This window comes from Amphiprion ocellaris, chromosome 3, assembly GCF_022539595.1.
Source record: "Amphiprion ocellaris isolate individual 3 ecotype Okinawa chromosome 3, ASM2253959v1, whole genome shotgun sequence".
Classification (NCBI taxonomy): Eukaryota; Metazoa; Chordata; class Actinopteri; family Pomacentridae; genus Amphiprion; species Amphiprion ocellaris.
In genome coordinates this window covers 31,781,354-32,013,448 of record NC_072768.1, presented here as the reverse complement: position 1 = coordinate 32,013,448, position 232,095 = coordinate 31,781,354, and the positions used below count along the sequence as shown (strand labels likewise).

General features: G+C 39.4%; 15 protein-coding genes and 3 non-coding genes across 25 annotated transcripts; 9 read left to right on the top strand and 9 right to left on the bottom strand.

Annotated features, from left to right (window-relative positions):
* Positions 1-10,566: 10,566 nt before the first annotated feature.
* Positions 10,567-18,869, top strand: LOC111576295 (protein-glutamine gamma-glutamyltransferase 2-like). Its single transcript, XM_023281899.3, has 15 exons — positions 10,567-10,629; positions 11,412-11,582; positions 12,542-12,772; positions 13,326-13,444; positions 13,827-13,955; positions 14,380-14,557; positions 14,845-14,977; positions 15,071-15,174; positions 15,417-15,559; positions 15,647-15,746; positions 15,934-16,079; positions 16,260-16,389; positions 16,551-16,711; positions 17,241-17,377; positions 17,519-18,869. The coding sequence occupies exons 1-15, from the start codon at positions 10,614-10,616 to the stop codon at positions 17,700-17,702; spliced, it is 2,082 nt and encodes a 693-aa protein (XP_023137667.1). The 5' UTR covers positions 10,567-10,613; the 3' UTR covers positions 17,703-18,869.
* A 618-nt stretch (positions 18,870-19,487) lies between these two features.
* LOC111576294 (protein-glutamine gamma-glutamyltransferase 2-like) lies at positions 19,488-26,720 on the bottom strand. Its single transcript, XM_035953595.2, has 15 exons — positions 26,525-26,720; positions 26,239-26,409; positions 25,036-25,266; positions 24,367-24,485; positions 23,856-23,984; positions 23,254-23,431; positions 22,834-22,966; positions 22,637-22,740; positions 22,252-22,394; positions 22,065-22,164; positions 21,732-21,877; positions 21,422-21,551; positions 21,100-21,260; positions 20,585-20,721; positions 19,488-20,060 (listed from the first exon to the last, which is right to left on the bottom strand). Exons 1-15 carry the CDS (start codon positions 26,538-26,540, stop codon positions 19,865-19,867), a joined length of 2,094 nt encoding a protein of 697 aa, XP_035809488.2. The 5' UTR covers positions 26,541-26,720; the 3' UTR covers positions 19,488-19,864.
* A 2,427-nt stretch (positions 26,721-29,147) lies between these two features.
* Positions 29,148-29,230, top strand: trnal-cag (transfer RNA leucine (anticodon CAG)). The gene has a single exon. It is a non-coding gene; the product is annotated as a tRNA-Leu (tRNA).
* A 1,378-nt stretch (positions 29,231-30,608) lies between these two features.
* pllp (plasmolipin) lies at positions 30,609-42,167 on the top strand. Its single transcript, XM_023281900.3, has 4 exons — positions 30,609-31,087; positions 37,297-37,470; positions 39,135-39,248; positions 40,044-42,167. Exons 1-4 carry the CDS (start codon positions 30,938-30,940, stop codon positions 40,149-40,151), a joined length of 546 nt encoding a protein of 181 aa, XP_023137668.1. The 5' UTR covers positions 30,609-30,937; the 3' UTR covers positions 40,152-42,167.
* arl2bp (ADP-ribosylation factor-like 2 binding protein) lies at positions 41,763-46,031 on the bottom strand. 2 transcript variants are annotated; one of them, XM_023281909.3, is made up of 7 exons: positions 45,906-46,031; positions 45,503-45,572; positions 44,512-44,573; positions 43,926-44,032; positions 43,733-43,818; positions 43,420-43,516; positions 41,763-43,030 (listed from the first exon to the last, which is right to left on the bottom strand). In XM_023281909.3, exons 1-7 carry the CDS (start codon positions 45,922-45,924, stop codon positions 42,938-42,940), a joined length of 534 nt encoding a protein of 177 aa, XP_023137677.2. In that variant the 5' UTR covers positions 45,925-46,031; the 3' UTR covers positions 41,763-42,937. The 2 variants fall into 2 exon arrangements, with proteins under 2 accessions (XP_023137677.2, XP_054864811.1); XM_055008836.1 differs by having other exon boundaries at positions 45,902-45,958.
* Positions 46,032-47,493: 1,462 nt separating this feature from the next.
* Positions 47,494-65,078, bottom strand: rspry1 (ring finger and SPRY domain containing 1). Its single transcript, XM_023281912.3, has 15 exons — positions 64,686-65,078; positions 63,561-64,176; positions 60,075-60,127; positions 57,734-57,846; positions 56,747-56,873; positions 56,083-56,141; positions 54,215-54,281; positions 53,249-53,380; positions 53,022-53,137; positions 52,760-52,903; positions 52,509-52,620; positions 52,090-52,192; positions 51,755-51,907; positions 50,039-50,143; positions 47,494-49,918 (listed from the first exon to the last, which is right to left on the bottom strand). The coding sequence occupies exons 2-15, from the start codon at positions 63,956-63,958 to the stop codon at positions 49,822-49,824; spliced, it is 1,779 nt and encodes a 592-aa protein (XP_023137680.1). The 5' UTR covers positions 63,959-64,176; positions 64,686-65,078; the 3' UTR covers positions 47,494-49,821.
* A 1,712-nt stretch (positions 65,079-66,790) lies between these two features.
* On the top strand, positions 66,791-69,001 carry anapc13 (anaphase promoting complex subunit 13). Its single transcript, XM_023281908.3, has 2 exons — positions 66,791-67,150; positions 68,702-69,001. Exons 1-2 carry the CDS (start codon positions 67,052-67,054, stop codon positions 68,825-68,827), a joined length of 225 nt encoding a protein of 74 aa, XP_023137676.1. The 5' UTR covers positions 66,791-67,051; the 3' UTR covers positions 68,828-69,001.
* An 892-nt stretch (positions 69,002-69,893) lies between these two features.
* Positions 69,894-75,772, bottom strand: LOC111576308 (lathosterol oxidase-like). 5 transcript variants are annotated; one of them, XM_055006696.1, is made up of 7 exons: positions 75,492-75,772; positions 74,796-75,024; positions 74,279-74,494; positions 74,054-74,186; positions 72,828-72,928; positions 71,576-71,704; positions 69,894-71,318 (listed from the first exon to the last, which is right to left on the bottom strand). In XM_055006696.1, the coding sequence occupies exons 3-7, from the start codon at positions 74,486-74,488 to the stop codon at positions 71,049-71,051; spliced, it is 843 nt and encodes a 280-aa protein (XP_054862671.1). In that variant the 5' UTR covers positions 74,489-74,494; positions 74,796-75,024; positions 75,492-75,772; the 3' UTR covers positions 69,894-71,048. The 5 variants fall into 5 exon arrangements, with proteins under 5 accessions (XP_054862671.1, XP_035809485.1, XP_035809486.1 ...); XM_035953592.2 differs by having other exon boundaries at positions 74,907-75,024; XM_035953593.2 differs by lacking the exon at positions 74,796-75,024.
* trnal-aag (transfer RNA leucine (anticodon AAG)) lies at positions 73,333-73,414 on the bottom strand. The gene has a single exon. It is a non-coding gene; the product is annotated as a tRNA-Leu (tRNA).
* Positions 73,424-73,539, bottom strand: LOC111576309 (U5 spliceosomal RNA). Its single transcript, XR_002746809.1, has one exon. It is a non-coding gene; the product is annotated as a U5 spliceosomal RNA (small nuclear RNA).
* Positions 75,773-86,102: 10,330 nt separating the features above from the next.
* mt2 (metallothionein 2) lies at positions 86,103-87,049 on the top strand. The gene is made up of 3 exons (XM_023281902.3): positions 86,103-86,238; positions 86,355-86,420; positions 86,815-87,049. The coding sequence occupies exons 1-3, from the start codon at positions 86,214-86,216 to the stop codon at positions 86,904-86,906; spliced, it is 183 nt and encodes a 60-aa protein (XP_023137670.1). The 5' UTR covers positions 86,103-86,213; the 3' UTR covers positions 86,907-87,049.
* A 535-nt stretch (positions 87,050-87,584) lies between these two features.
* On the top strand, positions 87,585-88,656 carry steep1 (STING1 ER exit protein 1). Its single transcript, XM_023281901.3, has one exon. The coding sequence runs from the start codon at positions 87,746-87,748 to the stop codon at positions 88,421-88,423; it is 678 nt and encodes a 225-aa protein (XP_023137669.1). The 5' UTR covers positions 87,585-87,745; the 3' UTR covers positions 88,424-88,656.
* A 1,857-nt stretch (positions 88,657-90,513) lies between these two features.
* Positions 90,514-126,919, top strand: nup93 (nucleoporin 93). Its single transcript, XM_023281904.3, has 22 exons — positions 90,514-90,674; positions 92,148-92,330; positions 93,221-93,338; positions 108,453-108,515; positions 110,088-110,216; positions 111,234-111,308; positions 112,075-112,167; positions 112,291-112,430; positions 113,202-113,334; positions 113,874-114,031; positions 114,153-114,318; positions 114,615-114,708; positions 118,468-118,659; positions 118,751-118,877; positions 119,000-119,072; positions 119,884-119,928; positions 121,720-121,836; positions 121,946-122,064; positions 122,157-122,274; positions 122,442-122,525; positions 122,608-122,736; positions 123,725-126,919. The coding sequence occupies exons 2-22, from the start codon at positions 92,152-92,154 to the stop codon at positions 123,833-123,835; spliced, it is 2,463 nt and encodes an 820-aa protein (XP_023137672.1). The 5' UTR covers positions 90,514-90,674; positions 92,148-92,151; the 3' UTR covers positions 123,836-126,919.
* A 4,082-nt stretch (positions 126,920-131,001) lies between these two features.
* On the top strand, positions 131,002-136,903 carry zpd (zona pellucida glycoprotein d). 2 transcript variants are annotated; one of them, XM_023281910.2, is made up of 10 exons: positions 131,002-131,173; positions 131,317-131,368; positions 131,452-131,559; positions 133,062-133,270; positions 133,369-133,526; positions 134,287-134,401; positions 135,946-136,073; positions 136,158-136,341; positions 136,494-136,599; positions 136,736-136,903. In XM_023281910.2, the coding sequence occupies exons 1-10, from the start codon at positions 131,153-131,155 to the stop codon at positions 136,855-136,857; spliced, it is 1,203 nt and encodes a 400-aa protein (XP_023137678.2). In that variant the 5' UTR covers positions 131,002-131,152; the 3' UTR covers positions 136,858-136,903. The 2 variants fall into 2 exon arrangements, with proteins under 2 accessions (XP_023137678.2, XP_023137679.2); XM_023281911.2 differs by having other exon boundaries at positions 131,016-131,173; positions 131,264-131,368.
* Positions 136,904-145,993: 9,090 nt separating this feature from the next.
* On the top strand, positions 145,994-168,758 carry LOC111576302 (peroxisomal succinyl-coenzyme A thioesterase-like). Its single transcript, XM_023281906.2, has 11 exons — positions 145,994-146,190; positions 148,720-148,921; positions 148,998-149,097; positions 149,178-149,368; positions 150,194-150,363; positions 150,796-150,915; positions 161,376-161,458; positions 161,642-161,732; positions 162,566-162,646; positions 164,441-164,582; positions 164,668-168,758. The coding sequence occupies exons 1-11, from the start codon at positions 146,149-146,151 to the stop codon at positions 164,790-164,792; spliced, it is 1,347 nt and encodes a 448-aa protein (XP_023137674.1). The 5' UTR covers positions 145,994-146,148; the 3' UTR covers positions 164,793-168,758.
* A 19,480-nt stretch (positions 168,759-188,238) lies between these two features.
* Positions 188,239-207,156, bottom strand: LOC111568213 (matrix metalloproteinase-15-like). The gene is made up of 10 exons (XM_023269740.3): positions 206,374-207,156; positions 202,643-202,791; positions 201,490-201,612; positions 201,084-201,400; positions 200,570-200,731; positions 196,908-197,302; positions 195,313-195,451; positions 192,234-192,384; positions 192,022-192,137; positions 188,239-189,830 (listed from the first exon to the last, which is right to left on the bottom strand). Exons 1-10 carry the CDS (start codon positions 206,485-206,487, stop codon positions 189,358-189,360), a joined length of 2,139 nt encoding a protein of 712 aa, XP_023125508.2. The 5' UTR covers positions 206,488-207,156; the 3' UTR covers positions 188,239-189,357.
* A 1,596-nt stretch (positions 207,157-208,752) lies between these two features.
* LOC129347875 (trichohyalin-like) lies at positions 208,753-209,466 on the bottom strand. Its single transcript, XM_055006431.1, has one exon. It carries the CDS (start codon positions 209,464-209,466, stop codon positions 208,753-208,755), a length of 714 nt encoding a protein of 237 aa, XP_054862406.1.
* Positions 209,467-219,954: 10,488 nt separating this feature from the next.
* Positions 219,955-229,408, bottom strand: LOC111568212 (peroxisomal succinyl-coenzyme A thioesterase-like). Of its 2 annotated transcripts, XM_023269738.3 has the most exons (11): positions 229,322-229,408; positions 228,069-228,270; positions 227,890-227,989; positions 227,619-227,809; positions 227,298-227,467; positions 226,498-226,617; positions 224,636-224,718; positions 224,392-224,485; positions 223,513-223,593; positions 220,866-221,007; positions 219,955-220,747 (listed from the first exon to the last, which is right to left on the bottom strand). In XM_023269738.3, exons 2-11 carry the CDS (start codon positions 228,262-228,264, stop codon positions 220,617-220,619), a joined length of 1,308 nt encoding a protein of 435 aa, XP_023125506.2. In that variant the 5' UTR covers positions 228,265-228,270; positions 229,322-229,408; the 3' UTR covers positions 219,955-220,616. The 2 variants fall into 2 exon arrangements, with proteins under 2 accessions (XP_023125506.2, XP_023125507.2); XM_023269739.3 differs by lacking the exons at positions 224,392-224,485; positions 224,636-224,718.
* Positions 229,409-232,095: the final 2,687 nt, after the last annotated feature.

The window sequence follows — 232,095 nt, the reverse complement described above, 5'->3', positions numbered from 1 at the left end:
CCGTATCAAAATATAATGCACAGATCAGAGGCTGAAAACAATGCGAGGGACTTTCCTGATGTGACTGAAGTGAGTTTTCTCCCTGCAGGAGGTCAGTGGCATAGTGCCAATGTGGGTGTTTTTGAAGCCAGTGAATGTGAGGGGAAGTCAGAATTGGAGTCTGTTGGAGAATTCAAAAGATTCAAAGGCCTTATTGTCATATGCAGCAATAACAAGTCAACAGTGCACTGAAATTCTGATTTTCCACAAAGATAAACCTGCTTACAAAATCTATTCATTCAGACATTATTCACTCACAACTACTTATACATACTCAGGTGACAAATATGAATACACAGAAACAGCACAAAAAGGTTCTGTACAGAAAAAAAAGTCTAATAGATGCACATGTAATATTTATGGTGCAGAAACATGCTTTGGTGCACACAGAGGCTTAATTTGTCTTTTAAATGAGTATGGTAATACAAGTATTTTTTTTAAATAATGTGAATTTGTATACATTTTACAGAAAGGGAATCATTGCCAGTTGGTTCATTTTCCCAATAATGTTGTGAGTACATTAAAAGTGAAAAAAAAAACAATAACTGCAGGCCATTTATTCTTTGGATGTCTATTGAGTTTATTCATGTCTATGCAAACTGAAGGTTTTCTGACAAGCAGATTAGTTTTAAGGCCACTTTTCAATTGCATTGTCGAAAATACAATTTACATACTTTTAAATAAACCGTGTGGCCCAGTAAAACTTTGTGTATGTGCATTTTATTCATTTGTCTTCTAATCAATTAGTTTTTAAATGTTCAATTGATTATATTGCCAGGAAGTTATATTAATATTCAATTCAGAAAACTTTATTTGTGCCCTGAGTGCAATTCAAAGGCACATAGAACAGTTGGACACAGAACAGTGGCAGCAACTGCACAACGGTAGCAGACATGTTGTAGTTAAAATAGGATAAAATTAAATTTTAAAAAATCGAAAATGCTGAGAAATAAAATTAAAGTATTATATTTTAGGAAAAACATGCCAACTAACACTAAATATACAAAACAGTGCAAGGTGCGCTACAAGTTAATTGGTCAACTACATGAGCTGCAACCCAGGAACCAGGATGTGCCAATAAGTGTGATGTTACAATTATACCACATGATGGCAGCAAATGCAGACAGGACTGAACTCATTCAGGAACGCCTGTACTATAGACACACAAAAAGGAGAGAAAAAAAAAGATTTTATATTAATATTTAATCATGTTTGGCAGTTAAAAGCCTTACAAGTCTCGTATAATTAGCTAACAGGAACAAAAACGTAAAATGTAAATAGCAAAAGTGATGCTTGTAGCATTGAGTGCACAACAACAAATGTACGAGCTTCACATCAAAGTTAGACACCAACATGATTGGGATGGACGGATTTTGTCATCCATGGCTCACATAATGGCAGTGGAGAGAGAGATTTCAGAATAGATGCAGACACAATTTGTTTTTCTTGATTTTGAGGTGGCATCAAAGTTGTGAGGTCATGTTCGGCCTCATCGTCTCCCATTTGTATACTACTTGGGACAACAACCTGGACAGTACAATGTAAGAAAGGGTGAGTACATCGAGTGTCCAGATAACCTGATCATTGGATTATTTATCTATCTAATCTAAAAGCTAAAACACATGAGCAGGAAAGAGCTACGGAAGTTGAGCTGGGACTTAAGCCAAAATTAGTGCCAAGCTAATACAAACCATTTACGATTACAGACAAACATACGGAAAGTACAGCCAACCAGAACTTGGTAACACCCAACTAGGAAAGACTGGGGCTGGATGGAGTCCAGCAACAGAATACGCACACTTACACTAAACTATACAGGTGATAACAATGCTCTGGATTATGCATGGGAAACACACGACCATGGACACAATAAAAACTACATGTCCGGAATTGAAACAACAGACGCTAATAAAACTACACTTAACTGGCAGTCTGATGGAGACTGGTGGAGGAACACAGTGGGAGGAGGAGGTATGTGACAGGAATGAACAGGTCAGCAGGAGAGAATTAGATGTTGTGCCAAAAAGTGGTTGGAGCAGATATGTTTTTGTCACTTTTTTCTATAACTTGTGACCCTAATTATAACGAGTCCAATTGTTATTCCAGCTAAAATAACTTAAAAAGGACTTGATCAACTTATTTAATGCAGTTTTACATTTGCCAACTTGTGAGTACAGCCCCATCATGGTGACTGAAATGACTGATTTCATTCCTGAGGTTACATTTTGGAGATAGTAGCTTAAATAAAGATAATTGGAAGGAATCATTTCTTCATTTCAGATATAAAGGGCATTCAGAAATGTTAATGTTACAGTCAAATAATTGCATTACACACCATAGCATAAACACTGAAAAAAGACTATAGCATCGCCTGTGAAACAACTTAAATGTAAGGCCTGATTACACTATAAACTGTGAAAACAAATTTCACAAAAGACTAATTTTTGAAACGACCACAGAAATGAAACTCTGTCTATTGCAACATTACAACTGCTTGATTCCGACAGATAAGCAGAGAGCAACTGTCTAGTCACATTAAACTGCACAAAACCTCTTTAACATGAAGCACAGCCAGTTTTGGGCAGATGATCACTGTTTGGGATTGCAGGTGAATCTGGTTGGAGATGGCACAGTCGGAGTTTGCACAGAGGCAGGTAGGTCGGCAGGGAGTGACGGATGACTGCAGCAGAAGAGAATGCAAGTTAGAAAACTAACAGAATACAGAGCACGAGCATAATACCGGCCGAGCTGACTAATAGGAGTAGTACAACAATCCAGCATCGAGTGGTGATCCAAGCTCATCTTCTATTGTCAGAAGGTGATGAGCTGCAGGTGAGCCACACCCTGCCACAGGTGTTGATAATCAGGTAGTTATCCAATGAGCAATGACTGTCCACGTTCCACCACACACCTTGCTCACCTGAGGAGAAACGAGAGGAGGGAGAGAGTGGGCTGCCACTAAGAGGGAAGGTAGAGGGTATGACACTTGCTTCATGCTGTCCTGCTTTGACCTGTGGACCGCTGCAGTTCTACAGGCTATATCTATGGCTTTTGCTCAATGTCATTTCCCAATGTTTGCTCTTTATCTCACAGTTTTTCAATATAATCCTTAGGAGAAACTTTAATTGGGCTCTATACTTTGTGCCTGTTGGAGAAGATCACCATAGGCCAGGAGTGTCAAATGTACAGATAAATACGGCCCACCAGAGGATCCAATCCGGCCCATGGGATGACTTTGAAAAGTGTAAAAATGACAGAGGTGCCATTAACTGCAATTTTCAATAAAAGTAACTGCTATTTTAAATTCTTCCACTACTACCACAACTTTTATGTATTTTTATGTATAAATTGTATCCATTTACAAGGCAGGGGGATAACCTAACCTTCTTGAGACTAAATGTTTTGTGCCTTTGTAGATACATTAAGATCTGTAGGTTGTAATGTGTAAATGGTAAACTGAGGCATAAAATTGTTGAAATCGCACTTATTTTTCTTATGAAATTTCAGGTTTTTCATAATGTTTTGAAAAAAGATAGTTCATTAAATGTGAACATTTTCAGAATAGACTTTTTTGCACTAAAATAATGGGAAGAATCTGGAGTTGTCATTCTTTATAGGTTATTTTGCTACTGATTTTACTTTTCTGGCCCACTTGAGATCAAACTGGACTACATGTGGCCTCTGAACTAAAATGAGTTTGAAACCCCTGCCATAGACCTTATATAAAGATAGACAAACTCTTCGTTGGGTCTTTCATAGGTTTTCTGATCTATGGTTTTCAAGCTCAGTGTGGTTTGTCCACCTGTGAACCATCTTGGCAGTGCCTCACTCCAAATAACTGCCAGTTAAAGTGAAAATGAGCAAAGAGTTGGAGCGACTGGAACAGAGACGGACCATGCATGGTACCTACCTGTTATTTAAAGCAGATATGAGTTTAATTAGGCATATCTTTAGGCCTTAATTCAATTTAAATGGGTGAATTATAAAAAGAAATGTTGTACTAGTCTGTAAACATTTTATTTCTGCAGTAAAAGTTGGGCATTTTAACATGGGAGTCTATTGGGATTACCTCGTTTTTGCAACCAGCCTCTAGTGGCCATTCAAAGAACTGCAGTTTTTGGTGCATCAGTACTGGCTTCATTTCTCAGCCCCAGAGGTTGTTGCTTGCAGATTACAGACCCGGGTCAGTGAGGCAACAAACTTGAGTTTGTTCCATCAGTGGCTGGAAAAATTAGATAAGTGGGAAATGTTTGGCCCTTCTTTACTTTTGTTGAACCAGAATGGAGGAAATGAGTGCTGGGAATACCAGACTCAGAGTCACTGGACTTTGGATCACAGTCCACTGACACAGAAATTTATAGACATAAACCTCACACCCAAAAAAGAAAGTTTCTGGTCCCCTACATGTAGAACAACCAGTGCTTTTCCTTTATTTTTAGATTCACAGTCGACGCCAGAGAAGGACCATCAGGCCTGGCAGTTTGGGTAAACACGAAAGATGCTGATGCAGTCCAAACATTTTACTTGCCATCACTGGAAGGCACTTGCGTTTGCTTGAATTCTCCAGTTTTCTCCACAAGAAGGTTTAGAGCTGCTAAATATGGACTAAATATAGACTGAATTTATTTGAAGTGTTGTGCCTTTGTGTGTAAATGAAAGGTAAAGTTTTTAACTTAAATTGAAAGTAATCGTGTGTCTTTGTTTTAACCTTTAATTCAAGGTTCTAGACTCATTTAGTTACAACATATATGCCTACTTTTGCTAAATAAATAGATGTGATGTGCAGCTGCATAGATACATAGGTGATATATTTTCATTTCGTTGCTGTTCAGATTCTCACTGCTTTTTTTAGGTAAATGCAGGAATTTGGCTACATGATTGGCTTACTTTTTGGATTTAACTGTTGAATTTGTTACATTCAAATAATTCATTCATGAACTTTATTCGATCTACGTAGCATCCCAAATTGTGCTGGCACATCAAAATGTGCCAAAACTTTCCAAGTGTTGTTTGTCTGCCAGTATTTGCATTGCAGTTGCCTCACTGGTATTCCAGTATATAACACTTAATGTTTCAAGTTTTTACTGCCCAAAAGATCCTTTAAAAATGTCTCTGTTTTGAAAATACAGTAGTCATTTGCCACTTGACATTTGGATAGAAATGTTGACGCGTTTTAAGATTATCTGGCAAAAAGAGAGTGAAAGACCGATGTGTCACTCTGTTGACACTTTGGTGTGATCAGGACACCGAGGTCAGTCAACGACCTTGTTTTCCCAACTATGACCATCCCAGCATTCCGCAGCTCAATATCACACTGATACAATCTCTATTTTCCAGTCAGCCAGAGACACTTTCACCGTTTATGCACATTATTGCAAAATGTTTGCACTTGTGCTTAATTTCTGATCATGAGTCATGAGTATGTTAAAGGAAGTGGAAATGAAAAAAGGAGGCAACAGAAGAATGGAAAAGATGTGTGTTGCACTGCTCTTACATTTTAAAATGAATTCACTGCTTCTTTTTGGAGTGACTTTATACAGGTTTAGAAGGAACAGCTTGGAGAATTCAAATTTTTATGTCTTGTTTAAGTGCAATTCTGTAGTAAACTGCTGGAAAACTATTTGAAAAACTGTATTAAATTTACATATTTGAAGAGGTATAAATGGATTTTCTGTCTTGCCTTCATTGATGCATTTTTGTGTCACATTCAGTGGCTTCAATGAACACAATATTCACAGGATTTCTACTCTACTGAATGCTGCAGAGAGCACATAAGGCAGCATGTTGACAGCTGCAACATGATCATGAAAAATCCATATATTGCCTTTTCAGTAATATTAGTCTCAGCATCTGTCAGTTAAATGAGACAACACCAAATATCTATAATTATGCCTCAAAATCGATAGTCTGAATTGAGTCAGTCACTAGCAGGGGCTTCTACTGAATGTGTTCAAGTGCTGCATAAGGTCCATCACATTCTGAGCATTAGCGAAAGTGTGCAAATATGTGTTGTATACAATAAAACTTCCCATGTGTCGTCATAGGTCATCATTATAACATAGTAGTGAAAATGATTTAGCTATTTATTGTGTGTTCATGTGCGGACTGTCAGCTGTGGTATTTGCTGAGCTGTATTCATTGTGTGCGTGTGTGTGTGTGCGTGTGTGTGTGTGTGTGTGTGTGTGTGTGTGTGTGGGTGTGTGTGTGTGCGTGTGTGTGTGTGTGTGTGTGTGTGTGTGTGTGTGTGTGTGTGTGTGTGTGTGTGTGTGTGTGTGTGTGTGTGTGTGTGTGTGTGTGTGTGTGTGTGTGTGTGTGTGTGTGTGTGTGTGTGTGTGTGTGTGTGTGTGTGTGTTCTCAGTTATATCAGCCTGTCACAGACCTTGCTGTCACACACAGAAACAGTGGGCGCTGAGAAATGTAACACAATGCAGTAAGATCTCAAGTCACAACAACAAATTCAGTTTCACTCAGTCTGCAGACATATTGTCCAGTCTGTTCATAGATTATTTTGAGTTTTAAAGAAAGGCATGACCAAGGGGCAACCTCAAAAGCTGATAAATGAAGTCAAAAATTGTAGTTCCTGAAATGGACACTCGAAAAGTGAGTTAAACCTCCTTTAATCCTCCTGGTTTAAATTATTGTCTGTGGTTAATCCTTTGAGCCAATTCAAATCCCTTCTCCTCGACTGAATCGCTTTGTAAGTATTTATCACAGCGTGGCGTAGCATACAGCACATTAAACCGCACAACGTGACCTTTCTAACAACCCTTAATGCTTGTCTGTGTGACGAAATGTCACAAAGAATAGTGTTGATTCATAATTCGAAGCAGCATCCAGCTCTGCGTCCGTCTCCACACCCATTACCCTTGAAGGATTACTCATCAACTCATCATTGCGTAGATATGTTGCTATGTTGCATTATATCACAAGAAAAACTGAAAGTGGAGCTCTGTGGTTCAACATTTGCCTGGTTCGAGATGTTGGCAAGAAGGCGACTATAAATGAAGACTTCAATGAATAAAAGAATGACATTTATTAATATCAGGCACTATGCTTATATTTCTTCAGTTTCATTGTCATAGAGAATCTCAAGATCATGGTTCTGATATTGCCAGACTCAGATCATTTCCCCTACGCATTGAGGAAGATATCTCTACTTGGTGAGATGCATGAAAAAACTGTTTGCATTTCTTTCCCTGACAAAAAGTCTAATATAAGAAATCAGCAGCTATTATCATAATAAATGATGGAAGATCAAGATAACCTTGACTGTTTGGAAATTCTAAAGATACAGATCAGTATTTGTCTGTCTAAATTCTCTGTCATCTCAGCGTCTTCTGTTCTTAGATGAGAGGTGAAAGATCTTTAAGAACCTAAAATAGAAGTCCAGTTGCTTGTATCCTGGTGGGCATATAAATGACGAAGATAAGAGCTTAAAAGTACATTCTTTGGGAAACCTATGGCTTGCTTCACAGGGAGTTTGTCCACCTTCATATACAGTTGAACACCATTCAAACCAGAGACAAACTAACTGCTGAGTACGTCAATGCTGCACCACTGTTGCACAGATTGGCAGCACAATAAGAATATGATTCTGAGCTATTTGTTCAACATGCAAAATCTGTTCTTTCATCATCATTTCCTAAAAAAATTTAAATGAATCAACTCCTCTTCTGATTGGATGACTGGCTGTTAAAACAACAAATTTAAATAAACTTAAATATAAATAAAAGTCTAGCAATAAAAATGGAATCAAATGATTTTACAGGTGTGATTTTCCAGTTGAGCCCTTGGCTGTTTGAAATTATCGGGATTGTTCAACAGATCTTTCAACTTCAGTCAGGAACAGAAGGAAGGCGTTGCAGGTGCAGTTTCCACCAAAATGCTAAGTCACTTTGCACTTCCTTATTTGATTGAACTTCCCACTTGTTTGTTCCTCTATTTACAGCTTATGTGGGTTGGAAGGGTGTTGGAAGAGTTATGTCAACATATTTGGCCAAACACAACATCCACAATATTTAATGCTTCCTGACCTTGGAACTCACTTTCTTCGTTGAAGAATATGATAAGTGAGCAGCTATGAGATGTAGTAATTTAACTGAACATGCACTAAGCACTCATACATGTACATTCATACAGTTCCTATGAAAGACCCCCAATATTTAAACGCGTCCTCTGTAATGGACAGTTACAGTCAATGTGCCAGGCTGACTTTGGTTTAAATGGTGCTAATAGTGGCATGTTCTTTATTAAAAATAAGCTCTTTCAGATGAATGTTTCAGGTGATTGAGTGAATGTTGTTGTGGTGGTTACATCATCTTTTTGTCACTCTATTACAGTCACAAACACTCTTCCTGGTATTTAGTAATCATGGGTGTGAACAGTTTTTTGCGTATTAGTAGTTTAACTGGAAACTTTTTAGTCATGTTTGTTGGTTTTTACCCTGAAATGTGACTCAGGCTGGCAATCTTTGACCCAACCTTCACCTCCCACCTGACTCAGGACAACTTCAGATCACAATTGGGTGGGATGTCTGGCTCACTACACAACCTTTATTAGAAAACAATGTGAGATATCTCAGAACTAAGATTCTACAGCAGCTAAATAGCTCATCGGATTAGCATTATTAAATGACTATGATAAGAAATGTATAGTCATTGACCATGTGAGACTACTGTACTTACTGTAACATGAAGGACAACACCCTGAGGTAAAGCAGGTAAAATGTTTACTACAGATGAGCAACCAATTACTGGAAAACCTGAATGGTTGACTCTAACAGTGAGCATATCTAATGGCTCTGTTATGCTATGGGGGGCATTTTGGCTCCACTTTTCCCCTTATTGTGAAATGTCCCAGCAAGTCAATACTAAATTGTTTTGCGAGATCATCTTTATTCGATGATGAAACATTTTTATCCTGATAGGAGTGGTCTCTTCATCCACAGTGCAAAAGGGGTCACTGATTGATTTTAAAAGTGTCAGATGATCAGTGAACCATTTGCTATGGCCTTCACAGACACCAGATCTCAACCCAGTCGAATACCAATAGGAAGTTTTAGACCAACGTGTCAGATAGCACTCTTCCGGCCATTATCATAGCACTAAATGAGGGAATTTTGGAAGCATGGTCTTTCATCCCACCAGAAAAATCCAAGTAACTTCCCTGCCAAGGAACACTGAAGCTGTTCTGGTAGCATATGGTGGTCCAGTACCTCACAAAGACACCTTGTCTTGGTGTCGCTTTTGATGTGTGACCTGTCTGAATTGTTGCCGTCATACTTGTGCATGCTATCATGCTAATACTTGCTAATTAGCACTAAATACCGGCTACAACTGACACCTGCATTTCATTTTGGTGGTGAAACACCTTACAAAGACACGTTATGTCGACTCTTCCTTTAATTTGTCAGTTGTCTGTATTATCAGCATACTTTTGCATGTTAGCACTAACATTTGCCTATCAGGACTAAATCCTGAGAATAACTGAGGCCTGTAGGTGTGTATTTCATTTTGGTGGTATTTTGAAGGTAAAACAAAACATTTAAACCTCTTTTAAAAGCACGCAACCCCCAAATGGTTCAAGGAAGAGTAAAATTCTATCTTTTAGCCTCCTCATTCTGTTATGATGACTCAGGATCTTCAGCTCATTTAGAAACTTTGAAGTGCTGGGAGTAGAGGATGTAGAAATAAGTCATGTTCTTGCAGTTATTACAAGTATGTTTTTCTTGTGTATCTCAAGGTCAGATTGCTTCCTGGAGGGTAATTGTAAGTACTAATATTATAGACAAAGATTGCACAACGATATAAAGTCTGTATAGAAAAGTCTGAGAGGGATTCAGATGGGCTCATCATTTTGCAACCTTTCAAATGCTTGATTGAGATCTCTTTACTGCTATTAATGTAGCATGAAGCTCTTCATCTAATGTAAAATTTCATTGCATGGATGAGCTGGTTTACATACATTACAACTATAAATTAGCAACACATCAAGCTAGCAGCACGCTGAATGTGTTGTCCTTTCATGTTAAATATATAACTGAAATGAGAAATATAATATCCATCTTTTAAAAAAGCAGTGATGAGAACATGGAGCGAAGTTCACTAGTTCAACTTTCTCTGGGCACGTTTGCTCCCGATTACACATTCACTCTGGAAATAATCAGATAAGAGAAAACATTACTAGATTTTACTTCTCCACTAACTGGAACAGTGCTGATGCTGTGCATCCTTTCTGCTAATCTCCTATATACACACATACCATCCACCCTTCAACATACACAGCAACAAAGGCCTCAGTGTCTCAGAAGGGATGAGACTCACACTACAAACCATCAGTCTCACAATGTAAACACAGGCATGCGTGCAGACACCCACAGAGGACTGCAGGTTTTTGAGAAGTGATGTCAGAGGTTGCAGAGCGAGAGGTGAGTGAGTGTTTTGGGGTGAGTCTGTGCTGGAGCAGTGGGAGGGCCAACACTGGTTGTGTATAAATACAGGACTGTGATGGACTCCAAGCAAGAAAAGTAGAGTGTGAAGATACTGTGAGCAACACTGAAGAGAAACAGATCTGCGATGGCCAACCACAACGGTGAGTGATGCTCTCCCTATCTCTGTATCATTGTAAATACTTACTGTTTACAGCTTCCTCGCTCTCTTGCTGGTCTCTTACAAGATTATGAGATGTGTGAAAAATGTGCTGATGCATGATTCAACATTTAGGTGTGATATGACCCATTCAAATTCTTGCAGCAAATGCAAGAGCAGCTTTGAAGCCTGCTGAAGGAAATGGTAAATCAGATGCAGTAACATTCACAAAGCTGAGATATTTGTTAAATTGAAATTAAATGGAAAAACTCACCATTGAGTTAAGAAGTGTCCCATCTAGAGAAAAAATACGGATTTTTACTTTACAGAAGTTTTTTTGTTTGTTTTAAGGCACTTACCCAGCTTGTTTTCTCCTGATTATATCCTTGCTTGTGTTGTATCTACTCTCAGATGTATGTTGTTTTGTATTAAAGCTTCTGCTAAATCAAATTGTCAAAATGGAAAAAAGTTTCCCAAACTTTCAAACTCTTCCTTGAAAGAGAACATATGGCACATGATCATTGTTATCTTTCTTCCTGCTGGGGCCTCTTGCCAGGTCATCATTGTAAAAATGAGAAATTGTTCTCAATTGATCTTACCTGCTAAAAGAAAATTTAAAAAAAAAAAAGAAAATAAAAAAATCATCAGTTTCATCTTTGATTGTGACTCTCTGCTACTTAAGTGGAACCTTTTCCTCACAGCCAATATCTTATCTCAGAATGAGAATGTCAGTCACATGCACGCTTCAGTGAAGACTGATAGTTTGTCTCTGTTGATGTTTTTTAGGTTTGATCATTGATGTGGATGTAAGAAGTCGTGAGAACAACTCGGTACACCGCACGAAGGAGATCAATCCTCAGCATTTGATTGTCCGCAGAGGTCAATCCTTCTCCGTAACTCTCCAGTTGTCCACTTCTCTTCCCCCCAAACACCACCTGGAACTGGTCCTGCACCTCGGTGAGTTCAGTCTGATGATGCAGCTCTAGACAGGCAACCTCTTGTTTACACTCATGGTTGTAAAGTCTGAAGTTAAAACCGGGATGACGCTCTCTATTAACAGTTGGTTGTATCTCAGTTCTAACCTAATGTGTGCTTGAAGATCTTGGTCATTTATTTGAACCTTATTTTAAAAGAAAAACTTCCTGACACACATTGTTGGTCCTCAGTTTGACATTGATCAGACAAGATGTTCAGAAGCTTTTTTGTTTAGTATTCAGCATTGACAAAGGCATGATGTACCACATTTTGCTCATACCTTTATTTTTGTGTTCACTTTACAGCAAGAAGTAATTAAATATGTAAAATACTCAGTAATCTCTCAAATATAATTGAAGACACATTAAGAATTTAAAGCTGCAGTGTCAGTGAGACAACTGTTCTCTTCCACATGAAATACCATTTTCTGTAGCAGTAAATCTTTACTTCCTAACAACAATGAGGGCAGAAAACATATGAGCAATTTTTGGTGATAAATCTTGGCAGTTGAAATTTAGGTTACTGATTTCCGATACTGAAATCCTATTGACATTTCATCATATCCAGCCATAAATATCCTCTTCATGGCAAATATGTGCCTCTTCATTATAGAAATGGTTTAAGCAGTTATAGTTAAAGGGCACAAGAACAATTTTAGTTGACTTGTGGGATTTGTTAATGGTAAAATATACATAAAATATCACCAGCTGTCTTCACTGATGTACAACTATAACCTTTTATTGTTCTCTTCTCTTGATTCAAAGTTGCCAAATTTAAGCAACAGTTTCTTTATAAAAGCTACTGATTTCAACATTTTTTTAGATCCACCTCCTGGTACAGGACCAGGATTCTCCCATCAGATTCGCCGGAAAAACTTTAAGATACTCTCAGATTATTGTTTCATGACTCTGAGCCAACCAGCTTCATTCCTGTTTCCTCAGGTCGGAGAGACGAGGTGGTGATCAAGCTTCAGAAGGAGCGAGGAGCCGGAGACAAGTGGTGGTTTCACCAGCAGGGAGCTCAGGATGAAATACTGCTGACTCTGCACAGTCCAGCGGACGCCATCATTGGACAATACCGTCTGGCTGTGCTGGTGATGTCACCGGACGGACGCATTTTAGAGAAAATGGACAAAACTAGGTTCCACCTGCTGTTTAACCCGTGGTGCAAAGGTGAGGCAAAGTGCAGACACTCAGATTTTTGTTTTCTACAACAGTTCAGACTGACTTCACTCATTCACTGCAACTTTTATACTTTCTCATGCATTAAATAGATCAAACTGGATGTGTTTTCTCAGTGATTTATATTAATTATATTCCATGAAGAGGAAGATGAGCTGGTGTTTCTGCCTTCATCCTCTCATCTTCTTATAAATCATACAAAAAGTCACCACATGTCAGACCAACTGTGTGTAACTCAAACATTTTCACTCTGAGTTTTCCACCAGCATCATCAAAACACCAAATGATGGAATCTCTCACAGATCATAAGCATCATATTTTCTTATCGAGGCCCTCAGGCACTTAAAGAATTCATATGAGCTGTTTCAGAACTGATGTTGTTGTTTGTAGCTGGTTCTGTTTGTGGAAGTTGACATTTAGATTTTCGAATATGGAGCATCGAGGACAGAAAGCATTTATTTTTGACATTTGTTAAATGTTTGTTGTTCAGCTGTCATAATGACAGAAGGATGTTCATGGTCTCCTGTGTGCTTGTATGTTCCAGATGATGTGGTTTACCTGCCTGATGAGAGTCAGCTCCAGGAGTACGTAATGAACGAAGACGGAACCATTTACATGGGATCCTGGGATTACATCAGAAGTATTCCCTGGAATTATGGACAGGTAACACACACACATTCATTGTGTGGATGGTGTGAGTGTGTCTGTCAGGTCAGTGGGTGGTTTGTGTGAATTGTCACAGCAGTGTGACAGCAGAGAGTCAAAGGAATTTTTGGCCGGATCAGGAAATGTGTTTGTTGGACGGAGGAAACTTGTGGATGAGAGGTGACAGAATGTAACCAAACCACACAAACAAGAGCTGGTCCCTTCACAGCTCGCTGGGAGAAAGAGAGAAAGACAAACAGACCGACAGACAGGAAGTGGATGAAGAGTGAACAGTGGAAACAAACATGAATTTATTTTTAGAAAGCAGCTTGAGAAACCTTCAAGTCTTTTATTGTCTCTGTTCCTCTCTCATGATTATGTTGATTTTCTTGTCTCTCAGTTTGATGACGATGTGATGGACATCTGTTTTGAAGTCCTGGACAACTCCAAAGAGGCCCTGAGAAACTCAAAGATGGACACTGAGCGCAGATCTGACCCCGTCTATGTCGGCAGAATGATCACAGCGATGGTGAAGAACTGTTCTTTTCTATTCTGAAAAAACAAACAGGTCAATGACAGTGTGAGAAAAAAAATATGGATTTAGTTTAACGTGTCAGAGGGGCAGATTATAAAGCTGCAACACACGACTTGGATCTTGTAGTTCTTTCCCACAGCATGAACTTTCAGCAGAAATGTCAGCAGCTTTTGGAGAATAATTAGAAGAAGTGAGCAGTGGAGATGTTATTGACAGTCAGTGACCCTGGAAACACACAGAGATTTTACCAGAAAGTGAAAGTTCATCACTAGAAATGTGATGTCCTGTAAATGAACCTCCACATTAAAGGGAGCATCATGTAAACTGTCATGAAAATGTCTCATATTGAAACCTGAGCTTCATGCAGTGAGTCCCACATTTAATGATTCTGCTCCACATGTCATCTCCACCTGTCCAGGTGAACTCTAATGGTGACAGAGGTGTGCTGACCGGACGTTGGACTGAGCCGTACTCTGATGGAGTCGCACCATATCGATGGACCGGCAGCGTGCCGATCCTCCGACAGTGGAGCAAGGCTGGGGTCCGAGCGGTTAAATATGGCCAGTGTTGGGTGTTTGCTGGTGTCGCATGTACAAGTGAGGATTTCACAGCTTTCACTGCTGCACAAGTACAAAATAATGGAACCACTCTTTTAAAATCAATCAAATCTGTTGCTAAATACTAAAATATTTAGTCTCTACATATACAGTTTATCCACCTGAGTGTCAAACACAGAAACACCTCAGAATCAGCACAAATACAAGCATATCACCTGTTAAAAAACTGAAGACAAACTGAGGTGCTAACTTTAAAAGAGTAAAGGAAAGTGTGCTGGTGTAGAAGAATGAATTGTTTCAGTGTGATGTGTGTGATCTTTTCAAAGTGCTGCGCTGTCTGGGAATCCCAACACGCCTCATCACCAACTACTCTTCAGCCCACGATGTGGATGGAAACCTCTCTCTGGACTTTCTGCTGGATGAAAATTTGAGGAGCATAGACAGCAGAGACAGCAGCTGGTAGCATCACACACACAGAGTTGATTATAATAACAAATGATAATTTCAATCATTTAATGTGATGTTGTTTCTCTTCTCTCCTCATGATTGAAGGAACTTCCACTGTTGGGTCGAGTCCTGGATGAAAAGAGATGATCTCCCCAAAGGAAATGACGGCTGGCAGGTTTTGGACCCCACCCCTCAAGAACTGAGTGATGGTACGTCCCAACTTCAAACTTTTAAACTGACATTTCTGTTTTCTGTTTATCAGTTTGATGTTGATCATCAGGATAAACTGCTCTCAGGACTTTCACCTCTGGGTTTAATTGTCAGATGTAATGCTGGTTATGAATTTCTATCTTTCTCATAATCAAACTGAACAATCATTGCTAAAACAGGACAGTTTCTTATCCTTGTATTGATGATCTTCAACTCTTTGAAATGACTGTTTGCTCTTCAGGTGAGTTCTGCTGTGGTCCGTGTCCAGTGACGGCCATCAAGGAGGGAAATCTGGCAGTAAAGTACGATGCTCCGTTTGTGTTCGCTGAGGTCAACGCTGACATCACCTACTGGATGGTCCAAAAAAATGGACAACGCAAGAAGGTGAAGCTTTCTTTTAAATGTCTTTCATGAAAGTCAAAAACAACAACTGGACTTTATTGATGCTGACTACTGTGATTCTTCTTTCAGATCAGAGTGGATCAGAGCAGTGTGGGGAGGAACATCAGCACCAAAAGTGTTTTTGGAGACCACAGAGAAGACGTCACTCTGCACTACAAATATCCTGAAGGTTGGTTAGGAAGCAGAACGCAGAGGAGAAGATGGACGAGGGTCACATTTCCTTATTTATTATCACATTTATTCAGTTCACTGAGTCACAGTCATCATTGCTCTGTGACTTTGTGTAAGAGATTGTGTCTGTGATTGAGTATTTTTATCTTTAGACTGCAGATAAGTTGTCATTGTTTTCTCCTCAGGCTCCAGGAAGGAGAGAGAAGTGTTTGAGAAGGCGGGTCAACCTTTCCCCAAGCCGACCAATGAGAGCACAGAACCAGGACAACTGCAGCTGTCAATCAAGCATGCTCAGCCTGTATTTGGGACAGACTTTGATGTGGTTGTTGAGGTACGGATTGTTCAAACTGTCATAGAATAAATAGACGGATTCCTGAAATAATAAAATGAGTAAATATTTCACTCCAAGTGAATCTGGGGTGCCAGCTGTTGTGTGGATTTAGAGTTTCTGTGTTTTGCTTGGTGTACTCGATGTTTTAACGTCTGACTGATGAATCCATTGTGTCTGCAGGTGAAGAATGAAGGAGGCAGAGATGCTGTTGCTCAGCTCACCATGTTGGCCACAGCTGTAACTTACAATTCTCTCCACCGGGGGGAGTGTGAGAGGCAGACGACCACTGTGACTGTACCAGCTCACACAGGTCAGCAGCTCTAATAAACCCACAGAGGCCTCTGGGGCAGAAATATTGTGAAACAACAACAATGATATGTCTTACCTGCAAAGTTTTTTTTCTGTTCCTCACATTTTATAGCAAGTCGTGCATCATTTAACTGCTTTAATAGTGTTTGTTTGTGTGTTCAGTCCACAAAGAAATGCTTCGTCTGCAGTACGATGAATATGCCAGGTGTGCCTCTGAGCATCATTTGATCCGGATGAAAGCATTTTTAGAGGCTCCAGGGGAGAACGAACCCATCATGACTATGGCCGACATCCCACTGAGCACACCTGAGCTCCACATACAGGTGAGTACACTATCTAATCTTGACTTGTCTATGCGTTTAAGCCTTTGATGCGGATTCCAAGAGGAGCTCTCAGGGTGTCCTATGGGGTCTGGCACCAGGACGTTGGCAGTGGATCCTTTGGGCCTCTGAATCAAACTTGTTCCACTGCATCTTGTTGATGCTCGATCAGAAAGGGGTCTTTGAAATTTGGAGGTCAAATCAACATCTTGGGCGATTGTCATGTTCCTCAAGATGTTCCTGATTATTTGATGTTCTTGCGATGTGGTGGTGTGCATTTTCCTGCGTTTGTAGGCAATGACATTTACAATTGCCATTTGCATGAACGAGTCAGCTTGTTCTGGGACAATGTTTATTTGGGTGTCTAAGTCTCATCAACACGGATGCCAAAATCCAAGATTTTTCAGCAGAACACCACCTAGTACCAATATGGTTATTGAATGGTTATTCACTTCACCTGTCAGTGGTTTTAATGTTGTGGCTGATTGGTGAATACATAAATAGATCACAATGCTATCTCCTCTTTTTTCAGATTCCTGGGAGGCCTGTCGCATGGGAACCAGTGACAGCCTTCATCTCCTTCACCAATCCTTTACCAGTTCCACTGAGGGGGGGTGTTTTCACTGTGGAGGGGTCCGGCCTGTTGTCTGCCGCTCAGATCCATGTAAAGTAAGTAATCCAATGCTTTTACCATGAGGAATGTGCAGAGAAAACTGAACTGAACTGAAAAACCCAAGATTCATTTGACAAATTTGCTAAACTTGCTAACTAAAAATGACACTAACCATTAGCATTTATCTTCCTTTTCAGAGGTGTTATTTCTCCAGGCCAGAAGGTTTCTGAGAAGCTCTCCTTCTCCCCCATGAGGAGCGGAGTGAGGAAACTCCTGGTGGACTTTGACTCTGACCGGCTGAAGGACGTGAAGGGAGTTGCTACTGTGATTGTTCGCAAAAATTACAGAAATAGCTTCTCTGTACTCCCTGGATTTTACTGAGAGACCTATGAAGCAACACATCTTCTGTTGTGGAAAAAAATGTGCCAGTTTGAGTGCAAAGTCAGGGACCTGATAAAACAAATTTTGTCAGTAACTGCAAAAATGTGAGGCCAAAATGAACAAAATTGGGCTATATGGACAAAAGACATCTGAAAGAATTCAGAAATACAATGAATGTCACTATTCTTATCAAAAAAACCCAAATAAAACAGTAAATTAAACAGTAGAAAACTATAGCATTATTAAAACTGTTCTACAGATTGCTAGCTGTAGTTCTTTAACCTCTTAAAACTCGAGCTTTGGTTGGGCTTGCATTTTAGATTTCTTCCAGTTATTTGGGTTAAGGAGTAACCAATAAATATAGTAATCTGATAATATCTAATATCAGATTCTGTTTTATATTTTATTATATGAATATTATATTGCTATTATTAGTGTTGTTGCTATTTTATTAATATAATTATTATTGTTATTACCATTATTATGAACACTATGCTCTTTTTGAAAAAAAAAAAAGATGTCCACATATGTGGACGCCAGGTCCTAAGAGGTTAAAATATGATGCAGTAGAAATGAAGAACAACTAATGCTACATCCACTTTAGTCATAGCACCATCACGCTTCAGTGACTATGCTTGGAAGCATTTGAAAAAAGCAGTTTTTATGCATTTTTACAACAGATACAGCCTGGTTCCGGTAGAGGAGCCTCCATGCTGGAAGGGTTAAATGGAAGTTAAATGGAAGTTGCACCAGGTTGTGAATTTACACAAAGAAATATCAGACATAGTATTCACTTAAAGCCTTTATGTGTGAAATCTGAATATTTTAGACAAGTATTTGATTGGATTTCTTCATTGCTTCTTTCCCCCTGGTCCTACTCACTGCTGGTTATTGGCACTTGACAAATCAACCATAATGTTTTGTCACATGTGTTTTTTACAGGGTGTCTCTGTTACTTACTTAAGTATGTAATCACTCAAAATTAATTGTTGGATGTTTTATTACTTCTTTGCACTGTTTCCAATCCAGAGGTCAAAATATGATTGGAAGAAACCAGTGTTTCATATCCTTTAGTCTTCATCTTTATGTATTTGTTTTGGTAATAATTCTGTATGCGGGTAGATGTGTGCACTGTGAGGAAAATAAAGATTTTTTCATAAGTATTCATTCTGAGTAATCTGCAGTATTATTTTAAACCATACAGAGTGTTTGTCATATAAAACACTGTTGTTATTAGTCAAATAATTAGAATTAAAAGGATATGCTGAGACTTCCAGGCTGGTGAATATGGACAATTGGCTTCCTCTGCAGAGATACAAAGCCAAGTCAGTGGTGAGGACCTCATTGTTAACCGAGCGAGAGAGAAATACACATTGTCCAACCCTGTACTATATTAGAATCAAACGTGCAGCTAGATTATGAATAAACGCTGTTGTGAGCAGTGATTGGCTAGAAGATGTGGAAAGCCAAAAGTCTGAATGCTGAAATCACTTTCCATTTTTACCATTCTCAGAGAAATTTGAACAACATTAACATTAATCCTAGTATTCAGTAAAATGCAAGTAAACACCAGGTGCAAGCAAACTCATACACATATGAAGTGTTTAGACTACAATCCACACATAGTGTAAATGATGCCATTAAAAATTATAAAGAGGAACAGACTTAAAAGAAGCTAATAAACAGGTCGCAGTCACCAATTTGAGAACTTATTTATACTGTTAATATGGACCAACAGCATTTAGTATCTCTCCACCTACATTTAGAAATAATTTCTTGTCAGTATTGTCTTTTGAAAGTCCTTTATTCACCTATATTTAAGCGTATGTTCTTCTTGTATGTATTGTGAATATTGTAAATACATGAACTTTTAAACAAAATGATGCCCATATCAGGGTCTTGATGTTGTATTCAAACAGCAATTTTTCATAAACAAATTAAGATTTATTGTTACAAATGAAATATTATTACAAACAATGTTTTAACTACCATAATGTGTTCATATTCCCACCCATAAACAGCACAAAAGATGCAATAAAGTAACAAAATGTACAGCATGTGTATGATACTCATCTGAGAGTTTTTTGATGCCACCATTACTGCCCCTTACAAAGTAAAGTTTGCTATATTTCCATCAGAATAGGCAAGTTTTCAAATCAGAACTAACTAAGAATGTATGTAATCTGGTCCACTAAACGTGGCTTCCAGTGGTTCTTCTTGCGGACGACCACAGTGGCGACTCCCTTCACATCCTTCAATGTGTCTGAATCAAAGTCCACCAGGAGCTTCCTCACCCCGACTCTCATGGGTGAGAAGGTAAGCTTCACAGACACCTTCTGGCCTGGAGCTATATGACCTCTGAGGAGAGAAGGAGAGTGATGAATGCTTGGAATTATTTCATATTTTATATATTTGAAGAACAGAGGATGATGGTGGAAACATGCATACATAACGTAACATACATGTTTTCACTATTTATGTCTCTTTTCTGTTTAACCTCTGGTTAGAATGTAACATGCAGACAAAATTGAGGTTGAAGTCCAAAGATTTTCTCTAAACATTGAGGAAAGACTTATTTAAAATACCAGTGCTAATAAGTCTGACATGAGTAGTGTGAAAGTCAAATCAATCTTGAGCTCTCAGGTTAGCATTTTTTTTTGTCTTTTTGTTCATTTTATGTACATGTAGCCTTGTTTTTGGGGAGCAAATAGTGTAAATTTTATGTAACTCGGCCTAATTATGGAGGTGTTACCTAAGGGGTCAAAAAGTTTGCAAGTTTTCTTCACTGTTCGCTATCAGCACTATGTCATCTGCATACTGTATGTTATTTATGTTATAACCGCTGATGGTTACTGCCAGTAAGCCTTGTACTCATTACTTACTTAACATGAATGTCAGTGGCATACAGCAGGCCGGCCCCCTCCACAGTGAAAACACCGTCTTTCAGTGGGACTGGTAGAGGATTGGTGAAGGAGATATACGCCATCACTTGCTGGCATGCAACAACCTTACCAGGAACCTGAACAAAGAGATGACAGCTCACGTTTCACAAAAACACCTGTGGCACTGTTCTAATCTCAAAATAAAACACAGAAACAATCAGATTTTGCAAAAGTATCCATCTTTGCAACAGTGGACAGTTTCAGGTCCAAGGAGTTCCACATGAAACTTTTAAGATTCTCATCACTTCTTTGCATTTCTTGGTCGACTATAGCGCCAGTTAACTTCACTTGCTCATTAGCTTTGTACAGACTTGCCTGCACGATATTCAACCCTTTTGATGCGCAGTGTGGGTCATGAGATTCCCATTTTTCATTGGACTTGCTTCATTTTTGACCCGTGTTGCGCATCAAAGGCTTAAACGCATAGACAAGTCAAGATTAGATAGTGTACTCACCTGTATGTGGAGCTCAGGTGTGCTCAGTGGGATGTCGGCCATAGTCATGACGGGTTCGTTCTCCCCTGGAGCCTCTAAAAATGCTTTCATCCGGATCAAATGATGCTCAGAGGCACACCTGGCATATTCATCGTACTGCAGACGTAGCATTTCTTTGTGGACTGAACACACAAACAAACACTATTAAAGCAGTTAAATGATGCACGACTTGCTATAAAATGTGAGGAACAGAAAAAAAACTTTGCAGGTAAGACATATCATTGTTGTTGTTACACAATATTTCTGCCCCAGAGGCCTCTGTGGGTTTATTAGAGCTGCTGACCTGTGTGAGCTGGTACAGTCACAGTGGTCGTCTGCCTCTCACACTCCCCCCGGTGGAGAGAATTGTAAGTTACAGCTGTGGCCAACATGGTGAGCTGAGCAACAGCATCTCTGCCTCCTTCATTCTTCACCTGCAGACACAATGGATTCATCAGTCAGACGTTAAAACATCGAGTACACCAAGCAAAACACAGAAACTCTAAATCCACACAACAGCTGGCACCCCAGATTCACTTGGAGTGAAATATTTACTCATTTTATTACTTCAGGAATCCGTCTATTTATTCTATGACAGTTTGAACAATCCGTACCTCAACAACCACATCAAAGTCTGTCCCAAATACAGGCTGAGCATGCTTGATTGACAGCTGCATTTGTCCTGGTTCTGTGCTCTCATTGGTCGGCTTGGGGAAAGGTTGACCCGCCTTCTCAAACACTTCTCTCTCCTTCCTGGAGCCTGAGGAGAAAACAATGACAACTTATCTGCAGTCTAAAGATAAAAATACTCAATCACAGACACAATCTCTTACACAAAGTCACAGAGCAATGATGACTGTGACTCAGTGAACTGAATAAATGTGATAATAAATAAGGAAATGTGACCCTCGTCCATCTTCTCCTCTGCGTTCTGCTTCCTAACCAACCTTCAGGATATTTGTAGTGCAGAGTGACGTCTTCTCTGTGGTCTCCAAAAACACTTTTGGTGCTGATGTTCCTCCCCACACTGCTCTGATCCACTCTGATCTGAAAGAAGAATCACAGTAGTCAGCATCAATAAAGTCCAGTTGTTGTTTTTGACTTTCATGAAAGACATTTAAAAGAAAGCTTCACCTTCTTGCGTTGTCCATTTTTTTGGACCATCCAGTAGGTGATGTCAGCGTTGACCTCAGCGAACACAAACGGAGCATCGTACTTTACTGCCAGATTTCCCTCCTTGATGGCCGTCACTGGACACGGACCACAGCAGAACTCACCTGAAGAGCAAACAGTCATTTCAAAGAGTTGAAGATCATCAATACAAGGATAAGAAACTGTCCTGTTTTAGCAATGGTTGTTCAGTTTGATTATGAGAAAGATAGAAATTCATAACCAGCATTACATCTGACAATTAAACCCAGAGGTGAAAGTCCTGAGAGCAGTTTATCCTGATGATCAACATCAAACTGATAAACAGAAAACAGAGATGCGCATTAAAAAGATTTAAGTTGAGATGTACCATCACTCAGTTCTTGAGGGGTGGGGTCCAAAACCTGCCAGCCGTCATTTCCTTTGGGGAGATCATCTCTTTTCATCCAGGACTCGACCCAACAGTGGAAGTTCCTTCAATCATGAGGAGAGAAGAGAAACAACATCACATTAAATGATTGAAATTATCATTTGTTATTATAATCAACTCTGTGTGTGTGATGCTACCAGCTGCTGTCTCTGCTGTCTATGCTCCTCAAATTTTCATCCAGCAGAAAGTCCAGAGAGAGGTTTCCATCCACATCGTGGGCTGAAGAGTAGTTGGTGATGAGGCGTGTTGGGATTCCCAGACAGCGCAGCACTTTGAAAAGATCACACACATCACACTGAAACAATTCATTCTTCTACACCAGCACACTTTCCTTTACTCTTTTAAAGTTAGCACCTCAGTTTGTCTTCAGTTTTTTAACAGGTGATATGCTTGTATTTGTGCTGATTCTGAGGTGTTTCTGTGTTTGACACTCAGGTGGATAAACTGTATATGTAGAGACTAAATATTTTAGTATTTAGCAACAGATTTGATTGATTTTAAAAGAGTGGTTCCATTATTTTGTACTTGTGCAGCAGTGAAAGCTGTGAAATCCTCACTTGTACATGCGACACCAGCAAACACCCAACACTGGCCATATTTAACCGCTCGGACCCCAGCCTTGCTCCACTGTCGGAGGATCGGCACGCTGCCGGTCCATCGATATGGTGCGACTCCATCAGAGTACGGCTCAGTCCAACGTCCGGTCAGCACACCTCTGTCACCATTAGAGTTCACCTGGACAGGTGGAGATGACATGTGGAGGAGAATCATTAAATGTGGGACTCACTGCATGAAGCTCAGGTTTCAATATGAGACATTTTCATGACAGTTTACATGATGCTCCCTTTAATGTGGAGGTTCATTTACAGGACATCACATTTCTAGTGATGAACTTTCACTTTCTGGTAAAATCTCTGTGTGTTTCCAGGGTCACTGACTGTCAATAACATCTCCACTGCTCACTTCTTCTAATTATTCTCCAAAAGCTGCTGACATTTCTGCTGAAAGTTCATGCTGTGGGAAAGAACTACAAGATCCAAGTCGTGTGTTGCAGCTTTATAATCTGCCCCTCTGACACGTTAAACTAAATCCATATTTTTTTTCTCACACTGTCATTGACCTGTTTGTTTTTTCAGAATAGAAAAGAACAGTTCTTCACCATCGCTGTGATCATTCTGCCGACATAGACGGGGTCAGATCTGCGCTCAGTGTCCATCTTTGAGTTTCTCAGGGCCTCTTTGGAGTTGTCCAGGACTTCAAAACAGATGTCCATCACATCGTCATCAAACTGAGAGACAAGAAAATCAACATAATCATGAGAGAGGAACAGAGACAATAAAAGACTTGAAGGTTTCTCAAGCTGCTTTCTAAAAATAAATTCATGTTTGTTTCCACTGTTCACTCTTCATCCACTTCCTGTCTGTCGGTCTGTTTGTCTTTCTCTCTTTCTCCCAGCGAGCTGTGAAGGGACCAGCTCTTGTTTGTGTGGTTTGGTTACATTCTGTCACCTCTCATCCACAAGTTTCCTCCGTCCAACAAACACATTTCCTGATCCGGCCAAAAATTCCTTTGACTCTCTGCTGTCACACTGCTGTGACAATTCACACAAACCACCCACTGACCTGACAGACACACTCACACCATCCACACAATGAATGTGTGTGTGTTACCTGTCCATAATTCCAGGGAATACTTCTGATGTAATCCCAGGATCCCATGTAAATGGTTCCGTCTTCGTTCATTACGTACTCCTGGAGCTGACTCTCATCAGGCAGGTAAACCACATCATCTGGAACATACAAGCACACAGGAGACCATGAACATCCTTCTGTCATTATGACAGCTGAACAACAAACATTTAACAAATGTCAAAAATAAATGCTTTCTGTCCTCGATGCTCCATATTCGAAAATCTGAATGTCAGCTTCCACAAACAGAACCAGCTACAAACAACATCAATTCTGACACAGTTCATATGAATTCTTCAAGTGTCTGAGGGCCTTGAGGAGAAAATATGATGCTTATGATCTGTGAGAGATTCCATCATTTGGTGTTTTGATGATGCTGGTGGAAAACTCAGAGTGAAAATGTTTGAGTTACACACAGTTGGTCTGACATGTGGTGACTTTTTGTATGATTTATAAGAAGATGAGAGGATGAAGGCAGAAACACCAGCTCATCTTCCTCTTCATGGAATATAATTAATATAAATCACTGAGAAAACACATCCAGTTTGATCTATTTAATGCATGAGAAAGTATAAAAGTTGCAGTAAATGAGTGAAGTCAGTCTGAACTGTTGTAGAAAACAAAAATCTGAGTGTCTGCACTTTGCCTCACCTTTGCACCACGGGTTAAACAGCAGGTGGAACCTAGTTTTGTCCATTTTCTCTAAAATGCGTCCGTCCGGTGACATCACCAGCACAGCCAGACGGTATTGTCCAATGATGGCGTCCGTTGGACTGTGCAGAGTCAGCAGTATTTCATCCTGAGCTCCCTGCTGGTGAAACCACCACTTGTCTCCAGCTCCTCGCTCCTTCTGAAGCTTGATCACCACCTCGTCTCTCCGACCTGAGGAAACAGGAATGAAGCTGGTTGGCTCAGAGTCATGAAACAATAGTTTAAGAAGAACAGGAGCATTGTTTCCATCAGGAGCATCTTAAAGTTCCTCCAGTGAATCTGCTGTCAGAATCCTGGTCCTCTACCAGGAGGTGGATCTAAAAAACTGCTGTTGAAATCAGCAGCTTTTATAAATAAACTATCATTTCAATTTTGTAACTTTGAATCAAAGAGAAAAGATTTTAGTTGTACATCAGTGGAGAAGGCCGGTGATACTTAATGTATATTTTACCATTAACAAATCCCACCAGTCAATTAAAATTGCACTTTTGTCCCCTAACTATAACTGATTAAACTATTTCTATATGAAAAGGCACATATTTGCCATGCAGAAGTTATTTATGGCTGAACATGATGAAATGTTTTCTTTTTTTAATCAATAGGATCTCAGTGTCGGAAATCAATAACCTAACTTTCAGCTGTCAAGATTTATCACCAAAAATTGCTCATATGTTTTCTGCCCTCATTGTTGTTAGGAAGTAAAGATTTACTGCTACAGAAAATGGTATTTCATGTGGAAGAGAACAGTTGTCTCACTGGTACTGCAGCTTTAAATTCTTAATGTGTCTTCAATTATATTTGAGATATTACTGAGTATTTTACATATTTGATTTCTTCTTGCTGCAAAGACAAAACTAGGGATAAAAACACCATGCTTTTTTTCAATGCTGAATAGTAAAAAACTTCTGAACGTCTTGTATAATCAATGTGAAGAGGACCAACAATGCATCTCAAGAGATTTATCCTCTAAGTAAGGTTTGAAATAAATGATCAAAATGTTCAGGCACACATCGTCTGAGAAGTGACATGTAACCAACTGTTATTAGAAAGTGTCACCACAGTTTTAATTTCAGATTTTACAACCATGAGTGGAGCCAAGAGGTCGCCTTTCTAAAGGTGCATCATCAGGCATCTTCCACTCACCGAGGTGCAGGACCAGTTCCAGGTGGTGTTTGGGAGGCAGAGAGTCGGAGCACTGTAGAGTTATGGAGAAAGGTTGACCTCTGCGGACAATCAAACGCTCTCCATCAATCTCCCTGGTGTGGTGGGCCGAGTTGTTCTCACGACTTCTGACATCCAAATCAATGATCAAAGCTGAAAAGACCAGCAGAAGTGAAATTCAACTATCAGTCTGCAATACAGATGTGTTGTTAAGAGAAAAAGGATGCAAAGTCACAATATTTGTATAAATGTAAGAGATAAGACTTACCACTGTAGTTAGCCATTGCAGATCTCTTTCTGATGGTGTCTTGCACAGACACACTAAATCCTCGCTGTCCATCACACTCCTGTATTTATACAAACCGCCCCTCCTCCCTGGTACATGCTCAGATATTCCACCTCACCTCCCTCTGTGACTTCTGACATCACCAGAACCTTACAGTCCTCTGTGGGCGTCTGCATGTGTGTGATTGTGTGTTTGTACTTTGATGATAAAAAAAGAAGAAGTGAGAGGTCATATGGTCAAGTAGCAAGCGGTGAAGGTGAAAAGATCAGCACTGAAACAGGGAAGTTTATGACAATGTCCCAAAAGTGTGTTCAAACTACAATATAGTTCATCTTACAGGATATTTTAGATGTTTCCAAAACTAATCAGAGCTTAAGAATCTATTATCAGGTCCTGCCTAGAGCATCTTAACCTGCAGGAAAAAATCATGAACTACAGATTTTAATCCTGTTTTTGGAGAATCAGAAATATTTTTTTCTTGTGTTAGTTGCACCCATTTAAAGTCTTAGAAAAATGAACAGTACAAGAAAATATATAGATGAACATAGGCAGAAAACATATCCTAAAAATATAAATCTAAGTACAAAAGTAAAGCATAAAATGTAAAATATGCATTTTCTTACACAACAAGCATCACTGCATTCACTACAAAAGTTATTCATTATTAGGGGATCTCTTGATGATACGATAAGATCAACTTTATTGATCCCTTACCAGGGAAATTTACATGTTCCAGCAGCTGGATACAGATGAGGCCTGGAAGACACAGGACAACAAATACAAAAGGTACAATAAGGCTAAAAATAAAGACGTAATAAAGGTCTCATAAAGACAAGGAATGATTTTATAAGACATCATGACTCAGAGGTGAGAGTCAGGAGAACAGTGAGCTGGAAATGGACCAATAAGTATTTGAATCTTCTCACTGAAAGCATGAGAGTATGTTCAAACCATAGGTGGAACTTCAGCTGATGGTGGTGCACTGGTCATCTGAGGCCTTTCTGAGTGGAAATCCCCCTATTATAGGAAAAAGTGATGAGCTTGACCAACAGCAATAACAGAATTCAGGAAGTAGACTGTACCCTGTTCTGATTAAGATCCCTTCAAAATGTCAGCTTCCCACTCCTCCTCCAGTGGGTGGGGAACAGTCAACATGACATTGCTCAACAGTCCAGGGGGTTAATCTCACTTCTGAGATGGAAAAGTGTGTCTCTTGGCAACACTTTGTGATGATTTCACAAGAAGGAGTTCACACTATCTGAGATTTATTATACTGAGATTTAAAAACATGACACAAGGAACACATTATTATGCTGATCGTGTAAAAAGGTAGATGCTGGTGTAGCTGAAGCTCAAATGTAAAAGCACCTTAGCAGGACCAGAGAGGTTTTAATGTCCTTACATTGCTACACCTGTCAGTTTCTGCATTGATTTTAAAATTCTTTTACTTGTTATCTAAGCTGTTTATGTGTGTATGAACCATTATGGCTTCTCAAGTGGTGGTTGTTCCAAAGTGCAGAACTACAACGTTTTAGCCTGAGGACCTGACAGCCACTGGAAGTATTGAAATCTATAAAAGTAAAATTCAAACGTACCTCCTCAGACACGAGGCTTTTGAATGAGTATTGTCATAGACAATTCTTACTTTATTTTATTATTTCTGGCTATTTTATTGTTGCAAATATATCTCAGTTTGTTTATATGTCTTTTTCATATCTTTTTTTATTTTTTTTTTATTTTTTATTATTTTATTGTGCTTTTGGGTTCAGTTTGTCCATGTAATTCTATCTCATTTTTTTTCTTAATTTATTGTCATGTTTTGACCTTCTAATCTTTTTTTATTTATTCCATTTTATTCTAGCTTTAATCTAGTCTCCTTTCATCCTGTCTTATCAGCAATCTGTGAAGCACTTTGAACTGAGCTAAGCTGAATGAACAAATAAAGTCTGACCGATAAAAAAATAAAATGATAAATGATAGGGTTTCACTTTCAGCAATGGTTTTTATGCTCATAAAATATAATTTTATAGAAATATATTAACCTAGACACAAAGTGCAAATGTCAGATTAATGTAGTGGAGGAAAAGGCGCAATAGTTTCATCTAAAATATAGTGTAGTATAAGTTTAAAGTAGTATAAAATAGATGTGCCTAAGTTAAATATGTAAGTACAGTAGCTGCTTGACTAAATATACAGAAATGTGTTGTTTTTCTGAGAAAAGAGGGGCATTCTTCTTCCGTTCTAGAAAAAATACATTTTATTCTCACTCAAATTGCTAATAATTTATTTTCTTTAAAATGTGTGTGAACTGGTAGGTTATTTCATCCACTTCCTGAGTTTTGTGCGTAGTTTCACAGATGCTGCATTCAAGGGTCAACGGATATGTAGGTTTTTATAATACCAGCAGAGGGAGCAGGAGAGTCTTGTGTTGGAGGTGGAGCAGCCGAATTAAAAAAAAATAGCGCTACCAGCTTCTGTGTTTTTGATTAACCTTTTCTACAAAATGTGTTTATAATGTGTTAAAATAAGAATACAGAAGAAGGGGCACGAGCAGCATCAACGGTAGCACCTTTATGAACTACAGATTAAAGTTGTCACACCATAAGTCAGGATGGCCGAGCGGTCTAAGGCGCTGCGTTCAGGTCGCAGTCTCCCCTGGAGGCGTGGGTTCGAATCCCACTTCTGACATCAACATTTTCTTCTTGTTTTGACATCAATACCCAAAACTACCCAACAAATTCAAATGTCCTCAGACACTTATGTTCTGCAGTTAAAACTTTTGTCTATTTCTTTTTTTTTATGCAGTATGTCTCATTGCACCAGCATTTATGCCATTTAATTGCCTACCAAATTATATGATTGCAAAACTTTATTGTCCTCAATAACAATAATGTCATTTGATGCCTCAGTAGATTAAAACTTTTATAATTCATGAATAATAAATTTCACAGCCCAATAAATATAGAAATAAAATAGTTGGGCATAAAAAGGCATGCATAAATATGACATTATTATTCATTTATTGTACTTTTCTGATTATTAGCATAGAATAGAATAGAATAGAATAGAATAGAATAGAATAGAATAGAATAGAATAGAATAGAATAGAATAGAATAGAATAGAATAGAATAGAATACTTTGTTTATCCCAAAGGCCAAATTCTGTTGTTACAGTAGCAAGCAGAAAGAGTAAAGTGACCACCACCACAATAGAAAAATGTAAAATATAACAGAAATATAAATGAAAATATATATATTTTGGGGGGGGATTGAAAAATGCACCATAAAGTGCCAAATGCTAACAATAAACATACACAGTGAATAAGTGAATTGAAGTCCTGTAAACAGCAGTGCAACATGTACAAGTAATGTCATGAGTGCACTGAAGGCAGCAGAAAAAAACAATTGCAAGAACTAGAAAGGTGTTAATTATGGTATTAACAATGACGACGCTCTTTCTGGCTCTTGTGTTTCTATGTACTGTGTGTTTGTTGAACAAATTTCTAACATATTGCTGAGTGTTAAATATATGCAATCAGAATGAAATGGTTGGTTTACTAGACTTTTTAACTATTGTAGACAGCTGATATTTTAGCCTCATAAGGTTGAATCTGCACAGATGGTTGTTAAAACACAGAGAGGAAAACAAGACAGAACTACATTAGTGCTTGAAATGTATCCAGTTTCACTTTACAATCAGGTTCAATGCATCATTCATTAACCCCAGTTTAGCTGTTTATCACGTCTTCTTAGCAAGGTACAGGTGAGAGACAATTATAGTTGTGTGCATGTCAGGCGCAACAGCAACACCCACACCTAGAGGGCGCCACTGGCTCAGCTTCACCTGTGTGATCCCGGTTTTCAAACGCATAAATGAGTCACCCAGGTGAGTGTGGCATCTAAGGGCTATATGGGAGGTGCCAGAGGAAGATAGGGATGGTGAAAGAGAGAGAGAGAGGCCAACGTAGATAGAGAGACGATGGCAGAACACCCAGTGTGTGTGTGTGTGTGTGTGTGTGTGTGTGTGTGTGTGTGTGTGTGAGGTAAAGAGAGAGAGAACAAGGTGTGGAGGGCCTCACAAAGCATCGCCATCAGACACCTGTCAGTGCAGGTGGAGAGTCAGGTGAGAGGACACCTGAACCTCAAAGTCTCTCTGGAGGACTCTTCTTTAACTCTGTGGACTGTTGGGGTTTTTTTGATCAAGATTTTGCACAATTACTTGATATTTGTGTTTGGAGCATATCTAACAATACTTGAAAGATTTAGTGTCATTGCTGCCACCAGTCAATGTGAGGACTTCAGGTGTTTTCTGAGGACTCTTGGAGGAGTCAAGCTTTAATGGTGAGACTTATTCTTGTGTCGGAGACATCCTCAAGCTTTTAAGCAAACGGGCCCATGGCAGACTTCCCGTCCAAGGTTACCACGGAGACCAGCGTCCCCCAGCCCCAGAGCTCCCCATCAGGAAGAATGGCTTCCAGCATCGCCGTCGTGATTGACACGTCCTTTATAAGGAGCATCCCGGCTATCCTCATGATTGTTGAAATAGTATGTAGCACTGTTCACTGTTATGTCTTCAACTGAACAAGCTTCTCTTCTTTTCCATTCTGCTCTGTTTCTGCTCAATTTCCCACTGAAGATTTTTTTTAAAAAGGGGTTCCTGAAACAGCTGGACACTTAGGCATTTTTGAGGGACTAGTTTCAGCTGCGGAATGATACACGTTTGGTGCAGGATCTTGAATGTGGCATCGATTCAACATAAGCTACAGTATCCATGTTTGTGACAATGAACGAATGTCACTCAGTGCATCAATGTGTTTTTAGCAGTTACAGGCAAGAGAGGAGCTTTACGGCACAGAGGGAAAAGCAAAACTGGTCTTTGGCTACACATTTACCTCTGCCAAGGAGCGGAGGTTATGTTTTGTCGGCATTGGTTTGTCTGTCTGTTTGTTTGTTAGCAACGTTACTCAAAAACAAATTAACGGATTTGGATGAAATTTTCAGGGAAGGTCAGAAATGTCACAAGGACCAATTGATTCGATTTTGGCAATGATGCAGCCTTGGCGGAGGTCTGCGCTCTCTGAGTGCTTTTTGTAGTTGTTACTGTGGGAACATTACTAGTTTTAATGTTTTCATGCCATAAAGAAATGATCACTTGTTATTTTGTGCTTTTTGAAATCCCTGATTTGAAACTAATAATATCATATTTTACCCTAATAAAAAGAAAGCACCAATTTGTTTTTAAACAGCTTAAGAACGAGTAAGAATATATGGCAGATAATCTACAATCAGTAACATACAGATAGATAAGGCTACTAATTATAAGCCTTGCTGTTCAGTAATTAGGATGGGTTAAAGGGAAACCACACTGTCATAAACTCTTCTTGTCAGCAATACAGCAGCCATAGATAGAGATATATGGACATAGATATTCTAATCTGGTGAGCTCAAATGTGTGTCAGCAAGCTTCAATTCATGCACCATAAACATCAGTGGTTGTCCATAAACAAAAACACGACTGGCACTGACCAAAGATGCTTAGCTTAGCTGCATGTACACAAAAAGTTACACAATCATGTCCTGTCAGGCCAGAAACTAGCACAAAGCTGAGGGCTGCAATGAAATCAATAAGGATTTGTGTACATTTGCAAGATTAATTTTGATTGTGAGAGGCAGCAGGGCCCATCAGAACAGCCTCTGCTCCATTTATTCCCCCTTTTCTGAGATGTATTTGCACAAAACTGTCCAAACAGAGGTCATGTGACTTGCTGGATGACTGACAGCTGCAGGAGATCTTTGTCCCACATCTCTTAACATCCCATTACTTCACTGAACCCACCGTTCAGTCTTCAAGGACAAAGGCACCGCTGTTAATGTTCACTCTGAGTGTTAAACATTTGTCCCCTCTCTGGGCTTAATGAGTGGCAGACTTCATGTGGTGTTGTAGTAGTAAGTAAAGCTGGTAGAAGTCAGCAGCAGTTTGTGAGGCGTGGCAGGTCATCCTTCAGATAAGGAAAAGGCGTATACTTTATTTAATCACGCAGAGATAATCAACTTGGTTTAGCATGTTTCAACATTTACCTTGCAAATAAAAAGCACAGATGACACCTTTTAAGCCTAAATATTCAAGAGAATGAGCAGCAACATTTGGTTATGATGACTGTTGTTGCAGGTTTTCCTCACAAGTAGTTTCAGTATGAATAACTGCACTAGTTTGGCAGGAAATCTTCCTGCAGCCCTGTATGTTGTGGCTTCATTTAGCGTCCAATGTATCAACAAGAATACTACTTAATTAAAGTGAGATCACATTTTTTGTTGTTGCTGTGACAGATGGGATATTCAGTTTTGCAATGTTTATACGGCTACAATTACGTTGTCCAAAGGTTAATAAGAAGGGAGCATTGCATCACGATGGTGAACTAGAGTTAGCCAGTAAGTTAAACAGCCATAAAAGAAAAGCCATAAACCACAGCTCTGGGATTTTTGATTGTACTGTTCTATTGCTATTTTTTTTAAAAACCTGCATTATGAGTATATTATATATGCCTTATGCAGTATATACCATTAAGAACTGCTTTTCTACACATAATGTTACCATAGCGCAACATTAGCATTAATTCAGAGCTGTGCTTTCAGCTGCCAGACTAATAAAAGTCCAATTTTCAATCTGCTTTAAGCTCTGTTTTGGTCTCCACCAACTCCTAAAGGAAAAATCTGCCTCTTTACCTACTAAACACATCACTATGTTTGCCAAATAGTTGCTAACTTTACTGCATTTTGGTGTTGTGCAGACAGTGCACACTGTATACAAGTGTCAATTAAATGTCTTCTGGTGTTTGAATTGATTATATATGTGAAATATATAGAGGAAGAGTACAGGAGAAAATACAGAAAGGCGTTGGTGTCAGAGTTTATTCCATACTGTAAAATATACAATACTTTCACACCAAAGTAAGAGTGTACTGACACAATATCTAAATTCAGAGTTCAACCTTCCATTTTTTAAGAATGGAAAGATGATTTTAGTGCTTGATGTTTAGGAAAGATTCCGATTAAGTTCTTTGTATTTTGGTGCTACTTAAGTTTGTGGGGACTAATTCTAAGTGCTTCTGCCATGTCGTTATTTGAGTTGAGAATGAATAGTATGGTGAGTAAGTATCAGGTGTGATTCTCAAAACTTTCTACCTGAAAGAATCTATAGGGAAAGTGTGAAATGTGAATGTTAATTGGATAAATAAGAGCTAAAAGCCATACTGTGTGTCACCGGTACAAACTTCAGCACAGCATGATGATCACTTAGTAAATTATGGTCACATTCAGAGTAAAATAATCAATAAAGCAGGATACGGAGCTACTCTGCTATTACTACTGCATTGGCCTTGTTGCATCTGGTTTAATAAGACCAAAATGGAGACAGTCAAATTCCAACAGTGATCCCCACATTGGCTCATCTTGGTTTCTATTTGATGTCAAGTCAAATTAATTTAACTATCCCAATATCACAAATGTACAATGTACAATCTGTGCAAAACACAACACCCTCGATCCATGAGCAAGAAGTTAAAGACACCTCAAGAAGAGCAATTGAGGAGGGATCCTGCTTTCAGGTTACAAACACAATCAAAAATACAGAACATAAACATGTAAAGGAAATGATTCTAGTCATGGGAGGATGTCAGAAAGTTGCCAAACCATACTCTGTATGTAAAAGAAGGATGTAGTGACTGTGATGTTACACACTGGTTTGTGGGTTATCATTTTAAATCCTTGAGGTTGGCATTTGGCTGCTGCCATTTTGGTGCTTTAAAACCAGATGACCAGAGCTGTGGATCTGGATTAGCTGGAGAATACAAAGATACCAGTCAGACACCAGTTGACTAACCAGTCAAACATAAGAAGCACCGCCCTAAAAGATACGCTGCTTTATCATCACATTTATTCTAAATTGGACCATAAATTACACAATAAACGTCATGGCGTTAATAAAAAAGTGTCAAAACCAGAAAGTAAGTCCATGAAGTCATTAGGAAAATATTTGCCCAGGTAATAAATCCAAGGAGAAGCATGGCTGTTTTGTAAAAGACTTCTACACATTTGGGCTCCATTCTGCAACCAGAGAAGTCACCCCCTGCTGGTTGCTAGAAAGAATGCAGGTTTAAGGCACTTCCACATTGGCTTCACTTTTCTTTTATTTGCTGTCTTTGTGCCAAACAGGCCATAAGGCCTGAGCCACATGACCTCCTTATTACCATGAAGACCTGCAAAAAAGGCTACAGACACCACTGCAGTTTTTAACACATTGTTGCTTATTTTTCAGGCATAATTCTAAAGTGTTACCGACACCTGGAATAACTATTGTTATGTTTTGTGGACAAGTTTTACTGAAACTGGATAAATGAATAAATGACAGCACCTTTTTAATAATAAGCACTCACAGTTCAGTGAATGAAATTTTGCAGCAGTTGATGAAAAATAGATTGCAGTCATCTTCTTCCTTCCCAAAAGCTGTTCGTGCTTAACATAACCAAATTCAAGAACACATTCAGTCGGTTTTAAGTCAAATTTTCCTGCCAGCTGGAGGCAACAAAACCAGCAAAGAGAGAAACATATTGTCAGAATCTGATGAAACTGTGCAAGTACAAAAAAAAGAGGTTAAGAGCAAACAAAAGCAGTCTTTGTTTAGTTACTTGAAGCATTTTTAATCTCAGCAAGAGCAGATGGGACACAGTTGAGAACAGAACGAGATGTTAAATAATATTGATATGAAAATCAGTCGACCTAATCGCTAAATGTCATTTTTGGCAGCATCAAGAATTCAACTAAACGCTATACTGATTATTTTGTTGTTAACTCTGTGGGTGTGTCATGTCTTTGTATTCCATCTTCCTAATGCATACTTCACAAGCAGCAACACAAAAACACTAAATGAATAAAAACAGCAAAGTGGCTGCATCAATATTTTGGAAATGAAACATCTTTTTATCTACATGTCTGCATTCATTTATATGCCTTCAGAGGTTGAATTTTTAGCAAATAGTCTCCTGTTTCCAGCTCCTTATGCAATATTAATAACTGATATGCCCTGTATACTGAACTATAAAATGCATCTGCAGAATATATAAACACAGGGTGCACATTTTAACTTAAACAGACACCTAAGCAAGGATCAAATACTCCTCATCACACAGACTTGTCATCCAATTTAACCCACTTTGACTCAAGATTCATTTAAATTCCTCTCTGTATTTTGTTTTGTTGTTCGCACACTAGTCACACAGGGTACATGGCAGTGTGACAACAATTTGTTTGTTTAACTCAAAGCCACAGATCATGGTGTCATTTTACTATTTTAGTCAGAAACTGAAGTTGTTTTCTGTTCCTTCGGTGCAGAACAGATATTCTTGTTAAGACGGGTGCTTTGGAAAGGTCAACCTTTGAGCGCTCACTGTGTGTGTATCAGGTGTGTAAAAAGTGAAACATGATCTCTGCACGCATAATGGACTGTCCCTTTATGTCCTTTGTCATGGAACTGGGACAGAGAGCCACAGGCGAAAAAAGAAGAGCCTTGTGTTTTTGTTTCTGTCTGGGTCTGGGTGACTTTTCTGTTTTTAAAGATTCCGGCTATGGCTTCAATTTCAGACGTAAAAAAAATGAGACAGTCATTGAGAATGCTGGCAGCTTCTGTAACTGACCACGGTTTATAAGAAATGCAGTTGTGTTTTTTGTCAAGTTTGCAGTGTGTTTAGATCAGTCAGTCCTGATGGAAATATCTAAACTACTCTGGGATGGATTGAAATTTTGTGCAGACATTATTGGTCCCCAATGGATGAAACCAACTGATTTGTCTTCTGTTACGAGCTGTGTCACTGTTTTTTAAGATTTAAGGCATCTGTCTGCTTCAAATCTGCAGTGTTGACGTGCGGTTAACTCCACGTGTGAGTGGCAAAACCCATAAATAACATCATTTCTGTCACAAAAGTCCCGAACAACACGAGGGGAACAAGAAGGGAAGATAACTTCCACACCATTGTGGCTCAGCAAGAAACTCCAACTGGTGAAACACAGGGAATCTTGTGCCCCTTTACAGTCAATATTCTTGTAAAAAGCAGTAATCCAGATATCAATTAAAACCTTGTATGATGTGAAAGAAGTACAACTAACACAAGATTATCACCTAATTCACTTATGTTTAGCTAAAAGTTTATGAAAATGCCACAGCAGGCTACTACCCAGCAACAGTGACAGATATCTGGTGAGCATGGTGAAGAGACGGATGTGGACCGATGGCCAGAAATTTTGTCTGCTGACACGTTGGTCGTTGCATTTTATTCATGTTGTGTTTGCAGTTTATTGTAGTGCCACCAAATGGATGAAAAGCAATGCAGCTTTAAGTGAGAAGAGATGATCTGACTCATTAAGACTGCTTCTGTGCATTCATGTTATTGAGATAGTCATCAGTACACTGACACTGACATTTCAAGGTTTGAAATGCTTATCCATGGCTTTGACTGATTTTATATATATATATGGACAAGATTTTTACCGGAGGGAGTTATTAAGACATATTTGAGAAAGTATGTGAACATGTTCTTTAACTGTGTCATTAGTATCCAATTATATGAGGTTAAGCAGATCAAATTGTCCCAGTATCTTTTTAGTAATCACACATTTATGTTTGAAACTGTGTTCTTCTCATGCCTTAACTCTCTTTGTCTGCTTTGTTGGTGTGTTTTGTTTCCTCCCCCTCACCTCTGTAGCTTGCGGGGCTGATCCAGTGGGCTCTGATAGCCAGCACCCCCTACACATTGGAATCGGCGTATGGCTGGGTGATGTTTGTGGCCGTCGGTTTGTGGATCACCACCATCATCCTCTTCGTCGTGTCCCTGTTTGGCGTCCAACAGAAGCTGACATTCGTGGCATGGTCCCTGGCGGTAGGGAGGGAGGAGGGCGAGGGAGAAATGAAAGAAACACATCTCTGAACTGCAAACTGAATCAGTCATTCAGCGTTCTTTTATTGTTAAGTCTAGGATATGCAGAAAGCAGAACATATGTGCTTTCATTTTGCAGTTCCTACCCTTAAAACAATGATTTCAAGTGTTCAGTATAGTAGCATTTGAAGCTGACATTGAAGACTTTAATGCAAAACAAGTTGCTCATAGTGACAGCATGATTGAAAAAGTGTTTTTCGTGTCTTTAAAATGATACTATTTTCTGAGTCTTCCTGTACAGGTAGTTTTAGGTGCATCAGCTGCAGATTGCTTATAAAGCAAACTCTGATGACACATAACTACAATAAGGATTCCCCAGTACAGGCCACTGGACATTATTGCATTATGTTCTCTTTGTATGCTATGGTTGATTCAGTTGTTGTGATCATGTTTTACTGTTTTCATTCTATGATATGCTATACATTGTGGAGTTGCAGCTGTAATGTATTTCCCCAAGACAAAATTCTTCATCCATCCATCCATCCATCCATCCATCCATCCATCCATCCATTATCTATACATTCTCATCCTCATTAGGGTCACAGGAGTGCTGGAGTCTATCCCAGTTGACTTAGGGTGAAGGCAGAGAGAGAGAGATTTGCAAAAATGAATTAAGATTAACTGTTACATATAAAATATTCCTGTAAACAATGCTTCAGCTACCATAATTTGTTCATATTTGCACCCATAAACAAGGCAAAATGTGCAATCAAGAAACAAAACATACAAAATTTGTGTGATGTTCATTCAGTTTTGGATGTTGCTACTCATCACTGTTTTTAGAAAGTAGGTCAGCTATATTTTCACCAAGGCTGCACAGTGGCTTGGTGGTTAGCACTTTCGCCTTGCAGCTGGAAGATCCCTGGTTGGTGTCCAGCCCTTCCCGATGGTGCTGGTTTGTCCCTATGTGTAGTCCTGTGATAGACTGGTGACCTGTCCAGGGTGTCCCTGCCTTCACCCTCAGTCAGCTGGGACAGACTCCAGCACCCCCGCAGCCCTAATTCAATTCAATTCAATTCAATTTTGTCTATATAGCGCCAATTACAGGTCAAATTGCCTCAAGACGCTTTACAGAACAGAATGCCTGAACCCCCAGAGCGAGCCCTAAGGCGACAGTGGCAAGAAAAAACTCCCTTTTAATGGGAAGAAACCTTGAGCAGAACCCAGCTCTTTATGTGGGGGAACCCATGTGCTGCTGGCCAGCAGGCTGAGAGGGACAGAAGAGGTAGAGAGGTAGAGGGATGGGGAGATGGAGGGTGGGGAACAAGGAACATAAAATGAGGATTACGTGGTGTAGATAATGGATGGATGGTTATTCTCACCAGAATATGCAGGATACCAAATCCGGACTAAGAATGAAAGTACCATTATATACCTCTGCTGTCTCTTAAAGGCAAGATTTTAGGACATTTTCTCATCAAATGCACTTGAGAAATTTTGCATAAACAAGATTGGGGCATCAGGCTTTAGACTGAAATGTGCTCTGCTTAGGATAATTTGAGGTTTGAAGATTTGATTTAAAGAAAGAGAGCAAAAAACAAGAAGATGAGGAGGAGGGATGACTGTGGAATGATGAGATGTGGCTAATGTTTCTCCATTTTTCCTAGGAGATGATGTACAACGGCATAGCCACGGTCCTCTATTTCATCGCCTTCGTGGTTAACGCAGCATTTGTGAATCCCTTCGCGGGCCTATTTTACGGACATCTGGCAGCTGCTACTGTAAGACGCCCGACACCACTCACACTGCAAAGAACTGGTTAAATATTCAAGAAACACGCAGTGAGCGATATCTGATAATACGTCTGCAAAGGCGTATTATAAACTACAATTAGAGAAGAAAATCATTCATATTTCCAATTCCTCCCTCTCACTGCTCTTCCTGTTTCTAGATGTCTTTCTGATGCCACATTTGCTTATCAGGTTGCAGCACAAACCTTAAAGCATAAGACAGGCAGAGCAGATTTAATACTCACAAAGCTGAGCGGGAGGTCATGTGATTGGAAGTCCAGGTAACTTTGTACCGAAGCTGCCACTCCCCTTCAACAATCTGCTGTTTAACACAATCAATGTTGAGTCACGCACAGAGAAAAGATTTCAAGATAAAGAGAGAATAAGTGAGATGGATGTAGGCCAGCAGATGGAAAGGCATGCTAAAGATCAGCGGTGTATTTTACAGTCCCCTCAGCAGGCTGAAGTCCACCCTGGTTTACAGCTCCAGTAGCATTTAGCACATGATCACACTCCCTCGCAGACCTCTGACCCCCTTCCATATCACACTGTTATCGGTTTACTGCCTCCGAGGAACGCCGGTCGAGAAGCATTAACATTTTCCTGAAGATAATGGCCTGTTGACACACAGTTAAAGCTGTTATATCACAAGTACCTGGAATCTCGAGAGATTAATTTATAAAGATGGAAATGAGTCTGTGATTTATGACAGCTGTTGAAGACTTTAGAATTTTGCTCCGCTTCTTTAGGTCGTTAAAGTTGTGTAACTGTCTCTTATCTGTCCAGGCCTTTGGTGCTCTGGTGACCTTGGCGTACGGAACCAGCACTTTCTTCTCCTTTTTGTCCTGGAGGGAAGCTCAAGGAAGCGCTGCCCCCGGCACAGTGCCGACCTAAGACACTCGCTGCTCCCGGGAAACTACTCTAGTGTTGATACACAACTATTACTTCACTACTACTGCTGACTCTGGAAATCATGACCATAACTGAATCCAGGTATTAGCAATAAGATGAAACCTATTCCGCTAATTCAATCTGATCCACTAGCATCAACACAAAGGCCTCTGGTGGAATACACTAAGGCCTCAACTTCAGACCTGTATTTAAACTTTTTATCAAATGCCGCACCATGCACATAAAAAGTTTGACATTTTAGGAAATTTACAAAATCCCTTTCTGGCTGTGATAAATATGAAGCTAATGAAGGAATCCCTTTAACTTAGCTTAGCTTAGCTTAACATAAAGACTGGACACATGCAGATACAAAATCCTCCAACCACCACCTCTAAAATTCTGGGCATTTTAATGCAAAAATAACAAGTTGCTGTTCTAATGTGGGGTTATAATGCCAGTTTAAGACTCTATCCATACTAATATGGACATTTTTCAGACAGATATCTTCTCTTGGAGAAACCACTATGAACAGTGTTCCAATCTGCATCGACAGTATGTCAAATAGCGGAGAAAACATTCTATCATTTCCTTCTTTCTGGCAGCCTTTGAAATGACAGATGCTGTGAACTGAGTAATATTAAATACGCAGACGCAGAGGCTTCGGTGTACTGCTAGAGTGTTGCAGCGAGTTCAGCTGTAAACTTGTAACTGCTAACGTTACCAAATGTAAAGAAACTAAAGAAATCCTCTGTTTTATATGTTCACACAGATACACATTAAACATTCGAAGCAGTTTTTTTTTTTTTTTAAACTTCCATGTGTGAAAATAAAATGCTGTTTACATGCAGATAAAAAGCCCAAAGGTGGAGAAAAATCTTCATTTTGCAAAATATCCACACATTAGCGTATACATGGCCTAGTTTTGTGTCGCGACCAATTGCGGTGACTTCCTGGGGTGTTGTCCCAGGCAAGAAACATAACATCTGTAAAACTATAACATGTTTTTGCCCTTGCTTTATGTGCTTATTAAACAAACATGATGTCATGCTTTAAGATGTGAGCTGTAGAGTTGCTGGTAGGTACATTTTATTACCTTTGGGCACACCCAGACCAGCTGTTTCCTCCAGTCTTTATGCTAAGCTAGGCTAATTTCTTGCTTGCTGTAGATTAATTAATAGTATCAGTCCTCTCTTTTAACTCTCGGCCAGAAGATATGAGTACACATCCTCAAAATGTGTAACTAGTCCTTTAAAGATTGCTCAATTATGTCAGAATACATCAAATTTTATGGAAAAAAACTGCTGAGGAAAATACAAAAAGGGTCCTGAGTAAACTCCACATCTTATTTTCCTAAAATAGTGCCAAAGATGATAAAATATTTTAACTTGCAGGCACTGAATGTGATTCAAATTACTAAAGGGAAATAAAATCATGCACCAACAAGTGTGAAATGTTTCTGTTCCCTTGTGAGCCTTCTAGTAACCACAATTAAATCCAAACCTGTGGTGACAACAACTTATTAAACAGCCCAAACTTAACAGCATTTTTCATGGAGACTGATGTATTGTATTACTGTAAATCCATGGTTTCATGAAGAAATGTGATCATTGAAGGTTTGTTTTGTATTTTACTGTTTACAGAGCCTTTTCTTGCTATTTGTAATAAATGGTAAATTCTTAGACACAAGCATCTCTTACTGAAACTCCATTATTCAAATTTAAAATGTACACATATAATGTTGTGTTGACTGCAAAATTTACTTTTAATCCTGAAAATGACACTGAAGACATTTTTACCGGATATAAGTGAGTTCTGACAATGATTCTAATATTGTTCCAGTAGTGTGCAAACTATTTTTATGATTTATATGAAACTCTGCTCATCTCCTGATGTACTGTACGTGCCTTTATGCAATATGTTGTCTTTTTGTACCAAGAATTTGAAATGCTGTGAAATGCTGTGGCGAGTGCTCTGGCTCAACCATGCACTTCAATAAAGCACTAAGTGATTTCAATATAATGCTTTTGTACCTGTTTATTTGAAAATATCTTTTTTTTTTTTTTTTTTTACACAAATAAATGTGACAGTTCACCAGTGACATAAATATACTTTCAGAATGAAAACTGTCTCATTAAAACATGTAGAAAACACTTGGACATCGTACTGAAAACTAACTGTACAAACGCACACAATCACTACGTACATTACAAACTCAATCTGATGAGTTTACAAACTGGCCAAATAATTTAAGTCTTCATAAAACATATGTTAGTTCTACTAAATTATCTTCTTATGAAAAAATACCAGGCGAAGAGAGAAGATTCGAAACATTCAAATCATAGCTGTAACCAGCAATAACTTTAAAAACACAAACATTAGTCTTGTACCAGACAGAAACAATAATACAAAATCCTAAAAGAACTACCAGTGAATATGAAGATGATTGTAAAATCAAGATTAGGAATCTCTCCCCCTGCAAATTTCAATTGGAGAAATGTGTATATTTCAAGTAGCCATATGCAATTGAAGGGCTAGTGATTAGAAAATAAGAAGCTTCTGATTTCACTTCATAGCTACAGAGAGGCTTTTAAAGCCAAGCTGCCACATAAAACCCAGAGGAATGCATATGTAATCCACCATCAGGCCCCATGTGTGCACAGACAGTGGATTTAAGGGGAGTGTATTCTAAAGTTAACACTTTTCTGAAGGCCCGTGGACAAAACTTTGCTTACACATATGTAGAAAGAGGCATTTCAAGTGTTTGATTTGTCATTGTTTGAGCGTCACTGTCATTTAGTGCAGCCCATGTCCTTGGAGTCTGCAAGGTTCAGAGCTGTGACCACCAGCCCCTCACTCAGGTCCAGACCTCGGCCCTCCTTTGTCTAGAAACACACAAACACACACACACACACACACACACACACACACACACACCATATTCATATCTAACTTTCTGAACAAGGCGGTTTGATTTGCTACCTATCTGCACACACATATACATAGCGGAAACCGGACTCAATTACATCTGTATTAAAGCTATAATTAAAAAAAAAAAAACAGAAGCACTAATTGACTGGTTTTGATCCATCATTTAACCCATCGAATTCAGCCAAGATTCATATGAGCTTGAAATCACAGTAAGTGTACAGTACTTCAGAATTTAGCCCACAGAGACTAGTTATATGAAATACAGCAGCAACTGTCACTGTGCCTCCTAGTAAACGTTATGGAAAAAAATCCTGTTTTTAAGATGTTCTCACAGCCAACTTACAGCTCTGTATTCCACAAACATCTCCTTGAAGGCCATGAAGTCGGTGAACGTCAGCAACATGTCAAAGACGTCACCTGAGACCTCCTCTTTGCGCTGCCTGCACACAGATGGAGGACATATGGTGATTCTCATCACATTTTCATTGTACTTGTGTGCCACCTTGTGGTCTGTTGAAGAATATTTCTTGTGAGCAACAGGTGGACCAAATATAAAAAAAAGATGATGTGTAAGTTACATGGTCTTTCAATTACACCATTTTGTGTCACCCATTAAATTAAAGTAAAGCAGTCTGTGTTTTGTTGTCACATCTTACATGAGTAGCTCTATGAAGGTTTCCATGCTGAAGTCAGGGATCCTCTCCATCAGCTGCTGCTCCAAGTATTTCTCCAGCTGGTCAACCTACACAAAAGCCATACTTGGTAAGAATTTGATATTACTGTAGGTGAACTACCTCACTATTATTATAAATGTTGCACTGGACCACGGTGAAATGTCCAGAAACTCACATATTCATTGAAGATGGGCGTGTAGCTGAGTTTGTTTTCATCAGAATCGTCAAACTCCAGGTAGTATTTATCCATGAAGCTCTGCTGAAGCTGCTGAAACTCCTCCTCTAAAAGACACAAAATGGACATGTAGAACATCCTATAGCTTCACTGTTAATTAGTGAAACACGAAAAGGCTTCTCTGCAATCAGCTGGCATACTGGCCTGTTTTGTTTTGTTTTTAGTTCTTTTCCATTCCACGCATTTTTGCTGTGAAATGTATCTTAGTTTTACGAATGCTGCCCTTATTTGCCTCACAAATCCACATGTTCTGGTTGAAGCACTGTAAGAGGCCAAATCCCACCTTCTTTTCTATAACGTCCTAGAAGTCATTTCATTTTCAGCAGAAAAGACACTATTCTTACATTCAGTGTCCATACTCGTTCATTTTCCAAACACAAAGACCAGGAAGTTATGTTTTATCACAAAAAACAATCACCTTTTTATTTTTCTTTCCCAAACAGTATGAGTGAGACTCTACGCTTTAAAAAATAGACTGGTACAGTAAAGCAGCTAAAAAAAATACTGAGTTTGTCCCCAGTCCTACCCATGATGATGTCCTCTATACAGCCAATAACACCATCGAAGGCTGTGTCTGTAGCAGAGTAACTGGAAGGAGAAAAACGACAGAGAAAGCATCAATAACTATATAAGTCCTGAAATAAGGCTAACACAGCACCTGCTCTGTTAGAACTGCTGTACAGTATGCTTTACACCAGAAGACACTACAGCATACCACAGTATAGCTGCTCTGTGTTGATTCTGCTTACTTAAGTGTTAGAATTCAAATCTGGGTAAGAATAAGAAGGCTGTTTTAAAACAGTAGGGCTGCAGCTAGTGACTATTTTCCTTGTCAATTAACCTGACATTTATTTTCTTAATTACTGATCTACAAATTACCAGAAAATGTTGATCAGTGCCTTGCTTTATTCAAACTATCTGCAATGTGTTGAAAAAGGTCCTTGTGGCCAAAACAGAGGTGATTTTGTTTGAATGAATCAGTGCAGATGTGATTCGTGTGTCTAGGAATTGACCTTTATCCAGTAAATTTGATGCCTGAGGGATCTGACGACCACAGGTCAAAAATTACACCAAGCAAGTGGTGGTGTGTCACCCTATCTGTCCCAAAAATATTCAGTTTCCTCCAGAAAATATTCACATTTAAAAGCTGGAACCACAGAATTTGGATTTCTTCTTGATTTCTCAAACCCATAATTGATTATCAAAACAGCTGGTGATTTATTTTATAATTGACACTTCCAATCTCAGGACATTAAAACATATTACGGACTGCCACAGAGAGAGCTTCCATGATCACATAGCTAGAACATTTAATTATCCAGTCTTAGCTTTTAACTAAACACGTGTTCTCAGATGATGTTAACACGGCTGTAGTTGCTGTGACAGCATTAGGAAATTCGAAACACCTGAGCTACATCCTGCGATTTGTTTATGAAGGCTATCCCTGCAGTTAAAAGACTCGCTCTTGGACGGACTCTGGGTTTCCCAAAGGGCTCGATAAACAGTGAACAACTCACCTGGAAATAGAGAGGTCTTCTTCGTCCATATCAGTCATGTCTACGATGTTTTCTGCACAGCTACGGATACCTGAAGAATGAGGAGATGCAGCATGTCAGTGTTTTGCTAACATTTCCCGTTAGATAAAACACCTACTTATTAAATGCTAACTCTAACAAACAATGTATTTTTATAATAAATCACAACGCTGCCTGTGAGACTGGACTGGTTTTGGTCGTTACTCAACAATAACATTAGTGGGTTAGCTGTCGCGGCTAAGTTAACTTTTGCTAACGTTAGCAAACGTTTAACGTTGGTTAACTTAACTCTCATCTATATTTCGGATTTTGTGAAATGTAAAATACTAATTTACACATTTCACAAGCTCCATTAATGTCATTTAAATCAATTTAATTCACCTACTTCGTCCCTGGACGTCCATGTTGCCTAAATCGTTGAATGGTAATCAGCGAACGTAACCATGTTGCCAAGGAAACGGCGAATCTACGCGCACCAGCAAATCCCGTCCGGTAGGGCAAATTCTACGCACGTTGGTTCCTAGCTGAGATTGAATGGTGGGGTTGCATTTAAGCCCAAAATTATGTATACTCCTGCCAAATTCTGGTTTATGGTGAACTTTTTTTGACAAACAGGTTTCTCCTGGCTGGAAATGACATAAATGACAAAGTCAAGTGATAAAAGATCATAAGGTATTAACAGATGTTCATGATGCATTTTAACTATGTGTTTTTGAAAACATTTTCACAAAAAATCTTAGTCAAAAATTAATTATATACACTGAAACTGATGCCCATTTTTGACTAAATGCATAAATTAACAACTGATGCAGTAGTTCTCTAGACAGTCACTAATCAATTGCAAGTCATGGCTAAAACCAAAGATCTCTTAGTGAGCTCGCTATGAAGGTCAATTGTGGAGAAAAAAAAAACAGAAAGACATATGCAAGTGTTTTTAAATATTAGTGTTCACAAGGCAAAGCTAATCAAAAAGTGTAAGGAGTTACAGTGAAATATCTCAAAGGGCTGGTAAATAAGGCGCAAAAGGACCCTTACACTGGAAGGAATGCTAGTTCAAAATGTCAAGAAGAATCCAAGTATCACCACCTAAGCCATCCTGATGAATATGAACAATTCTTGTACCAACTTCTCAATGCAGGCACTGAACAAGACTGATTTCTATGGACGCCAAACAAGGACTCCATTTCTAAAAACAAATGTCAGGTCACAGTAAATATCATCACGAGAAAAGAGGACTACGTTAATATTCTGTAGAAAACATCAGTCAGTCTGCAGAGAAACTTTGCTTTGGGCTTCACTGGATCTTCCAATAGGACAATGATCTGAAAAACACAAAGTGGTAAGACACGGTGAAAGTAAAGCAGCATCAACATTCCTGAGTGGCTCAAAAGTCCTGTTGTATCTGCAGAAGGAACTGAAGACTGGTGGAGACCTTCTATTTTCAGGTGTTGCCACTGGTTACAACAAAAAGGTGTAATTTATATTTGACGTCGTGTTTTTAATTAAAAATATAGTTAGATAAAATAGTTAAAATTCATCAGTTACATCTTGAACACAACACCTTACTGTCTTCTGCTGTCACGTCTTTTTAAGCCACAAGAAACCTGTTCGTCAAATATACATTCACTGTAAATCAAAATTTTGAACAGGTATGAAATCTGGGGCTCAACTATACATAAATAAAACACTGAACAATTCCATTTAAACCTACATCTAGGAGCTTACAAAGTTCGCTGAGATTCATTTAAAAACATAATTTTTGCCAAATCTTTCTCAAACAGTTATGCATCTGCCTCAGTTAAGATTGACTGTGAATTGAGGAATAAATGTCTGTGTTAATAAAGCTGCATCATTTGTTTCCAGGGCAATGGTTTAAACTGTTATCACGTCTGTCTGTGAGACACATAGGATTAACAGTTTCAGGTTTAGCAGTTTTGCTGTGTGGAAAAGCACCAGCCAGTTGTGGAAAATCATCACATGTACATACATTTATTACAAATATCACAATCCAGGAAACAACAATTCTTCAATAAATCACATCTTTGGGAACTCTGGGGCAAATTTCCTTTATAGATGTTTTAAATACAACTCACAATTTAATCTTTACAGTCCTGAACTTTATCCCCAAACACAGAGATAACTTGTCTCTCACCTCCATGTATAAGGTGCTCCAGGAAATACAAGGTAACAAACACTGACCAAACCAGCCTTTTGTCATACTGAGAGATGCATGTTCTCATCAGAAACCATCCGAGTATAATCTGAATGATTTTATTGATTCTGTTCATGCAATTTGGTGGAGTAGGAACTCTTTAATAAACAATTTGACCAAGATTAATTATTCATAAATTATTCAGTGTTATAATTTGTAATGCTACTGAATGTTTAAAATTGTACAAACAGAATATTTCTTGAATCATGACCTCTCGTACGTCAAATTCGTCACCTGTTTCCACAATACAAATGTCATTCAATCAACCCAGAGGTGCTTCAAGTAAAGGATGGACAGAGAGACAGACAGAAAACACCAGGTATAAGACAGAGGCAGGAAGATGGAGGAATAGCAAAATGCGAGCATGTGTCATGTTGTACAGATGCCAAAGAGGGAAATCACGTTCTACTCAGTCTGACCCCATCAACTGGATAAACACACTTTGGACAAACTTTTAGATCAATTATGTATGCAAGAAATCCCACAAAGACTGCTATGATTTGTAGCAAGTGAAACATAAATACAATTTCTGTGCTAAAAGCCCACACACTAGGTCATGCCACTGTGCTGTGGGTAGTGTTTTTGCTGATTTAAGTCAAGTATTTCACTGCCAAATCAGATCAAAAATTACACCGTCATAAGAATGACCCGGTGAAAACTGATTCAGGAACAATTCACTTGAACATTTCACATTTGCTTCAAACTAGTTACTGCTCAGCTCATAAAACACTGTCAAAATCAACAAAACCTGTTGTACTTTCCAGGCAACCTCAGTGTTCACTCTCATTTACAATATAAAATTAAATCACATCTCGTGGATCGAAACTTGTTTGCAATCACAAACAGCAATTAAGACATAGTTACTTATGTGGCCCCTCAAATGAGCCAGACTCATTTGGTGAAGCGACATCAGAAAGTGTTGCCAGATTGGTCATTGATCAAGAAATACCGGACAAATTCAGAAGGTAGTGGCGGTCATTGGTTCTCCAAAACATGAATTTATAATTGAGGGGAAAAATGTTTGATGTTGTCTATACAATAAATTCCTGTAACTTACAATCCCTGTGTTTTCTGGTTGCTTCATACATAAGATAAGAAGGAGACTGAAGGAACATCTGAGCTAAGACAATGAAGCACAAAAAACAGCAGGGTCAGCCACGCTGAGAATCCTTTAGTTCTAATACAGACTGAAGTGTGGTTTTTTTACTGGCTACATAACATTTGTTATGTCCTTAACTTTCGTTCTTGTGTGACAGCTGATTGATTTTGAACAGTTTTATAAACTGAATCAGAAAACAGAACTCACAGAATTTTTACGTTTTCTGACACCAAGAGTAAAACCTGATCTTTTACTGGACAACGTAGTTTTGCAATGACAAACCCTAGAAGTGGGTGGGTCAATCAGACAGCAAAGCCGCCTAAAGCATAAGTGTTGGAAACAAGAATGAAAATGCTACTTTGAAGACATAATTCGTATATGTGCAGCCAAAAACAAGAAAGTGAGATACATCTCAAATTTATCTGTACCTTGGGTTTAATACTGTACTACAGGCTGTGCTGTTTTCTTCTTCTCGGCCCTGTCAGATCTGCAGACGTGTGCATGATGGTGATGGGATTAAATAGTAGTAGCCTCTGGACTGAAAGCGAAGTGGGATGCTCTTATCTGAAAGGACGCTTTTTGATTACATTATACAGGGGTTTGCAGATGAGAAGTTGGTTCTGTCTGTAATCTGATTAAATTGTCTGTGCTCCTCATGTCTGCTCATGAAAAATGTACTGTTTGTAGAAAGTTGACGATACTTGGCCCAGCTTCTGCAGTGACTTGTCAGAAGGATATAAAAGAGGAGATGTAGGTAAATGAGGGAAAGCTCCCAGCGATCCAGCTGTGGTATAATTCCCCCTCCTCTCATCTCCTCCGTTTCTTCTCGCCAGCCCTCCATCGTGGCCTCCTCCGACCAGAACTCACAGTTCTGGCATTGTCACAACGTCGTGGCACCGTCCTCGTGGCCCTGTTGGCAGAGAGGGGATCGGAGGAGGAGGTTGTGGGGCTTGTGTGTCTCTCGTTATTGGAGGAAGGGCAGGAAGTGTGTCAGGAGACATGTGCAATGAGTCTGACGCGGGTCTGGATGTCTTGGCGACACAATGGGCACGTCTCTAACTGTAAGGCACACTCCATACACATACCACTGGAAGAAGATGGTGGGAGGGGAACATAGGGATATGTTACTGTCCATTCACAGTAAATTCCAACTAAATATGATTATTTACCGAGATCTTGGACTATCGTTTACCACATGCACACATACCCATGTCCACAAGGCCGTAGCTCTGTGTCCGCCATGACGTCACAACACAGCGTGCAGCAGTTGTCTCGGATGCTAACCTGCTTCAGTAAGGCCAGACGCCGGTGTCTGGGAGACACACACAAATTCAGATAAATAGGGTTTTCACACACATACATGTGCACTGTGATCACACCCAAGAATAGGAGAATGTACATACATTTTTGTAATATGTGCTATATATAAGCTTTTTCAACTCTGTAAAAACAATTCTAATACACATTAAAACTGTTTTCCTGTAATCTTCCTGTTCATACTGGCTGTTAAAAGACACCTAACTGATTAAATTCCAATGAAGAGTCAGGTCATTAGCCTGACTTAATTTAATTAAGTAGAAATCTTTCAAATGTACACGGTTTAGTACCAAATTTCCCTTCTGTTTCTGTGCTGAGCAGCTGTAGATAGATAGTAACACAAACATGTTTTTTTTTTTTTTTTTTTTTTTTTTTTTTTACTGAGAAGACAGTTACTTTGGTAGATACTCACCTGACGTTTATTACAGACTACTAACGCCTCTTATTCGAGAAGAAAAAGAAAGACTGCCAAAGTGGAAGCAGTAGGAAAGTGTCTCTTAATGAACAGTATGAACAGGAGGATGATTACAGCAAGCAAAAGTGTCTCAATGTACACAAATACACGGTTTTATTAATGTAAATCAGTTTTAATAGCAATAATTAAAGCATTTCAGAATTTAACTTCCTAAAATCCACTCACACAGAGCTTTTTTAGGACTGCATTTCATTTAGATCTTTATGTTACAATAATAAAAAATAAAGAATGCAATTGATAGGCCTTTGAATGCGATTCATGTCAGGCAATAACTTTCCTTTCAGCAGCAATTCACCATCGCACTTATGAATCTAAAAGACACAGTTATGTTACCACACCACCAACTGAGGCTGAGCCCAACATTCAGTCACTAATGCCCATTACTGTGGAATAGCTGGTCGATATGTGATGCTGCAAATGGTGTTTTTTAGCTGCATCAATTTTTATCGCATCAACACTTTCATTGTTTGCTCTAACTGCACTAAAAATGGAGCACAAGATGTAGATCAAGTAAAATCCATGTTCAATGTTCTTTTTTATTTGTCAGTTAGTGGCTGAAAACAATATGTGAAATCCAACATCTTGTTTAATATTATGTCGAAACACAGCTATAATGAGCAGCATTGATAGGTTCTTTTACTTTTGGTGTTCCAGTTTGAGAGTATTGTGAATTCTGAGTCTCTTTCATGGTTCACCAACTTCAAAAAAGTCTGATGTGTAGTAAAAAAAAAAAACAGCCTAAAATAATGACAAATTTGTCATCTGTCCTGTACAATATTGCTCTGTTCATATCACTATATCTAACTGACCCTAAAGACATCCTTTAACGAGCCACGACAATAACAAAAAGTTCAAAAATGTAGTTAAATGCAGTCAACAAATTAATGAGTGATAAAAGTGTTCTATGTACACTGGAATAACCCCAGATGCTGAGTCATGTTTGTATCTTGCAATACCTACGCATTGGACACTGTGTGCAAACAAATGATTCACTAGTCAGAGGACAGTTGGGTAAAACAATTTACATACTGCTTTGTCAAGCTCTTATAGTATTGACTATTTTAGGCTCCACTATTTAAAAAAAAAAAAACAGCACTTTCAAGGTGACCAGCTGGTTTTTTTTTTTCTTACCTCGGTAGAATGATTTTTTCACTGGGCAGCAGTGAAGCGAAGTCGTTGAAGGTGCTGAACTTGACAGAGGGTGGGTGACGGAAAGGCTTGGCCCCAAAGTTAAACTCACACTGCTGGTAGGACATGAAGCTGGCTGCCGCAAAGAAACCAGACCTGGCATAAAGACATGGAGAAAAAACAGGGACATTTTTATTTTTAAAAAGATGGAGAGACAGAAGGAAGGACAGAAAGAGGACTGAAGTTATTAAAGAAAACAAGAGCCACAAAACCAAAAAAAAAAACACAGAGAAAGTGACTGAAAATGAGTAAGTTCCTCTGTGTGTGTGTGAGCTTACGTGGCTGATGAGAAAACCTGTTTCTCTGGCGGCAGCTGATGCCCGTTCAGATAAAAGATCATCTGCTTCTTGCTGAGGTCCAACAGGAAGCCGATGGCATCTCCTGAACGGGACACACATGCACACACACAGCAGAATAAAGGCATGTTGTTATTACCATTATCCTCCATGTGGGAGGTTAGTCACAGCCTGAATGCTGGCAGTGACAGTAGAGTGTGGGTGCTAAAATCATAAAGCACCCCTGAGACACTAAAGACAATAAAGCAGTTCCCAAACAAATGAGTCCCGCATTTAAAGCGTCTTCTCTTCCACAGTTTACACTGACAAAGATTCAAAAATTTCTTCAAAGAGCATGATTAAGAAATACACAAAACAGTCATCTTAAATTATAACTGTGTCTATAGGCGAGTTGTTCGTACCCTCCTTCCAGCAGGGATGAGAGTGAGGTTTACTGCGAGCGTTGTACCAGATGAGCTGCCTGCAGCCATCATACGCACATGAATATTCATCATCTCCTATTCCATACCCCTCCTGAAATGCACATATGCAGAAATACTTCATTATGTGACTGCAGTACAACCAAGAAAGAATGCAAAATTTGAAAACTTTATTGATCCCAGAAGGGAAAATTGCTTCAAGGTTGAACAGTAAAAACAATGAAGACGAGTACATGGTTTAGGAACTTGCTGTCCTTGGTGGCCCATCCGATTTGCATCACTCCTGATGTAATGACCGTCACCTCATAGTACCAAACGCCTGAATCCACACAGAAAGTACAGCGCACGCTCTCAAAGGACGAAGCATCGCAGCGTGCCTGAAGACAAGAGCAACAAGAAAGAATAAACACTCCAGTTTTTTTTTTAGTACCTGTTATTATACCATGATGTTGGAAATGTTGTGGCGAATTTCCCTACATACACACACAGACTAACCTCTAGTCCGGTAGGGGAGATCTTTAGGTACTCGCTGACATCGTTGCTGTTGAGCATGGCATTGATGTTAGTGAGGTTGACTTTCTCATAAGTGAATTGCCGACCCTCTTTTAGAACTGGACAGAGGACAACAGGAGTAGAATATCACAGTTCATTAATGACAGACTGAAACACATGGCTCTAGGAAATGTGATTCCACACAAACATTAAAGCATTAGGCTACTCACACAGGTTGTCAAGGCTCCACTGTGAGCAAAATCCAACCTGTCTCTTCAGGTAGTCGGGATGCTCTGCCCACGACTCCAGGACAGCGAGTCGATTGCTGATAGAAGACTCAGACACCGTCAGTTTGTTCTCACCTGAGAGCAAGAGGATGTTGGTGTGAGCAGGAAACATGAACATAAATTAAGTTTAAGAAACATGAGACATTACTGTAACGCTGTGCCTACATAATAGGAGTAGCATTAGTAGCATGTTAGCAGAGCAATGGCAGCTTCAGTGCTGTCTGCATTTGCAAGGGAGCTGTTCAAGCAAAGTACAGAGATGTAGGTCACCGGTATTTTGACATGTAGAAAACAATACACATTAAATAAAACTGATTTTAAGAGTCAGGTTAGAGCACAAAAGGTGCAAATAAACCAAGAGTCACGATGTGGCCTGTATAGAGAACTGGAAAGATTAAATTAAGCAACAGAAATGGGAGCATATCTGTTCTATCAGTGAGACTAAAAAAACATAACTTGAACACCTGTAAAGTTCTCTCAAAATAATTTTAAAATAGTGTAGAAAAAGGTTGCAACAATGTGACTGAGTCAGTTGAGACAATTAGCTGTTGGTGACTAAAAAAAGCCTTGTAAAACCTAGAGAAGAGAGTATTAACATGCTTCAGGACCACAGCTTTGCTTTTGCAATGAGTCAACAACTACCATGCTGGTTTGGGAATAAACAAGGGAAATTATCGAAAAACAGTACTTTTTGTATTCACATCACAGCATAATATTTAAACAAAACAAGACAAGGAAAGTAGAAGAAGGTGAAAGCGGTGACACCGGACAGGCCTGTTGCTATGGAAACAGGAAACTCTCTCGCATCTCTGCTCGTTGTTTTAATAAGGTCACTTTTAGTCTTGTTTCGACAGCGTAATTATGCATGTTAACTTCAAAGTGACTTTAAGATACTGTGAGTGAACTTACTGGTCTGGGAGAACTTCTCCAGAGCAATGAGAGCAAACAGCATGACAGTGGGGTGGGCCTCAGAGCTCTGGAGGAAGAGTGACAGAAAAGAAAGAAATGGAATACTGGTGAGGTTGTGGACTTTTTCCATTTGATTAATTTGACAAAAACAGAAAAAAATCTCTTTCACATGAATGTACAATAAAACGTGGTTTTGAATAATTGAGACTAAGTGAGAACCTCATGGTATCACGGTCTACTTTCAACAATACAGGGGGTCCTAAGTTTACGAAGTCCTCGACCTACGGCGTTTTGTTGTTACATTGGAACTGGTTACGTGGAACTAGTAGGCGAACAGAGTGGACAAATATACTGTCACGCAGAGAGCGGAGCAGACCAATAAGTCATCATGCGGCGCTATAAGATGGCTTTGTGTACATCTGCCCATTGTACGCCACCTTGGATTGTGCTACATTCACTAACTTTTTGCCCTTCACTGTGGCTCCCAAGGACAAGTCAGACTCTTCTGATGGCAGTGCTTCAAAGAAAAGGGAAGCCATCTCCATGGACCTGAAATTAGATATAATAAAACGCTCGGAACAGGGCAAAACACCGATGAACATCGGTCAAGTTGTCAAAACAGTGGAACATATTGTAGTGACCCTCTGTGATGAAGGAGTGAGACTTTATCCTATTCTCTGGTCATTTATTAAACCTTCACACAGGCTACTGTGGGCTGTAGCCAACACCAAAATGAATACAAAAAACCTATAAGTTAGCTCCAGAATTAGCCGCCGTTCCCAGCTCTCTCTCGCTCAACACACACACACCGACATGGAGCAACACACACTACTGCTGATTCTCAGCCAATCACAGGTGAGCTAGCTAAACATGGCATGTTCATTGACGTTAGGTAAATCTCGCACTGAACAGTAAACATTGAAACCTCAACATCCACAACAATATCAGTCTGTTACAATATTCTGTTATCTTCTTGTAAAATGACTCATGCATGCATCAAAGTCATTGGTATTCACGACTTTTCCAAACAACTGATTGATATTGTGATGCACACAATGGCTTTGTTTACATTTTTGCCGAAGTTCCGACATATGGCGAAAATCGACTTACGATAATCCGTAGGAACGGAACTCCGACGTAAGTCAAGGACCCCTGTAATCTGTACTAAGAATATTTACCTAAATACATTTCCTCTCAATAAAATTGATACCAAAACTGTAATACCACATAATAGCAACATCCTTTGTTGCATATTGTCTCTCCTCACATTTCTTGTCTACATTTCCATTGTAACCATCATTATTGTGGAAAAATATGGCAAAAATAATTTTAAACTCAAATTGCAAAGAGGCTTTTTGCAATAATAAAGTAGGTGAATAATACCTTCCCATGAAACTCAGTCACTTGTTTTCTTAATTTTTGGTATAAATAAATGCTGGATATATTTTGTTGTTTCTATTGGATCAGTTCAAAACACTGCAGATGCAGAGCTGACTTTGTTACAGCGCTGACAACGCACAGCAAAGCAAAGTGAATCGGAAGACAGTGAGGCTCTTATCTAATAAACAGCAACAGCAGAAGCAGAAGAGTGTTTCCTCTTTATAATTATACCACTGTCTTTGTTCAATGTCATCTAGGAGCCATTTGGAAAATCTACAACCTGTCTCTCTGGCATGATTACCCAGCATGCATTCATTTCAAGTATACTGAAGCACTGACCCAATCTTGTCATTCACTAACAGCAGGACAACCACAGCTGTCACCTCATCAGTTAAGCAACCTCAATGCATCAGCAAATCCTAGGTGTTATTATGCAACAGTGTGATGTATTTCACAAACTTAAATACCAGGTGTCAATGTTTGCTCACCAGGCTCTCTAGGAGGTACTCAAGGGTTCCAGGGCTCAACATTCCAATGCTGGCTGGTCCTACAGAACAAAAATGTACAAAGAAAAAAGAAAAAGAGATCAATGAAAAAAGCTGTTTCCCAAATACATGAGTCTCAATGAAAAAAAATACTTTTTAACATCAATAACAGTGGAAACTCTGACTGCTTGTTCATGACAGTATTAATTTATTGTTATGGAAAATTCAGTAGACGCCTTCTGTCTACTTTCACTTGGTCTCTTTAATGCCACGAGGACAAGAATATTAAACAAAGTGTTTATGTTGGAGTGTTTTTCTGACTGCGAGAGCAATGCTATTGAGAAACTAAGCTTAGCTGGTCTAGTCTGACCAATAATTGTACCACCAAAGTGCACATCTGGTATCACGTCTTACTCCAGTTAAGTTGTAAAAAGAGTAAAATTGCCTCCAAGCACTTTAATACAGGGTTAGAAACTCTGTCAAGGTTAGTTTCAAGTCTCAGCAAGCTGACTAAGACAGACATTACTTTCTTATAATTAGTTGCTTGTAACAAACTTGAACATCTAGAAGTCCCTAGCGAGCAAGGCAAAGCAAATGAAAGAACCACGGAGCCAGCTATTAACTTGCAGATTAAAAATCAAATGAAGTATGTAAATGTGGACTCTACCAGCCAGTTTCTCTGCCAGGCATCCCAAAACAGCGGTGGTGTTTCTGTGCTTAGCAGGGTTTAGAGCGTCCTGTCGTGCAACAGCCGAACTCAGACTCAGCATGTCAGAGAGTTTCTGGAGAGCATCCTGCAGAGAGAATATGGACCAGTTAGTCCAGTGAGGGTCACATCTACACACAATTTCTATTAAACAATCCAAAAGTCAAGAAGGATGGAGAGCTGGAGTTTAGCATTGCTACTCAAACATTTGCAAATCCAGACATTATTCTGTCAGAAAAAGCCACAAGGATACCAAGAAAAATTTAACTGCAGGCGAGGGGTGAAGGGTGACTGTTTTTTCTGTTGTTTGTAAATGTCTGGGGCTTCCAATTTTTTTTGAGATCTAGCATTTTTTTTGCTGAATACTGGGAGAAGTCCAGAGTTCACTCTGTTCAGAGTGTCATGTTTGTCCTCAGGTTACTTTTGTCAGGGAAGCAGGGGGTCCTAGCCAGATTTTATTTGTTCAAAGCAGAGAAAAAGCAGTGGGATAGGGGGTGGAAAGCAGAGATCAAATGGAACAGTAAAAGGGAAGTTGTAGTAAATGTTTTTTATGAAGTTCAATAAGCTACAATTGTATTTCTTTACAGGTACATAAGAACACATTTATATTTTATGTTTTTTGGTAATTTGCTTCTTTCTAACAGATTGACGTGATGAATGCAAGACCTTAAAAGCATGCAACAGTTTTTGGCTGTAAGTGGCATGTGTAAAAAGTGCATGTCGCTCACAACATCAACATGTTTCCATCTGCAGGTCTAAACTGTCGCTTGTATTACTCCATTGACACAAGTCTCCATGTTGAATTGTGGAGGAGTGGTCTAATAATGTCTGGCAGCTAGTTAAATGTAAATAAGTGAGTTAGTCAGTTAGTTAGAGCTGCAGTGACAAATAGAAACGGTCTGTTTCGATTATATCTGGTATTTTCTACATTAAGAGTCAGATTAATACCTTGGTGGGGAGAGGACACTCATCTAGTAGAAGGGTGATCACTGCAGGGCCAAGTGGATCGTCCAGTGGAATCACTCGTATTAAAGACTGGACGACCTCCAGCCAGCCATCATCTAAGAGAAGAGGAAGAGAGAAGAAGTTTAAATCAAGACTCAACTAAATTCATGTGACCAATCACACAATATTATTACTTAAACTGTACAGACGACAACTGAGCCTAGCTGGGTAAGTTAAGACTACATTTTAGCTACTTGTCCTCTTAATAATAAATAATGTTTTATCCTGAAGTGTCTTTAAAAGGTCTGTTTCCTCCTGCGTAAAACGTAGAAAGGTCTTTTTGTGCCAACAACAGCTTTTGGCAAATATTTTCTTGATTCATATTCATCTAATAAATGCTCCCCTGTGTTTGCATATTCTTTCCTTAATGCAAAAACACAAAAATCGCATTTCTGTGACAATGAATCCAGATAACCAGAGTATCAGATGCAGAATAATTAGTAAAACACGGATTTCCTGTCCATTAGGTGTCTCAAAAGAAAATGCTCCCTGACACCATCATTTATGAAAACCAACTAGCTTATGAATAATCTAACATTGTAGCACATGTCAAACAGAAAGTGACAGGCTGGCTGACTGACTTGCTGCTTGGCTGCCTTCAGGGTTCAGTATCTGCAAACTAATACCCAACTTGGCTGCTGTCAAGCCACACAACACCGCGCCTTGTGAGCATCAAACACCATATGTGCATGACACAAGGCCCAAGCGCAAGAATTCAAAGCCTAACACATACACATCCACAGAAATGCTCTCACACGCACAGCATGGGAGTATCGGTCACCATATGCACCAGAAAGCACATCAACAACAAACCTAAAATGTACACAAACATCAGCTGAAGCTCAACAGACTGAATAACAACCAGACCTTCAGATTCAGAAAACTTTATTCAGAAAACCTGTCAGTTACTGTCAAACTAACAATACAGAAACTCTGCTATTTCATTCACTTGGTGCACAAACTTGCAAAACATGCAGTGGAAGAATATTTAAATCCTGTTTAGACAAAAATCACAAGACCAGGCTAATAATGCAATAGCCAACAGAAGATTCCTGCGGTGTAAGTCGTGACATGCCCCTTGTCCGTGTGATGTAATGCCCCCCTAGGCTGGACCAGTAAGTGTTGAAATGCTAAAGCAACAATATTACAGCAGGATTGCAAACAGCAGACAGGTGGGGTTGCAGCTCGTCTGCTCTGTTCAGTCGAGCGTTTGCCAGTTTGACAAAAACGGCCTTTTTCCCACCTCCCAAACCTACCTATGGTCTTCACAAAAACAAAACTTTCTTGATAGATCTCCATTTCTAAAAGAAGTCTTTCAAAAATGCAAGTATATGCGCACACATTTCATCTGTATCGTGATAACTTATCTGGATAAGGCAAAATACATGATAATGCAGGGCATAGATGTGGACAAACTGGGATCACGATGCGATTGGATCCACAAACCTTTGGAAAGGGGCGAGTTCATACTGTGATCGATATCAGCCAGGTGTAAATAAAATCTGTCACTTAGTTCTGCCTGTTTATGCGAACTTGAGCAAGCCCAACAAAAGCTACAGTTAGGAGCATGTCAGTGTTAGTCACCTCTATCAAAGCATTTTGTGTGATGAGATCAGATCAAAGTACAGGTATAATTGAGATAAAACGAAGGCATTTTGATACCAGGTGGAAATTTAAAGACACATGGTTCAGATATCTTTATCCAGATACAGATTGTATGTTAATACCCAGAGTAAAGGGTAAATCTTAGAAGAGTATGCAAGTAGTGTCAGTGAGGTGTCAGACTGGAGAAATATCTCAAAATGGAAAAACAGTCACTGAGGGAGAAGACTGCAACTATGCTGCTTATAATTCTACTCTGATATCACTTCCTAAGCACTTCTCAGAAACAACTCAAGTTTAGCCAGAGGGGGAAGAAACACATTAAATTCCTGGAACTCCTCACCAGTCAGTCAAAAAAAAAAAAACAATGAATCCCCTCGATAATTTGTGAAACTTCCCTAACGATAAAGCTACAGTCCAACTTTAAATTGGCTTTAATTTTAACCAGCTTGACCAACTAAGAAACGTTTCTGCCAACTCATCAAACCACGGTTTCTGAAAAGAGCAAACTGTTAATTGCTTTGCCCATTTTCAAAAATGATCTTATCATTTTAAAGCATGACTCTCACTGTAAGTCACTAGCTTTGTGCATCCTGCACAAGATTTTTGAAAAATGTCTTCCAAAAGAGTGGTTTTATTTGCTATGTGACTTGCACAGTGTGTGTTTTTGTTTTTTCCTTACCCGTCTCTGCCATCTCATGCAAAGTGATCATGGAGTAAGGGGGCTCTTGGTCACTGAAAAACAAAGCAGAGTTTGCACAGAATTTAATAACAGCCTAGTTTAGGAGAATTTCTCACATCTTTCTCACTTCATTTACATTCATATTTTGCACAAATGGCGGTAATGGTTCTCAGTAAAAGCATTCGACCAGCAGGCGAGTTTATGACCCTACGATCACTGCATCTGGAATAATATAAACAGATGATTCATGTTTGTGTGTTTCTGTGGTTACAGTAATGGATATGGACAGTAATGTTATCCTGTAGAGAGGTTAAGGCAAGTGTATAGTTGTAATGGATTTGCTTCAGTGGATGTTGCTGCTGATAGCGCTGCAATTACTGTTGCTCGTCATGGCCCATCCCACGCCCAAAACTGCCTACTTTCTGACCACCATATAATCCGATAGCTCAATTCTTGGATTTCCCAACACAGCTAAGTCAGATTGTTACCGAATTTCCTTTCATTAATATTTAATCTGTCAAACTGCGGGTACATTGCTGGAAAAGCATACGCATGACTTAAAAGCTACATTAAAACTTTGTCATATTTTAAAATATAATATCCAGAAAGTGGTTTTAACTTGACATATGTTGATCAACTGAGCAATCAACAATTATTAATCCAATATATCAAAATCTCTCTGACAGGAGCTTTTTGTGTGATATTATATTTTACTTTCCGATGTTTTATGAAGGTTTCAAACTAGCAAGACAAACATGAGAATGTTGAATGGTAGTCACAAGATAATATAAATAAAACAAAATATACAAGACTGAATCTTAAACACACAAATAAAGTCACATACCTTTGGTAATGCTAAACTTAAAACCTGCAGTTTCTAAATTATACAATCACTGATTTTCCAAATGCTGCAAATATGAAACCATTAAACACGGTAACGAATTTACATGCTAAAAAGGTAGATTACAGTTGACCGGTGTGCAAAATGCTGCTAGAATAAATGTCAGTAGAGTTGGGTAAAGAAGACTGTAAATTTAAAAAAAGGAGTGCAACTGAACAATGGCTTAATCTAACAGGTTTAGAGATTTGCAAACTGGTCTGTTTCTTTTACCCACGAACTAGAACATTTAAACATACATTTTCAAAATAAAAGACTATAAGTATTAGTGATTAAAAGTAACAGGGTCATGTGAAAGGGGAGCTTAGAAAGGAACTAAAGCTGAATTGGAATATATTGCATAGAGATTTGACAAAGGCACTGATGAGCTAAAATGATGATTAACTAAAGATGATATAATAAAAAAGTCTTTAAGCTTCTCTTTTCTGAGCATCCACCATCAGCAGTAACTCAATCTTCTAGGGAGGGTGGACATGGACACATGGGCCTTTCGCTTTTTTAATGGGCTAACTCCAGGAATACAACTCACACTATGCCAGGAAATGAGAGATACTCTAGTGGCCAAGTTTGTGGAAAGAAGAGCACATTAAATTTCATTTTTCTTTAAGATTAAGGCCTACTACTACTAGACTGCGTCTCTCACAACTAGGATCAGACATACTGCCCATATATAAGACTTTATTGCCTCTATTTTAGTGTTTTTGTTTACAGTGATGATACTTAAAGGGAAAATGAAACATGTATGTTTTTAGTATTGGCAGTGCCAAATATATTATTAACACATTTTGTCTAAAGTCAAATTTATGACAAATGTATTTTCTGATTTCTACCGAGCCATCTAGCAAGTGATTCGCCATGATAAAGTGACGTCAGTACATACATAACAGTGTTGGTTCAGCCGTATTGAACATATTTCTGGTAACTTTAATTTGCTGCTTGACATTACAGTTTTTCATATGGTCATCTTTTTATGGTAAAAGCAAGCTGAAAGGCTTTTTGCACACTATACTTATTAAATTTACTGTCATACATATACATATCGGTATCTAGATTCATCATGTCCGGTATATTGTCTCTGAGACCTTTATTATTAAACTTGATTTTTTTTTTTTTTGTTAGCCCTGTTGTACTTTTTGCTATTCTTGTCTTGCTTCTTTCATGCCTTATCTTTATACAGCTGCTGTAACTTGTGAATTCACCCAGTGAGGGATCAATAAAGTTTGACCTATCTTGCTCCAAATGGACGGAACTGGAAATACCTGAGGACATTCTAAAGTTGGAAGTCTTGATTGTCTGCTTTAACAAATGTAAAGTCAAGGTCAGAAATGTTTCTTAGAGGTTTGCATCAACTCTGAGCTGGTGAAGGAAACACATGTAGTCTGTGGGATGAAATGGCATGAGTTTAGAATACTTTGATGACCAGGTGTTTAGGATGACAGTAGTTCATTTATTATTTTAGACAGTCATTTTGGCTGCTATATTGCATAGTCAAGCTCCTATCAGATAACTCCGATGTTGCAAACACGCAATGGAAATCTGTAGACTGGAGGACAACAGGTGTTGTGTTGAACTTGATTTCTGTCTGTGATGACGTTTTTATAAAATAGCTACGTGTCTGTGACAGGCGTCAGTAAATATGGCTCTTTTTATTGTGCCGTTTAGGGTCTTCCTCCTCCCTGCAGCGGACTGATGTTGCTGTACGGCTTTTTTCAGAGTATGGTGGGCAGTCAGCAGAGCAAACATTATGGCTGCTGAAAATGAACACCAACAGGACAACATGTGGTCTTTCTTCAAAGAAATAGCTCTGTGGAAGAGGAGGCAGATGAAGAAATTGCCTCTGCATCTACACAGGCAAGACAAACCTTGCTAAATCATTGTAGCAAGTCATCACTGCATCAAGACAGGAAACGCAGAACTCAAAGGAACCTGACTGCCATGAAGTTCTCCTTTACAAGTTCTACTTGTTTGAAGCCAGAAATAAATAACTTAATACCTGCAGCTGCTTCTTGGAACACCTGTTAATATTTGTTTTAAGCAAGCGATCTTTTTCCATGAAGAACTTGCAGTTCAACATTTGAATATCAGCCGTAATTTACAGCCCTGTAATGACCAATGATGCCTTTTCATTGTCACAATACTGCTGAAGATTCATTTGAATCTTTCAATCTGGAAGTTTGTCAGCACATTTAGAGTCATATGTTGCCATGAAACTACATTAATTACGTTAATTGATCCACAGCGGAGGCATTAATCTGAATAAATTACAGTTATGCGTCATAAAAGCACAAAAATAACTTTCACCTCATTGATGCTCATCTGCAGTAGAAATGTCAGAGTGACATGGTGATATGAAAATGAATATGAGAAGTAAACCAAGACAATGAAAGGGACAGCACTCAATGACATGAATTGGCATTATCAACCAGACAGGTGAATAGTATTTCACAAAAGCAAAGCATAGAGAGATAGTGGCGAAATTTGCTAAACACTACTGAATGTCCAGGATATTCATTTTAAAACTGTGCAAACCACTCTGGCTTTTCCTTCAATTTTCATCATTAAATTATTAATTGTGTTACTAGGCTTACTTGTCTACAAGTGTCCTGATGACAGCCAGTGTGTCCAGCACCAGGCCATCCACATTCTGCTTCTTCCGTCTAGGCTCATGGGGTCCTCGCCCTCGGCGTGGTGGCCTGACTGGGTCCCTTGGCCGACTGCTTCGAGCCTCTACGGTGTCAACACCTACGCCTGTACCATGATCCACCCGCCTAGCTTGTCCTCGAGTCGCTCTCGATGACCCATGGTGATGGTCCTCCAAGTCACTGTCTTCTCGGCACACACAGCTGTTACCCATGCTTCCAGTGCCGGAAACCACACTGGCAACAGTCTCCCAGAATGGAGGAAGGGAGTTTGAGGAGGATAGGAAGAGCAGAACCCGTGCAAGGCTCCTGCAGGCACAAAAAGTGATCCAGGCGGCTACTATCATATCATTTGGAGAGCTTGTTTTTGGGGGATTCTTGTCCCTGTGGGCTGGGTGGGGTCGGTGTAAATGATCATATTGTTGCCAAGCAGAGATTTGTTTGGGTGTTGGAATAGATGATTGGTTAAATGGACTAAGAAGGGTCAGGTGACCTAACGAGGAAAGCTCTGAACATCATAGATAGCCCAAAGCTCAGGTCCAGCTCTCATCCAGGACTCACATAGCTGTGAAAACAACACAAACAGAACAGAAACTGTGAAACTCTTCCTGTAAGTTCAGTCTGCCTGAGCTGTAAATTAAACTGTAACATTTAATCCTATTCTGTCAACAGCAAATATTTAAACTTACTGATATGACAAAACCTCATCAGATACACAGATTTCAGAAATAAATTGAGGAAAAACGACAAAGAAAATTAACATTAGCCATTTAGCTGTTCATCTCTCAAGCACAGTAGTAACTAAACGAGGTCTAGCTGTTTAAATCGAAAGCTGTGCTGTTTAAGTCACAGCGTATCAACAAAGGGATAATCATAAAGCTGCTAAAGGATCCCACATTTTAATACTGTTGACAAACAAGAGCTTTTCAGTTAGCTGGCTAGCAAGCTAGCCACCCACAAAGCAAACACTATACCGTTATCAGTTACAAATGAAAAACCAAGTTTCACAAACTTCCTCTTACTATCTTGCTGTTAAACTATAAAGACTAAGTTTTAACCCAAAGGCATACTTACGTTGCTACCACTTGAAACAACAGCGTTCAAACGCAGTCGAGCCACACCAAAGTAGTGAACAAAACAGAGCGCTAACTAGCTAGCTCCGCTGTGTAGTGGCTAACCTGCTAGCTGCTAGCCGGACACTCCTCTGATTCTCCTGTCAGACTACACAAGTTAGCTAATGTGAGTAGCGGCGAACTAAGCGTGGCACTGGGTCCCCGGTGAAGCATAGGAGCACATTTGTGTGTCCCGTCTATATTCCACCACACGCCTTTGCCCGGGAACACAGAACAACACATTCACTGCCAACACCGCGTACACATTTTAACGACGTTACTACACCGCTAGCTGCGTGCTAAGTTCCGTAGCGTTGGCAGCTAAAACGTTGGTCATCATCAGCTGTGGATGCGGAGGCGAGGCTGAAGGAGGAGAAGGATTTCGCTTTAATGAAATGTACAGGAAAACAAAACCCATCCTTTCTGTCGTTTTTTTTTTTTTTTTTTTTTTTTTGCCGTATCCGTAATATATTTTGTAGCTTTTTGATTCTGTCCAGAAATTACTGTTTTCTCTATGTGTGTGTTATCTATTAAATTTTATACCTCGTTTATAAATTGTTTTATGACAAAAACAAATCAAGAAATTATTTCCACTCAAAGCCAAAGTCTCCCATAGTTGGTCCACATTTAAGCAATTTACAGAGGGCACAACCTAACAAAATGCACATCCAGAAAATATGTTGCCACTAAAAAGTTCATAGAAAAAATACTTAAGTTTATATATATTTGTGCTTGAAGAGTAACACATGAAATAAATGTGTTACATCATAAGTGTGATTTTGACACTATGAAATTAAAGAGTACAATTTTGACTCAACATTTAATGCTTCTGGCTGATTAATTATAAGCTGATAAATGTTTATCAATCTATATCTATTTCACTATCAGTGCTAAATATCACTACATGCATTCAACCATTTTTCATCAATTCCTGGTTGCATCCTATCCAATCCTGTTTACTTTCAACTGAAATCTAATTTTAAAACGCTCAGTTTTTTTGAGAGAATTAAGAGTATAATTTCACTTGCTCAGGTGAATCTACATTGTGTCACTAAATGGTCAAATTTGAAATCAGTTTACTGGTCATCAATATGGTCACTTTAAATAGCACCAATTTATAAATACTTGCTCACCGTCTTTGTGGTTAGGCAATCAGGAGAATACAACAAAGAGGGACTGAAATTGGACTTCATGTGACAAATCCAATAGCGACAGTCTATTACTCTAAAAGTTGTTCTCTCTGTATTCCATCTAATATGGGTCTCCATCTCTGAGCTAGATTCTCAGAGTCTGAGCATATTAACTCCCATTTGAACATGTGATATGATACAGGTGGCAGAACTGAGTAAATTAAAGCATCCATCAAATCAAATTAAAACAAACCAAAGGTCTTTTATTGATTCAAGCATGCATTCAGATGGCGTGACGTAAACTGGGACGGTCATGAACTCTGCTTCGGTCCAGGGATGTAATAAAGGAACTGTTCTGCACCCTGATCCTTAAATTTAACTGTACATGATGGACAGTCACTATATTTACAAACAACTAACAAATCCCAAAATGTACAAAATAAACAAAATTAACATGCAAATTAACCAAATGAACTGCACAAAGGGAAATAAACTCAAATACAAAGGACTGCAAACTTAGTTAAATTCAAAATGACAGAACCGGAAAAACAGTCGCAGGAAAACAAAACAGTTACAAAACTAAACTAAATAATTAATAATCCGTTAATACTGAATATTAAACTAGAGAATTAACCATAATGTAAATTGTATATCAAATAAAAAGAAAGAAATTAAGCTAAATTAAATCAGACGTTATGACGATACACCTGTTGAAAAAATAAAAGTTTAAGGAGTGAAACCCCGCTGTGTACACAATTAAAATAGCCGAAGTTCAGCTAAAAGTTGGTAAGTCTGGAATCAATATTTCGTTTTCAAAATGGTAGAATCAGTCAATGTGTGGACTGAAAAAAACTGATATTTCAAAATGTATTTTTCCCATTTTCCCGAGTACGTGATAGTGTCATTGCATACGTCATCACCAAGCGTCGCCTCGTTACGTACAATTATCGCAACTGCTGTTTTCAAACGGCTAAAAATAAAATATCTGCACACAGGCCATATTGTCCGCAAACTGAGGCAGAGTTCGTTGCTGTCTCGTTATATGGGAGGCTAACTAGTATATTTATTAAAGTAATAGTGGACTTTGGCTTGCTGGTTTTACTTTTTTTTGTCTGTTTTTATTTTGTGCTGCGGCGTGTGATGTGTAGCTGCTAGCTTAAGGTTGGAAGCAGATCTGACTCGGGTTCTTCCTCAGAGGATGGACAGCGAAATCCAACGAGACGGGAGAGTATTGGATCTTACGGATGATGCCTGGAGGGAAGACAGGCTGCCCTATGAAGATGTCACCATCCCCTTGGTAAATGCTGTGATTATTGTCCATTAATGCTCATTAGCATACGCTAATGTGGACAAGATTTGATCAGTCAGTTGCAGTAATTTCTCACCTGCCATTAGTTAAGCTTTATTGTTGACTACTGTTTAGTGAGCACAAAACAAACCAGAAGTGGTCGGTAGTTTCTAAAAACCAAGCATCCAGATATTGATTGCTAGCAGGTGTGATGTTTCCGGAGATTTAAATCACTTTGCAACAGGTGAACTCAATTTCATCTGTTCACAGGTAAAGCAAGACTCCTAAACAGGGCTGGAGGATATGTAATTGAAAAAAAAAATCAAATTGCGATTAGTTTGACAGATAATACGATTGCAGTATGAGTCATGTTAGTGGAAGTGATCATTTTTTTGCACATCTTTAACACAGAAACAGATCTAAAAATTATGTGATTTTTATTTTCCTTTCTTTTCTCTGCTGCAATCTGTACTAAATAGGCATGTTCCTTTTAGTCTGGAGAATATAATTTATCGGCCAGGAAATGTCTGTAGGACCACAGTGCTTAATTTATTATGGAATTTTGCGACAAATTTTACCTTATGTGCGATTTGGGTTTCAGCTTAGCCATTTTCCGATAATATTTCAATTTATTGTTCAGCCCTCCTCATAAACTGTCAAAAGAGGGAACATACAGCTTTGGAGATGGTGAGAACAGGAAGCCATGTTTTTGTTGGAAATTATAATCAAGTGTATTACCAAGCAGGTCATTTTCCTTAATTCTAATTTAATTTAATTTAATATGTGGAAATATACAGTCATAGAAGCTAAAATTTAATGATGGTAATTGTTTAAGAGATTGAAAACCACACAATCATATTATGCTGATGCTGTATACATGGAAGAGAAGGCCATATGGGTTAGTTAGAGCTTTTGGTTTAAGAAAACAGATGGTCAGTATGTGAAGTCTGAAAAGAAGCTTTGATTAGGATCTTGGGGACCTCTATGACGCACATTGGGCAGAGTAAAGAATCTTGTTACACTTGATGCTTTCTGTGACATCAGTTGACCTGAGGAGCAGTTCAGTCTGTTGTAGGCTACTCTGTGGCGTAGAGTGAAGATCACAGACTCAGCTTAATTTTTCTCTGTCTAAAATCTGTTGTGATTATTTGGTGTTAGAGTAATTCACAGAGTGTGGTAGTAGGATTAGAGATTCACCATATCTCCTTGCTTAATACGTGTGACAGTAACCATGTTTCAGGATCAAGACATATAGATGGGTGATAAGTTAAAGGAAAAACCTAAACTTTACCCATACATTAAGCGGATCCCGTGGCTCTGTTATGCTGTAGGTGATATTTTGCTGACATGGTTTACGTCCTCTTAGAGGGAAAAGTCTGCATGCTTTCTAGTTGTTTCAATAAGAAACAACCATATGCTTCTGCCTAAATGTCTAATAGAAGATATTTCTGCTATTTTATTTCAGCCTCTCTCAAATATTCTTGATTCCATTATAGTGTTGGTAAAGTAAATTGAGCTACTTGTCTTTTTTAATGGAATCTTGTCTCTGCTTTCTTTCAGAGTGAATTGCCCGAGGCTGAGCAGGACAATGGAGGATCCACAGAGTCTGTGAAAGAACAAGAGATGAAGTGGACTGACCTCGCCCTGCAGAGCCTGCACGAAAACACACCGAGCACTGGAAGCTGAGAGACAAACCTGAAATCAGACTGTAAAAATATCAAAAAATCCACCCTGACACTGCATTCAGACACATATTAATTGTTCTATGTTCCAGCTAAGCAGTAATGATACACCAATATTTTGATACTTTGTAAAAAGACAAATGGAAAGAAATCACATTAAAATTTTCTGCCTCCAGCAGCATGTTGATTGGCACATTTCTGAGACTTGCTAAATGTCTGTCGGCTATCTATCACTCTTATAAAACTTAAATGCTTTGTCTTCATTTTATTAAACTGTGATCATAAATCAAAACATCCTGTTGGAAGTTGGATGAACAGTGTTGGTCCTAAATAAGCCATGTATTCCACCCTGTTAGACTAAAGTCCCTAAAAAGTAACTATTCCCTAGTATTTGTTTCAGACCTACAGATTGTTCTATAATCCTGTTGGAATGTTTCGAGCAGCTCCTTTTACTTCATGTAGTGAAGGCATAGCACCCAATTTATCCACTCTATACAAACTTGCAAATTAATTACGTTGACAAAAGCGGTGGTCAAAGCTGCTGCAATGCCAAAAGAGTGGCTTTAAATTGGGTATATAGCACATTTTAAACAACAGAAGTTGAGCTGAAGTGATTTACTGAGGTCAAATGTCTTATATTAGCCAACACAAAGTGACTGTTATGGAATAATGTCCATACATCATTCATTTATTCAGTTAATTAATGCAATCTGGACAAAAATGGAAAATCATGCATTTGAAATTTTTTTGAGAATGAGAAGGATGATGGCTTTTCTCAGGTATGTTATATTTACATATACATTTGCTGACCCACAACTTTGGCTTATTCCCAGAAGAGTCCAGATACAGATACAGCTATTAGCTTGTGCATTTCACATAATCCATACCAGTGTGGCTCTATATGTGGTCATGATGCTGCCTTAATGAGGATGAGCAGTAACGGTAACTGAAATTTCTCACCTTGGACTACTTCAGTGATCTGACACGTGTTTTGTCACTAATGAAGGTCCTTCGATGATTTGAGGACAATAAATGTTGCATTATTACATGAACACAAAAGTAAAGTCAAGTTGGGATAACAAGCTTTATTTTGTCCCTTTTAAATGAGCTGTAAACTAATTGGACTGCACTGTAGTGAACTACTGTGTAATTATATAAACAACTCCATGAGTAAAATACATCAATATTAATTCAGAAAGTCCTGACACTTGAATTTGAGAGTTCTGCTGTAATTAGACAAGACAAAACCTTCATACTAGGCTGCAGTCCACCTGTCAGACTGATGAAACACCGTACTTTATTTCAAATTTGCTACTTTTACAAGATTGCTTACAAAATAATCATTGCAAGAAAGCAGGAAAACACACATTCACTTCCCTTTTCTCCCTTGTAATTGGGGTAGGTAAAAATTAAGAAAAAAATAAAGCCAGAATTTATAAATACAGACAGCAGACAAGCACAGGCGCACACACACTTCAACACAGGATTGGTTGTAAACATGAACATGACAAGTAAGCTAGAACTTCAAGTGAATTAGCCACAGGTAGCAGCCTTTGATTACCAGATACCTCTTTGGCTGCTTGCACTGTAAATCTGCTTTCACAACCTAACCAACCATTGCCACACATTTGGATATTACAACAAAGTGAAGTTACCAACGTACCTATCCAGGACAAGAACAGTAAGCTCAGAATAGAGTAGTTACTGGATGTAACTCCAGGTCAGTGAGTATGTTTCACTGATATTTAGCAAGAAATTACTGCTAACTGCAGCTTTAAAGCCTGGAAAAGGCAAGAAAGGCACATTCTGTATTTTTCTTTTTTTCAAACTGAATGGAAAAAAATGAATGCACAGATGATTGTATGGATGAAATACACTAAAAATATCCATCATAAGGACACAAAGACAACATTTTTATTATACTATATCAATATAAAACATGAAAATGACACGTAGAAAAAAATCCAGACAGAAATGCAATTCACGTCACAGTTACCAAGACTGTATTACAGCAGGTAGAATAACTGTAACTAGCCTATACTTTGCCTACACAGGGGTCATTTTAACCTCTCTTGCAGTGCATGTAAACATATCACACCAGCACAGTTTCCTTTTGGGAATACAGAAAAGCAGTCATCATTACATCCTAGTTGTGGATAACTTGCGCTCTTGATCTTCAATGATGGCTTCAAACCAGGGCAGAAGTCCTGAGTGTAGCTTCATCATCACTGTGTCCATGCAGCCTCCGCCATGAGCCTGCGAATGTGGTCGTGTGGCCCCTTTCCCAGCAGCGCCGAGGGGTGTCGGTAGGAGCCCCCCAGGCGATCCCAAAGTGTGAAGTATTGTCCGTAGTTGTAGTTGAAGTACAGGTGATGGTCTACGTGGTGAGCGGCGCCGTTGATGAGAAATATCAGGTTACCCGGGAGGCGGTAGTCTCCATCATGTATGGAAATAGTCCAGATGTTGACAAAGACAAAGAGTGAGAGGTAGACCACCTGGAACAGAAGTGTCCAAAAGGTGAGTTAAATCATTTTACAGTCTGTGTACTCTTGGAATATATATATATATATATATATATATATATATATATATATATATATATATATATATATATACATATATATATATATATATATATATATATATATATATATATGTATATATATATATATGTATATGTATATATGTAGAGTTAACCAGAAAAGTTTTCCATGATCTAACATCACAGTAGAGTAGATGAGCAGACCAAGACCTTGTGGAGGGGGAAGATGAAAGGGTAGACGTGGTAAGGTAAGCTCTGCAGGAAGCCGTCGAGTGGGTGGAAGGCATGGCTGGCAAACGGTGTAGGGATCTTGAATATATGGTGCTGCTTATGCAAGTGCTGAGGGGGAGAAGCATAAACGATCTGAATTTCAGGACTGATCCAGTAGAAAAAATACACATGAGAAATGTATTCTTAGCTGTACAGTGAATTACAGTCAAAATCTGTAGCTATGATAGAGGAAAATGTCATATTCTTTACTTTTTATTAGGAAACTTGAACATCCAAAGTGGCTAATCTGACAAACAGATATATAAAAAATATATACAAAAAATTGAATATTTTCTCATTCATGGCCACCTCCAAGTAGTAAGTTAAACCTCTGGTCATGAACCTGTCTTTAATGATTTCTTTGACATCTTGGTGGCATGTGTAAATGTAGCACTGACATACTAGTGCATCTCAAAAAATTAGAACATAGTTTAAAAGAAAAAACTCATATAAGTAAACTTTCCTCTATTCTGTATTCAATGCCTGTAAAGTGAAATATTTCAAACCTTTTTTGTTTTGATTTTCATGATTATAACTTTATAGCTCGTGAAAATCTGAAATTAAATTTCTCAAATTATTTGAATATTTCCTAAGATCAATCAAAAAAGCATTTACAATACAGAAATATCCAACTTCTGGAAAGTATGTTCATTTATAAACCCAATGCTTGTTTATAGCCATAATGATCAAAATTTGAACAAAAAATGGCTTGAAATATTTCATTTTACATGTAATGAGTCTGGAATATATTACATTTTCACCTTCTTAAATTACTGATCGACTGAGCTTATTTTTGAGACGCAACAAAAAGTGTCCTATTTACACATCAAGCACATATGGAGCACCTTTAGCAGTCATTTCAAGTTTTGATTATGTCCACCTGGTGAATGAAAGTCACCTTTTGTCTCCTGTGTTGGCCTCCACCAGCTCTTAAGGGATAATTCTAGCTTTTTAGCTGTGAAATGTGAGTTTTTAACTTTAACTATTTGGCATCTGATGCCGGGCAAGTAGTTTACAGTCAGTTCTGAAAGGTTATTTTCTGCTTATAAAGCTGCCCACTGATTTAGGTAAGAGGATTAATGGGAGCACTGATCCAAAACTATAAAGTAAAAGTAAAAATGATTTATAGAGCTGAGAGGAACTGCAGAGTCAGGTGATAATTCTCATTGGTAATATAAACCTTGTGGCTCACCTTGTAAATGCTCTTATGGTGCATCCAGCGGTGTATCCAGTAGATGCACATGTCAGTAAAGAACAAGAAACCAGCGATGCTCAGGAACACCCCTGACCAGCCTGAAACAGAAACATGCTAGTCAGTCTGTTACGGACTAACTTTACAGTTTTAAATGCACTTTCAGCCTATTTTTGGAGATTTTCACAGCCTTAAGAAAAGCTTAATTTACAATTTCACATTAAAATTAAAGCCTCTCTCCAATCATTAATTAAATCCCCTTAATAATAATAATAATTTCCCTTTATTTGTCAAAAATACATTACAGCACTGTGAAATGTTGCTCTTCGCATATCCCAATCGGGATCAGAGCGCAGGGTCAGCCATAGTACAGCGCCCCTGGAGCAGGGAGGGTTAAGGGCCTTGCTCAAGGGCCAGACAGTGGCCGCATCGGGGTTTGAACCACTGACCTTCTGATCAGTAGTCCAGAAACTTAACCATTGCATCACCACTGCCCCTAAAATGCTGGCAGCGGTGGGATTCGAACCCACGCCCCCACAGAGACTGGAGCCTTAATCCAGCGCCTTAGACCGCTCGGCCACACTACCTCTTATGTGACTCTGCTAGACAGCAAAGCCTGCCAAAAATAGGCTAAACTTCTTGGCGTCACTCTCCACAGAAGTCTGTAGTAAAATGCAAAGGACTTGTGCGTTATGAAGAGAAACCAGAGTAAGTAACCTCCGTGTTACATTTTTTTTCCATAAAACTAAACCCATTCTGCCTTAAATTGACTTAGATGTACCTCTACATTATTGCTCGTACAGTGTGTGAATCTATGAAGTCCCATCCAACATGCCGCTATTCACTGCAGCTCGAGCACACCAGCTCACCTCGATTCTTCTCAAACACTGTGAAACTACTTTGCACTACTCCAATGGCAAGTTGTCGTACATGTTCTAGAAAGAATTTACAGTAACTGGGAAAAAAAATCCACGCTTCTAATTGATTCCTTCGGTATGTTACGTATAAAACCCTGGAAAGTCTAAATCTATGTTCTTGTGATCAGCTTCAATTTCAAGATGAAAATGCTCAGCTAGGATGCCGATTGCTTATTTTGATTGTGATGTGTCTTCTAACATATAAAAACCACCATATGGAGCTGTTAACAAGGTACAAAAAAAACCAACTTGAGTCTTTAACATGAATCCTGCTTTGGGGTTTAAGATTTTAAATAACTGTTGTCTCACCCAAGGTAGATTCATTGATGTTGTCATAAAGTTTGCTGTGTCCTCTGATCTCCAAGAAGAAAAGGGCCACAGTGGGGAAACTCATCCAGAAGATGGAGACAGTTCCCAACTGGATCTCTTTTCTTACTTGGTTCTGTGTTGGGTGAAAGACACAAACAGTTCACATCGTCCATCTATTCTACTATACAGTTGTGAATTTAGGGCCTTGTCTACCACATGGCCTACCTTTACAAACTGTGGATGTTTCATTAGTTTATGGTCAAACACGTAGTAGAAGCTGAGACCACCAAAGCCCAGGTAAATGAACAGTGCTCCCAGGTTGGTCACCACCCAGAGGCTGATGATCTGACGCACGGCCGAGTCCTCGGGCCACAAGGTCGGGTAAACATACGGAGTGAGGACGTAATAGTCAGCTATGTTCAGCACATGATCCATGGCAGTCTGCAGAGAGAATGGAATGTGCAAACCAATCATAGAGTAGGAGAAAATAACTGGCTAAAAAGTTGTGTGTGGAATGGTTGTTACTCTTGAGTGTTCGTAATTACCGAAGTGAATAGATTTCCATGTGTGATGTACTGTAAACACTAAGATCTTTTTCAACCAGAGTTTAAAGTGCATAAAATGCCTTCCCTGACATGCTTATTCTGTTCTGAATGCTTTTCATTCTGTGTATCCTGACCAGGACAGAAAGCCCATGCAGACATTTAGAGTTGCACAGAGGGCTCATATTAAAGTTACATACCTGCACAGATGTCTGCAAATCAAGCTGCTATACCTTTAGAATGTAAACTCAAAATACTAAAATCTGTCTAATCCATCATTAAAGCAGCTTGCAAGACTGAAAACTTTTTACGTGGATCTTGGTTGCAAATCCCAGCAGCCTCAGATCTGATCACACTCTTCAGTCAGTGGTCCCTTCACACCTCTGTTGTAGAGTCGCCATGGTGCCAATCAGTGAGAAAACAGGGAAGCTGTGGAAAATAGTCAGTAGCAACATGTGGAGTTCATGCAGTGAACAAAACTGCAGAAATCTGCTCACGTGAAACAAGTCTGATCGGAAGTAGTTGTAGAAAGGCTTCAGCTTGACCTTTTTATATTCTTAATAATTGTTCTGATCGGATTCTATTAATTTGTGCTTCTTGAAGTTATTTTAACACAAAATATAAACTACATTTGATCCCAAATACCATCAGTGTGCTCTGCAATGCTACCGTTATTGCTGGTATAAATGGAAAACAAACAGGAGCAACATCAGAAAAACAAGAATGTTTCAGTGCACATGCTGCAGAACAGCTACAATCTTGTTTTTTCACCTTGTTAAATTTAGTGAGCTGAAAAATTTTCAGTAAATATTAGTGGTTAATTCAAGAAAATCCAAACAGGTTTTCAAATATTGCTTCATCAGGATTTCCGAAGGAGTCCTTTTTGCTGAACTGACCTGCTTCAGGATTGCAGCTGGAGGTCAGATTTGTGTGAACCTTCCTAGAAAGTGGACGAGTCCTCATTCCTCCATACACAGTCTGTCCAACAGCATGAAGACATGCTGCCAAAGATAGCAAACTACTCAGTGGCAGAACTGCACACTGAAATGAGTTATTGCCAGCCTGTGACTTTTTTAGAAATATAAAAAATAACCCTTTCCCCTTGAAAGTAGCAGAGGTTTGAAGTGAAGCTCTACTTTGCTCTGTTTTCTTGAGGCACTACGTCCCATATGGGGGATCCAGACACGTCTGTCCTGATAGAACAGGATCCCAGCGTGCTCAGCAAATAACAGGCAGCTCAGTGACAGCAGCACACTTGATCTTGCAGACAGGTTTTGGGGGGATTTTCAGTGGGGTTGGAGTGAAATATCTTTTTTTCTACATCATGAAATTGTTAATCAGAGTCCCTGTAATGGAATGCATTAGGATTTTCTATGAGTTATACATTAGAAAAACAGTAAATCTGATGCTATTTGTTGTCACACTATCATTAAATATGTAATCTAGAACTGAACTGGAGCCAATGAACATTTAAAACCGCTGCAGATCAGTTTTATTGCAAAATAAAATCACTTGCAAGGAATAGCATGTCATACTTTGTCATGGATGTACCCTGACTCATGCTGGGCTGCAGGATCAGGTTCCAGATGAACTATCTGCCCTTTACTTCACAGACACACTCCAAGTCTGCCCAGTCATACTGGTTAGACCATCCAGCTGACTTCTATTTAGTAGTGAGAGCTGCGGCATAGGAAAAAGTCGGAAAAAAAACATGTTCAACACTTTGTGATCACAGAACATCTGATCATAGACACTGACATGTCACACAAACACACACATCTTTAATACAGGTAGAAGATGCAATCTCTTTGCAATTAGAATAAGGAGGGAAACAGATAGTCTGAACAGGATGATCAATATTTGCATGCTGATGTTTAATGTGTGACCTTTATGATTTATATTACAGTAAGTATGAAGTATATCTAATAATAATAATACATTTTGTTTATAGTTGCCTTTCAGAACACCAAAGGACACCGTACAAAGCAATCAAAGTTAAAACACATTCAAATAAACAATATAAAACTTAAAGATGCAAAAAAAAATTAAAAGAAGGACATTTTTTAAACAGCAGAGAAAGAAATAGGAATGGAAGTCAAAGTGAGCATGTTTGTCTGAACAGGTGGGTTTTGAGATGGGATTTGAAAATGCCCAGCGTGTCAGTGTTTCGTATGTCAGGTGGGAGGGAGTTCCAGAGGCAGGGGAAAAAGCGGCTGAAGGCTCTGGAGCCCATGGTGGTCATACGGGCAGGAGGGATGGTGAGGTTGAGGGAGGAAGATGATCTGAAAGTCCTGCTGGGTGTGTTGATGTGGAGGAGATCAGTGAAGATGATGCAGTGCATGATTGGGAGCCAGTGAAGTTGTTGGAGCATAGGGGTGATGTGGTGGAGAAAAGGTGTCCTGGTGATGATCCGGGCTGCAACATTCTGAACTAGTTGGAGTTTACGGAGGGAATTCAGGGGGAGACCAGAGAGAAGGCAGTTGCAAAAATCCAGGCAGGATGTGACCAGAAAGTGGACCAAGATGGTGGTGATGACAGAGGTGAGGGAGGGACGGAGGCAGTTGATGTTACGGAGATGAAAGTATGCAGACCGAGTGATGTTACTGATGTGGGTTTGGAAAGGCCATCAAGGACGACACTCAGACTGGAAGAGAACTAGGATTTGATTTCCTCCATGGAAATGAAGAGCTGGGTGTTGTCCGCATAGCAGCGAAACTGAATGTTATATTTACGGAATATATGACCAAGGGGGAGAAGATGAATAATGAAGAGGATGGGACCAAGAACAGAGCCTTGGGGAACACCGGAGGAGAGGGGAGATGGCTGGGATGTAAAAGTTTTTAACTGAATGAATTGAGTGCGGCCAGAGAGATATGATGTGGACCTGTCCAGGGGTGTGCATAATAAACCAATGGATGTCAGTCTATGGAGGAAGATGGAGTGGGAGATGGTGTCAGAAGCTGCACTCAGGTCGAGAAGGATGAGCATGGATAAGAGTGTGGAGTCTGCTGCCATCAGGAGGTTGTTGGTTATTTTGAGTAGAGCTGTTTCTGTGCTGTGGTGGAGATGGAAACAAGATTGGAATTGTTCATAGAGGTTGCTATTGGTGATATGGGAGTGGATTTGAGATGCAGCTGTTTTCGCTAGGATTTTTGAGAGGAATGGCAAGTTAAAAATGGGACAAAGGTTGTTGAAGTTGTTGGGGTCTGAACCAAGTCTCTTGAGAATCAGAGATTTGAGAGGTGATGCACTGTATAGTTTTCTAATGTATGCAGGCTGCAGGGTTCTGCATGCACAATTTTAAACCAATCAAGCGTAAGATTATGACCACATGCCTAACATTGCGACGGTCTCCTTTATGCTGCTAAAACTCCTCTGACCCAATGGGGCATGGACACAGGACCACTGGGGATGTCCTGTGGTGTCGGGATGGTGGCAGCGAATTCTGTTCGTCCTGTAGGTTGCAGGGTAGGAGCTAACTTGATCAGACTGATTCTGGCACATCCCACAGATGCTCAGTAAGATTTGGATCTGAGAAATGTGGAACCTGGGTGAACACCTTAACTCTGTCGTGTTCCCCAGGGCCACTCCTGGCCAGTTTTTGCCTTGTATTGGGTTGCATTGTCCTGCTGATGGTGGCAACTGACATCAAGGACTGCTGTTGCTATGGGAGAGAGGGAGTTGGGGGTTGCATGACCTGCAATGTTTAGATAGGTGCTACATGTCAAATATCCACATGAATGTCAGGACTCAAGGTTTCCCAGCAGAACATTGCATTATACAAGATGATATGTAAATGTAAATGTAAATGATATGTGACAGAGGTGATTGTCGGGTTCTGAGAACAACACAGGATAGTCACAAAGACAAGCTTACACCAGCAATGTCTCATAAAGGAGAGAGTTTTTTATGTGGCAGTACCGTATATTAAAGATTAACTTGTGGACATTCGCTCCACACACTTGTGATTCATTTTCTTGCTTTAGTAGTACTTGTTTGTCCCGTGCAATCTCTGGTTGGAAGTCTTCTATGGAATCTAACTGTCTGTTTTTAGTTTAAAACTTAATTTCTCCTCATTTAGCTACCATCAGTGTGTGAAAAGATGATTGTATATAAAATTGCTTACAGTTAACTGTAGCCTTTGCATTTTTTGAAGATTGTAAATTCCTAAGAGAGTGGTCCAAAGTTTGAACAACTGTCTGTTGAAGGTATTTAAGTGTATGGTTTCTCCACTCATAGCTTAGTTGCTCCATAGATACCTTATTCTCTACAAATATTACATGCAGGGAAAGCACGCTCAGGTAATATAAATGTGTAAAGGTCTCCCTCTAGAGCTCTGAAACGCAAACTGCACCTCCACGTGTGCTGACTTCATATCTTTCTCTGAAACTTTATTGAACATTTTTTTCCCATTTTTAATAGTTTTCACACCAACTGTGCCAAATTAGCGCAGTAAATCACTGTATTTTGACCATTTCTTGAGAAAACTGAGAATTTTAGGGTACTACTGAGTAAAAACCACATATTTAAACATGTTAACCAACCAGTGGCAGGTACTAGGATTTATAAACATGTTAAATTACAAATGAGAACCTTTGTGTTTAAGCTTCTTACCCCGAATCCAAATTCCGTTTAAACAAACAAATTGAGCTGAACTGTTTTTACATTTATGAGACTCACTTCATGAGTCTCTTGCGTTCTCCAATCACATATTTAATATTCTAAAATTCCACAATTTAATTTAGCAGATGCTTTTATTCAATGACGAACCTCTGAGAGTACATACAACACAAATATTTCATCATAATCATAACAGATGAGTCACCATTTCTACAGTAACTGCCTCTGGCCACATAATGGAATTAGATGATTGTGAAATCTGAGTTCACAGTAGCTGAGTAAAGCGAAAATACAAGAAAATTCAGATTTTGCAGACGACACTCCAAACTGTCACGTCTGCTCTTGTCGCTGACGCAGTTTTTACCTCACGGATGCTTGCATTGCACCGTTTTTTTCTTTTACCTTTTATTCATTCACACATTGTAAAAAGTGGAATCACATTTATCTTTCTGGTTCGCTGAAGGCAGCTTACTTTTCTGGATCCTATACTCTGCTATGCTGTTTTGAGTTTTTTTGTTTTGGCCGAGCAAATACTTCAAGAAAACTGGAAACTTCAAATTGACTTTCCTTTAAAATTTTAGTTGCAGCAAAGCAAACTGTTCATTTGTGAGGAATCAGATACTTTAAGTACAGCTAACTTAAACCAAAGGCATTAATGTTACTTGTCTTAATTTGGATAAACTTAATTCTACTAATTGAGTGAATTAATCTAAGTTGGTCCAACTATTCTCTGTTCTGAGAATATAATAATACACAATAATATATAATAGTATGTAATCACAGAAATATACCACAAATAATATTTCTTTGAAATTACTAAAGACAAAATTAAACCAGAATCAAAGGATGGTACACAAGCTTTTAGGTACTAATAAGGATTCATTGTACTTGGAATAAAAGCTTCATTTGTATTGAAGTAGACTAAAATAAAATATAATTTTGTTGTTTTGCATAATGTGGAAAATAACTGTAGCTTTCCTAAAATAATAACTTTACTCTTAAGATCAAATCAATTAATATGATTTTTGGAAAACAATGGTGAATGTTTTTGCTGTAATGTTTGTTTCTTACAGCAATTTATTCTAGTCCTTGGTGAATGAGGGTTTAATAGAGTGGAAAATCGTACATGTGTCATTTATGAACTTTACTGTGTAATTTTTTGTCTCTTGGGAGTTTTTGAACTTAATTTTAACATAAAATAAAGCTCTGGGAATGGAATAAAACATGCCACTGATATTTATATTCAAGTTGAATGTGGTTTTGTGATTTTGTTGTGTTAATTAATGTTTTAATTGCTTGCCATAACAAAGGTTGCACTCATCACTCATCTTTTGTTTCACTCTTCACTCGGTGGTTTGTCACATGTTGCAGTGACTCAGCTCATGACGCGCTGACACCAGAACTGACCTGTTGCAGGAGAAACTCTTCAGTGCAGCCGGACGGTGGCGAGTGCAAAAATGCTGCCTTCAGGCTCCTGTCGCAAACTCGTAAACATGACCAATGTCAATATGGGAACATGGGGCACAGCCTAAAAAATTTAAGTTTGGAATAAATAAATATAAAATATTTGATTTTGTTTTTCATTACTTTATACACGCAATAAAATAAAGTGGCAGAAGTGAAAATGTACAAATTGCCCAAATGGTTCAGTTAATTCTAACAGAGAGAGGGCGAGTTGTAAAAGTAGAGAAGTCTATTTAAAGGCAATTCATTCAGTACAGTTCTGCCTGCGATATATATACTATAGGTGGATACTACTAAATACAGATTTCTTCTTCATCTTCATCTTCTTCTTCTTCTACTTCTTCTTTTTCTTCTTCTTCTTGTTCTTCTTCTTCTTCTTCTTCTTCTTCTTCTTATTATTATTATTATTATTATTATTATTATTATTATTATTATTATTATGTGGACATGCACAGTTTGGCCTGTTTTGGGGAATATTTTTACAATTAACTTGTAAATTAATATTTTTTTGTGACTTTACTAGATATTATCTGTAATTTAACAAAATAAGGTAACTCTGTAATACCACTATACTGCTTTTAAAAAGCCATTAAGTATTACAGTGTATCAATGAATGATCAATACGTAGATGATAGATATATACGGACATGTATACTCAAAAGTTAAAAAAGAACTAGAAGTTAGGAATAAACAATAGATATTTACATGAGAGTACAGTAAGGTTTTTAAGTGAGCATGTCACACTGTAAAAGAAATTAATGTTTTTATAAAAAAGCTTTTACCAGCAATTATGTATACAGCTTACTGTGCTTTCATTGTTTTTCCTGTTTTGTTAAATTACAGATAATGACTGATAAAATATGAAAAATGTACCTTTACAAGTAGACTATAAAAAACCACAGAACAAAATAAGACAAAACAAAAACACACAAAAAAGTCAACATTAAATACATTAAAAATCTATATTTTGACAAATAATTTGTTCTTTTACAATGTTTAACCATAAGATTACGTAATTTTACTGTATTTAAATCCCTTTTCAAAAACATCTTTTTTAAAAATCTGCCATTATTTTCACTATTTACACACTTTTAAAATGTCACAGAATATTTTCTTTTAAAAAATTTTTTTACAGATGTTATTTTATTTTTACAGTATATCTTGCTATTACTAAATTTGCATTTATTATTTTTTCATCTATTTTCTACATTTGTTTGTATTTGATACAATTAAGTCTATTTTATCTTCACTTTTTAAATGCTGAATTATCTCTTATTCTGTCCCTGGTGTTTCCTCATTGCATTTAGTTTTTGTAATGTTTCCTGTCAAGAAAATTCTTCAGTGGAGTCCTGACTTCTCCAAATAAATATTCAGTTGTCTCTCAAGTCAAAGCAAAATTTTACTTATGAAAGGAATCACTTTAACAGAGCAGAGTCTGAACGAGTGACTGGCAATAGGTGGAAACAGTTTAGTTTTTAAGCAGGCACATAAAGAAGTTACATTGGTATTATCAGTTCCTGAGCAGCCAGTTTCAACCGGCTGCTTGCAGGATCAACTTGTAATATTTTCATGGTCAAAGTTAGATAATGGAAATTTATTGGGTACATTGGGTTATATGAGTTCACAGTCACACAGTTATACAGTAGTTTGAAATCATTAAGAGCATTTAATCATAACATAATTATACTTTTATAACATTTCCCTCCTGTTCATGATTTTTATGTTTTTTCCAAACAGATGCTTTCACGTGTGGACACAGAACCCCAGTGACAGGTATTAATATGAGGGGAACCCATCCGCATCGTCCTGCTGCCTCAGCGATGTCTCATCATAGAGTGTGTCAGCATCTCAGGAGGGGAGAGAAAGCATAAAAAACAAGCATAGGTTATATGCTGAGCAAAATAGGGTAAAGGAAGATAGAAGCAGAATTAGCTTGAAAATATATAAAACTTTGGATGTGTGTACATCCCTGGCATTATCACTCTCTCACACTTCGCTAGATTGTCATAAGAGAGATCATTTAAGGTTCACTTCACTTTCTCTTTACACTTCGTCTTCTCCATCTGATGATCCTTCGTCTGACGAGTACACAGAATGCCTGTCTTCTTGAAGGAGAGCATATTGTGATACTGTGGAATAGATGATTCTAGATATCATGGCTTTGAGACACAGAAAGATACATGAGGTGAACAGACAGAATAGAATCAATATAATTATCACTGAGGTGGTAAATTTCATTAGGACCTGAAACCATGGTCCTGGCTTAAACCAATTCCACAAGTCCCAGCCTTTTCCCCATGAGAATCTCTCCTTTTCATCTGTTCTGTAAGTTCTTTCAGATGATCGTGGAGGGAAGTCAAATTCTGAATCGCATCGGGGACCCACATGCAGCATGAGTCACCAATTTGTTGATTTCATGAACATTATATACAGCGCCATACCACGGGAAAAAACTGTTGTGAGCCTAGTATCAGAAGAAATTCAGTCTTGCTTTACCTGTGTATGACTAGCATGAGACCAGAATATCAGACTGGAGTAAATTTGGATGTCAGGGATCAGGTAAGCTAGATGACAGTGCCCACACCAATCTTTAGGTAGGTAGAAGTAGCTACGTCTACCACATACCCAGACCATGTTGGTAGGACAGCTCTAACTGGAATCTGAAAGTCCATATACTGTCACCTTTGTGCCATTCAGATTAAGAGCAATCAGATTAAACATTAATAACAATGGTTAATATGCCGACGTTTTATTGTCGAACAAATATTCACTTGGTTACGTGTGCATGAAGAGCTTTCCACACAGGTTGCCATAACTGTGATCTGACAACTTGCATAATTTCCTAAATTTAGGTCAGAGGTCCTCATGCATCGTCTTTCTACACAGAGAGGTGCTTGTGGTATCAGTTTCCTGTACCTATGGCCCATGAATCCTCCAGCTCTTGTCAGACTTGTGACGTTGGAGAATGCATTGGGGTGTCTAGATTGTACTGTTATGTACTGAAATGCTGTTGTTGCACTGTCATGTTGTATGTCTTATTAGTTACAAACATTTCTCCTATGAATACGCTTAAAGTGGTATTTATTTGAACAGGCCATGGCATAAGAATGGGGCTGGTCGGAGTGGAATGAGGTTTAGAACACACATAGCAACTCTGATTTGTGTGGCGTCTGGATAATTGAAGTGCTGTCTAGTACCACAAATTGTCATGTTCATCTACATGGTCTATCTTAAAGATGGAGTGACTACCTTGGAACTGTAATGTCAATAACCAAAATATTGGGTGATAACTACTGTCCTACATGTGTACAACTCACATTGGTGCCATCTCCTTTGATTTCTCTCCTGTTGTTTCTCTTCATCTGCTGGTGGTGGCGTCCTATCAGCGCAGCAATTGGCTCAAGTGTCACTCCTAATGATTCAAGAGTTACGGTTTCTTCACTGGGTTTGAGACAGCGGCACCTATTGTTATCAGCTCCCTTTGTAGCCCAGACTTCACTCTATGAATCTGTAAGGCCAACTTGTGCTTTTTTGCGGTGCGACAGATGGACCCAGGATGACCTTTCCATGATTCTCACAGCTGAAGGGGTAGCCGGCAACACCTGATAGGGTCCTTCCCACCTTGACGATCAAGACTTCTTCCTAATAATTTTTTGAAGATCCAATCACCTGGTCTCACTTCTAGGTCTGTAGGACCGTTTGATGTTTCTGTGGGAGGAGAAAACAGAGGCGACAACTTCTCTTTTCGTTAGCATGGTTTTCATATCATCAGTTAAAGTCATCTCTTCATCTTTTCCTATGTCATTGGTCAGTTTAAATTGGGATAATTTGTATAGTCGTCCAAATATTCCAGCTGACTGTGGATGGTACACACACTGGGTTTTTTAAAAGTTTTTTTTAAGTCCGGGTACACTGGGTTATATGAGTTCACAGTCACAGTTATACAGTAGTTTGAAATCATAAAGAGCATTTAATCATAGTATAATTATAACTTTATAACATTTCCTTATTGACTCCTTAATTTAAAACAAAATTATTTATTGGGATATTTGAAGTGGAATTTTGTATTATTATTATTTTCTACAAACAGCTTTGTGTGTCTGTAGGAAAAGTACCATACAACCAAAGTCTGATTTATTGATCTCTGGGGATACAGGACAAACCAGAATGTTACGACCTACTAACTTTTCTGTCACATACGTTCTCCGTTTCATCATAAAAATCCTGATTATTTCACACATTTTGAAAGAAACCTCGCTGTTGTTGTAAACAAACATCTAATTTGCATTCCATCCGTGGTACCCATCAGTGTGCGACTCACTCCTGGCACTATTGTGTTGCACGTTTCTCACTGCACACGGTACGTGAAGGCAGCACATTATTCGGTTTGCTCACGGAGTCCGGCCGGGTGCAGAGCTGCAGGCGGACCGGAGCAACAGAGACAGACGGAGGCGGGTTTGTACCGTGTGCACACATCCGAAAACACTGAAGGGATTACAAAGGAGCGCCTGTTTGAATTGTGTCTGAGCTGAAAATACGCGATGCTTCTATTTTGAACATCTGAACTTCATAATAATAATAATAATAATAATAATAATAATAATAATCCCATTACAAAAACTAAATAACCAAATTTAAGAGGTCACCTGTAAATTCTTTAGGAGATAGCATATTAAAAACGATTTTAAATGAGTGAACTGATTTGTATTTGGAAGCAAATGTAGAGGTTAAAAGGAAAGAAAGGGGCTGTAAACGTTGAAATAAATAGCTTGCTAAATGAAAACACTAGCTGGACATAGAAAATAAATATCTAGGATGCAGATAACACACTGACAATTGGACGAATACATAAATTTTATTTATCTAATTTCCCTTGATGAAGCATTGAACAAAGTTTTATATGAAAATTACTTTGCTTAAATTACATAAATGCAGTTTTATCTGTATCCTGAGCGCACCTTGACCTCAGTTTACATAATGTCCCCACTATTTTATTAATCCGTGTGCAAAAATTGGCACAGGTCAGCTTTGCACACATCCTTCTTCCACATTAACCTCATTAGGATCATACAAAATGACTACGTATCAGATAACATTATCGTTTGAAACTCACGTGGTATTCTATGAAATTCTTAACTACTGTTGAACTTGTGTGTCCATATGTTCACATCTCTAAACCCTCCCCAGCCCCACACTGTGGTATGATTCTGGATAAATGCGTTAATTATTCCGGAGCTGCTATTCCCCCCTCGGCGTAAACAAAAAATAGGGGTCCGGGTAGTCTTACATAATCTACAGCCGACACGCCAACCTGCCCTCGGTTCAGAGTCTCTGTGTTCCGGCTGCTCGTCGTGTGCACAAACTTCCGTGCAATCATTAACCGATGAACACACGAGCGTGTTTTGCACCCGGTTCTGTTTTCCCCCGGACGCTATAAAAGCGCCGTACCTCCTCCAGAAATCACAACACTCAGACTCGAGAACCAGACGAGAACCTTCACCTTCTGAGGAAGAACAACCCACCTACTGGAAAAAATGGACCCTTGCGAGTGCACTAAGAGTGAGTATTGTTATCATTCTGTCTAGCTGTGAACATTCTTGCTTTAAAAAAAAAAAAAAAGTACAAATAATATTGTTCTTGCTAACCTATGTGATCTGTGTTGTCTCCATGTTCAGCTGGAACATGCAGCTGTGCAACATCCTGCACATGCAAGGACTGCTCCTGCACCAGCTGCAAGAAGAGTAAGTTGAATTCATCCTCATCCAAAATGCACATGTAGTGTTTTTTTGTCTTAATCCAGTCAGGGTGACCTTCTTGCCCTATTCTCAAGCCACTACATGTAGAATTTCCTGCGAGTATCTACCAGTGATGCATGATTTCTTTTGCCTTTATTTGTAGTTCCTGAATTAATTGCACTGCACAGGTGCCTCCCATTGGTTTAATGAGCTACCACCTGAAATGCGTAGATTCTCATTCATTCCCTCAAGTTCAGTTTGCACCAAAATGCTTTAATTTATACACTGTGCATGTTTATAAGTCCTCTCTGACTGGCTGGTGCCAACGCTCAGTCAAAATCGGCGCTTTGTTTCTGTCTTCACTGTGGCCTACACTAACCTGAGCTCCTATTTTTTGCAGGCTGCTGCTCCTGCTGCCCATCAGGCTGCAGCAAATGTGCCTCTGGCTGCGTTTGCAAAGGGAAGACCTGCGACACGAGCTGCTGTCAGTGAGGAGCCTGCAGCAACAACATCCCGCCTCCTGCCCTTGTGATGGAGCAATGTGACCAACCGAATCATTAAACTTGCAAATGTCTAGAGTATAGTGTTTTGTACTTGTCTTTGATGTTAAAATAAACATGTTTGATTAAGGAAAAGCAATGTGTCCTCTGGTTTTGGCTTCTGACTTGAGTGTAAGGTTTCAACATATGAAATGAGGATGTGCTGCAGCAGGAGGTCATTTGATCAAGGTTACACTCTCAGGAAGCTCGTGTACAAAGCTGAAAGCCATAAACACTTGACTGAAGAGACTATAGTTAAGTTCTGATAAATAACTCAAGGGTAGAACTTGTTTACCACTTAAACTCTAGCTTAACTAGAGAGCATCAACACACAGTGGATGCTGACAGAATAAGTAATACCAGTATTTCAGCAAATGTGTTTAAATGCAAACAGTCAGCACTTGGTTGAAAAATGTACAAGATTTAAATTACTAGACCAAACGGAATCTGAATGTGTCTACTGCAAGTCTCTGTATATAAAGGTAATTTAATAGAATTATGTAATTTCTAATCACCCTCGTAATCATTTCTGGCTCCTTTTGTTAGGTCATGTGGACTTTGATGGCAATAAAAATGGTTATCTATTTTGACTTGTGTTCTTGCCAGGCGGAACTAAAGAAGACACAAAGTTTCTCATAGGAACGTTATCACCGACGCACATAGGAAGTGTTGCGTTGTTTGTGTGTTCGACGGAAGTTTTCTGATACAAATCTTGTTTTCCAACGTTATGGCGTTTTAGTGAGGAAGTTTAGTTACCCCGGGCTGTTATTAAAGACATTTTATCGTGCGAAAATGCCGAAGGTCGTGTCGAGAAGCGTCGTGTGCTCGGACACCAGAGACCGAGAGGAGTACGACGACGGAGAGAAGCCGCTTCACGTCTACTACTGTCTGTGCGGTCAGATGGTTTTGGTTCTGGACTGCCAGCTGGAGAAGCTTCCCATGAGGCCCCGGGACCGAGCCAGGGTGATCGATGCGGCCAAACACGCTCACAAGTTCTGCAATGTGGAGGAGGAGGAGACCGCGTACATCAAGAGAGCCGAGGGCATCGAGAGGCAGCACCGCAAGAAGTGCGGCAAGTGCGGCCTGCTGCTCTTCTACCAGCACCAGGAGAAGAACAACCCGGCCACCTTCATAGTGGACGGAGCCGTGGTTAAGTTCGGACAGGGCTTCGGCAACACCAGCGTGTACAGCCAGAAGCAGCCGGAGGCTCCCAAAAAGGTTCGTGTGATGATGACCAAGCGGACCAAAGACATGGGCAAGTTCAGCTCCGTCACCGTGTCCACCATCGACGAGGAGGAGGAGGAGATCGAGGCCCGGGAGGTGGCTGACTCGTACGCCCAAAATGCCAAGGTGATCGAGAAGCAGCTGGAGAGGAAAGGGATGAGCAAGAGGAGGCTACAGGAGCTGGCTGAGCTGGAAGCCAAGAAGGCGAAGATGAAGGGGACGCTCATCGATAATCAGTTTAAATAGACGAGACTGAGGGAGACAAACTGAATGTAATTCTGTGGAGATCCTGCAGCTCCTCAGACCTCCTCTTCCACCTGTTGTACACAGGGAGGACAACATGTTGAGGCGTTAAAACAGGACTTAGTTGCTGCATGTTGAGATGGTAAAATGTTAGACTTTTGATTTAGTTTGTGATCTTATTTTTCCACTATAAATTCAACATGAAAAGACTAAATAAACATTTTTTTAAAAAATCATTTGTTCTTTGTGTCATATTTACCAGGGTGAAAAGCACATTCTGAATATTTGGCTTTGGCTTATCATTTACACATTACAACTTACAGATCACAGTGTTCCTACAAAGGCACAAAATATTTTGTCGCAGGCATCTGAAACCGAACAATATAGTATTTTACAACTTGTCAAGATCTAGAAATTATTTTAAATTTACATTCTTTTCCACATCTGTATGGTAATCGTGACCACTTGAACTGATGCACCACACAAACTGGGAACTAGTCAGGAAAAGATGAAGTTATCCTTTATCTGCCTTGTAAATGTATAAAATTTATACATAAAAAATGCAAAAGAGTTGTGGCAGTGCCTCAACAATAGGGTTCCACCCCTCCCAGCTCTATCGTACTGAAGCTCCTGACTCACATTATATCGTGTAATGTTCAGTGTCTTTAAATACTTTAACAGTAACTATTCATTTTCACCTCTGGAAAGTCAGCCCACGAGCCATATTGGACCTTCTGGTGGGTCAGTTTTGGCCCATGCGCCTTATATTTCACACCTCTGTGTTAGGCATTGTTCCCCATCACCATCATTAAAACATCAGATGACGGAGTGTCTTTTGGAACAACGGTGTTAATCCCTCCTGTAGAGTTCAGGAAAATTAATGTCAAGGCACCGTGAAGCTGTTCTGGTTACCCCAACACCTTAGTACGTGGGGGCAGCTAAGATACTGTAAGTTTGTATTTTAATTTATCACCCATTTGTAAATACACTGCCTCAAAATTCTGTCTCTGGTGGTCTAATGGTTGATGTTTGGAACTCTTTCTGCCATGACATGCCTTTAATTCCAAGTCAGACAGCTTAATTTAGCCTAAATTCCCTTCAGAATCAATAAAATATTTGTCTGTTTGTTTACCGGTACCTATCCAGAATTCATTGGGTGGCCAACAGTCCGAACATGGTGTTTGAAAAAAAATGTACGTTGCAGATTGTTATCATTTGTTAATAAAATCTTGATATTTGTCATATGTAACATCAAAAATGGCATGCATTAAAAAGATGTTTATAAATGTCTATGTCAGACAGTGATTCATTAAATGTAGGTCAGTGTCCAACTGGCAGGTTGGACTCTTAATGTAGGTCAGAAACAGGACAAATTAGGAAAACGTGTTTTATAGACTGGATCAAAAAATTTGCTACAACTCATAGAAAAGCAAAAGTATTTAGAGCTACACATGTAAGCTTTTATTTGTCATTGTTAAAATGTGTTTATGCAAAAATTAATATATAATCTATATATTATTAATATATAATCTATATTCTCCCAGCTTCTACTGGGAGAATATAAGGGTTTTTTCAGTGAGAGCCTAAGGAAGGCAGCAGGAGCAGTGAATCTTTGTTCTTTTGTTTGCTTTCTTGCATTAGATAAAATAAACCAACAAAAACACACAGATTTTGTTTGGACAATGCACTTCTTTTGCCTACATGGTGCACGGGTGGCTCTTTGATTATGAATTTGAGTTGGATTTTTGTGACAAAATAGCTGCTGGAATATTATAATCATTGAGAGTAAAAGGGTCTTGATTGGCAAGGACTAGTTTCTGTTATCTGACATGATTTTTAGGTTTGCAACTGAGCTGCTGTTGTGAGAGTCCTTATGTCTGAAGAGAAGGAATGCCCATATTATATTACTGAATAATTATTCAATAGTTATTATTAAGTGCAAAGGGCGTTTTCATTAAAGATTTGAAGAATGAATTAATTCCCAGAGCATATCTTTGTTAAAATCATGATGATATCCACTCTGCTACAATAGGTGGCAACATTCTCCTTCAACGTTGGTTTGTAGTTAGCCATTAAAACCAAAGAAGAAGAACTTCCGGGCATGGAGCGGGTAATGTCCAATCACCATCGACTCCAGAAGTGCCGGGTCAAATAATCTGCTTTTATGTTGAACGCAACTGAGTACTAATTATGGTAAACACGTTCGCTGGAGGAGTACAAGCAGAACCATAAATTCACCTGCCCTACACAACAGGTATGAAGTGCGTCCGCCTAAAAAAAAAGCTTTAATTTAACTCACCTGCCAGCATACGAGACAACGTTAGCAATGTAGCCTGCTAGCTAACTCCGTAGAGCGCCAATCACTTTGACTTGGGGCTAAATAGTAGCATGCTAACAAAGCTAGGCCGGAAGGCTAGCGCCAAGAAAGTAGTCCAGACATGTGGTTGTCATGATTCTTATCGGGTTCATTCTCAGCAGCAGAAATTAACTTTCAAACGGCGTCTTGTTGTTGTTGTTGCTGCTGCGAGTTTCGGCTAACTGCCCAACTTTTAGCATTTTCACGCCAAGCCAACAAAACCATGCGCGCGCTTCAGGTGGCAGTTTGTTGATGTCAGCTGTCAGAAGATGACCGTGTTTCAGTTATACACCCGATTACATATTTTATTCATAGTTTGTATGGTATCTGCTTTAAATCTTTATCTTGAAAGTTGTATGACAGCAGTGAAACTTGAATTAACACTGTGAGGGATTGAGTTGAGTTCAAACAGCCAACCTGGGTTAATCAATGTTACTGGTGACAAATTATACGTAGGCAGGTTTAGTTGTGTTTGGATAGTACTACAAACTATACAGAAGTTTGGTCAGCTAAGGTTGTTTTAAACCTGCTATGTAAATAATCTTGATTTAATGCACAGTGTAGGAATTGTAGCACTTTTGTGCACTATTCATTATTTTAGGTGGGACAAACATAACACAAGTTTATATAAAGTCAGAGGAAGTTATTGTACTCCAGATTTTAGCTGCAAATCCTTCAGTCACTGAGGACATGACGTTTACAACTGACACACATCACCAGACAGTAGTGACGTTCTGTGGAAATGATTAGGAACTTTTACCTAATATAATAGTAATAATGTCTATATTATATTATAATATATTGTCTAGAGCTGCAATGATTAATGAATTAGCTGTCAAGTATTATCAATGATTACTATTCATCACTTGGAGTTTTTAAAAGGCTTAATTTTTGTATTCCTTTTTCTTAAATGTGAATATTTTGTAGTTTGTTTACTCTGTTACAGTAAACTGAAAGTCTGTTGATTATGGATTAAAAAAAGTCACTTAAGATCTGTCTTGGACTTTATGAAACATTGATCAGCATTCTTCATCAGTTTCTGTCTACATTTTATATTGCTAATAGCTATAATCTATAAATCTTCAGAACAACTGACACACTATTTAACAATGAAAATAGTTGTAGTTGCAGCTCTAGTATTGTCCAACCCTAACACAACATTCTCTCTGGGAATGGAAGTTGGAAGCTCAAACTCAGCTTTTAATGTCATAGCAGTGGCTTTATTTTATTCCAGTTTGCCATTGTGAAAAGACAGAACAATGTAAGCTTTATCACTGTGCACTGTCCATGTCTCTCAGATCCAGTCTCATATAAAAGCCATTTACTGTCTTTGTATTCACTTGTAAACTCTCTCCCTCTATCTTTGTCCAGCGATATGGATGCTGAGGGTTTTGGGGAGCTGCTCCAGCAGGCAGAGCAGTTAGCTGCTGAGACGGAAGCTGTGTCTGAGCTGCCGCATGTTGAGAGGAACCTTCAGGAAATCCAACAGGCAGGAGAGAGGCTTCGATCCCGCACACTGACACGCACCTCGCACGATGCTGCAGATGTAAAAGCGTAAGGAACACGTTCAATGCAATGCTGTTTTCATGCATGTTTGAAAAAACGTAGATTGTTGTGCGTTTTAAATCGCCCTTCTACCAGATTATGACATTCACAGCCATTTAACACTGTATTTTTTTGCTGGTTGAATAACTTATTTCTAACCTAGTAACTAGCAATGCATGATGATATTGGCAAATTATTGGTAGGCTAATATGGATGGTGATGTTTCTTTTGGTATGAAGTATCAGCATCGACACAAAATAAACATTGAGAGGCAGATAAGATTATGATAGGATGAAGTTTACAGTTTTGTTTAAAAATTTTACATCATAATTATGTCGTGTTGTACATGTGATTTCCATATTTTGCATAATGAATGTTTACATTTGTAAAGCATTGCATTTTATCTGTGCATCTGCCAGTGCGCCTTTATGATAAGAGTAGGAATAATATGTTGATTCCGCTACAGGAGAGACTTTATGTTCTCTGTAATTAAGTGGAAAAATGTGTGCATATATCCGCATCAGCAATTGACCAAAATTAATTGGAAAATGTTGGAATATGGGCAAATATCCAATATTGTGCATCCCCAACAGTAACTTGTCTCCCACATGTCAAAGATTACACTGATTATGCACGATTTGACATTCAGCTTGATATTAAGAATCTTAATGTGACTGCACAATCGAATGAATGGAATATTTAATTTGACAGTTGTCACCCTTAATAAAGTGTAAACTAAAACAGCTATTTAAAACTACTTTACCATGTCCTCTGTGACAGATGTACACACTTTTATCCGCTACAAGCCTCTTGTGCCCTCTAGTGGTTGTTGAGCACAACCACAGTTGTTTGTCAGTATTGATCTCGGTTTTCTCACCACCTTTCTGTCTTACTTCTAGGTCAATCCTCCTCGGATCCAGAGGTTTAGACATCTTCCACATTTCTCAGAGGTTGGAAAGTCTAAGTGCTGCCACCACCTTTGAGCCCCTGGAGCCAGTCAAAGACACTGACATACAGGTATGAATAACTGATGTAATAGGTCATATGTCCAGCCAGCTCCTTAATTGCTGCTAATTCGGTCTTTTGATGCTTGCATTGATTGATTTACTGGAGGAATATTCACTGAGGAGTAAGGTATTTGTAGACTCCAGAAAGATAATCCATTATCTACCGTTTGAGTTATATTGTAGCGCCCAATCAATGATATTTGTCTGAGAAATTTTCTTTGAACATTCTAAACTCAGAAACTGGCTTGCAGGGAGATTGCATTAACAAGTAAGAATTCTAATTTAGTTTGTAGCCAAGATCGGAAGTAAAGTTAATTAGCTACAGATGATAAAATCTGCTGGTTGTCCCTCGACAAGCAAAGCCAAATATAGACCCAGCATTTCCTGCAAATGTGTTAGTTTGGGGAAGAAAATGTTTGACATTTCTTACTAGAGGGTTTATAGAAGTGTAGATTAAAGGGGCAACAGATATATATACACAAAGGTGTCTCATTGAGAGTTTTGTTGTTTTTCACATGGATAAACAGGTATGCTGCTTGATCTACAGGGGTGTTTTTGTTTGTTCTGTTGTGGACAGTGGAGGAAGGTAATTGTGGACATGGACACTGCCATGGTCACATTGTGATGACTTTCTATGGCTCTTGTTTGAGTCCCTGTTGTTTTTATGCACCTACCTAAGGTTATGGCTTACCTTACTATGTAGAAGCATGTAACAGGAATAACACTGAAATCAAGGAGTCACACTGAAGTAGAGATCAATTAATCTCCAATTTTTAAACACCTGTAGTATGGCGGTTAGTTTGGAGCAGAAAAAGCAGGTGACCGATTAATCAATCAATAACAGGTGTCTATGCTCACTCGTAGCAGAGAATGTGTTCTCATATGGTAGTAATGTTATAAGCAACAACCTCATCATGTACCTGCTTGATGAATAAAGCTATCTTATATTAAGGTAACTGTCATTTAAATATAAAATATTTCAGGTACACATTGATAATGATGTAGAGCCAAGCGTAACAGGTGGAGAATGCTCTGTCATCGACCACTATCAGAGCCAAGTTTCACTGATACTAATAATTTGTAAAACATTCTGTGATCTGATTAGTTGGTTGGGCCTTAATACCAAACTATGCCTGTAGAGTTAAATAGCGGTGCTTATCCACTTTTCTCACCCGTATTAGGAAGGCGAAACATACACTACTGTTCAAAAGTTTGGGATCACTTAGAAATGTCCTTATTTTTGAAAGAAAAGTATTTTTTTCAATGAAGATAACATTTAATTAATCAGAAATAAAGTCTAGACATTGTTAATGTGGTAAGTGACTATTCTGGCGGTAAACAGCTGATTTTAATGGAATATCTAAATAGGGAGGTACAGAGGAACATTTCCAGCAACCATCACTCCTGTGTTCTAATGCTACATTGTGTTAGCTAATGGTGTTGAAAGGCTAATTAATGATTAGAAAACCCTTGTGCAGTTATGTTAGCACATGAATAAAAGTGTGACTTTTCATAGAAAAAAATGAAATTGCCTGGGTCACCCCAAACTTTTGAATGGCAGTGTATATAATTGATCCTGTTTAGCATTTTGGTTCTAAATTCTCTGTGATTGTTATGTCAGACTGGTGTGCATGCTGCTTTAAAGCTGAACTGTGGAAATCTTTGCATTTGTAGTTGATTGAAAGTTAGTATTTTTTCACATTAAGGAAGGCACAGGCAGGGAATTTATTTTTGTCTCTGAAACTTGTTGGTGAGCAGCTTTAACTGTGGCTAAGAAGAGAAGTCTGATAAATTGCCTGAAGTGATATCACTTGACTAAGCATTTGTTGGTCAGGAGGCTGGGAATTTTTAATCTGGGCTAACCAGACCTACGTATAGGGTCAGTGCTATACAGCTTCTTTCCTTTCTTTCCTTCAGGCTAGTGGCTTGAGGCTACATTTGCACCTACTAGCATATTACACATGAATCTTAAACCTAACTGTTTACTGTGAAGTTGTCTTGTGGGAAATGTTTACACAAGGTTGCTGCTTTAATTTCAATCAGTCTTGAGTCTGCCAAAGTTATGCAAGTGCAATATTAAATCTGCACAGTATTCTTTTAACATTGAGTACTAAATTACGGTTCTTCTGGGTCAGAAAAGTTACTGTATTTCGAAAAGCTTTTTTCTCTCGTTTCCCCATTTCTGCCCTGCTTAATGCTCTGTCTGTCGTTCATCTTTCTCAGGTTCTTCTGTTCTTTTTCCTGTTTAACCATAGATGGAACACCATTTTAACACATCTCACGCTTTGTTTTTGTTCTATAATTCTGTGTTTCTTCTTCTGTTACTGTCAGGCTGTCATCCTTTGTACATTTACTCCTCTGTTTCATCGACATCTCTTTTATTCTTCTTGGTCAGCCGGATGTATGCTGACCTGGGTGGGTTTGACTGACTGACTGGAAGAGCACTTAGCTTCTGGCAGTGTGGGGACACACATACACACTCACACACTCCCTGCTCTTGCTTATTTACCCTTATTGCTCTATAAGAACCAACTGCATTACAAATTTTCATTTCAGAGAAGACACCAGATAGTTGTATCATATTGGCATTAATTTTATACATAATTTATTTTCTCATTGCACAGATAGGAAATTTTATACCTGACATTTTGTGGTGAAATTAGCCTTTGCTCCTTATGATGTCAGAATGTTTTGGTGCTGTATTTTGTATTGAACTGTTTAATTTTGAAAGTTGTTATATAATATCTACATATATAAACGAATACAAATATTTAGAAAATACTAATTATGTCCATTGGAGATAAATGAACATTTCAGAGCAGTGTCAACAAAATTCAAAAGAAAGGAAATAGAGATGTTTGTACTTTTTGATTACTCACGGCGTATGTAACTTGCTGACCTGATAGAGGTGAGCAGTCATTTAACAAGCTGTCTGCTGGCGCTTGGGTAATTCTTGTATAATGAAGATGATGAGACCATTTACACACAGTTGCATATTGTGACTAATTGTGAGTCTAATCTAACTGGGTGTGTTTGGCTCCATGACAAGCAGACAAAAAAATAAGCAGACTCAGGAGGCCCCCTCAGCCAGGAAAAAGAAAACAAAACAACGGGGAAACTCTGTTTGAATTTAAGACCTCTGAAGTCAGACTAAGCCAAGCTCTCCACTGAAGGATGCTTTTTTCCTTTCTTCCAACAGAACTCCATTTAACATCCTGCTGGGGGAGTCTCAGTCCCTTTATATCACTAAGTACACTGAGGACAAAAGAGGTTAATTGGTGCTGAGATATTACAAGACATCAACACAGTACATTAATTGGGAAAAAGCAAACAGTATTCCTTTACGTTGAAAAAAAAGTACTGTACTGTAAAGGCATTGGTGTAGTAGTTAAAGGTTTGATATCAAAAGGAAATTCATGTACTGTTTCACACTGATAAACACCAGAAGAAGGAAAATCTGATAAAACTAATCGACTAGCAGGATTTTTATTGGCTCAGAACGGGCCTTTAGGGGGTGACTCTGCACATTGGTAAGGACGATCAATCTGTGGCAAAAAGGCAATAAGTCTGTGCTATCTTATTAATTTTCCAAACTTATTTTCTTGCTATGTCTGACCATTTATGAAACATAAATATCCAGTAATTTAAACCTTAATTTAAGAGAGGGTTACTTGGTTATTCTTATCATTAGGGTGCTGGTGATTCGCTAATTGTGCTGGCTAAAACTTCTTTGGGTGGGTTGCCAGAAACTACTCTATGCAGGAAAAACAATGACTAGACAAAAATATCTTGAATGAAGTACAATTTTTTTTCTTAGATATTTAGGACTTAAAGCTGGAGTTTCAGATACTCAGTGTGATGGCATTTCTGTAATAGATAAAGATTTTTTTTGTTTGACTCCAGTGAAAATGTTCTGAATAATCTATACAGTTTAATTTGTATACTAGAAAGAGTAATAATTCCTTACCTATCAATTTGTGTGTGCAACATTATTTCCTAGTCACCTGTGTCCTTTTCTCTGCACAGAAATCAATCTAACTAAACCCTAACATGTACAATTTTGAGACTCTCCAATGTCCAGCCAGTAGGACTGACCTCTAGTTTAGGAAATATTGTTTGTTTATATTCTTGTAAATTGCATTACTGAGACAATACAAAGATTAGAAAAGGCGTGAGCCTGCAAGAAAATGTTTTAGTAAAATGACTGATAAAACACTTTATATTCTGCAAAAATCAGCTCTTGCAGTTAATGTTTGTAATCCTAAACACACTATTTTATATTATTATTATTTATAAGTAAATTTCACCAGGGACATTGTTTTTCCTCACCATGCCATTGCGATATAGAGACGCCTAATTCAAGTTTTCCTCTCTAGATACCAATTTTTTTAAACCTTATCAGGGATTTCCCTACCATCTCAAGACTTGGAAACAGCACCTAAATGGCTTCATGCAACTCCTAAATTAAATTAGCAGAACAAATTCATTGAGACCATGTGGGAGAAAAGTGGAGGTTGTCATATATTAGGAGACTAGATAAGTTCCTGTTCAGATGTTGTTTTTGAATGCAGCCTTATTTGTAGCCTTAATGCTGTTTGGCTGTCAAGTGTTTTTGGTGTGTTAATTGTGAGTGTTAATCTGCACTGAAACTGTTCGGTCAGTTTAACCTGCAGGAGGTTTTGAAGGCTCCTGTACTGCGTTTTGCTGCCATGGAGGAGGCAAATTCATGACAAGCAGGGAGAAAATCAGCCGTCACAGATGATGAGCTCAAAAAGACAGTCCGAAAATACTAATTCACCCCCTCCAACTGCAGAAACCTTGAGGAGACACTGCTCAAGTCAGGGCGTCTTCCAGTTGAAAGTAATAATCTGATACAGTTTCTCTCTCTTTCCACATTTAAAATCTGTGTAATTCACAACCTGGAGTCATTTTCCTACAAAGGTAACATGAGGGAAGAGACTGGCATTAAAAACTGCCCACCATAATTCACTAAAGGTAAATACTTCAGTGGAAACACTACATTTTATAATGACAGCGACAAAAACACTGCATTCACTGCATGTGTCACATCTGTCTGATACTCGATCTGCTTAATAAGGCCAGCTTAGGGACCAGCATGTAATATCGTTGTGTCCCTGCTAACGTGCAGCACCTTGACTCAATTTCAGTGCATAGTGTTGTTTAATTTAGGTTTAAAGGATGCAAGGCTGTTGGGATTGGAGTACTAGAGGTTCATAGACGGGACACAAAGGAAACGCACACGTGCTGCCATTATTTATTAATGTGTGTCTGTGTGTATGTTTGCGCATGAGTGAGCAGATACATGCCTCCACGGGTCCACACACACATGCATTCAGAGGGCAGTGGTGTGTGAATGATGCGTCTGTATATATGGCTGAGTGCAAATTAGCGAGGATCTTACTATAGAACACTGTATAGACACAGTCCTGGATTTAGGGCTTCACAGTGGGCAACTTATTCAAATTTAATAAGATTGGTTTGTTAAATGAGGATTTCTCAGTCTGTTGCAAATAATACATTACATCCCATCCTTTTGTCAGATATTATCTGACAAATGACCAAGATCTATTTAAGTGGTTTTTTTTTTCTTTTATGGCCTGAATAAAGTAATAATAATATTAGTGGTGGATGCGATTAAAAAATTTAATCTAATTAATTACAGGCTTTGTAATTAATCGCAATTAATTGCAGTTTTGTCAAATAGCAATATTTGACACAATAAGTGAAGTTTTTCAATTCAAATAAAATTGTGGTTGACAGTTGAATCAATGAATAGACATATACGTGTTTATAATTTAAAATTTATTTTAAAAAAAGGAAAATGGGACATATAGAAAAAAGTGATTTTGATGACTTAAAGCCTGAATTTAGTTGTTTTTTCCACTGTATGGCACATAAAATCAGCATAAGTAGTTCAAGGAGCTTCAGAAAGTTGAAAATCCACAGATTCATTCTGTTTTCATCTTTTCTGGGTCTGATAAATGGTGTAAGTTTGATGGTTCTTTTTATAGGAATATCAATTTTTATGTAATTTATTAAAAAACAAAGTTTATAATGAAGTTATTAAAAGAGATATTTTTGTTGTTTAGGTTATTCCTCCTCCAAGGAGGCAGAGCCTCGACGGAGTAAAAACTTAAACCACAAAAATGTTTCATTTCTATTTATCTGCATTTTTCATCTGTCTGCTACATTCACAGATTACTGCAAATCTAAGTGCAATTATAGCGATTTTATTCAACATTTTAAGACTTTCTGTAAACTCAAGCACTGTCTAGAAAAGTGGTCTATTATGGGATGGCTACACCGTTAGCCGTTAGCATGACTCGGAGCTAACGTTAGCTCTGGTGCTAACAGCAACATGTTTTACATTGAGGTGATACCGTCGGCTTGAAGTGCTGCAGTGATCAGAAAACTCTTTGTTGTACAATTTACACACAACCAGGCTTTTATCCAAGCTGCCATCAGGAAGATTTTTAAAAGGAAAATTTCTGCCCAACAAGCTCAATCTCGTCTTCCTTCACTGTTCACCAGTGTCAGACTTCACTCAGTGCTTCCTGTGCTTCTTCTTCATGGCTACAAACAGACTTTAGGTTCATTACCGCCACCTACTGGGCTGGAGTGTTCATCAGAGTTACCAGTGTGCCAGAAATGAGGGAACTGAGGAGGGTGCAATTAATTGCGTTATTATTTTTAACGCATTAGTTTCGCGGTAATTAATTAATCGAATTTAACGTGTTAAAGTCCCAGCCCTAAATAATATATATAATATGTAATAATTAATAAAGTTATTGTATTGTATTGTGTTGTATTGAATACTATACAATTATGTTGTATTAATTAACATTGTGATGTAATCAGCAAATTATCCATACAGTCTAAAGGGATAGATATCAGTTAAAAATATTCTTTAAAATACAGATGTGATGTGTAATCACAAAAATTTAGTGGTTCCAACTTCTCACGTGGGAATTAGGACAAGAAAGACAAAAAAACCCCCAAAAGATTAAAAGATAAAGATAATATTTGCTATTTGCAATTGTTATTTTTTGGTTAATTAGCAAATTTTGTTTCTCTTCTGCAAAAAAACATTACAATTTGTGCAGTGTGCTAGAAAGAGATGGGTATCATATATACATTTTCTGATTCGGACTCCTGTTCTGTTTGCCAATGTTTGTTGCTCCCCTATCTGGATACAGAAATGTAGATAAAAGTGCAGTAGGTCTCAACCCGAGCGGGTGACCATGAAATTAACTCAAAGGTCAGTTTCTAAATCACTATTTTTTCCTTACAAATTTGGAATTGGTTCCAGACACCGAAGCCCAAAATACCATTGTGTACAGATTTTCCAGCAGCTTTTTGTCATGCAGTTGAAGTTTTTACAATTACGTCTTGAGTTCTGTCAGTGCGGCATTCATACTGACTGTTCTATAGTGGAGGAATAAGTACTCAGATCCTTTACGTAAGTAAAACTACAAAGACAGCAATGTAAAAATACTCCATTGAAATGGGCAGTCCTGCATGAAAAAGCCTACTCAAATATAGGTATTAGCAGCAAATTAATAAAAGCAATTCAATCTTTCAAACAACTATAGAAATGAATCATCTGTGTGAAGTGAAGAGGGGACAAATCTGCTTTTGTGGAACAGATAACTACTTCTACACATCTGAAATGTGAATGACCCTGACTACACAACGTTTTTTGCAAGACATCACAAGCCAAAACAGTTGTAAATTGCAGGTTTTGCCCTTAATCATTTGTTGTTTTTTTAAAGCTTGTCATATATGTTGTGGAGTAGAAAATACAATATTTCCTTTGGATGTGTTGTGGAGTGGAAGTAAAAAGTAGCATATAAAGGAAATATTCAGAGTAAAGTGTAAGTACTTGGAAATGGTGCCTACGTACAGTTATGTTTACTTGAGTAAATATAATCTGTTACATTCCACCAGTGATGCTCTTTGTGTTGGTTATGAAACACTGTGGGTCGGTATTCTGTGCTTACTGCTTATCTGTTCTTTGTATTATTTAATAATGCATATATAGCGAAACATGAAAGAGGACAGAATCTGGAAAATGAAGGAGAAAACCAGAGACACTAGACAGAGATGAAATGAAATGAACAGAAAAATGAAACTGTAGAAGTGGAAGGCGGAAAGCAGTGCCGGTAGAAAAATGGCGACCGGCTGCAATTTTTTTTTTCTGTCTCTGTGTCCTCGTCTCACTTTTCACTGTTCCATCTTTCTCTGCCAGCGTTCGCTCTCCCTCCTTTTCCTCACCTCACCCTCTTTTAGCTGGTCCATCCACTTGCTCTCCCCTTTCTCTTTCACCTTACCTTCTTTCCTCTCTGATTTTTTTCCTCTGTTCCTCCTTCTATCATTTCTATCATTACTCTCCCTCTCTTTCTGTTCTCCTGCCCCCCCCCCCAGCCCTGTACATACACACATATCCCTCAGCAGTGATGGCATGTGTTCAGCGGATGCAGTTGGCTAAACCCAGAGCATCTGCTGAGATACAAGAGCACTCCTGACATAGCTTCGCAGGATGTGTGTGTGTCTCGTGCACAAGCTCTGTGTGCTGTGTTTGCATGCCTGTATCTGTGTCAGTCGCTATCGATTGCTGCCGTATACAGCATCTCTCCGTGTGCTTATGAATGAATGTGTATGTGCGTAGCGTAGATTTGTCTGCACGTGGGTGCATGCATCCTTGTGCGCACTGGCGTGCACATATATATGCAGCTATATGGCACGTGCCAATGTGAATGAGATTCTGCAACGTGCACAAAACTTCAAGTGGATATGTGGATTATAATGCCTGCTTTTGTGTGTGTGTGTGTGTGTGTGTGTGTGTGTGTGCGCGCGCGCGCTGTAATAGTCAGCCTGCATATAGGAATGCCCCCCCCCCACCTACCCACCCACCCACCCCTTCCCCCGATGTGCCTCCCAAACCCTTCATTAACTAAACATGACCCTTAAGAGCATGATTAGCCTCATTTCAAGACAGGATGTCGGAAGCCATCAACCGAGGGGGAAAAAATCCATTACTATAATTGCATTGAGCTGAGGGAGGGAGGAGAGAGGGAGGGAAGAAAGGAAGGATGCATAGATGGATAAAAAAGGAAGAAAATGAGTGGGACTGAGGGAGGGAGGAGGCACAGGGCCGACAGAGATGCTAGGATGAAGTGAGGGAAGCAGAGAGAGAGAGAGAGAGAGGATGACGGCTGAGTGGGGGGGGTGTCAGCTGATGGCAGGAACTGATATTCTATATGAATCCATAGCTCCTTCTCGTGCATTCCCCCTGTGTCTGAACGTTCAGTTGGTACTGCCCTCCGACAATAAAACCACCTTCAGTGAGTCTTGATGTGGCACTTCCACTCGGTGCTCCAGCTCACTCGGAAGAGTGACTGGCCTGCTTTTGAACGGGGAAAGGCTGCAAGCGGACCGCCATGCCGGCTCGACAGGGCACAGGGAACACGCCCCAGCATGGCGGCCACTTCTGCTGCCCTGACACAGCGACACGGGGGGATGGAGAGGCGGAGGGGCGATGCAGGTCTTCTGGGCTGTCAAAGCCCAGATACCTAAAGGCAGACAAAGAAACGAAAAACTATTTTTTACTTTTCCTTGTCTCTTCCTGTCTTCTCATCTGCTTGTCTGTCTACCAGGCAGGCTGTAAGGCTCTCAGCATGAGTGAGTATTTCCTATGCACATGGATATGCACACATACACACTGACTCACAGACAGGCATGTGCTTTGTCTGTCATACTTTTGTGTCACCTGTCTGCCTTTCTCCATCTCTCCTCTGGTTATGCTGCATTGTATGTCATTATGTAGCAATAAGGGAGATGATTAGATTAATTGTTAATGCAAGGTGGCAAGCATCACTAAATTAATTTACATCTATAAATTATAGATATGTATGTTGTTTGTTTTCTGTATATGTTTGCTACACAGGAAATGAAAGAATGAAGGGTGGGGTTTCTCTTTCACACACACACTCACTCAGACCGTGGTCGGCTCATTATGTTAATGCAAATGCCTCTGACTTGTACTTTCACAATGACTTGCACAGCGAGCAATGCTTCTTCTCCTTATTTCCCCTTTAACTGCTCTTTGACTATGTCCTTAAGTAGCCTCTAGATTCCTGGAAACCATCCATCTCGAACATACTGTTTCTGTTAGTGTGTGATAAGAATGAACCAGGTCGAAATAGTAAAAAATCAAATGCTCTGATTTTCCTGAGTATACAATACGATTGCACTGACACGTAGACAGTGCGACTGTCTTGACTTAAGCTAATGGTAGGAGGGCCTGTGTTCCAGAACACAGAATGAGCGTGTGTCTACATGTTAACATGCACATTCAAAGATACACACACATTTTTTATGGATCAGTTTCATGTTATTTTCTAAAATATAGTCATGTGTGCTTATTGGCCTAAAATCAGGTGTAGTTTTTAAAGACGCAGTTACGTGTCCACTGGTCTTTCATAATATCTGAACATTGTAGCAGAAATTACAGACAAAGAATGAAACTTCCATCAGTTGTATTTTAAATGGAAGGCAGACTCGTCCAGGTCTTGCCTTTCTACCCAGTTTAACATCTGCTACCTATATATAATAAGAATGGAGTAATTCCTGATTTATCAACCATTATTAAATAATTTTCTCAGGCTGTGTTCCTCTTCCTGTAGAAGCTTCTGGGCTGTCTGGCCAGCAGTCTGTGGGTGTTCACAGTGGGTTGCAGATCTCTGAGGATACACAATACAGGGGTGGGGCAACAGAAACGTACATCTTTAGATATACCAATTGCCCAGCACTGAATTGATCTTCGAGATTGATAAGCACGCATTTGCCTTTACTAATATGTCTTCTTTTTTGGTCTGAATGCTTCAGCAAGGCTCTTTAACATGAAGCCTTTCTCGATTTTATGTTTATTTTTACCTTTTGGGAGTGAATGCAAGGAGGAATTGAAGCATTGGCAGCGTTCAGTCAGTGTGATGTGCTGGTACACAGTGTCTCATACTGAGTAACGGGCCAAGTCTTTCAGCTGTTCCATCCTAATCAAAATTACACAGCAGTTGTGATATTAGCAACAATGATGTCATGCCTGCTTGTGACAAAGCTTTGAAATCTTCTAAGAAGTAAGTAAAATTGGCTAGCTTCGTCATTGAAATATTGATCCTTACGGGATGAACAATATACGTAGCAGAAAAAGCATACAAAATCTCAAATTCATCTCTAACAGCAGTGGCAAATCTTGAGCATTAAGCGTTCTTTGTCAATATTTATTACAAGCAATATTTCTGTTAAAACGAAGAGCTTTTGCACGTCAGACAAAATGGGAGTTTTGGCCCCAGCTGTGGGGTAAGTTGTTAATTTACATTTGGCACAAAAACTGGTGTATAGGCAAAGTTGTTGGCAGTGCAAGTGCAGCTGGCAGCAGGCAACAAAATGACAGCGATGAAAAATTTTTGCCTCCTGTTGAAGCAAAAATGCTGAGGCGACTCCCCAGTAGTGCTGTCCACTGTTGCCCAATGTGCCACCTCTGGTTTATATGCTTTTGGAAAGAGTAGCCCCCCCCCCACACTACTCCCATCTCCAGCCTGTTTCTGGAAAACATGTCAGTCTCATCCCACTTTCTCCCATTTACCGGAACAGTCACTATGACTAATACGGTCTCCTGATCTATTATAGTAGATATATCCCATAAGCCCCCCTATTCTATTCCACTGTATTCTATTCTGCTCTATTCATTTTTTCCAGTGCAGCTCTCCAGTGAGCGTTGACCTGAGCTCTTCTCTGGTTAGATTGGTTAAATATAGACCTATTCTCAGCCTCTCCTGGGAAAAAGAGAGATGGGGAAAGAAAGGGAGAGGGACAGAGTATGTAGAGGGAAGCTAAGGGTATGAGGAACGGATCAAAGGGCTAAATGGGCAGGGTAGAGGGATAAAATAAAGCTTATTTTCTTTCCTAATGGATTGAAACTGATGAATAGTATCGAACATTTCAGTAGGTGAGGACAGGAAGGTAGACATTTAAGCTTCAGCTGCAAAAATGCCAAGAGTTCTTCTTTTTTCATTGCTGTACAAGAATATGCACAAAGAAACGAATACTATGCTTTGGTTTTCATGCCAAGATGTAACGAAGCATGACTGGTCTTCTTGTCTTTCTCTATTATGTAGTGACCTGAATGATTGCTGTTTCAAAGGCACATTACTGACCTATTTTAGAGCTAGCAAGCTGCTGTCCAGTATGATTGAACATGATAAAGTAACACACAAGTGCAGCATAAAACCAAATCAGCCACCACTTATATTTCATGTAAACTCAAACACCTGCAGCAACCATGCTGCAGCAGAGTACATCTCCGTCCTATTTTCTGGAGGAGAGCACCAGCTTCTGCATGGACTTTCTTTCTTTTTTTTTTGTCTGTGTGGCACATCCTGGGTATTGTACGTTAACTTCTTCTCTTGTCAGCTGATAGTGTCTTCTTCGGTACCGTTGTCACAATAGAAGAAATAAATCATTTGTAAGATAGAGAATGACCAATGAAAGTCACATATGGTCGATGCTGTCTTTCAAAAGAAGATATAAAAAAGGATATTGTTTGACAAACTGTAGCCTATTAGAGTGTCTGTATAGTTGAGGAATAAAGTGAGATAAAATCCAAAAGATATAGACCTCATTCCAAATTTACTCTATATGTTGCACTTAATATTCTGTTCACCAGTTCTGCTGCTGCAGCAGCAATGTCAGGTAGACTGAACACATAATTTCCTGAAAGCGATTCAGTGGTAAAATGGCTTACCCTGAAAGGACACCAGGGTACATCAGTATGTGCAAATCCTACTGATTATTCTACGGTATAAGCACTAATACACACTCAGCATAATATGAGTAAATGCCAGATCATATATTGTTTTTAATCTTTTCAAGAATTGGTAAGACTGCTAAATCTATATGAGAACAGATTTTTTGTAATTTATTTATTTTTTTAAATGCTGTAATTATCAGTTGCTCGATTATATTTTGACACTTTTTTAGAAGTTATTTATTTTCTCAGTGAGTCTTTTTTCTTCCAATTCGTTGTCATTTGTCAGCACACAGATGAGAGTGAAAGAGGACAAGAGGAATACGATGACAGACAGAGGTGAAGTCTGAGAGCTTGGAAAGAAAGGAACCGGTAGAAATGACACTGAAGTAGCAAAGTAGACACACAAAAGAGGCGAGACGGAAGGAGGAGGGAAGCCAAGAGCACCTACATCCCTGTTGAGCAGAATAATCTCTAGTGGGCTTTGACAAATGCTGTGGCTCTCACTAAGCACTTGTTCTTCAAACTGAAATGATCCTGAAGTTGCAAAGATGGATGGTGCCAAAAATGTCATCAGTAAATTACTATGCCATTATCTGACAGAGGGAACAACCTTCTTCCAACTTAAGAGGCTATTTATGTCAGGGACAGATGGCCTGTGGTTATATAAATTTCAAGAATGCAGTGTAACACCGTTCCTAGCTGGTGTATTGACCTGTAAGTCAACAAAGCTGACTAATAATTGAGACTAAATGTCAAAACCAAAACCTATCTCTTCTTTTCTCTTATTTAGTTGTCTTCTTTGAATGAACAAATTGATTTTTTTTTATTTTTTGATTTTTTCTGTAGCCGTAAAATTGCTCACTGTTGTATGTAGATGTGTTAATTATGCTAAAACAATGATTTAATTAGTCAATTAGTCAAAGGCAAGGAAATGTCTGCAGCTTTGATAATTGATATTCATTGTGAGGATTTGCTGGGTTTCTCTCAACTCACATCTCACAGAACTGTCATGTCGTTCCACTCTGCTTCCATCTTTGTAAAATCTCTTGGTTGTTAATAAGGCAGAAGAAGCTGTTTTAAGTCATCAGCAAGGGATCTGGTAATTTCTAATTGGTGCATTATTAATTACATTTTAGCTGAACAATTAATTGAAAAAAGATTCGATTAAAATATAACGAAAACTATTTTTGTCTCTTATCAGTTAATTTTTCTGTACAACACATTGCCACTTTATAAGGATTTAATATGTCATTCTGATATTTGATCTTAATTGACAGTGCAGTTGTTTTAGTGATGTTATTTCATGAGGATGCAAGATAAGCAATCACAGTTTTAGTGCCATTTTTCCATGTTTATTTCATCAACACATTGAGACGTAATTAATGTGTATCTGTTTTGTGTTTTTATATTTGGACCTAACCAACATAATGCATCATTTGGGCAGATTTGCGGACATCTGACAGTTTTTCGAGTGAAGTTCCACCTCTTTCTGCATAATACTGGATATGGTTAGGAAGATGTAATGTAAAGCGTTTCCATGTCATCATCAGTTTGATTATGATCATTTTTGCATGTAGAAATACGACAGTGATACATTTGCATCATAGCATTCTGCCAAGGAATTTTGCTGTAATGAAACTAGCGATCCACTCTTGTGCTTTTTGAGGACGGAGACGAAGCGCATACAGCATAGACACCATTTTGGTGGTTTCGCAAGCTGCACATCTGCGTTCGCTGACTTACCTCCTGATGAGAGCCGTCGTGTTGTCTGCTGTGTGCTCCAGTGTTTACATAAGTGCTACTTACACACTTGAAAGCTCATATCTTCTGTATAACATAAGTAGTTTTCTAATCTGTTTTGCAAGATATGAGTAATTACCATCTTCACAGAAAGGGCCAGAACAGGAGAGAGGGGGGTGGATGTATGCAGCGGCAGCCATCTTGAGTTGACACCAAAATGGAGGCCATGCTGACTGCCATGTGTTAAAAGCACGAACACCTCTCTGGCCTGCATTTACATCTGTATAAAATATCGACTGTACTAATCCTGACTAAGAAGGGCATAAGAAATAGGATGGAAAACTGAGAAGCGGCTTCTCTCCCCTGAAGAGCAAATGATGGTGCAGCCGCTAAATCTGTCCCTCTACTCTCTAAATTCTCTGCATACAGTTTATCTCGGTTTCACTTTGTCCAGACCAGTCAAGATGATATGTCCTGCTTTCTTTTTGCTGTTTCTGTTTGCCACTGCACCTTATCCTCTCCCTATCTGCTCGTCTGTCTCTGCTTCATCCACAGGGCTTCTTGAAGAACGAGAGGGACAACGCCCTCCTGTCAGCCATCGAGGAGTCTCGCCGCAGGGTCAGTATCTGCCCAGTGTCTGATTCCTTTAACTCGTCAGGAGCTACAAATCCAAAGTCAGAATCTAAGCCAGACAGACCTATAAAACTCACATCTCACTATTGCTATCATTATTTTTCAGCCTTTGCAGGTGAAATGGATGAATTAATGGACAACAGACAAGATGCAGCATTTAGACTGTAGTTTCCTTGTTTGCAAGTTAATTTTACAAAATCATGAGTTTTCAACACTGCAGTGTGTATGAATATTAGCACGTCATGATACGGAACACTTAAAAACCAAATTTTTTTAGCAATTTCTGCTTGTGATCTAAAAGTCCTTCTGGTGTGAACCTTTGGGGAATGGTTTTGAAATGGCTTCCCTGATGTGCGGAGCTAATAGGCCCTGCGTTTAATTAGCTGCCGTTCCCATTATCTCTCCTCACTCCCTGAGAGAGGGGAAAAAAGAACTTGTGTGCAAGGGTGGAAAAAACAAATGCACAGAGGATTAAAAAGAAAGCAGATGTTAGATGTACTTGCAGATTTCGATCTGATTGCTTTAATTTTTATGTGGCGGGAAATTTGGGCTGTTGAACAAGACATTTAATCTGAGTCCAGTTTCACAGAAACCAATCGACATGAATATGATTAAGATTTTCATTTTTATTTAACAAGTCATGGATTTTTAAGTCAGACATCAATACCAATTAAAAAAGTCTGATACTGGTACATTCTATGATAGTATTTCTCATAGAGACATAACATCAAATGATTATTGTAAGAATCCAGCAAATTTAATTGTTAGAGAAATGTGTAATTAGTGTAATTATACGGATGCCACATAAGTGCAGGGTTATTAAAGAGTTCCAATAGAAAAATGACTTTTTTTACCATTAAAGAAATATGGCTGTGATATGTACTGACTAGGATCATTACTATTTTAAAAAACAAACTTGTCGCTGCTTTCTGATGTACAAACCATAGAAGTAACCATGACTTTTCATTTGCTCAAATTCATCTTCAATATTTCTGCAAATTATTGATTCCATAATACTTTTTGACACACTGCAAGTCTGACAACTATAAACGTTTAAAGATTTGACAGACAGGCAGGCACTGACCAAGTTAACCCAGTAAATGGTGGCTTTAGTCTAGATTTGTCTCCCTAAGCTGTAGATTCAATTATCTCACGTTCCCATTATCTCACTTTTAAGTCTCTATGGAGAATTAAAATAGACTGTACCAGGTCCTGGCGGAGTAGTACAATCTTGACAGGGTTCTGCTGCTAAATCCAGTATGTGTGAAAGATTGTGAGTGTGACATAGGTAGGCTTACTTTACATAATGTACCAATTAGTTCCTATGTGCTGCATGTGTGTACCTTAATGTAATACTTTGTACCTTCATATTCACACTATGTGAATCATCTGCATGTGCAATAGTTGGTTTACAGCAAGAATTCAGTAAACTTTCTTCATAACAAGTCTGTAAAACCTGCTAATTTAAAATGAAGCAAAATGTGAGAATGCCCAATCTAATGTGTTGCAATACGCATAGTAGGATGTGATGCATGTTTCCTACCATCATATGTTCAGACATTCCTGCTGGCTGAAGAGTACCATCGTGAGTCCATGCTGGTTCAATGGGAGCAGGTGAAGCAGAGAGTCCTGCACACACTACTCGGAGCAGGAGAAGACGCTCTGGACTTTAGTCAAGATGTGGAGGTACAGGACACAAGACGCAGAGATGGTTGGGAACTAAAGAAAAAAGTGTATCTTTACCAAGAGCGACGCACTTTCTTGGTCTGTCAGACACCTCAGATGTCCCGATTTTACTTAACAGAAAAGCTGATTGAGATATTTTTGGAACACTGGCTGCCGGGACTATGATATTTCTTATTAAAATTTAATATGATTTAGTTTTTGAGATTAGATTATCTCGGCCATTTAATTTGAAGCTCAAGAACTCACTGCACAGGCACCGCCAGTTTGACAAGATGTGCCATAAATAATGAACAAGTTTCCTAAAATAACACATCTACCACTGTTAGTTTTTAATAATGAAGAGACCTCAAGAAATGTCCATTTTGAGCTTTTCTCTTTGTTTGGTTTAAGAACACATCAACAGATTGTTCTTAAAATATTTTAAGTCAGTCTCAGTTATCCCCTACATCCCTACCATATAGTGGATTTATCAAATAATAGTGAGTAGTTGTAGACTTTGTAGAATTATTGATATATTTAAATGACTTCTTTGCTGAAATCATTGAGAAACAGTATAATTTTTTTTTTTAATTAGGTCACACAAAAAGCAGCTCTTTTGTAATATATTTTAACTTCTCGGACTGAATATGTCAACTTAAAAGCAAATCTCAAGTCTCTCAAGCAGAATTCTTGACACTCTGTACTCTTCACTGTCTACCCACTCATCTAAAATAACCAAAATAACTATTTCATCTGAGACTGAAGCTATTTTTATCTTCACCCAGAGTAAAATAAAAGGCTTTGATCCCGTGTGTCTTCTTGTTCTAGCATATCCCAGCGTGTATTGGGTAAAAGTCACCTCTGGACAGGTTGCCCTGATGTCTGGGGTGGAGCAATTTTGAAAATATAGAATATTTAGCATAAAAAAGGACCTATTTAAGATGCTTACTGGCAGATTACACACAAAACCTTCAAATAGCTGCTTGACTGTGTGTAGTTTATCTGTTAAATCAGTCGTAGCCTGTCTGTGTGTTATAGCCCAGCTTTGTGAGCGAAGTGACGGCTCCAGGAAGGAGTGCGTTGGACAGCGTGGAGGTGGCCTACGGACGACAGGTGAGTCACCATCAGTCCAATCATTTTGATGTACACTAAAACACCAGATTAGAGCACACCACTAGATGTAGCAAGGATGGTTTTGGATGATTTTAATACATGTGTATGCCTACCGCTGATACATCTGTAATGTTATCCATATTGAGCTAATATTAATACGATTACAAAACTATAGTGCTGATTTATTAGCCGTACTCTAACAAATCCAAAGAAAACACATCTCTTGAAAGTCAGTCCAACTCAAATGCAGTTAGTCTGTGATTCCAGCAGTTGGATCATTCTGTTGAAATGGGGTCACAGCGAGCCAGGAAGGGGCAGATCAAACATATTGATTGATCTATCTCTATGTCTCTTCACCATCACTCCTCCCCCCCCCATCATCCTGTCTGACCTTCTCTCTTGCTCTCCCCGTTTGTCTCTGATCTGCTGGAGGACGTGCTGCTTTAAATGCGTCTTTTTCCCTCCAACCATGTGCCGACACATCGCATGCGGTGTCATTTGTCTGATATTTGTCATACTCTTTGATGACCTCCTAAATGTTTTGATTCTTTTTCTGCTGTTCTTCGTTGTGAACCATTTCACTCGATGGTCGTAGAGTTTGCTTTTGCTCTTAAAGCTCAGAATGGAGTTGTAAGACTCATTTAAAATCCTTTTACTCATGAACTTGGGAAGACTCAAAATCAATCAATTTCTGGTGCTACTTTAATCAATCGTGGTTTTTTTTTTTGCCTTTTCTCACTTTTTTCATCACCTCTGTCTCCTTCAGATCTACATTTTCAACGAGAAGATAGTGAACGGTCACATTCAGCCCAATCTGGGAGATTTATGTGCTTCAGTCGCAGACAGCTTGGATGACAAGGTGAGAACATTAATCAGTTTATCGTGGTGAATTTAATTATTATTTTCAGATGTAGCAATTTTGTCTTCTGCAAAAAATACAGGTTAGTGTTGCTTCATGTGACTGTCACTCTCTACCCTCCAGAATGTATCGGACATGTGGCTAATGGTGAAGCAGATGACAGATGTGTTGCTGGTTCCAGCCAAAGACACCCTCAAGAGTCGCACTTCTGTAGAAATGCAAATGGCTTTTGTACGTCAGGCACTCAGCTTCCTTGAGAACAGGTACTTTTGCTTTTTTTTCTTTTTAAGTCCAGTAGTCGTGTGTTTGATGTTTTGAGTGAATAACAGTTAGCAGTGGGATTCTCCTTGGTCACAGTGCGCCTTTGGGGATGACAGTGAGCATGATTGGCACGGTAAAGGCAATAAGTCTTTCTGTTACCTTATTTAGAAGAAAACTATGCATTTTGCGGTGGCTTTTTTTTGTTGGACTACAATCCAGTGTTAAAGATGTATGCTGCCACCTGGTGTTCCACTAGCTACGTGGGGATGCAGGAGGTGGCTAATGTAGCTTAACAGCTCAGACAACTGGACATGCTGACTCTGGGTGATAGACATGAGATTTAATACAGCTGACCTGGGGAACATCACTGGAAGAGTCCAATGCCTGACTTTGGATGGACAAATTAGATCCGATTAGAGTTATTTCCCAGCAGAGCACACAACTTAGCTGGTTTATCTAGCCTCTATCGGCCTCTTGTGTAAAATATAGCAGGTGTGGTGGATGAAAGGGAAGTTGACTGCTTGAAGCCAAAGATGTTGTATGTAAGTTTCTGTTCTGCTTGTCAATAGTTGTTTGATAAATTACTATCAGACGCATTCAAAGACAAATTGAATTGCTTTTCTTATTGTCAGTTCTTATCATTTTGACGTTGGTGATTTTACTCCCTGCTGGCTAAAGCCTCTTTGAGAGTGGCAAAAATTCCGCTATGCAGCAAAAACTCTATCCAAACTACACCACGTTAGCTAGCTTTGTGTGTATGTGCATCTCCGCAGTTATAAAAACTACACCATGGTGACTGTCTTTGGAAACCTCCATCAAGCTCAACTAGGAGGGGTTCCAGGAACATACCAACTGGTTCGCAGCTTCCTCAACATCAAACTACCAGGACCCCTACCTGGCATGCAGGTACCGCACACACTGTTTAAATGTGAGGGTAAAGAAAACATCGTCCCTATCACACAGCCAGGCTACTTGCTAAAACTAAGATGACAGCATTTTGGCAGCTGTCAAGCTCTTCAGTAAACTTGGCAATTGCAGTCCACTAAAAGTCAGAACTGAGAACATGCCCAACGCTGCCAAATATCAGTGTCTTAATCTGCAAATTGATTCTAGCTCACAGATATTTGTAACCTCGAGTTTTGTGCTTAATTAGTTAATCAGAAAAAGCTGGTCTGTGCTGGTGAGAAACATAATCTGTCATTTAGATTTAAAACTTTCTTTGGCATTCATCTGCAAAAACAGCAAACTCAGCCACTGCTCCATTAGAAAAAAGTGCTGTTGTACTGCAGTTTTCATGAACATGTACATCAACGAGGTCTAAAATGTACATGAGCAAAACATAAATACATTCTGATTCCATGCAGACATGTATTCCAGAAGTTATGCTGAAAAATTAAATCAGTCAGAAAATATTGTGACCCCTCTATTAAATGTGTGTCCAATAGGATGGCGAGATCGAAGGTCACCCAGTGTGGGCTGTGATCTACTACTGCCTGCGTTGTGGTGATCTGAATGCAGCCATGCAGGTGGTAAACAGGGTGCAACATCAGCTAGGAGATTTCAAGACCTGGTTCCAGGAGTACATGAACAGCCCCGACAGACGGTTAGCACATAGTTTTTTTTGTATCTGTACGTGTCTAGATGCCAACAGAGGTCATGAGAGGTCAACCTCGTGTCATCTCTCACACCTCCTTTTATCTATTTTGCCACTTTTGCCCTTGTAGCCTTTCCCCAACTTCAGAGAACAAGCTTCGTCTACACTACCGCAGAGTGCTGAGGAACAGCGCCGACCCCTACAAGAGAGCTGTCTACTGCCTGATCGGCAAGTGTGACATCAGTGATAACCACGGAGAGGTGGCAGACAAGACCGAAGACTACCTCTGGCTCAAGGTGCAATATTTTTGCTGTTTCTGTTTTTGGGTTATTTGGTGAAGTTGAAGCATTGGCACAATGACCAGAGCACAAGCTGGTCTTTTTTCACAATTTAGGAATTATTAATGAAACTTAAATTGATTTTAAAAGCTTCACTGTTGGCAATCCTTGGACTGTGGGTTATTTATTGTCTTTCAGTGTTGTTTTTTGTTTTTTTTTTCTTTAGCAAAACTGACCTCCTTTGAAATAAAAAATGTTGCATTCTTCTTCCCATCATTTTTGCATAATGTGTACCATGTTTTTTTTCCCTGCAGTTGAACCAGGTGTGTTTTGATGATGACGGCAGCAGCTCTCCTCAGGACAGACTCACCCTGCCGCAACTACAGAAGCAGCTGCTGGAGGACTATGGTATGGACCTGCATTTCTAATTCACTTCTAGAAATAACTACAGATGTGAAACCTAAATTTCTTGAGATTTGAGATATATCATTTTGCTCCCTGCCTACCTCTCTTTCCATTATCATTTCCTCTGTAGCACTTAAGAAGCTGTTGCAGAGGAGGAACAGATGTGTGCATGCATGATACTTACCCCCCATGGAACAGACTTTATTTGAGTTAATGTTGGCTCATTGCCTCACATGGGCTATAACTATTTGTGCGTTGTTTGGAAATGAGCTTGCCTCCAGTCGAGGTTAAAACACTGCATCTCTGGGTGCCGAGCCGGTACGTGTCTACACACCTTTTCCAAATTTGGACAAATTATATTTCAGGAATACAGTGATCCAGCTTTTTCCTCTCCAGATGCCAGTTTCTATACCTCAGCCCCAGAAATCTGCTAGTAGAGAGTGAAAATCTGAGACACAGACTCACTAACAAACACTAAATTTTACACCGACATTGATGAAAATACTGCATTTAATACAGATCAGCCACATCATGACTCGTAATGTGGTTTACTTCTTTAGGTGAATATCTTCACCAGTATCTGTGCAATATGTGCAATATGTACAATATGTATCCCTCATGCATCCCAGGATATTTATTTTTTCTTGAACTTTTCTATATTCTTAACTTCCCAGTATGCTGAAATGTACAGTCATTAATGTCCACTGTTCTATGAAGTATAAACGTGTGCGCGCAGAAACGTCAGTTTGTAGGAATGGAAAAAAATAAATGGAAAGTTGAATAGCAAAATGAACAAAGCAGCAGGATCTGTCAGAAGTAAATTTGACTATAGATATGTAAATTTAAAACATTTCTTTTGTTGATAACTTCTGTATTCCTCAACAGAGAAATATGGGAGTCTGCTGGATAATTGAACAGCACTAAAGCAAAAAGCTATGAATATTTCAGCTTTGCTTCTTAGCATTCATGATTTTCCTTACACTTTGGTGTGGTGAAAACCTCTAAAAACTGCAGTACCCATAAGCCTCAGCAGCTGTTGCTATGGACTATGAGCCAGGTGTGACTCAGAGCTTTGTCATAGTAGGCAGGAACAAAAGTTCATGAGTCTGTTGAAGATTTGAGCCAGACGTTGTTTTTGAATTGATTTTTAAACCGTAAAATGTCAAAATAGCAACACAATCACTCATCATTTGTACTTATGATTCAAGCTGGGAGAATTTCTTGCCTGTAAGTTCCACACCTGCCAGCTACCAGCTTCCTGCAGAAAATTAAATAACAACTTCTAGTCCATCTCTCTGTGGGCTTTATCAAACACCTTCAGTAAACTGCTGCAGCGTAAAGCAGGGGAAACTGAGAGTGGATAAAAATGTTACCCCGCGAAGAGTTCAGGATGCTCGGAGCAAACTAGGTCGTACAGTGTTTGTCCAGCCACACGTCCTCCTGGCTGCATCACACTTTTCCCCTGATCTCTCCAAGAATTCTGTGTCCTCAATGTCTCAAACACAATGAATATTACAAGAAGGGACTAGGGGCACACTTTCACATAGTTCTTCCTTGAAGGCATTTGTGGCATTGCAGAAATGATGGAGGTAGTTTTGTGTAAGCTTAAAAGAGAGGTTTAAATCCTGCATATATTTTTACACCTGGTCAGTGTTTGCGGGAAGTGTGAGTGTTTATCAGATTGTTTTCGAGCGATATTATTGTGCCGGCAGCATCTGATAGCAGTCGTGTAAATTATAGATGGCACATTTGAAGCCATGAGCTATCAGACAGACTTTGGCTTTGACTGTGCATCCAAAATCAATTCAGAAATAAGACTGCCCATTTAAACGCCACATGCCCCGACACACTAAAAGAGGCGAGCGTAGGGGCATTAGGCCTTCCCTCCCGCAGACTTGTGAAGAGCGTAGTTTTATCCCCTGGGTGTTGCCTTCTCCATGGGTCGATCCTGCTCCGTTCAGATAAGACTGCAGACTCTCTCCGTGTCCCTCTCCAGTTTCCTTTCTCCCACTCTCGCTGCTCGGTGGGAAGTACAGCCTGAAGCCTCGTTCTGTTTTTCTCTCCACCGCTCGGCTCCCTCGGTCGTCTGGCACAGTGTTCCTTGTTGTCCTCCATCTTGCTTCACAGCGGGACATGAAGCCCAGAACCTATCTTCATTTCTCTCACATACTGCCAACCCTCTCTAGCCTCATCTGCTCCGTTTCTCTGTTCGCTGCATCCCCGTCCTCTCCTTTTACCTCTTTTTCTCCTCGCTCACGCACAGTTGTTGTCTGTCCTTCCTCCCACTGATTTTTGTCCTCTTTCCTTTTTTTTTTCTTACCCGTCGCATATGCATTTGTTCTTTCTCGTTTCTTATTTGCACACTCGGCTGCAGCCCTCACCAGCACACCCACACTCCTATCTCTCCTCCTTCATCCTTCTCTTCATCGCTCTCACCCTCTCTCTCCCCCCGTCTCTCATACGCTCTCGCTTTTTGAACTAAAATGCTGTAAGTCTGAGATAAGGCTATAAAATGGCTGACATGGTCCACCCTGTTCTACTCCCTCAAACTTTCAGCCAACAAGAGGATTAAGAATTATAATTAAAAAGTAAACTTGATGACTAAGTACCTGCGCTCGACAAAATGTTCTCAGATTTCCACTCCCATGTATAGAGTTGATGTGTAGGCCACGGGTGAAACCAGGTCTGTAGCTTTTACCCTTAAACAAATTAATATTAATTTACTTTTTTCAGAGTTGTCAAAATCTATTTCTTTTTTATTAAACACTCACATGGTGGTGATTTAAATAATTTTCCTTAATTAAACCTCTGCTCACATGCTGTAATTGTGTACAATTACAGGGTTAGTGCCTCCTCTTTTTTCTGAGTGTTTTTTTTGTTTTTAATTTTAGCTTTTTTAGTGTCTATAATTCTTATTAGTTTATAAAATTCTGTGAAATTTGGTGTGTAAAATTCTGCTTGCATAATTTTCAGCAGATTCAAACTTAACAGAATATTACTCCTCCAGTATGTTTAGTTTGCTGTAAATATTTATTAAGACCAAAATTAATTAATTAGTTTCTTGTTTTCAGTTTTGCTTTTGTCACAATTTTGTAAAGCATTTTGGGTGTATTTGTTTAGTGACTGTTAATATTCCAAAGCGAGGGTGCAGTTGGAGCTTTGGTGAGCTGTTAAATGTTGCAGTGTTATTCTTTGCTTGTTTGTTGGGGGTTTTTTGGCCCCAAAAGAAACCTTTTTTAGTTTTTGGGACATTTGGTCAATGTAGAATTCACATTTTGCACCGACATTAGAGGTCAATGGTGGTAAATGTGGATTTCCTAGTAGCCTGGCAATGTCTCTGGTTCAGTGCCAGTCAATTACTCTTTCCACAGTCACTAGTGAAAAAAAATAAGACAAAAAGGCCCAAAAATATATATTTGATATATTTGAAAGTTACAGAATTAAGCATCATATTTATTGTTCCAGTAGTAGTAATTACAGCAACAATTCCATGCGGCATCTCATGGTCATTTTTTTTTTCCTCAAAGTAATCAAACTCTCACCCTATAGAAAAAGTACTATTATTACTGTTTTGACTGTTTTAAAGCTGCACTTTACAATTTATAAGTGTCTGCACAAATACATCTGAATTTTTCCACTTGATTTCTGGAGTTGAACCTTTTTCTCCTAAGCTTGTTTGCGGGTTTAAAACTTTCTCAAACGGTTTATTTTTCCTGTCTCTCTTCCTAATTATCCCTTTTCTCTGATCTTGTCGTCCAACAGGAGAGTCCCACTTCTCTGCGAGCCAGCAGCCCTTCCTGTATTTCCAGGTGTTGTTCCTGACAGCTCAGTTTGAGGCAGCCGTGGCGTTTTTGTTTCGTGTGGAGAGGCTTCGGAGTCACGCCGTGCACGTGGCGTTGGTCCTGTACGAGCTCCGGCTGCTGCTGAAGTCGTCCGGTCAGAGCGCTCAGCTGTGTGAGTATAATAACCTTTTTATTTTACAGGGCGATAGAGACACATGAGGAAGAACTTTGAATCAAAAGTACTGCTCACATATTCTCTGCAGTGAGTCAGGAGCCCGGTGATCCTCCAATGGTTCGTCGCCTCAACTTTATCCGTCTGCTCATGCTGTACACTCGCAAGTTTGAGTCCACTGATCCGCGGGAAGCTCTGCAGTACTTCTACTTTCTACGGTGAGCAATCCTACGCTCTCAAAAAGACAGTCTGTTTTGTAGTTTTCTGATTCCAAACTAAAAGATTGATAAACGCTGTCAATTACTGTTATGCCCATGTTAATAACTGTGTCTTTCCACAGCAATGAAAAAGACAGCCAGGGAGAAAACATGTTCATGCGTTGTGTCAGTGAACTTGTCATCGAGAGTCGAGAGGTGAGTGACCTGCTTTTACACCGACACAAGCAGAAAATCCCTATTTGGTCTTTCGGGTTTCTTGAATAGAGTTGAAACAAAATAAAAAGTAATACTTTTGATCTAAAGGTTTTTAGTGTGTCGTTAAAGTGAGTCAAATTAGACAGATTAAATTAATGAGCTTTGTCCTTGTTAAGTGGGTAGCAGCTTAAAACAAAATTAGGCTGGAGACTTGATGAAAAACTAAATCTCTACTTGTGAAAGCTTTGAAGACTTTAATCCCCCCAAAAATTATTAAAGGTGTTTATTTTATAAATATTTTGACTTGGTCTAATCTATGAATCTTAATAATTATATGATTAAATACAGTATTGCTGCTATTATTGCTTGTCACAAATGTATAAAGTATTAAAACTTCTTCTGAAGTTTCAAAAATGATTTCTTTCGTTTGTACATTTGAAACTGATGTATACTGAACTTCCTGTCTTGCCAGAAACGGCCACATGATATACACAGTGGTACTGAATGTATTAACATTTTGTGCTCTGGTTTTGCCCTTGCTGGACTCTTGCTAAACCTCCTGCTTCTTTCTCATTGCTCTTTGTTCCAGTGGAATGTTTTGTTCTTTGTCTTCATGAATATAAATGGACCAAATATGGATTTGTAAAGACCTTTCTGTATAATCCAGCAAAATATCACAGCAAACTTTTTCCTCCAAAAAGACCACAGAGTCTTTTCCGAGACACAGCGTCACATCTAAATGATGCACATTTGATGTACCTATTTGTCTGAAATTACAGGTTTTTGATATGGTGGTGTGTCTTTTTCACAGTTCGACATGCTGTTGGGAAGATTAGAGAAGGACGGCAGTAGGAAGGTAGGAAAATTGAATCTTTGATCTCTCCGCCTCCCCCTTTCATCTCATTTGTGGCTGTTTCTATAACTTGCTGTTGCCGCTCACCTGCTCTCTCGCCACATTTTCCTCTTCCTCTGCTTCACATTTTTCTTTTGTCTCCTCCTGTCAGTCTTTGTCTGTGCTCTGTGTGGGGGTTCAGTCAGTCAGAAATGGTCAGAAATCCTCTCTTCCTTCAACACGTCTCCTACATGTTTCAGCACATCCCATTTAGCAACACTCTCTTCAACTGTCATGGATCAAAAAGCTCTTCATAATGCTTCATTGTAGCCTTGCTTCCAAAGTTTCTTGACATTTCTCGCAGCACTCCGCACGATGTGCTGTTTCGGGGTCCTTTTTCACCCTTCAAATTCACATCACTTTGTGTTTCATCCCACCCACGACTGACAGTGTTAAACGCCTCACAGCATGTCTTTGAATATGTACCTACATACTGTATAATCGAGGGCTGTACGACATTGGCAAGTTTAAAAAAAATACATGGTGGCTAATTTTGATGCACTTTGAGGAAGAATTTCATTGTATATTTCCTTCCTCTGTACAACAAAGCAGACAGAACACGCATATAAAACACGCATAAAAGACCACGTATGGCTAAATATAACTGCAGCAGTATACTGGTAATAACCAAGTCAGTTTGTTTGAATACATGTCTGCCAAATCTGACAAAATGATACTTGTCTTTCTTTGACGTCAACAGTTTTTAATGTAGCTCTGGAATCTGCAAAAAACAGAAATGCAATTATGTGTGTTTAAAGGGGTAATTTTGTTAATAGTCAATGAAAATGAGACACAGAGAAGAAGCACAGTGACCACTGGAGTATAAACCTGTTGCACTTATGAAGGACAGTGCAAATTATTCAGGCCTGCAGGATTTTTTTTTCCTAAATCTTCAGTTTTCGGTGCCTTTTAGAGTATTATCTGAAAAGAAAATTTTGAGAAAGAACCCTGATAGTGAAAAATTGAGTTTTTAACCTTGTTAAAGTGTCAACATAGTGTTTTTTTTTTTTTTTTAAACACTGGAAAACACATCATGAGCAAAACAGCTGAGCATTACAGTCTTAAAATCACACATTCAGACAGCTGGGATTTAGTACTTAACAAACATAAGAAACCAGTCCAGTCAACTTGAAGGGCGGTGCATTCTGTATCGTTGTTCTATATCATGTATGGCTATATTTCTCCAGCAAAACAACTTCCCATTAAGGTAATTTTGCAGGGTTTGTTCAGAGTTTATGAAGTAAGAAACAAGAAGAGAAATACAAAAATGCAATAATATATTAAAGAGTATGTAAACCTTTCACTTGTACAGATTTGACACGATGGTTGAGGTCCCCAACTGTACTTAAATTCATATAGAGTAATAGTGCTACAATTCTGTTATTGCACTGAAAATGTAGAAGAGAGAAAAGGACAGTGTTGCATGAAGATATTTCCTTTAGGAGATTAAACAAAGGGTCGCTTCTAGTTGCGATGGTTTATGAAAGAACATTGAAAGCATGCTCTGTTTCATTGCTGTTTAACTCCACCCTAAATGCTGAAAGAAAAACCTGTTAAGATTCCAACACTTACTGAAATGTTATGTTTCCACATTCTAACAACAGCACCAACCTCATGTTACTGGGCGTTGATTCTGATCACTTAAAATCAAACCAACACTCCACAATTGCTGTTATCCTCAGAAGTACAGTGCACTATTCTCAGGCTTTTTAAAAGAGCATATTTATTCCTCCTCATCCTTCTTCGTCTCTCTAGCCTGGAGTCATAGATAAGTTTGCCGGGGACACCAGAGCGATCATCAGTAAAGTGGCTCTCGAGGCTGAGAACAAGGGCTTATTCGAGGAGGCGGTCAAACTCTACGAGCTGGCCAAGGTGAGCACACCTCTCTGGGTGATTTTTATATCCATCTAACTGCACAGAATCTCTGCAGAGCTGTTGGTTTTAAATCCTCTCGTTGCCTCTGCTTCTTTTCTCTCTGTAGAATCCAGATAAAGTGTTGGAGCTGATGAACAGGCTGTTGAGTCCGGTCATCGCCCAGGTCAGCGCACCTCAGTCCAACAAGGAGAGGCTAAAAAACACTGCAGTGGCCATCGCCGAGAGGTATGGACACACACACACACACACACACACACACACACACACACGGGTTCAAATATACACAAAAACTGAGTTCTTTTCTCTTTACGCTGCAGGTATCGTGCTCAGGGAATAGCAGGGGAGAAGTCGGTTGACAGTACTTTCTACCTGCTGATAGACCTGATGACGTTCTTCGATGAGTACCATGCCGGCCACGTCGACAGAGCCTACGATGTGAGTGCAGCACTGATTATATAAGGAGGACGACTGATGGGCAGAACTGGCTCCAAGTCCACCAGTGTGCAGTAGCCTCTAGGCACGAAGCCATTACAACAGAAAGCACAGACATTCAAGGGAATGCTTATTGCTGATGATTAATATTGTCCCTGTTTCTCTGTCAGGTGATGGAGCGTTTGAAGCTTCTTCCTCTCAGTCAGGACAGTGTGGAGGAGAGAGTGGCTGCATTCAGGAACTTCAGCGACGAGGTGTGATCAAGTGCAAAGCTCAGTCTTTGTCACAACTGCAGTATTTTTGTTTCTTCTTTCTAAAAATGTACGTTGCCTCCAGGTGCGTCACAACCTGTCTGAAGTGCTGCTGGCCACCATGAACATCCTCTTCACCCAGTACAAGCGCCTGAAGGGGGCGCCAGCAGGAACACCAGGACGACCACAGAGGACCATAGAGGACAGAGACATGGTGAGAGGACAGGTTTAGTTAGAGCAGGGAAAATATAGATAAACTGTGTGAGATTTCATTGTGATTATACCCAGGAAAAAAAACCTGCTTTGACATTTGAAACATTTGAAAATTGCTGGTCTGAAAGCTCATAAATTTAAAACAATTTTAGTCAGGGACATAGCTGCTGCTTCCTAACATTAGGCTTTAGTTGTTGTATAGCACTGTGCAAAAGTATTTACCAACCTACAGAAATCTCCTATTTTAGCATATTTGTCACACTTAAATGTTTAAGATCATCAAACTAATTTTAATGTGAGAGAAAAATAAATAGCAGTTTTCACATGATTTTTTTTGAAGGAAAAATGCTGCCCTGTGTGAAAAAGTAATTGCCCCCTTAGCTACCAAATCTACCAAATTCATTTGAGAATTGGGTTCAATTTCAGCAGCTACACTCTCATATGATTACTGCCAGGCTTGTTGGATCTAAACATCACTAAACAGAACCTGTCTGGTATTGTGAAGGAGCTAAAGGTTCTCAAAAAGCAGCACTTGATGTCGAACTAAAAATATTAGTTATTAGGTTTAGAGGGGCAATTACTTTTTCACAGGGGTGATATAGGTTTTCAATAATTATTTAATTATTAAACCATGATTTAAAAAAAGCCTTTTGTCTTTTGTGGGTTATTTCTGTATCATATTCAATAAATATAAATATTAGTGTGATGATCTTGAACATTTAAGTGCGTTAAATATGCAAAAATAGAAGATTTCTGTAGGGGGCAAATATTTTGCACTGTAGATAACCTTACGTTAAATCAGAATATTGCAAACCTTTTGTTGCATGAATAACCACTGTGGTTCTTTCTAGCCACAGTGCAGCCGTTACACCAAGTCAACAAACTGAGCATCCACTGTAGTGTCTTTCCTGGACGTTTAGTCGTACATTCAACACTCTTTTCTTTTAGTGGTGTCATGTGAACACACTTTCTTCTTCTTCTTCAAACAGCAACTGCGCAGCCAGGCCCGAGCCCTCATCACCTTTGCTGGCATGATTCCCTACAATATGGCCGGCGACACAAACGCAAGACTGGTGCAGATGGAATTACTGATGAACTGAGACGTCAACACACACACACACACACACACACACACACACACCACACACACACCCCTGTTTGCCATTCTGTTTTGTACAGGCATTCATCATTAACAGACACATTGTTGTTACACCCATCTGAGTTCCTGTCTGTTGTTTTTGTTCTTTTTTTCATTTTGTTGTGTCATATTTGTATCTTTTAATGATTTGGAATAAAAAAAAATAATAAGTTGACTTTCATTTGTCTTTTTATTTTTTTTTAACATTTTAATACCCATTGCATTCATTTGTTTATTTTCATTTCTTTTTTTTTTTTTTTTAAAGAGTCATTTTTTTTCTTCATGTTAAACACTTCACATTAAATTTTTTACAAATGTCTATATCCATGTATTCTAAAAAGCATCAGTTCTAGTATTGGTTTTTGATTTTCAAGTCATCCCAGCACTCTTTCAACTTCTCCTGCAGCTGCTCAGATTGATTCCTCAGTCCGAGAAGCTGCGGAGTGGATTTATTCCACCTTTGAAACCATTAATCATCACCTCTGGAGGGAGGATTGCTGACCTGAGAGGAAGTTTATTACACAACACATCATAACAAGGTGTCACATTTTGACAGATGTGTTTACACCTTCCACTATGAGAGAAAGAGGATGAAGTGAGCAGATGTGTAACTTACTTAAAGAAGCATTATCCTTATTAATGTCTTAGTTTGTTTCATGATTTATTCACAGGTAGATCAGTGGCAATGCAAGAATTAGAGTGCAGTTAATTATTTATCAGCATGATCAGAGACAGAAGTCTAATTGGTAGAAAGGAGGATAATTTAAAGAGAATCTACACACAGACTTCTTTTAAAAACACTTTTGTTCTTTCACTTTCGGTCAATACACAGGAAACTCTAGTCACCTATCCACAGAATGGAGCTCTTTTCCAGGTCAAGTCGCAATTGTTTTTGTCCCTCCAGGAGCAACAAGTCGGACAAAATGTAATTGTGAGTTTTTCTGATCACGCTGCTTCGAAATAAGTTTCTCTTTGGGACACGTCCTGGCAGCTGGTTGGTTGGCTGGAGTTTAGCTATAAGACCAGTCATTGGGGTTTATTTTATTAGTTTTTGTGTGGTTTTTTTTTTTTTTTTTACCACAAACTGCAGAATATACCACTGACCAGTCATACTAGGTTTCAAACAAGGAGGTTTTTGCAGATTCCAACAATTTTGGCACCACTTTCAGAGAACAAGAAAAGCACTCAGAGTGCAGTACTCTGCTAAGGCTGATAGGTTGTATCATTTCTGAAATCTGGAAAAAATTTGTGGCAGAAATCATTGCAACATAGAATGTGGCAATTTAATATAGATGTACCCATAAAGAAAATGACATTGCGCTGAGTACAGGTGTGCGTTATGCATGTGTATGTTATATACGGATGCCAGATCGTGTGACCTAAATATGTAGCATGCGGCAAGAATTGATGGGACTCAGAAACACCCCCACAGTTTAATCAATTGTTGTTTGTATCATTTCCAACAGATAAGTCCCAATAAGTCCACAGCAGTGGATTTGTAGTAGGATCACAATCATGTGATCATCAGCAGGCAGCTGACAGTGTTCCCCTGATGTCATAGTTGCAGTGATGTCTTGCCTATTTTGCAGTGATACAGAAATCTTTAGCAAATCCGTGGATCCAGACCATAAGCTGCATCACAGTCAAAATCTAATCATTTGGTCCTTGTGTCATTTCTGACCTTCCCTGAAAATTTCATCCAAATCTGTTAGTCTATTTTTGAGTAATGTTGCTAACAGACAGACAAACCAACGCCAATCGTCACACAACTCTGCCGAGGCTCCGCCTCCTTGGCAGAGTAATTATGGGTAACAGTATCGACCCACTTTGCTGTCATACATTGATCTCAACATTACTTTCACATATTTAAGGCCTTTTGTAATCTGTCCCCACATTTTATTTCACTTCTTGTGAACAGTCAAGGATGCATGCTGTGAACTTTATTGCCCATCACACACTATAACTGCCCAAACATGCTCGAGCATCCAGTGGATGGATGGATACAGAGATCGATAGATGCTTTTATTTGTCATCGTGTAAATCTGATGAAATTTGTGACAAACATCTTAGCGACCACACCTTTGCAGTCTACCTGAGCTACAGCAGCCCTGATAAACATCTACCAGCAGAACCTTAACATCCACTGAGGCGTCTAGAAATAATCTATCCCCTCGCGTTAAATTTGTGGCCCACCCTCCGTGTCCTTCAGTCTGGCCTGAGAGAACACAGATGGAGGCCCATTCTGTCTTGGCTGCTCCACATAACTGTACGAAGATGTTGGGTTCATCTGTGGCCACGGATGAAGCCGAGCCAAGTACTACGGGCTCCATGCTGTCGTAGCCGAGCAGCTTTTTAGTCTCGTGTTTACATCTACTTTAACACCGTTGTTCTGACAGCGTACGTGGCTTTCATTCTCATGTGGTGGAAAGTGGTATCTCCAATTCAGACGCAGTTTACTGCTCAGTCTCTTTGCGTCTCCAGTGAATGAGATGTTTCCTTCTTTATAACGTCAAAAAACCACAATGATCTGTGCGCCTTTGTGTGTTTTGACGCCTCCAGCAGCAGAAGACCAGCCTGCCAGGTGTGTGTGCTGCAGCTGGTGTTGTGAATCAGGCCGATGACAGACACCTCCTATAACCCGGCTATTTCACAACACCAGGGTGGCACCACACCACTGCCGACCAGAGGAAGAACCGCTGCGAGAACAAATGGCTCGTTTTTACTATGATACTTCAAGCTCATCCTATATTGTACTAATAATCAGCACTACAAGTACGATTTGTAGTAAAAATGTCTTTGTACACTGACGTTTTACTACATAGATTTGTCAGTTTTTATACTTTTCTACACATTCATTTCATATTTTTCTGCTTTCTTTAATCATTTTATTCTTTTTCCATTATTTTATGACTTCACTCATTTATCGGTACATGCACATTTATCGACTGACACGTTTTATAAACTCATCACTGCGATCTGTAAAGCACACATTTCCTAAAACTCTTCTTACCTTATCGGTCTGTTAATAAATAATATTACCACTGTTTCCTCTGGGGATTTGTTCTGTTGTCTTTTAGGTTGAGGTTGCAAAATGTTTGAAGACATTTTCATAGAAAAGGGAAGAAAAATGTGGGTCAGATTCTTTGGGCATGCAAACCCTAATAACTTAATGTTTTTTTTCATGAATAATGGCAGCGCTGAAAGACAGATCATGTTAGTAAAAGTAGCAACACCACTTTAAAAACACTCCTCTACAAGTGAAAGTCCTGCATTCAAAATCTCACTTAAGCAAAATGTACTTAAACGATCATAAAAATGGCCCCTGTCAGTGTTTTACAATGGTATATGACATTTTTTGATTCATGTTACTGCTGCAATAATGTTTAAGTTGAAGTTATATGTTATACATGTTTAGATTTACACAACTTTTACACTTTTTGGTTGTTTCATCTACAGCTACTTATCATATTCTACAGGATCACTATAAATTTGTAGTTTTTAGGAACCGCAGAATGTATTTTCGAGCTTCTTTAAGAGTTTATTTATCTCAAGGAACTGGAAGAACACAGATGATTTGTATTAATTTATCTAAAAAGTAACTAAAGCTGTCAGAGAAATGTAGTGAAGTTAAATAAATCCAAGATTTGTTTTAGATATGTAATCGAATACAAGCATGAAGTTGCATAAAGAGGAAAAACTAAAGTACAAGTACCTACAATAACACACTTTACTCAGCTATTTATCATCATTTTGATATTATCAATTTAGAAAATGTTGCATCTTCTACTTCAGCTTCATGTTGGACTGAAAGACAGTTTAAAACAGGGGCGTCAATCATGCAGCCGTGGGCCAAAACCGGTGCTCCAGAGGGTCCAATCCCACCCTCAAAGTGTAAAAATTACAGAGAAGACATTAACTGCAAATTATAAATTTGTAAAACCATAAATCTAAAGTAATTTTTAGACCTTGACAAGTTGTTTTGATCATTAAGTAAAAAACTATATTGCTCATTGTTCTTTTGTCGTTTTGTAACTTTTTTTTAACAGTTTGTCTTGTTGTTGTTTATTGTCGTTTTGTCAGACGTTTGTTGCTTGTCTCATGTTTTTGTCATTTTGCGTATCAGTTTTTTGGTTTTGTCTTACCTTTTTGTCACGCTTGCGTAGTTTGTCTATGTTTTGTCACTTTGTTTCTCACTTTTGTCATTTTGTGTCTCGTTTTTGGAAAACTTGGCTTGTTTTTGTTGTTTTTTTGTCTGACTTTCTGTCATTTTGATCATAAAGTAAGATACTACGTTGTTCATTTCCAGATGACAAAACATTTTGTGCCATTGTAAACGATAAACTACGGCATAATATGATTTAAATTGAATTTAATTTTCTTCAGAAATGTCAGGTTGTTCATAATATTTTGTTTAAAAAAAAACAGTTCCTTTAATGTGAAAATTTTCAGAATGTACTTTATTGCACAAAAACAAAGGGAAAAATTTGTAATTATGGTTATTCATAGGTTATTATGCTGTGATTTTACTGAGATCAGATTGTGCTGAATGTGGCCCCTGAACTACAATGAGTTTGACATCCCTGGTTTAAGACTTACATATCTAACTAGAAGTGGGCACAATGCATGTATTATTTTGGTTTCATTGTCTTCTAAGTACAGAAATACTTCACAGAAATCAGTCATATCTGCTTCAACTCTGTGTTTTAAAAGCAGGTTTATCCCAGACTTTTAAAGCTTAAGGTCAGCGTAAAGCTGCAATTATTGTAAAGCAACACAGCTTTACAATCTGCAGAGAAACATCGCCGACTGTGCTTTAGTTGCTTTTTGACTGCAGTATCCTTGAGTTTCTTTTAGCTTCACAATCCCATGTCCTTGTCCTCACACATCACCACTGTTTAGCATTACAAAAACGGAGATTTTGTTTGAATCATGCTTTCAGTTTACGTAACAGTCGATTCTTTACAACCTGAGCTTTCTCTGCAGTTGAAGGTTCATACACGCCTAAAGTGTCTTTTCAAGACTTGACAAGTTCTTTGAGTCCATTCAGTTTATGGGAACAAATCTCTTATGAGAGTTTTAGTTTTTCTTTTGATTTGCACTTTAAACTGTTAAAACAGGGCAGTATGATCACTTTCTCTGTGAATTGTCTGACATTTGCAGCAAAAAGCTCACAATGCTTTACAGAACTTGCCTCAGAAATTATTGTATTTCTATATTTCACAGGCATAGATAAAGTGTTATCGTGGATGAAACAAAAGAGCTAATCCAGGTTATATTTCAGCATCTCTTGTGCTACCACCTCCTCCCATATGAAGGTTTGTGGACCATTTATTCGTTTCTTAACCATCAGAGGAGGATACCAGTGGGACCTCGCTGATCAACAAGCCTTTTTTGGTTCTGATCCATCCCATCAAAAGCAGATGGTCTTCATTCTAACAGCAGAGAGGCCTGATGATGTCTGAGAATATGGACTCTGAGCCTGCGGGTGTGATGAGTTGGCACAGTATCAGATTCAGTGACCCACTTATAGCGTCGCCTAAAGACACTGTCATCTCTAACTGCAGAGTCTTATTTCAGAGTTCTGACCTGCTGACACTAAAAACCGTCTCCATCCAGCGTGTGAGTGGCTGGTTGAATAAATATGGGGTCAAAATGTTATTCCAGATTCACGAGAAACATTTTAAAGATGAAAACTGGTTTGTATTGTAGTAGATATTTCAGTTCACCATCAGTATGGTGTTATTAATATGCTAGAAGACACATCATGAGGATATCCACCTTAAAACTGCAATGTACCAATGACAATCTCCAAAAACAAACGACAAATGTGTGGAACAAATCCTGTCAGTTTGAAGGGAGGATTTTTCTGTACCGATATTCTTTTTCCAGAATCACTTTCTGGTTCAAACATTTACATTCAAGAGTTGTATGTATCACATACAGTACAGGCAGTGACATGCAAAGTGACTCTTACAGAAGGCTGTTCAATAACAACAAAATAACTTCAAACAAAAAGTCATAAATAATGAGGATTAAAGAGATTGTGGCATTAAAGTGCAGCGAACATTGCGTTGCAATCATGTGTGTTATGTTTATGCATATAAGTGTGTGTGCATATATCTACATATGTGATATACACTTACAGTTTTACAGTGTTTGAGCAGAGCGGTAGGTGAGCTGGTGTGCTCGAGATGCTGCACGTGGTGGAGGGTTGGATGGAGAAAGAGGTGGGACTTAGATTTGCATATTTTAAAGAAAGCAACAGCGTAGAGTTACGTCTAAGGCATTTTAAAGCAGGAAGGGATTATTTTTGTTGAAAAAAATTATAAAAATGTGAGTTTAGGAAACAGAAATTAATTTTTATGGCTTTAATCAATAACCAGTGTAGCTGACATTAATAGTAAATTATATTGGCATGAGTTTTAAACAGTACTGAGTCATTTTGAGCTGGCAATAGTGACATCTAGTGGAGACTCCTTGATATTTGAGATAGTTTTATGTTCATAAATAGCACATATACACAAATGGTACTAAAAGTGGATGGGTGAGGCTTGTCTATATTATAAGGTATTTATATTATTTTATCGCCAGTCTGTAATGAATATCCTGAAAATAAAATTTTAAAAAAATCAAAAAAAGTTACTAGGACTGCAACTAATTTCAGGTAAGTATTAAAGTGTGAATTTAAAATATCGAGTGAATACAAAGTCACTTAAATGCATGTAAAATAATAAAAACCTCTTTCTGTTAGATATATATATATGTATGTATATATACATACATACATATATATACATACATATATATATATATATATATATATATATATATATATATATATATATATATATATATATATATATATATATATATAAAATAAAAATTAATTTTTTTGCTCGTTTTTTTCTATATTTGGGTCTTACAAAGTTACATCGAAAACAATGTTAAAACAAAAGCAGCAAATTTTCACATTTATTCTGCTTGTGGGAGCTCCAGATGCTCAGAAATGACCCAAAAATTTTAGAAAACATATGAAGCTTCAGACATAAATAGTTTTATTTCACTTTTAACACGTTTAAAATCCCATTAAAACCCATCTGAATGTATAAATATCTCATCCTGGCTTCTAACGAGCATCAACCCACAGCGACTAAAACACATCAGCTGTTTCTAATCGCAGAGCAGCAGGTGTTGAAAGCGACAGTAACACAGAGGAGAGTCCCATTTAACTGCAAATATCGCATTAAAACTGGGATAAATCGAAATAGATTTTACGACAATGGTCCTTATCGGCTTCAAGGTGGGTGTGGACTGAACTTTGAAGCGCGTTATTTCCCTTTAGTGTTATAAAAATATCCGCTAAATGTTTGTTTGTGTGGCTTTCATGGAGACTGATCATGTCTGAAACCGAGTAAAAGTGGAAATATTCCTTCTTCAAATCAGCTGAGCCTGTTCCTGCTGCTTTTCCTCGACTTTATGAGCCACAGGGTTGAAGGTAAGAATTACTAAAATGCCTAAATAAAATGTCAGATGTGTAAACTGGCTCATTTTAAAATGTTTTTTCTTGTGTTTTTGTAGGAATCTGCAGTGTGGAGCATTGCACTGACCGCACCAGATGTGTTCTGTCTAAAGACCAGAGAAGCTGCAAGTGTGCCATCGGGTTTTACGATGACCGATGTGACAAAAGTAGGTGTTTTTGGAAGGAATTTTTCACTTTTGTCTGGAAAACATCAGGTTTGTCACAAGAGACTGAATCTGCAACTAAATCTCCCGTTGATCTACAGAAAAGTATCCAAACATTGGATGTTTTTGCTGCTTTACAGATCAAAATATGCCAATGATTTTTAAAAAAGATGATTTATGCCAAGTATATGCATATAAATGTTGTTTAATTCACAGCAGCAATCCAAAAGTTGCATTTGCTTCTGTTGTTTTACCACCATTGATGATAAAAATTTAACCATTTCAGTTCAAAGTCAAATCTGTGAAAACTGTCCTTAAACTTCAGAACATCTTGCCTTCCTTTGCTTTAATGATAGCAGCACTTGATTTTGTGCAAAACCTGATAACTTGCATCAACTCAACAGGTTCTGATTGTGTTCCAAAGAGCTTGAAGGGTCAGTAGGGTTGAGGTGACAGTCAACACTCTTTTCTTTTCTTTTTTGGTCTTTAAGTTCTCATTATCCTGCTGCAGTATGAAGCCATCAATACAATATTTCTATTTTAGATTTTACAGCATGTCCACTGTGGTGGACAACAGAACGATTTTACCCGGGAAAAAAAACAGCAACACTTCGATATCAAAATAAGCTGATAAGAAAACAAGCATGTCGATCTGTTTTCTCATGAAACTTTAAGAGACTAAATTAAATAGCAATAGTGTGACATTTAAGAGGTTAATGAAACATAGGTATAAATTGATATAAATTAATTACTTAAATTACCCACAAAGAAATGTGTTTTGGGGCAGAAATTTGAATGTAAACAAAGAACTAGCATGCTAGTTAGCTATTAGCTAACCACATTCTCGTGTCCATTGCGGTTGACAATCAGAATGGAGCTGTTTTTTCCTGACAAAAAGTTTAACTGAACTCTTACTCCAATTTATAATTCCTGAAATGTTCATAAACAAGAAAATATATGATTACCATTGGTAAAACAACAATCTCTTCACAATATTTAATTTAACTTTTCTCTTTTCCTGGCAGTCTCATTTTTGTCTCAGCATGAAAACAAAGTTCCCCTCATCCCATCCAGTCACATGGATATCACTAGAAAGGCCAGGATATCAGGATTTAGTAGGGTAGCTCAAATTAGTCAACAAATATAGATCAAAAACAACAAATGTCCATTACAGAGGACGTATATGAATGGGCCGGGTCTCAGGAGGATATGATGTTGCATTACTGGAGATGCAGCTTAAAAAATTGCTACTCAGCAATGCAGGTTTTTAATCCTGGTATCCTCGTTAGGGTCAAATTTCAGAAACATTGGATTCTACATTTCCCGTAATGCGATCAATACTGTGGCTTCATTTTCTTTGAGCCTCGCTGCCCTCTACATGCCCACATCTTTCAAACTCTTTGCACCCAGCATCCACATCCTGGTTGATCCGGCTGACCTTAAAGCCCAGATGAGTCACAAATAGATGGAAAAATAATAATTTCAACACCTTTTTCCTCCTACAGATGCACACATTAAAGTGATGTGCAGCAAAGACTACATAGCAATCAGAGCGATAGAGGACTTTTTCAAGTATCACAACGTGCTGCTGGAGTCCCTCCACTTGCCCAACAAATCTTGTCGCGCTCAGAGGACGGTCATCAAAGGAGTACCGTACTACATGTCCAGGATATCCAGAGACCAATACCTCAGCTGTGGAGGCAAACCGCTGGAGGTACAACTGCAGAATCTTCTACTTTAAATTCCTCTGAAAGCCTAAAGAAGGGCAAATGTTGTAAAAGTGTAGCTAATTCTTGGATTCTTTCCTTACAGAAAAATGTTACCCACATCTCATACTCCCTGAGTCTAATGTCCGACCCTCAGGTTTCTGGAAACATCATCAGAGATCCAGTGATTAAGATGGACTTCACATGCATCTATCCGTACGTCAGAAGAGTCAGTCTGTCTTTTCCTGTTATCCCCTTTTCAAGGTAAGAAAAAATCTAACATTGAAGGAACTTTTCAGTATGTTTTGTGCTCATTTTGGTGCCAGAACACACCCAGAATCAGAAACGGTTCTGTTGTCATTATACAATGAAATTACACATGACCTTTCTCCTTATAACAGACTGGACATAAATATATAAAAACAAGGAAAATGTATAAAAATTGTATGAATAGTATATGTACAGACATATAAATAAAAGTAGTAGAAGTTTTATTCATGTGCTAACAAAATTGCACAAGGGTTTTCTAATCATCAATGAGCCTTTCAACACCATTAGCTAACAATGTAGCATTAGAACACAGGAGTGATGGTTGCTGGAAATGTTCCTCTGTACCCCTATGGAGATATTCCATTAAAAATCAGCCATTTCCAGCTAGAACAGTCATTTACCACATTAACAATGTGTAGACTGGATTACTGATTAATTTAACATTATCTTCATTGAAAAAAAAAAACAGCTTTTCCTTAAAAATAAGGATGTTTCTAAGTGACCCCAAACTTTTGAACGGTAGTGTATGTAAATAAAGCTTAACAAGACAGAACAGCACCAGGAAAAGTCAGAGTCGCAGCAAAACGCAACCAGAATTACACCAGATGAGAGAAGTTCTTTCACATGATACTTGTACAGTCAGAGTTGGGATCAAACCTGTCTGCTGAAGTGACTTGGATGTGAAAACATTATTTATTAGAGTGTTTTTAAGCAGCAAACTCGTAACCTGCTTTTTTTTCTTGCTCCTCCTCAGCGAGATGGTGATGCGAGTGGACGAACTTGATGCCACCATACAGATGATGTTGTACAAAGACCACACTTACACCAAAGCCTACACCAGCGCTCCCACCATCGAACTCAGAGATAAGGTAGGATGGGATTTGGTCAGTCCCCAAACAAAACCCTGTTCTTCCTGAGAATATTGAGATTTTGATGCAAATCTGGATCTGGTTCTTTAGAGCTGTTAAAAATGTATCTGGACTTGTTAAAACAACATGTCTGTAAGTCTAATTTTCAGGTACACATGCTCTTTTTTTTTTTTTTAGTAGAATTTATCATGACGGTGACAGTTTTGAGCCTACAAGAGAAACTTGTGACAATTAAAAGCTTTAAAAAAATAAGAATTTGACACTGAAAGGGTTTTATTAAGGATACAATGGGCAAGTCAACTGAAGGATTCTGATTGTTAAAAGGCCACTGAAGCAGGAACATTTCAATAGTGATACTCCCATAATCTCTTGTTGATGATTTGACATTTGTCTTGTAAAATTTACATTGTTAAGGTCTCATACAGGCTCTTCCTTAGCCATAAATACAGTTAAAGTATGGAAACAATGTGGAGGAACACACAGTATACTTGCATTCATATTTTTTCTTAGCAACAACACACATTTTTTTACATTATAGGCTTATTCTTTTTCTACTTATGTTTATATTTTCAGGACACTTTTTTTTAAAACTTAAGTTTATCTATATATTTTTTGTACTGCTTAAATTTGTAAGACTTTAAATGAGAGGAACTGCTCACTGGAAAAACTGTCATACATCTCTCGATACAATACACCTGGATTTAAAATATTATATTTTTATACATTTACCAGAACATACTCTACATTGGTACTTTACTACAAATCTACATTACCGTTCAAAAGTTTGGAGTCGCTTAGAAATGTCCTTATTTTTGAATGAAAGGAGTTTTGTTTTAAATGAAGATAACATTAAAGTAATAAGAAATCAAGGTTAGACATTGTTAATGTGCTAAATGACTATTCTAGCTGGAAACAGCTGATTTTTAATGGAATATCTCCACAGGGGTACAGAGGAACATTTCCAGCAACCATCACTCCTGTGTTCTAATGCTACATTGTGTTAGCTAATGGTGTTGAAAGGCTCATTGATGATTAGAAAACCCTTGTGCATTTATGTTAGCACTTGAATAAAAGTGAGTTTTCATGGAAAACATGAAATTGTCTGGGTGGCGCCAAACTTTCAAATGGTAAAGTAGTACCTGTAAAATATAGATAATAATCAGTGCAATAATACTTATGTCAATATTCCATTCATGAAGGAATCTATGCAGTACCATTAACATGTGCAATAATGTTATTTCTACAATTAGTACTCGTGTATATCCTGTTTTATTCTGTTAATTTTTGTAAATATTTGCACTATCTATGTTACTGGAACAACAGAAATATCCCCACTGCAGGATTAGAAAAGGCTTATCTCGTCTTAACTGTAACATAAGCAATTTCCTCTCTGGGTTCAATGAAGTATTTGTGATTCTGATAAATTTAGATTTAAGCTGCAAAAAACAGAATGAAGTTAGACGAATGAGAATTCAGATTATTTGGCCTGATAACAGCATGTCAACTCGAACTGTCGTCAGTTAAAGTGTTTCCGTGTCGTGCAGGTGTTCGTAGAGGTGACGGTGACGGAGCCTGCGGATTTCTTCCTGCTTCGGGTTAATGAGTGTTGGGCCACACAGTTTGCTGAGCCACATACCAAAGAGGGATCAGTTCACAATCTGATTGTGGACGGGTCAGAACATCTCTTCATATTGACAATTAGTTTCTTCTTGGCTACTGTGAGCTCCAACCCTCCTTTCTCTTCCTTCCTTTCCAGGTGTGTGAGCGACCAAACTGTTTCCTTCCTCAATGCGACCGACGGACAGTCTGGACACAATGGAGAAAGTTCCACCGTCCGCTACAGCTTCGACATGTTTCGCTTCACGGCATCGCCTCATGACCTTTATCTCCACTGCACCGTGCAGCTGTGTGAGCCGGACGACCACAAGTCCTGCGCAGTTGTGAGCTCCGACTTCCTCGCCCACTTCACACCCATATTTAATTATGTATTGGTCAAGTCTTGATGGAAATAATCAGTATTTTGCTTAATTTCCACAAAAACATTGAAGAGCGTTCATTATATTTGCTCTAAGTTGAGGTGTTTCCTTTACAGAACTGTAATTCAATCAGTAAGAGGGAAGCAATGAGAGCAGATCCCAGCCAAGGCCTCCTGTCATATGGACCCATCAGGATCGAAATGCCAAACAGACCTCAATCCAGTAAACTTCTTTATCACTCTTTCTTTACTGTACAAGCAGGACGCTGCTGTTCTTATTAGACTTTCTATTTCCCACTTTTCCCCAAAGGCCCCACTGAAGACTCCCACTGTTTGTGACAACACCACATTTCTTTCAGGCATACTGACGACGGTGGTGCTGCCTGTAGCAGGTGTCTGGACTGTGGGCTTCTTCCTCATCATCCTCATCACTGTGGCAAAGGCAGGCAGCAGGAGGCTAGCACAGATGGAGGAGCACTGACGACAACGCCGCTGCTGTCGGTGGCAAAAATAAACGTTAAAAATCACCCAAATCCTCGTTATTACTATCCTGATGTTCGTTTTCCCCACATAAATGTTGTGTCACAGCAGGTTTCGATTGTAAACAGGGCAAAAATGCACAGTTAAGAAGCATCGGTAAGCTTCATTTATCTCCCCAGAAGGCTAATTTTAAGTTGAATTCAGTTCTTAGATTCAGCTCAGAAAGCTTCACGCTGACCTCATCGACCTTCTTTTAGATGTCTGTTATTAACTGTACTGATCATGAATTTTAACATCTTAAAATTTACATTATCCAACCTGTGAAGATCTGAAAAATGACTTATTTGCTTAACCCTGTAAAACCCACTGTTGCAAAAATACAGCATCAGTTTTATTTTTTATTTATTTATTTTTTTAATTATTATTTTTAATATATATTATGTATTGTGTATTTGGGTTTTACGAGGTTACGTCAATTATACATCAATAAATAGGTTGTTTCTGGTAATATCTCGACGTAATTTAAAAAGAAATGTGCAACTGTGATGTATTTCAGCCCCAAAAACACTGAAAAGTGAAGTCTTTAAAGACAATTTTTTAAAAAGCAAGTTTTTAAGTTGATTATACATTTAAAAAATTGTTGTTGCTATTAGAATTTCTAAATAATTAAAAAAGAAATGTGCAATGCGATGTATCTCAGGCCTAAACACTGGATCTGAACGATTTGAGACAGAAGACTGAAAAATTAAATCAAAAACACATTTTAAAGTTGATTATACATGGAAAAAAAAGGTGTTTTACTAATATATCTATGTAATTTTAAAACCAGAGTGCAAATGTGACTTATCTCAGCCCTGAAAGTTTTGAAAAATTAAGTCCTTAAAGGAAAATAAAAGCAAGAACAAGTTTTTAACCCTGTGAAACCCACTGTTACAAAAGTACATCTTTTTTTTTTTTGAAATTTTTTTCCAATCCTGGGGTTTTACAGGGTTAAGAGAAATGGAATTTTATCTCTCAATTATCAAAGCAGAAAGAGCAAATTAAAATTAATACTGAGGCTAAGAGAGCAGATATTCCACACGGGAGACATTTTGATATGTCATGGTAGCAAAAGTGTAACTTATGTCATGTAATTTCAGCAGAGATGAGATCCAGTTAAAAACTGCTTCTTCCTGCAGCCTGAACAGAATCATTTGGAGGTATTTCAACAACTTCCAAGTTAAAATATTACGAGCATTTGGACACCTTATAACAAAACAAGTCACCATCTACCTGAACAAATACAGAAACGTATTTTCATGTCATACTTGCATCAAGCAAGCTTTGAGACTCCACATGTTGATAGGCAGGCTGTACACGTGACCCAGGATGACCTCTGGAGATTTAAATGACTTCTCAGTTTGGGGCAGTTGTGTCCATCTGGATCATGACTGCACGGAAATGAATTCCCTCTTTGTAAAAGCCCGATCCACTTTGATATTCTCTGGTCCTCTCTGAGACAGCAGGATGTTCTTCTGCTCAGTAGTAAACGCAAACCCATTCAAACTCTGTTGCTCTTGTGTACTGGTGCAATATTGTGATGCCCCACAAGATGGAGCACAATTCACATATTATTCAGTAATCTTAGCTCCACGATCATCAACAGCAGGGCAGCGATTCAGTGCAAAGTTGTGGTCGATATCATAAAAATAAACACAGTTATTAACATCTCTAACCTAATACCTCAATTGTTTTTGTCACTTGTCTAGCCGAAACGAAACTGAATTAGAATTAGCGCAATAAGAGCCTGTTAGTGTGAATTAGTTAAACTAAGTGTGAAGAACAAAAGTTAATCAAATCTTTGATGAGCTAACAAAATTTGGTACCATCTGTTGCCACTTATTTACAATTTAACATGTAAAAAAAATCCCCCTGTGATTTTAGTAGTTGTCATCAATAATTTAACAAATGTTTTCTTGTTTTTGTTACCACACAGACCAATAAGGACCCCACATCTTTATATTCTCTATAACGGTAACCGTTACACAAATGATAGAAGAAACATTGTATGCTGAAGGCCGGATGCTTTACTCAACTTAAATTTATTGCAGGAGGTGAGTGATAAGAGTCTCCAACGTAACTCAGCTCATTCTTTTGCAACTTAATGAATAATTAATAATTAATGTAACTTCATAGAATTCTAAAAAAATAGATAGATAGCTTTGAATTTGCAACATGGAATGTTGCCACAGGTCCTGTCAGTGACCACACAATGGAGAGTTCAGTGTATGGAGTACAGAAGGGAAGAACAGGATGGCTACGATGAGAGGCAATACAACCAAAATGAGACACAAAATTACCAATATAAGCATAGGAGAACAAATAGGAGAAGACTGGAAATTAACAATGTGAACCTAAAATAAATATAGATAGATAGATAGATAGATAGATAGATAGATAGATAGATAGATAGATAGATAGATAGATAGATAGATAGATAGATAGATAGATAGATAGATAGATAGATAGATAGATGATAGATAGATAGATAGATTCAAATAGAGACAGAATAAAACAATTGAAACTGAATCTGTCTTGCCTCCTGTGTGCCTGCACTCTGGGTTACTACTGCACTATGGGGCCTTCTTAAATGGTACATAGCTAAGTACAACTAATAAGATATAGCCTAATGTTAATTATCATTGTTGTGCTATAGGACCTATTTATAGGGCCTGGTTCTTGAAGATGTTTTACAGCTTCATTTTTGTCACAATAGCTGGAACAACATTTCTGTTCATCGGTTTCCACCCAGTACAGGATATGGTTTTCATCGCAGGAGGTAAGGACGGTGTTTTTTTGGAGTCGGACAGCCGCTGCTCCTGTTTGCTTTTGGGAAGCAACATAGCTGGTTTGTTCAAGGTTGCCTCCACTGGTTCATCACCATTTCCTGGTGGATGTGGTCTAAACACAAGGTCCTGGATGGTGAACTCCTTACATGGTATTAACCGCCTGTGATGAGTGGAGTAGCTGCACAGTTTTTTGGTAGTCTTTGCACAGGTTGACAGAGGCTCATCTTTTTTCATGGGGACTGGGTCCCCTCCCTGGCTTTCTACCTTCCTGCAGATGGATGGTAGTGGGGCTAGTTTGATTCTCTTTCCTTTCCAATCTTTGTCCATTGCAAAAATCTCCTTGGTGCTTCTATAATACCTTCTTTTGCTGTATTTTGCTGTTGTTTCTTAGTTGTTTTCTGTTGAAGCTGGGCTTCTATCCATGTATTTCATGCTCTCTGTAAAATGGGTGTCTGCTGTCAACAAGTGTTTCTGATGCCTATTTAAAGACATTGATGATGTCACGCTGCATCATTATGATGTCATCAGACATCATTATGCAGCCTGATGACATCATGTGTGACATCATGTCACATGATTGACCTTGTTGACACGCGTGCGCATTTCAGGGTTTTCAGGTCTTGAAAGTTTCTCAAAATGAACTGAATTGAAATTATTTTTTAAAGTGATTCAGCTTGTAAGTGATCAAATGGTCAATCTGAGGTGAGTTTTTCACATTTTATTCCTTTTATGAAGCTCAACAGGTTGAAATCTCAGACTTTTTTTTAACTACTTTTAATACTGTGTTTAGTGTAGCAGCTGTATTTTACGTTGTTGTTTCCTTCTAAAGGACATTTTCTTGTGTTCATCCTCTGACTTGAGCTTTTCAGTAACCTTTACACAGAGTACTTTGTGAAGCTCTACTGTTTTGATGATATAGTTGTATGAAGGATTCTTCTAAATACAGGTGTCTTTATACTACGATCACTGAGACACATTCACTGAACTCAGATGATCTTAAGTTCACTAATTGTGTGACTTTTAGCATCAACTGGCAGCACCTGAGTTGAATTTGTCACTTTAAAGGGGTGAATGCTTATGCAATCACTTATTTTATATGTCTAATTAATTTACATTATTCTGTACAAATCCATTTCATGTTGACATCAAAGAGTCTTTTTTTGTCAATTCTTCTCAGAAAAGTTCAAAAGTATGTCATGCATTTTGTAGTGACCACACAAGTCATGGGGAAAAGTCAGTAAAAACAGTTGCAACAGTAATCAGGGGGTACAGAATGAACCATAGTACCACTAATCATGGCTGCAGTGGTCGTCCTCCTACAATGATTCCACAGATAACATACTACTTTCACCAAAATACTAATAATATGTTAAGGCAGCCAGTGGTCCTTTTTTCCATTTTAAATTTTAAAAAATAATCTGACTAGAGGCATTATAATTAATTAATCGTGATTAATCACATTTTTGCCAAATAGCAATATTTGACACAATCAGCAAGGCTTTTCAGTTCAAATAAATTTTGGTTAATGACTGAATCAATGAATAGACATATACATAAACTTAAAGAACAAAAATGTTTGTTTCATTCATATTTATCTGCATTTTTCATCTGTCTGCTACATTCACAGATTACTGCAAACTCAAAGTGAAATTATGCTATTATACTCAACATTTTAACACTTTTTTTGAACTCAAGCACTGTTTTATGTCTTGAAAAGTGGTCTATTGTGGGCTGGCTAGACTGTTTGCTGGTACCAGGACTGTCATAGCTAACAAGGTACAGGATCGCAGCTTGAAACGCACCACAACGGAACCAGCATGCAATGCGGTACATTTCACATAGGCAGTGAATGAGATGCCTGAAACTGGAAGATCTAGTGGACATGTAACGTTATTTCTTGCATCAAATGCTTTCAGAAATACTTTTTGATGAACTGTTTTTGTAATAAAATAGGAAGTTTGCAAGTGAGCCAATCAGGAGCAGGCAGGATAGTTGGAGAAGAAGGTGAAATGTATACTGCTGTATTGCATACATATTAATGTATGATCTTAATGTCTACTTTTAATACACTTTTATTGCTTAAATATGGTTTATTTCTATGATTTTAATGTATGATCTTAATTTCTACCTTTAAATCATTTTTAGAATTAATTTTAAAGTTCTGTGCTGAATGTATTTCTTTGCCATTGCAAAGCTTCTTGAACTGTCTTGTGTATGAATTGTGCTAAACAAATAAACTTGCCTTGGCTTTTGTTGAAATGCCATTATAACCTCTAAATGTTTTAAATTAGGTCTAAAGACTCAGTCTGGACTGAAGTGCAGATTTGGAGATATGAGAGATAACCAGACAAGAAAAAGGTACAATTTGATTAACAGTTACTTTATGGAGCTAAAACAGGCAGTATCGGTTGTCATTGAAAAAAAAGAATTTGTCATTGAAAATGAAATTTGTCATTGAAAAAACAAAAATTTGTCTGGTGTTAATGTCTCAAGGATTAAAATATGTGAATGTGTGTTAGAAGAATTCCATAGAAGATGATCTGGTCTGGTGTATCACGGCTGTCGCCTCCTCTTGGAAACCTCCTCCAAAATACACTTAAAGTATATAGAACCTTCCTGACAATAGATATGTTGCCACAAACCTCTATCATGGCCATATTTCAGTGTGTCCCTTCATGAAATGAGTTTGAGTGACAATTTAGTGCCCCAGATGTTACTCAGGGACAAGCATCTCTCTTAAACAGAGTGAAATCACTGGGAGGAGACGTCACCTTAAACAAAGCACAGATCTGTCAGAGCAGTCAAAGTTTGTTGTGTCATTTATTGTTGCCAGAAAGACAAAAAAAAAAAAAAAAAAAGATACCACATGATTATGCAAGTAATTTGTTTGCAAGTTTAAGATCATAATGTCATTTTTGGCTCAGTGAGTTTGATTCTATTCTATTCAAAAATTATTTAAATGATAAGCTATCCACTCATGTCAAACATCCAGAGTCTTATACTTTCAGCTGCTTCAACAGTTTTGGGAGTCAGTAAAAAACAAATGTAAAATCATACATCAACAAATCGGCTTATTACCAATCTTGTACGGTCACCAGTAATGCTATTAGGCTTTAGTGTTTTCTGACCAGTTTCTGTTTTAGGATTGTATCGCTCTACAAGGCAGATAGAACAATGAAATGGCTTTGAAATGACTCACAGCTCTAAAAACTCTTATTTTCTCCTCTTACTATCAGCCCACAGCTCTGGTGAATCTTTTAACGCTGATGACATTTTCCTAGAGAACTGACTGGTCAGTAGGAGGAGCTTTTTTACATTTATCTGGAACATAACCTGCTTCTGAACACGTTCAGCATAAGTCACCATGGAGATGTACCCCAATAACAACTGAACCACCGTCGTAGCCCTGAAACCCAGAGTTAAACCTGAAGTTACCTCAGTAACCTCACATCCTGCTTCTTCATACAGACCTCTTGAGTACAACACAACACACCTGACAGCATCCACAGGCTGAGTGAGGAGTTTCAGTGGATCCATGCTGCCATCTTGTGTCCAGGCAGAGTAACGACAGATGCTGCTGCTGCTGTGGGAGGAGAGTGAAGCTTCACTTAGTGAGGCTTAACTTGAGATGTTTAAGAAGCTCAGCAGTCAGTCAGTATTTTTACACTTCAATAAAACCACGGAGTGAACCACCATGGTGTGAAGGACACTGGCGGTTTTTAAGTTGATCTTCAAACCCTTGAAAATTGTTATTTCTCTCTTATGTTTGCAGTGTGCTCAGTTATTGATGAAAAGCAAAGTTGTGACTTCCTGTGAGGACATGGGGGAGGAAGGGAGGAACAAACTAGATTAAATGGACTACAGGTCTGGTGACCTTGTATCATGTAATCAAACACATTTAGACAGCAGTATGTGTGTATGATGAATAATGCTCCAAAAGGACTATGATGTCAAGCTGTCTGCTGAAAGTGTAGACAAACTTGCTATTTAACATCTGCTGTGGCTGTAGTCAACAGGATGGACGGCTTAAGGCTGTACCTGTGATTGTGACTGGCTGGTTATAGTACATGCTGTGATGACCCCTGAGGTCCGGTGAGGGTGGCTCTAGTTTTCTTTTGGTTTTGCTAGTGGCTGATTAGTGTAGTCAGGAGCACCTGTGGGCCCCAGTGTGTTCCCAGGTTACTAAGAGCTGACTGAATTTATATTTAGCTGCACAGTGGCTTGGTGGTTAGCACTGTCACCTTGCAGCTAGAAGATCCCCAGTTCTTGTCCCCGCCTTCCTGGGATCTTTCTGCATGGAGTTTACATGTTCTCCCTGTGCATGCATGGGTTTTCTCCGGGTTCTCTGGCTTCCTCCCACAGTCCAAAAACATGCTGAGGTGACTCTAAATTGTCCATAAGTGTGAATATGAGTGTGATTGCTCGTCTGCCTGTATAACCCTGTGATAGACTGTCCAGGGTGTCCCCTGCCTTCACCCCAAGTCAGCTGGGATAGACTCCAGTTCCCCACGACCCTAATGAGGATTAAGCGGTGTATAGATAATGGATGGATGGATTTGTAATCATTCTCTCTGCTTCCCTCCACAGGTAACACACACTCCGGTTTGGTTATGGTGTAGTTTTCCCCTTCAGGTCTTGGTTTGCATTTACAACACTTGCACAGACATGATTCATGCATCACACACACACCACTGACCCTACTGATTTTCAGAAGCACTTACTATTTTGGATTTAATTCAAATTGATAAAACAATCTTTAATTACTCAGTGTTGTCAGCATGTTCATTTATTTGAGATAGAAGACAAATTACTTCTCTCCAATCAAGATGTTTATTCTGCTGACAGAATCTCAAACTTGTACAAGGACATTTCTGTTTGGAAAATCACAGTCAGCAAGCTGTTAATCTGTAACCAGCCTTTCAGAAATGGATGATTCCTTGCTGTTACACAAAAGTTTTATATTAAAAGGTAAAACAGTTGGAGGGAAGCCATGGTTTAAACTCAGCTCTCTTTGTTGGTGCACAGACATGTCCATGTCTCTTAGCACACGGTCCATCCAATCCAAGGATCCAATCCAGCGCCCTGAAAAAGAAACATTTTCTACATTCTACCTGTCCCTCCTCCATCTCATCCCCACCGTATTTTTCCACTGGGCATGCAGCTTGCATGCTGTCTCCAACTGCCCACAAATTTGTGACGTTATTATGTATTGAAGAGAGAATGTGGTGTGCTGACTGGGTGAAAATGTGTGGTGCACTCGTACTTTGGAAAGCTTCTGGCCTGATCTGGCTGTTGAGCATGTTTGTGTTTTGAGGTAGAAGACAAACTACTTCTCTCCAATTAAGTTGTTTATTTTCTAATATCAGTGTCTCAAAGAGGTTCATAAAAGACCTTTTCTGTTTGGAACAGCCTCCCAGAAAAGGTTTGATATGAACAGAACATTTTATTCAGTATGGTGAAATGCAATTGGTTATAGAAGAGAAATATACAATTGAAATATGGAAATGTGATTGGGTAAAGGTGGGGCTAAACCATGGTTTAAATTTAGTTCTCCCATTAGTTGGTGCACAGATATGTAAAAAGAACTCTCCTAGAACCCTCTTCCTGCTGTTAGTCTTATTCCTTTGTTAGCTGTGATGTGATGCAGCTACTGGTGGTATTTCATAGGGAGGATTATTATGGTTTCCACCCTTAAACAACCTTGAGTTCGCAGTTTCAGTGCAGTCCAATCTCTCTATCTTTTTGGTGTGTGTGTGTGTGTGTGTGTGTGTGTGTGTGTGTGTGTAGCTGTACCTTTCCAGCCTGATTTGCCTGTATCCATCATGTATTTAACCCTTCAGCACCTGGGCTTAATGCTCTCCCTTTATTCAGGTCAACACAACTCATACCTTAATTACACAGTAAATGGTTATTAATATCAATATTGTAATACCCATATGTGATATCACTTTCAGTGTTCAGCTAGCAGTGCCTTAAAAAAATAAATCCTAACATGGCTTATCTCTCCATGGTATTGATCCTTCGCACTGCAGGATCAATGCTTAAATCATTTCTCAACAGTTCACTACAACTCTTATGAGCACAACTGCAACCTTTTATTAATTCTTATGCTTAATCAGTCAGTATGAAAGTGAATAGACATAAAAACATAATCAATCAATATGATAGTGAAGTAGAGAAATATAATCAACCAATCAATACAAAAATATAATTCCTTACAGTGTGTCTCTCCTTTTGTAGTGGCCATTTAAAGGCAGGTCATAACAAACAGGGGCTTGTCCACAGCCAGCAGAAGTTCCTGGGTTTAAATGCCAGCAGTGCCTTCAGATATGTTAAGTTTGTCTTTTGCCTCTGGTAGCAGTGTGCACACGGTGTTGTTTGGGCACTGATTAGTGGATTTAGTCCAGCTGGGTGCTGCATGCTCAGTGAGGTTGCAGTGGTTTTTGGGGGAGACACGCTTCGAGATGTTCGTGGCCCGACGTTGGTTGTTTGGTGCCATCCACATGGTGAGTGTCAGTATTTCCAGACATTCTCCGGTTAACTGTAGGACACGTCTTCTTTGGGTTGTGTGTGTGTTTTTTTTTTTGTACTAGTGCTGTGAGGAGCAGTTGGCATTAGTTCTACAGACAGCTGTAGGGGCTCTCCGTGTGGTCTGGTGGTTTCCAGCTGCAGGTGGCTGCACGGACCCGCCGGTCTGCTGTTAATACACCTGCCGCAGAACCGCATGAAGACTAGGGGCGAACTTCTACTAAGTTTTGATCAGGCAGTCAGGGGAAAATTCTTTGTAAATGGCAGTCGTGTATCAGCTAAAGCTTGACTATCTGTGACGGTGAATTAGAATAAATCTGGCTTCGTTGTCTGGGTTTTTGATGCACCTACGGCGGCATTTGTTTATGGCTGCAAGAAAGGTTAGTTCTTTCAAATGGATGATCATTATGGTATTGTCTGCGAAAAAAACGTAAAGATGAGGTTCGGGATTTGGTGTTGTCGTTTTTGTTTGAGCAAGGTTAGAGGAGAGTGAGCCTCACCGGTACCAGAGATGGGATTTCTGACTCTGAAGGGAGCCAGATCGTGCCTTTCAAAGAGCCGTTCAAAAGACTGGCTCGTTGTTATATTAGTTTATTTTTTAGAAGTCAACCAGGGGTCACTCGCTTTGATCAAGGAAACAAACACTGGTGGCAGTTATACGATATGGATCAGAATAATTCATACTTACAGACCCCACCAATATGCACTACCTTTCAAAAGTTTGGGGTCGCTTACAAATGTCCTTATTTTTGAAAGAAAAACTGTTTTTATCAATGAAGATAATATTAAATGAATCGGAAATACAGTCTAGACATTGTTAATATGGTAAATGACACTTCTATCTGGACACTGCTGATTTTTAATGGAATATCTACACTGTAATAATAATACTACTACTACTACTAATAATAATAATAAAATTCCGGCAGCTGTAGTTGCTAGAACACTACCGTAAATTTCCGGTCGAACATTTTCTCCATAAATGGTAAAGAAATGTAGCTATTTGTATTGTTGATTTTACAGTTAAAAAACGTGCTTCATCCCACATTTCACTGTTAAAAAAAAGTTAGAACTTTTAAAAACTTGAAAATTTACATGAACATACCATATAAAATAAAGTTTGCGAAGCTTATTATAAATATTACATAAATATGTCCATTATCAGCACAACAGTTAGTGTATTTAACATTTAATATGTATATTTTTAGCAAAAATTGCAGTTAAAGCTGTCATAAATATAAAAGCATATGTCCGTTATTAGCACAGAAGTACATTAATTTGACAGGTACAAACTGTATTTTTTATATGAAATAAATGCAAAAATCGCCATGTTACTTGTTATGAATATTACAGCATGTTTCCATCATTAGCATGACTGTAAAAAAAACTACTTTTCAAGAAAAAAATGCAAAAATTACAGTACTGATGTTATATATACTATGACATTTTTCCATTAAAAAACTGTACAAGATTAGGGAAATGTATTTTTTCCAAGAGAAAACAATTTAAAAACTCAGTTTTCTCCTCATTAACTTATTTATGGTAATTCAGTGTCAAATAAACTGCATCAAACTGTTTTAGAATTTACCGATTTTTACTGTCATGGTTTGACAAATTTTCACTGGAAAATTTGCAAACATTTTTTACAGTGTACATGGGGTACAGAGGAACATTTCTAGCAACCATCCCTCCTGTGTTCTAATGCTACATTGTGTTAGCTAATGGTGTTGAAAGGCTAACTGATGATCAGAAAACCCTTGTGCATTTATGTTAGCACATGAATAGAAGTGTGAGTTTTCATGGAAAACATGAAATTGCTTGAGTGACCTCAAACTTTTGAACGGTAGTGCATATTCTATAGAGTTTTATTTATATTTATTATATACATTTTATTCTTTTTTTCTGTATTGAGTCTGACCCTGATGCCTTCTTCACTCTTACTGAATATGTGGCCAGATGCGACTGTTCTGATGCTTCAGTGTGTTCCTACTGGGAGAGCACAAGAGGCCTGTTTATGTGATGATGACCCCTAAGGTCCCCTTGTGGGTGGCTCTAGTTTTCTTTTGGTTTTGGGAGTGGCTGATTAGTGTCATCAGCAGCACCTGTGGGCCCCAGTGTGTTCCCGGGTTACTTCAGAGCTGACTGAATTGGTAATCATTCACTCTGCTCCTCCCCAAAGGTAATACACCCTGGTTTGGTTATGGTGCCTTAGTTTTCTCCTTCAGGTTTTGGTTTGCATTTACATCACTTGCACAGACATTCATGCATGCATCACACACACCACTGACCCAACCCCATACTATCATGGCTTTAATTTGATTAACTTGATAAAAATGATCTTTAATTATTTTGTGTTTCTCTCCTTTTGTTGTGGCCATTTTGAGCCAGGTGATAATGCATACATAAAAAGATATTTAGAAAAGGAAATAGAATAAAAATGAGCCAACATATTTTAGTAGTAGCCTATATTTCAATAAATTTGTCTCAGATTCTTTTATTTGTCTCAGTTGAGGATGGACAGGAAGAAGTGTTGTGTTCAGCTGTCAGTTCATCCGTCCAGAGGGCTGATGGATGAAAAGTTCATTGTCCGGGTTCAGAAGGTTCTCCCTGGTTGTCAGCTGACTGTCCACGCCCTCCACCAGTGTGAAGACAGGAACAGCTGGGAAGCATTCGGTCACTACACGACCGATGCCAGCGGGACTGTGAACGGTACATGGTTCAGTACTTGGATGTGGAAAACTTTGGGAAAATACTTTGATGGTATTGAAAAGTTTGTACTTCACAGTTTCACAGGATACCAGTCTGGGTGGGACATACTCTGGGGTTGAAGCGATGGGTCTACTGTGGAGCCTCAGACCAGTTCCAGGCAGCAAACCAGGGCTCAGGTAGGTCAACTATAAAAATGATGCCAATCAGCACAGAATCCATTATCACTGTCAGAGCTGATTATTTCATCACCCTTCAGGTTGAGGAAGAAGAACGTCCAGACTCCCATGGAGGTCACAATTTCAGTGTACCAGGGTCACCAGACAGAGGGCTTTGTGGATCAGGTGCCGCTGGCCAGTGTGTTGGTGGAGCGTTGGTACATGGCACCTGGTGTCCGCAGAATCCCAATCACAGAGGAAGGACTCACTGCGACCCTCTTCTTGCCTGCAGGTAGGACCAGAAGAAAGTCTAGAGGGAGGTGTTCTGTGACTGTAACTGTGGCCAGCATTGGAGGCATGAACTGAATGTGAGGTGCATCAGGACACCAATGCAGTGAGCAAAGACAAGATGTGGGAAGATTCTTAAAGCCTTTTCCAAAATAACTTTGTGACTTTTGAGGTTGAAAATACAGGTGTGAAACCTCCCCTGTAACATGGTGTACTGTAGACTAAACAGCTGAACCTTGGTACAAATGAACAGTTTGTCTCAGTCTTGGATAAATTTATACCATGGCTCATTTTGTTATTAGTACAAACTGTTTTTGGATGGTTTAGACTTTTGAACCAATTGCAGGAAGTTATGGCAGATTATTGTTGGAAAGAAAAATAAAAAATGAGTCATGGTAGCACAAAGGGAGGAGATCAAGTTATAATTGAAATATGGAGTGACAATATCATTTAAAGGATACTGGAAAAAGAAAGAGGAAAGGATGAAAGACAGAATAGGGGAGACAGGGGAGCAATGCCACCTGAAAGATGAAGAAACTGCACCACACTTCATTGACAGATGACTGGTTGGAGGAATGTCAGGTAAAGTTCTTTAGTGCAGTCACATAATGACATTGTAAAATTTTGTGGATCAAATGTAGACAATGCCACAAAAACATGGACATTGGTGTGGAATTTCAGGTGTTAAAAGGCCTTTAAGCTGTGGCTGTCAGGTATTGTTTAAATACTTAAGTAAAAAAGATATTCAGTAATTCAACAGTCCATTGTTGCAGAAGGATCACAAAAACAAAATATAACATGTAATGCTTTGGTTTGGACCTGTCGATAGGACCTGGACCTTTCCCCGGCGTCCTGGACCTGTGGGGGGGTGGAGGGCAGTTGGTGGAATATCGTGCAGCACTGCTAGCCTCCCATGGCTTCGCCTCTCTGGCCCTCGACTACCTAACATGTAAAATCACCTTGGAAACTGGAAAGATGGTGGACAACCAGTACTTTGAGGTACTTAATTTTTTGATCACTATAAAGCAGCAGATAAAAGAAACATCTCTGGCATGCATGTTTGTAGCCTGGTACTTCCTGTATAGTGTAACCTGGTTATGTTCTCAGAATTATATTGTTTTCTTTTAGTTAAAGTATCATTTATCATCCCTGATGGCCTTTTCTCTACATTATTTAGCTAGCCATAAATTAACAAAAATTGCACACATCTACATTATAGCAGCCTGCTTAACATTGATGGACCTGCTTCCAAGATGTGATGGAAGCAGGTTTATGGAGATCTGTTGACAATAAAATGTTTGCAGATTTGAGTTTGTTGAACCACCAGAAGTTATGTGACATCTAACACGTATCAGATAAAAGGATGAAAACACACTGGTTTTTGTGTTTCAGCTGTCACACTTTGTTTTCTGACTTGTTTTGCTGCCACAGACAGCCTATAGAGTCCTACAGCAGCATCCTCAAGTCCTCGGCAGCAGGATGGCCATGTTGGGCTTTTCCTTGGGCACCAGTTTTACCTTCAAAATGGCTGTTTACTCCCAGGTTATAAAGGTAAGGCAACTACAGCTAAAACTCACTTTCATATTCTTTGTATTTGTAATGTGAATGTGTTTTTGGAAATCCATGTGTTCGCTTTTGAGTTGATTGGTTGATACCGCTGTCATTCCTGTTTATTAAATCAGGTAAAATCAAGTTTATTTTTATAACACATTTGAAATTAACCATAGTTGGCCAAATTGATGTACACATTCTAAGACAGGCATGGAGATGGTAGAAAGATGTAGCCAGGTGGAGGATGGTTGGCTGAAGTGAACACAGCAATCTGTTGTGAATGTCTTGTTGCCCCATCCATGGTGCCGAATGGAAAGCTGGTTCCTCTGCAGCTCATTAGAAAACTGTTAGATATCGTCCTCAAGGTCAGAATCTGTGTGTTTTTGCTTTCTGGGGTAGTGTACATTGGGTATTGGCAATGGTGTTTGACTAAAACAAATCATAGGAGGAATATATGTACTGAGAAATGTAAGAGAAGAGGACAAAAGTAAGATTTCAGTGAAGATTTTTCCAATTTTGAAATGCTACATACAGAAGCTGATGTATATATGCCTAAATCTGGTAGTTCAAAAGCGGTCAACAAGATCTGTACTATACACCCATCAGGTATAACATTATGGCCACCTTCCTGATATTGTGTTGGTCCCTCTTTTGCTGCCAAAACAACCCTGACCCGCCAGGGCATGGACTCCACTAGACTCCTGCATGTGTGCTGTGGTATCTGGACCGAGATGATAGCAGCAGATCCTTTAAGTCCTGTGTTACAACTGCGGCCGTATATATGTGTAGCTTTTCCTGTGGTCTGTGTGCTTCCTTTTTATGCGCCTATTTAGTATTCAGAAAGAGCTGCGCCGTACCGAAGAAAGGATTGACTGAACTACCAAAGAACGTGGTACTTCAGGTGGAAGGATGGTGTTGCCGGAAGTCAGAGAGGGTCAGATGGGCAGGCCGTCCTTCACTGCATCCCAACCAGCATACACAGATCCAGCACAGCGTTCTGGAACAAGTAGTGTGTTAGATGTATGGAGTGAGCTGCTACTGTTTGAGCTCACTTTTAATTCAAATTATACATTACCACTGATTAGTTTTTGTTGCCCAGAACCTTTTGTTATCCCATCATTTCTTAGAGAAAAGGTTTTTGTGTGGCTGCTTGAGACCTGTGAAGGATAGTTTTTCATGTTGGATTTGAGAAACCCTTAGGCTGGGCGTAACACCTGGAAATTGTGAGGTGGGGCCTCTATGGATCGGAATTGTTTGTCCAGCACATTCCACAGATGCTTGATTAGATTGAGATCTGAGGAATTTGGAGGCAGAGTCAACACCTCAAACTCGTTGTGCGCCTCAAACTATTCCTGAACCATTTTTGCTTTTTGGCACAGCACGTTCTGAAAGAGGCCACAGCCATCAGGGAATACCGTTTCCATGAAAAGAGGTATATGATCTACAACAATGCTTAGGTAGGTCTTACGTGTCAAATTAACATCCATGTGGATGAGAGGACCCAAGATTTCCCAGCAAAACATTGGCCAAAGCATCACACTGCCTCCGTCGGCTTGCCTTCTTCCCATAGTACATCCTGGTGCCATGTGTTCGCCAGGTAAGTGACGCACCCGGCCATCCACGGGATGTAAAAGAAAACATGATTCATTAGACCAGGCCACCTTCTGCAATTTCTCTGTGGTCCAGCTCTGATGCCTCATACACAACAAACTGCGATGTACTGTGTATTCTGACACCTTTCTATCAGAACCAACATTAACTTCTTCAGCAGTTTGAGCAACAGTAGCTTGTCTGTTGGATCGGATTACTTGGGCAGCCTTCACTCCCCATGTTCATCAATGAGCCTTGGCCCCCCATGACCCTGTCACTGGTTCACCACTGTTCCTTCCTTGGACCACTTTTGATAGATACTGACCACTGCAGACCAGGAACACCCCCAAGAGCTGCAATTTTGGAGATGCTCTGACCCAGTCGTGCAGACATCACAATTTGGCCCTTGTCAAACAGATCGTTATGTAGAGAGGTAAAAATAATTGACTTCAGAAATAAAGTACGAAGTAAAATGAAGTGTTCAAACAGATGAAGCGAAAACAGGGACCCCTGTTGTTATTTCTTTTTGGTGTTTGCATTATTTTTATTGATTTAATCACTTCTGTGATTTCAGTGCAGTTTCACTTACTAGAGTGCTATTCCACATCCAGCTGATAGAGGGCGCGTATCGTGCGGGAAAAGAGTAGTGTTTTGGCGCACCGAGGAAGAATAAGACTTCCTGTTTTGAAGCTAACGCCAGCTCAACGTGTGTGCCTCCTCTATTTTTTATCACAGCATCACACATTGAGAGGGCAGAAAACCAGCTGCCCCCTGTCTGCAAAGTCGGGGAGGCAACAAATTTGAGGGCTTGTCCAGTATCAGCGCCTCCTGCTGGACTGCTGCTGATCATCCAAGAACTGTGGGATCCTGATTTCCTGTTTCTTGAGCCGATCACCTAAGCAACAGACATTTTATGCCTTTGTTATCCAGAGATGGCTGCTCTACATGATCTGCAGTGGGAAATCCAGCAGAAGCTTCATCAGCTGACCAGTGTAGCCAACAGAGACCTGCTCTACAAGCTTGCAGTATCATGCCAAGACGAGTTGGTGGAGGATTTGCCAGATGACGACTCAAATGAAGAGGAACTCTTTGACTTCATTGTTGACTTTTTGAAAAGTAAGCAACTGAAGAGCCTCAAGGACCAAGGGATGTCTCGCTTGCTTGTCTTACGTGACCTCACTGATGAACTGCAATTGCCCCAGGAAGCTGAGGGACGTGGTTACACATCTGACGAAGACGCTGCAATAATGTCAGAGACTGAACCAGTAGTAGTAGCATCCAAGAAGAGTAGAGCAGCACCAACACCAGTGGTTGCTGTCCAGGTAACTGGTTTGTTAAGACTGGTAGATGTTACAGCCTTGTTACCACGTAGAGAATTTAAGATCCACGGTGGTCAAATCTCAGATTCTGATTCTGATTTTAGTTTCAACAGTCTGTGTAAACAAATTGATGAAGGGTTAGTGGAAGGTTTCACCGAGGCTGAGATTATTAGGACAGTGCTCAGAATAATTAAGCCTGGTACCTTTAAAGACGTGCTCATTACCAAAGATAGTCTGACTGTAGCCGAGCTAACGCTTTTCCTGAGAGCACACCTTCGGGATAAGAGCAGTACTGAATTATTTCAGGAACTGAGCAATGCAAAACATGACAAAGAAAGCCCACAACAGTTTATGTATAGATTAATGGGATTAAAACAGCGTGTAATGTTTGTGTTCAAACAAAGTACAGGTTTTCAGTATGACAGCAAACTAGTGCAAGGGGTGTTTCTCCATTCACTGTACCAGGGTATGAATGAAAAATGCTCATACATCAGGTGAGAGCTTAAACCTCACATTTCAGACATGAGTGTTACCGATGACTCCATCCTAGAGGTGATAACAAGATCATTGAGTGAGGATACAGAGACAAAACAGGTTGGGTCAGACACCCAAACAGAAAGCGATCAGTGTCAGTGCAGCACAGCAGGATAGGGACAGGCAGAATGCAGTTCAGATGCAGATAGAAGTCCAAGCTAATCACACTGCAATACAGGAGCTGACTGCACAAGTGTCCTCCTTGACCAAGAGTTTAGAGAAAGCTCTCACATCTGTAGTGAATGCAGCTACAGAAAACATAGGTACCCCTTCACCACAACCAAAACAGTCAGCCAAGCCAGAGGTTAAAGGGAAATGCCACCAGTGTGTCTCTCAAGGAAACAACTGACACACTGTTTCCGGTGTGGAAAAGTGGGACACAGAGCTATTGGCTGCCTGCAGAAGAACAATCCATTGGGAAACTGGGTGAGGTCACTGGGGAGGGACCACCAGTGACCAGACAGAGTGTAGTGTCCCCCATCACAAAAAAGCTGCATTGCAAAGAGAGAACCTCATCTTTTACCAAGTCCCTCAAACAAAACAGTGTGTCAAAAGGGAAATGTGTTGCACAGTTGATTGGTGGTCGGTGCATGGTAACTTGTCACTTAGATGGGGTAGAACTCCAGATGCTATTGAACAGTGGGGCACAGGTTAGTATAGTGGAGAAATCTTGGGTGCAGAAAGCCTTACCAAATGTAAGAATCCAATCCCTTGAAAGACTACTCCCAGACCACCCACTCAAAGTTATTGCGGCTAATGGGACAGACGTACCATTTGATGGGTGGATAGAAGTTGTTCTTGAGATAAAAAGTGGCAAATATGTTTCAGTGGCCCTCTATGCCCCAATGCTAGTCAGTCAAGAAAGTGTTAGCAGCCCATTGCTAGGCTTAAGTGTAATCCAAGAGATTATCATGGGGAACAGTGACCAAACTGATGACATGAACTTGGTGGACTTACTGTTGGAGGCCTTGAAAATCCAGAAGAGCAATGCTGAAAGTCTTGTTTCAGTCATTCACACAATGCATTCCCAGGAAGATTCTGAAAGCCCAATGGTGAGAGTTGGAAAAAAGGGACTCACTGTCCACAGCAGCCAAATCTGCGAGGTAAAATGTCGCATTAGAGCTTTCGCTGGAGGAGGAGCAATGCTATTTGAGCCAGGTGTAGATTGCATCTTACCAGATGGGTTAGAGCTGTTTCCTGCTCTTGTTGATGTGCCTGCTGGTGCCTCTAAAATAGTGAGAATCCCAATCCAGAATTTAACAAAGCATGACTCTTTCTACCTCCAAAGACAGTCCGAGGAGTCATTGAGGAAATTGTTTACAGTAAACCTGCAAATATTCACCCCATTCCTCAGAAGCCAGCAGACCCACATGGTTATTCTTTCCTGTGCTCTACCCATGTAAGCCTGACTGATGAAGGACAAAGTGAGGTAAATGGAACTTAGGGTGCTTTCACACCTGTTAGTCCGCTAAAGTGGTTCGTTTGGACCCAAAAGTTGTTACAATGTTGCTATTTTCAACTGGTTCGGTTCGCATTCACACCAGTGTTTTCGCAGGTGAACCTACTCCAATTAATGTTATATCTCCCCCCAGTCGTTTGGCGGCGCTGTTTACAAAACAAGGCGTTTACGATGACGTAGGTGTACGCTGATTGGCGTAAAATTCCCTGTGCAGGTTGCTACGGAAGCTCCCGTAGACCAAAAAGTCTGCTGCGCCATCAAGTGGTCCGAATGGAGACAGGTTTGTGTTCTCACCAGGAGCGAACCGAACTGGAGTTAACATAGAAGCGGACCGAGACCACCTCCCGAAGGTGGTCTCGGTGCGGTTCGTTAGTCCGAACCAAAAAAATCTGGTATGCTTTCACATCAGCCCAAACGAACCGTACTTGCAGGTGTTGCGGACTCCAGTCCGCTTTAAGCGGACTAAAAGACGTAGGTGTGAAAGCACCCTCAGAGAGCTGCCTCCTCACAAGAGAAATGGCATCCAAATGTCAATCTTGACCATTTGTCCAAGCACGACCAGGAAGTGGTAAAGCAGATGCTCTATGAAGAATCAGACGTGTTTGCTCGCGAGGAAGGAGACATTGGATGCATTCCTGGCTTACAGTTGAAAATCAACACAACAGACAACACTCCCGTTCAGAAAAACTACAACTCTATTCCAAGACCACTGTATTAAGAGGTAAAGGAGTATATTCAAAACCTCTTAGACAGGGGGTGGATCTCTAAGTCAGTGTCAGCTTATTCCTCATCAGTTGTGTGTGTGCGCAAAAAAGACCACAGTCTGCGCCTGTGTGTTGACTTTCGTGAGCTCAATCGCAAGACCATTCCTGATCGTCATCCACTGCCACGGATCCAGGATCTGCTGGATAGCCTGGCAGGCAATTCGTGGTTCTCCATCTTGGACCAAGGGAGTGCCTACAATCAGGGTTTTGTGAGTGAGGAGTCAAGGCCCTTGAAAGCGTTTAGCACTCCCTGGGGACTCTACGAATGAGTCAGAATGCCCTTTGGGTTGACGAACGCACCAGCCGCATTTCAGAGGTGTATGGAGGGAGTACTCAAAGGCATTAGAGATGAGTTTTGTGTGCCATATTTAGATGATGTCTTGTGTTATTCAAAATTTTTTGCAGAACACGTAGACCATCTCAGACAAGTGCTCCACCGGATGCGACAACATGGCATTAAGCTTCATCCAGCCAAATGTGAACTCCTTAAGAGGAAAATCCGATACATTGGGCGGATGGTGTCAGGTGAAGGGATACAGATGACCCAAAGGGTTTGGAAGCGGTCATTGCCTTGAAGGATAAGAAACCCTGCACAGTCGGAGAGGTCTGGACACTGTTAGGATTTCTTAGTTATTACTGGTCCTTTATTCAAGACTTTTCACGACTGGCAAGGCCCTTGTTCGAACTCCTCCAGAGCCCAGCTGGGACAAGCCATGCCACCAAATCCCAGACCCACAAGGTCAAGAGGTCAAGAAGAGGTCAAGCAAAAAACAGTGACAAGGGACAACTTCCCTCTCGCACACCCATAACTTGGACTATGGAGCATCAGAATGTGGTCTCCAGGTTTGTGGAGGTGCTGACGAACCCTCCAACCTTGGCCTATCCATTTGTGCTACACGTTACACAACATGCTTCGAATGAAAGCCTGGGAACTGTATTATATCAGCGCCAAAACAACAGACTTCGTGTCATTGGGTACGGATCCAGGACATTAACACCAGCTGAGAGGAAGTACCACCTACACTGTGGCAAACTCAAGTTCCTGGCACTAAAATGGGCTATCTGCGACAAATTCCGTGATTATCTGTATTACGCGCCAACCTTCACCGTCTATGCAGATAATAACCCCTTGACTTACATCCTGAGTTCTGCAAGGTTAAATGCTGTAGGTCACAGGTGGGTTGGGGAGTTAGCAGACTTCGATTTTGACATCAAGTATAGACCGGGGAAGAGAAATGCTGATGCAGATATGTTATCCAGGTACCCAGTGAGCCTCCCAGAACGGATCAATGACCATACAGAGACAGTGTTACCAGAGGTAGTGTCTGCAGTGTGGCAAGGAAGCAAAGTGACCCAAAACAATGACATTCCATGGCTGGCAGCATTGCAGCTTACCAGTGAGGATGGAAATGCAGTGCTATCAGACAGTGTTTTGAGCATCATGCCTAAAAACATCAGAGCCACACAACAAGAAGATCCAGCTATCAAAGAGGTTGTGTCCCTGAAGTTGAGAGCATGGACTCCTAATGAAAAAGAGAAAAGAACAATGAGTAAACACACAAGAAGGCTACTCTATGAGTGGAACAAGCTAGAGGTGGACAATGGACTACTCTACAGGAAAACCAGTAAAAACAGACAACTGGTTATTCCTGAACAGCTTAAGCCAATGGTGTTAAAGAGCTTATCATGTATATGATTTAGATTTGTTGCACCAACAATAGCTCAGACTGGAAACAATGATGAGCGGCGAATCTGGCTGACTGTTTGAAAGGGAAATATAGAGGGTGGATTGTATGTTGGTCAGAGCAAGTAACATTCTGAAGCCTCTAGGCCTAGGCATGGTTGACCATGTAACCAGAGCTGGATTAAAAGTGTCAGGAGCCCATGTGTTGGAGTATTTGTTTCCTCAAGAAGAATATGACAAGCTTAGCTGCTGATTGCAAAAATGCTGCATCAGGAGAATCACAGAAAGAATCACTTAAGCACCGCACAAGAACAAGGAATTTCTCCTCCATGAGCTTGTTTGAAACTATCTTACTTTTTCAGAACCTGGAAATCCTGCTTTTATTCCAGCAGTAGCTGTAGTAGCAGTAGCATAGCGTCAGATAATGGACTGGTCTCTATACTTATTTTATTGGACCTTAGTGCAGCATTCGATACAATCGACCACAAACTTTTATTACAGCGACTAGAACATTCTATTGGCATTAAAGGGACAGCACTGGACTGGTTTAAATCCTACTTATCAGACAGGTTCCAGTTTGTGCATGTCAACAATGACTCTTCTGAGCATACTAGGGTTAATCATGGAGTTCCTCAGGGTTCTGTCTTAGGACCAATACTGTTCACATTATACATGCTTCCCTTAGGCAACATTATTAGGAAGCACTGTATTAATTTCCTTTGTTACACTGACGACACTCAATTGTATTTATCTATGAAGCCAAATGAAACTAATCAGCTAGCTAGACTGCAAGATTGTCTTAAGGACATAAAGACCTGGATGACCTATAATTTCTTACTACTAAATTCAGACAAGACTGAAGTCATTGTATTTGGCCCCAAACATCTTAGAGAATTGCTTTCAAAGCATATAGTTACTCTGGATGGCATTACATTGGCCTCCAGTACTACTGTGAGGAACCTCGGTGTTATCTTTGACCAGGACATGTCCTTTAACTCGCACATAAAACAAATCTGTAGGACTTCCTTTTTCCACCTGAGAAATATTGTGAAAATCAGGAACATCCTGTCTCAGAGTGATGCAGAAAAACTAGTCCATGCATTTGTTACTTCTAGGCTTGACTACTGTAATTCCTTATTATCAGGTTGTCCCAATAGCTCTCTGAAATATCTACAGCTGATCCAAAACGCTGCAGCCAGAGTACTGACGGGAGTTAGCAAGAGAGATCATATTTCTCCTATATTGGTTTCTCTTCATTGGCTTCCTGTTAAATCTAGAATAGAATTCAAAATCCTTCTTCTGACATATAAAGCTCTTAACAACCAATCTCCATCATATCTTAAAGACCTGATAGTACCATATTATCCTAGCAGAACTCTTCGCTCTCAGACTGCAGGCTTACTTGTTCTTCCTAGAATCTCTAAAAGTAGAATGGGAGGCAGAGCCTTCAGTTATCAGGCGCCTCTCCTGTGGAACCAGCTCCCAGTTTGGGTTCGGGAGGCGGACACCCTCTCTATTTTTAAGACCAGGCTTAAAACCTTCCTTTTCGACAAAGCTTATAGTTAGGGCTGACTGGGGGACCCTGACGGGGTATGCTGGTGTTTTCATTTGCAAAACTGACTTCCCCTCTTGACGTCCCTTTAGTTTGCCCCTAGTTATGCTGCTATAGGCCTAGACTGCTGGGGAACCTCTCTTGATGCACTGAGCCTTTCTCTAACTACCTATGTATTTACTATATATACCATTATTGCATTACATTCACTCTGTTTCTTTCTGTGTCCTTTCTCCGAGTGTCCCTGGTCCCAGAGCTGGATGCTGGATGCTTCAGATGTGTGGCTGTGTTTTATGGTCCTTGTGTCCCACCCCCCCACCTCTCTATCTCTACCCCTCTATCTGTATCCCTCTATCTCTACCTCTACCCCTCTATCCCTCTATCTGTACCCCTCTGTCTCTACCTTTCTACCTCTTCTGTCCCTCTCAACCCGCCCGGCCAGCAGGCAGATGGGTCCCCCCACATTAGAGCCGGGTTCTGCTCGAGGTTTTTTTCCCTGTTAAAAGGGTGTTTTCCTTGCCACTGTCGCCTTTTGGCTTGCTCTGGGGGTCAGGCATATGGGTTCTGTAAAGCGTCTCGAGACAATTTGACTGTAATTGGTGCTATATAAATAAAATTGAATTAGAATTAGAATTAGAATCAGTAGCTCAGCTGTGCCACAGCATTTTTAGATAGTCAATGCTTTAAATCAAGTAAAAATCAAATTATTTGATTTTACTTGATTTTAAATAGATCTTAAATGTAAGATTTGTTTCAAAATTGTTGCATCAATCATCTGACGCGTTTTTCCTGGAAACCTCCTGTATAGACACCTCATTGCAGAAGGGAGGTGTCCCAGGCATTCCAGGATGTATGGTGAACACAGAGGTGGTAACCCATTTGAACAGAGAAGCACAAGAAAACATGAGAGACCTGTCAGTGCTGTGAATGGACATTGTTTATGTCTGTGGATCAATCCCACACAAGCTACTGAAGTTTCCCTGACCAGATAACATGTCACAGAAGATCCAACATCTCATCCCTGATTATGACAACTTTTGCCTGAGGTTCCTCTCTGGGACTTTGACATCAGCATGGCATTGGCAGACGTCCTCCGTCCAAATCTGTCAATTGTCACTGATTAAGGTACTAATGGATGACTTGGAGGTATTTACAACATCAGTGTTTGGATGCACATTGCAACAACAAGGACTCAAATGGCTCATTACATGGGAAAGGATGAGCTTTAAGGTTTCCAAATTCAGGTTTCTGGTTCTCAGGAAAAGGACATAGAAATGGCCGGCTGAGCTTCGGTCTGGGAGGAACTCGGTGTCCTTTTGTGACAAGTGAAGGAAGATCAATCAGTTTCTGCTTAGGTGGATGGGTTTGCTGTGAAGTCTGAGCAGCATTACCCTTTACAGGTCTAACGGCAAGCTTAAGTTTCCTTTTAGGACTGAGAGAGGAGTTGTTTTTGTTTTTTTTTTTTTTGTTTTTTTTTGCTCCTTGTTACTTCTTGGAATCTGCTTTTTGATTAAGACAAATTGTTGTTATAAACTTAAAGTGTATGTGTGTCTCCCAGCTTAGATGTGCAGTGTGTATTGGTGGGAGTCACGTGCAGCCAATCGATGGACCTCCGAAAGAAATGCTGACTTATTTTAACAGGTAAGTTGATCTGTTTAAATGTACTTTATGATTTCTGTTGAAGTTCAGATAAAAGGCACATTCATAGAAACCGAATTTAAAAAACAAGGTTTAAGGAGTGAATCTGAGACTTGGTTTTGGCCAAGATTTAGAACATGCAGTTGTCCTTTTTAAGTGTTTTTGTTTACTCTGTTGTCAAACCAGAAATGCCTCAAAAATTCGCTGCAGTGAGAAGAATGAGATCATTTTGCGAGATGTGTTCCAGCCCACCGCAGACCCCTCATTCAAAGTGGATGTGAGTATCACCACAATCTCTTATTCCTGAACACTTCATCTTGTTTTCAAGGCAAGTGTCGAATCACAGTTTGCTTTTATTGTTACAATTACCTTTGATGTAATAATATTTCATTAATACATCAAGGGTAGAAGGAATCATGGCTGGAGGATGAATCTGGTATCAGACTGTAAATATGTTGTGATCCCTCATATCCTCCAACTTGTTTTGACCAGTCACATATCGTACATTGTGATGTGACTCTTGAAAGTTTATCCAAAATGCACTTCTTAAATTTTTTCCAGGGAATAATCAGAAAATGGGTAACACATCCAGGGCATACCATGTCATAGACAATTTACAAGTGCAGTTTTACTGTTTACAGTAAGAGAAAGTAACACAAAATAAAAGGTGCAAAATTTCCCAGCCATGGTTACTCAAGGGTCTGTTACTTATTTTTATACTATTAAGGGAACATTTTCAGATTTGGTTGATTTCATATGGAATTACCCTAATTCATTAGAGATACAAAGTAAATTAGGATAAGATTAAAATCTGTTAGACATTTGATGGAACAAAAATGTGAGTTGAATTTTCTTTGATTCCAATCAGCTTTGTTTGTTGCTCAGAGTTAACAGGAGATTTACATTATGTCCTGTCTATTGTGAAACCACTTTTGTTGAAAAATTTATCAGCGGTGTGGGTGAATTTTTATTCTTTTATTTACCAATAACTGTAGACAAGGTCTCAAAACTCTATGGATAACTAATTCCTGACGTAATGGAAGGTGATGCAGGTAAGAAAATCTGAAGCTGCTACAGGTGAAGAGTGAAAAGCTGTTTGTCTCTGAGCAGATGGGACGACTCCAGTGTCCTCTGTTGCTGGTTGTGGGTGAAGACGATCAGAGCTGGCCTGCCTCCGAGGCTGCAAAGGATGTGAGTTTATTTTATGACAGCTTTATGTGTGAATAACAAGAGATCTGAAGTCAAGATAAGATGCAGACACCCAGGTAGCTCAACTGGTTGAGCGGTCGACCCATCAACGGGGGCTACAGTCTTGAACGCAGTGGCATGGGTTCGACTCGATTCCAACCCTTTGTTGCAGGTCTTCTCCCATTCCCCTTCATTCTTCTCTGCCTCTCGACGAACCTATCTAATAAAGCCATGAAAAGGCCAAAAAAACAACTTAAAAAAAAAAAAGAAGTCAAGATAACAAAAGTTGGCTTCAATGTTTGTGATTGCAATTATGAATTCCTGAGGTAATGGAAGGTGAGGCAGGTAAGAAAATCTGAAGCCGCTAGAGGTGAAAAAGTAAAATATTGACAACCAAAATTTTTTAAAAAGTCTTTATGAAATCATTTCATCATTTCAATCGTTTCTTTTTTGAGGGTAGAATGTTTTTTGAAAGACTCTGAAAAAATAGGGGAAGTAAGAAGGAATAATGCACACTGGTGTTGTAGTAACTGCTTTGAATTTTGCTAAACACATACATTTTGCACTATTATCTGCAAATTAAATGCGGTTTTCTTTCAGGAAGAAACATCCATCCATCCATCCATTATCTATACACCGCTTAATCCTCATTAGGGTCGCGGGGGGGCTAGAGTCTATCCCAGCTGACTCGGGCGAAGGCAGGGGACACCCTAGACAGGTCGCCAGTCTGTCGCAGGGCTACATACAGAGACAAACAATCACTCTCACATTCACACCTACGGGCAATTTAGAATGATCAATTAACCTCAGCATATTTTTGGACTGTGGGAGGAAGCCGGAGTACCCGGAGAAAACCCACGCATGCACAGGGAGAACATGCAAACTCCATGCAGAAAGATCCCGGGAAAGCCGGGACGCGAACCAGGGATCTTCTTGCTGCAAGGCGAAAGTGCTAACCACTACGCCACTGTGCAGCCCAGGAAGAAACATGTTATTTCATATGATCTCATGCAAATCAAAATATTAAGCTAAGCTTATTAGCTTAGTGAAGAACAACATTTTGCTCACAGTGAGAAAACAACATGTTTATGTAGTGCATTACACTCGCAACCAGATCAGTGTTCTCATTGCTACCACGGCCAAGGTTAAGAGTGGAAAAGCCAGTCTTTCAGAGTGTGAGATTCATGCGCAGGCCATTACTCATTAAAATGCAGGAAAAAGTGGTCAGCAGGTAGCTCAAGCCCTTGGCAGAAGTATCCACTGGGTGCAGAAGTGGTGGCAAAGGTACAACAAAGGAGGACCCTTCAAAGGCTTGCCTCGCTCAGGACATCCATCTGGTTTAAATGCAAGAGCCAAGTATGCAATGAGAAAAGCCAAGGATAGAAGACACCAGTCATGCTGGTAACTCAGAGGCTGAAAAATCTTGGAGAAGATGTTTTTAAGAGCACTGTACATCATTGTTTAACAGAAACACTGGGGCTGAAAGCTTACAAGAGGCAACGTACCCCATGACTCGCCAAACTGCAAAAGGACAAGAGACTGGCTTTCGCAAATAAATACATAACTCTGACTCCAAAAGACTGGGAGAAATGGATTTTCTCCGATGAATGCCTTTTCTACTTATTTCCGACACCCAACAGCCAAAATCACCTGTTGATGATCGTGAAGAAGTAGCATCCTTTGAGCAAGCCAATGCTGATTGTCACATAACTCTGCCGTGTTCCTTGGTGGAGTAATTAAACGCATCATGAAGCTTTCTGACATATGACATCAGGATTTGAATCTCCTGTTTTCCAGATAAAGGAAATGATGGAGCGAGCAGGGAACAGCCACCTGCTGACCATCCTGTCGTACCCAAAAACAGGTCACCTGATTGAACCACCATACATACCCCATGCCCGAGCCAGCATCTTCAGAACAATAGGCACACGTGAGAAATGTAAGTTCACTTTCAGACTGGGAAGCTGGAGAGACTGACAAGAATAAGGAACTTGACTTCTGATGGCTGTTTGTTGTGTTTGCAGTGATGTTTCTGTGGGGCGGACAGACAGTGGAACATTCTCATGCTCAGGAGGACGCCTGGATGAAGATCTTGGTCTTTCTGAGGGAGAATCTGTATGGCGGCACAAACCCTGGTGCAACATTATAATCCCACCTGTAACCAAGGCAACAACTAATGACTGCAGAGATCCAAAGTGAAGTAAAAATTGTAGTTTTTTCCTCAGACAATGTAGGGTGATGCACAGTGGGAACACTGCTAAAGCTATCCAGGCTGTAGTTGCTGTTCAGGTGATGGTTCTCTGTAGTATCATCTCTCATCCAATCACATCAAAGTTTCTTCACTCTCAAGACCTAAAGAAGCAGAGCTGCAACCATTACTTGATTTATCTATTTTTTTCAATCATTTGTTTATATGTGAAGTGTCAAAAAAAAAAAATGCCCATTATAATTTTTTAGAGCACAAGATGTTCTCAAATGTCTCATTTTATCTAACCATCAATCCAAAGCCCCAAATTATTTAATTTTCTGAGCTATAAAAGAGAAATGCTGAAAATTCTCACATTAGAGGAGCAGGAATCCCAGAATGTCCAGAGTTTCTCTTTCTACATGACTGAATGATAAATTCTTTCCAAGATAGTTGTCAAAACTTCATTTAGTTTATAGGCTGAAACCCAATCTGATTTGTCTTAATTCCATGTGACTCAGGCGTGATGTTTTTATGTCATATCTTATGCATTCCTATCAGACCTGGTCTTTATCTGCCTCAGATCTGATCTCTGTCTGAACCCCCACATCTGGGTTTATGGGTTTGCTTTTAATGTCTCGCTTCGCTTCGCATTGCAACAAAATCAAACTTTTCAGACAGGACACTTTGTCAGATTTTAACCGTTTATTTCAGACTGACATGCATTTGTGTTTGGCAGTTACTCTGCTCAAGTAATACTCTGGAACGACCTGCACAAGCGTGACACAGACAGTCCCTGAGATCATGAACCCCAAAACCAAGCTCCCGACGGGAGCCAATAATCACAGTCACTGCCTGTGAAATGAATGAAGTGGTTATTTGACGTGACAAGCATGTCACAATTTCTCTCAATTCATGTAAGCTGACATGACCTTCTCACTGCATGCAAGGATCCATGGCACTCCGAAAGCATGCAGAGAACATGAAGCAAGATGCTTTTACAGAGCCTTGATACAGAGGAAATATATTATGCAAGATATGAGGCTATGTGTGACGTCAGGCGTGACGCGTTTTCTTTGAATTCCTGCAAGCATGCATGTCCTTCACATCTGGATGCAGGGGATTAGCAGCATGCTGAATGCGCACGGATGAACATCTAGCAAGGCACTATTATAGTGACTTAATACAAAGGGAATATCCCATATGAGATATGAGACTGAGTGACTTCAAGCTTGATGCATATCCTTTGAATCTGTGCAAGCATGCAACCTTCATGAACTAACACAAAACAGTGGCCCAATTATCTGTAGTCATCACAAACTATGTATTATTTGAATTTTCATGGAATTTGAGCAATACTGATGGCATTCAGGCAATGATAAATATTCATATGATGCAGAGGATGAGTGGAAGGAGTAGGTCGTATAGCTTAGGGTGAGTCCACAGTGGTGGCATGGGACGTGGAGGAGGCAAACCAAGGCCTGGATGGGGCTTTCACAGAGTCTGTGTTCCACAGAGGCTCATCTCCCCTTGCATTGGTTAATAGGCACCGACTCATAGAAGAAAAAGAACAGAAAGCACATGAACGCTGGCAATGAAGATCAGAGCATCCTCTACACAAGGAGGACTGTTCTGAGACAGTATCTACATATAAACCAAAAAAGTATAATGTAAGATGTTTATCGTTGCCTCCTGGATGATTTCTTTGGTCCACTGAAGAGGAGGTAACAATATCCTTTCCCAAGAAAGCTAGAACTGCAGGGTCTAAATGTTTTAAATGAAACTGGACTTCAGAATTTAAGTTTATAGCCTCGAGAAGGGAAGGAGGTAAACAAGCATTGAACCAGCTTGTGTTTGGTCAAATGCCGGCAAGACAGGCTGCAAGAAGAAATGGAGCACAGACATGGCTGAGGAATTCTCTTCATGTTGACTGATGCTTCACTGTTGCAAAACACGATGATTGTTTCCTCTACAATTTACCTTCCTGCAGGAAGGGAAACGGATCATAACAGTCTTAGGCTGGAAGATAGCAGCCAAATATGGAAGTCCTTTGGCCATACATCTACAAAACATTAGTTGTTAAAACAGACCCCACAACCTACTAAGGCAGCAGCATGCGATAAGAACCTTGAGATGACCAATGATTCCAGTGTGTCATTATAAAAGAAAGTTATACTGTTTCAGTGTCTGTATAACGGTTACCCACGGCGAATCTGATCACAAGTCTTCATGACAAGATGACGAGCAACATGTCTGCAATTTAGAAAGGTTGAGAAGTCTGGACACAAAGAGGTGCCTTGGAAATGATTATTAATTAATAAATCTAGAGATAAAGTCAAGTTAACGATAAATACAGTAAAGCTCATCTTTGAGGTCTTTACAGATATCCCCTCCTCGTAGCGGCATTAAATCTTTCTCTATACAGCAAATCAAACATTTACATGCTTCTAGACTTTCTGTAGCACATATTCTGGTCCAGCAGGGGGAATAGAAAGCTTTATTTCTTCTCTAAAGGCTGAAGCTTCTGTGATATTCTCCTGACAGCTTGGATGACCTCTTCAATGTTGGCTTTGTCTCCAAGCTCGATCTCTCTGTGCTCCAAAAGTATATATAATATAGCATATTTACAAGAGCTGTTGTACAAAAGTGATCTCCACTACAGAAATATGACTGGAAGTATGAACTACCTAACAAGCGTAAGTATTGTGTTTGAGTCCCGAGTTATTATGGTATAAATTCCCCACAGTAACAGCTGTGGTTTAAACCTCTTGGACATGTGTAATGCTACTTTAATTGACCATAATACTTAGAAAGGCTGAAACCCAATGGCATAATTAATTCTGGACAATAACCCACAAGTTTAATATTATAGCTAAGACACCAAGATGTTACTAAATGTGGAAATTAAGGTTCACCTATGGAAGTAACCTAAATTTATGACCCTATGAGCATGAGCTATCATGCTCATAGGGTCAGACCACTATATTTTAAATAGTCAGGTCTGTGAGTAGTCAGAAATCAAAGATTTTTAGCTATATTTTTAATGTATTATTATTAGTGGTGCGATGCAATTTTTTAAAAAATCTGATTAATTAGAGGCTTTGTAATTAATTAATCACGATTAATCACATTTTTTGCCAAATAGCAATATTTGACACAATCAGAAAGGCTTTTCAGTTCAAATTAATTTTGGTTAATGACCGAATCAATGAATAGACATATACATAAACTTAAAGAACAAAAATGTTTGTTTCAGTCATATTTATCTGCATTTTTCATCTGTCTGCTACCTTCACAGATTACTGCAAACTCAAAGTGAAATTATGCCATTATACTCAACATTTTAACACTTTTTGTGAACTCAAGCACTGTTTTATGTCTTGAAAAGTGGTCTATTGTGGGCTGGCTAGACTGTTTGCTGGTACCAGGACTGTCATAGCTAACAAGGTACAGGATCGCAGCTTGAAACGCACCACAACGGAACCAGCATGCAATGCGGTACATTTCACATAGGCAGTGAATGAGATGCCTGAAACTGGAAGATCTAGTGGACATGTAACGTTATTTCTTGCATCAAATGCTTTCAGAAATACTTTCTGATTAACTGTTTTTGTAATAAAATAGAAAGTTTGCAAGTGAGCCAATCAGGAGCAGGCAGGATAGTTGGAGAAGAAGGTGAAATGTATACTGCTGTATTGCATACATATTAATGTATGATCTTAATGTCTACTTTTAATGCACTTTTATAGCTTAAATGTTTCTTTTCTATGATTTTAATGTATGATCTTAAATTCTACCTTTGAATCATTTTTTATAATTTTAAAGTTCTGTGCTGAATGTATTTCTTTGCCATTGCAAAGCTTCTTGAACTGTCTTGTGTATGAATTGTGCTAAACAAATAAACTTGCCTTGGCTTTTGTTGAAATGCCATTACAACCTCTAAATGCTTTAAATTAGGTCTAAAGACTCAGTCTGGACTCAAGTGCAGATTTGGAGATAAGAGAGACAACCAGACAAGAAAAAGGTACAATTTGATAAACAGTTACTTTATGGAGCTAAAACAGGCAGTATGGGTTGTCATTGAAAAAAAAGAATTTGTCATTGAAAATGAAATTTGTCATTGAAAAAACAAAAATTTGTCTGGTGTTAATGTCTCAAGGATTAAAATATGTGAATGTTCATGATCTGTTGATCTGGTCTGGTATATCACAGCTGTCACCTCTGGGAAACCTCCTCCGAAACACACTTAAAGTATACTGAACCTTTATGATGACATATGATGAAGAAGCCTGGGGAGTGTCATGGAGAGCAAAAAAAAAAAAACAAAACAAAATAAAATTGTCTTTAATTAAACGATCCACATAAAATGTTGCGTTTGTTAGACCCCTTGATTATATTTTATAGAATAACAAAAAACTTAAAAAAAACCCAAAACAATACTATAGTGAACATTTATTTAGAAACTTCACACAACTTCACAGAGAGGGTTTAGTTGTAACATTTCCACCTGACTGCATGCACTGAAGGTTTGTGTGCACATTAGCTATAAATTCAGTAACATGAATTAATTCTGTAATTTGAGGGTACAATTTTTTAAAAACCTTTCTCCATGATACTCCATAACACACATCAGAAGTTTGCCCCTGTCTGCCAACAGTGTTAACTGATGCTTTAAGAGTGTTCTTCAATGTGCTTTAGGAACTGGCTTAACTGAACATGCAGAACAGTATATCATTTTATAGGCAGTTTCCCTAGATGGCTATCTAAACTCTCTGAGATCCCATTTTTCACCTTTGTACAGATGAACAATTCAAGAAACCTCAACTGAAATAATGAAGTGGACAAGCTTCTTACAATACTTTCCCTTTTCTACAGCAAAAATGGATGGTTAAGTGACATCATAATTCCTTATTGTATTGCAATGGTTTAAGCAACCATTTGAGAATGGCAACATGACAAATAATTACAAAATGTTGATGTTATCACAAGGCAGTACTGTTTAACTTGTTTTCATAAAGTCAAAGAGACCATCTGTCTGTCCATCCATCTATCCATCCATCCAGCCATCTATTGTTCAAACCACTTAGTCCATTTTAGGGTCGCAAAAGTGACAAGGAGAGAGGCGACACCCAGGCTTTCTGGTCTCCTGTGACTTCTTCCATCTCCTCCTGGGAGATCCTTATCAGGTGCCTGAACCACCTCAATTGGCTCCTCTCAGTCTGAAGGAGTAGTGGGTCCACACTGAGCTGTCTTGCAGATTAAGCCTGGTTACCCTGCAGAGAAAACTAATTCCAGCTGCTCGTATTCACAATTTTGTTCCGTCGGTCACTACCCAAAGTTCAAGAAACATAGGCAGGAGAAGGGATATAGACAGCCTGGTAAATGAAGAGCTTTGCCTTAACGCTCAGCTACTTCTTCACTGTTAAGATATGCTACAGCGACCACATCCCTGCAGAAGCTGTTGTAGGGAGGGGAAGGAGGGGAGAACTCGGTAGTAAACTTTGACCAAGTCTATAAATCACATTTAGTCTGAACTAGCAAACTCCTAGGCTCCGTTGATCATCTATGAAAAGTTGGTCTACTGTACTCCTGCCTCGACACAACCTGGAATGTTCCACCTAAATCTACAGGCTCAAACGTTGGTCTTAACCTCCTTTCCAATACCCTAGCATGGCATTTAGTGTGCGATATCCCGGTAATTGTGACACAGCCTCTGGTGTCGTTTCTTACAAACAGTAACTACTGCCCCAGCTATCCAGTGCAAAGGCACTGTCCCTTAGATTCGTGCCATGTTGTATGGATTTGTCAAACAAGACGGTCAACAACATCAGGAGCCTTGAGTGATCTCGTCCACTCCCTGGAGTCTTGCTGCTGCAGATTTTTATACTGTATCAGTCACTTTAGCATGGGAGATACGTTAAGGTCTACCAGTAACTATCAACTTATCTACCTCCTGCATCAAAGGAAGGTCCCTTGGGTTCACGAGTTCCTCAGAAGGCTCCTTCCAAAATCCAACAAAATCCTGACAAAATTGCCACTCAGTCAGTATCCCTTCACTTGTTGAACACAGCCTGGGTGCTGCTTCTTCCTTGTCTAAGCTGCCAGACCATTTACAAAAGTGTCTTTCAGGCCAACTGACAATCATTATCATTTCAATAACTCATTATAAACGATGCCTCTTTTCCATCGCTGTAAGGTAGACAATGTGCTACAAGCCTAGTTTTATCAACAGTAGCTGTCTTTCAAGCTACAGAAATAACATTGGTGTCAACAGGAGCCAGTTGAAGGCTGCAGTGATTTTGGTGACACTACAGTGTATCAGAGAGAAGCTATTGAATATTTGTGTCTCTCTTTGCTGTTGCAGCAGTTTTGCAATTTGCACACGGTCCCTGTTCACTCCATAGACATCAATGGTATTCGTGCAGCTTGAAAGACAGCTACTGTTGATAAAACTGGGCTTGTAGCACATTGTCTACCTTACAACGGTGGGAAAGAGGCATCGTTTATGTTTTGACCAGTGTTGCCAACTCCTCAGTAAGGAAAGTAGCTATTGGCTGTCCTAAAAGTCACTAGAAGTCGCTAAATGATGTCATCGCCTAATTTGCATAATTTCCCGTTTGCATGTAATTGTAATCAACATTGTGGCAGAGACAAAAAGTGAGTTTAAAATACCCAAAATATGTTTCTGAACTAGAGGCTAAATGCAGTGATTTATTTTAGTGTGACAGTGAAGAAACATTTTCATTTCCATCCCGCTCTGTAAGCAGGACAGGATCTGCAGAGACTTTGATTCATCTGCCGTCTGGACATGGAGTGATGTGGTTCTCCTCTAATTAGACAGTGGGATGCTGCAGGTCACTAGACTGACCGGCTGCGCTTTGGGAAGGGGAGGAGCTCACAGCGCCACCTGCTGCTTGTTGAGGACAGTAACTGCAGAACGATCCCAGCTTTCATGTCAGACAGGGGCGGATCCAGATTAATTTTAGTGGGGGGCGGGGGGCACAGGGGGTACAACAGATATTTTGGGGGGGGGGGTTGTAAGTTTTAAAGCTGCTACCGACCTCTCGCTTTTACAAAGTTTTTTTTCATGTTTTTTTTTTTGGCTCTTTAACCCAATAGGAAAGCTGTATATGACCTTTATATTTTGGACTGTTAACATTCAAATTATGATGGACTTGTTTCCTTGTTTATGTGAATTACAACATCATTAGCTGCAACATCTGCCTGTTCTGTAAAACTGGTAGCTCAACGACAGCATCCTGAGGGCAATTAAGTGACAAATATTGTGCAAGAACAGCACTATTACAACCCTGACAATTTCCACTTCTTAGAATGTTTACTGCCAATTATCACACATAAAACAAGAAATAATATTCTGTACTAATACTTCTGTACTAGCCAATACACAGTGAATAAATATTATCTGAAAGTCAGGTTATTGTTTTTTATCAGCACAATACAAAAAGATTCATGTTAGACATATTCCAGTTAAGACTAGAATATCATGATTTATGTAAATTTACCTCAATAATATGAATGTTCAGGTTAAGATTGTACAGTGATATTTATTATGTAAGTTTAACTGATTAAATTTAATGACTCTGCACTACAATATTATTTATTATTTAGATTTACATCATTATTATAATATTTAGGGTCAGACTCTACAGTATTAAGATTAAGAAATCAAATATTCTATAAAATGTAAATACACTGAACTCATTTGGATATATTTAAGTGAGACTCTACAATATTCTTTGACACAAATCTATCTAAATCAAAATTTTAATCATTTTTACTCCAAACATTTACTGGACTGATTTAAACATTAAAATCACTCCTTTCTAATCCTCTGCTGTACGTTCAAACCTGAGGCCTTAAATAGAAACACACAAGTATCTGATTGAAGAAACTTCTGCAGAGTCCTGGTTCCAGAACATGATGATAGAATTATAGACAAACTTTAACAAAAGCTGCCTGAGAGTTTACAGGTTTTTATGTTAGATTTCTTCAGTAATTTAATGACAGTTATCAGCAAAAATCAAGTGCTCATTTGATGAACTTCATTTCCTAAAACATACAGAATTGGAGCTCATATCTTTGGCAGCTGTAAAGTTTCTGCTCCTTCAAAGTTCACAACACAATGAATGAATTCCTAAAACACTCTCAATGCTGGAGAGCAATGTTCCCTGTAATTTTTCCTGAGTCTGAGCAAACACACAAACTCCCTGAGCGTTCCTTGGATCACTGTGAGCAACATCAGACGTGTTCACTGTGGTCACACCAGCATCACATCCATTCAAGTTACATGGTTCATTAAAAGAATCAAATTACAGCATTTACATTTCTGTTAAGACACTTTGTCAACAGGAGCTAGTTGAAGGCTGCAGTGATTTTAGTGACACTACAATGTATAAGAGTGAAGTTATTGAATATTTGTCTCTCTTTACTGTTGCAGCGGTTTTGCAAATTGCAGACGGACCCTGTTCACTCCATAGACACCAATGTTATTCCTGTAGCTTGAAAGACAGCTACTTTTGATAAAACTGGGCTTGTAGCACATTGTCTGCCTTGCAACTATGGGAAAGAGGCACCGTTTATGTTTTGACAACCTATATCTAACGAGTTATTGATGCTGGAAGTCCGAATCTGTGAATATCTTTCCAACTTTACTGAACTTGGGGCCACTACCACCTAAGGAGTGATATATTTAATTTTGAAAAAAGCATTTAGCCATACTTAAAGCTTTAAGTGCTTTATTAACACGGAACTCAAAATTTTGTATTGTTTTATTTTCACAGGTTCTGTCTGAAAAGAGGTGGCATCATTTTAAACAGTGAAATCAAACTAACAAAATGTAATGACCAGCCAGTGAGTAATACTGGATTCTGCAAACACATAAACAACTTTTTAAAAAAATCTATATCTTATCTTAACACAGTTAATGTATTAACTTATTTTTGTGTGTATGCATGTATTTATTGATTTATTTAGTACTGTTAACATATCAGTTCTGAGTGAATTTTTCTTAAGATAGGCAAAGGCCATTTATTGATCACATATAGGCTCTTAAATGTTTATTAAAAACTGAAAAGCATTTTAAATAAAACAATTCAATTCAATTCAATTTTATTTATATAGCACCAATTACAGTCAAATTGTCTCGAGATGCTTTACAGAACCAATATGCCTGACCCCCAGAGCAAGCCAAAAGGCGACAATGGCAAGGAAAACACCCTTTTAACAGGGAAAAAAACCTCGAGCAGAACCCTGCTCTAATGTGGGGGGACCCATCTGCCTGCTGGCCGGGCGGGTTGACTTAGGCATTTATTGAGTCACTAAAATACTGTAGAGTACAGACCACATCAGCATGATTATAAGCATCCTCTGGTAAATGAACAACCAGATACTGATGTCTCTCACCATATGGACTTCAGGAGATGACTGGGGGATGATAAACTGTGACCTACTGGTTGGGTTCTCTCTGTTCTCATGTTTCTTACATGTTTGTCCCCTGACAGCCGGGTCCTAATGTTTTTTGAGCAACACACCATACTATGACGTTTTTACAATGATAGTTCTACTATGGAACCAGTTTGACATGTTCAGGTGTTCTTTGTGTGAAAACTCAGAGATTTCAGGTATCAGAAGGTGGTTTTCAACTTTCTTTGTTAACTTTCTGCTTCAACTTTAAACTAAATTTCCTTCACTAACCCAGCCCTCTGGACTTCCAGTAAGCTGTGTTCCTATTGGCTGTCCAGGTGGCTGCTTGGTGTTATCAGGAACACCTGAGCAGCTCAGTGTCTTCCTGCTTTATTTAGCTGCAGACAAACATTTCCTCTGCTTCTCTTCAGCACTGAACTGGGTTTGGCTCCATTTCTTTAGTTTGTTCTTTAGGCGTTGGCTTGCAGCTTCCAGCAGTAAAATCATCTTTAATGTGTTTCTTGGTGTGTTTTAGGGCTTTGTACTGGATGGTTGTCTTGGTAAATGTGGTTCTTTAGCCACAGTTAGCACATGGTGCTAATGTTTGCAGTGATTAGTGGATTTGATGCAGCTGAGTTGTGTCTTTATCTTGGCTGTAGTGAGTCTTCAGAGGTTTTTGGTCAGACACATTCTGTATTCTTGTTTGTGAACCAGCGTTGGTTGTCCAGAAGGTAAGAGTTCCTGTCCTGATTCTCTGTTCTCAGAGGTTCTCTGGTAGGCTGCAGGAGACTTTAGTGTTTGGGTTGTGCTAGTTTGGTTTTTGTATGGTTTCATTTGGACGACTATCTTGAGGCCCCTCCATGTGGTTTAGTGAGGTTTTCTGGAACAGTTCTACAAAGCAACCTGCAGCAGAAGAGACTTTGAGAGTTTTTAGGAAGTTCTGGAGACCAGACTTTAGAGCAGCAGAAACATTTGTCAGCAGTTTGAGCAGGAGAAGGTGAGCTTCAGAGTAGAAATGAGAAGGAAACCTTCTTGACCCGTGTGGTGAGGTCCTGTACCAAGAGTTTGAGCAGGTTGTGAAGAGTCTGTAGTTCTTTAGTCTGAAAGCACAAGAATCGACTCATTAAAGGAGAAAACAGGAGATATTGTTGGTTCTTCTGTCGCTCTGCAGTTTCCAGTTTCCTTAGACTGAATATAAAGTTTATATTTTAAATGATTTGCCATGTGAGCCCAAGAAGACTTCAATAAACTCCCTCCATCCCCTGGACACAACACATTTTATTACCATGTTAAATCTTTTTTTTTTTTTAAATATGTTTTTTGTTTTAATCATAGTTTTAGCATAGTTTTTTCTCTTTTTTTCACAGTTTTGTCATCTGTGTAAAAGGTGCTGAACAAATAAAGCTCAATTGATAAACTGAATAATTGACTAACTCATGATTGTGACAACAGAAGTATTTTCATTGTGATTTAAGGGTTTGTTTCATTTCTAAGGTTGAGGTTAAAATCTTGACAGAAAAAAAAGATTAAAGAAATAAACTACATTTTAAAAAAGCAATTAAATCAAAGGAAAAAAACATTTAATACAACAAAACTTTTAAAAAGAAAATTAAACATTAAATACAATTAAATTATATTAAACAGACAAAATAATTAAATAAACAGAAGATACAAAATGTAATTATGAAATTAAACAAAATTTATTAAACAAAAATATGAAACATTGAAGATTAAATATTTTAGATAATTAAACATTTAAAAAATAAAATTAAACAAGAATATTACACATTTTTTTAAAAATACAAAACATTAATTTAGATTATTAAACCTTTAAAAATACAAAACATTGAATTAAAAATTAAATGTTTAATTGGAAAATTAAATCTTAAAGACAATAAAACTTTAAATAGGAATTAAACAGAAAATACAATGAAGCATTTAAAAAGAAAATTAAACATTAAAAGGTGGTAAAACATTTAAAAAGAAAAACCTTAAAGATTTAATCGAAAAATTAAACACGGGGAAAGAAAAGGAAATTTTTCAAACAAGCCGATAAAACATTTGAAAAAACAATTAAACATTAAAAAGACAAAACATTTGGAAATCAAATCAGACATTAGAAAAGAATAAAAGGTGAGAAAAGAGCAAAACTAAACATTTAAGAAGAATCAAACTAAAGACAAAACATTTGAAAAGACACCAGTTAAACTTTAGAAGATCAAATTAAACAGAAGAAACAATAAAATGATCAAAAGAGCAAAAACAGATAAAGGTCTGAAAGCATTTTCTAGTCTGAAATGAAAACGTCAAGTTGTTTCTTCAAACATTTCCTCTTTCTATATTCTTGGTTTGATTGTGGACAGATTTACTAAGAACTCATTTCAGAAAACTGCTTTCCAGATAAAGTCTACTAGTAGTTGAAGGCATTTATCAAACTAATGTTACCTTCTGATCTCCACAAACTTTACTGTTCAGTGAAGAGAATCAAAGTTTGTTGAGTATTTCTAAAAAACCCACAGGTGAAGGTCTGAGAAGAACTCAGATGGATGATCTAAATGTGAAATCAAGACTCATGGTCACAAGTTTTAAGGCTTCTGTTAACCAAAAAGTTCAAACTAACAGAGAAGTACTGAGAAACTTTTAAAATTTCAGTCCTCAGACTGTCTAAAGGATCAAACTAACAGAGAACTACTCAGGAACTTAGAAGATATCAGTCCTTGGACTGTCTGAAAGTTAAATCTAACAGAGAACTACTGTGGGACTTAGAAAATTTCAGTCCTCAGACTGTCTGAAGGTTCAAACTAACAGAGAAGTACTCAGGAACTTAGAAGATTTCAGTCCTTGGACTGTCTGAAAGTTAAATCTAACAGAGAACTACTGTGGGACTTAGAAAATTTCAGCCCTCAGACTGTGTGAAAGCTCAGGTCCTGAGGACTCGGGAGGTGTGGAGGCTTTGGAAAGTCTTGGAACTGAGGGTTCAACCCTCCAGCACAAACGCTGAAGTCCAAACTCCTGAGAAAAACGGTCGAGTCGAGACTCGAGTTTAAAAAAAAAACTCGAAAACAACAAAAAATAGATGACAAATGCGCAAAAAAAAGAAAAATTAGTATCTGAGCAGATAGCTCAGGGGATAAGAAGACAGACTACCAACTGGAAGGTCGCAGGTTCAAGACCCACCACTGGCCTTTTTCTTTGTTTGTCTTTGTCAGGATTTTGAAAAAATTTAAGAAGTGTCTGGTCTTGAACCAGCGACCTGCAGCTCCATAGGCAAATCCTTAACTCACTGAGCTACAGATCAGATGAAAAGAAATAAATTCGTCGTCCCTTTGGGATCGTAGTTTCCAAGTGACCACATGGGTGGAGCCAAGGCGGAGTCTGGGTGGAGTCAGGGCGGAGAGTAGGTGGGGAGGTGGGTGGCGGCCTCCCCCCTCTACTCCCCCACCTCCCCCCACCGCCCACCACACCTTCCCCCGCCCGACGAGTTCTTCGAGTCTCCACGAGTTCTTCGAGTCTCCACGAGTTCTTCGAGTCTCCACGGGTTTTCCCGAGTTTCTGGAGTTTCCACGAGGTCGGAGGCAGAACAAGTTGTCATGAAGAGGTGTTGAAGTCGGCCAGGATGGACTGACTTTTTACAGCGACTAGAAGGAAGACGACTAGAAGAGCAGGTCTTTAACCACCATCCATAAAATCCATGGAGTCGCTCCAGAGAAATGAAGGGAGGTCAATTTTTTATCAACCTCCATCCAGATGTTCAACTTCATATCTTTACTTTGACATTTTTAGCACCACAAACCTTTAGTATCACACTTTATCATTTATTAGGACTTTATCGGAATCCACCAGCAGATTTACTTTTTGTTGAGAAACTTTATTCTTGTCATTGTGGGACTGCAGTATTTAAAACTGTTCCTTCTATTTGACCTCATGTTTATTAGTTTTCGTGGAGAAAGTTATTTTAGTTGTCGATTAGTCTCTTAAAAACCAAATAATAAATTGGATTAGTCAAGAGGTTTAAATTTCTTACTTTGTCATATTTTAAATGTGACAGAAAATGGAAAAATAAAGTGTCTTGAGACAATTTCACCTGTAATTGGCGTTATATAAATAAAATTGAATTAAAATTGTATATATCTTGTAATGTTGGAGTAATTCAGCCATACATGTTGGAAAACACATTTTCTTTGACCATCAATCTGTTGATTGTTTTCTCCAGTAATTCATTTCTTGTTTTGGTTTATAAAATGTCAAACCCAAATATATTCAGTTTACTGTCATAAAAACCAAAAAGATTTACATTCATGATGCAGGAATCGGGCAGTTTTTCACTTTTTATCTTAGTTTAGTCAGAAACATAGTTGATAATGTGTGAATTGTTGCAGCTTGTGAGCCGTAGAAGGTTTTAATCTTTGGGGCCGAGTGTCAAAAAACATTTAGAAACCAACATCCACGAAACACTCAACAAAGATTTGAACATCATTAAGGGGAAATCCAACTTTTGCATGACAATGTCTAATTAAAGGACATTTATTTCCAACGTAAATGTGTGATATTCATCCTCTGGAGCTTTCTCTTCACATTGTCTTCCACCTGGACTGGTTTGGTCGGGAGCATGTGCAACAAACATTTGAAAAACTGCACTTTAACATCAATGAATGACACTGAAGTTTAATCTCTACATAAATGAGACTGAGTCTGGATGTGCTGCTCTGTCATTAACTCCTAAGTTTAGGGAAAGTTCAAACAAAAGAGTTCAGATAAGACTTGAGAATGAGCTTATTTTGAACAAACATCTCAGACTTTCTGAGCTTCAGCACCTCTAGCAAGATATTTTAACAACAAGCAACTCAAGAGATCCAGAAGTTGGAGAGAGTTAGCTTTAGCTGAGCCAAAGAACATGTGGGATGCTAACCTAGCAAACATTTCAGACTTTTCTCTGTGAATTCTGAGAAATAATTTACTATTTAATGACAGAGCTACACATCTTAACTCAGTCTCATTAAAACAGACTCTAATTCAGTGTCATCCATCCATATTAAAGTGCAGTTACCCAAAATGTTTGCTGCATGAGCTCCAACAAAACCTGTCCAGGTAGAAGGCCACTTTGACAAACAGGAAGTGGATGATTCCAAGCAGATTTATAGAAGGGGGAACCGGACTGTACTAAGTGTGGTTGAGTATAGAGGGGTGTTTTGTGGGTTTTTAAGGCTGATAATGATTATTAGTGAGACATTTGGAGTAGATATTCATTTGCAGTAAATGAAAATATTTAAAATCTTGGAGTTAAACTTAGAAGAACACAAACTCTAACAGAAAACTTTGTTGATACGTTTTGTTTACAGATAAGTTAAAAGAGTTTTATTTGTGACGTATAACCAATCAAATCACTCCAGAAGACAGGGCGACCACAGGTAGATAAAGGTTCAGAGCCAAAGTAGCGCCATTTTTAAATGTATTTATTACTGTAAATCAGTAAAAAATAAAATACTGCTAATCAGTAAATCAGTCAGCCCACAATTACTACAATCCTACAATGTATGTCTCTTTCCTTTGACTTGTTATTTGTACAATATACGATGTATATGATGGCGTTTTTTCATCCCAAAGGCTATACTATGATGTTTTCTAAGAGACATACCATGCTACTGTTTGTTCTGGCCCTGGGCCACTGCATTCCTCCTCTGTTGTTTTCTGGATTATACTCAGCTGCATGCCTTCGTCCACCAGGCCCCCGTTGACTCGTCCCGCCTGCCGTCTCTGGAGCTGAAGCTGGATTGGAACAGACCAAAGTACAGTCCAATCACGATGCCAGCTGCCTCTCAAAAGGCTCCTTCATCTGGCAGGTGGCGGCACTTCTTCTGAGGGGAAGCTGAGCTGGCAGCAGAACTTTGGAGATGTGTTCCAGTGGTTGGTGGATGTGTGGGGAGATAGAGAGGGACCTTTGAATTGTTCAGAAAGGAGAACAGGGAACCCATTGGTAGTTTTAGTTTAGGGTGCTACTGTGGTGTGTTTTTGGGCTTGAAGAGGTGAACAGGAAGAGTTTTTTTTCGTATTGATTATCTTTTACTTTGTTCCTGGTTGGAATGCCCATCAATGTCAACATGAAGTTCACTTTTAGTTCTGTTTATTTATTTTTATTTTACTAACACCCATTTGCTTTTAACCCCCTCACATGTTGTGTTGTTGTAAACTTAGTCTTTCAAATAAATACTAGTCAAACCCTCTGGAAACCAGCGTTTGGACTGTTTTTGTGTTGCTCCTCACCTACTTCAGACAGCCGGGACACAACAATGTTTTGTGGACTAAAGGCTTTTCTATGACGTTTTTAGAGCGACATGCTATATTATGATGTTTTTAGACCAAAGGCTATAATATGACGTTTTTTGGGCGACATGTTATACTATGACGTTTTTAGACCAAAGGCTATACCATGACATTTGTTGGACGACATGCTATACTATGACGTTTTCAGAGCGACATGCCACACTACGAGATTTTTAGAGCGACATGCTATACTATGACGTTTTCTGAATGACATGCTATACTATGACGTTTGTTGGACCAAAGACTATATTCTGACGTTTTTGGAGCGACATGCTATAGTATGACATTTTTAGACCAAAGGCTACACTCTGACATTTTTTGAGTGACATTCTATACTATGACATTTGTTGGACGACATGCTATACTATGACGTTTTAAGAGCAACATGCTAAACTATGACAATTTTAGAGCGACATGCTATACTATGACGTTTGTTGGGTGACATGCTATGCTATGGACATTTTCTGGACCAAAGGCCATACTATGACGTTTGTTGGGAACATGCTATACTATAGGCTTTTTTAATTGACATATTACTATGATGTGTTTTTTGTTTGTGTTTTTTTGTTTTTTAGCAACATATAATAATTTGAACAGTTTTAAAAATTACTATACTTTTACTTGTGCAATGAAATATTCTTTTTAGGCAAAGGCCATGTTTGATTACATATAGGCTATTAAATAAATGTTTATTAAAAACTAAAAAGCATTAAAAAATAATAACCAACTTAGGCATTTACTGAGTCACTAAAATAGTGTAGAGTGTACAGCCACATCAGCATTATTATAAGCGTCCTCTGGTAAATTCACAGCCATATACTGTAGGAAATCTAGCTGATCTCATCATGATGTCCACTTACCATATGGACTTCAGGAGATGATTAGATGATGATAAACTGTGACCTGCTGGTTGGGTTCTCTCTGTTCTCATATTTCCTCCATGTTTGTCTCCTGATGCTGCCTTACTTCAGCCAGTCCATGAGCAACAGAAAACACAGTTTGCCTTGTACCCACTGCCAGGGGTTCCACTCTTCCCACTCCAGTCTGTACATTTGCAGACGTTTTTGCTTCTTTGAACGTGGTGGAGTTTCAGGTGTAGACATTTTTAAACGTGCGGGTGCAGCAGCGTCTGTAACCTGGCAACCAGAGACAGGACCGGACAGGACCGGACACACAGAGACGTCTGAAGTCTGTCCACTGGACCTGGCATCGGGTCCTCACTACAAAGGTCCTACGAAGATGAAATTGGCTGCCCTTAATATTTCCTGTGTTTTATTTTATTTATTATGCAGTTTTGATGAGTGTGTGACAGACGTGTATGGGGCATTTATGAAAATACGGAACAACTTGCGTCCCGTATTGATTCAATACGTGACGCAACAATTAATTGTCAAATAAAGGACGTTTCCGTATTTTAAGGGACGGGTGGCAACCCTACAGAGCAGTGTAAAGAAACTGGTCACCTAGCAAACTGAATTAGTCTAGGTAACACTTTGTTTATTATGTGTGTTTTCTGCTCAAGTTAATGTCCTGGTTTGATTCATTTTAAATTACTCCTGATCTTGAAAGGTTTTAAACTGTGCAGTCAAAGTCGTTACAACTGTGAGCGAATAACTTGAAATGAACTGCCCTAGACTGCTCTGTTCATAACCAACCATTCTTTCACAGCTATATCAAGAGTTATTGTGCAATGATAGATAAATGCAGCCCATTTTTCAACCGTTTCCTGTTTAGTATGTGTACCCTCCTCTTAATTTGTTCTAAAAGAAATGTCTAACGAGGCAGTCTAGTCTTTCAGTCAGGTTAAGTCATTTTTCCCATTGGTGGTTTGCATTATATAGCTTTGTTTTTCTCTGTTCTAGGAACTATTGTTAAATCATCTTTATGTGAGACTTTGTTCTCGTTTGGAGCATATTCTCGGACGCATGCCTCTGGATCTGGACTTCTTAGAGTTCACTTGCACACAAGAACTTGTGTTTTTAAATGCTTTATCCAACCAAGTAGAAGTTTGCCCAGCTATTTTAAATGCACTGACACAGCTAAGAAATTTTAAAATAATAAATAAAATAAGAAATTTTGAGTATTGGGTCATTTTGGTAGAATTTAGTTTTGTTAGTCATGTAAACAATAAACAAAAAAAGCATCATTTGTGTCTGTCTAATGCAGTCACACCTTTTGAAACACAAAAGACTTTCCAACAAATATTTCACGATAATATTTGAGATTGTGGAAAATTTTCAAGGTGCCTGAAAACTTTTTTCCACCACTGTATCTGTCAAAGCATGAACATTTGCCATTGGAAAAATGCCACTATATTCAGAAGGATATATGTGGTCATGGTTCCATTATGCCAATGTCATGGTAATGACTGGATGCAGGGCTAATTTACAAAGAAATTACACAAAACAACATGTCAGGTTTCGAAGACTGGACTTTTCATAGACCACTTCATTTTTTTCATATTTCAACTCACCCATAATCTGAGATTATTGATCTACTTGTTCAGTATTATAGATTCTTCATCATTGTTCTGAGATAGTGTCATTCAAACAACCTCAAATTTCAATGTGCAAAAAAATGCCTGTTGAAGTAGGTTGACAGTGACAGCCAATTTAAAAATATTTTTTGCTCTGACAGTATTTGGCACACAATATATATATATATATATATATATATATATATATATATATATGTATATATATATATATATACTGTCAGCCTATAAATAAATAAATAAATATATATATATATATATATATATATATATATATATATATATATATATATATACTGTCAGCCTATAAATAAATAAATAAAAAAAAAAAATATATATATATATATATATATATATATATATATATATAAAAATATATATATATACATATATATATTTATAGGCTGCTGTTTTGTAATATTGCAACGGATTTTCATCCCATTCACCAGTGAGAAAATAAAGTCAGTACAGTCCAGTTCATTTTTAACTCCTGCTTTAATGCCGTGATTGCATGTATTGTTCACCAGAAATATTCTTAACTTCAGATACTTTAAATGTATGGCAGAAACACGCATACTTGAGCCAGATAACCTGTCAGGTGAGTTGGGAGAACAGGTAGAGGAGGGAATCCAAAAGTGCACTTAGTTTTGTCAGTAAAGTAAAACTAACTAGAGAACAACACCTAACATATCTTGACTGGCTGGTGCAAATACAGGCCAGGATGTCAGTCTTAAATGATGTGTGGTCCTTGTTATGTCCTGGGATGTGTAAGGTCTCATAGCAGGTGGAGGCTGTCAGGTATCTGCCATTCACTACTTCAGCGAAGAGAGTTCTTTGTAGAGTCTCCCATCCAGTCCAGAATTTCACCAGACTGGTCAGTTCAGACGGTGTTGCTATGGAGTGGACTAAAATTGATTAAATAAATGGCTACAACAAATGATCAAAAACAATCTAGGGTACGCATACTAAACAGGAAACAGTTGAAAAAATGGGCTGCATTTATCTATCATTGCACAATAACTCTTGATATAGCTGCTGTGAAAGAATGGTCGGTTATGAACAGAGCAGTCTAGGGCAGTTCATTTCAAGCTATTCGCTCACAGTTGTAACTACTTTGACTGCACAGTTTAAAACCTTTCAAGATCAGAAATAATTTAAAATGAATCAAACCAGGACATTAACTTGAGCAGAAAACACACATATTAAACAAAGTGTTACCTACACTAATTCAGTTTACTAGGTGACCAGTTTCTTTACACTGCTCTGTGACTTAACTGCATTTTCGGGCGCATAAATCACACTTACACCCATTTGTGCGTTTATAAAATTGTTACTCAACTACCCAGCTGCAGAACGTGCTGTCTGTATGACCTCATTACTGTGCTAGCGCTGTATTAGCGCGGCTAGCGCTGTATATTAGTGCGGCTAGCGCTGTATTAGCGCGGCTAGCGCGGCTAACGCTGTATTAGCGTGGCTAGAGCTGTATTAGCGCGGCTAACGCTGTATTAGCGTCGCTAGCGCTGTATTAGCGCGGCTAGCGCTGTGCTAGCACAGCTAACGGCATGCATTACAGCTTACTGACTCTCACAAAAACAAACCACATACAGGACAAAAAGGATTAATACACTCACTGAAGCGCCGTCATTCATGCTGGTAGCCGTGGTTGACCCCGGTCTTGTGAGGTGAACCGTCTGCGTCACATGACCGGAGGAGCGCCACGTGATTGGCTGGGCGTTGGTTCGATTTTGGCCAGGATCGATTGTTTACGCCTGAGTCCCCCGGATGTGAACGGCGAATTTTTTGATAGCGAATTTTGAACATTGAATTTTTTGATGGCGAATTTTGAACATTGAATTTTTTGATGGTGAATTTTGCAGACATTGAATTTTTAACTGGTTTTTAGAATTTTGATGAGCTAAATTCAGGCATAAAAAATTCACATACGTAATTTTGATGCAAAAAAAATTCAAAGTAAGAAATTCAGCAGCTTTTAAAATTCAGAATCTGATGAGTCTTATTTGCTTCCATAGAAGCAACCCTAACATCTACCGGGACAAATTCCAACCCTGCCAAAGATTCATGCATATCCCCACACCTGCCTCATCTCATGCACCCTAGACAGGGTTGGAAATTTCAGTTGCCACAAACCTCTATCATCAGGAAATGATGAGTTTCTGAGTGACAACTTAGTGCTCCACATGTTGCTCAGGGATGAGCATCTGTCTTACACAGAGTGAAATCACTGGGAGATTAGAAAGAAGGGGAAAAAAAGAATGACACTAGTAATCACTTACTAGCAACTTGCTGGCTGCACTTCTGTATGTTAAGTATGTTTTATGCTACTGGCTCATTCAGTCATTTGCCATCACGACTTACCCCACAGTGTTTGCATCTGCTACACTGCTTTTGCCACTTGAATTGAGCGGGACATACAGAACCTGTTGAGATGACTGTAAATGATGTGCAGACTCTGCCCTCTCAGCACAGTGCAGGATTTCAGCAGTGCAGAGCAGCAGATTGGTAATGATGAAGAAGTGACTGCTGGTTGACATGTAGTCCTGCTGAGCCTCCTGTCAGTCACATTTCATAGGAAGCACACGGAACTGTAAACAAGAAGACATTTTATCAAAAGGTACGACCAATAGTTTACATGATTATGCAAATAATTTGTTTGCAAGTTTAAGTGATAATTTAATTTTTGGCTCAGTGACTTTGATTCTATTCCATTCAAAAAGCATTTAAATAATAAATTATCCAATAGTTTAATCAAATTATTTTTTCTGTGAAACATTCAGTCTTATATTTTCAGCTGCTTCAATGGTTTTGGGAGTCAGTCAAAAAAAACAAAAGTAAAATCATAAATCAAATCAATAAATCGGCTTATTACCAATCTTGTAAGGTCGCCAGTAATGCTATAAGGCTTTTGTGTTTTCTGATCAGTTTCTGTTTTATTTCTCCTCTTACTATCTGCTCACTGAGCTCTGATGAATCTTCTTATGCTGATGACATTTTCCCAGAGAACTAATTGGCCAGTAGGAGGAGCTTTTTTACATTTATCTGGAACATAACCTGCTTCTGAACACGTTCAGCATAAGTCACCATGGAGATGTACCCCAATAACAACTGAACCACCATCGTAGCCCTGAAACCCAGAGTTAAACCTGAAGTTACCTCAGTAACCTCACATCCTGCTTCATCATACAGACATATGGCGTACAACAGACCACACCTGACAGCATCCACAGGCTGAGTGAGGAGTTTCAGTGGCTCCATGCTGCCATCTTGTGTCCAGGCAGAGTAACGACAGATGCTGCTGCTGCTGTGGGAGGAGAGTGAAGCTTCACTTAGTGAGGCTTAACTTGAGATGTTTAAGAAGCTCAGCAGTCAGTCAGTATTTTTACACTTATAAAAGCAGCTGAAGACAGCTGTAAGGCCTGCATCTGTTCACAGTCTGCTTGTACATTAAACACCTAATGACGTTTATGGCAAAGTGAGGTATGGAGTGAAGGACACTGGGGGTCTTTAAGCTTATCTTCAAATCCTTGAAAATAATTTTTTCTCTCTTATGTTGGCTGTGTGCTCAGTTCTTCAGTCAAATCCCTGTCGGGGCACAGTTGTCCAGTGCGGACCCTTAAGCAAGGTCCTTTGTGCCCATACAATATATAAGTAGTATAACACTAATACCATTTATTGTGTAGTTAATGCATGAGTTCTGTTGACCTGTTGAACAGAGGTTGTGCTGCAGTGTTTATGATTGTTATACGCTTAAAATGCTGCTTGTGAGTTCAAATGCACACTTTTGTAAAATATGTTGTTCCTGCTATTCTTTCAATCCAAATGGACTGAAACAGTTTTGGCCTTCATGTTTATCACTTCTGAAGTCATTCTGAAGCAGGAAGCTGTACGTAAACATTAAACTTGAATCCAAATTTGAACACAATGTGCATCTGTCGGGTTCTAAGGGTTAAAAGATGTTACAAGAACGTGAAATCAATATACTGCTGCAAAGAAGACTTCTGTTGCTTTTTACCTTTGAGTTTTATTGCGAAACCTTTATTGTACTCTACACAGGAGTGCACAGGCCTTACAGAACATGCCCTGCATGCATCAACATCGTCATAATAATCTACTGTTGTTCTTACAGAAAACCAGAACAAGAAAATGTACAAAACTACAAACTATAAGTAGAGTGAGAAAGGTAAGAAACATTGTTAAAACTTTCCCTCATGCTTTTTATAGTTTTAAAAAAATCCTTAGTACTCAGAGAAAAAAGGCACAAATCTAACTTGTTGATAGTGGCTTTACACAGACTGACAGAAAACAGAGAAACACAGAGTGAGACAAGATCACATCACATCCTGCAGATGTCTCTTTGAATTAATTATCTCTTAAATGATTGAGAAGACTTTCCAGAAGAGAGGGGGAGAAAATGAATACATGTGGGAACACAGAAATGCAGTAAGGTACAGCAATGAAACAGAAAAAGGGGGAAAAAGACAGACTAATAATGAAAAACAAATGGAAGGAGAAGGGAAAGCAGAGATAAAAACATAGGAAGGAGGTAAGAGGGAGAATAAGTCACCTCCAGCTCATCACACAAGCAAAGCAAAAACAAGAGGAGCTGCAAAGGAGAAGTGGACTCAGTGGCCTAATGTAGGTCAGGAGGCGCAACGCCAGCATTGCCCCTCCTAAAAATCCTTCCAACTTCTCTTTCTCCTTCCTTCCTTCCCCTCGCTCCTCCTTTTCCACAGAAAACTGGAAAGGAAATGCTGACAGAGCCCTCCCTCTCCCCTCCTCTACCTCGACCTCCTCCGGTTTCTTTCTTCCCCTACTCATCTTCCCTTCTCTCTCATTTCTCCTTACTCACGACCACCAATACTTTTTTTAAAACTCCGACTTCTTGCATTTTTCCCCAGCTCTCCCCTCTCATCCCTCCTCTCATGCCTGACACTACTAAATCAGCAACATGTGGGCTTAATGGAAACCAGACCCCGACCCATTCTCCTCGAGCCTGCAGGCTTCTCCCTCGTAGACTTAATTAGCCTCAACTCTATTTACATTTAGCATGAAAAAAAAGACAGAGGAGATGCAGAAGAAGAAAGGACGACGTTGCAATGTTTTCACAGGTTGCGGAATTTGTAAAAAATACCACAACACTTATTGATTCTTGTAAAAAAAAAAAAAAAAAAAAAAAAGAAAAAAGAAAAAGAAGTGAATGAATCCCAGCCCCGGGCACCAGTCATATATCAATATGCCTCGGCCGGGATTGTGTTTTTAGTGGTACAGTCTGAACTGTTACCATGGCTGTGGTGGGAGGAGGGGAGGCTGGAGCCTGTGTGTCTGTGTGCAAAACCTCTATGTGCCTTTGTATGGGTAAGTGGTCTCTATGTGTGTGTCTGCATATGTGGGCTTGCATGCACAAAGGAGCACAGATCGGGGATTTTTTTTTGAGATCATGTGACGGTGGAACGTGTGAGAGAGAAAGAGGGCAGACATAATGGGCTCAGTGGGAGACAGGCAGTCGTGGACACGCAGCTGTCTGACATTCCTGCGCTGGTCGGAGCTTCGCCTGCTTGTGTGTGTTTAATAAGCAGAAGCATCGCTGCTACATCAGCACAACACAAAAAGGTTACGTCACAAAAACAAAATCCAAAGTGCAAATGACCTGTTTTGAACAGAACGAAAAATGTCAAGGTTGGTTGAAGCACCTTAGTTATTTACATGGAAGGTTTGTTCCTATTCACACATGTATTTGTTTTAATAGTGGTAAACACTCGTGTTTTTGCATATGTACAGTATGTGTGCTTCTGTATCATGTATGTGCTCGATTGACGTCGTCTGCATTTTCTACAAATAAATCACTGGAATGTCCCTCTTCTGTCCAATTAGAACTGGAAACAGAAGTGTGTCACGTACACCCAAGGTGAATGAATCAGCGTTTTTTTAAAGTTGAAATGGAAATAAGCATGTTTTTTTCCACAAACAGAGGTACTTTTTGAGACATTTGGAAGGCACAGAGATAAAAACTCCCGCTGGAGCTGAATTCAAGGCCAGAATGAGGGAAACTGTTGCTCCATAGGCGCAGATTTTTTATCATTTCACGAGCAATAAAAGTTCTCACAATGAATAACGGGGGCCCTAAACATTGAGGTAACTCATCATCAGCTTTCTGAAACTCTAGCACTGTGTCAAAGTCTCTTTCCCCACCTGCGCCATGAGTGAAAAATTTGACGGCAGTGACTGCGCCAGACAAATGATGAATACCCGTTCTATTGCCTCTAATTCTGTGCATCACACCCAGTCCTGCAGCGAGCGCTTGCAGTGCACCAAGGCCCTCGGCGTCTCTTTGTTCTGCAGAGTCCTGAGGATGGCGTAGATTAGGACCAGGATGCACAGGATGAGCACCAGAGGAACGGTCACCATGATCAGGGTCATGATCTTTGATTCGTTGTCGGCCACCGTCACGACCACGTTCACCTCATTGTCCTCGTCTTCCTCTGTGCCGTCGGCTTTAGTGGTTTTGCCTTCCTCTGTGTCTTTGTCCTGGCCCCCGTCCGGCTCTTTGTGCTCATCTTTGCCTCTGTCTGAAGGTTTGACTGGTTTGTCCACCGGTTCTTGCTCTGTGTCTGAGTCGGGCTTCGGGTCGGGGACTCCCACACAGCCCATGAAATCCTTCAGGATGGAGCGAGGATAGCCTTTGTCTGCTTCTATTTTGCGGTTGTCAAACCTCCAGTAATTGGTGCCTTTGTAGAAATAGGTGTAAGCTGCATGAGAAGAAGATGCAAGACATTTTAGTTCATTTAGAAAATACACAATATGTATAGCATTAAAGGTTGAGTCCCATTCTGGAAAAAAAAGGCTGATATTTTGCTAGTTTCACTTTGCCAACACATTCTGTAGAACATCACCTGGCTGCAACAGATCGGTGAAAAACACACTCCTGTTTGTTTGTTTGTATTTAAACCAATCACAGTCATTGTAGGCAGGGCTAAGCAAACAATGCGACTTTGTTTGGGATTAAAATGTGATTTAATTACATAATTCACCACTAAAAACATAGCAGGGCTGTCATACTGCAAATCCAAAATTTTCAGTGTGGTAGCTTGCTGCTCGGAGGTTGTTGTTTCCCACTGTGAAGATAACGGTAACACACAGATAGCAGAAGGAAGTAGAGAATCCACTGACATGAGCATGGCTTATACTTGCATCCTACATCCAGTGAGTCAGACCAATACTTAGCTAGTTAGCATATGAAAACAGCTATCAAGTCCCACAGTTATCATCCCTATTTCGCCTTTACCTCCATCATTCCTCCCCATCCCTCTCGCCTGGTCTTGTGCATGTTTGAGCTTGTGCATCCTCATGTTTCTGCAGAGGACATACTAGAATAGTGTCTGGACTGGTCTGATTCACTTTGCTTTCCATTCCCTGAAGCAGGGCTGTGTACAAACACGGAATTTTGTTTCAGTGCACATAGAAAACGGACAGTCAGCAGAACATTTGGAGGTACTTACTATATCTGACAGAACTGCTGACTCTACCTTTAATGTTTGGCATGTAGACTCTGGCCATGTCACTTTCTTGGATGGAAAAACAAGTTTAAGGAGAACGAGGACTTTGGTTTTGATTCAGTTCTAGATGGATTTAATCCTGTTTTTTGAACGTAAAACACAACAAAGAGTCTAAATTTCCGGACGGTCCAGTTATTTCAGTCCAACTATGGGTTTATTTGTTAGTTTGTTTTGTTGCTGAAAGGCATTTATGGTTCACAAACAAGCCCATAAAACTAGCTAATCATTGTTTCACTTGCTCAGAGTTGAGGCGATGAGATGATTTCAACCACTCTCATATTTGTCTATTAAATATGAAGCCACCAACCACAGCCAGTTAGCTTAATTAAGCACAAATACTGGAAACAGGGGAAAACAGCTGGTCTTGTTCAGTCCAAAGGTACTGAAATATGCAACCCAGCATCTCTAAAGCTCACTAGTTAAACAGTTATTTCTACTGATTAAGCAATGTTGTGTCTTAATTACTGAGCTTTAGAGGTCCAGATATTTGTACATTTGGACAAACCCTTGCCAGCTGTTTACAGTTGTTATGCGTAGTTGCAGTAGCTTCATATTAGGTTATTGGTCATCTCATATAACTTTTTGTTCAAAACTTCCTCGTTTACTTTATCATTTGTCTTGACAGGGTAAAACTAAGTTCAGTTTTTATGCAAACAAAAAGCAGACTCAGGAATGTTTCTTCAGGGAGCAGTTAAGCTTTCTCACACTCCCCAACATTCCCGTATTTTGCACCGTGCTGACTTCTCTTCATATCCAGGACTGACTCTAATAAGTATCACGCCAGACTGTACATAACTTTGTCTATATGAAACTAGAAAAAAAAGCAATAAATCCATCCAGATGTGTGGTTTTAATGCGCTAATCGGTCATTCATTGCAGAAAAGAACCACACGCACAATCTTCTTGAGGTAAATTTCTGGGTGTAAATGCGGCTCCGTAGTGGAAACCAGGCTCCATGCAGAGACATTAGACCAGTTTGGGTGGAGACGAGATCTGACTGTTACTGAGTGCATTTAGGGCAGCTCTGCCTCAAATCTAATTTCCAAAGGAAGGACGGGCCAAGCCTCAAACCAGAGCTCTCATTCCTCTCTCTGTTCTCTCTCCCCCTCCCCTCACCCTTCTCTCTCTCTCTCTCTGCTCTGTTTGCTCCAGCCTAACCAGTCTTCAATGTATTTCTTTCCCCCCTCTCTGTCTTCTACACACCCCATTTCACCCCTTCAACCTTTCATTCCTTCCCTCCCTCCACCTCCACTCCGTCACGCTGTGCATACTGAATGTGCAGCTTTTGGTGCTCGGTTGTGATCCTCATAAACCAAAGTCGCTCTGATGTTGCCTCCTTTTAAATAAAGCTTGTGAATTTCCCCGATTTAAAGTCGTTATTTACCACCATCATCGCTGAGGAAGGCTCCTTTTGGGGAGTCGGGAATCTTGCCCCATCTGCTGATTGGTTTGGGGAAGTCGCGGTCTGTAGTGCGCGTCTCCTCATTGTATCTCCAGTACCTGCACATACAATCAAACGTATAAAGATATTTTCACAGTGTACAAAAACATTTTCTCCTGACTGTCGCATCTTGTTGCATGTGTCCGTTTTCATACCTGTCTCCTGAAAAGAAGTACGTGTATCCATTGGGCTCCCACCAGATAGCTGTGTCGATCTTGTGTGCAGGAACTCCTTGTCCGTACTGATATAAGGGCTGTGGATACCCTGGCAGCACATCGGCCTCCCTGAACACCCAGTATCTATCATCTGTAGAGGCAGGAGGGATAATTATGTTTCTAAAGAGGCAGCAGCACACTGAACATAACCTCCCTGTACAGATAATCTTGGTTATTAGTAGGTTCTGCAGCCTCCAGGTCGACTGGTTGGTCGATATGCTCTCATTTGACCAAATTCTAATTGGTTAGACAATCGCTGGTGCTACTTTCATAAGGAGAAAAGTCCTACATCAACAGCCTTCCAGGATTAATCCATTGTTTTTGGTGGCAAGAGAAAGAGACTATCCCCAAAAGCCTTAGTTTCATGAAAACTTTAAACTGGCCCAACCTAAAGAAGACTGGACATTTACTGAGAGCTGATTCCAAATTAATTGGTCTTCAACAACCTACAAGAGAAGTTCAGTTGATTTTCACTGACGCTCCTACAATTACCATGACCTGGATGACCGAGAATCTTCACAGCATATTAACTAATTGCCACTATGTCAAAGAAGTCGGTGGTTGGCAGCTGCATTTTGTCAAAACAGCCGGCCAATGAATGTTAACCTTGCAAACAGCAGTATGCATGTCACAGCTAAACAACCAACATGGCAAATCTCTCAAAATGGTAAGCTAACTATCAGCATTACGTTCCTCAATAGTTTTTGCACTGGGAACACAAGCTGATATCGTTCCATTTTCAGAAATCATATACCGTAATGTTCGGAGTATTGAGCGCACCTCAATATAAGCCGCACCCACTAAATTTAAAAAGAAAAAAAGTTTTGTACATACATAGGCCGCACTTGTCTATAAGCCGCAGGTGTCCATGTTGTAACATGAGATATTTACACAGAAAGATTTTTTTTAAACTTATAATTAAATAAATGCTTTTTTCCGAACAGTGCCTGTAACACGGCAGTCTTTGTCGTCTTTTTGCATTGACAGTTCTTCACGCTGCCATCTCCAGTGTCTCACTATCGATTCATTGAAGCCAAGCTCATGTACAGCAGCTCTATTTCCTTCTTCGACAGCCAGATCGATTGCCTTTAACTTAAAAGCTGCATCATATGCTTTTCTTTGTGTGTTTTCCATGATGAGGTGTGTGCATGAAGCGCAAAATGACTGATGTGAAGAATTTAGTGTGAGTGCGTTTGATTTAATTTGAACAGTTTCATTGGTCCATTGTGACCTGTTCGGTAATTTCATTGGGCTGATGTGACGAGTCTAAATGTATTGATGGTATGAAGCTTGTTAGCCAGCAAAAATCTATAAATTAGCCGCATCATTGTTTAAGCCACAGGGTTCAAAGCATGAGGAAAAAAATAGCGGCTTATAGTCCGGAAATTACGGTAAATACAGGCACATGGTTGGCACAAGGCAGAGGTGTGCTCTGACTCTGTTGGTGTCATTTCAATGTAAAATAAAAAAGCTTAGAATGATTTAATATGCTGCAAATACTAGCTTTTTGTGTTTATCCAAAATTCACTTAGGTTAATAAAGCAAGTAGAGTTTACTTAGCGCACTGTGGCCAATTTTGTTTATCTACAGATAAAGATTTTTCTTTCCTGCAACCAATCGATAAGTTTGAAGAGTAGGTACGATTTCAGTGGACAAAGATTTACCTTAGTTGACTGTAGCCTTCTTTATAGGACAAAGTTAATGAGCGAGAGAAGAAAAGCAGAGAGAAAAAGCTGCAGCAGATGGAGAGAAGTTGATGGCCAGAACACATGGTATATGTTATGGAGTTTACTCACTGTAGAAGGAAAGTAGAAAGGACAGGCAAGGTAGAAATGGTGGGCTTAACACAAATTTTCCAAGACTTCCTTATGTGAGAGCCAATTTCTCCCATAAGCCTAATCTTTGGACACACATTCAGCCACTTTCCACTTCTGCTGCCAGGACACTGCAGCATTGCAATATACTGTACTGAAGTGTAATGGCTAAGTGTGTGCTGATCGGCGCACACTTACTTTGGAAAAGCTGTTTACCTGCTTTGACCTGGTGTTTTCTTTTCTAGTTAAATGATTTTGACTTATTTTTTTTTGGCTGATTTTGATGCGTATAATATCCCAAAAACTTTGGAGGACATGCCCCTAAAGCAACTTCAGCTTTCCTTTAACCTCGAAAGAATGCGACCAAAACAACGACAACACGTTAGCACGACACACAACTCTTCCATGGTGGTTGATGAGAGTAAATCGGCAATCAAAAGCTTCAGTTATCCTGAAAATGCATGACAAATGGCACTGTGGCCTCATTGTGAAAGTAAAAAAGCATTACAGCTGTTCACATTTGGAGCAAAGCAGCACAGAAAGAGGCTGATGCAATTCTCCACCTCTCTCATGAAGCCTTTTGGGGCTCAGCTGGAGTGGAGTCGCACTGGGCCAACAACAGCTGCCACGCTGCACAGGCCTTTTTCAAGACACCCAATGAAGTCACACATTAATACACATCAACTCGATGACGCAGTTATACATGCATGCAAAGACACACAAACACAACGCTCTCTTTCTGTGTGCAGCCATATTCTCAGAATACTAAAATACTGAATCATTTGATGAAGGGGAGAGATTTCTTTTCCATGCAACTTCAAGTGTTTTACACATTTCTATGTGTGTGTGTGTGTGTTAGATACAGAGAGTTATGCCTGTGTTGAATTATTACCATCACCTCGTAAATCAAGCTGAGGCTGCACTGTTTCCTTTCTGCCTGACCAGTTCAAATCACAGCAAAGATTTGTGTTTCACTCCTCATTTTCTGTTTATAGAGCACACACTTAAACTGCCCCATGTTGGCTTCGGCGAAAGGGAAAGCAAACACAGGGAAACAAAGTGGGCTGCGTGCCTTTAAGCAAGGCGCTAAGCCATAAAGTGTCAAGAGGGTTTTGATGCAACGCATCACGCACACTGCTCAGCATGCGAGCGCTGCGTTAGCGAGGTCACTGGGTTTTTATTGGTCGTAAACAGCTGTCACATACCTTTGAAAAAGACAAATTTGCCATCGTGGCGTTCATAGGCTGCGTCAATGTCACTGGGGAGACCGATCCAAAAGACGGAAATCGGCATGGGGTAGTTATCCAGGACACGGTTCCTCCGCACCCGCCAGAACCAGCGACCCTGGAAAAGAAAGCAAAATAAAGGTGCTTGTCTTTCATCAGACACACTCAGTGTTCACTTCTGCTAACACATGTTGTTCTGTATGAGGCCCTTTTCAGACACAGGAGACGTAACATTCCTGGCTTCAGTGTTATGGCTTCATACATACGTATGCAATGCCATGCAATGTAAACGAAAAGCATGACCGACGCAACGAAGCATGCGTCATTCATTGTGACACACTGTAAAGAGAGTTAAACTGCAACAGGAGACTGAAATGGTGCAAGGACATCATTCTGTGCGACTGTGACACTTAACAGCATTTACTGTTATATGAGAAGTTAAGAATATATTGGCATTTATTTGGCAAAACTCCGGCCGATGATGATTATTTTGAAAAGGGCTATAATCAACTGATTTAATCAGCTCGTCGATAAATCTGTGGGGACTTAGTTGTCATATGCTGAGATTGGACAGTACATCAAGGTTCAAGAAGCTACTAAAAAACAAAAGAAGAGCTAACAGCAAGCAAATAACACTGTGTACGTCTTGCTCACTTCAGACAAGCAAGCTGTGACACAGTTTATAAACTACGAACACATTATTTGCTATAGCAGTCGTCCTCACGCTGAGTCCTGACCTCCATCACAGCTGCTAGGATACTGCGCAAGTCTGATCTGGATACTAAAGTCGACATTATTTTGTCACATCAAGTTTTTTATAAATATTTTTTTAGTTTTATAGTCTCACTGCATGATAATTGCAGTATTGGCCTAATGGATGTGTTCCCATAAATTTATACATATAGAATGTGACCTTGCTCATCATTAAAGCAGTCTTCTTTTGCCAGCCCAGTCTATAGAACATTATTGTCTGGCTGGACCACACTGTCATTCTATTACAGGGGAAGAAAAACGTTCTGGCTTGTTTGTAGTGTCAGGGTTTGGCGTTAAATCATTATTGCCGTGGAACATTTCCACGCAGGACATTTAGCTCTGTGATGAACATGGATAATTCACCCCTAACAGAGAGAACAGAGTTGACTTACTGCATGATTCAACTCCTTGGGAAAATTTTCTGTTTCATTTTTAGTGTGGTAGGTTGTTGCCCAAAGTTGCTGTTGTTGTTTCTTGGAGCAGTTAACACACATATATAGTGGAAAAGGGGGGATGCAGACTGAAATGATCGGCCAACTTACATCCGATGAGTCAGACAATCATTAAGTAACAAACATTGCTCATCACATCTGTGTACCTATTTGTTATTGCGACTACATACAGTTCCAACTTGTGCCATAAATTGTTACTAGGTTCTCTCTAGTAAGAATGGATCACAATTTCCACAGAAAAGTGACCAGGTTCTTATTCAGACATAAGTCAAACACATTCAGATGCTCTCAAAATGGAAAGCAGTTTAAAAAGGGACTCGAAATCCCTGTGAGGAGCAAAGTCTCCTTTATCACTGTTTTGTTCCTCACCTTGAAAACAAACATCTCCCCCCTCAGCATGGTCACCGTGTCAAAGTCCCCGTCACAGATGTTGGGGGGCTGGCTGCCCGGCAGCTTGGGAGGCCGAGGGGCAGCTGGAGGCCTGGGAGGAGGCGGAGGAGCGGGGACGTCTTTTCTGACCGTAGGGGTGACGGGTTCCGGCTCGGGCTGGGAGTTGGTGGGAGTGGAGGTGGAGGGAGTGGGAGGAGAGGTAGGGCTGGGGCCCGGCCCAGGTTGACCTGGAGGATCCGGGCTGGGCGATTCAGGTGGGGGGTCGGTGGGACAAGAGGAGGTGGATTCATCCTCAGGAAGAAAGGGAGAGGTGGGGGAGTCATCGTTGGGTTCGGGAGGAGACGTGGGTGGAGGATCGGTGGAGAGAGGAGGACCTGAGAAAGAAAAGATGAAAAGTTTAGGCTTTAGCAAAAAGAAGAAAGATTTGATTTCATAGTTAAGATGTTTGAAAGGAAGAATGACTTCCATCTGACTGAATGAATGAATGAATTCCTTTTATTAGACATAAATCATTTCTTTTATGCTCTCCATTTCCCCCAACAATATCCTCTCCAACACAATGAGGGGAATTTTCCATCTTGTGCCACAACCTCACTTGACTGAGTGTCACTGTGCTGGCTGCTCTTTGGAAAAAAAAATCACCCCCGCTGGTTGCTAAGAGAGGAAAACACACAGATACAGCCAGTTATGTAATATGTATGGACAGCTGATGGGCTTCAAGATGTATCGAGTTACGCCGAGCCAAAAATACTGCTAGAAATATATTAAGGCCAGTGTTGGCTGGTGACTCAGCTAACAGCAAGTGGAAAAAAAATCAGCATCTGCAGCATTTTAACCTTCAACAGAGTTTACGGTCAACAGAGGTAATCAAGCCTTTGTTTGTTTCTAAAGCTCTGCATTTTCAGTGAAGCCTTCATGTCTTCGAGCAGGGGCATCATAGCATTCCTGCGACCTTGTTTATTTTTCATAAAATTGAATTTGATCAAATCTGTGTAACTGCAGTGTATTACTTCCTTAAATGCCACACTATATTTTCAAACCCCAAATAGCTTACTGGGAGATTAAAAAGACCCAATAGTTGGCTATAATAGGCTATTTTCATCATCACCAATTGCTCATAATGGAAGCGTCTCAACACAAAGAGCATTTTGCTAAAATTAAAGCCCCTGTATAGTGACAGTCAGCTCTATTTATTTTACAAAGTTCTATGCTCAAAAAGAAAAACACAGTTCCAACATCAGTCAACGAAATTCATGAAACTTCAAAGCTGCATTAAAGCTACAGTACACGGGATCAAAGAAACAGCGAGACTAAGCTGTTTGAAAGAATACAACAGAAAATATCCAATCCAAAACAAAACTACCTTATGTCTAAAAAACACATTTGCAAAATGTCCTGTTTCATTGTCAGTATAGACTAAATACAATCAAACATCACTTCTCATAGCTAGGCTACAGTTAGGACAGGCGGCAAACATTTACACAGATGCATGCAAACGTGTCATAATGAAACTGGAGGAGGATGGAGAAGAGAACGAGCCCTGAAAGATACACAAAAACAAATGGATGTGATATGAGGTGTGTTTTGCAGTGTAAGATGCTGCAGATTTAGGTGAAACTGGAAAATGTAGCTGCACTGACCCCAGTGATGGACAAAGAAAGCACAATTGGCATGTGTGCAGTTGGCAGGTATGAAGTAAACTAGCAGGAAGGCCATCCAGTCATATCATGTGGACCAAATGCAATGATTGGATGGGAATTTTACAAGCCTCTGACAAAGATTACATTTGTCCTCTTTACTATCAGAGCACTTTATTGATTGCTATCAGGATGTGATTCAACAAATATAACAAAAAAACCCATCTGGAACACAGCGTATGCTTTGCTTTAATTAATTTTTGCCCACTAGGAGAAATGCAACAAGCTGTAAACACAACACTGTCACCTGATAAAGTGCATATTTACACATCTACCAGATACACAGCAGCATTAGAATGTATTAGCAGCCAATATACTTGCCACATAGTGAATGCAAGTCTAATGTTTTGTCTCCACCAACTTCAGAATGAAACATTTTTCTCTTTCACCAGCCAGGTTCTAACTCGTCTATCAATTATTTGGTGTTGTGAAGGTAATGAAAGGTGTGTGAAGTGGATTTTTAAGCTTGTCAGCTAAGAATAGCAGCCTGTTGCAGCTGAAAAACAGGGTAATGAGAGAATACTGCTTAGCATAACTTTACAGTAAACTAATAATTGCTGAGTTGTACTGCATCTTTGCATCTTTTGAAATCTTCCCTTCATGCACACACATGAACACAGAGATCCATGTATAAAGTGTGTAGCAATATTGCTGCATTTGAATGTCAAGTGTGTTTAAACTTCCTTAAAAATAAGAAGTCCATTCAGAATTGAACTGCATGTTTCGCAGCAAATCTAGTAACACAGTAAGAAGGCGAGTAGGAGTATGTTAATAGTTTCTGTTAAACCTAACTGGTTTAGTCAACAGACGGGTTTTTATGAGGACAAACTGACCTGGGAAGCACAAATCTGCAAGGCTGCCAGCCTCTTACATAAAAACCTCTACAAAGGAAACCAAATGTTTATTTCTACCGACAAAGTTTATGCTGTGTTGGTCTCTATTTTGAGTCATCAGATCCTGTTTTTCCTCCAATCAGAGGCTTCTTCCAGCACAATCCTTTATATATGTTTAATAAAGGAAACTACTGTATAAATTAAGATGACACATTTACTTTACAGTATTTTCAGGTCAAAGCCTCAGATTTTTCACATCTGCTCTGCCAAAATGTCATAGTGTAACCTGGTGCAGCTTCAAATGGAGGAGTATCAATAGGCCAGAAGAATTGCGTGGGAGTGGAAAGTTTTCATGTTTGCTGGGAGAAACTAAAACCATGCACAACTTTCCCAAAGTGAATGAGATCTCTTATTTGTCATGTGATACCAGAGATGTGACTAAGACAAAACTGGACAGTAAAAAAAGAGTATAAAAAAGGGGAAGCATGAACTTTGTGGAAAACCTTTGTTTTTACCTAAAGCAAAGAGAAAAATCAGTCACTAAGTGCAAACAATGTCTGGAAAGAATCTGCGAATGTTTTGGCCAAAAATTTCAGCTCTAAAAAGAGAGTCACTGCCGGAAAACACCAGCACACACTTGACATTTTCTAAAATCAACATTCAAGCATGCGAAAAATGTCATCTGTCAAAGAACAATTGCATCCATTCACTCAGAAAAAGATGAAAACATGCATGACATGCTCTTTTGAGTGAATTCCACTGCTTTGTGTCTGCTGCAGATGCCGATATGCACAAAGCTTCTTTACAAGGCTTCTTGTCTTGCTTTGACAAAGATCCAGATGTGATACGAGTGTGATATACACTCAGATTGTAGCTCACGTTCTCCACTCTAAACTCACAGTGATTTTAGAGTCAAAACAGCTTTGAGGACTTGAGTTTGGTTGTTTTGCAATCTCTTCCCAGCATGCCATCCTCAGGCAGAATGAGGCTATTTGTGTGTCCCTACACTACAACTCCTGGAGAGTTGTAGTGTAGGGAAGAAAACAAGGGTGGTCTAATAATCTTCTCCATGACTGTAAATCCATGTATTAGAACAGCGTGTATTTCTCACCATATATGTATTGTATTCCTTTGATGTCGTCTTCATGCAGTGTGAAGTTTTTCGTGTGAGTCCACTGGTAGAAAGGAGCCATTGTGGCGCTGGGGTTATCTGAATGTTCCAGACCCAGAGCGTGACCTAGCTCATGGACAGCAACGAGGAAGAGGTCGATACCTGCAAGACAAGTGAGAAACAGACAGTAAGAGTGACTGTTATGGATAAAAGATTTAAAATTCACATTCTATTCTTTGTGTAAAATAAAATACAGCTAAGAAATGTAAGAACATACACTTGCACAAATGCAAATTGCCCACAAGGTCAAACTTTTTACAAAGACAGTGCTAGTCTAAGCTGAACTGAAAAAAAACTGTTAAATGAAAATCAAATTCTCAGCTGTTCACGTGGCGAACCTTTCTGGTTTCAGTCCAGCTGCTCACAAGACACAAGACTACAGAAACCCAGATGATGATTTGAGGTGATTGAAGATGATTCCTTCGCAAGGAGGAAAAAACACTAATCCACTGACCTTCTGGGTTTTCGTTATCAAGTGTCCAAGGCTCATCTGCATCAAAGTGCGTATCCCCGCCTATTCCTGGTCCAGGATAGTAGGCGTGGGCCAGCGACCCTCCCTCGCCATCAAACAATGACATGTCCCCATGGAAACCAGAAGCGAACAGCAGCAGGATGTCGGCGAGCTCTGCCTGGCTGCCGTTGATGCTGTTTTCAGCAGGTAGCTCCTCAAAGGTGAGCGGCGTGGCCCGTTTCCACACGTCGAAGGCCTTGCGGATGGCGTCGTACGTCCGCTCCTCTCCCAGCGAGGAGGGGATGTGTTGGTTCATTATACTGAGGCCAGAAGAGAGGGCGTGTCAGAGCAGGTACGTGAGACATTCAGCTTGATTTTTGTGTTTTTTCTATAGCTCAGGCCTGCAAACCTGTAAGTGATGTGGTCTTTGTCCCACTGCTGTCCGGTGAGAGCATAGCGTTTTTTCCTCGCTCCATCAACCAGCTCATCTGCATTTCTGTCAGGGAGGCCACAGCGAGGCCGACGCATGGCACTGCACAGCCAAACACAGATAAATAACAGACTGTTGTAAAAAGTGGCTGCACAGTTTTCTCACTTCTACAAAAAAGTCATAAGAGTAGAATGACAGATCTCCATCAGGGTATCAGGTTAACACTTCTATGTATATTGTGCTGCAACTTTTGAGGAAGACAAATTATATTTTGTTCTCTATTGTCTTTACAAAACAATTTTTTGTACTCAATTCTGCATTTTAGCCCCTTTTTGGCATCTGAAAATGTAACCTTTTAACCTACTCGGTTGGGTGGTTCATTCTTTTAATACGCATTTATTTTTGCTTTCCTGCCACAAGTTAAATGACAAGAATGATATCAGTCACATCTCTGTTGTTAATTATGATGGTACCATCAGCAACTGTTTAGCTTAGCCTAGCATTAGGATTGTAAGGATTGTAACCTAGAGAAAAAGCCAGCCTTGCTCAGCCCAAAGGTTGATTGTTGCTGTTTAATGACTGTCAATGTGCTTAATGGTAAATTTTCTTATGTTTGTTCCCATTTTTTAAAGACTTAATGCTAAGCAAACCAGCTGGTATTTGTTGCCTTATATAAACTGTGGGAACATGAAAGTGAGTGACATCTATCACCCAAGAAGAAAACAACAAAGAACGTTTCCCAAAATGGTGAATTGTTCCTTTATGATCTTGTAATGGTTTTGTAAATCTTAAAAATTTTGCAGAACGAGAACAAAACCCAATGTATCAAGGTTAGGTGAACATGAAGAAATGGCATGATTGCCTTATTAGTAAATAGGAAATAAGAGCAAAATCAGACTGTCACCTTATCACCATGAAACATTACTAAAAACTGGCACTTGAGATGAGGTTTGTTATTCTGCATTCTCAAATTCTCAAATGTGTTCATATATCACTCCAGATATATCATACAATAAGATGTTTGCTTTTAGAATACTGGATTTACTTAGTGGTCAGTGCACACTACTATTTTGCAGTATTGCATGTCTGTGAGGCAACCATCCTGCAGGGTACAGAAGAATATAGAGCTTACGTGACAGTAGCAGCGTCCATCTCTCCAGTCACCTCTAGCCCATAGAATCGCTGCATGTCGCTGATGGCTTTGGACAGAATCTGAGCCGACTGCATGGTGGACATCTGACTGCTCGCCTGAGACAGGTAGCCGAACTTCCGAAGCCACGACTGCAAGAAGAAAGCGAGAAGACTGCTTAGGCTAGCCTCAGCAGAAAGACTAACACGTGTCTGTTTTTATAGGTCAGCAATCCGTGGTGTATTGTATACATGAGTATGACAGCTACAGCTGCTGGGAGAGAGGCACTGTTATGCTAATCCAGGAACAAGCCGCTGGCCTAAAGACTGGAAAGAGCATCTGAGGAGTTAAAGAAAAGAAAAAGAGATGAGATACAAAACAGATGGCTTGCATTAACATTACGACATTCCTGCTCTTTCATTCCTGCACTGACAGCCAAGATGAGGAGAGAAGAAGAGGATGGAAACGGGAAAACTAAAAGGTTCTTGACAAGAGTTAAACTGTATGTCAGTCCTGTGGTACAAGAGATAAACATGCAGCTCTGCAAGTATCCACCTCCGTCTGACAGTGACGGTGACACGTTGAAATTTCCCTTTCTGTTTCGCGTTTGCTGACAGTGAAATTGAGCATGCAGAGCCACGTAGTCAAGCAAACAGGACGATGGCTTCTGAGGGGGAAAGAAAAAAATCCTGTCAAGATCTGCCCTTCAAGAAGCCTCAGAAATAACACTACAGGCCGCCTCACACAGCTGGACTCATGCTTTCATGTATGTACAGTATGAAAGCAGGCCAAGAGCTAAACGCACACATGCAACACACCTTCATGCATACACATGCTGCGAAAAAAATTCCTTGGAGAATATTTTTGCATAGCAAGACAAGCCTCAACCAATCGAATGGGTTCATTCATGCAAGTGTCTGAGGAACATTAAAGAGGGGAAGTAAAACTCCATCGTTAAGTCAGACCGTGGAAAATAAATAGAAACATTTTTGCACACATATATCACAATATGAAAAAACCACATTAAACTGGCATCAGGAGCATTTCTGTGCCTCTGCTGTTTCAGCAAATTTACTCATAACTTGTGAAAGATTGTTTAAGTCAGATCTGTATTTATCGGAAGTGTTTGGCTGGGTGCTTACATTGAGATCTGAACTGCGTTCATTTGAGCAAAAGCAATGCAAGACAATTGAGGTTAAAAGACTGGATTCTATAGTAGCAGCTACACTACACTAACAAATGAACTGAAGTTGCTTAAAGTCTCTCCCTGCTCGTTGATTAAAAGGGAAATGAAACGTGTATGTTTTTAGCATTGGTACTGCCAAAATATACTTTAAAAAAAATTATCTGAAGTCTAATTTTTACGTTTGTGTAATGTTTACAACTAATTTATTTTCTGATTTCTACTGAGCAATCTAATAAGAGAGTCGCAATGATGAAGTGACGTCAGAACTTATGTAAAGGTGTTGGTTGCTTCCGTTAGTGAATCAACACACTGACGCATTTTTGAACTGCAGTGACCATGTTCCTGTTAAAATGGACGAAGATGAAACTGACATACCAGTTGAGTCCACTGTAAACCCACTGGTGTATACATTCGAACTAATATGATGTGGAAACTGTGCAATGGCAACTTCAATTAACTGCTTGACATTACAGTTTGTTGTACGTTCTTTTTTAGGGAGAGGGATGCGAGCAGCAAGGTATTTTGCACATACAGTAAAGGGAAGAACCATGAGGAAGAAAACGGAATTTGAAATATTTGAGAATTATCTAAAGTTTGGAGTCTTGATTGACTGCTTTGGAAAATGTAAAGTCAAGGTCAGAAATGTTTTGGAAAGGTTGGCATCAGCTCTGAGCTCTCTGGCAGAGGAATCACTAGTACTCTATGGCATAAAATGATATGAGTGTAGAATATTTTTGATGACTGGGTGTTTAGGATGATTGCAGTTAATTTTTTATTTGTGACAGTCATTTTAGCAGCTATATTGTAGAGTCATTCTCCCATCAGTTGACTCCGATGCTGCAAAGATGTGCTGGAAATCTTTAGGCTGGAGGACAACACGTGTTCAGAGTGAAACGTGTTCAGTAAGAGATATTCAGAAGCATTGTTCTGAACCTGAGTGCTGTCAGTGGTGACGTTTTTTATCCAACAGCTACATGTCTGTGACAGATGTCAGTGAATTTCAGAGTATGTTGGACGGTCAGTAGACCAAACATTATAGCAGGTGAAAACGAACATCAATGGAACAATGTTACAAATGACTAGCTTGCCGGATTCCACCGCATAGAAATAAACCCTCAGTTCCTTTAAACTGGCTTTAATGTAAGTCTGCACTGGTGCTTCCTGTAGAATCTATTAAGAACCTGCCTCAGCCCTTCCCACTGGCTGCAGCTCCAGCACACCAGCACACCAGCTCACCCACAACTCTACTCAAACACTGTAAAACTACCCAGTCTTACACAGTGGCAAGTAATTCAGCCATACATGTTCAAACCCAGAGTTACGCATGAAACCCTAAAAGAGTGTTCCATTAAGACTGTCAATGGAACACTGCAGTTTTAAGGAGGAAATGTTCAGCCGTGACCAAGACTGCTAGTTTTAGTAAAGCTAAATGTTTTAGCATAATAAAACACCATGTGGACATGGCAACAAGACAAAAAACTTGATTTCTATAGGGGGGTAAATAGGTAGAGCAGACATAAAGGCTTTTGTGTGGGGTTTTTTTTGCGATCTTGGTGTTGCTGAGGATGAATCCCTCCTTATATTCCATTGCTCTTTGTGCAGAACTTGATGAAATGTTTGTTTGATGCTGAAGAACCCTGATTTGTTTGAGACACCAACTGAAAAAGGGCATTTCTGGTGTGTAAAGACAATATTTTGGAATTTTTGGAGTTGTACATTATGATTTCATATGTTGCCATCTTGATTACTGTTACATGTCTTGTAATCCTATATAGGTGGGGCACAAGGAAAAAAAACATCTAATAAATAATCAATCAATCAATATTTGCAGTGCAGAGACGCTATAAAAACACATATCATGTCATGTTAATAGCTGTTTTAGTCCTTATCAACAATTACAGCTTCCTTTGATCCACTGCAACTCATAATAAATGCCATTTACACTTATTTATATATGAATACACACCTCAGTATATCCACATAATGTACACATTACATTGTTAGCTGTTCATATATGCGTCAACATCATTCATAATTGGATTTAAACATGTTGAAATCTCATGCTGTCCTTGACTATATCAGTTTTCACCTTTGAAATAGAAGATTCTATATTGTATCTAAAATGCAAGGACATGTGTTAAGACTTTGTGTCATATTTTACATTTTAATAATCTTTTTTTCAGATGTTTTGTAATCGAAGCTTTAACTCTTGACAGTTACATTCATATGTCCTCGTGTATAGATAGATAGATAGATAGATAGATAGATAGATAGATAGATAGATAGATAGATAGATAGATCCCCATATGTGTGCCACATGTGTGGTGTTATTTGGAACTAGAACTAAAGGTCAAATGGCATCCCTGCAGGGCCCACCTGATGCTTTGACTTTGCTCTTGTTTGCTTGTCTAAAACTACATACATGCAATGCATTCTAAGTTAAAGAATGATTTCCTGAGACAACATGTGCTTCATATTGTGGTGACTGCAAAGGCAGAAATCATTAAAATGATCTCAACAGATTGTCATGACCATCTGATGAGTGTACCTCAGCACTGAAGCCTTCTTCCTCGGGGACATCAGCCACGGTGCTGCTCAGGATCAGGGAGAATAAAGAGGCTGATGTGATGATGATCTGTGTCCAGGGCTGTGGAGATGCCATCTTTCTGATCTGCCGCCTGTGGAGCCCGGATGGTCGCAAAACACTTGTGGAGTGATGATGATGAAGGTGACACAAAAAGGCCCTTTATTCTCTTCTTCTTCTATTGCATTTAATCAAAAACGCTCAGCAAGTGAGCTATCTGGTCATCTTTGACATCGAAAAACCTCGAAAAGTCTACAAACCCTGCAGGAAAATCAAAGTGACACTAATCCATTCCGGTTCGCAGGCAGTCCGATGTGACCTGCAGCAGCCTCATGGTTCATCCAAGCGTTCACACGGCTGGTTCTCTGTCTGTGATCGCAGCAGCAAATGAAGAAGTCCTTGCCCCCTTTCCGACGTCCGAAATGGCCGATCAGCAGCGGCAGATTTCAGACAGAAGTCCTGCAACAAAGTCCCTTCCACGCTCCGCGGACTCACGCGTCCAAATGCAGTGATTAGCGCATGAAAAGTGGCTCAAAAATTCAGGCAGTTTCTGAAGTTGCTGGTGGAAAAAACAAGACGCACGTAAAACTCTGAACTGAGCAAAGCGATCGGATTTCTTTTGCGGGGTTTTGCACAAGTTTCGGATTTTAACAGCGAGCAGAAACGCGATGAGCAGATACTGTGGAGCCCATCAGGCAGCTGTATGTCTGATAAAAAAAAAGATTTCTCAGTGATTTCCTACGAAGAGGGCCTCCTTCCTCCTAATAAACCTGGCCCACATCAGGCCACAGACGTCCATGGTCAGTGTGCCATCTGCTGCTGTTAAAAGGCAACTACATTGGAATTGAAGTATTTTTTTGAGAAGTTCCTCTTGGAAAAAAAATTAAAAAATAAAAATAACAAATGTTACTCCCCTCAGTTCCCCTTAAAAACGCATTGCAAAAAGACAGACGTGAAAAATGTATGAGAACATCTGAAGGCTTACACAGAGAAGCACATCAACGTACAAGAAAATTATCATAACGAAATTAAATTGTTTTTAAAAAATCCATGCCAACTCTGGTCCCACAGATGAACTGCTGGGGACCTGAGGAAATCTTTGGAAAATGGGTAAGCAGTACTTAAAATAGCTATATCTAAAGCTAAAACAAACAAACAAACAAATGAATACACAACAAAAAAATTAAGTTTTTTCGATTGTAAAATGTAACTTTCTGATACATATTTCAAAGTCAATGTCAACTTTATTGTCAATTCTTCAACATGTACATCAGTGGTGTGCACAGACATTTCGGGGGCAGCTGCTCAGTGGAAAAAAGGGCACCTTGTGGTGTGTAGAACCACTGGCTGCCTTAACATATATTATTAGTTTTAGTATTTTGGTGAAAGTAGTATGTTATCTGTGGAATCATTTTAGGAGGACGACCACTGCAGCCATGATTAGTGGTACTATGGTTCATTCTGTACCCCCTGATTACTGTTGCAACTGTTTTTACTGACTTTTCCCCATGACTTGTGTGGTCACTACAAAATGCATGACATACTTTTGAACTTTTCTGAGAAGAATTGACAAAAAAAGACTCTTTGATGTCAACATGAAATGGATTTGTACAGAATAATGTAAATTAATTAGACATATAAAATAAGTGATTGCATAAGCATTCACCCCTTTAAAGTGACAAATTCAACTCAGGTGCAGCCAGTTGATGCTAAAAGTCACATAGTCAGTGAAATTAAGATCATCTGAGTTCAGTGAATGTGTCTCAGTGATCGTAATATAAAGACACCTGTATTTAGAAGAAACCTTCATACAACTATATCATCAAAACAGTAGAGCTTCACAAAGTACTCTGTGTAAAGGTTACTGAAAAGCTCAAGTCAGAGGATGAACACAAGAAAATGTCCTTTAGAAGGAAACAACAACATAAAATACAGCTGCTACACTAAACACAGTATTAAAAGTAATTTAAAAAAAGTCTGAGATTTCAACCTGTTGAGCTTCATAAAAGGAATAAAATGTGAAAAACTCACCTCAGATTGATCATTTGGTCACTTACAAGCTGAATCACTTAAAAAAATAATTTCAATTCAGTTCATTTTGAGAAATTTTCAAGACCGGAAAACCCTGAAATGCAACATTCTTCAAGGATGTAACGTCATTCACGCATGCAGACATTATATGTTTTTTTTGGTTTTTTATTTAATTTTTTTATTCTCACCCCTTTAAGGAGTGCTCACTGAGAGTGGTGAAGGGGAGAGAGAGGGAGGGAGGATGGAGGAAAGAAGGGTGAGGAGAAGGAGAAGGCAGATGAAGCTAGACAACATCCAGTGGCTCCTTCATCTTCAACTCATGTTTTTTCTTTTGGAAAAAATGGCACCAAAGGGTTTTTTTCCTTCTTCTTTGGTGTTTTCTTCCTCTTTCTCAAGACACTGTTTAATTGCTTCCTCCAAGTCACGCTTTTCAGATTCCATCTCCTCTCTGAGCTTCTCTAGATGGTTCAGCTGATTCTTCCACTCTTCCTCTCTCTGTTGATGTTGGGTCTCCTGAAGCAGCATCTGATCTTGGATGGTGGAGACCATCACAGACAGAGAGTTGTTGACGTGGTTCAGCCTCTGAATTTCTTGGACTTTCTTTTGGTCTTGCAGCTGCTGCTCCTCTCTCAGTTTTGCTAATGCCTGATCCATGTTCTCCTTCATCACTGTATTTTTTACTTCCATCTCCTCTTTTTGCTTCTGGAGGATGCTGAGCTGATTGTCTTTCTGCAGTTCCTGGTGCTGCTTCTCCTCTCTCAGTAGGGTTAGTCTGTGTTCAATCACAGTTTCGCTCAGAGCCAGCTTCTTGTTGGTGTCCTGCAGCTCTTTATTTGCTGTCTGCAGCTTTACGTTCTGCTTCTCCAGTTTTTTGTTTTGCTCTCTGAGTCTCGTCTCTGTGAGCATTTTGTTAGTGTGCATGCTCTTTATGTGCAGCTCCAGACTGAGCTTCTCTTTCTTCAGCACTTCATTTTCCTCCTGAAGCTTTTCATTCTGCTGTCTCAGCGTTTCAGTCACAGCTTCCATGTCTTCTGTCTGGACTTTTCCATTCTCCTTCAGCAGCTCAGACAGTCTGAGGATCTCCTCGTCTTTCTGCTTTATCTCATGGACTCGCTGCTGGAAGAGTCGTCCTCCTTCAGCAGCTGGTTGTTGTTCTGGACTTTATCTGTCTCCAGCTCTTGACATCTCTTCTGACTTTTTTCCAGAAGGAACTCTAGCTGGCTGATCCGGTAGCTGTCGGCCTCAGCCTGCTGAACGAATCGCCGCTTTTCACTGAGCAGCTCTTTAATCCGACGGATGGAGGCGTCCAGGGATTGCTGCATCCCGGTGAAGTCAGAAGGTCCATTCTGATGTTGAGGAGGGCCATTAAAACCTCCTTGGCGTCTGCTTGAGTTATGTCTGTAAGACATGGTGCTTGCTCGTAGTTTGTTTGTCGACTGCTGATCGCTATCCGGTGATACTAGTTTCTCTGCTGGCTCTCGAGTGATTTCTACCTTTCCGTTGTGCCCTATTTAAACACTTTCTGACATCAACTGTGGTGTCACACTAACATTCTAGACTCCTCTTTGTTCTGTATGGAACTTTAACATGTGTTTTCTTTGGGATTTTCTTTGCTACTGTTGCTAGGCAATTGAATCACAAATAAAGATCCAATGTTACTGCACACATCCAATCAGTTTGTCTGTGTAGATTCTCAGTCATCCAGGTCACGGTTATTGTAGGAGCTTCAGTAGAAATGAACTAGACTTCTCTTGTAGGTTCTTGAAGACATTTCACCTTCATCCAGGAATAACAAAATTTAGTCACTCCAGCTCACATGACTAATGGCCCATTAACAACCAGGACTCACATGCCACATGCCTTCACATTGTTGTGAAGCCGGGTGGTCCACCAACAAAGACAACAATCAGTTCTATAGCTCCCCATTAGTCAGTTAGAACTGAAGAAGCCTCTTGGATGAAGGTGAAACATCTTCAAGAACCTACAAGAGAAGTCCTCTTCATTTCTACTGAAGCTCCTACAATCAAATCACTTGTGTTTTTGTTAGAATTTTCTTTGCACATTTCAACAACCGTTCATTCGATTTCCCTGAAACTCGGTTGGTGTGTCACTGGTGACCCAAGGAAGCACATTATCGAGGTTGAAGCAGAACGGCTGAACAGAGGCCGTTCTAGGGTTCTTTTTGTGGTCCTCTGCCTGACCTGTGGCGATTGTGGGTGGAGCTGTTGCTAGGCAACGGAATAAAAATAAACATCAAATTTTACTGCTGTCATGAAATCAAAGTTGGAAACAGGCCTCTTCCACAAAAGCTGCAGCTTCTTTCTGTATTTCCTTTCAATCAGACTGAAAACATTTAAAATTCATCATATAAAACTATGTGGACAGCTCACACATTTGTGCTTTTTATATACAAATACACACTGATCAGGCACAACATTCTGACCACTGACAGGTGAAGTGAACAACACTGATTATCTCTAACCCATGTTCACGTTACGAGATGTGGCGGGGCAAGTCACGGCATGGCACGGCACGGCACGGGTCGTGTGCGTCTGTGTGTTTAATGTTTAAACTAAAAAAAAAGAAGTTGAGACACGGAGGGCACCTGCTTGATACTGAGGGCAAAGGGCAGGTGCTCTAGCAGCACCTGGTGTCTATCTGTGCACGCCGCTGTGAACATTTCCCATTGCCTGAATGCCATCAGTATTGCTCAAATTCCATGAAAATTCAAATAATACATAAATTGTGATGACTACATATAATTGGGCCAGAGCTTTGTGTTAGTTCATGAAGGTTGCATGCTTGCACAGATTAAAAGGATATGCATCAAGCTTGAAGTCATTCAGTCTCATATCTCACGTGGTATATTCCCTTTGTATCAAGTCACTATAACAGTGCTTTGCTAGATGTTCATCTGTGCACATTCAGCATACTGCTAATCCCCTGCATCCAAATGTGAAGGACATGCATGCTTGCAGGAATTCAAAGGAAATGCGTCACGCCTGACGCCACGCATAGTCTCATATCTCGCATAGTATACACACGTGGACAAAATTGTTGGTACCCCTCGGTTAATGAAAGAAAAACCCACAATGGTCACAGAAATCATTTGAATCTGACAAAAGTAATAATAAATAAAAACTCTATGAAAATTAACCAATGAAAATCAGACATTGCTTTTGAACCGTGGTTCAACAGAATTATTTTAAAAAATAAAATCATGAAACAGGCCTGGACAAAAATGATGGTACCCCTAGAAAAGACTGAAAATAATGTGACCATAGGGACATGTTCAATCAAGGTGTGTCCTCTAATTAGCATCACAGGTGTCTACAAACTTGTAATCAGTCAGTCGGCCTATTTATAGGTTACAAGTAGTCACTGTGCTGTTTGGTGACATGGTGTGTACCACACTAAACATGGACCAAAGGAAATCAAGGAGAGAGTTGTCTCAGGAGATTAGAAAGAAAATTATAGACAAGCATGTTAAAGGTAAAGGCTATAAGATCATCTCCAAGCAGCTTGATGTTCCTGTGACTACAGTTGCACATATTATTCAGAAATTTAAGATCCATGGGACTGTAGCCAACCTCCCTGGACGTGGCTGCAGGAGGAAAATTGATGACAAATGGAAGAGACAGATAATATGAATGGTAACAAAAGAGCCCAGAACAACCTCTAAAGACATTAAAGGTGAACTCCAAGGTCAAGGTACATCAGTGTCAGATCACACCATCCGTCAGTGTTTGAGCCAAAGTGGACTTCATGGGAGATGACCAAGGAGGACACCATTGTTGAAAACAAATCATAAAAAAGCCAGACTGGAATTTGCCAAACTGCATGTTGACAAGCCACAAAGCTTCTGGGAGAATGTCCTATGGACAGATGAGACAAAACTGGAACTTTTTGGCACATCAGCTCTATGTTCACAGACTCAAAAATGAAGCATATCAAGAAAAGAACACTGTCCCTACTGTGGAACATGGAGGAGGCTCTGTTATGTTCTGGGGCTGCTTTGCTGCATCTGAAACAGGGTGTCTTGAATCTGTGCAGGGTACAATGAAATCTCATGACTATCAAGGTATTCTAGAGAGAAATGTGCTGCCCAGTGTCAGAAAGCTTGGTCTCAGTTGCAGGTCATGGGTCTTGCAACAGAATAATGACCCAAAACACACAACTAAAAACACCCAAGAATGGCTAAGAGGAAAACATTGGACTATTGTGAAGTGGCCTCTATGAGCCCTGGTCTAAATCCTATTTAACATCTGTGGAAGGAGCTGAAACATGGCATCTGGAGAAGGAACCCTTCAAACCTGAGACAACTGGAGCAGTCTGCTCATGAGGAGTGGACCAGAATACCTGCTGAGAGGTGCAGAAGTCTCATTGACAGTTATAGAAATCATTTGATTGCAGTGATTGCCTCAAAAGGTTGTGCAACAAAATATTAAGGGTACCATCATTTTTGTCCAGGCTTGTTTCAAGAGTTTATTTTTTTTTAAATAATTCTGTTAAACCATGGTTCAAAAGCTATGTCTGATTTTCACTGGTTAATTTTCATAGAATTTGTATTTATTATTTTTGTCAGATTCAAATTATTTCTGTGACCATTGTGGGTTTTTCGTTCATTAACCGAGAGGTACCAACAATTTGGTCCACGTGCATATTTCCTCTGTATCAAGGCTCCATAAAAGCATCTTGCTTCATGTTCTCTGCATGCTTTCGGAGTGCCATGGATCCTCGCATGCAGTGAGAAGGTCATGTCAGCTTACATGAATTGAGAGGAATTGTGACATGCTTGTCGTGTCAAATAACCAGTACCTGGTTTAAGGACCATAAACAGCTTAATTGGAAAGAAGTAGTTTGTCTTCTACCTCAAAACACAAACATGCTCAACAGCCAGATCAAGCCAGAAGCTTTCCAAAGTACGAGTGCACCACACATTTTCACCCAGTCAGCACACCACATTCTCTCTTCAATACATAATAACGTCACAAATTTGTGGGCAGTTGGAGACAGCATGCAAGCTGCATGCCCAGTGGAAAAATACGGTGGGGATGAGATGGAGGAGGGACAGGTAGAATGTAGAAAATGTTTCTTTTTCAGGGCGCTGGATTGGATCCTTGGATTGGATGGACCGTGTGCTAAGAGACATGGACATGTCTGTGCACCAACAAAGAGAGCTGAGTTTAAACCATGGCTTCCCTCCAACTGTTTTACCTTTTAATATAAAACTTTTGTGTAACAGCAAGGAATCATCCATTTCTGAAAGGCTGGTTACAGATTAACAGCTTGCTGACTGTGATTTTCCAAAGAGGAATGTCCTTGTACAAGTTTGAGATTCTGTCAACAGAATAAACATCTTGATTGGAGAGAAGTAATTTGTCTTCTATCTCAAATAAATGAACATGCTGACAACACTGAGTAATTAAAGATTGTTTTATTAATTTGAATTAAATCCAAAATAGTAAGTGCTTCTGAAAATCAGTAGGGTCAGTGGTGTGTGTGTGATGCATGAATCATGTCTGTGCAAGTGTTGTAAATGCAAACCAAGACCTGAAGGGGAAAACTACACCATAACCAAACCGGAGTGTGTGTTACATGTGGAGGGAAGCAGAGAGAATGATTACAAATCCATCCATCCATTATCTATACACCGCTTAATCTTCATTAGGGTCGCCGGGAACTGGAGTCTATCCCAGCTGACTTGGGGTGAAGGCAGGGGACACCCTGGACAGTCTATCACAGGGTTATACAGGCAGACGAGCAATCACACTCATATTCACACTTATGGACAATTTAGAGTCACCAGTTAGCCTCAGCATGTTTTTGGACTGTGGGAGGAAGCCAGAGAACCCGGAGAAAACCCACACATGCACAGGGAGAACATATAAACTCCATGCAGAAAGATCCCAGGAAGGCGGGGACAAGAACTGGGGATCTTCTAGCTGCAAGGCGACAGTGCTAACCACCAAGCCACTGTGCAGCTAAATATAAATTCAGTCAGCTCTTAGTAACCTGGGAACACACTGGGGCCCACAGGTGCTCCTGACTACACTAATCAGCCACTAGCAAAACCAAAAGAAAACTAGAGCCACCCTCACCGGACCTCAGGGATCATCACAGCATGTACTATAACCAGCCAGTCACAATCACAGGTACAGCCTTAAGCCTTCCATCCTGTTGACTACAGCCACAGCAGATGTTAAATAGCAAGTTTGTCTACACTTTCAGCAGACAGCTTGACATCATAGTCCTTTTGGAGCATTATTCATCATACAGACATACTGCTGTCTAAATGTGTTTGATTACATGATACAAGGTCACCAGACTTGTAGTCCATTTAATCTAGTTTGTTCCTCCCTTCCTCCCCCATGTCCTCACAGGAAGTCACAACTTTGCTTTCCATCAATAACTGAGCACACTGCAAACATAAGAGAGAAATAACAATTTTCAAGGGTTTGAAGATCAACTTAAAAACAGCCAGTGTCCTTCACACCATGGTGGTTCACTCCGTGGTTTTATTGAAGTATAAAAATACTGACTGAGTGCTGAGCTTCTTAAACATCTCAAGTTAAGCCTCACTAAGTGAAGCTTCACTCTCCTCCCACAGCAGCAGCAGCATCTGTCGTTACTCTGCCTGGACACAAGATGGCAGCATAGATCCACTGAAACTCCTCACTCAGCCTGTGGATGCTGTCAGGTGTGATGTGTTGTACTCAAGAGGTCTGTATGAAGAAGCAGGATGTGAGGTTACTGAGGTAACTTCAGGTTTAACTCTGGGTTTCAGGGCTACGACGGTGGTTCAGTTGTTATTGGGGTACATCTCCATGGTGACTTATGCTGAATGTGTCCAGGAGCAGGTTGTGTTCCAGATAAGTGTATAAAAGCTCCTCCTACTGACCAGTCAGTTCTCTAGGAAAATGTCATCAGCGTTAAAAGATTCACCAGAGCTGTGGGCTGATAGTAAGAGGAGAAAATAAGAGTTTTTAGAGCTGTGAGTCATTTCAAAGCCATTTCATTGTTCTATCTGCCTTGTAGAGCGATACAATCCTAAAACAGAACCTCGTCAGAAAACACTAAAGCCTTCAACAAGATATTTTGCAGCTTTTCTGCCAAGTCCTGACTTTTGTGGTCTTGTCAATCCATCTTTCTATTTGACGTGAGTTTTGTGCAACAAAATCTCTTCATACAATTGAGGGTCCATCGTTAGTTAATTGTTAACTAGCAAAAGTAGCAACTGAAACGCTCTTGCCACAACACTCATCTAATTCACTCCGTCCAGATTCATGCCACCCACTATATATAATACTACGTTTCATGAAAAAAAAAGATAAGTCTGACCAGATTAGTAACGTTATATTTATGTATATTTTAAGTTGTCTGCTATATAATCCGTCTGCGTCCCGATACAGGTACAACATAGACCCCTACATTCACTTCAAACAGTCTGTTTTAGAAGTAGGTGTCTTTTAACCAAACCATGTGAATTACATACATGTAGAAGTCATTGTAGCATTGGATTTGTGTATGATTGTGTTCATTTGCATTTGCACTTTTGCATGTTTATTATTTTGGTGTATTTATGTTTTGCCTTGGATCTTATTTCGTTGATTATTTGGTCATATATTTTGTTGTTTTGTGTTTGCTTATTGCCCTGCTCGGTGTCCCAGATGTTGGTTCCGCATCATTATTGTTTTTGGTTCAGCCGATTTAATTGAGGTACCGCGGGAGAGTCGGTGAGAGCGCGGTGTGTCTGTTGTGCTGAGAGGTGAATAAAACCTGCAGAAAAATGTCCTGCCATGCCAGTGATGTTTAGCATGGAAGACAGCAAAAGATATGAGCATAAAAACACAAGATAATTATAACCCACCTCACCCACAGCCCTGGAGACGGGTGAGTCGACTAGTATTTAAGGGTTACATCATCTTGGCCCAAAAACAGGGGATGCAAGTTTTGGCAGCTTCAAAATGTGTCCTGTCGATAATGCATCCCCCTCTTAATTGCTATTGTGGGCATTTTTTAGATTAAATGTTGCAGACCACATTAGAGGTAGTTGTCTTTTAACTAAACCATGTGAATTACACACATGTAGAAGTCATCTTGGCCCAAAAAATAGGGAATGCAAATCTCGGTAGATCCAAAATCTGCTCTGTCGAATAATGCATCCCCCTCTTTACTCTAACTGAATGAGCTTGGGGCATCTTTTTGAACATTTTGGCATTACATTATGAATTTCTAACCTGCTCCTCTCACTTTTTTCTGGATATGAGTGAATCAAATGTTTCAACAGATTATAACAAATTTTAATGTGAAGAATCCAAGCTTTCATATAGAAAGCTTTGCGTGTTTTGTAGTTATTGATAAACCCGACAAAAACTATCGCTTCATTATCAAGAAGTACTGCTCTTCAAAAGAGGCCGTAGTCGAAAATGGCAAAGTAGCCACTCCAGCTGCTACTGCCTGGACAGAGCTGAGTCAGCAGCTAGAAAGCAAGATGTTTGCAAAGGCCCTGTACACTTTTGTGAAGTTGAACAGACACAACATCTGGTCAGCTTTGGAATTCAGTGATCAGGAAAGTGATCGTGAAAGTACTGTTGACATGGAGTTAGACTCAGGTTGCATTTCTCCTGGACAAAAAGACTGTCAGGCTTTTCAGCTTAAAGCGCCTTTTGAGGAATGGGTTAAATCCATTCCTAAAAAAGGTGAATACAAGGACAAGTTTTCTCCTTCTCAGAAAAGGGAATACACAGTTTTGAAGCCTGGCTCTTGGACTCATGTCATAAATTATCTGATTTGGAAGAAGATTTAAAAAAACTCAGGCACATTTGTGTTCCAAAGAGCCGAGGTCTATCCAACTGTCACCAATAATTACATAGAGATTAGAGGCTACTGTAAGGAGTGTCATGACCATTTTGAAATGACACGTGACAGAGAGCCAGCAATTAATAGCCAAGTGATGCTCCAATGTTACATCAAAAATACAGATATTTTGGACGTTCCAAGCAGTTCATGTCTGGAAACCTGTGTGAGTAGATTGCAAAAGAGCGGTGAGGGCAGGATGGATCCAGTAGTATGGAGGTCAGTAAAGGCAGCAGATCTAAAGGATGTTGGAGATCCTGAGGCACCTACCTAATTTGGCCACCCTGGGGAAAGCCAAACAAGAGGGAGAAGAACTGGAATTAGGGGACAAAGATCCTATTGTATCTTTGCAATTACTAAAATATAGTGCACCTCACAGTGGTAGCATTAGAGATATTGGACTGGATAAGTTTTTCTGTCACTACTGGAGTCACATTCAGCTGCATGTATACAAGACATTGTCCAGGACATCTCACCCAACATTGTGCTTTGATGCAACTGGCTCTATAGTGAGAAAACTCGTGAGACCAAATGGCACATCTGGCCATATCTTTTTGTATCAAGGTGTTCTGACAGCACACAACTGCTCCGGTGTCCCACTGGGTCAGAGAGGCATGACATCAATGCCATTGCAAATTGGTTGACAGAACGGATTCGAGCAGGTGCAGCTGTTCCAAAGGAAGCTGTGAGTGATTTTTCTCTGGGCATTCTTGGAGCTCTGGTCAAGGCTTTCACTCCTCATCCTGATCTGAAGACCTGCATTAACGAATGCTTTCATGTCTTACATGGGAACCAGTCTGTTCAATATGGCTCTTTAAAATATTCCATAGTTTGAGTTGTATGTTCATATTTCCACAAAGTCAATTTTCCAAATCAAAAGTCTTTTTTTCACTCTTTTCTTTTTCAGCCTAATGTATATTTGATTTTCAAACACAGACACCTTCTTCTATATCCTTGTAAAAGTCAAGATCAGATGTGGATGCTGTTTATTTGTGTGGGGATTTCAACAGTCGTATTGGTAATCTGTATGACAGTATAAGTGATGAATGTTAATTGAATTTTTGAGAGATGTTAAATGCTATGTGCTCAATGGTAGAATATTTTTGGGCAAGGACAACTTCATCTCAGTTTCTATTAAAGGGAAAGCTGTAGTAGACTGTATTATTGCTCTACGTGAAGGTTTAAGCAATTGTGTCCAGTTCTGGGTTTTTACCCAAAAGAGCTAATGGAGAGAATAGGAGATGAAGGCTTCTCTCTGTTGGGTGATAGATGTAAATTACCTGACCATTCTCTAATGTTGTTACAGATTCAAGTCAGACCTCACATTTTTAAACAAAAGCTGCATTTACCGTATACTAGGAAAACTATAGTACAACGGCCATTTCCTGATTTATTTTTGTCCTCTAGCCACTGCAACACTGTATTACAAGATATTACAGAACAACTGGGAAACATGAAGAACAATCAAAAGGATTTGAATGCTAGATTCTGTGGCTATGTATATAGAGTGTTAAATATGAGTGTTAAGAAATCTAACAGCCATAAAAACTTCCAAAATTCAATGACTCATGAATCATGACTTGCAGGCTTTATGGGATATCCGAAGAATAGCAGAAAAACTTTTTCTGAGATGTAAGAACAAAATTTTGAGGGAAAGATTAAATGTGGAATTTAAGGAAAAGCAAATCAAATGTGACAGGAGGTTACGCACAGTGAAACGTAGTTTTAATAGAGGTCTTTCTCTGCATATTGATTATTTGCAAACTCATAAAGAATCATTGGAATGTCAAATGAAAGTTGATAACTGTAATATATTTTTGAATGCAAATTTTTCTTTAGAAGAGGTACAAAATGTAATAGATGCAAATTGAAAAAAGCTACTTGAATTGATGAAATTTCCTATGAAATTCTAAAGTCGCCAAGGTTAAACGTGTTATATGAACTATTTCGAAAAAGTCTGCTAAATTCTCCCTCTACTGTTAGTCTGGGTGAGACATGACATCCATCCCAAGTACTGATCAACATCCAGCCCTCCTGCGAGCCAGTGAGCAATGGACTTTCACAATAATAATTATTAAAAATTGCGTTAACGTACAATAAAAGAATTGTCTGCGTTAATTAATGCCTTAACGCGTTTTATAACGTGTTTAAACATGGATGAGGGCGGCCATGGCTCAGGTGGTAGAGCAGGTTGTCAAATAACAAGGTTGGCAGTTTCATCTCCAGCCCCTTCATGTGCCAAAGTATCCCTGGGCAAGACCCTGAACATTAAGTTTCTACCCAAAGTTAGGTGAGCACCTTGCACAGCAGCTCTGCCACCATTTGTGTGAGTGTGTGTTTGAATGAGAAACACTTTGTAAAGCGCTTTGTCTAAATGAGCTCAATGTAAAAGGTGCCATATAAGTGTGGACCATTTACCATTTAACATGCAGAACCATCAATCTGGTCCTTTACAGGTCAGAATCCTACATCGCTTTGGATAAAAGCATCTGCTAAATGAAATTCTAGAAACTGTAGAATCTGTAACTTTTACAGGTCAAAAATTTGAAACCATAACTGGGACTCTGATGAGACTTGCAGTGCTAATATATAATCACTGACTGATAAAAACAGAGTGGTTTTAGCATATTCACACACACACTTGATCATTACTCTTGTATTTTAGCAATGAATTGACTGTACTGTATGACCGAATGCAGAACAAAAAATGGTTGATTTTCTGAACACATCATGACTGATTGGATTGGTTTACAGAAAATGAATCTATAATTTGATGATCATTCAAATCATTTCAGTGAAAAGCTCCATCTGTTCTCTGGTGTCACTTCCTGCAATGCCAGGACTTGCTGCCATTCTCTGCATCACTGCAAATGAAAATCTTTCAGGTTATCAAGACGTCACTTTGGACTCCATTGACAATTTCTGACAAACAGTTGAATCAAAAAATTGCATTACATTCATATGGCAGACACTTTTGTCCAAGCAAAGTACATAAAGCTTAAATGGAACAAGAGCTACATGTGTGTTTTTGATGTTCATCACGAGAAATCATAATGTAAAATGAGGCTGCAGCCTGCAGAGGGAGATCAGCAGGAACTCTGCAGGTTTCATCGTTTTTCTCTGCGTTAATATTGAAATGATTTCCTCACAGAGTCTCACACTCAACTCTCTTCAATAATTTAACTATTATATGGCAGATAGGCCTCCAGAAACATGTCAGCTGTTGCCATGAAGAAGCAGCCAGTGGAATCATCTTTAGGGAAGAACAACTGGAATTTATATTTCACTTTGCATTTCTACAATCATGCACAGTCATCTTAGTTACTAGTGGTTGCACCAGTGTCTGTGCCATCATACAGATTCTCCCTCAGAAAGACCAGTATTTTCTTCCAGGCATCTTCCTGAGCATGGGAATGTTCCACCGTCTGTCCACCCCACAGAGCCATCACTGTAAACACAACAAACAGCCATCAGAAGTCAAGTTCCGGATTCTGGTGCATTAATCTGCAAGCAACCACAGAATTTCTGCGAGTTGGTACAGCAGTTTAGTCTGAAAATGAACTTACCCTTCTGGCGTGTGTCCACTGTTCTGAAGATCCCAGCCCTGACATGGGGTGTGTATGGTGGTTCAATCTGGTGGCCTGTTTTGGGGTACGACAGGATGGTCAGCAGGTGGCTGTTCCCTGCTCGCTCCATCATCTCCTTCATCTGGAAAACAGATAGTTGAAATTGATGAAGTGTAAACTAAGTTACAAATCAAGGCCAGAGTCCATGACTTGACCGTGTTCAGATCTTCCAAAAAAAAAAAAAAAAAAAATCACCAAGAGAAGTCTGCATTCATAGAGCAGCAGGATTTATTTGTCGACAAAAATCCAGGAGTAATTCTTAGCAGTGATAACACCCCAAGAAGAACTGAAGATACTGAGCTGTGCACCGTTATTTATGCTGTGAGCGTTGGTCATTTTTTCATGCCTATAAAGCGTATAATATGGGCTGCACAGTGGTGTAGTGGTTAGCACTTTCGCCTTGCAGGGAGAAGATCTCTGGTTCGAGTCCCGGCTTTCCCGGGATCTTTCTGCATGGAGTTTGCATGTTCACCCTGTGCATGCGTGGGTTCTCTCCGGGTATTCCGGCTTCCTCCCACAGTCCAAAAATATGCTGAGGTTAATTGATCATTCTAAATTGCCCGTAGGTGTGAATGTGAGAGTGATTGTTTGTCTCTATGTGTAGCGCTGCGACAGACTGGCGACCTGTCTAGGGTGTCCCCTGCCTTCGCCTGAGTCAGCTGGGATAGGCTCCAACTCCAACTCCAACTCCAACTCCAGCCCCCCCCGTGACCCTAATGAGGATTAAGCAGTGTATAGATAATGGATGGATATAAAGCGTATGATAGGAGTGACCGTTTTGACACTATAGTTTTCTAAATCTGTTGGTCAGATCATGACGTCAGGTTGTCATATTTCACCCTAGATCTCACTTCACAGAAGAAGTTACTAGGTCATCTTTTACAGAGAACATGCTCAGACATGTTCAGATTTTTGCTCTACATGTTTCCCTTATTGACTTGTGATAGATTTCATACATATTATTCCAGTATATGTTAAAAGTTACAATACCTAAAGTTTACACCATTATGTTTTGAGTACATATGTTTTACTTCTGGTCTTCAGTCTAATAGCATTTGCCATAATGATATCATCTCTTATTTTTAGTACATCATACCCAAAAAAATATTACACTACAAAATCCTCATCTCATGTTGATCACACAATTTCATGATGTGTTTATTTTATGTGCACCTCTGAAATTACATATTCTAGAAATAAATCCAGCCTTGTCCTTCACCTGGAAAATATTCTCTTAATGTTGTGAAGTTGGTAATTGCATGCCAGAAAACTTGGAGAACTATGGGAATTGATGATGTGACTCATGACCTCTTGAATTCAATGAAACCCAAATATCATTCCCATTGGTTCCTGCAACTTATAGCCCCCCCATATAAACATAAAGTTTTGCTAAAGGATTTTAATACTATATTTTGTCTGAGATCTTATATAGTCACGTTTTCTTCTTGGAAGACAATGTTTGGTTACATTGCAACCTTGGTTGTCTAAGTGATGCGACTATTTTTCCATGCCGTTGCATACTGTATTTCATATGTACAGGGAATGTGATCCCCCTGCTAGTCAGGTATGTGGATACTTCTTTGTGACACACCAGCATGGAATCACTCGTTGCTTGATCATAACCTATCTCAGAGCTGCCAAAAAGCTGGAGAGATAGTCTTATCACTCAGAGAACCAAGGTTACAATGGAATACGATAATTGCTCGATCATATCGAGACTATCACTGCACTCTGTTTAATCAGTTTTACAACAGGTACGACACAGCGGTCAGTGCTCCCATCACATCCTCAGGACTGCCACACCCACCCCCCTCCCCTTGCCTCTGCCAATCAGCCTCACGCTCTCCCCCATCACCTCCTCCATGCTGCCTTACACTCCAGCCAGTCAACATAACATTGTCGTGGTGCTATAAATACTTTATAGGTTTGTACCTAAACAAAAAAAAAAACAAAACTGGACTGGTCCATGAACACAGATGCACTATTACAGAGGGGGGCAGATCCAGCTGTTCTCAGACATACAATTTGTCAATGTATTTATTCAGTGAAATGCTACATATGCTCTACCATTCAGTGGTATCAAATGTTCTCTTCTATGGCATGGTCTGCTGTGGTGGCAGCATGACTGAGAAGAACACTAGGCAGCTGGACAAGCTGTTAAGAGACGCACATGCAACACATTACAATCCATCCTGAAAAATGCCAGCATGATTTGCACCTTAAGGCATAGGTGCCTTACAGGTAAACCATGGAGCACATCCAGGAAAGCCAGAGTGTCTTAAAGACTAAAAATACACATTGTTTAGATTAGCGTGCATATTTGTGTAAAATTCAGTGTTTTTTGGGTGGAAATAAAATACAGTAGTTACTACAACACAAGTATGCTTTATTCCTTATTATATCCCCTTGTGTTTGCTTGGTCTGTTTTTATCTACTATTGAGCATTTTGGATTTTAATATCTCATTGCATTTATTCTATTTCCTGTCAGCCTTCAGTCAAATTTGAGTCCACTTTTGTTGTCCTGATTCTTAACCTGACTTCAGACCTCTTGATATTCACATGAGGATGTCATGCCAATAAACTCACGTCCTTTGCAGACTCGGCAGCAGGCCAGTTCTGATCGTCCTCACCTACAACCAGCAACAGAGCACACTGGAGTTGTCCCACCTGCAGAAACAAAGAGTTTTTCACATTTCCTCAGCTTTTGTCACCTTCCTGCACCACCATCTATCACCTCAGGAATTATTTATTGATGGAGTTTTGACACATTGTGACTGCCGTAAAATTAAAAAATATAAATTCATAAATGACAGGACATCATCCAACCCACCTGTTAACTGTTCTTGGCCGTGAGTTAAGACACATTTTCAGATTTAAAGCATGAGAAGTGACAGCATAATGCCACAGCAAAGAGAACCATCAAAAGTTAATTAGACACTACATTTTCCCAAATGTAAACAAGAAAAGCACTCAGAGCGCAGTACTCTGCCAAGGCTGCTCAGTCCTTATATCATTTCCGATGGATAAGTCCCGGTAAGTCCGCAGCAGTCGATTGGTAGTAGGATCGCAATCATGTGATTGTCAGCAGACAGCTGACATAGCGTTCACTTGTTGTCATAGTAACAGTGATGCCGTGCCACTATCTCACAATGATACAGAAATTTGAACAAATCTGTGGATCTGGACTATAAGCCGTATCACTGTCAAAATCTAATCAGTTGGTCCTTGTGTCATTTCAGATCTTTCCTGAAAAATTCATCCAAATCGATAAGTCCATTTTGGAATAATGTAGCGAACAGACAGACAAACCAACAAACCAGACAAAACTGTTGTATCATCAAATAAAGGCAAGACTGCAATAAAAAAAAAGATTCTTCTGAGACTGAAAAGATGAAAACACAGTAACAAAACTGAAAATAGAATGGACTGTATAAGAATAAGACAGACGTTGTTGGTGGTACTCACATCTACTTTGAGTGAGGGGTCAGTGGGGATGGGCAGCAGCAAATCTCGAAAGATCGTTTCGTTCTGCTCACTGAAACGAGTTTTCTCAGTGTTCCTGATTGGCCAAAAAAACATGTTCTATGCTGATATTCCATGGTAACTCAAAATTCACATCTGTTTTTCTCCTTATCTTTCTTTCTGTTCAATTTCTATGAATTTGTTTTTTACTTTGACAGAAATCTTAACTTTAAGTAGGTCAACTTACTTATGCATGTAACCCAGTACTTGTTCTACAGATCCATCTACCGGCTGCACATGACTCCCACCAATACACACGGCACATCTGAGCTGGAAGACACACACACACTTTAAATATACACACTTTTACAGAAGTCCAGCTGAGAAGAACAAACTGATTTTGTCTGAACTGACAATAAAATTCCAAGTGGCAATAGGTCAAATTATCTTTGGGAACCACCAAGGATTATCGTCATTGTTAAAGGTCATCAACTTAAACCACCATGAGCAGCGATAACATTGAGCAGAAATATCAGTGAAATTAGATTAAGAAATTGTTAAATTTTCAGCCTGAAATTGAAATGAACATTTGAAGAGGCAAAGTAAACTGGTACGAGTTTAACTCCATTTAACTGCTGCTAATTTAGGATACTGACCAACTAGAAATTGCTTTGACACGGATGAGCGCCTGTTGTACTACAACAGTAAAAACAGAACTTGTAGGGTTTGTTCTGGAAATAAGAATATTTAATATGAGCTAGTTTATAGTATTTCTTGATTAGTATTTCTTGGTTAGTATTTGTAGTGTATTTTGTAGGATCCTAAGGTTAGTATAGTTTTGCTCTGCTTAGTGTAATTTGAAGGTTTCTATAGTTTGCTCTGCTTAGTGTTGACTTAGTTTGCATTTCCTAGGTAGTATAATCAAGTTGTTATTTCAGTGTGTAGTATTTAGCTTTCCTGCCTGGGTTTTACCCTCCGTGGGTTAATTGTTCTGTTTCTGTTTCCAGTCTTCTTTCTCCACCAGGGTTTAGTTCCCCATTCCGCCTGATGCGGTATTCTTTGTGACACTTTGTCACTTACGGTTGTAGTTCTCTTGCCAGCCTTGTAGTTCTGTATTATCGTTAACTGTGGCGTAAATAAAAATCATTACACTTTTACTCACTTGTGTGGTTTCTCATACCCTGCGCCTGAGCCTCTCCTGAGAATCGTAACACGAAGCAGTTATTTAAACCCAGAGGCCACTGGCACTTTTAAACTCAATTCATGCTTTTCATGTCCACATGTCTGCAAGAGCAGATGTGGTGAAAATATCATTAAACAATTCCACAAGGTTCCGCATGGACCACTCTGTGGACATCTGCGTTCTGCCCGAAGTTTGTGTTTCAAGCATCCCAACTGAACATGTGCCAGGACAACAAATGCATGCTATAAAGGAAAGATTGCAAGAGGAGATCCTCAATCATCCACACTTCTATAATCCACCATTAAAGGAGTTGTAATTGAAATAGTTGCTGCCTCTGGATTTGCTATAATTTGTACATGCATTCTACTGACAGTACCTAAACGAAGTATAAGGTCCTAGTTTCTCCAGAAACCCTGTGTTACGTACACCCACTGTGCTCAGCACACCTTGGAAATATTAATGAAGACACGATTCTAAAGCCCAATCTGTAACTAGCTGGTACATCTTAAACATTTTTTTTCAGCAAAGCCTTTAATGGACGTCCACAGGAGCCCTCTGTGTTCAATATGAGGGTCATGTGGAAACCAAGAACTGGCCTTTACTCCAGTTCACTCTGGGAACATGGTGAATGAAACTGTAGAATGTAAGACTCCAGTAACTGTCTGGTTCTGGAGACAAGGGTCATCATTTATCATACATTGTCCTACAAGTCAAGCCAGGTAAACTGTTTCCAGTTGTTTCCAGTCTTTACCCTAATGTGGGCTAACCAGATCTTCATATTTACTGCAATGTTGTGCGATCAATGTCTTGATCAACTCTCATAAAGTGAATATATGAATTTTATAAAATGTCTTAAGTTTTTCTTTATAAGTGCTTCCTTTCTTTTACAAAAATATGATTCAAAACTTTCAGCTTAGTTATCTTACCTTCATAACCTGGGAGTACACAGCCATTTTAAGGGTGAAACTGGCGCCGAAGGAAAGGCCCAACATGGCGATCCTGCTGCCACACACCTGAGGATGCTTCTGCAGGACTCTATAGGCTGTCTGCAGCAGGAAAACATGACAGAAGACAAAATGTGATGGCTGAAACACAAAAGCCAGTCTGTTTGTGTTTTTTTTTTTTTTCCATTTTACCTGATCATATGCTTTGTCACATACATATAGTTAAACAAACTAAAATGTTTTTGTTTTTTTTTTCTGGCTAAACATTTTTATCAACCTGCTTCCATTACAACTAATCTTTGAACCTTTACACTCAGTGTCAAGTGACTGAAGTTGTGAAATCTCACTTCTTTACCTTGAAGAACCCCTATCGTGTGCATTTTCAGGTTTTTGCTTTTACTGTTGACTTTTCTTTATCTTCAATAAGAGCATCTTATTATTATTATATCATCTTACATTTCACGTCCATTTGTTTGACAATCTACTACATTTCAACAGGGATTAAATTTTTATTGTTTTAATACTTTCATAGTTGTTTACTGCTTTTTAAACTTAAATTCCAGAAATTCTGTCATCACCAACCTGGCATGATTAGTGTTGGATTGAACAGTTCAGAACTTTGTTGGGCATTCAGAGCATTTCACTATGTAAACTTTCACCCTGCAGTTCTGACTTAATGTGGTCCCTGATTATTCTTTTAGCTACCAGTTAATGCATGAACGGTATGTTTTTAGACTCTTCTTTTATCTGCTGCTCCCAAGTGACCAAAATCGGTAATTTACCTCAAAGTACTGGTTGTCCACGTTTTTTCCAGTTTCCACTGTGACTTTAGATGTTAGGTAGTCGAGGGCCAGAGAGGCGATGCCATGGGAGGCCAGCAGTGCTGCACGATATTCCACCAACTGCCCCGCACCTCCCCACAGGTCCAGGAGGCCAGGGAAAGGTCCAGGTCCTAAAGACAAGTCAAAACGCTACAAACAGTCCTTTTACATAGCAATGATGATGCATGAGTTTTTTTTTTCTACTTTAGGCTACATGTCACTGGTAAATGTTGGTCAGAATCTCAGAGTTACACCCACAGAACACCTCCCTTCTGGTCCTACCTGCAGGCAGGAAGAGGGTCGCAGTGAGTCCTTCCTCTGTGATTGGGATTCTGTGGACACCAGGTGCCATGTACCAACGCTCCACCAACACACTGGCCAGCGGCACCTGATCCACAAAGCCCTCTGTCTGGTGACCCTGGTACACTGAAATTGTGACCTCCATGGGAGTCTGGACGTTCTTCTTCCTCAACCTGAAGGGTGATGAAATAATCAGCTCTGACAGTGATAATGGATTCTGTGCTGATTGGCATCATTTTTATAGTTGACCTACCTGAGCCCTGGTTTGCTGCCTGGAACTGGTCTGAGGCTCCACAGTAGACCCATCGCTTCAACCCCAGAGTATGTCCCACCCAGACTGGTATCCTGTGACACTGTGAAGTAGAAGTACAAACTTTTCTACGCCTTCAAATATTTCTAATTGAATTTCCCTTAATTTTCTAAACCACGTACCATTAACAGTCCCGCCGGCATCAGCTGTGTAGTGAGCAAACGCTTCCCAGCTGTTTCCATCTTCACAATGGTAGGAGGCATGGATGGTCAGCTGGAAACCAGGGAGGGCCTTCTGAACCAGGATGATGAACTTTTCATCCATCAGTCCTCTGGATGGATGGACTGACAAACTCACACAACACTGCTCTTTGTCCATCTTGAACTGAAACAAATAAAAGATGATCGTGAAGAAATACTAGGAGCGCTAATAGAGTGCTGCACTGGGTGAAAAACACTAGTGTCAACGGAACATTCAAACGTATAAATAAAGAAGTTACACATTTACAGTCAGCACTTCAGATTCCATTTGGACTGCCAACTAATATCAGGGACTTCCAATAATAGCCCACAGGACAGTCATATAAACTGATTGCAACACTGATTAATCACAGTCTATTACTGTGATTAATTCAGTTAATTTTGCTAATCTACTGACAGCACTGATTAAAAATCATGTAATGAAATTAATCATCATTTGTGTTTTGGTTGTTAACTTTCTCATTGTCAAAATGACTTCAAATTAACATAATTGTAATCTACCAAGTCAAGAAAAATTCCAAGTCACTATCCCTTGAAATACAGGTAATCCATAATTTAGAAATTCATTATTTTAATTAAGACATGACAGCATGAATGAATCTGGCAAGAGCAAACCATCCTCAAAAACTGAGTGACTGTGTGTTATGTTCCAACCTCTAGGGTTGACTGGATGCAACAAAATAACCAGATGTTATTTGGTTCAGGTAAAGGGAATTTAGTGCTCAGTAGTTAACTGAACATAAAGGTGATAAAGAACACAAGACTGGTGGATGTTCCCAAATAAAAGAACAGAATATAAGAGAACGAAGGCTAACAGAGTTTGTAAAATGATCTAAACACAAGCACAGTAACTAAACTCCTTAGCCAAAACACGCTAGCAACACCCACCACAAGTAAAGGAAATTAATACAGTGTACAAAACTAACTAAACAAAACTGGTGCCTCTGAAGACACATACTGAACACACAGTTCAAAGACTCTAAATACTGAACAGCTTCTTCACTAAGTTGGCAGACTGCTAACTGGGGCCTCAGTCTCCACTGAGTCTGGAGGCTCCACGCCGAATTAGCAGCCACCAACAGAAACTTGAAATTGTTCGTAGTCACCCTTCAGTGACTTAAGAACCGACGGATGACACACGATACACAACTTTCAGAGACACCAGGACTACTCACAAGTACCAGCCGCCATGACTGAGAGTCTTGGTTGCAGATATACTGGTGTGTGGTAATTGCGGGAGTCTTCTGGTAGGAGGAGTCTTGGTGGTGGACCAATCTGAAGTGTCAGGAGGCGGGGAGATCAAGGGCTGGAGTGCAGATCTTCTGCTTCAGACTCACCAGCTGAGATGAGTAGCAGCTGAGTTTGAAGAGAGGCTCCCAAACCAGTCACAGCTGGGCCACACATATAATCTCCCCATACAAAGGCCAAGAAGGAATCCATTCAAAGAACAAGATGACCCACAATTACTTGTGGCTGTGACACTGTGCAAGAAATAGACTGTTGGGGATATTGACCAAGACACTCATGGAATATCCCCTGACTTTTGTTTTTTTCTTCTATCATTTGCAGAGTTGCTTGGATTGCGTTTTGTCTTCATGGTGTAGTTAGAGCCAGGAGTCTGGTTTACTAGGGACTGGACCTTCCAGATACAAGAGTCTTTCTACTAAAATCACTTGACACATTAAATGACCTCAGATGATCCATTTCACTAATTCATGACTTCTACCACCAACTGACTGCACCAGTGTTAAAAGAAGCGAGTCACTTTAAAGAGCATTAATGAAAATAACAAAAATAAAATTGTCACTTATTAATCGATTAATTGTTTTGTTGAAATCTGTATCACTTTGACATGAAAGAGTTTAGGGATTTTTTTTTTTTTGGTAAATGAACAACAACAAACAATAAATTGAGCATGATTTTATATTGAAAAGAAATTACAAGAGAATACTTCCAGGTTGATGAATACTTTTTATAGAATGTGAATGGTGAATTTGTATGTAATGGTGAATGTGAATTTTGTGAATGGTTTTAATTATCACAATTTTCCTGGGTAGTTAAGATCAGCTTTCTGTGGTGTCATACAAGTTATTTATTACTTTACACAGACTTTATGACTTGTTTTTAGTCAAGAGCATTTTCTTGACTTGTGAGTGAACAGGTAAACTAGACCCGACTCAAGAATTATAGTTCCTCTCATTCTCTAAGCACACAAGTTCAAAGTCCATGCAAATATCTAATTGCTTATTCTAAACTCCTGATAATTCTTACAATAAGTTTTTGATTAAGTTATGTGTAAGAATCACTTACTGTATTAGCAGACTGATTAATAGACCTCCTAGCTGCTGAGTCCGTTCATTTCAACCTGTAAATGATCTTCTGTGGTGTGAATCAAACTATGTAGCAGCAGATAAACTGTGCAGAGTTTTATTAATGGAGTGAAGTTCAGCCTCTCTGTGTTGACCTTCAGTCTCCTCCCACAGAAACATCGCTGTGCTTGGACACAAGATAACGCCATTTAGTCCCCGCAGTCAGTCTGATCATGATATATCCTTTAACCATATACAGTTAAATTGCCAAGCTTTATTACTCCGCCAAGGATAGGCAGAGTCTGTCTGTTTGTCTGTTAGCAACATGACTAAAACACAGACGGTTGAAATTTTCAGGGATGGTCAGAAATTACACAAGCAGCAACTGATTAGATTTTGACAGTGACACAGCTTATAGTCTGGATTCATGGCTTTGTGAAAGATTTCTCTATCATTGCGAAATGGCGGCAAGGTGTCACTGTAACTATGACTACAAGTGAACACCTGCTGACAATCACATGATTGTGATCCTACTACAAATCAACTGTTGTGGATTTATTGGGGCTCATCTGTTGGAAACGATACAAGGAACAATTGATTAAATTGTGGGGATGTTTTCAAGTCTCATCAATTCCCGTCACCTGCTACATACGTAGGTGACGTGATTCGGTATCTGTACATAACGTGCACATGCATAACACACGGCTGTGCTCAGCGCTAGGTCATTTTGTTTGTGGGTACATTTACACTACCAGTCAGAAGTCTGGACGCACTTTCTCCAAACTTTTGACTGATAGTGTGTATTAAGTGGCCACATTCTATGGTGCCGTGATTTCGACAAATTTTTCAAGATTTCATCCGTAGGAAGTGACAACAGAGCAGCCTTGGTGGAGTACTGCGCTCTCTTAGTGCTTTTCTTGTTTACTAATTTGCAACACCTACTTCTCACAGATGTGAATAGGGTTGCTAGTTGTTCACTTAGACATCATATTGCACTAGCTGAACTACAGACCTCGATTTATTTTTCTATGCCTTCCACTATACTTCCAATTCATAAACCCTGTAGATAGCTGTTGTCAACAGGGCAATGGAAGATCTTTGACTATCATCTTGTCACACGTGCTTCTACACAAGGCCGTGAAACATGCATGTGGTGATGTTGACCTGTTAGGAAAATATAGAGGGTAGCAGTGAAGAAGTTAATTGTGATGTAGAACATGTTGGTTTAACTGTATCAAACCTTTATCTTTATCAGGCCATTTGGAGTCAGATTGGACAGATCCCAGGAGTTAGGAAAGATACCCTGTTAGCTTATGTTAGTCTTAAAGGTAAAAAGCATCATAGCCTCATGTAAGTACAATGTTGTCTTGGCAGATAAATACAAATGGGAGAGAGGAGAAGGCAGCTCCGAGGAGGCCTGAACTGTCATGGAAATACATGGGGATCATCATCTCTTGGACTGATTACTCCAGAGAGGTGTTGAAGTATTCACAGACACTTGTTCAATCATTTTGTATTTTATTGATAGAACAGCTGTACAGCATGACAGTCAGAATGCAGATTTTTAAAAGCTTGGATTTCTTGAACACACCTCTGACAGGTTTGGTTTACAAAAATGAATCTATATCTCGATGATCATT

What these genes read in the sequence shown, in the direction of transcription:
- rspry1 (XM_023281912.3), bottom strand. Translation starts at nt 63,958, where the DNA reads ATGATAGTAGCCGCCTGGATCACTTTTTGTGCCTGCAGGAGCCTTGCA. An exon ending in ATCAGGACACTTGTAGACAA is followed by an intron (nt 60,128 to 63,560) that starts GTAAGCCTAGTA and finishes TTTGTTTTTCAG; the next exon opens with TGACCAAGAGCCCCCTTACT. An exon ending in TCATCCCTGCTGGAAGGAGG is followed by an intron (nt 52,193 to 52,508) that starts GTACGAACAACT and finishes TGTCCCGTTCAG; the next exon opens with GAGATGCCATCGGCTTCCTG.
- mt2 (XM_023281902.3), top strand. Translation starts at nt 86,214, where the DNA reads ATGGACCCTTGCGAGTGCACTAAGA. An exon ending in CCCTTGCGAGTGCACTAAGA is followed by an intron (nt 86,239 to 86,354) that starts GTGAGTATTGTT and finishes CTCCATGTTCAG; the next exon opens with CTGGAACATGCAGCTGTGCA. An exon ending in CTGCACCAGCTGCAAGAAGA is followed by an intron (nt 86,421 to 86,814) that starts GTAAGTTGAATT and finishes TATTTTTTGCAG; the next exon opens with GCTGCTGCTCCTGCTGCCCA.
- LOC111576302 (XM_023281906.2), top strand. Translation starts at nt 146,149, where the DNA reads ATGTTCGTGGCCCGACGTTGGTTGTTTGGTGCCATCCACATG. An exon ending in TTTACTCCCAGGTTATAAAG is followed by an intron (nt 150,916 to 161,375) that starts GTAAGGCAACTA and finishes TGTGTCTCCCAG; the next exon opens with CTTAGATGTGCAGTGTGTAT. An exon ending in AATAGGCACACGTGAGAAAT is followed by an intron (nt 164,583 to 164,667) that starts GTAAGTTCACTT and finishes TTGTGTTTGCAG; the next exon opens with TGATGTTTCTGTGGGGCGGA.
- LOC111576308 (XM_023281914.3), bottom strand. Translation starts at nt 74,527, where the DNA reads ATGATTGGTTTGCACATTCCATTCTCTCTGCAGACTGCCATGGATCAT. An exon ending in AACATCCACAGTTTGTAAAG is followed by an intron (nt 74,187 to 74,278) that starts GTAGGCCATGTG and finishes CACCCAACACAG; the next exon opens with AACCAAGTAAGAAAAGAGAT. An exon ending in ACCATAAGAGCATTTACAAG is followed by an intron (nt 71,705 to 72,827) that starts GTGAGCCACAAG and finishes TCTCCCCCTCAG; the next exon opens with CACTTGCATAAGCAGCACCA.
- LOC111576294 (XM_035953595.2), bottom strand. An exon ending in CCCTCAAGAACTGAGTGATG is followed by an intron (nt 22,395 to 22,636) that starts GTACATCTCAAC and finishes TTTGCTCTTCAG; the next exon opens with GTGAGTTCTGCTGTGGTCCG. An exon ending in GCACTACAAATATCCTGAAG is followed by an intron (nt 21,878 to 22,064) that starts GTTGGTTAGGAA and finishes TTTTCTCCTCAG; the next exon opens with GCTCCAGGAAGGAGAGAGAA.
- pllp (XM_023281900.3), top strand. Translation starts at nt 30,938, where the DNA reads ATGGCAGACTTCCCGTCCAAGGTTACCACGGAGACCAGCGTCCCCCAG. An exon ending in TCGTGGCATGGTCCCTGGCG is followed by an intron (nt 37,471 to 39,134) that starts GTAGGGAGGGAG and finishes CATTTTTCCTAG; the next exon opens with GAGATGATGTACAACGGCAT. An exon ending in GACATCTGGCAGCTGCTACT is followed by an intron (nt 39,249 to 40,043) that starts GTAAGACGCCCG and finishes TTATCTGTCCAG; the next exon opens with GCCTTTGGTGCTCTGGTGAC.
- nup93 (XM_023281904.3), top strand. Translation starts at nt 92,152, where the DNA reads ATGGATGCTGAGGGTTTTGGGGAGCTGCTCCAGCAGGCAGAGCAGTTA. An exon ending in AGAAGGACGGCAGTAGGAAG is followed by an intron (nt 119,929 to 121,719) that starts GTAGGAAAATTG and finishes TCGTCTCTCTAG; the next exon opens with CCTGGAGTCATAGATAAGTT. An exon ending in TCAGGAACTTCAGCGACGAG is followed by an intron (nt 122,526 to 122,607) that starts GTGTGATCAAGT and finishes CGTTGCCTCCAG; the next exon opens with GTGCGTCACAACCTGTCTGA.
- steep1 (XM_023281901.3), top strand. Translation starts at nt 87,746, where the DNA reads ATGCCGAAGGTCGTGTCGAGAAGCGTCGTGTGCTCGGACACCAGAGAC.
- LOC111568212 (XM_023269738.3), bottom strand. Translation starts at nt 228,264, where the DNA reads ATGGACAAAGAGCAGTGTTGTGTGAGTTTGTCAGTCCATCCATCCAGA. An exon ending in TGCCGGCGGGACTGTTAATG is followed by an intron (nt 227,990 to 228,068) that starts GTACGTGGTTTA and finishes TCTACTTCACAG; the next exon opens with TGTCACAGGATACCAGTCTG. An exon ending in TGGACAACCAGTACTTTGAG is followed by an intron (nt 226,618 to 227,297) that starts GTAAATTACCGA and finishes TTCCTGCTGCAG; the next exon opens with ACAGCCTATAGAGTCCTGCA.
- arl2bp (XM_023281909.3), bottom strand. An exon ending in CGCCCATCTTCAATGAATAT is followed by an intron (nt 43,819 to 43,925) that starts GTGAGTTTCTGG and finishes GCTTTTGTGTAG; the next exon opens with GTTGACCAGCTGGAGAAATA. An exon ending in ACCTTCATAGAGCTACTCAT is followed by an intron (nt 43,517 to 43,732) that starts GTAAGATGTGAC and finishes ATCTGTGTGCAG; the next exon opens with GCAGCGCAAAGAGGAGGTCT.
- LOC111576295 (XM_023281899.3), top strand. An exon ending in TGCTGGTGTCGCATGTACAA is followed by an intron (nt 14,558 to 14,844) that starts GTGAGGATTTCA and finishes ATCTTTTCAAAG; the next exon opens with TGCTGCGCTGTCTGGGAATC. An exon ending in GCCGCTCAGATCCATGTAAA is followed by an intron (nt 17,378 to 17,518) that starts GTAAGTAATCCA and finishes CTTCCTTTTCAG; the next exon opens with AGGTGTTATTTCTCCAGGCC.
- zpd (XM_023281910.2), top strand. Translation starts at nt 131,153, where the DNA reads ATGGTCCTTATCGGCTTCAAG. An exon ending in CCTGTTATCCCCTTTTCAAG is followed by an intron (nt 133,527 to 134,286) that starts GTAAGAAAAAAT and finishes GCTCCTCCTCAG; the next exon opens with CGAGATGGTGATGCGAGTGG. An exon ending in CACAATCTGATTGTGGACGG is followed by an intron (nt 136,074 to 136,157) that starts GTCAGAACATCT and finishes CTTCCTTTCCAG; the next exon opens with GTGTGTGAGCGACCAAACTG.
- anapc13 (XM_023281908.3), top strand. Translation starts at nt 67,052, where the DNA reads ATGGACAGCGAAATCCAACGAGACGGGAGAGTATTGGATCTTACGGAT. An exon ending in AAGATGTCACCATCCCCTTG is followed by an intron (nt 67,151 to 68,701) that starts GTAAATGCTGTG and finishes GCTTTCTTTCAG; the next exon opens with AGTGAATTGCCCGAGGCTGA.
- LOC129347875 (XM_055006431.1), bottom strand. Translation starts at nt 209,466, where the DNA reads ATGGAAGCTGTGACTGAAACGCTGAGACAGCAGAATGAAAAGCTTCAG.
- LOC111568213 (XM_023269740.3), bottom strand. Translation starts at nt 206,487, where the DNA reads ATGGCATCTCCACAGCCCTGGACACAGATCATCATCACATCAGCCTCT. An exon ending in TGATAACGAAAACCCAGAAG is followed by an intron (nt 200,732 to 201,083) that starts GTCAGTGGATTA and finishes CTTGTCTTGCAG; the next exon opens with GTATCGACCTCTTCCTCGTT. An exon ending in AGGAATACAATACATATATG is followed by an intron (nt 197,303 to 200,569) that starts GTGAGAAATACA and finishes TTTCTTTCTCAG; the next exon opens with GTCCTCCTCTCTCCACCGAT.